Raw genomic sequence first — 265424 nt, 5'->3', positions numbered from 1 at the left:
GGCAGGGCCTAGTGCAATGAAGCCCTGATATCAGCTGGGGCCTCTGGGTGCTAGAGAGAGCCACACACCAGGGTGGGGAGAGGAGAGGGGGGTTGGGTGGTGGGCAGTTTCAGGAGGTGAGCTGGAGGGGCTGGTGAATGGATTGCTCTTAGGGGAGGGTGTGGAGTGAGGGATATGGTGACTTTGGGGCAAAATTCCATGAGATGTCCCCTAGTTTCCGAGTGCCAGGTGAGAGCTTGAATCCACAACACAGAGTTTGGGGGTGATGGGGAGGCTAGCCCCCACAGCCTGTGTGCAGGATGAGGCTGTAGATCTATCTCCCCCTTCTTTAACTTGTACAAAGCATTTCTGTTACAGTAGAGCCACAGCTTCTGGAGTCCCAGTCCTAGACCATGCGGCCTGTGAGGCAAAGGCATGCTCAGCTATTGAAACATGGTAAATGGCACACAGAAACACGCTCTCCTTCTCTCTCACACACAAACTGATGTGACACAGACACATGCACATACTCACACATGGCACCTGTGCACTGTATGAACTACACACAGCGCAGCAGTCTGCCTAGAAACTCGGATTTGAGCTATGCACCAACAATCTTTTGGAATCCAGAGATTTCAGCTTCTCAAACCAATATGGCTTACTCAATAAATAAAGCGAGAAGGCAAGAAATCTAGCCATAGTGAATGCCCTCTGGCAACAGGACCCAGGCAAAAAGGGCCTCCTAGCACTGTGGGGTTTCAAACAGGCCTCTTCACTTTCTGCTGGCAATCCGCGATCTGCACCCTGGCTCACGTTCTGAAGAGCTTCCTGGACAGTTCATTTAACAACCTTGCAAAAAAATCCAGCCAAGTATGGACCCACTTGTCACATGTGTCCCTCTGTCTTGCAATCTAACACACTCATGACTGGTTGTGGTCAAGCCAAGCCTTCAGTTCCTTTTGCCTATGAGCATGGAACATTGTCAGGCTTAATCAGGATTCTACACCTCTTTACTTGTGAGTACTCTCTGAATGTGCAATAGCGTTGTGCACACGTAGGACTTGATGCTTTTGTCCTTCTAAGATGCATTGTGGTGCAGGGTGAACTCCTGCAGTGATATCCTGACAATGGCTTAGCAGCTAATGCCTGTAATAAGCAGCAGCCACATTTTATGGCTCATGGGCACCTTGTGTTCCCTCATCTCTGTGGTATATCCACCTCTGCTGCGTTTCTCATGATAGACGCAGGTTGTAAATGCTTTAGAGTAGTGACTATTAGAGGTAGGTGAATAGCTGATTTTTCAATTTGGCCACCGCTCTGATAAAAAGTGGGTTGGGGGGGTGGGGGAAGAAGTGTTCTGGATCAAACCAAAATTATTATTTTTTCCAAATTTTTTGGTAAAGCAAAGAAGTAAAAAAAAAAGTTTTGGGTGGAATTAAGTGTTTAGTTTAACCCACATTGAAATGTTTCATTGTAGTTGCAGGGGGGTTTACTGGAAAAAAAAAACCATTAGGGAAATTCTGAAATGAAACATCTTTCTGAAAAGTCAAACTACTTCAATGTTTCTGAAAAGTGTATATTTTTAATTTACTGAAACTATTCACCATAACGGACCTGAATTCATGAATAGTCTTTGTTGCCTCAAATCTACATTTTTGATGCAAAAAAAAAAATTGGATGAAAAATGTCACCCAGTTCTAGTGACCATCCTTTTGTTTATATGTTTGTACAGCACCTAGCGCTATGAATCACACTATCCCTAACTCAGGCCACTAGTTCTCAACCTTTTTTCATTTGTGGACCTCTACAAAATTTCAAATGCAGGTGCAGACCCCTTTGGAAATCTATTGTCTGTGTATATAATTGCATTCTGTTCAGTCAGTTTGCAGACTAATCTATTGCAGATCCCTTAGACATTGTCCGTGGACCACAGATTGAGAACCACTGCACTAGGCAATACTATAATAATTATAATATCACAGGGGAATGTGACAGAGCTCTGGATATTTGGTGCTTCTGCACTATGGAAATTGCCACATTATTCCTCCCTTGTCACAGAACTTTGCTTTAGAACCTAAACCTACCTTTAAAACAGTGTTCAAATGCTGGCAGCAAAGAATGCCTTCAAATGTGGCGGCAGCATAACTGATGCAATGATACCTACCTCAGCCTGCAGCCAGCCTGAAACAACAGCTCTGAAAGCGGCTGAACAGCTCCATGCATCTCAGTGGGGTAGGAAGACTGAAATGGGCATGCTGCCAACTATTTCACTGCTTATTGTTGTAGTAGAAATATCTCCATCCCAAACTGCCACCTCACCCCCCACTCCAGGTGCCAAAAAGCTATCCACCAAAGCCTTCGACCACCTTCCCTCCCCCCACCCAACACAACTTAGATTCCGCAGTTTTACACAGTCGTTGCAAAAAGGAAGCGACACATGCAAAACTACAAATGTGACTAGCCCATTACTGCCAACGCCCAGCATTCAACCACTAGCTTGCTCCCCCTCCCCGCCAAAACCATGAGATTTTGAAGAATGAGAAGTTTGGGATTCTTTTATTTGCATTCTGGTAGCTGAATCTTTAGGATTCGTATTTTCAAGTTTCGCTCTGCAACAGCAAGCATCAGAAACTCTCCCCACCCCTCTTTTTCCCCCCTCTTTTTAAACAAAATCTGAGATTCTGATGACTCCAGGACCTGGGACTTTGAGCAGGAAATACAGAGAGAGAGCTGGCAATGCTGAATTAGCATAAAACAGCAAATGAAATATCACAGGGGCTGCTGTTCTGAGCATTAGGACTAGGAAAAGCAATGTGACCTAGTGGAGAAAGCCCGGGACTGGGGCTCAGGGGAGGTGGGTTCTATTCTGCAAGTCCCTTTGCGCCTCAGTTTCCCTATGTGTAAAACAGGGATAACGCTCCTGCCTTCCATTGGGAAGCCCTTTGAGATCCACTGATGAAGGACCCTATGTAAGTGCTAGGCAGTATTAGTCAGCTCAATCTTTCAATTAAACCCTTCATTTATTCCATTAAATGCAGCTGCCTTAGATGTCCCAGTCTGTTGCCCCAGGAGGGCCTTCGCCACAGTATTTTGGGGCAACTTTGCACAGTGAACATAGGGTCTTGACAAGAGGCATCATTTACAGTTGCCCCCCATCCCAGACCTTGGTTTGCCCCCCTTTCCAACTTTGGACATGGTCATTAGAACAGCAATAGTTGCCTAGTTTCTAATTTGTGATGCTTTTCGGGATGGAGAATGTTCTAGATGTTGACACTGTTTTACCCCCATGCCCCCAGCCTTGACTAGGGGCATTCATTCACTTTGGGACGTTTGTAACTTGGAAAGGAGGCATCTATCCTTCCCCGATTGCTCTCAGAGGGTGCAAGCACAAGCATTACGGTACATCGCAGGGAGCGCCTCTTGAGGCTAGAACAGGGCCTTAGAGGTTACAGCTGAGGAACTGCATTTCTCAAGGCCTTGCACTACCGTATGGAGTGACATGCACGCCCATCACACTAGTTTGAAAAAAGCAGGGATTGGTTGAGTGGAGAATGCAACACAGTTTAATGCCTCTGCAGGGCAGCCTGCACTCCTGTCAGCAGAGCTCTGGTTAACATCTCTGCTAGGGTCCACGCAGCTTAACTCCTATCTCAGGGCAGTCTGGTAAGAAGCCCATGCTGCATGTAGCTAAGGGAGACAAAAAACAGAGATGCTCTCTGCTTGGCCCAAGCCCCCCAGCCGGGAGGCAAACAACTCAGGGCCTCCCACTTCCTTTAAAAAGGAGGCTCTGTCAAATAGCTGCGTGCTCTGCTGCTGACAGGCAGCTTGGGCCATGACACAGGAGTGATTTCTGTAGCCTTAGGAAGGGAAAGTGGATGTAGAAGACATTGAGCTGGGGTAGCTGAGCTAAAGGGAGTACACTGATGGCAATTAGATAGACGGATCCCGGTGAGTGGGAGAGGTTAGCTAGACAGCCTGGTTGCTCACTATGATTTGCTCATAACTGCCAACACAGAGGCCCTCAAGTACCCACTTCTCTGGCTTCGTCCTGACAGGTCCTCTTGGTATACACACAGCCACCCGAGGCAGAGGAAAGACAGTTGGAGTACAAGTGGTGAAAGACCCACGCTGAGTCCAAACCCCTGCAGCAGAAAGCGGGTTTAAATCTTATACCATGATTGTGCAGGAAGCAAAGAAAGGTCAGTTTGTTTCCATGTAGTCCCAAGGGGAGGTGGACCTGTTCTTGGTGGTGGATGCTTTGCGAGACCTGGCTGTCTGCACTGGTAGCATAGCTGAGTTTCAGCTGTTGTGGGGAGCTTTCAGCTAAGACCCCTCCCATTCAGAATGAGCTGTCAGTATCCACGAAGGGGACAGCTGCAAGCTCTTCTCTGTTTGAGCGTCAACCTGGATTGCTCTAGGAAGTTCTGGTGGTCGCTGCTTCAGTCTGCCACATGCAAAGTTGGTCAGCACAGGCAGCAGCCATGCCAACTTCTTCCAAACCATGAGTATGCCACAACCCTGCTGTGGAACAGGCCACCTCAAGAGAGCAGAGGGAGTGCCGTCTCCAATGCCCAGTCAATACTTGCCCTCCATGCTGAGATTGCTAATAATGGACCTGTTACGGCCAATGGTGGTGGGTCTTGTGATGACCACTGGGAAATGGACTGAAACAAAAAAAATTGTGTTAAACCTTCAATTATTCAGTGTTTTGAGCATCTAAACCATGAAAGTCAAATAAAACTTGTCAGGTGGAGTCATCATTGTATGCAATAATTCAGCAGCTATATGTGAGCTGTGTTGGGGCTCTGTCCTCTGCATCATCTCATTCTGCGACTGATGAGTTCACAAAATGGATCATTAACCCCGATTTTCTGATCAGTTTTGTTAAAAGAAAGACAATCAGTTATAATTACAAGGGAAACCCTATGAACAGCTTGCTATGATGCACCAATATTTTATCCTTCCGATCAGGGCTCTTCTCAGAGTGCTCTGCTATTCTGGTCTGGCACCCAAAACTTTTGTTAATTTAATGGTTCTCTTTGTATCTCCCCTGGTGTGGCACTAAAGCTGAGACCACTTTGTGTTGCTACAGCACCCTCCAGCTGCACTTTGCAGATGCTCATTGACTATCTCCTCATGGCTGTGTGGGTAGAAATGTATGATTATTCTCATGAAAGAAGTGGGGAAACTGAGGCTTAGAGCCAATGAGTGGCTTATCCAACATCACACAAGAAATCAGTGGTAGAACCATAATGAGATCCCAGGCCCATCCTCCTAGACCACGGAGTTGGAAAATTGCAGCCTCCACGAACAGGACATATTTCTATTTCAATCTCCCTTGAGCAAGTTTGGCTCCAGGGGACAAAAGGGAAGAGTTCTTCTGCTAGCATGGCAGGCTATTCCTCTAGCGGGTCTGGAGGAGGGACTCAGAGGATGAGGAGGTCGCATCCTTCATTAAAAGGATTGATAGTGACCTAGAAGTTAGAGATGGAAACGTCCTCCTAGGTGATCCAGTCTATCCACTGGGGCTGAGGTAGGCTTGATCCCATGAGTAAGTTCTACATGACTTTGTCCTGGCTGCTTTGAAGTGACTGGAGCAATAAGATCACTATCATTTCCCTGGGGGGACTGTCCCATGATCCAACTGCTCTCACTGCTCGGAGCTGTCTCCTGATCTCCAGCCTATGTTGCCCCTTGCTTAGTTGCATCCCATAATGATTGTAAAAAGCAACAGAGGGTCCTGTGGCACCTTTAAGACTAACAGAAGTATTGGGAGCATAAGCTTTCGTGGGTAAGAACCTCACTTCTTCAGATGCAAGTAATGGAAATTTCCAGAGGCAGGTATAAATCAGTATGGAGATAACGAGGTTAGTTTAATTAGGAAGGGTGAGGTGCTCTGCTAGCAGTTGAGGTGTGAACACCAAGGGAGGAGAAACTGCTTCTGTAGTTGGATAGCCATTCACAGTCTTTGTTTAATCCTGATCTGATGGTGTCAAATTTGCAAATGAACTGGAGCTCAGCAGTTTCTCTTTGGAGTCTGGTCCTGAAGTTTTTTTGCTGTAAGATGGCTACCTTTACATCTGCTATTGTGTGGTCAGGGAGGTTGAAGTGTTCTCCTCCAGGTTTTTGTATATTGCCATTCCTGATATCTGACTTGTGTCCATTTATCCTCTTGTGTAGTGACTGTCCAGTTTGGCCAATGTACATAGCAGAGGGGCATTGCTGGCACATGATGGCATATATAACATTGGTGGACATGCAGGTGAATGAGCCGGTGATGTTGTAGCTGATCTGGTTAGGTCCTGTGATGGTGTTGCTGGTGTAGATATGTGGGCAGAGTTGCCATCGAGGTTTGTTGCATGGGTTGGTTCCTGAACTAGAGTTGTTATGGTGCGGTGCGTGGAAATTGTGGAAAAACAACATCGCTTGCCTCATAACCTAAGTCGTGCAGAACGCAATGCCATCCACAGCCTCAGAAACCACCCTGACATTATCATCAAAGAGGCTGATAAAGGAGGTGCTGTTGTTATCATGAACAGGTCTGATTACCAGAAGGAGGCTGTCAGACAACTCTCCAATACCAAATTCTACAGGCCAGTTTCCTCAGATCCCACTGAGGAATACACTAAGAAACTGCACCATCTACTCAGGACACTCCCTACACTAACACAGGAACAAATCAACATACCCTTAGAACCCCTACCGGGGTTACTCTATCTACTACCCAAGATCCAAAAACCTGGAAATCCTGGAGGCCCCATCATCTTGGGCATTGGCACTCTCACTGAAGGACTGTCTGGATATGTGGACTCCCTACTCAGTCCCTACGCCACCAGCACTCCCAGCTATCTCCGTGACACCACTGATTTCCTGAGAAAACTACAATGCATTGGTGACCTCCCAGAAAACACCATCCTAGCCACCAGGGATGTAGAGGCTCTCTACACAAACATCCCCCACACAGATGGAATACAAGCTATCAGGAACAGTATCCCTGATGATGACACAGCACAACTTGTTGCTGAACTCTGTGACTTTATCCTCATGCACAATTATTTCAAATTTGGTGACAATATATACCTCCAGGCCAGTGGCACTGCTATGGGCACCCACATGGCCCCACAATATGCCAACATTTTTATGGCTGACCTGGAACAACGCTTCCTCAGCTCTCGTCCACTCACGCCCCTTCTCTACCTACGCTACATTGATGACATCTTCATCATCTGGACCCGTGGGAAGGAGACCCTGGAAGAATTCCACCATGATTTCAACAGCTTCCACCCCACCATCAACCTCAGCCTGGACCAATCTACACGGGAGGTCCACTTCCTAGACACCACAGTACAAATAAGCGATGGCCACATTAACACCACCCTATACCGAAAACCCACCGACCGCTATGCCTACCTTCATGCCTCCAGCTTCCACCCCAGACACACCACACGATCCATCATCTACAGCCAAGCGCTGAGGTACAACCACATCTGCTCCAACCCCTCAGACAGAGACCAACACCTACAAGATCTTCACCAAGCATTCTCAAAACTACGATACCCACACAAGGAAATAAAGAAACAAATCAACAGAGCCAGACGTGTACCCGGAAGCCTCCTGCTACAAGACAGGCCCAAAAAAGAAACCAACAGAACTCCACTGGCCATCACCTACAGTCCTCATCTTAAACCTCTCCAACGCATCATCAGTGATCTACAACCCATCCTGGACAATGATCCCTCACTTTCACAGACCTTGGGAGGCAGGCCAGTCCTCGCCCACAGACAACCTGCCAACCTTAAGCATATTCTCACCAGCAACCACACACCGCACCATAACAACTCTAACTCAGGAACCAACCCATGCAACAAACCTCGATGGCAACTCTGCCCACATATCTACACCAGCAACACCATCACAGGACCTAGCCAGATCAGCTACAACATCACCGGCTCATTCACCTGCATGTCCACCAATGTTATATATGCCATCATGTGCAGCAATGCCCCTCTGCTATGTACATTGGCCAAACTGGACAGTCACTATGCAAGAGGATAAATGAACACAAGTCAGATATCAGGAATGGCAATATACAAAAACCTGGAGAACACTTCAACCTCCCTTACCACACAATAGCAGATGTAAAGGTAGCCATCTTACAGCAAAAAAACTTCAGGACCAGACTCCAAAGAGAAACTGCTGAGCTCCAGTTCATTTGCAAATTTGACACCATCAGATCAGGATTAAACAAAGACTGTGAATGGCTATCCAACTACAGAAGCAGTTTCTCCTCCCTTGGTGTTCACACCTCAACTGCTAGCAGAGCACCTCACCCTTCCTAATTAAACTAACCTCGTTATCTCCATACTGATTTATACCTGCCTCTGGAAATTTCCATTACTTGCATCTGAAGAAGTGAGGTTCTTACCCACGAAAGCTTATGCTCCCAATACTTCTGTTAGTCTTAAAGGTGCCACAGGACCCTCTGTTGCTTTTTACAGATTCAGACTAACACGGCTACCCCTCTGATAATGATTGTAGTCTCCTTGAATGCCTCTTCTCCTTTTGCATTGCTAGCATCCAGAGGCTTGCAGATAGTTAGCTGCAAACTTGGCAAAAGGCTGTGTCACTCTTTACGCCTTCCCTTGTCAATCAGCATCTCCAGCCCTTTGCTCCTCTCTGAACTCCCTCCATCCCCAGCATTCCTGTCCTCCAGGGACTAGGCAGAGATTTCGCTGGGGCACATGGCAAAGGTGATTCTTTTAGCAAGTGTCCCCTGACTAGGGTTGCCAACTCCAGCAATACGTCCAATCAAAATTGGCAACCCTATCCCCGACCCAGGCTCCCCGGGCAGTCTGAGGGCTCCGTTCAGCCAGAGGCCTCGCCAGCTTGGTCGGCTCCCTCTCTGTGCAACTTTTTGCCATCTGTTCTCCTCCTGATTACAGAAGCAAAGAAAACAGAGCTGACAGCTTTGGAAAATAAAGGAAGATGAAGGAAAGGCGAGTGAGTCACAGGCTGTTGGCCTGCGTGTCTGGGCTGCTCAATCCAGTATTGCTGCAATCCCCATAACTCGGGCCTGGATCAGGGGAACAGCTCCTTTGTGTAAGTAGAGAATTCCCTGACAAAGCACGTACCACTGAGGCACAGATGACATCAGTAGGGGAGGCCAGGCTAGTGGAAGTAGGTGCTCAAGGCCCACTGGGATCCAATCAAAAATGGATGCCAAAATCCTCTAGGTTCCTTTGAAATTCCGCCCCTTAGTTAGTTAAGGAGAGGGAAGGAAGAAAAGAGGAAAGACCCAGCCCTGCTTTGAAGCGGTAGGTGAGGATGGGATGCGAAGCTAGAGGTTTCTGCGCACCGCTCCAGACACTCCTTGTGGCATGGTGCCATACACGGTACATGTTTCAGAGGAAGTGCAGAGGCTGGAGAGATGCGCTTGAGGCCCTCTCTGAATGAGACGTTGAATCTGGTCCCACCCCTCGGGCTATTGATATAACAGTTCAATTAAAGCCTATTAGTCCCACTGGAGACTTGCTTCCTGAAGGCTATGGCAGTTTGGCCACATGAGGTGGTTTGGTGGGGTTGGCTCACGTCCCGTGGGCCATTTAGAAGCCTGGTGGTATTTAGGGTGTGGCGCATTGGAGGCATTGAGTTGATGCAGGACAGTCAGTGGCAAGGTGAGGTGATTAGATATAAATTACCTCCCTCATCCCATGCCTGACTCCTACAAACTCCCAACCCTGCCAGCAGCCATCTTCACCCCCCTCCTTCTCACAAAAAAGAGCAAACTTAATGTGTGTTTTGCGTCTCCTGCTTCCTCCTCCCCTCCGTTTGCATCAATTTCCCTCCCAATATCATTTACTGCCATGTTGCACGGTCTTGCTCGTGGGTTGCAAACTCACCAGCAACTGTTCAAATCCCCATATGAGCTGCCATTGGCGGCCTGGGCAGGGATCAAACTGGGGTCCTTAGAACCCAAATACATGGATCTTTACCGCTTGAGTGAAAAGATCAGATGCTTTAGCAAGGGGAAACTAGCTGACTCAAATATCTATATGTAGGCCTGCCATTAGTGGGGGACATATAGCCACACAGGTTCCCATGGGGTACACAAGTTCCTCATGCCAGGATCATGTCTTTAACCTCTGTACTGCACCATGCACAGCTGTAGGGCTATATTAAAATGTTAAAGTCAGGTCCCCCAAGGTGGGGTCTTTGGCTCCGAATCTCTCCAGCTGACCCCTGCCTCCCAGCAGTCTTCCCCAACCTGTCTCATCTCCTCCTCCAAAAAGGCTCTCCGAGCCGCTTAGTTTTCAGCAGTGGGAAGGTAATTCCCAGCATCCTTTGCATTGGCCACAGTGGTGTCTGTTAGCTCAAAGCATTCTGGGATGTCCCTGGGCTCCCAACAGGCCACTTTCCTATGACGGATGAGCAGCAACCAAGATCCCCTAAAACAGGGGGGCCTGAGGGAACCAGGCAGGCAGAGCAAATGGAGAGCAACCGGTCAATGAGTGACCATAGTGGATCTTGTACAATTCCAGTGTCTCATCCTCCACTACCACATGGCACTGCACAGCCCGTCTCACTCTCTGCTTGGAAACAACGGAAGAGGAGTGAGGGGGGTAGTAATTAACTCAGAGCCTCCGGTAGGCAGGAACGTGGCTCCCTTGGAATGCTTCCGTTTTCTTTCACCAGGCAGAGAAGAACCCAGGGGATTTTGGACAAAGCTCCAGTCTGAGCTGTGTATGTGGTGCAGGGGGGACTGGAATACACCAGACTGTGCTAGGACGGGTCCCTTTCCTCTGCAGCCTGTGGGATGAGCCTGCCTAGGGTTGCCAAGTCATGGTGGGCTGTCAGGGATCACACTGTGGCCAGGGCTGGATGAGTATATGGGAGGCTCCCCAGCTGTGAGTCTCTTTCTCTCCTCTACACCTGGCCCATTGCAAGCACCCAGAAAGGAGGGGTGTATATGGAAACAGCTGTTCCTTTGCCAGGCCTTCGGAAAAGCAGATGGAGGGGGGTGTAATTCAGGAGGCCCTGAGCAGAAACTGTACCTGTGGTTTAATGGTTCCCATGTTGGGGATGCAGCATGGAGGATAATGCCTTGACTGACTCCTGTGGGACTCTCTGCTGTAGATCCCATGACATCCAGTGGCGCTATCCCTTTGCATCTCTTTGATTTAGGTTGGGAGGCAGCACAGTCCACTGAGGAGGGCTCCAGCTGGGGCTCAAGAGATTCTGATTGGCCATTATGCCAACCTCCATTGCCCACTTCTTACACCTTCAAACAAGCACCTTCCTGCTGTCTCCCCTGCTGCCCCTCACCCAGGAGAGCTGCTCCCCATAAACCTCAGCAAAACTACCTCGTTATCCCATCAAGTCCCTCCTCAAAACTCCCCTTCGCCGAGAGGCTTTCAAAAAACTTGCCAGTCATTAGTCTGCTGGTGTGCCGAGATCACAGCCCAGCATGCTGCCCAACATTGTCTCGTTGTGTTCCCTTTGTCTGTGTCCATCTGTTGTCTCTTGAAACACCTGACTTTAATGCTATAATCTCTGTTACCTAGTTGCCCCGAGAGTGCTGTGAGACCCCTTGAAGTCACCAGTAGAGCTGGCTGGAATTTTTTCTGACCAAAAGGACATTTCTTCCATAATACTTTCTTTTTGGTTGAAGTTTTCTGGAGTTTTGATGATGAGCCAGACATCGCAAAAAAACAAAACAAATTTTGCGACCTACAAATTTTCAGTTTAGAGTGAAATATTCCATTTTTTCCCCTCTTAAAAAAAAGCCATTTTTATTGAAAGCAGTTTTTGGAAAGTTCTCCATTTTGGTTTTCCATTAAAAAAGTTTCATAGAAATTTTGGAAATTAAAAAAAGTCCTGTGAAAAATTAGCATTTTCCAACAAGTTCTAGTCCTCACCAAGTTTTTCCCACTCTGTGGGACTGGTAGACTAGGCCAGAAGGGATGCAGGGCAGAGGAGACAAAGACTGGAAGACAGGAGTGCTACCTTACTGTAGATCTACCCCTGAATTGCCCCCCTTTTGCAAATGTACTTCAGCATATGGCTGAAGCACTGGGCAGTTCTTGGAGACCCCATCCTACTCCTTGTGGGGACCTCCTGTGTGCAGTGCATTCTCTTATCTAATGCATGTTTCTCCCATTTCCTGAATTCAATGCCAGCACTGTAAGGGGGTGAGCATGGGAGGCAATGATCTAATTTCCTGCCCTGCAACTTTCATTTGTAGGCTTTACTTGGGGCTCCGGGAAGGGTTATGCCCTAACAATTCATTGGTGGAGAGGGCGGAGAAGAAGAAGAGGGACTCCCAGCTCTCTTTCTCCTACACAATGGAGTTTTAGAGCTTGTTTCAGTATGTTGCATGAAACAAATTGGAGGAGTCTTCTGTGCAGGTGTGCTGCATCCTTAAAGGATCAGGTAATTTGGCATTATCTGTCAATCACAATCAGTGATTCCCGCTCACAAGATGGCCAGGACTGAAACAGGAAGGGGAATGGTGCTGCAGTGTAGAGTGAGGAGCATCAACAGAACTCTAAGTGTCCAGGACTGGAAAAGCAGGGGATGATTTTGATCAGGAATGAGGGGCACTGTGCAGAGACTAAGACAGATATTGCAAGTAAATGGAGCAAGCCAAGACCAACGTGCATAAGCAGAGCTTGGTTATGGGTGCCAGGACTGAAATATGCATGCTAGGAGCGAGTTACATTTGCAGAGCTGGTAGAGGTTGAAGCTTTCTCAACTTTTGCCACCCTCAGTCCGACTCAGGACAGGGTTATGTATCAGTCATGTGTATAAACTAAAATATGAACTAGACTCATGCAAGCAGAGAAGCAGTAAGAAAGATGGAGAAAGACGTGTATGCTTGAGCATTTCTCCATTGCCAGGAGCTCACCGTTTTTGTAAGTCAGCTACTATAATGTTCTCCTCCATAAGGAAAACTCTGCTTTCCAATGTCTGTAAAAGCCATATTTTGATGGAATGTGGCAGTAGCAACAATACTAAATACAGGGTAAGAACGATTCCAGAGACTCTGGTTAAGTGGGGCTGGAGATATTTGACATAAAAACAAACAAATGCTGATTGTAATGCTGATGCATTGGGTTGGTATGTCTTCAGTTTTCTGCCATTTTGAGAATGGTTTTGCTGTGACTTCTCTACAAGGCTGGGAATTCTTCCAAATTAGGACTTGGGGAATACTTTAGTTCCACTGAAGGGGAAAAAAGCATATATTTCAAGAGTTGCCGCTTGGAGTCTTCTTGTTGTTTTCCATTCCTTTGCAATTCTGCGTTAAGTCAAATCCAGGAATTTAAGGGAGAGCAGCAGGAATATTGTGGAAAAGCCATTAAGAAAAATATAAGGCCAGATGCTCAGTTGGTGCAAATTGGAGAGGCTAAAGTGATGTAACTAGAGTCAGACCAACATCCATTTACAGCAGCTGAGTTTGATCCCTTAAGGCTAAAATCAGAACTATGTTGTTTGAAGAGCTAGAAACATAACAGGGTTTTGCAAGACAATTACAAACTTACAGCCCGTTCCTGTTCTCCCTGCCCAGAATAACTGGATAGCCAGCTTCTCTTGCTATGCAGAAGATTCCTCAGGTGGGACAGAGCTGTAATGTGGTTCATGCAATGCCAACCTGTGGCCTGGTCCCTAGTGCAAGGGGTGGGGTGGGGGTGTCTGAATCAAAAGGGGCAGGTGCCTCCGAAGCAAAGGCAAGATATCCCTGGCTTTCACAACAGCTCTCTGGGGCTGTGGCCAGGCCAGCACAAGCTAGGACAGCCCTGAGGCTATTCTAAATGATTCTGGGGCTTGGCCTAGTCCCTGACTGGGCACAGGATCAGGGACTGTAAATTAATTAAAATTTCCTTTGCTCCTGAGCCAAAGGCAGCTAGATTACATCTCAGATACATGGTTTACACAACAGATGGTTTGTCCTGGTACGTTACTTTTGAAACACAGCTCTCGGTAAAAGGCTGGGAATCCCAGGAGCAAGGAAAGCGGAGATGGGCAACTAATAGTTCTCATGATCTTAGGGTGGAAGGAAAATCCCCCCATTCCATGTGTGTAAGAGGTTCCAGGAGGAAACTGAGTGGGTGGTAGTGTATTTTCAGTGGGGTAGCTGGTGGCTTTGGGGACTGGATGAAGAGATGCAGTGCAGGGCAGGGTTGAGGTGCATGAGCAGAGCTGTAAGAAGAGAGCTGAGGACTGAGGGGTTACTGCTAGGCAGAGTTAAGGTGCTGTAGCAGAGTTGTGGTGCATGTAGATATCTCGGCAATGGGTGTGTGTGGGGGGGAGGAGGAGGGGGGTCACAGAAGTAACAGAGAGACCAGTGGTGTGTTTTTGTAGGGTTACTATTCGTCCGGACATGTCTGGCTTTTTTGAGTTAAAAATAGCGTCCGGGGGGAATTTGTAAATGTCCGGATTTTCCCCCCATGCAGAGCGCGCGTGGCTGACAGGGCAGCTGGCCGGATCGTGCCACTCGCACGGGGCTCCGGCAGCCAGAGCCCCTCCTCCACTTCCCCCTCCTCTCCCCTGCAACTTGAGATCACTCCCCTCCTCTCTCTCCCTCCCTGCATTCGCAGATTGCCGGCCGGCCATTCACCTCGGGCCTCCGGCAGTCTGGAGCTCTGCCCCCTGCTCCCCTCCCCCTGCTGCCGAGCGCGCTGCTCTGCAGCGCTCTGTTCTGAGCGGCATGGTAAGGGGGCCAGGGGGTCAGAGAAGCGGCAGGGAGGTTCTGGAGGAGGTAGTCAAGAGAAAGGGAGCAGGGGGGAGGGTTGGATGGGTCAGGAGTTCGGGGGGGGGCTGTCTGGGGGTGTAAGGTTTTGGGCAGTCAGAGTACAGGTGGGGGGGGGGTCTTCAGTTAGGGGACAAGGCACAGGGAGGCTTAGGTAGGGGGTGGGGTTCTGGAGGGCAGTTAGGAGCAGGGGTCCCAGGAGGGGGCAGTCAGGGGACAGGGAGCAGAGGGGTTTAGATGGGTCAGGAGTTCTGGGGGGGGGGTTGTCAGGGGGTGGGAAGTGGTTGGATGGGGCATGGGAGTCCCTGGTGTCTGTCTGGGTGTGGGGGTGTGGATAAGGGTTGGGGCAGTCAGGGGACAGGTAGGGGGTAGGGTCCTAGGGGGCCAGTTAGGATGGGGGGAAGGTCTCAGGAGGGGGCAGTCAGGGGACAAGGAGCAGGGAGGCTTAGGTAGGGGGTGGAGTCCTGGGGGGCAGTTAGGGGCAGGGGTCCCAGGAGGGGGCAGTCAGGGGACAAGGAGTGGGGGGGAGGGTTGGGGGATCTGAGGGGGCGGGAAGTGGGAGGGAGTGGAAGGGGCAGGGGCGGGGCTAGGGCAGGACAGGCGGGGCTAGGGCGGGGCTCCTCCCGTCCTCTTTTTTGATTGTTGAAATATGGTAACCCTAGTTTTTGGGCCTTCTCTGTCTTGCTGCTTCCCCTCCCACCCAGTGCCTTTGTTGTCTATTCAGATAGTAAGATCTTTGGGGAAAAGGCTGCCTCCTACTGTTTGTACAGGGCCTGGCATGGTGGGTGCCTGCTCTCATCTGGGAGCTCTAGTCTGCAGAGCTCTCTTCAGGGTAACCCTGTGCAGCACCTTCTCAGACTATACAAACTAGTGCACTTTGGGCCAAGCGAGGTTATTACAAAAACTCCCATGACTTCAATGGCCTTGGGATCAAGCCCTTGTTTGCAAGAATAGTGCATGGGGTTGATCAGAGCACAAATGGCAATAAAAAGTCATCTGAGCGTGGCGTAGGGCAGGCAGCCCTGTGAGAGGAGGGTTGTGAAAGAATTTCCTGTTGACATGCAATTCTTCCTCTGTTAATGAAGAACTCTGGGCAGCAAAATGCTCCTTTTACAGAGGACGCTTTGGGAAACTGTTTGCAAAAACTCAGAGAACACCCCCTCCCAACGCAAGATCTACCCACAGGTGGATGACACATGGGCTTGCCTTTACAGCCCCCTGATCATTTCAAGAAGTCCTGTAGCTTGTGTGATACAGCAGGTCAGACTAGCTCCCGGTTGTCCCTTCTGACCTTAGGATCTATGAATCTCTCTCCCAGTTTGAGGTAAGAGGAGGCTGTTGCTGTCTAGGGGGCCGTTAAAGGATTTTAATCCCTTTGAGTTGATTAATACAGTATATCAGAGCCCCTGAATGTAATGGGGATCTAATAGACACACAGACAATAAATGCACGGAAAGCCATACTTTACTAATGAGCTGTAATCCATTGTTCAGATGCAAAAGGAAGGATTAAGAGATTGTGTAATTGTATGTTTAAGGGTGAGTGAGTGCCTTACAGGGTCAGATCCTCGGATGATGTAAAATTGTATAGCTTGGTGGAAGTCCGTGGGTTGATAGCTGCTGAGGATCTAGCCTATTTTAAGGTAGGTGGCATTTCTAGCACATTTCCATGCTCACCTCATCGCTCTTCCAGGAGAAGAGAAAGTCACAAATAGGTCACAGGCCTGCCCATGCTGGGTCTGGCATTTGGTTAAAGGCTACAGGTTCCCTGCCCCCCTCCCCCATTTTTTTCTTTTTTCCTGTTTCATCTTAACCAGCAGCACTTGGCCCCGATTGGCTGCAGAGCCATCCACAGATGTCAAAGCACTTTTATAAATACTCGTTAATTAGGGTTCAGGGCAGCCCTGCACAGTGGGAAAGAATCATTATCCCTATGCCACAGATCTCAGTTTCATAGCATTTAAGGCCAGAGAGGACAATTAGATAATCTACTCTGACCTCCGGCACCACAGAATTTCACCAAATACACCTGTGCTGAGCTCAGCAACTGCAGTTAAACATTTCAGTCCTCAGGAGACTAAACTGATGTGTGATACTGGCAAACAGGAGAGACTGTGGTACCACCAATGCCCACATTGAAATATGATCCTGCTGGCGATCCATACCCTGCAGTCCTGTGCTGCAGAAGAAAGTGGAAGAACTCCCAAGGCCCCTGCCAATGTAACCCAGGGGAAAATTCCTACCTTCCCCGAAGCTGGTGAACAGAGGGGGGAGTGGAGGCACAGAGATGGGCAGGAACTTGCCCAAGGTCACACAGTGAGTCAGTGGCAGAGTCACTAGCCCTGCTGGTCACAGATATGAAAAGAGGAACTGTGTTACTTCTATCTGCTCCAGTTTCTTTTCTTCAGTCAGTTGTGCTGTGCAAGTTAGAGCCTAGGGCCTCACTGAGACCCATGACTGGCTTGCTGGGTGGGCTGCATTCACTAGGCCAGTTGTTCTCAACCTATTTACCATTGTGGGCAGCATATGTGACTCTCTCTGTGTTATGTGGACCACATCCACACAACATATACACACCACCTGTATGGCCCTGGGTCATTGTGATATTTAGTGTGCGCGTGCACTGAGTTAATCCAATGGCAGGATTGTCAGGAAAGGCACCAAGGAAGGAGGAGGTGGAGCCAGATCTACCCATCTCAGCAGACACTTGAGATACAATGCAAGAGCTACCTGCTGGACCTGACAAGGAGGGATTGTAGGGAGGGGAAATCAAAGGAGTCAGGAAGATTTATAAGACAAGGTTTTGAGCTAAGGAGACCCCAGAGCCTGCTGGGGGCCGGGGGCTGGGGAAACAACCTACCAGGGCCCCCTCAGGAGGATGGTTAGACTATGTAAAAGACAGGCATGTAGGTATTTTAAAATTCTTTCCCTCTTAGGCTATGCTTTGTTTCCATGCTAAGTGAGAAGGGGTGCAAGGTGCAGCTAGCCCAGATAATGTGACAGTGTGCACCCAGAAATGGGTCTGATCCAGAACCCCAGATGCAACCCTCCACCCCAGATCTTTAGGAAAGGCAGAGCCACAAACTACAAAGAGAAAAATGACAATGGAATGCGCAGTACAGGCAGCCAACCTACCTCTTCAAACTGCACAATTCCATGCTGCAGCCTTCCTCTCTTCCTAGGTCATTTATTGCCCCTCTTATATTAAGCATCATTTTGTAGACCAGGGGTAGGCAACCTATGGCCCATGTGCCGAAGGTGGCATGCGAGCTGATTTTCAGTGGCACTCACACTGCCTGGGTCCTGGCCACTGGTCCGGGGGGCTCTGCATTTTAATTTAATTTTAAATGAAGCTTCTTAAACATTTTAAAAACCTTATTTACTTTACACACAACAATAGTTTAGTTATATATTACAGACTTATAAAAAGAGACCTTCTAAAAACGTTAAAATGTATTACTGGCATGCGAAACCTTAAATCAGAGTGAATAAATGAAGACTCGGCACACCACTTCTGAAAGGTTGCCGACCCCTGTTGTAGATGGTTTATCAGTGTTAAACGGCAGACACCAATAAACACTCTCACCAGGAAAAAGAACAAGAAATGCGCTGGACAGAGCATTTCAAAGAATTGCTGAACAGGGATTCCACCTAAAGAGGAAGCAAACATCCAGGAAGCAGAAGAAGATCTTGATATCAACACAGACATCCCAACTAAGGAAGAGATCATTCAAGCCATCAACTGCTTAAAAAATGGGAAAGCTTCTGGGAAGGATAACTTGAATGCAGAATTGTTCAAAGTAAATCCTAAATTAGCAGCGTCTATCCTGGCCCCTCTATTCACATCAGTCGGGGAAAGGGAAAAAGTGTCACATGAGTGGACCAATGGGGTTATAGTGAAGATACCAAAGAAAGGAACTCTCAGTGATAGTAATAACTGGCGTGGTATCACACTTTTATCTCTGCCAAGCAAAGCATTGTGTAAGATCATAGTCCAGCGTATATCAGAGGCAGTTGATAGTGTTCTCAGAAAAGAGCAAGCTGGTTTTCGGAAAGGGCGTGGATGGACAGACCAGACTCTATGAAACATAATAGAACAGTGTTTAGAATGGCAATGGCAACTCTACATAAATTTCATAGACTTTGAGAAGGCTTTAGATAGCATTCACAGGACCAGCCTATGGCACATTCTGCGGGCATATGGAATTCCTTTCTGTATAATCAACGTCATCAAAAGCTTCTATTTCAACTTTACATACAGTGTTGATCACAGTGAGCTCAGTACAGGAGTACGTTAGGGGTGTGTCATGTCTGCAATCATCTTCAACATTGTCATTGACTGGGTAATGTGGCGTACAACAGAAGACATGCCAAGAGGCATTAAATGGATACTCTTCTCATCCCTTAAAGACCTGGACTTCGTAGATGATGTCGCTCTCCTATCACATACCCAACACCTGTAATTTGAAGTCTTTAAACCATGATGTGAGGACTTCGGTAACTCAGCCTGAGGTTATGGGGTCTATTACAGGAGTGGCTGGGTGAAGTTCTGTAGCCTGCAAGGTGCAGGAGGTCAGACTAGATGATCATGATGGCCCCTTCTGGCCTTACAGTCTATGTGTCTGTGAGACTGAAAGGGCCTTCCTGAGTCATCACCCCCAGCTCCAGCAGACAGACTCCTGGCCAGGAGCTTATCAAGCTCCATCTTAACACTAGTTAGGTTGTTTGCCCCACTCCTTCTGCTGGGCAGCTGTTGCAGAAACTCCCTCCTCTGATGGCTAGAAACCTTCTCATCTGCTGGCTACATTTATTCCTGGCCAGTTGATCCCCACTTGTTCTCGTGTCAACATTGTCCTTTAGCCTCCACAGCTCTTCTCCCCCCCCCCTGGTGTTTGCCCCCTGACGTATTTATGGAGCGCAATCACATGCCCTCTGAGCCTTCATTTGGCTAGGGTAAACAAGCCCAGCTCTTTCACTCTTCTCTTGTAAGACAGGCCCTCCATGCCCCTCCTCATCTTAGGACCCTTCTCGGCACCTGTCCCGGCTCCTTTAAGGCATCTCTCAAGTTGGGCACCTGAAAATGGAGACATTCAGACTCACTAGTCGTTTTGGAAACCCTTTGAAAATGGCTCTCACAGTTTATAACACATTTCTGCCTATTATTAATGTCCATTTGTCCATTCCGTTGCTCAGAAGATACCTCTGCTGCACAGCCCTGGGGAGAATGCATCATATTTCCTGGAGGGGAGGGAGAGAGATGTTGTTTTTTCAGTCCTGGTAAGTGGGGCTCTGGCTGCACTGGCTGAAGGGCAGCGATGCTGCAGACAGGGGACTGGGGCAATTCCTCTTCCCAGCTCAGATGCCCCAGAAATGTTCTGCCAATGTCCCTCACCCCTGAGCTGCAGAATCCTGGTTTGGTTAGTCCTGGGCCTCATCTGAACTTGAGACAGGCTGGGGAAGATTTTCAAAAATGCCAGAGGAATTTAGGCTCATCCGACCAACTGAAAGTCAGTGGGATACACTCCTAAGTCCCCTGTGGCGCTTCAGAAAATCTGCCCTGTTATTGATTGTGCCAGAGTAAGATAGTTTTGAGATGTGGCCGAAAGCACAACACAGCTTAGGCTGAGACCTTCAGACTCACGTTGGTTGTCACACTGATCAGAACCCGCATTTCTGGGGAACGGCAATATTCCCATAGCTGTCCTGGTCTGGCTAAGTCAGCCTTAGTTGAGGCTTGTAAGATGATGGGAGGGAGGCAGGTTTCTAAATTCCCTCTTGTTACCACACACCCCCCCCCCCGCCCAAACAGGCGATCTGGGTTTCTATACAGACGCTCTCCTAGCTTTCCTCATCCTGCAGGCAGAAGAGGCCTTTCATGTCCTTGATTAGAATTCGGGTTTACTATGGCACTCAGTAGAGCTCTATAAAGAGCTGTGTTTACTCAGTGTAATTGCTGAGTATTCCTCTACCTCCTGCTGAACCGCATCATCCAATTGCAGACAGAGGCTCAGGAACCACAGGACTGACTTAGTGGGGGCAACAAATTGTTGTCTAGCTATGGGCTTGTCCAGAAAGTCCTGCTACGCTGGAGAGGCTCAGGGCTTTAACGCACCAGCCGGGGTCCCCTCTCAGGCTGGGACAGTAAATCTCCCCATGGCCAGGAGCATGAAGACTGTGGTGGTCTCATTCTTACCCCAAGGGAACATGTGTCCATATCATATAAATGGGTCAGAGTGAACATAGGCAACTCAGGGGAGGCCAAGCACTGGAATAGCAGGAAGGCTGCAGATCAGGATCCTGGCCCCACTGAAATCAATGTGAGTTGTGCTACAGGTCTGGGATCACACCCCTAGTTCTAATCCTGTCTCTCCTATTGAGTCAATGTACGATCTCAGGCAAGTTGCTGTGCCTCAGTTTCCCCATCTGTGAAATGAGGATAATGAAACTGACCTGCTCTGTACAGTGCTTTGAGATCTAGGGATGATTATTATTAAATGGACAAACAAATGAATAGATTCCCCAGCCCTCTCACCTCTCCTCTCACATACCTTTGTGCTTTATCACAGGCTAAGGAAACCCTGAGTTACAGTGTAAGCAGCAGGTCACTGGAAGGGAAGTTGCCACTAGCTCCACACATGCTCCTTGTTGGACTGAGAAGATACCCTGCACCAATCCCATCCCCCTTGGAACCACAGCTGTGTCTTCCACAAGCAGGCAGGCAGGAGATGCATCATCCATCGACCATCCCAGCAACATACCAGATTCAGTACCCTCCTGTCGGTCTCTGGACAAGGCACTCGGTGGTGATCAGGGCTTCTGAGAGGCCTATTTCTTCTTCTCCGGTTATCTAATCACCTGAGTTCACTCTTACAATCATTACGGCCCTACAGGCTGCATGTGCAGTGCCTAGAAACACACACGTGCTATCACAGGGGTGCCCAGGAGGCCACCTGTGGCCACTAAGGTTCTAAACTGTGGCCCTTGAAGGTGACTGTGAGGAACACAAAGTGTGTTTGATGATGAACTGAAACTGTGTCCTTGAACTGCCCTCCTTCCCCACCCCCCCTTTCCGGGGTTTTAAACTGGCATGTTTCAATCCGGTCTGTCACCATGGGAAGGGAGATGGGGCACCACTTCCCCAACTGGCCCCCCGCTTCCCCTGCACCCCCGAGAGCAGCTCTCCTGGGAGTAGGGAGTATAGAGTCCCAGATCCATAGACTTTAAGGCCAGACAGGACCATTAGATCATTGAGGCTGACCTCCTGTATAGCACTGACCTGTCCATTTCACCCAGTTACTTCTGCACTGAGCTCGGTGACTCATGTTTGGCTAAAGCATCTTCCAAAACCACATCTGACTTGATCTGAAGACATCAAGAGATGGAGAATCCAGCACTCCCCTGGGTAGTTTATCCCAATGGGCAGTCAGTCATCCCCACCGTTACAAATTTGTGCCATATTTCTCATTTGAATTTGGCTGGAGTCAGCTTCCAGCCATTGGTTCTTGTTCTGCCTTTCTCTTCTGGCCCCACTAACGTGTTCTTTGGTTCTGCAAATTTTTCCCCCATTAAGGAACTTATACACTGTAATCAAGGCCTCTCTTGACCTTCGTTTTGATAAGCTAACCAGATTGAAGTTTAGTTTCTCACTGCAAGACATTTTCTCCAGCCCTTGAATAATTTCTGTGGCTCTTCTCTGTGCCCTCTCCAATTTTTCAACATCCTTTTGAACCTCCCTCCTCCTGTTTATACATCCAAGGATCTCATTAGGCCTTTTTGTGCTGAGCAGTTGCTGTGACTTCCCTCCTGCAGCTACTCAGCAGCGCCCCCGCTGGCTGCCTGCTGTCTCACGGCAGAGGGAGGAGAAAGCTGCTCTGGTTGGTCCATTGCCTGTTTCACTGGCTGGCTGTGGGAGCCCCAGGTAGGGTATGGGTTGGAGCTCGACTGGCTGTGCCTGCAGCTAGGGAAACAGTGAAAGCGTTGATTGTGGCCCCTTGACATTTCTGAGATAATACGTTCATCCCTGAGGTGGGAAGGTCAGACATCATTGCCCTGGAGCTGCATTTCCAGCATAATGACTATAACTGTAGCGAACGATGTAACCCTTATAGAAAAACAATTGATAAAAACCTAAGCACTAGAACACATGGAAAGAACTAGTTATGATAATGTACATAAATATGATCATTACTATACTTAGAGGGGGTTGTTGGCTTTGTAAATGGCTCCATTTTGTCATGCAGCAACCTTAATTTTAAATCAACAAAGATTTTGTCAGGAATGTCCAAACTTTTGTTGTTGTTGTAAGAAATGATAAATCTCATGCACTGCATTAATAATGTCAATCTCCTTCATCCACATATATGCCGGTAGAGGTTTATATGCTGAAAAGAGAGAGCGGAGCATTAGAAGTTTTATGTGTATGTCTTTATCACTAAAATATTTATACATCTATAGGTACTTGATTGAAAGCCCATTGCAGTGAATAGAGTTCATGGAAGATAGGTTCATCAATAGCTAAGATGTTCAGGGACACCACACCATGCTCTGGGTGTCCCTAAACCTGTCACTGCCAGAAGCTGGGACTGGATGACGGGGATTTATCACTCGATAATTGCCCTGTTCTGTTCATTCCCTCTGAAGCATTGTGCCTGGGCCACTGTCAGACGACAGGATACTGGGCTAGATGGACTTTTGGTCTGACCCTGTATGGCCATTCTTATGTTCTCATAGTCATTCCATTTAAATCAATGGGCTTTGTATCAGGCCCTTAACGCATAAGGTTTTCTATAGTGCCAAAATGCCAGGAGTCTGTAGAAGAGCTTTATGGCCTGGTCACATAGCATTTTCTATGGTACCAGGCTCCCAGAAACTCACACTGAGGAGCTCCCCACATGTACATATCCAGGTGCAACGGAGGAACATTTCTCTCCTGCAGACACCTAAGATCCGCAGGGGAGGAACTGCTACTGAGCCTCTAGGAGGAGGATGGTAGGATGATAGATCCTTGTGGCCTTGGGCAAGCTTCAATCCAGTCTGTCACTGTGGGAAGGGAGATAGAGCACCACTTCCCACCCGGAGGTGCCTGCCTGGTATGTAGAGGGATTGCAAAGCCCTACAGATCCTTTGGGATGTGAGGTGCTGCAGCAATTACTATGATAACACCCAGCAAGTAGACAGAGAGGTATGCAAGCGTTAGAAGACTGAGAACAAGTATGACTGTTTAGCACCTCCTCCCCCGCAGCTCCTACTTCTACCTCCTTCAAACTGTACCAGACCTACTGCCACCTCCCCTATCACAGCCCAAACCCATCTCCAGCCTCCTACTCCCTGTCTGCAAGCTCTCTGCCAAAAGCTCGATCTCCCTGCTTGATCCTCCCCTCCCCTGGCCTTGACCTGTCTCCTCTCACTGGCTTCTGAGCTGAGGGAGGAGTCAGGAACTGGCGGGGGAGGCAGGGGAGCTTAGGAGAGGCCAAGCAGGGTGTGCCTGGGATTGAAACCCAACCCTGCCTTACTATGCTCAGAGACCTCCTACCACAGTGCCCCCTCTGGCTGCCCTAAAATTCAGGACATCGCCCACTTCCCAGGTGTGTCTCTATGTTTCAAATCTCATGACCAAGTTCAGAAGGGGATCCTGCTGCCATGAGCAGAGCTCTCCCTGGAGACTAGCACCACGGGGGGTGCCCCGGAAGGGAGGGGGAAGGGAGGTGCTGGTTTAGGAAAACCTTTGATTGTTATTTTTTTCATTGTCACCCAATTAAAATGACTGGCCCCTCCTGCGGAAGTTAGATCTCTAGCTGCCCTTAGTCCTCAGGCACCGAACACCTCCCCTGTCTGTCATCGCAGGAGCCTTCTCAGCAAAATATCTGAGCTCTATGTTCACACACTCCCCTCCACTCGTAGGCTAGGAAAGCATCAATCTGGGTCTGTCTGCATCAAGTGTGCATTAGTCTTTATCACCAGGCCGCTTTCCACCTTGCACAGGTCACGCTCTAATGGGGAAAGGCTCACCTTGCAATTATTAAAGCTTCTTGCACTCATTATGTTCCCATAAGCCAATGAGACAACAGTACTAACAAGGGGTGAGCATGGGTATTTATATCTGAGTTCTTTACATGCTGCATTAATGGCTTAGGGAGTTGTTGAGAGAGATGGGGTTCAAAATAACAAGAGATAATAATACTACCTCGATCTTGTCCTCGGTAGATCTCAAAGTACTTTATAAAGGAGGTCAGTATCATTGACCTCATTTTACACGGGGGGGGGGGAAACCGAGGCACAGAGTGGTGACGTGACTTTCCGAAGGCCACCCAGCAAAACAATGGCAAAGCCAGAAATAGAATCCAGTTTGAACCAATAAAGGCACACATTTTTAACAGCAAGAATAATGAACCAATGGAACAACATACCAAGGGCGAACAGAGCTGGTCAGAAAACTTTTTTCCATTGACACTGAAGTCTTTCACAGAAACATATCAGTGTCAACAAATATTTAGTCGGGAAGATAGCTCAGGTTCAGGTTGGAATTACAGGTCAAAACAAGAGAGAAAGACCCACTCCAGAATAGCCTGGTGCTTAGGGCTCTCACCTGGGATGTGGGAGACCCAAGAACTTGAACTTGGGTGTCCCACATCCAAGCTGAATACCCTAATCACTAGGCTATTGGAGGATAGAGCTCGCTTTCACTCTCATTTTTGGCAAAACATTTCAAAAGGTCTCAGTTTTGGTGTGCATGAAAACAAATGTCAACAAATGTCATAATTTTACACAAAATGGAACTGCTGTTTCCCAGCTAGCTCGAGTGGTGGATTCTCCATCACTGGCTGTTTTAAAATCAAGATTGGAGGTTTTTCTAAAATATCTGCTCTAGTTCAAACAGGAATTAATATAAAGAAGGCCCATGGCCTGTGCTATGCAACAAGTCAGTCTATATGATCACAGACAGGGTCCCTTCTGTCCGTATACTCTATGAACCCAGGTCTCCAAGGCTCTGTTAACATGCTGCCTTCCTATGAAGCTATGTCCTTCTCATGGTATTTCACTTCCTGGTTGGTGGAACTATCAGGAGACCAGAATTCATTTTGCTTTGGCTCCAAAAGACCTTATTGGGCAGGGGAGGGGAAAGCTCATGAAAAAAATAAGCAAACATGTCTAGATGAGTTTTTCCAGGTTCCTCTGAAACAGCTGGCTTTGCCAGGCCATCCACTAAATATTTAAAACACTGCACCGAAATGCAGGCACAAACCCTGTTAAAGGGGAATTGTCAATAAAACATTCATTCTGTGGGGTTTTTTTTAATTACCTCTTGCCTCTGTGTCTTTTCTCCTTAGCTGATGAATACTGAACGCATCTTCACATCTTACTTTTATCTTTTACTTTGCTGTTAAGTCTTTGCACTTTGCTGAGCTTAGCCAACTGAATTTGCTCACTAAGAATTTAATGAAAGATGAGAATGTTGCAATGGATTTTCTGAATTCTGCTCTGGAATTTAACAGAGAGCTACTTACTTTCTGTAGTATCATTCAAAAAGCCTATAGAAGGATCCCATTCTGTTACATCCTATAGGCTTGTATGTAGAGCCATTTTTATCAACCTTATGGGTTTTCAAACATGCCCATCTCCTGTTGAAAGTCTCACTCTTCATCCCCATGAAATTCTGTGGGAAGTCTACATAAGGGTTAGATTAGCCAGTTCCACCTTACAGTTCTCTGCACTAGTAAGATTCTACTGTTTGAATTGAAATATTTTCAGTGGCGCAGTTTTTCCATTGGAAAATGCTACTTTGTTGAAATCCAAATGTTTCATGGGAACTTGTCAATTCTGAGGAAATTTTTGACATAAAAGTTGCAAAATGATTCCAAATGGAGTCTTTTATTTTGTTTTGACATTCTCACTTGGTCTAGTATGTTGTAATATTAATTTTAATATGACACATATTCAATATTTCATTATAGAATAATGTTTCACCATTGTTGAAATGTTTCATTTTAATGCGGTCATTTCAATGCTTCCAGGCTGAAATATTATGGAATATTCTTTCCATGAAAAAATTGGAGATTTTGACTTTTGGGGGACAAAAACAAACACCAACTATGTTGGTATTTCCCACGGGATGGAAATTCCATTTTCTGATCAGCTCCTGTCACCAGTGCTCTCGAAGAATGTTAAAATATTACAAAAGCAAACAAACATGACATATCTCTATTAATTTCGATCTTGTGCCCCCACCCCTGCACATGGCCCCATCCCTCCCTTCCCCGCACCGCACACAAACCCTTTTGATTCTGAGATTTTTTTCTAAACAAACAGAGCTTTAAAGTAGATGACTGTGTTCCCCTAAGCACAATTCTGGAATCATGAAGCGCTCACCATTTTAAAAACAATTCTCATAGCTCCCCTTCTTCAATGAGTTTTCAGGAGGGAGAAGATTTTGTTGTTATTTTTGCCCCAAATCCCTACTCTTTTTCTTCTTTGTAGAACATTTCTCAGTCGTCCCCCCACCCCCCGACTCTTAAGAAAGTACTAGTAGTCCCCCAAGATCTGCACCCACACCAGTATCCATGTAGTGTGATTATCTGACCCATACACCACATACATTCAACTAGCAGCAGCTGCCCTGAATAGCAGGGTGGACTGCAGGTCTGGTGTCTTGGCAGAGCTGTGTGGGAGCCCAGGACTGGACTAGCAAGGAACAGGGACTGTGGATCAGGATTGAAGGGCAGTGGTAGAGCTGCCTGGGGAAAGCCAGGACTGAACTTCAGGACTGAGGTGCTCTGGCAGAGCCGCGTGAGGACTGCAATCACAACGGGTGCTTCAGGCATTAAGCACATTAGCAGAAGCTTGCACAGTGCCTGCCTGCACAAGGTTGGATCCATAGCCTGTTTTCAGGCAGTCAGTGGGAGAATTTCCATTGACTGAATGCCTCAGTCCAGAGCCATTGGTATCTCTCTCATGAGCAGTAACACTCATTCCTGGTAATAGTTTAACAAGAGCAGTAACACTCATTCCTGGTAATAGTTTAACAAGTGCAGTTGCAGAGAGGGGGAGGTTCAAAGAGGAGGAGAATGGGGTTGGAGCAAAACGTAAGGGAAGAGGCCAGGTAGGAAGGGAACTCTCTAATTGCAGAGATCTTCAATATCTGCATTCAAAGGAGAAAAAAAAAATGCCCCAGAAAACAGACCTCCATCAAATGCCTTTTGCGTGGCTGATTCTTTTACTCTAAAATCCCTGCACTCTAGACAAGAATCATTCCCAGCTCCATGTGCTTTCAGTCAAAAAGGAGCACTGGCTTTTCTGCCTTTCACCTCAGCCCATTAACACAAAAGCAGGTCTTTTTTGTTCCTTTATTACATGTGGCCCAGGCATGGTAAAGCAGCAGCCAGCCAGCCTCAGGCCCGCGAACAGAGAACGGAGTGCCACAATTAGAAAGAGACCTAGCGAGAGGTTACCAATGAAGTGGCAAAGATTTCCCCACCCCGCTCCTTTTTAGTTAAGATTCTCTTTAATCTATAAATATATAGTCGTAGCTGTGGGCAAACCAGAATGTCATTCGCTGTAGCAATCAAAGCCGGTCCTCCTGGAGTCTGATTACCTTCTTCCTACTCTAAGTGACAGAATGATGAAGGTAAATTTGACACTGACATCAAACAGTCCTAAACGTCTATTATACACCCCATTGTGTGAAAATACCAGATAGGCCTTCCCCCCCACCCCGTCCTACCCCAGGTATATACACAGGGGTGTGTGTGTCTCTCTCTATTAGCCCATATCAAAGAATCAAGAAGCATCTCAGTTAGGATAGCGAAAATGTTTTGAATCCAGAGCTGCAAACATGTGCGGCACGTCTCTATCTCTCTAACCTTTCCAAGCACTGGCAGTCTAAATGCTAAGCTGCTTACATAGGCTATTGGCAATATATCTACAGTATCAGGATCTCTTTCCCCTTTGCTCCCTCCACTAGCCATAACATGGAACCGAGATTCCCCTTGCATGAGTTACCCAGCAAATCTGGTATAGCATACACAGCACATTCCCGGGTATACACATTGTGAGGCTGGGAATTGGTTCCGATTACAACCTGGCTGGAGCTCTGCTCAGCGTCTCTTCACTTGTTAATTCTGGTGAGCTTATCCAGCAGCAAAAATCCCCAAGCAGTTCTCCCCCAACACAAAGATATTTCCCCCCCCCCCTTTCCCCTGTACAAGAACAGCCAAGTCCAGGATCCAGAGAGGGTTGGGAGCTACTGTTGGAAGTTGGAGAAGAGGGTTGGTGTTATTCAATAACCAGTACAAGAGGGAGCCAGAGAGGGTTCGACTTGGAAAAACAAATGTAAAGGAAGGAGGAAAAATACCAAGGTTCAAGGGTCTGATGTCTAAGTTCTACAGAAAACAGCCAGCACAGCAGGTGGGGAGGGAGAGTTGGCATTTGGTGTTTGTTTTTTGGTAACTGTCACTCACGGTAGAAAACATATTCGGTGTAAGAGGTCCAGATCTTGTCGTCTGTCTGGTCATGGGCAAAGGCGCAGGTGCCCGTGGAGTTGCATGCCACCATGTGGAAGCCGGCGTCGGCCAGTTTGTCAAAAGCTTGCTCCAGGAAGGTGAATTTGAGGTAGTACCTGGAGGTGTACCTCTCCGGAGGCCGGTCAGGGTCCCTGCTCTCGTTCAAGGTGTCCCCAAAGACTTCTTTGGCCAGCGAGGTCTTGCCGCACACCATGATCCGCGCTACCCTGCGGAACTTGGCATCCGTCTGGCTGTCCCTGCCCAGGGTGTAGGTGCCCCGGTAGCCGATGGTGATGAAACCTGACCTTCGGATGTCTGGGCCAGCGCCGCCCCCGCTGGAGGCAAAGGAGCCCACGGGGGCATTAGTCAGGGCGGCACTGGCAGAGGCAAGGTTGCGGGCCGTGTCCGCATTGGGAGACAGCTCCTCTGGGTCACTTTGGCATGGGTCATCCCCGATGGAGTTCTGCTTGCTGAGCTTTGGAGACAGCATCTTGACCAGCTCTGGTAGCTTGAAGTACTCGGCTTCCCGCTGCAGGCGGTTCCTCTCCGGGAAGTGCTCGGGTAGCACCAGCTGCTGGTCCCTCATGTAATCCAGGATGTAGCGGAAGAGGAAACCATCTCGGTCCACGAAGAAGCGGCCCTTGCTGTCCCGGGCCAAGGAGCGGATGTTCTTCTGAGTGAACATTTCCCAGAGCAGTGAGCCGGGCACACTGACCAAGGTGGGATGGCGTGTGATGTAGACCTGCCCACCCACATTGAGCTCAATGATCTCTGGGAAAAGGAAGTCATCACTGGGTTTGGCACAGCTCGCATTGTCCGCCAAGGCCATGGTGAGCCACCTCCTCCTTCCCACCTGCAAAAGCAAGCAACAGTCCACAGTGATGTTAAACTCACCAGGCAACGCAACACAGTTCTCTTATCAACACCAAGGCCTGCAGTCCTCACCCAGCTGAGCTACTTCAATGGGGTAGCTCAGGTGATTAAGCACCGCAGGATCAGGAACATGCTTAAGGTCCTGGCTGCCTGAACTCCACCTCTCTTCCCTTTGCCTCTGGGACCCTGAGGTCAGCTGGGCAATTTACTACAGTCCCTGGATCACAGCATCTGGGGCACGATAGGTGGGACATCTTGGCTTCCCTTCCATGGTCTGACAGGTTAGGTGGCCCAACCATATTCTAAGTCCGTCTAGTTCCTCCAGCTCCAGGGGTTATTGCGGTTTACTCCATGGGCAGGGAGTTTAGCATTTTTGCTGACATTAGTGAATTAAATTCTGTATTGTTTAAATAACAGGAACAATAGGAGTTGCCACACGCTGCATCTGATCTATGGCCCATTTGGCCCAGCACCAGGCAGTGGAAAATGCCAACTGCTTCAGAGGAAGCCGTGAAACACCTATAAGGGTGCAATAATATACCCACGGGGTAGGGTTCCCCACAGCATCAGGCAGTGAGTGGTTGGTTTGTGCCCTAATGCAGGAGGGCTGGTGGTGGTCCTTATAGATATTTATCCCAAGCAGTGTAACTGCTGCTGATATGCCTTGGGCTCGTAGAAATAGCCAGTCCTTTTGGACTCCTCATTCTGCTCTGGGCCCAAAGAGGATGTGATGGAGACATGATGACCAAATTCAGACTGGGTGGAAGATAGCACAACTCCACTGAAGTTCCTGCCAGGGCCGGCTCCAGGCACCAGCCTACCAAGCATGTGCTTGGGGCAGCACCTGGAGGGGGGCGGCGCTCAGGGTTTTTTTGTTTTGTTTTTGTTTTAAACATACGGTGGCTGTTGGGGTGCCCGGCGGCGCTCTGGCCCGAGAGCGGGGCCGCGACTGGGCTCGCCGCCCTCCCCGCGGCGCTCCGGCTGGCTGGGGAGAGCGGGGCCGCGGCCGGGCTCTCCACCCTCCTCCCGGCCAGGGCCGATTCGGCTGAATTGGGCCCCGCGCCTAAGAGGGCCCCGCAGCTGTATACTCCGCCCCCAGCTCACTTCCCCCTCCTCCCCTCCCCTGAATGCTCCGCCCCCTGTTCCTCCCCCTCCCCTGCTTCCCGCGAATCAGATGTTTGCGGGAAGTCTGAAAAGGGGCAGGCGGCGGCAGCAACAGGTAAGGGGGGGCGCGAGGAGGGCTCCTGGGAGACGCGGCCCGGCCCAATCCGGCCCTGGCCGAGCGGCCCCAGCCCCGGCGGCTCTGGCTCCAGCCCGGCACGGGCCCTGGGGCACCGGCCCCGGCCGAGCGCGCTGGCCCGGCCCCGGCGCTGGCCGAGCACCCCCAGCCCGAGCGGCTCTGGCTCTGGCTCCGGCCCGGCTCGGGCCCCGGGGCAGCGGCCCCAGTTCCGGCCGAGCACCCCCAGCACAGCCCCACGGCTCCGGCCCCGGCCGAGCAACCCCGGCCCCGGCTTGGGCCCCGGGGCCGCCCGAACACCTCAGGCCCCGGCCCCGGCGGCTCTGGCTCAGGTCCCGGGGCGCCGGCCCCAGCCCCAGCCGAGCGGTGCGGGCCGAGCACCCCCGGCCTGGCTCGGGCCCCACGGCTCCGGCTCCAGCCGAGCACCCCCAGCCCGGCTTGGGCCCTGGGGCGCTGGCCCGAGCGGCCCCAGCCTGAGCCCCTCGGGCCCCGTCAGCTCTGGCTCGGGCCCGGGCCGAGCGACTCCGGCCAGGCCTCGGCCCCAGCCTGGACCCAAGCCCCGCGACCCCAGCCCGACCGGCAAGCCCCGCCCCCAGGAATCGGGCCCCGCTCTTGCTAAGGCCGGCCCTGCTCCCGGCGCTCCGGCCGGTCGGTGAGAGCGGAGCCGCGGCCGGGCTCTCCGCTCTCCTCCTGGCGCTCCGGCCGGTCGGGGAGAGCGGGGCCCCAGCCGGGCTTGCTGCCCTCCCCGCGGCACTCCGGCCGGCCGCCCCTGCCGTGCTCCCCACCGGGGGGCGGGAGGAGGCTTTTTTGCCTGGGATGGCAAAAAAGCCAGAGCCGGCCCTGCTTCCTGGAGCACTGACTCCCCCCAGCTCTGAATTTAGCCTGAGGAATCTAAACACATTCTAACGCCCAGAACATGCTAAAGCTGTAAAGGTTTAAGTGGATTTCCATATCAAACTGGATGACTTTTTTTTAAAAGTCCTGGCACCAAAACCCAGCATCCAAATACCCTGGAATGTTGCGGGGGGGGGGGGGGGGGTTGAAATCTAAGTCTAGACCGAAATTTACCAGCAGACCTTAGAGATCTGATGATCAGCTCTGGCTGAACTATACTCATTACATGAGCTTGTGGAGAGCACAACCTTTGTGCCTCTCTATATTCTGGGACTGGCCTTAGGCTCTGCCCAGGCCTTAGGGTAAATTAAGAGGGCTGCTCTAACCAATAGCAGCCGATTCATGAGTCCGAAAGAGCCATTGTGGCAGTCAAGAATAGACATAGCTCAGCAGCACTCTAGCAGTGCCTTGCCCTTACTCACACCCCCAACTACAGGGGCTGCGAGGGGGTGTGACAGACAGCTGTCACTCTGGTCTTATGCCACCCATGGAATTACCCTGTGTTGGGTATAATTCCCAGTGGCTACTTCTGCTGCCTGAATGGCTCCAAGAATGCTGCAAAAGGATTATAATGCAATAGACAGTTGGATCCTCCCCTCTCTGAAATGGGCCAAAGAAAACCCCTCGCTCTGTGGGCCCCCTCACTTTGGGAATCCAAATCAAGCTCTGAGATTGGCAGCGTGCTCCAGTCTCTAATTGTTTTCTAATAAAATTATGCCAAAAAATTGTTTAAAGTTCCTTTGGCTCCTCCATAGTGCAGAGCCCAGAGCCACAGCCCTTAGCTTGCTCTCCGAGGGGCAAGGGGACCTCTGCAATAACACCTAGCTACGGTAAGATAGGTGACCAGGTAAAAACAACCGGCCCCCTTTTACTTTCCAGATCTGTGCCCCTCGTGACTTTGAGTGACAGCTGCTGACTTTACTAACACCCACCAAAAGTTACTCCTCTTAGCCTCGCACAGCCAATGGAGCTACGAGAGAGTAAGCAGGAGTCTGCCTCGCATTTCATTCAGCAACAAAAATAAACCCTGCCAGCGGAGTGCCAATTACAGACTCTTTATTACAGGCGATGGCAGCAGCGGCAGAAGGAGCACAGCTGGATTCCTACTGCACAGCTGGAGCTTGCAGCGATGGCATGCCAAAATAATACGCTTTTGATTTGTAAAGTGAGCACATTTGCTATGGAAGTTACAGAGACTTTAGGAGCCAAATCCTGCTCTCAGACCAATGTAAATCCTGTACACTTGTGAGGCAATGGAGCTCCTCTGCATTAACACGGCTGTGGTAGAAAGCAGAGTTTGGCCCTTTTTACAGTCACTTTGCTGATTGCAACCACACTGTAACAGTTTGATCCCAAGCTCCCTGAAGTCAATGGAACTACACTGATTTACACCAGCTGAGGGTTTGGCCCCCACTGACTTCAATCGGCTTAGGAGCAAGCCTTAAGAAGATGCTTTTCAATTAGAAGCGGTCAGACAAAATCCAGAGCATCCCAGCCCCACTCCAGGATCGAGATGTTTGGAAAACAGGGGAAGGGGAGGGAAAAAAAAAAAAAAAAGCTCCTTTAATCACAATGAAAGGTTTCAGAGTAGCAGCCGTGTTAGTCTGTATCCGCAAAAAGAAGAACAGGAGGACTTGTGGCACCTTAGAGACTAACAAATTTATTAGAGCATAAGCTTTCGTGGACTACAGCCCACTTCTTAATGCATCCGAAGAAGTGGGCTGTAGTCCACGAAAGCTTATGCTCTAATAAATTTGTTAGTCTCTAAGGTGCCACAAGTCCTCCTGTTCTTCTTTTTAATCACAAGTGAGAATTCCCTTTAACAGCTGCTTTCCAGCCTAATCAGAAACTTGACCCGCAGGCTTCTAGCCCTGGCCAGGTCACTCCAGTTCCTCTTTTTGCCAGGGAGAGAGGAGAGCATTAGTTAATGCCTTTACTAGTTTGTGCAATACATACATGTCTGGAGAGGAACGCATGCACCGCTGGAATCTATGGAATCTTTCCCTTCCCCCATGAGAACACTTCAAAACACTCTTGCCCTGGGCCCTATTCTGCTCCCACTGAACTCAACAGCAAAATCTTCTGAGTAGGATCAGGCCCGCCAGCAGCAATACACCTTCCTTAGCTCTGCTCCAGTGAGGCTTGCTGCGACTCCAGCCAAGTCCAGGCCACCCTGTCCTGAGCCCCACGCTCACCTGCCACAATGGCAGCAGGGAGAGGTGGCGCCCCGGAGAAGAAGGGACAATGCTGCTTCAGACAACCAGGCTCTCTGTTCAGTGGCGGAACGTTTCCCTTTACACAGATGCAAAGTAACTTCGGTGCTGTGGAGCGTGAAAGACCCTGATTAGCGAGGACATGCGGTCCCAGCTCGGGGTCTTTTTATAAAGCGGCTGGCTGCCAGGGCTTTCAATTATTTAATAAGTATTTTTAAGGCGATCAGGCGGCTTACAAATGACCAATTAGGCTAACGGGGGAGCGATTCCCTGCTAAAGCAACACTCTCCCTTTGTTTGTAGGATAGATAGATAGATGGATAGATAACGTGCTTTGCTTGTGCCGGGGCTTGCCAGAGCTGAACTCCGGCACCTCTGGGCTTGGCAGTTCAGAGCCCCGGCAGCCCTGGGCTTGGCAGTTCAGGGCCCCAGCAGCCCTGGGCTTGCTGCGTCAGTTATGAAAGTAAAAAAATTGCTTGAGCCCCGGCACCTCTTTCATTACAAATTAAGCTCGGGATAGCGAGACACTCATGCATTACAAATGACAATATAGAACTTGATCCCCACCTTTCCAGCTGCTCCCTTTCAAAGCGACAGTGGCCAAAGACCCAGCCAAAGCTGGCAAAGGGCAGAAGCAATGACAATGTCTTCGGGCTCTTTAGTATTTCTCCTGTTACATGTCTTTCATTCCTCCGGGGACAGACAATCCCTCCTCGCCAGCGGGTCCCTCAAGCGAGCCTAGCACGGCAGCCTTGGTCTGCCCTCCAAAAAACGACCATCCATTCCAGGCGAGAGAGACGAGGAAAGACACCCACGCGCACACAAAACCGGTGTGCCGGGGAAAGGGCAACCTGCCACCTTCAAAACGCTAGCCCCTGCGGGTGCTGTACATCAACATCCACTGGCAAGCTGTCCTGGAAATGAAACCAGCGAGCGCCTTCCTCTCTGACTGCAGCAGCTACTTAGCATTAGGGAAGCAATGCACTCAAAAGGGAAGGCAGAGAGATTAGGAGATCAGTTACCTTTTAATCTTTCACTGTAGCCAGTGCAGTATGCCCTCCTAGCGCCTCTGTATTGTGGCTGCCCTCCCCTGCTCCAAGCCTCTCTTCCTCCCTGTCCTGCTCTCTCTCACACTGCTTACCTTTTTATTGCTAGGAAGCTGAGCGAACCCTCCTCCTCCCCTTTTACGACACACTCGCTTCACTCCCTGCCAGCATATTGCAAGAGCTGCATCCTGTACAGCTAGAGAGTGGGGGAGGAAGGGCAGCACGTGCAGTGTTATTCGCTCTCTTCGCTACTTTTATTTCCCGCAGGAATTGGAATGGACAAACTCTTGACGCTTGGACGGTGCAGGGCCACTGGATTCCAGCAGACCCTTTAGGATGCAGGATTTTCTATTACCGAGCAATTTCGTGTAGCAGGACAATACACAATAGGACAGCCGAGCTTCAGTGGTTACAATCTAGCCCTCACCAGGCAACCCAGGGGAATACAGTCCCCATTCAGGGCAGATGAGGTTTTTCAGGCACCCCACATCTGTCCCATGGGACGTGCTGTTGGCAAGAGAAGAAAGGGAAAGGAGGGGTGTTTCTGGCAGTAACTCTCTCCAGGTGGAAGATTTCCATTTACATGTCATGTTGTATTAAAATATTTTGCGCACATACGGCGTGTCTGCGGGACATGGGAATAGAATGCACTGGCCCAGTTTCTGAGAGCACTCAGAGTCGCACAGCCAATCAGCTTCCCAGCCTGGCTGAAAACACCCAACCCTATTATATTGCACATAGCTTCAGGCTGTGGAGTTAGCTGCATTTAAATTGTTCCAGGCTAAGATCTGGGCCACTCTGCAGGATGTTCGGCACCTATACAGGGCCTAGCATCTGAGGATTTCAAAGCCCCTTACAAAGATGGGTATTATTTTGCCCCTTGCCCAGATGAGGAAACTGAGGCCCAGAAAATGTCGGCTCAATCATGAGAATGGCTGAGAACCCTAAACTCAAGCTACTTTGTGCAGTAGATGTCACTGTCCCCATTACACTGATAGAGAAACCAAGACACAGTGATGAAATGTTAGACAGAGACACAGAGGCAGAAGCAAAGTCTTTTGACTCTCTATCCCTGTTCAAATCACCTCAGCCCATGCCAATTAAATAAACACTGCAATTCAGCTACTGATGTCTATTGTCTTTATTGAATTCCACAAGAGAAAATTTTTGGTGCTGCAGTTAGAGTCTATTTCCCACAGGCATCTAATACCAATCCTGGTGTGAAAGAATTAGGCCTGTAGTTATTATAGTGGCATATTTGTTAGAGCTGGTACAATAATGTGGGGGAAGTGGGTGACTTGCAAAGAATAAATATACTTTTTAGTTGAATTTTCAAGGTTTTTGTCAAAAGACGGGGGGGAGGGGGAATCATGAGAAAGACATTAAAAATGTCCTGATTAAAAAAAAAATCTTTTAAAATTTGAAAAATGCCAAACCAGCTCTCGTATTTGTACTTCTCATTTTCCGTAAATACAGATCACATCAATCCAGCCACATAATAATAACTGGACACAGAGCAGAGAGCCTAGGTTAGGCTTTTGGTTTGGCAAAGGCTTGTTCATCAGATTTTGAAACAGCTTGAGATTCAGTTTCTACTTTCTCTAAAGCACCAAAGCTCTGAATTGGGCAGGTCAGTTCTCCACTTCTGGTTTTGCCAATTTCCAGGCAGTAATTTTGGTCAGATGTGCAGTAACTTTCTCCACCATATGCAATTTTCCTCTGGGAAGATACACTCCAATGCCAGTAGCTGTGCTGTGTGCGTGTGTCCAATGAATGAGCAATGCCATTAATGGGGTCTCTGGCTGTTTCTAAGAAATCAGTCCATAGCAATATTAATAGTGTCAGCCTTGCCATCACAAATCAAAGGCTCTCAGAAGCAATGCCTCTGGCACTGAATAGCAAACACAATGTTGCTAGGTGGGGAGAACCCACAGAATGAGACAGCATTAGCAGTAAAATTGGCTAGCAGATTGGGGTTGCATTGGTCCGTATCAGCATAGTTTGTTTTTTCACTTTTCATGGATTTCCAGGACCATGGGGATATCAGTCAGCAGTGTTGTTTACAGCCCCAAATTAGTGGGAGCTGCCTGAATTAATACCCCAAGACTTGGCAGACTCAGTGTTCAAGTACAGTAATTTCTCAGCTTTACTGATCACATCTGCACAACATGGGTATTTACATAGCATGAACTAAACTCCCAAAGTTCTGCCCAGCATGGACTGGGCCTGATGTAAAGGCTGGGACGGATTCTTTGGAATATAGTTCAACATTTTCAAAAGCACCTTAGGCTCCTAAGTGCTTAAGCCACTTTTGAAAATAGGATTTAGGCTTGGTGCTGGTGTGACCCCTGCTGGAATCCTGTGTCCAGTGCGGGTGCCCATCATTTGAAGAGAATGTTGATAAACTGGTTCAGAGAAGAACTACAACAACGATTAGAGGATTAGAAAACATCCCTTATAGGGATAGACTCAAAGAGCGCAATCTGTTTAGCTTAACGAAGAGAAGGGTAAGGGATGACTGGATTACAGTCTATAAATATCTACTTGGGGAATAATATTTAATAATGAGCTCTTCAATCCAGTAATGAAAGGTCTAACACAGGGGTCGGCAACATTTGGCACGCGGCTCGCCAGGGTAAGCACCCTGGCAGGCCGGGCCAGTTTATTTACCTGCTGACGCGGCAGGTTCGGCCGAACGCGGCCCCCACTTGCCGCGGTTCGCTGTCCCGTGCCAATGGGGGCGGCGAGAAGCGGCGCAGGCGAGCAATGTGCTGGCCGCGGCTTCCCGCCGCTCCCATTGGCCCGGGACGGCGAACCGCGGCCAGTGGGGGCCGTGATCGGCCGAACCTGCCATGTCAGCAGGTAAATAAATTGGCCCGGCCTGCCAGGGTGCTTACCCTGGCAAGCCGCGTGCCAAACGTTGCCGACCCCTGGTCTAACACAATCCAATGGCTGGAAATCGAAGCTAGACAAATTCAGACTGGAAATAGGGTGTAAATTTTTAAGTGTCAGAGTAATTAACCATTGAAACAACTTACCGAGGTTCATAATAGAGTCTCCATCGCAGACAATTTATAAATCAAGACTGGGTATTTTTGTAAAAGATCTGCTCTGGGAATTATTTTGGGGAAGTTCTCTGGCCTGTGTTTTAAAGGACATCAGAGTAGATTATCACAGTGGTTCCTTCTGGCCTCTATGAAAGACACTTACGCGATTTTGAAAATTTTACCCATGGTCTCTTTGACAGTTCCAAAGTGCTGGCCTCCCTAGCATCTCCAGCTTCATACTCATTCCCCTTCGGATAACTGGATAGTTCTCCTCACAACTGGTACATTTAAAACCACCCAGTTTCTGAATGTTCCTAACACATCCAACTCTGCTGTGATCCTTCTCATATCACTCCAGCCGCATGTTACACCTGACAGATGGCACAGGCCTGTATGAAATCAACTGACTCCATCAGTAACAATCCTCCTCACATCTAGGTCAAGGGTGCCGCTGCAAGGCGTGTGGTAAGTCCTAGGACTTTGAAGACAAAAGTGCTGGAGCATTAGAGTGCTGTCAAGAAATGGAATTCTCTCTTTTCACAGATCCTAAAGTAAACTGATTAGTATAAGTTGACTATCAGACGGAGGCCAAATCCTGTTTGTATGGGACACAGCCGTTGGCACACAGCTGCCTAAAAGACAAAAGAGGGGAGCAGCGGGTGAGAAGCTGCTGGCTTCCTCAAGACCATGACTCTAAAGAGAACTACATTAAGCTCATTTTACTGAAGGGGAAGCTGAGGCATAGAGATGGGAAGTGACTTGTCTGAGGTCACACAAAGTTAATGCCCTGGGCTTCTAAATTCATAGATTGATAGATTTTTAAGTCCAGAAGGGACCATTGGGTGATCTAATGTGACCTCCTGCATAACAGACCATGGAATTTCACCCAGTTACCCATGTATTAAGGCCAACAGTTTATGTTTGACTGAAGCAGATCTTCCAGAAAGGCCTCTGGCCTTGACTTGAAGATGCCAAGTGATAGAGAATCCACCTCTTCTCCTGGCAGTTTGCTCCAGTGGTTAATCACCCTCTCTGTTAAAAATGTCTTATTTCTAATTTGACTTTGTCTGGCTTTAACTTCCAACCACTGGATCTTTTTCTGCCTTTCTCGGATAAATTAAACAGGCCTTTACCACCTAGTATTTCCTCCCCATGAAGGTACTTGTACACTCTTGATCTTTTTGTTGATAAACTAAACAAATCAAAGGCCTTAAATGTCTCACTGTAAGGCATTATCTACAGGTCCTGAATAGTTTTTGTGGCTTTTCTCTGCACCCTCTTCAATTTTGTTGGATCCAGGCTCTTGTGAGCCAATAAACCAGGCTTCCCTTCTATAAATTAGATTATGACAGAGCTGGTCAAAAAATAAGAAATTATTCTTTTTGGTGAAAAAATCTGAGTTTTCAGAGAAGCAGGCCTGTATAGTTTTCCACAAATTATTCATGAATTTTAAAAAAAATAATCAAAGTTTGTATCAAAAACAGTATACAAGATGTTATGGAAATGGCCATTGACGTTTTTTTTTTTTAAATATCCCCCAAAAGAGCACAACATTTTTCACATTCACACATAAAAATCACGTTTTTGACAATTTTTTGCAAAATAATCCATTTTTTAAAAAGCCATTTTGCCTTGAATGAGCTTTTCATTCAAAAATTTAAACCAGCTATAGATTGGGACCTGGACTATATGCCGGGCACAGGAGTAAAGGGTGCCCCCACCCTTAGCCCCTGAGGGAGATACTAAGACTTTAGGAGTGGGTGCAGGTTCGTAACCACTACTGTACCTCGAAGAGTTGGGCAAGGGGGAGCAAAGATAGGGGAGAGCTTTGGCTCTGCTCCGATGGCCAGCATCACATTACAATCCCCTTGCCCAGCAAGGAGGAAGGATAGAAGGGATGTGCCTTGTCGCTGAAGCACAATCTCTCCTGGCGCTACTCCTGGGGTGATGCTGCTTATGCATCTCCCCTTGCTCATGGCTTTGAGCTCAGCCAAGCTCCAGACCTAGACAGGAGTTAGGAGTCTAAGCACCTTTGAGGATCTGGGTCTAAGCTAGCAGTAACTCAGGTCTTCCAATTGCCCTCCTTCCTGATTCATGTCTCCTCTGGCCTGGCATCAATACCTGCTCAGTCTCCCTCACCCTCCATCACACACCAGCAGAGATCTACTGAGCATATAGAACAAGGCTCATCATTAGGGATTCATACATATGCCAAGGACATGGAGCTGTCAGTTCAAATCCCTCTGCTTCACATGGCCTGCAGTCTCTCTCACCACTCTCACCTCAGCAGCCACGTATGAGGGGAACTTGTATGAGGAGTCGGGATTGCAGTGGGACTCTGTGCAAACCTGAGCGCAGTCTGAGGAGACTTATAGATAGGGTACTACCAAATTCACGGTCAATTTCACAGTCATAGGATTTAAAAAATAGTAAATTTCATTATTTCAGCTATTTAAATCTGAAATTTCATAGTGTTCTAACTGTAGGGGTTCTGACCCAAAAAGGAGTTGTGGGGGGGTCACAAGGTTATTGTAGAGGGGGTTGCGGTACTTCTGCGCTGCTGCAGGTAGCAGTGCTGCCTTCAGAGCTGGGCAGCTGGAGATCGGTGGCTGCTGGCTGGGAGCCCAGCTCTGAAGGCACAGCTGCCACTAGCAGTAGCATAGAAGTAAGGATGGCATGGTATGGTATTGCCTCCCTTCAGTGCTGCTGCCTGCAGAGTTGGGCCCTCAGTCAGCCGCCGCCACTCTCCAGCCACCCAGCTCTGAAGGCAGCAGCGCAGAAGTAAGGGTGACGTGGTATGGTATTAAGTATCAGAGGGGTGGCCGTGTTAGTCTGGATCTGTAAAAAGCGACAAAGAGTCCTGTGGACCTTATAGACTAACAGAAGTATTGGAGCATAAGCTTTCGTGGGTGAATACCCACTTCGTCAGATGCATGTCATCTGCCACAGGACTCCTTGTCATGTTATGGTATTGCCACCCTTACTTCTGCACTGCTGCTGGTGGGGCGCTGCCTTCAGAGCTGTGCGCCCCGCCAACAGTCACCACTCTCTGGCCACTGAGTTCTGAAGGCAGCGCAAAAGTAAGGGTCGCAATACCACGACCTCCCCTCTAAAATAACCTTGTGACCCCCCTGCAACTCCCTTTTGGGCAGGACCCCCAATTTGAGAAACACTGATCTCTCCTGTGAAATCTGTATAGTGTAGGGTGAAAGCACACAAAAGACCAGATTTCACGGTCCATGACGTGTTTTTCATGGCCGCGAATTTGGTAGAGCCCTACTTATAGGGAGTCAGATAACGGGGGTAGGATGAAGTTATGCTTTTGCATTAATGTCTCCATGATAAAATACAGACTGTGGATCCAGAAAGCTCCCTGGGTGTAAAAATAAAGTTTACACCCAAACGTAAAATGAATGCCATTAAAGAGGCCTGTTTCCTGTCACTGCCAGCTGGCAGGGGGTGCTCCTGGGCATCAGCCCCTACTGGTTTGATCTGATGGGAAGGACGGGCAAGTCTGCGGAGTGGGCTAGTTTGGGGTCTTGCAGAGTCATCATCCACAAAGCCACAAGTACTTGGATATACGGTTGTGGATCAGAGGAACCTGGCTGCCATGGATTCCACTCCCAGGGCTCGCGCCAGGGGAGGTGCTCAGAAAAGGAAATGTCCTGGACAAAACATGCATGCACAAACTGGAAACTCAGGGCTTGCTCCAGCTGCCCTTTGAGCCAACGGGAACTTTCCAGTGGGCATTGGGCGCATGTGTGTTGGGGGGGCAATATGTCCTTCCACACAGGCTGGGCCCATTCGAGGCACACCCAGGAATGTCTGCTTCTCTATAATGGAGAGTGAGCGTTGGGGAGAGTTTGTAAGAGAGGGTGTGACGCTAGCAGACCAGATGCCAGCTCTTGCCAAAGCTTTAGGCCTCAGCCGAGCATTGACAAATTCATTGCTGGAAACCAGTCTGTGTCACCTGTGTGTTAGTGTGACTAAAATGGGTATTGGACTTATAACAACATGTTTAGCATTTAGACTTTATGAGATGCTTGTAAGATGCTGCCTGCATTAATCTCCCTTATCATTTCTTTATCCCTTGCTATAAGGTAATATTTAAGAGGCTACGTGCAAAAGGGCTTGTCCCAGTAGCTTGAATTCTCTAACAAGGAAATAAAAATAGCTGACAAGAAATGTTCTCATCTCTTTTGCTGTTTGGAGTCTCACAGGGCCAGAGCTATGAAACAGAATCAGAGATCCCCAGAGTCAACCTGGCTTAGCCCTAAAGACATTTAGAGCTTGCAGATTACTACAACTCTGTCACTTTTTAAAACCATACATAGATTGTAACTCATTTGTGTATATATGTTTGCTTGCTTTAACCTTGTAATAACGCTCTCATTTCTTTTTCCTAGTTAATAAATCCGTAGCTAGTTTACTGTAGGACTGGCTACAAGTGTTGTCTTTGGTGTGAGATCTAAGGTACAAATTGCTCTGGGGTAAGTGACTGGTCCTTTGGGACTGGGAGCAACCTGAATATTTTGTGATCTTTGGTATATAGCAACCAACTATCACTAAGTCCAGTTTGCCTGGATGGCAAAATAGACTGGAGTGCCCAAGGGGACAGTCTGGAAGTCCATGGTAAGGCTGTTATAGTGCTTTAGGAGTTCACATTGTTACTGGGTTGGTAAAATCTAATTATAGAACATACAGGCATTTGGGGGTCTCTGCCCTGATTTGTGACAGTCTGCCCTGAGGTTGGGACTCATGGTCGTGAGCTACTCTAAGGCCTGGTCTATACTACCCGCCTGAATCGGCGGGTAGAAATCGACCTCTCGGGGATCGATTTATCGCGTCCCGTCGGGACGCGACAATCGATCCCCGAATCGGCGCTCTAACTCCACCAGCGGAGGTGGTAGTAAGCGCCGCCGACAAAAAGCGGCAGAAGTCGATTTTGCCGCCGTCCTCACAACGGGGTAAGTCGGCTGTAATACGTCGAATTCAGCTACGCTATTCACGTAGCTGAATTTGCGTATCTTAAACCGACTCCCCGCTGTAGTGTAGATGTACCCTAAGACAGCATGACAAGGGTATTCTTCACTTCCCATACAACATTTCTATGCAGTGTTGCTGCGTTCCTCTCCTGAAGTGGCTGCATTTTAGAGATGGGCAAACTGATTCATTCCTGTGTTCTGGGATCCTTCCGCTCAGAATGAATATGGGGGAAGGCAGGATGCAGTCTGAGGAAAAAGAGCATCCCCTGCTGGCACAGTGGCATTTCCTCCTTAGGAAGGGGACTGTACTGCAGCTCTCTTTGCTATGAAAAAAAAACGCACAGCTGCTGGCATGGAGGAAGGGACTGAGTAAGTGGGGAAAAAATCCCATTTGACCATTTAAATCCACTGACAATACCTCCCAGAAGTATCATCAGGCACAGCCCCACAATGTAATTATCCCATGCCAGTAGATAACTCCATGCAACCCTCATCCCACTCCCTCCCTAAATGCCTGAGGGGAAAAGTAAAGTGAGCCTTGCCATGCATCTGGAAGGCTAATAAATCAGGGGTCTGGCAACCTAAGGGGAAAGTGCATTCCAGTGGCCAGGGGCCTTCCCAGAGAGCAGCCTGTCAGCTGTGTGAAACCCACATCCTACACTGGAGATGCAGTATGGGGTCACTTGCAGGTTTAAACTAGTGTGAAGGGCGGTTTCTTTGTAAATTGAAGTCTTTACATTTGAGGACTTCAGTAACTCAGCCAGAGGTTATGGGCCTATTACAGGAGCGGGTGGATGAGGTTCTGTGGCCTGCGATGCGCAGGAGATCAGACTAGAGGATCACGATGCTCCCTTCTGGTCTTAATGTCTGTGTGGTGCCTGAGCAGAGCTGTGCGGGAGGCTCAGGATTGGAAGAACAAGAGGTGCTGCCCATCAGAACTGGGATGCATTGGCAGAGCTGTGTGGGGAGCCCAGGAATAGCTGGGGTGCTGCAAGAGGGGATTGAGGTGCATCAGCAGAGCACTATGGGAGACAAAGGCCTGGTCCCCACTAACCCCCCACTTCGGACTAAGGTACGCAAATTCAGCTACGTTAATAACGTAGCTGAATTCGAAGTACCTTAGTCCAACTTACCGCGGGTCCAGACACGGCAGGGAGGCTCCCCCGTCGATGCCGCGTACTCCTCTCGCCGAGCTGGAGTACCGGCGTCGACGGCGAGCACTTCCGGGATTGATCCGGGATCGATTTATCGCGTCTAAACCAGACGCGATAAATTGATCCCAGAACATCGATTGCCTGCCGCCGGACCCTCCGGTAAGTGAAGACGTACCCCAAGACTGGAAGGGCAGGGGGTGCTGTAGGACAGGACTGAGGTGCACTGGCAGAGTGGGTAGGGATTGAGGACTGGAATAGCAGGGCAGGGAGGGAGGCAGGGGGCAGTCCTGCAGGTCAGGACTAAGATGCATCAACAGACCTGGGGGGAAGATTTACTCTGCCCCAGCCTGCTCTATGCTTGTGGCTCAAGCCAGTGTTATTCAAAAACTGACCCTCATTGTTGCACCAAGCATGTCAACCTCTGTTGCCAGGCTGCTATTGCATCTCTGTCAGCTCATGAACGATAAAACCCAGCCCCCATCTCCCTGGACCAGGGCTAAAGATGAATAATAGAAAGCACTTTCATCTCCCATCAGTTGTCAGCTGAATTAGCCTCATTCTGTCCCCGAGAGCCTGTCTGCCTTAATCTTACTGAAAGTTCTGCCCTCTAAAATTCGTAGGCCAAACTCTGCTCTCTACTACGGCGGTGTAAACACAGAAACTCTATTAGCTTTGGGTGCAAACGAGAGTACAGTATGCCACTCTGACCCCAATCATAGTCATCAGCATCGTTACTAAAACTTGAACTGGGGGAAATATGTCAATGACCCGCAGTGAAAACGTCCATCCCAGGACTGGGCTTTTTCCACGCAACAAAAATATAATCTTCTGGGAGGAGGAAAATGGTGGCGACCTGTGAGAAAGGAAAAGGGATCTGGAGCCTCAGAAAAGGTGGCCCAGGAGATTTTACTAAGCAACTACAGAATAGCCCAAACAAGCCGCTTCCAGAATTGTATGTACTAAGATAATTCCATCTGTGAGTTCTGATGACATCACCAGCCACAAACAGAGGGAGAGTCACCAGAGCCCCACGAGAAGGATGGAATGGACCTAATTTGTGGGTGTTTTGGGGGTAGTGGTTTAAAAACAAATCCACTCTGTTGTTTCATGAGAATGTGGGCTAGTGGTTGGCTGCAAAGGATCAACATAGCTTCCTGAATTCTATTTCCAACTCTGCCTTGGGACAAGTGTGACACTCTGTACCTCAGGGAAATACCCTGCACCCCCATGTTCATCCTTATAATATGATTGTGTGGTATCCAATGCAAAGTTTGTCATGTTGGGTGTCTTCAGAAGGCTCATGATGCACTGAGCATTATTGTTATAGTAATGTTATAGGTTGTAATTTCATATACACCTCTACCTCGATATAACTCTGTCCTCGGGAGCCAAAAAATCTTACCACGTTATAGGTGAAACTGCATTATATCGAACTTGCTTTGATCCGCCGGAGTGCGAAGCCCCACCCCCCCGGAGCACTGCTTTACCGCATTATATCAGAATTCGTGTTATATCGGGTCGCATTATATTGGGGTAGAGGTGTATAGTTATGAGGCTGAAAATGTGTCCTCATGGCTTAAAACAAGCCCAGGCAAAACTCTCCAGGAACAGAGGGGCAGTTCACACCTCATCAGGACATGTATGGGACAAACCCAGCCCAGCCTCACATGAGCAAAAGACACTGGCTTAGGCAGCAACAAAGGATCTGTTGGACTCTCGAGTGAGTCACCCCCCTTCCCTGGCCTGTCTGGGACTATCACAAGGTATTGTTCACCTGACCCTGAAAGGGGGGGGGCAAAGCCAAGAGGGAAGAAAGAACATGATAAAAGGGAGAGGCATTTGCCATGCTCGTCCTCTCTCTTCCACCTCCATCTACAGACATCACCACCAAGCGACTGAAATGCTGATCAAAGGGGAGAGCCTGGCTGAAGGGCAACCAGCCAGCCTGTGGTGAGAAGCATCTAAGTTTGTAAGGGCACTGAAAGCATTAAAATCAGCTTAGAATGCGTTTTGCTTTTATTTCATTTGACCAAATCTGACTTCTTGTGCTTTGACTTATAATCACTTAAAATCTATTTTTTGTGTTACTAAATTTGTTTGTTTATTCTACCTGAAGCAGTGCATTTGGTTTGAAGCATGTCAGAGACTCCCCTTGGAATAACAAGCCTGGTACATATCAATTTCTTTGTTAAATTGACAAACTCATATAAGCTTGCAGCATCCAGCGGGCATAACTGGACACTGCAAGACAGAGGTTCCTAGGGTTGTGTCTGGGACTGGAGATATTGGCTAGTGTCATTCGGTTGCACAATCCAAGGAGCAGCTTGCATGCCAGAGGCTGTGCATGAACAACCCAGGAGTGGGGGTTCTCACAGCAGAGCAGGGTAAGGCTGGCTCCCAGAGTCAAGGATTGGAGTGATCTAGCAGATCACTGCTCCAGATAACACCAGGGGAACGTCACAACAAGACACTTAGCCTCTCTCTGCTTCCTTCTCCCCATCTGTAAAATGGGGATAACAATGCTGACCGGCCATGCGGGAGAAGAGATACTTAGCAGTAAATATGTATATTCTGGTAGCACATAATAACCTCAGGTATCCCTATTAGGATTTTCTGTAGTATGCATCACTGTGGTATCTAAGCACTGCAGAGACCAGGCCCTTTGAGATCCTCAGGGAAGGTTAAAACTGTTCCACTCCTTTAAAAAAATGGGGTTTTGAGTAAATGAAAAATTTTCCACAGAAAAGGTCTATTTCCTCAAGTTTTCCTTAATTTCTCATTTGAAAACCTAAAACCATTTTTTCCCAGTTTTTCAGCTGATTTTCTTTTGTTTTGCTTTGTTGCTAAAAACTGGGAAAAAATGTTTTTTGGCCAAAAAGTTTAAATTTTCAGTGGAATATTCTTTCCCAGCCTTTTCTATTAACGAAGCAATTCTAACTTGTATTTTGGTGCCTTACCCTCTCCTACTTAGTGGCATTCCTTGTATAGTAGATGATATGCTATGTCACCATGGCTCCCAACTGACAATACAGTCCAGTCAGCTTGTTCAGGAACCTAATGCAAAGTGGTATTAAATCCTCCTTGATCAGTGGGTGATCATTATGACATTGTGACATATTGTGTTGCAATGACAGTCAAAGAGACAGAGATGTGACAACATTTTCTATCTGTAAGCTATCACCACTTGGTGTGATGCTCTGTCTGCCACTAGCAGTCACTTGACCACACAGAGGGTGAAGAGCCTGCTACAGCTGTGGCTAAATAACTGGATATTTTAACTCAGGCAGTCGAGCTGCATGCATTAAGATCCAGATGTTGAAAGTTCAAGCCCTGCTGCTGATTTCTGACCCTGGGGGCATTGGCATTAAATATACATAAGAAGCAGCAATGTGTTGTGTGGAATATTTATATAAGGAAGTAACTGATGGTCCAACCGCAGTCTAGACCAGAGTGTCAAACGCATTTCATGGAGAGGTTAAAATTCCATTTTTAATTATAATTCATGGGCTGGGTGTCAATATAGGACTCTACTCCGCCTTAATCTACAGTACAGTTGCTTACTGACAAGCTTTGGATAAAGATCGAAGATGGAATTTGGCCTTTACGTTGTAACCAAACATTTAGTTATTAGCATTATTTGTTAAGTATCTTATTGTATCCAGCATCACTCAGTGGGGAAATCTGCTCCCCTTTAGGACCTCTGTTTCTCTTCCTCCCTCTCTTCATTTCTCTGTTTCTCTCCCTCTTTTGTATCTGCTTCTGTCCTCCTTTCTTGCCTTTGCATGTCTTTCCTTCCAGCGTCTCCCAGTCACCAGCTTTCCTCCCACCGTCCTCACTATGATTAGCAATGAGGTAGTTAATGCTGACATTTAAAGTCCCATCATTACATTTCAGAGTTAACGCCTCATTGAGATTACTGTGGGACGGGGGAGTTCTCACCTCTCAAAGTTGCTGTTAGACAGCCTGCAGACTCTGGGTGACGACACAATACTGAACTTATTGCTTGGTTATAGGCACTTGGGGGTCAAATCCCACTGCTGTCAATGACAACGCCCTCCCCTCCCCGCCCCCCCAACTGACTTCAATGAAGCCAGGCTTTCAATCTCATTCTTTGACCTTGCACCTCCCAATGTATCCAGATAGGTAGTATCCTGTAGCCCCACCTGTTGCTGGGTAGTGTGACATGCACAGACAGTGCGGATGTTAAATAAAAGAGAGAAGTGTGTGTATTCAGTCTGTCTTTTGACCAGTAACATCTGCCTGCTCTTCTTCCATCCTCTTAAAGACATACTGTGGTCAAATGAGCAGCATGGAACATTCAGCTTTTGTAAAAATGTAATTTTTACAGCTTGGCTAGGAAGGTAGCTTTCCAGACTGTGGGAGCAGAAGGATGGTAGCAACCACATGCATTTGACCCAAGCCTGTCAGATCCCATTCTCTATCTTGCAGGCCTGGCACACTTTCAGGGCCGGCTCCAGGCACCAGCTTAACAAGCAGGTGCTTGGGGCGGCCAAGGGAGAGGGGCGACACCTGCGGCAATTCAGGGGCGGCAGGTCCCTCACTCCCTCTAGGAGCGAAGGACCTGCTGCTGAACTGCCGCCGCCGATCACGGCTTTTTTTTTTTTTGCTTGGGGCAGCAGAAATGCTGGAGCTGGCCCTGAACACTTTGTATAAATCTAGAGGCTACCCAATGGCATGAAGCAATGGGTGTGCAGTTCAATTATTTACTTATATATTTAAGCTTTTCCATGCTTAACACGCCTGCCAGTTAGTCTGCCAGGTACTCAAACATGTTAGAGCTATACAATCCTTACTACTACCCAAATATCCACTCTAGGGCCTGGGTGATTTCGGACATTGAATCAGCAAAGGCTGCACCTAGTGTATCTTTTCCCAGCTTGTCACTCTGAAAGCTCAACTCTAACTCCAGCAAACTGTGTCTGGAAAACAGCAACAGGCCATAGCCACAAACTGAGATCCAGATTTCAAATTCCTCTCTTCTATGTGCCCAAAGTTGGGGGGTTCTCCAGGCTATAGATTTTGCTTCAGTATCATCTCTAGAGTATTCCTGAGAGTCTTGCTCATTCTGCACCCACTCCAGCTTACTGAAACAGACAGCATTAGTGACACCGGTGACTCTGGAAACTTTGCGTCAGAGACCGAACGTCAGTATCCATCCTGCTTCAATACTGGTTAACAGTAAAAAGAACATGTGCATCTGCTGATCTCACGTCACCAGATGGTGTCGGGAACCGGATGGCCACTTTCTAAGTATTCTTCCCCTCTGGCAACATTATTGTATGACTTGTCTCTGATGTTCTCTTGATGCTGTGTCATCCCACTAAAACCTTATGATGTGGGAACACAATGCTACTGCACCATGGCACCAAATGGCGTCACAACACAACCTGAGGGTGCAGCCATGTGGTATCCCCTTGGAGATATTTCAGGGTGCATTTAGTGTTCTCAGTCTGGCGCAGTGTTCAAGGGACAGCTGTGACAAACAACTTGTGACAAACAGCACAGTGGCAAGGCAACACTAGCTTAAGCAGGTGGGATGCCACTGACGATTCATTCTCTTTCCTGTAGCAACTACGATCACCTTTGGTGAACAGCTGCACCTTACTGAAAGCCACCAGACTCCTTGTTGTTTTTGTAGATACAGACTAACACGGCTATCCTCTGTTACTGAAAACTGAAGCCCAAGTTTGGCCCATGGTAACACCTATGCAAAGCCCCAGACTTCAGAGCAGGTTGCATGGGTACAACTGTGGACAGATTTTAGTTCTCAGGTTGTAGCCATTGTCCCCTGCCTTACTGCAGCATTCATCTCATGTTGGGAATCAATTGACTCTGTAAAAAAAAACACTCTGCCCAGGACATACTCCACAGTGAACTGGAAACAGACTGGGCCATAAAGTTACCCCTATTGCTTATATCTTCATACGGAGAGGATATATGTAGAAGATATAACACCACGCCCATAGTTACAGCATGGAACAGGAAGACAATATAAAAATAAAAGGCACTAAATATAAACACATGTCGAGAATAAGCCTGGTTTTAATGAGAACCTCAATGAGCTGAAATCCAGGTATACTCTGTCTCCTGGCACCCGGGTCATCTGTTAAAGGCCATTTGGCTTGGCAAAACAGCCAGTTTGCAGAGTAACGGTTCCTATGCAAAGTGGGTTAGAATTGTCAAGCCCAATGCATGGCCACTTTAAAGCTGACTGTTCTGGAAAGTAGACTGGTACATTTTCCACCAGGCTCCAGCCTTGGGGACTCAGGGTGGAGCATCTATGCATGCCAGCCCCTCCATCATATGAATCTTTACTAAAGGTTTGAGTGTTCCCCTCCCCCTCCAAGGGACTGTACAGTTAGTAATCTCTCTGATTTGAGCTTCTGTAGAGAATCTCATGTGACATATCAAGAGAGTGAGGAGTGAGAAGGGTGGTGGAGTTCCCAGACAGAGACAGCTTCATACCTCGAGTAAAAGGCAACCAATCAAGGAGAGGAAATACCATGTGGCTTAGGTGACCAATCACATGCCACAATAGCAAGACTTGATGCATCAATTAGGGAGAGGAGTTCAGGGTTTCAACCAAAATTGGAGAGAAAAATCCTAATCCCCCCATGACAAAGAATCATTTCTCTGTTACAACCAACTCTAGTAAACAGCAACGTGTATTCTCTGACAATTCACAAATGAACCAAGGAGCTGAATTCATGTAGGGCTTCAATTTCCAGTGTTCAACATCCACAAGCAAAGCCAGGTTTTCAAGAAACCTCAGCTCCATTTAGGCCTGGTCTACACTACGGGTTTAGGTCGACTTTAGCAGCGTTAAATCGAATTAAGCCTGGACACGTCCACACGATGAAGCCCTTTCTTTCGACTTAAAGGGCCCTTTAAACCGGTTTCTTTACACCACCTCCGACGAGGGGATTAGCGATAAAACCGGCCTTTGCGGGTCGGAATTGGGGTAGTGTGGATGGAATTCGACGTTATTGGCCTCCGGGAGCTATCCCACAGTGCTTCATTGTGACCGCTCTGGACAGCACTCTCAACTCAGATGCACTGACCAGGTAGACAGGAAAAGACCCGCGAAGGTTTGAATTTCATTTCCTGTTTGCTCAGCGTGGAGAGCACAGGTGACCACGCAGAGCTCATCAGCACAGGTAACCGTGATGGAGTCCCAGGATCGCAAAAGAGCTCCAGCATGGACCGAACGGGAGGTACGGGATCTGCTCGCCATATGGGGAGATGAAGCAGTGATAGCTGAACTCCGTAGCAGTAAAAGAAATGGCAAAGTATTAGAAAAGATCTCCAAGGCCATGAAGGACCGAGGCCATAACAGGGACACACAGCAGTGCCGCGTGAAAATTAAGGAGCTACGGCAAGCTTACCACAAAGCCAGAGAAGCAAACGGAAGGTCCGGGGCAGAGCCGCAAACTTGCCGCTACTACGCGGAGCTGCATGCGATCCTAGGGGGTGCAGCCACCACTACCCCAACCGTGTGCTATGACTCTCTCACTGGGGAAACACACAGGGAAGACGGTTCGGGGAACGAGGAAGATGAGGATGGAGGTACTGTAGGTAGCTCACAGCAGCAAGGAAGCGGAGAAACCGGTTTCCCCAACAGCCAGGATATGTTTGTGACCCTGGACCTGGAACCAGTAACCCCCGAACTCACCCAAGACCCTCAGGGCACACAGGAGACCTCTGGTGAGTGTACCTTTGTAAATATTTGTAAACATTACACATGGTTTAAAAGCAAGCGTGTTTAATGATTAATTTGCCCTGGCAATCGCGGCCAGTACATCTACTGGAAAAGTCTGTTAACGTGTATGGGGATGGAGCAGAAATCCTCCAGGGACATCTCCAGAAAGCTCTCCTTGATGTACTCCCAAAGCGTTTGCAAAAGGTTTCTGGGGAGGGCTGCCTTATCCCGTCCGCCATGGTAGGACACTTTACCACGCCAGGCCAGTAGCACGTAGTCTGGAATCATTGCATAACAAAGCATGGCAGCATATGGTCCCGGTGTTTGCTGGCATGCAGACAATATCCATTCCTTATCTCTCTTTGTTATCCTCAGGAGAGTGATATCATTCACGGTCACCTGGTTGAAATGGGGTGATTTTATTAAGGGGACATTCAGAGGCGCCCGTTCCTGCTCTTCTGAACAGAAATGTCCCCCGCTGTTAACCACGCGGTGGAGGGGAGGGGTGAAGTGAGCATCCCAGAGAATCATGTGTGTGTGTGTGTGGGGGGGGGTGGTTTACTTGTGTTTGTGCCGCATGTTAACCGGGAAACCGCAGCCCCTCCTTTTACATTGAAAACCCATTTTAAATGGACAACCCAATTCATCCTTGATATGGGAAATGCGCTGCTGTTTGCAACCTTTCCCGCATGTTAAGAAGGTTTAAAAAGCCAAAACACTGTGGCCTACCATGGCTGCCTGCAAGCTGAAATATGCGACCTTGTAATGAAAGAGTGTACCCATTGTTCTCTAAAATGTGTCTTTTTTAACCACCTCTCCCTTCTCCTCCACCAGCTGCAAATGTTTCTCCTTCGCAGAGGCTAGTGAACATTAGAAAGAGAAAACATAGGACGAGGGACGATATGTTCACGGAGCTGCAGATGTCCTCCCACACTGATAGAGCACAGCAGAATGCGTGGAGGCAGTCAATGTCGGACATGAGAAAAGCCCAATATGAACGAGAGGAGAGGTGGCGGGCTGAATGGCGGGATGAAAAGAGCAAGTGGCGGGCTGAAGACGATAGGTGGCGTCAGCTTGCAGACAGACGGCAAGAGTCAATGCTCCGTCTGCTGGAGCATCAAACTGATATGCTCGAGCGTATGGTTGAGCTGCAGGAAAGGCAGCAGGAGCAGAGACCGCCGCTACAGCCCCTGTGTAACCAACAGCCCTCCTCCCCAAGTTCCATAGCCTCCTCACCAAGACGCCCAAGAACACGGTGCGGGGGCCTCCGTCCACCCAGTCACTCCACCCCAGATGATCGCCCAAGCATCAGAAGGCTGGCCTTCAATAAGAGTTAAAGTTTTAAAATGCAGTGTGTCCTTTTCCATCCCTCCTTCCCCACCCATCCCAGGCTACCTTGGCAATTATCCCCCTACTTCTGTGAGGAACTAATAAAGAATGCATGAATGTGAAAAAACAATGACTTTATTGCCTCTGCAAGCGGCACTCGAATTGGGGAGGGGAGGCGAGGGGGGTGTTTGGTTTACAGGGAAGTAGAGTGAACCGGGTCGGGGGGGGGGGTTGGAGGGTTCATCAAGGAGAAACAAACAGAAGTTTCACACAGTAGCCTGGCCAGTCACAAAACTCGTTTTCAAAGCTTCTCTGATGCGCACCGCGCCCTGCTGTGCTCCTCTAACCGCCCTGGTGTCTGGCTGCGCGTAATCAGCGGCCAGGCGAGTTGCCTCAACCTCCCACCCCGCCATAAAGGTCTCCCCGTTACTTTCACAGATATTGTGGAGCGCACAGCAAGCAGCAATAACAATGGGGATATTCTTTTCGCTGAGGTCTGAGCGAGTCAGTAAGCTGCGCCAGCGCGCTTTTAAATGTCCAAATGCACATTCCACCACCATTCGGCACTTGCTCAGCCTGTAGTTGAACAGGTCCTGACTCCTGTCCAGGCTGCCTGTGTACGGCTTCATGAGCCATGGCATTAAGGGGTAGGCTGGGTCCCCAAGGATCACGATAGGCATTTCAACATCCCCAACGGTTACTTTCTGGTCCGGGAAGAAAGTCCCTTCCTCCAGCTTTCGAAACAGAGCAGAGTTCCTGAAGACGCGAGCATCATGTACCTTTCCCGGCCATCCCACGTTGATGTTGGTGAAACGTCCCTTGTGATCCACCAGGGCTTGCAGCAGCATTGAAAAGTACCCCTTGCGGTTTACGTAGTCGGTGGCTTGGTGCTCCGGTGACAAGATAGGGATATGGGTTCCGTCTATGGCCCCGCCACAGTTTGGGAATCCCATTTCAGCAAAACCATCCACTATTGACTGCACGTTGCCCAGAGTCACTACCCTTGATATCACCAGGTCTTTCATTGCCCTGGCAAATTGGATCACAGCAGCCTCCACCGTAGATTTGCCCACTCCAAATTGATTCCCGACTGACTGGTAGCTGTCTGGCGTTGCAAGCTTCCACAGGGCTATCGCCACTCGCTTCTCAGCTGTGAGGGCTGCTCTCATCTTGGTATCCTGGCGTTTCAGGGCAGGGGAAAGCAAGTCACAAAGTTCCATGAAAGTGCCCTTACGCATGCGAAAGTTTCGCAGCCACTGGGAATCGTCCCACACCTGCAGCACGATGCGGTCCCACCAGTCTGTGCTTGTTTCCCGAGCCCAGAATCGGCGTTCCACGGCATGAACCTGCCCCAGTGACACCATGATTTCCACATTGCTGGGGCCTGTGCCTTGTGAGAGGTCTATGTCCATGTCAATTTCCTCATCACTCTCTTCGCCGTGCTGCAATCGCCTCCTTGGCTGGTCCGGGTTTCGCCTTGGCATGTCCTGGCTCTGCATATACTCCAGGACAATGTGCATGGTGTTCATAGTGCTCATAATTGCCGCGGTGATCTGAGCGGGCTCCATGATCCCAGTGCTAGCTATGGCGCCTGGTCAGAAAAAAAGCGCGAAACTAGTATCTGATGGACCAGGGGAAGGAGGGAGGGCGGGAGGGAGGGAGGGCCGAGTGACGACATGGCGGACAGGTACAGGAACAGGGAGAAACACAAACAACTGTCACACAGAATGGTCCCCCCCAAAGATTAAACTGAAAACCCTGGGCTTAGCAGGCCGTTGATTTCACGGAGGAAGGGGAAGCAAATGAATACAGAACAAATCTATTTTTTACATCTTAAGCTGGCAGCCGACGGTGCAGCATGAGTGATAGCCTCTCCAGTATGATGATGATGGATACCAATCATAATATACCATCGTCTGCCAAAAGGCAAGGGGCTGCTGCTGTGTAGCAATGCAGCCCCACGTCTGCCAGCCCCACGTCCGCCAGCACCCAGCATCGCCCTCGGCCTCTTCTGGGTGCTTAGCAGACAATACTGGGCAATTGGCAGAAAATAGTATACTACGACTGGTAGCCATCATCATCGAAACAGTAGCATGTCTGCCCAGGTGGCCATGATTGACAGCCACTCCAGTACGACGACGATGGGTACCAGTCATAATATACCATCGCCTACCAAAGGGCAAGGGGCTGGTGCAATGCAGCCCTACGGCTGCCAGCCCCACGGCTATCACTCATGCTACACCGTCTACCGCCAAAAGGCAGTTAGCAGCTGCTGCTGTGTAGCAATGCAGTCCCACGTCTGCCAGCACCCAGAGGACATATGGTGACGGTGAGCTCAGCTGAGCTGAGCGGGCTCCATGCTTGCCGTGGTATGTTGTCTGCACAGGTAACCCAGGTAAAAAGGCGCGAATCTATTGTCTGCCGTTGCTGTGACGGGGGGGGGGGGGGGAGGGGCCTGACGACATGTACCCAGAACCGCCCGCGACACTGTTTTGCATCATCCAGGCATTGGGATCTCAACCCAGAATTCCAAGGGGCGGCGGAGACTGCGGGAACTGTGGGATAGCTGTGGGATAGCTACCCATAGTGCAATGCTCCGGAAGTCGACGCTAGCCTCGTACTGTGGACGCTGTCCGCCGACTAGAGCACCTAGAGCATTTTATGTGTGGACACACACAATCGGCTGTATACAACCGATTTCAATAAAACCGGCTTCTATAAATTCGAACTAATTTCGTAGTTTAGACATACCCTTAGACACCTATGTAAGAGCCTCATTTTCAAGACTTTCTAGTACAGAGCAGCTCCCATTGTGACTAATATCCAGAGGGGATGTCAGTATCCAGTGTGAACCCAACCTGCTGAACTCTAGGAGTTCTGACTACTTGTAGATAAGATGATCACAATGGTCCTTTCTAACCTTAAACTATGAGCCTAAGGGTTTGTCTGCACATAAGAGCTGTGTCTGTGTAGTTTAAGGTGTGCCACTCGCTGCTGCAGATGCAATTACACTGGGTATAGAGGAATGACTCACCAACTTGTACCTCTCATGGCTGGGCATGGCTTGCACTCTTCCCCTGGAGTCCCCTGCTGACAGACACTGTGATCCTGTGGCGGTCTCATGACCCATCCCCTCTGGTAACAGAGACTCTCACTGAACAGTAGTCTAGAAACCTTACAGCAGGTCTTCAGCCCAGCTCTGAGCTCAATGATCCTTACACTGCTCATCTCAGGGGATTTCACCCCACTTTCTTTCATGGCTTCAAGGGGAACCCAGACCTTCACTCTACTCTGAGTTCCAGCCCAGGGACCCTGAAGCAAGCAGCTAAGATCTGCTCCCTCAGACTGTTAATTGCCTCCCTTGACTACCTTGGCCAGGCTCTAGGCCCTTTTCCCCTTTCCTGAGCTCACCTCTCTGTAGGTTCTTCACCCCTTGCTAGGCCTCAGGGGGAGGGATAGCTCAGTGGTTTGACTCTTGGCCTGCTTAAACGCAGGGTTATGAGTTCAATTTTTGAGGGGGCCACTTAGGGATCTAGGGCAAAAATCAGTATTTGGCCTTGCTAGTGAAGGCAGCAGGCTGGACTCAATGACCTTTTGGGGTCCCTTCCAGTTCTATGAGATGAAATATATGGAGATATACCTATTATTTTATTAGTTCTTTTCTCCTCTCACACTGATCAATGCTTCCCAGAGCTTTCTCCCTAGAGGTCAAGCTCTTGTCTGCCTCTTCCAGACTGTCTCTGTGTCCATGTCTCTTCCCTGCAGAAACCCAACCCCTGATCCTACCTCCCTGGGCCTTGCCCTTTCATGCAGGTTCACCCCAGGAGTTTGCTCCACCCCTATGACTTCCCAGTGTCTCTCCTGGCCCATTGCTGGAGCTCTTTTCTCCAGAGAGGATCCCAATGCATACTAGCCTCCTACTTCCCCTCTACAGCCCTGAACTCCTTCCTTTATTAGTCACCACCCCCCTGCTCTTCACAGCTGGACTTATTCTTAATTCAGATACACAGCTCCTCCCCAGCTGGGCCTCATCCTCAGTTGGAGCTGGGCCACCCCCCTCTGATTAACTCTGCATCTGCCTGTGTGAGGTATAGACCCCATCACGTATAACAACAATAGCTAGCTCTCATACAGCACTTTTTATCCATAGAGCTCAAAGCACTTTACCGAGAGAGTCAGTATCATTACCTTTATTTGACAGTTAGGGAAACTGAGGCACAGAGAAGTGAAGCAACTTGCCCATGGTCACCTGGAGGCCAGTGTCATAGACCCTGAATCCCAGTCCAGTGCTCTAACCACTAGGCAACACTGCTTTACAGCAATAAAGCTGAAGGGAATAAACGATACCAGTATAAGGCACCATTGTACCAGGGCATCTACACTGGGGCTTGTACCAGTATAACTATGTTGGTAAACAACAAATCACACTCCTAACAGGCATAGATATAATGGTACAAAAACGGTCTGTGCTAAAAGCTCTGCTCCAGGTGCAACAGAAGGGATAGGGAATTACTGGATGGGGCTCTCTGGCCTGTGTTATGCAGGAAGTCGGACGAGATGAGCAAAATGGCCCCTTCTGACCTTGACCTCTATGACTTTAGGTGCCTACATAGGAGCTGACCCCTTTGGACAATCTGGCCCCCTTCTGAAAATTCCAGCCTTAATAAATTGTTTGCCCCAACTCTAACCCAAGCGCTGTGTCCATCTGCACCAGAGACAGCAAAGTTCCACCCTCTAAACACTCTGATCACTGGGCCTGAGTGCTCAGCAGCTTCCTACCCAGGGAATGTACCTTCTCCGTGGGCCTGATCCTGCTACACCCATTAAAGTCAATGGCAAAGCTCATTGACTTCAGTGGAGCAGGATCAAGTCCTATGGTTTGCTGCAGGTTACATTGTTAATTGCCAGCTGCAGTGTATTACAATGCACTGTTTACAAACACCTGGGCTCTGAAACCTTTGTGTGAATTCCAGCCCACCTCCTGGCTTTAAGGAATCTCAGCAATCATTGCCCAGCCTATGTAATGTATATAACTCGGGGGGAGGGGAAAGGGGGGTATCTTGCCTACCCAAAAATATTATCAAGTCCTTTCAGGTTCCTGTTGTTTTGCCAGATCTCACTCATGTGCAGGGAGACCTCTCACTGGGGATGCATATTAAGGGCTGTGTTTAAAGCCCTCCCCTTCTGATGAGGAAGGATTTCTGCAATGTGTGCATTTCAGTCAGACATTTGCAATCTCCACCATACACATATTAATCTCACTTCAGATGTCACAGCAGAGCCCCTGTTGTGGTTACCATGGGTCTCCCAGGCAGTAGTTCAAGATGGACTTATTCCAATTTCCATTCTGCTGCCATTGTCGCTTTACACCACGGCATACAACGGTAGTGGGAACAGGTGACTATCCAGCACAACTCTCAAGTGAGGACAGAATGTGACTCGCTCTCTTTCACTCTCACTCTAGTGATCTAATCTCTCTCAAACTAGTTATCTAATCTGATTGTTTATCTCTCTATCTAACTGATAGATTGGAGGGATAGGACAGAATAACGAGCTGTATGTATTCAGGGCTGGCTCCAGGGTTTTGACCGCCCCAAGCAGCCAAAAAAAAAAAAAAAGCCACAATCACGATCTGCGGCGGCAATTTGGCGGAAGGTCCTTCGCTCCGAGCCGGAGTGAGGGACCGTCCGCCGAATTGCCGCCAAATACCTGGATGTGCCGCCCCTCTCCGGAGTGGCTGCCCCAAGCACCTGCTTGCCAGGCTGGTGCCTGGAGCCGGCCCTGTATGTATTAGATTGATAGATGATGATTATGATTCATTATTTAGATTACAATAGTGTCTACAGGTCCAAGTCCCACTGTTCTAGGCACTGTACAAACATACAACAAAAAGACAATTCTTGCCTCAAAGAGTTTTCAGGCAAGATTAGAGCTCTCTATCTGTCTTTCTACCAGATAGGGCTCCAATCACCGTAACTTGTAGGTGTGAAACCCAAAATGAAACTAAACATGCAATGATTTGAAGTGGAGTCTATTCTCCCTACCTAGGAGTTGGCCACTGTAGGATATAGGAATAGGGTAAAACCTGGTGAGCCCTCTGCTCGTGCCCACTGTGTTCTGTGTCTAAGGTCTGGCCTGCACCTAAAACTTCAGTCGATCTATGTCATTCAGGGTGTGAAAAATGTAGACATAGTTAAGCCAACCTAAGCCCTCATTTAGACACCACTAGATTGATGGAAGAATTATCGGGGGTGGGGGTGGGGGGGAGAAGATGTGGATTTACTGCAGCAATGAAAAAACTCCTTCTGTCACAGTAGCAAGCGTCTACACTACAGTAGCATAGCTGTAGCCCTTGCAGTGTAGATATAGCCTTAGAAGCAGCCAGAAACCATTCTGAACAGCAGTGTGCATGTAGGTTGGCCTCACACGTTTAATACACAAAGCTATGACTCTTTGGGGATAAGTCTGTGTCAAGTTAGGAATTTCACATCGTTTTCTGAAAACCCCATTTATGATTGTGACCTTTATTGTGGATTAGAGTAGCCATTTTGAGGCAGGGACATTACATGTAGTGTAAAGATTATGTCCAGGAAGCTGTGATAGAGCAATCGATGCTTCTACTCTAGCGGAACAAGAGGTTTGCTGTTGGTAGGGGCCATTGATTTGAACAACTTTCTACTCAGAACCCCGGGGAGGGGCTGGCGCCTGGCAATTCCCCAGTGGAAGCACATAGGCAAGAAAGATGACAAGAGACTTTTTTAAAAGGAGGCTGCCTCTCTAAGCAAGGGGCCATCCCATCACTAGCAGCAAGATGGCCAGGCCAAGAAGGCCAGAAGGGCTGTCTGGCCGAAGGACTCAGGCCAAACTCAGAACTCATTGGGGTGGTGAGATCAGACCAGGGGATGCATTCAGGACTGTTTGTTGTTTTCCATAGATCTCTATGTCTCTTGTGCTGTTTAAGAGTAATGGGTTTGTGGTTAAAAAATCACTTTGCTCGGCATGTGTTTCCTTGCTTTACTGTCGTGTTGTCCTGGAAAGGTATAACTAGGAACGCAGAGCTCCCACAGCCAGGGGGTCTCTGGGAGGAATGTGTCCAAGGAGGGCTAAGGCATTGATTTCAGGATCTAGGTGGCAGGACTACAGGGTCCCACTGCCCAAGAAGGAAGTCAAACACAGGTCTCATCTGAAAGTGCACTTGAGAGACCCAACATTAGGAACAGTGAACCATCTCCACCAGGACCCACTGGGTTTAACAGCATATGGGATTCAGCAGCTGGATCCCATCACAACAGACATTGCAAAAGAGCTTGTAGCATTGAACATGAAGAGCTGAAATCAAGCTTTGGAATTAAAAAAAAATCTCTTGGACACAGATTTTAAACAGAATAAACATTGCCCATCCCAAACCCTGCAATTGTTTGAGCAGAAAATGAGGTTTGCAACCTTATTTGAAATACATTTTTTATTATTTTTTTGCCACCCCAAACTGAAAATGTTCAGCCCAAAACGTTCAAAACCTAAACTTGTATTGTTGTTTATTGTTGTTGTTATTGTTTTTGTTTTGTTTTCAGACAAAAACATTTTGGTTTAGAGGTTTCTTTTCTCTGATAAAAAAAAAACAAACCTTCAAGGAATGCAGGCACTTTCCACAAAAATGTTCATTTGGTCAAAAAACCTAATTTTTCATTGAAAAAGAAATTTTGATAGAAAATATTTGATCAGCCCTAGTGAGCCAGGGTTGGAAAGTGAAATTGATTAGAAAATGGCTAGCCTATTTCCTTTATGCAAGCTGAGAGAAATACAAGGAGCATGAAAGGTCAATAGTAAAATTAGGATTCATATTTTTAATACTGTGGAGTTCGCAGAGATGAGGGCATTTGTTAGTCACAATGTGATGATGAGACACATCCTCAGACAGCGTAAATCAGCACGACTCCATCTGAAGTCAATTTATAGCAGCTGACAATCTGGATCCATATTTTTAATATACTTAACATTGTCTTTTTATGTGGCTCTCCCACGTCACAGAGCAAGTTAGAGTCAGGGCAGAAACAGGATCCCCAACTCCCACCTCCCACATTTTAGCTACTAGACAGTGTGCACTCGGGCAGTGTATTGTGTTCAGTTTCAGCACAGAAGATATAATCACACTTGTAGCACAGTAACAAATTCCTGTCACCCCCATAGCCTGCCACAATGGTAATCTATTTATAGAACATCATTAAGGTCAACATAAAGGATAAACTTAATCCTACATTTAAAACACAATCCATCATAGTACAATTATGCTAGTGCTGTGTGTATGAGGAGATTATGATATCAAGATCATGGCCAATCTCCAACAAGACTTGTTCCCAAAAGTGGTCTCAGATATAATCAGCTTTGCTCTGCTCACCTATATGAGCCCAATCCTGTGAGGCACTGTGTGCTCCAGGGGAACTGCTAAGAGCCCACCCGCTGGGGTTCAGTGTGTGTATGGGAAAAGTTCTAGGCTGTCTTTGAGTCATTTTATTCATGCTTCTGTTTCTACCCTGCGAGGTGTGTTCCATTAAGAGACAAGGGCTATAGTCACTTATGTGCCCTTCCATCCTGGAAGCAAGCAGGGAAGAAAGCAAGGCTCCCAACCCCTTCCTGAGACTTCTCTTTGTATGGCACAATTGCACACTGCCTCTTAACTAGGGCTAGGAGTTAAGTACCCATTTAATCTTACAGTATGAATCCAGGATTCTCGTTTTCTACAAAGCAAACCATCTTGCAGCATTGCACAAAGGAGCCAATTTTTTCTGGCCGGGTTGTTGTTTTCATTCTTTCCCCATCCAAATATTAACGAAAACAAGCAAACCCCAAATCTGTTTCTCAAAATGCCATTTTATAAGGTTTTCAAAGTTATAATGTTTTAATTAGGATTTAGAGAAAACAAAACGATCCTTTACAAATGAGTATGAAAACATTTCTCCTCGTGCTCCTAACTGCTAGTTCCTTGTGGCTCTGTGTTACCATAGAGAGCATAGAGTGGTGGTAATGCTACTGCCGAAATGGGTGACCCAGACTTTGCCCTCATATTACCCACTTGAAATGTTCAGCTGTCAGTACTGCCATGTGTTTAGTTTAGATTATTACCAGAAACGGTGGCATGGTAATGCTAGGCAACCAACACCCTAGTACTGACTGCTCTGAAAATCTGCCACTGATAATAATAATATTTAGCATTTTCCATCCAAAGATATCAAAGCGCCTTTCCAAAAGCAGGTCAGGATCAACACAGAGGCAAAATGTCACCTACCGAGTCAGCAGTAGAGCTAGATAGAGAACCCAGGAGTCCTGACTCCCAGTCTGGTGTCCTACCCACTGGGGCACGCAGCCTCTGAAGAGGCCTCTCTGCTGCTGTAAGATAAGGAAACACAGCTCATTTTATTAATAATTAATACTTTTCTCCTTCCAGCTGAGGTTCTGACAGTGCTTTGCAAACTGTAATGAATTAAGCCTCACTATCAGAGCTGGTTGGGAATTTTTCAGTGGATATCAATTCATCAAAACTGAAACTTTTCAAGGGAATGTATCCATTTCAATGCAACTTTCCTCAGGAAGGTTTCTTGGGTTCAGGATGGAATTTCTGGCCAGAGAGAGAAAGCTACATCTAGAATAGCCAGCAGGTTGGGGGTAGGGTACTCAAGAATCTGGCTTTGCCACATCCCAGGTGAGTGCCCAGCCCACTCTTGGCTATTCTGAGGTGGGGCTCTATCCCTCTTTTGTTCTTCATGAAAAATTTCAACAGTTTTTTGTTTCAGCCCAATGCAAAATGAAACCAAATGCTGAAACTTTGAATTTTTTTGTGAAGCAGAATTCTTGTTTTCTAGCCAGTCACAACACTCCTGTGAGTTTTGACAAACACATAGACCCGCATCACTCACTATGGAAATGCATCTGCTGCTGGGGCAGAACACAGCAGCCGTTAAAGCCCACAACACCCCAGTTATGCCAGAAAGTGGAAAAGAATGCTGTACTGAGCTAAAATTGTAGAGGAAACTTAAGGTGACCAATGCAATCGCCCTTGACACATTTGAACAAGGCATCTGGATGTACACTCCTGTCCTTTTCTTATTTATCTGCCAGACCCTCACTTTTCCTCATTGTTTATATTCTAGTAGCAGTCAGAGGTTCCAGATTACATCAAGGCCCCATGGTACAAGGCTCTGCTCTCACAGAATTAATCCTTACTCTGAAGAGTTTACAAGCTAAAAAGACAAGTCATAATTCTTATTCCTATTGGTACAAGGAGACAAGGTCATACAGTGAGTCTGTAACAGAGACAGGAATTGAATCCAAAATGCCTGACTCTCACTCCAGTACTTCATCCACCAGACTATCCTTCCCCCAAATGCCTGGTCCCTTTATTACCTCTTTTCTCATCACTGTTACCTTTCTCTGCCAATCAAGACTGGCACAGAGTGGCACTGATAGCAGTGCTTACGACAGGTTGAAAAATCAAGGACAGAGCAGCCATCTTGCTGCAAAGTGGCAATTTATTACACCCTGGCCATGCTTGGGCCTAATATCAGCAACTGTGAACAATTTCTGTCCAACTTTAATACCAGTTTAACGAGCGGAAGAAAAAGTTTATGGCTGAAATATTAAATATTTCATGTAAATGGTGAGCAATAAAGCTAATTTTTCTGTTGCACCAGTTTTTCTCTTTTAGTGCTGCTGCTATGCTGTAGATATTGAAGAAAACGCTGCTTAGATTGTAAGCTCTCTGATGCAGCTCTTTGTTCTATGTTTGCACCACGTCTAGCGCAATGGGGCACCTGAGAGCTATCACATACAAGTAAATAATAACAGCACCATTCCTAATAGGCAGCATGAATACGATGGAATCCCTATGAAAGGGAATAATCAGGAGAGCAGAGGTGTTCATACTATGACCTGCAGTTCCAATGCAGCCCATGGGATTACACCATTCAGCTAAGGTTGCCACCTGCCCAGGTTTTCCCAGGACCATTCCTTTATTGACATAGCTGTCCTGGTAATCTGTAAGGGTGCCCAGTGCACACTGCCAGCTATCCCATTTTATGGGCTCAGGATCATCCCAGATGTCCCTTTGTTTTGTACCTCAGAGGTGGCAACCCTAAAATCAGTCCATTGCTGCCATCATCCTTAATATGGCAATATTATGGCATATGCAATCCGGTCAAGCCAAGCCACAGAGTTCTTATCAACAATGTTCAAGGCACAAAGATCTCCAGGAGGTTGAGTCATTTTGTAGTGGAGTCCACAGACACTACAGTTCCAACAAGCCAGGAGCGCCGCCAGCTTTTTTGCCGCCCTAGGCAGCGGAAGGTCCCGCCCCCGAAATGCCGCCCCCAACAGAGGCGGTGGAAGGTCCCACCCCCAAAATACCGCCGATGACAGGGGTGGCCGAAGATCTGGCCGCTGCGGTCACCACCCCCCAAATGTTAGCACCCTAGGTGATCGCCTAGGTCACCTAATGGGTTGCGCCGGCCCTGCAACAAGCAATGCTACATCTTGACTAAAGTGGCCAGGTCAGTTTGGAGCTTTGCATGTTGGGATCTGTAGTCTCTGAGTCGCATTGCCATTTTAAACATGACAGCAACTTCAGTCTGCTAATTTCATGCTAGGAGGGAGGATCCTTGGGCTTCCGGCAAGTGGCCACTGTGGTTCTAAACTGGGCAAAGTTTGGTAGGATCTGAGTTATAGTGATAGGAAAAGATAGGAAGGAAATTATCAGGTGATTAGAATTCTCTGACCATGAAAGAAACAGGATAAAGAGCAGAAAATTCCTCTGATGGTAAATGAGACACATTGGCCTAAATTTTGTTCTCAGCTACGCACCTGGAACTTCTATTGGAGTCAATGGGGAACTGCCAGCAGAATCTGTCGCAGCATTTTTCATGAGAGGCAATGTAGAAATGGCCAGAGCTTGGAGGCCAAGTTCCACAGTTATCTCAGTGACAAATACATGTCAGTGAAGAGTGGCATCGCTACAGTAAGGAAAGGAATGTGGCAACTGTCAGTGGATGGAGATCTGTATAACAGGTCCATCAGCTGTACACATCGGCAGCACTCAGAATGCCCTATCAAACACGATAGGTTTGGCCACCTGTAAGAGAGCCTTTCGGATGGGTTTTTGAATGGCAGCCTGGTGCATCAGCCAGTGAAGATCAGAGTGAAGATCATAGGGCTAAAGAAGTCGGAAATCACTCAACTACCAGGGTTTTTTAGTGGTATGTTTTTAATTAAAGTGAGGCAGTTGAGCCCTTATATAAAATAGTGCTGTACTCTACAGCAGTTGGGAAGTTTTTAATGCAATGTTTTTTCATTGGAAAATGATTAAACCAAATGCTGATTCATCAAAACTGAAAATTTGCCCAGAAATGTATCAGTTTTGACAAAATTTTCACTGTGCAGGTCTCTTGGGTCCAGAATGTAATTTCTGGTCAGAGAGGGGGAGAGAGCTTCACTCCAGTACTTAGGGCAGCCAGCTGCGATATAGGGGACCCATGTTTGAGACCTGCTGTAAATCAGCCGGAACAGGAACTTGAACCTGTGTGTCCCACACATCCCAGGTGAGTGCTTGGTTTCATTCTGATCCAAAACTGGAAAAAAATTAAATCTCAAAAAGAAGCAGAAGAAGCATTTTCTGCTCAGCTCTGCTCAAAACCTAGCACTTACCATAGCCATCCTGTAGGGGATAAGGGTAGGTCCCTCTCTAGGGCTCTCTAATGTAGGCTGCCAGGTAGCACGAACTGGGTAAGAGCTGATGTGATGTGAACAGTTTGCGCTGGAAGCTGGACAGATCCCCATCCCCATTTCACACAGACCTTACTAGAACCCTCAGATAGTAATAGCTATTGGTCACTAGTGGCCTGGAAGTCTTTGGGAAACCTGCAAATGGCATTTTCCCCCAACAATGCTATCATTATTGCTTTAATCAAACATCAGTTCACACCTTCTCCTTGCTATGGGCCAGATTATGCTGTGCTTCCTAACACCAAGACAAACCCTGTTCTGTAATTGCATCCAACTGCTCATGGGAATAAGGTACGAGTGAGTGCAAGTAACACTGGCAGAATCTGTCCCAGTGTTTCTAATGGAGTTGAAACTGACCTGACTCTTTCCACTTGCCTTCGTTGATCATCCATCAGCTTCCACCAAGCTTGGGGAAAGTGTTTCTTCTGCTGTAGAATGGGGTCTCACACTTTGGGTTTTTATAGGGGTCCTGCAAACATGGGTAGATGTTGAGAATGCAGGGAAAAATTACTTAAGAGCCTATACATCCACAAAATACCTTCAGCCACTTAATATGGACCCCTCATCATTTTATACAGCAGTCTACTGGCGTCCGCAAGGAGGGAATAAACTTCTTGTTACACACTGTGCTACAGGCTGCAGTGTTGCTTGAGCAGACCTACTAAGCCAGGAGGAAAGTGTATGTATAGCCCATAGGTGGCTGTGAACCCAGTCCCTGGCTCCCCATAACTTGGTTTATTATTCACAGTTGTTTGATAAAGCTTTTGTGGAGCCATAAAATATGAAGGGTGAGATTTGTTCTGCTGTCAGCAGCATTCCAGGGCAGAGATGCAGAGCTCCCTGCGATGGAGATAAATCAGGAGTGAATGGATGACAGAGAGGGCTTGCAAGGGATTGGAACCAAGGATTATTAAAGACATTGCAGATGGAGCCTACTGAGATTTCCAAAGAAAGTTGTCCAGCACCCTCTAGTGGAAGCAAAGGGCTCAGTAGTTGTGCTTAGCATCTCTGAAGCAGAATAACTATAAGGCTAGATTCTGCCCCCCTTATTCATGCTAATTAGTATCTTACTGTATGAGCCATCCCGCTGAAATCTGTATCAATTCACATTGTAAAGTACTGGCCCTTAAGCAATAAGAATCTGGCACAGTCAGATGAGTGCTAAGGTGCTGAGCAGCAGGGAAGCACAGCTCAATGGGCAGGCTGCTCACTTGGGTCGCAAGAGATCCAAGTCCAAGTCCTTGCTTTGCAACAGACTCCCCACATGACCTCAAGCAAGTAATGTGGTTCCTGATTCGCAAAACAGGGATAACAGCCTCCTAGAGTGTTGTGATGGTGAATGCAGTAATGATTGTGAGATGCCTCAGGTATTACAATAACGGGTACCATAGGGCACTAGTTGCCTGAAGCAAAGCTGACCGCCTCTAACATCCATCTCCACTGCAGCAGCCAACCTAGATTGTTACCTTTCACACCGTTGATAGCGAACCGTTTAATTAAGCTATTAACACTGGGTGATGAAGAGCCAGAGAAGTGACATTCCAGCAGGTTATATTTTTTTCCCCACCATCACTCACTTTAGATATAATTTTTGCTCTGCTGGCAAGTCAAAAATGAGACTTTTCAAGCTTTGAGCTGCAGCCGGTAAGTGAGCCTCCAGCTGTGTGCTCGCTGCTTTGAAACATGTATCATCCGCAACAATAAGGCGCAGACCTGAGCCAGCACTAACATTCTGGGAGAGATAAAGGGAGTGCTCTGAGTGGCTGATGAGTGAACTGAGTGGTCTGTGGTGGAAGTCATCACAGTCACTCTAGGCCTGATCCTTAGCTGATGTAATGGGGATGGGCTTCACTGCCATCTGGCTGGAAGGTAATGAGCCTTATACCATGGACCTGCACTTGTGGGTGGTTAAAGGCCCTTGGTGTTTGATCCTCACATTTCACAACACACCTGCAGCTGAGCAGGCATCCAGTATAACTGGGCCACATGTTTGTTGCTGGCATCTCCCGCTGAAGCTTTAGCAACAAACAGGAGCACACATTGTCTCTTTCCTCAGCTTGTTTACTTTGTCTTGTCAGTACCCAGTGGCTCAATGAATTGAAAAAGTTGGGGAGTTGGGGGGGAAGATAAGTGGTGCCCCAAAGAAGAGCGAATGTTTTCTGAAAGGTACCAGAGCAAAGACAGGACAAATTTCTACTCCCACAGCGGGTGGGTCTCAGCCTTGATAGCCCGCTCTTGTTCTATCTGTAGAATGCCCCCATGCAGGGATAGCCAGATACCAGACTAAAGAGCCACCTGGGGGGACAGAGTTTTGTCCTCAGAGCAGATGCCTCAGAAAGAAGTAGGAGCTCACTGAAGATGGTAGGGTGGGCTGGCTGAGCTCTGGAAGGCACCAAACAGGAAATGGGCATAAGACAGCAAGTTTGAATCCAGATTTGAATTTTCCCCGGAGATCAGGGATGCTTAGGTCCCAGATTTAGGTTCCAACTAGCATAGAGATAAGATCCAACCATCACATTTGGATCTGAATCTGAACTTTCCCTAAGTTTGAGGGTGTTCAGGGCTGGAGGTTTTGTTCACTATACAAAACACTTCAAGAAACTTCCAAATCACATCAAGCAATTGCAGATCCCCATGCGTTTCTGCAGAAGTGCAGAGAATACGGTAGATAAGGTGTAAATACCAGAGGAACGTGAAGGACACGTCCCAAAGACATCAAACGTGGCACTAAAAATGCAATCTCTTTGTGCTTCAATGCCCCACCTGTAAAACTCGGATAGCAATATTGCCTTTCTCCAACCTTCTGTCTGTCTTGTCTATTTAGATTGCAAGCTCTTTGGAGCAGGGACTTTCTTTCACTAGGTGCATATGCAATGCCTAGCACAATGGGGCCCTGATCTCAGCTGGGGCCTCTGGATTCTACTATATTGCAAATATCATCTATATCTATCATCTGCTTATATTGCCCCCTCCCGTAGTATGTAGAAGCTCTGGGCTCAGATGCAAGGGGTGGAGGGTTGACCTATTAGGACCATTCCTGTCTGAAGATTCTGTAGTAAAATCTTTTAGCTCAAGCAATTCTATAAAGTAAAATGTTATGAAGGGACTTGGACAAAAATACATAGTGTAAGAATTTCCACTGCAGAACAGAGTACCGGTCCATTTAGCTTAGTTTCCCTTCTTCACCACTCTTTCCCAGAATGCCCAGATTTTGCAAGGCTGGACCACTGTTTACACTGAAGAGGTACTGCAGAGTGGATGCTGTTCATTAAGAGCCAGCCCCAGCTGTGAGGCACTTACAGTCTAAGGCCTGGTCTACACTACGGGTTTAGGTCGACTTTAGCAGCGTTAAACCGAATTAAGCCTGGACACGTCCACACAACGAAGCCCTTTCTTTCGACTTAAAGGGTCCTTTAAACCGGTTTCTTTACACCACCTCCGACGAGGGGATTAGCGATAAAACCGGCCTTTGCGGGTCGGAATTGGGGTAGTGTGGATGGAATTCGACGTTATTGGCCTCCGGGAGCTATCCCACAGTGCTTCATTGTGACCGCTCTGGACAGCACTCTCAACTCAGATGCACTGACCAGGTAGACAGGAAAAGACCCGCGAAGGTTTGAATTTCATTTCCTGTTTGCTCAGCGTGGAGAGCACAGGTGACCACGCAGAGCTCATCAGCACAGGTAACCGTGATGGAGTCCCAGGATCGCAAAAGAGCTCCAGCATGGACCGAACGGGAGGTACGGGATCTGCTCGCCATATGGGGAGATGAAGCAGTGATAGCTGAACTCCGTAGCAGTAAAAGAAATGGCAAAGTATTAGAAAAGATCTCCAAGGCCATGAAGGACCGAGGCCATAACAGGGACACACAGCAGTGCCGCGTGAAAATTAAGGAGCTACGGCAAGCTTACCACAAAGCCAGAGAAGCAAACGGAAGGTCCGGGGCAGAGCCGCAAACTTGCCGCTACTACGCGGAGCTGCATGCGATCCTAGGGGGTGCAGCCACCACTACCCCAACCGTGTGCTATGACTCTCTCACTGGGGAAACACACAGGGAAGACGGTTCGGGGAACGAGGAAGATGAGGATGGAGGTACTGTAGGTAGCTCACAGCAGCAAGGAAGCGGAGAAACCGGTTTCCCCAACAGCCAGGATATGTTTGTGACCCTGGACCTGGAACCAGTAACCCCCGAACTCACCCAAGACCCTCAGGGCACACAGGAGACCTCTGGTGAGTGTACCTTTGTAAATATTTGTAAACATTACACATGGTTTAAAAGCAAGCGTGTTTAATGATTAATTTGCCCTGGCAATCGCGGCCAGTACATCTACTGGAAAAGTCTGTTAACGTGTATGGGGATGGAGCAGAAATCCTCCAGGGACATCTCCAGAAAGCTCTCCTTGATGTACTCCCAAAGCGTTTGCAAAAGGTTTCTGGGGAGGGCTGCCTTATCCCATCCGCCATGGTAGGACACTTTACCACGCCAGGCCAGTAGCAGGTAGTCTGGAATCATTGCATAACAAAGCATGGCAGCATATGGTCCCGGTGTTTGCTGGCATGCAGACAACATCCATTCCTTATCTCTCTTTGTTATCCTCAGGAGAGTGATATCATTCACGGTCACCTGGTTGAAATGGGGTGATTTTATTAAGGGGACATTCAGAGGCGCCCGTTCCTGCTCTTCTGAACAGAAATGTTCCCCTCTGTTAACCACGCGGTGGAGGGGAGGGGTGAAGTGATCATCCCAGAGAATCGTGTGTGTGTGTGGGGGGGGTGGTTTACTTGTGTTTGTGCCGCATGTTAACCGGGAAACCGCAGCCCCTCCTTTTACATTGAAAACCCATTTTAAATGGACAACCCAATTCATCCTTGATATGGGAAATGCGCTGCTGTTTGCAACCTTTCCCGCATGTTAAGAAGGTTAAAAAAGCCAAAACACTGTGGCCTACCATGGCTGCCTGCAAGCCGAAATATGCGACCTTGTAATGAAAGAGTGTACCCATTGTTCTCTAAAATGTGTCTTTTTTAACCACCTCTCCCTTCTCCTCCACCAGCTGCAAATGTTTCTCCTTCGCAGAGGCTAGTGAACATTAGAAAGAGAAAACGTAGGACGAGGGACGATATGTTCACGGAGCTGCAGATGTCCTCCCACGCTGATAGAGCACAGCAGAATGCGTGGAGGCAGTCAATGTCGGACATGAGAAAAGCCCAATATGAACGAGAGGAGAGGTGGCGGGCTGAATGGCGGGATGAAAAGAGCAAGTGGCGGGCTGAAGACGATAGGTGGCGTCAGCTTGCAGACAGACGGCAAGAGTCAATGCTCTGTCTGCTGGAGCATCAAACTGATATGCTCGAGCGTATGGTTGAGCTGCAGGAAAGGCAGCAGGAGCAGAGACCGCCGCTACAGCCCCTGTGTAACCAACAGCCCTCCTCCCCAAGTTCCATAGCCTCCTCACCAAGACGCCCAAGAACACGGTGGGGGGGCCTCCGTCCACCCAGTCACTCCACCCCAGATGATCGCCCAAGCATCAGAAGGCTGGCCTTCAATAAGAGTTAAAGTTTTAAAATGCAGTGTGTCCTTTTCCATCCCTCCTCCCCCACCCATCCCAGGCTACCTTGGCAATTATCCCCCTACTTCTGTGAGGAACTAATAAAGAATGCATGAATGTGAAAAAACAATGACTTTATTGCCTCTGCAAGCGGTGCTCGAATTGGGGAGGGGAGGGTGAGGTGGGGTGGTTGGTTTACAGGGAAGTAGAGTGAACCGGGTCGGGGGGGGGGGTTGGAGGGTTCATCAAGGAGAAACAAACAGAAGTTTCACACAGTAGCCTGGCCAGTCACAAAACTCGTTTTCAAAGCTTCTCTGATGCGCACCGCGCCCTGCTGTGCTCCTCTAACCGCCCTGGTGTCTGGCTGCGCGTAATCAGCGGCCAGGCGAGTTGCCTCAACCTCCCACCCCGCCATAAAGGTCTCCCCGTTACTCTCACAGATATTGTGGAGCGCACAGCAAGCAGCAATAACAATGGGGATATTCTTTTCGCTGAGGTCTGAGCGAGTAAGTAAGCTGCGCCAGAGCGCTTTTAAACGTCCAAATGCACATTCCACCACCATTCGGCACTTGCTCAGCCTGTAGTTGAACAGGTCCTGACTCCTGTCCAGGCTGCCTGTGTACGGCTTCATGAGCCATGGCATTAAGGGGTAGGCTGGGTCCCCAAGGATCACGATAGGCATTTCAACATCCCCAACGGTCACTTTCTGGTCCGGGAAGAAAGTCCCTTCCTCCAGCTTTCGAAACAGAGCAGAGTTCCTGAAGACGCGAGCATCATGTACCTTTCCCGGCCATCCCACGTTGATGTTGGTGAAACGTCCCTTGTGATCCACCAGGGCTTGCAGCAGCATTGAAAAGTACCCCTTGCGGTTTACGTAGTCGGTGGCTTGGTGCTCCGGTGACAAGATAGGGATATGGGTTCCGTCTATGGCCCCGCCACAGTTTGGGAATCCCATTTCAGCAAAACCATCCACTATTGACTGCACGTTGCCCAGAGTCACTACCCTTGATATCACCAGGTCTTTCATTGCCCTGGCAAATTGGATCACAGCAGCCCCCACCGTAGATTTGCCCACTCCAAATTGATTCCCGACTGACCGGTAGCTGTCTGGCGTTGCAAGCTTCCACAGGGCTATCGCCACTCGCTTCTCAACTGTGAGGGCTGCTCTCATCTTGGTATCCTGGCGTTTCAGGGCAGGGGAAAGCAAGTCACAAAGTTCCATGAAAGTGCCCTTACGCATGCGAAAGTTTCGCAGCCACTGGGAATCGTCCCATACCTGCAGCACGATGCGGTCCCACCAGTCTGTGCTTGTTTCCCGGGCCCAGAATCGGCGTTCCACGGCATGAACCTGCCCCAGTGACACCATGATTTCCACATTGCTGGGGCCTGTGCCTTGTGAGAGGTCTATGTCCATGTCAATTTCCTCATCACTCTCTTCGCCGCGCTGCAATCGCCTCCTCGGGTGGTCCGGGTTTCGCCTTGGCATGTCCTGGCTCTGCATATACTCCAGGACAATGCGCGTGGTGTTCATAGTGTTCATAATTGCCGCGGTGATCTGAGCGGGCTCCATGATCCCAGTGCTATCTATGGGGCTTGGTCAGAAAAAAGGCGCGAAAGTAGTATCTGATGGACCAGGAGAAGGAGGGAGGGCGGGAGGGAGGGAGGGCCGAGTGACGACATGGCGTACAGGTACAGGAACAAGGAATTAAAATCAAGAAAGGTGGCTGTGCATCAGGGAGAAACACAAACAACTGTCACACAGAATGGTCCCCCCAAAGATGAAACTGAAAACCCTGGGCTTAGCAGGCCGTTGATTTCACGGAGGAGGGGGAAGCAAATGAATACAGAACAAATCTATTTTTTACATCTTAAGCTGGCAGTTCAGCATGAGCGCCGACGGTGCAGCATGAGTGATAGCCTCTCCAGTATGACGATGACGGATACCAGTCATAATACACCATTGTCTGCCAAAAGGCAAGGGGCTGCTGCTGTGTAGCAATGCAGCCCCACGTCTGCCAGCCCCACGTCCGCCAGCACCCAGCATCGCCCTCGGCCTCTTCTGGGTGCTTAGCAGACAATACTGGGCAATTGGCAGAAAATAGTATATTACGATTGGTAGCCATCATCATCGAAACAGTAGCATGTCTGCCCAGGTGGCCATGATTGACAGCCACTCCAGTACGACGACGATGGGTACCAATCATAATATACCATTGCCTACCAAAGGGCAAGGGGCTGGTGCAATGCAGCCCTACGGCTGCCAGCCCCACGGCTATCACTCATGCTACACCGTCTACCGCCAAAAGGCAGTTAGCAGCTGCTGCTGTGTAGCAATGCAGTCCCACGTCTGCCGGCACCCAGAGGACATATGGTGACGGTGAGCTCAGCTGAGCTGAGCGGGCTCCATGCTTGCCGTGGTATGTTGTCTGCACAGGTAACCCAGGTAAAAAGGCGCGAATCTATTGTCTGCCGTTGCTGTGACGAGGGGGGAGGGGCCTGACGACATGTACCCAGAACCGCCCGCGACACTGTTTTGCATCATCCGGGCATTGGGATCTCAACCCAGAATTCAAAGAAAAGGCGCGAAAGTAGTATCTGACGGACTAGGGGAAGGAGGGAGGGCGGGCCGAGTGACGACATGGCGTACTGGTACAGGGAATTAAAATCAAGAACGGTGGCTGTGTATCAGGGAGAAACACAAACAACTGTCACACAGAATGGTCCCCCCAAAGATTAAACTGAAAACCCTGGGTTTAGCAGGCCGTTGATTTGACGGAGGGAGGGGGAAGCAAATGAATACAGAGCAAATCTATTTTTTACATCTTAAGACGACGGTGCAGCGTGACTGATAGCCCTCGGCATCTTTCTGGGTGCTTGGCAGCAAATACTGGTCGCTTGGCAGTTAGTGTATGACGATGGTCTTCAGGCCTATTGCACGATCGGGTGCTCGGGGAAGACTCTGCTAACGTGCGATGACCCAACTTGTAATAGGACGGTTAACAGTCGTAATACACCATCTACTGCCAAAAGGCAAGCCCCACGGCTGCCAGCACCCAGATCGCCGATGAAGGCTACCAGTCTACTGCACCGTCTACCGCCAAAAGGCAGTTAGCAGCTGCTGCTGTGTAGCAATGCAGTCCCACGTCTGCCGGCACCCAGAGGACATATGGTGATGGTGAGCTCAGCTGAGCTGAGCGGGCTCCATGCTTGCCGTGGTATGTTGTCTGCACAGGTAACCCAGGTAAAAAGGCGCGAATCTATTGTCTGCCGTTGCTGTGACGGGGGGGGAGGGGCCTGACGACATGTACCCAGAACCGCCTGCGACACTGTTTTTGCATCATCCGGGCATTGGGATCTCAACCCAGAATTCCAAGGGGCAGCGGAGACTGCGGGAACTGTGGGATAGCTACCCATAGTGCAATGCTCCGGAAGTCGACGCTAGCCTCGTACTGTGGACGCGGTCCGCCGACTAGAGCACCTAGAGCATTTTATGTGGCGACACACACAATCGGCTGTATACAACCGGTTTCAATAAAACCGGCTTCTATAAATTCGAACTAATTTCGTAGTGTAGACATACCCTAAGGCCCTGATCCTGCACCGAATGACTCACATGCTTAACTTCAGACATTGTGAGTAGTTCCACTGAATTCAGTAAGACCGGACACAGTGCATAGAGCTAAACACATGCATAAGTCTTTTCAGGATTGGGAAATGATTCCTTTACTGCTGTATTATTCTTGTAAATTCCAATACCTACTTTTAAAAGTTACTGAGCCATTTGTCCCAATAATACTCTTAGGCAATGAGTTCCACAGGATAATTATATGTTGCCTAAAACTAAGTTTTGTTTTCTGCCTTTTAAATATTTTGCCTGTTCATTTCATTGAGTGCCCTTTTGTTCTTGTATAGCAGTTATGAGCACCACTGAAATGCCTATAAAGAAATAACTTATAGAAATTTTATGCGATATATAGCAGCCAGAACGGCCTCCTCTAAGCCATTCTTTGTTTCATAAATCTCTGTGATATCTCTACTGCCATTCCTCCTTTCCAGCTAAGTAAAAACTGCCCTAAATTCAACTGAACAGCTCTCCTCTTTTAACCTCTTCTCCTTTGGAATTATGCCACAGGAAGAATCACAGTACCAAGGTATGGCACCCCTGCAGAGGTACATAGCGAAACAGAAGGGTCATCCTTGATGACAATCACAGCTAGTGGCTGCTTGCAGGTCTGCCATTTTGGGGAGCCTGCTGCTCGTTCAAGCTCTGTTACCCATAGGCCAGCCCCATCTCCCTCTCCAGTAGTGGGACCAGAAGAGATGGAGGGAGAAATCTTCATGCCAGACTCCCACTCCCTCAGGCAGCAGGACCTGAAGGGGAGGTAGTTCATTGTCTGATTTCCCACTCCAATAGATTGCAATCCCACACTTCATTAGTGTGCTGCTATGGTGGCTACCACTGATATGGGTATATTTATGATGTTAACTCCTGATCCAAAGCCCACTAAAGTCAATGGAAAGACTATTCAATGGGCTTTGGACCAGGCGTTAAGCTCAGAAATATACCAGCATCAATGGTAACCATTGCCCACTGCCCACTGAAGTCAATATAAGTGTTTCTGTTGATTTCAGTGTCTATGGATCAGTGTCAATGGGCTTAGGTCAATATTTTACCCAAGAACTTTCAGCATAGTGGTTTACTCACCAGTGCCTGAGAATGTGGAGCTGATGGGGAGAACATCCTGGCCTTTTACTTCCTTTATTCAGTCTTGTCCTAGAGAATGGAGACGGCATATTCGTAGATCTTTAGATGCAACTTATTCCAAGCCTCACATTATGGTGGGTTGAAGTAGTATTCAGGAGTATATTCAGCTTGGTCTTGGCTCAGCACAGGGAGTAGATTTATGTCTTTGTTCGAGAAAGCAAATAGAGCTAAAGACATATGTCTCCCTGATTTACCAGAGAGATTAAGAGTATGTTAGCAGAGCAAAAAGGAATCTTTATAAAAAATGAAAGAGCAGGAAAGAGGAAGGAGTAGGGAAGAGGACGTTCAGTGAGTTATCTAGGGCATGTAAGAGAATCATCAGCCCAGCAAAAATGTAAGGAGAGAGCAGGGGAGGTGAAAACAACCAAGACATTCTGTTTTATTAATAGTGATATTTTACATTTAAATAGCACTTTCCATCCGAGAGCTCAGGAAGAGATGGATGGACATACACAGTGAACGGTACTCACTCACCAGCCATCTCTGGGGTACAGAGCAGCGGCTAAGTGGCACCCAGTATGGATATTGGCCCAGATCCTTAAAGGTATGTAGGCTCCTAGCTCCCAGGAGTTATCAGTGGGAGTTAGGCATCTAAATATCTTTGAGGATCTGAGTGACTATTTTTATTTGAATTACAGTAGCACCTAGAGGCAGCAGCTGAAATCAGCCCCCTTTAGTGTGTTAGGTGCTGTATGTGCACATAATAAGACACAATCCCTGCCCTCAAGAGTTTACAATCTAAGTAGACGAGGCAGACAAAGGGAGGGGAGAGGAAGTAGAGGCACTGACAGGTGAAGTGACTTGCCCACGTTCATGCAGAAAATCCCTGGCAAAACTGGGAACAGAATCTGGCTCTCCTGGCTCCCAGGCCAGACCCTACTGCCTTTCTACATCACTGTGGCCAAGGAGCCTGAAGCAAGGCCTTCTTTGACAAAAAGTGCAACAGAATCTTTCATTCATTAGTTTTATTCCATACAACAAAACTAAATTAGAAGAATTTACTTAAGTTGCCAAGTCATGCACTGAAAAGCCAGGAGATGCCATTTTAAGGTTGTCTGTGCAACTTTAATTCAGCCCCTTATGCGTATGCATTTTGATTAAGTCTTTGATTACATGATCACATACTATTTTTAGCACCAGTCTACTAGCCTCATGCAGGGCATGGGATGGATGGTGTTCGGGGAATATTCACAGTTTTCCTCATTGTTGATCGCTTAAATTGCACATCCAATCAGGGAACATGTTTTATATAGCCAGCCAATACAGTGCGAGCTGTGGATACTTGCAGCAAACATTTCATGATCAAGCCAAAGACCAAGAATTTACTGAAGAAATTAAAAATGTATATTAAATGATGAATATGTTGGAGATTTTTATGGTCTGTTTATGGGCAATCTGTGAAACACAAAAAAAGGGGAAGTCATCAAATAAATTATTCAGTCAGCTCTAGTCTTTCACTCAGCTTTGACCTGAAAGATCCCACGCTAGTACTTCATGCTACTCAATGGTTCTATCTTGGGATGATGAACAGCTGAGTTACTCCTATTGGATTTGAAGGAATCAAAATATTCCCTACCTGATTCTTAAACTGCTGAGCAAGCACTTGGGGAGAAAGCAAAGGGAGGCAGGTGGGGACAGAGAAGTCATGTTGCTGATGGACTATTGAAAACAGAACCATTAACTGAGGACATGAGACTAGCTTTGAATCTGAGTAAAGTTTTCTCAAAGGTATTCCCATGGGAATGAAGTGTTTGTGGCTACTGGTAACATAACTAAGACAACAGGTCAGATCCTGAGCTGGTGTAAACTGATTTCAGCAAGGGTGTGGACATCAGTGGAGTTGTGGCAATTTACACCAGCTGAGTATCTGGCCCGATCATTACTAGCTGCGGGTCTGATTCACCACCTGACTCCAGTTTTATGCCATTGATTTCAGTGGTGTTACACCACCCCAAAGCTGGAGCAATTTGGTTGTGCATTGAACCCAAACTAACAATGTGCCTCTAGATAAATGTGGCCCAGGGATTAGTAGCTACCTACTAGTTCAGCAAAGGGAGTCATGTAAGGTCTCTACTGAAAGGTTTACTGATCATTATAATCCTTGTGAAATGTGTGTACGGTTACTATTTGAGAAGTTATGTATCTATACTGAAAATTATATTCCTAAAGTCTGTGAGTTGGGACCATCATCAAAAGGTGATAAGCAGGTTTCTTTCAGGTAGGAGATGCTTATCTACCTGTCCGGCTGTATGTAGATTGAGTATTGTATTCTTAAAATGATAGAAATGTAGGACTGAAAGGGACCTTGATAGGTCATCTAGTCCAGTCCCCTGCACTGATGCAGGACTAAATATTACCTAGACCATCCCTGAAAGGTATTTGTGTAACCTTTTCCTAAACACAACCTCCCTAGGTAATTTGTTCCAGTGCTTAACTACTCTGACAGTTAGGAAGTTTTCCTAATGTCTAATCTGAGTCTCCCTTGCTGCAATTTAAGCCCATTGCTTCTTGTCCCATCCTCAGTGATTAAGGAGAACAATTTATCACCCTCCTTTTTATAACAACCTTTTACATACTTGAAGACTGTTATCATGCCCCCACCCCCAGTCTTTTCTTCTCCAGACTGAAAAAATCCATTTTTTTCAATCTTTCCTCATAGGTCATGTTTTCTAGCCCCTTCATCAATTTTGTTGCTCTTCGCAGGACTTTCTTCAATTTGTTCACCTCTTTCCTGAATTACATTGCTCAGAATTGGACACAATACTCAAGTTGAATTTCACAATGAACATCTATTTACAGTCTGAGCAAAACGCTAATCAAGTGATTGCAATATCTACAGAGAAGATTCTAGACTGGAAAAACCAAGCAGTGGGGAGTTACCCTGTTTACAAGGGAAGACATAAGAACATAAGAAAGGCCATATTGGGTCAGACCAAAGGTCCATCTAGCCCAGTATCCTGTCTACCGACAGTGGCCAATGCCAGATGCCCCAGTGGGAGTGAACCTAACAGGCAATGATCAAGTGATCTCTCTCCTACCATCCATCTCCACCCTCTGACAGACAGAGGCTAGGGACACCATTCCTTACCCGTCCTGGCTAATAGCCATTAATGGACTTAACCACCATGAATTTATCCAGTTCTCTTTTAAACTCTGTTATAGTCCTAGCCTTCACAACCTCCTCAGGTAAGGAGTTCCACAAGTTGACTTTGCGCTGTGTGAAGAAGAACTTCCTTTTATTTGTTTTAAACCTGCTGCCTATTAATTTCATTTGATGACCCCTAGTTCTTGAATTATGGGAATAAGTAAATAACTTTTCCTTATCCACTTTCTCCACATCACTCATGATTTTATATACCTCTATCATATCCCCCCTTAGTCTCCTCTTTTCCAAGATGAAGAGTCCTAGCCTCTTTAATCTCTCCTCATATGGGACCCATTCCAAACGCTTAATCATTTTAGTTGCCCTTTTCTGAACCTTTTCTAGTGCCAGTATATCTTTTTTGAGATGAGGAGACCACATCTGTATGCAGTATTCGAGATGAAGGCGTACCATCGATTTATATAAGGGCAATAATATATTCTCAGTCTTATTCTCTATCCCCTTTTTAATGATTCCTAACATCCTGTTTGCTTTTTTGACCGCCTCTGCACACTGCGTGGACATTTTCAGAGAACTATTCACGATGACTCCAAGATCTTTTTCCTGACTTGTTGTAGCTAAATTAGCCCCATCATATTGTATGTATAGTTGGGGTTATTTTTTCCACTGTGCATTACTTTACATTTATCCACATTAAATTTCATTTGCCATTTTGTTGCCCAATCACTTAGTTTTGTGAGATCTTTTTGAAGTTCTTCACAGTCTGCTTTGGACTTAACTATCTTTAGCAGTTTAGTATCATCTGCAAACTTTGCCACCTCACTGTTTACCCCTTTCTCCAGATCATTTATGAATAAGTTGAATAGGATCGGTCCGAGGACTGACCCTTGGGGAACACCACTAGTTACCCCTCTCCATTCTGAGAATTTACCATTAATTCCTACCCTTTGTTCCCTGTCTTTTAACCAGTTCTCAATCCATGAAAGGACCTTCCCGTTTATCCCATGGCAGCTTAATTTACATAAGAGCCTTTGGTGAGGGACCTTCTCAAAGGCTTTCTGGAAATCTAAGTACACTATGTCCACTGGATCCCCCTTGTCCACATGTTTGTTGACTCCTTCAAAGAATTCTAATAGATTAGTAAGACACGATTTCCCTTTACAGAAACCATGTTGACTATTGCTCAACAGTTAATGTTTTTCTATGTGTCGGACAATTTTATTCTTAACTATTGTTTCAACTAATTTGCCCAGTACAGACATTAGACTTACCGGTCTGTAATTGCCGGGATCACCTCTAGAGCCCTTTTTAAATATTGGCGTTACATTAGCTAACTTCCAGTCATTGGGTACAGAAGCCGATTTAAAGGACAGGTTACAAACCTTCATTAACAGTTCCGCAACTTCACGTTTGAGTTCTTTCAAAACTCTTGGGTGAATGCCATCTGGTCCCGGTGACTTGTTAATGTTAAGTTTATCAATTAATTCCAAAACCTCCTCTCGTGACACTTCAATCTGTGACAGTTCCTCAGATTTGTCACCTACAAAAGCCAGTTCAGGTTTGGGAATCTCCCTAACATCCTCAGCCATGAAGACTGAAGCAAGAATCCATTTAGTTTCTCCACAATGAGTTTATTGTCTTTAAGTGCTCCTTTTGTATCTCGATCATCAAGGGGCCCCACTGGTTGTTTAGCAGGCTTCCTGCTTCTGATGTACTTAAAAAAAGACAATGCATGTTTGGTACTATATCTAGGGGTGCAGAAGTACACCCAGTTATCCTGCACTGAGGGGACAAGTTGCCAGCTGGCTTATCTTATGAATGGAGGATCACAGCCGGTCTAGGTGTTTGATACTTGGAGAGAACCTTTCGGTGAGCTAACTTTTATGAGACAAGGGAGTGGCTTGTTAGTTAAATTTAGGCTCCAGAAAGTGCATTGTGATTTTATATGTAACCATGTGTTCTCATTCTTTCTACTTGCTTCTTCTCAAATCTCTGCTCTTTGTTAAATAAACTTCTGTTTTTTATTATATTGAAGTGCTGTGTGTAAAGCAGAACTGTGATGTAAGGCGTAACTGGTAAGCTGGGATGCACTGTTCCTTTGGGAGCAGAGGATCTGCCAATTCTGTGAGGGTCCGGTGGATCAGGGGCTGGACACTCCAGAGGGATGCTCAGAGGAAAGGGGGTTGACATGTGCCTGTTGCTAACCTATACAGAGAGAGCCGGGCCTGTGGAGGCCTGGAAGACAGGGCTTGTGTTGCCAGAGGCTGGTGGTTTCAAGGAGCTGATCCACAGCAGGCACAGACAAGATTCCTTTGAGCTAAGTGCGGGTAGTAGCAAGGGGCTTCACAACCCTGTCACTGTGCCTGGAAAATTCATGCCTAGAATTCCAAGGAAGCTGATGGACCATTTTCTCAATACCTGCTGAACCCTCTCACCTCCCATAGACATCAGTGGGAGATGGGAGCACTAAGAACCTTACAGGATTGGGCCCTGACACTGGTGTCAGGTTGGTGTGTCCCTGACTTTATGAAGAGGAAAAGGTGCGAGTCAGACACTATAAGCCAGCTGGACTAACTTCAGTGCCAGATAATATACTGGAGCCTCTCAGGGATAGATTGATGGAGTGGGATGAAGAAACAAGGGTGTTAAGCAGGAGCTAGGACAGCTGTACCAAAAATAAATCATGCCAATCCAGTCTAGCCTAATCTCCTTTTGTGAATGAAGGGGTCAAGGAGGCAATTGACAAGGGAAATCTTCATGAGGAATCTAGACACTAGATCTTAGCAAAGCCTTTGACAAGTCATCACATAACCACATGGGGCCAGACTCCGGCCCTGGCCACTTTTGCACTGCCCTCCACACTGCAGAGCTGCTGGAGAGCTGCACTGAAAGGCAAATAGGAATTCCTCCAGAGAGAGGGGCATCTTTGCGTGCAATGGAGCCAGCATAGCCAGCTCTATACCACTGAGTGCCCCCATCTCCACCTAGGGGGCAGGGGAGGGCCAAGCCAGGTTCTGAGAGCACAGTGTTCTCCTTATTCCTCAGGCTGTGCAGCAGGTCCTATTGGACCTCTACAGCTTGCATAATTCACAGCAGCCTTTAGGATGCTCTAAATTATGCAGGGGGCCCTTTTTGGTCTCCACCCAACTCATGATCAGGAGAGTGGAAAGGTAAACTCAATGCAGCTGAGGACCTGGCTCTTGAGTCCTAGACCAGCTGAGAGATTAGCTGCCAGGATACAGACGTGAGGCAGGCAGCAGGCACCGTGAGAGCAGAGGCGAGAAGAAAGCGGATGCAGCTCAGCCCAAAGGCGACGATGGCGGACCGAGGGGTTTCCTGAGGAGAAACCTCCCAAAGGTGATACACAGTTCAGAAAAGACCTTCAGCACAGAGCAGGGCCACTGCTTTACCTTCCGCAAGAGCAGTGATCCCTTCCTGAAAGTAAGCAGGCAAAATCCTAAGGAGGAGGAAGCTGAGGTACCTCACCCTGTGTGTGCCTTGCTTGTCATAACCTGTCGCTGTTACCCCTTCCTTGAATCACTAGGAAAATCCAACTAAGCCATTTACCACTCCACACTGGGCAAGGACAAACTGCACATGTTATAGCTCCAGCCAGCAGTGGTGGTGGTTCAAAGTCTGACTGTGAGGCGACTGGACCTGATTCTTTACCACTACATGCTGTACGGGGAGTGCAGAGTAGGTGAGCAAAGCTATTGGTGGGGTGAGAGAGAAGGGAATTCCAAGCAGTTAGCATATGCACTAGCTTTGTACAGCCAGGAAGACCACCACATGGTGCAAAGCAGAGGAGAAGCAGGCCCCAGGGCCCCTCTTGGCTCACTCTGGCAGTTGTGAGTCACTTCTCTTCAGCAGGGCCGGCTCTGGCTTTTTTGCCGCCCCAGGCAAAAAAGCCTCCCACCGCCCCCCGCCCCCCGGCGGGGAGTGCAGCAGGGGAGGGCGCCGAGCCCAGCTGCGGCAAACAAATTCCCTTTGTTTATTTGGCCATTTGCACAAGGACATCGAGTGAATAAAGGGGCATCTGATAAAATATGGTCCACATTATAGGCCTGAATGGCTCTAGAATGCCTATGGCGTCCACGATTGATTTGAGAAAATCCACCAGATTTGCCATCGGGAATATACTAACCATAAATGAGGTTGGGTACCAGGTTTCATTAGTCTGAAAAGATACAATGTTGCAGTTTCTGGGACAATTGAGGTGAGACTTAAGAAAAATGGTCAACATTCTGTGGAGCACTCAATTCTACTATAATCTGAAGGAACTAGCCGTGTAAGCAGGGTGGCACTCATTTCCCAGCCACTCTTTAATAAATCACTCACAATATGGCACCCTGTTTCTGATATGCCAGGCTGATGCATCACTATGGGCAGCTTTCCGTCATTGTAGCCTACACCCCCACCAAGGAAGCTAGACACTAATAAAAATGAAGTCTATCAGCAGCTAGCAGTGACACAATCTGTTCTGCCACAAGACAAACTTTATTTTACCTGGAGATATGAACTCAGCACCAAGTTGTCCCAGAAATGGCTTTGAAGCTGTTCTTGGGCCATTCTGCTCTGGAATAATAAATGACAACTCTGAAATTTCTCTCCTTTTGCACTTTTCCTAACATTACCATCAGTGGCGGTAGGTTCAGGCACTTTGATATTCATTAGAAACCCTGGAAATTCAATGATGGCTGGATGAGGAAGGAACTAGATCATATATTGGTCTGGAATCTGAGTTTAGGAAGGTCACATCAGATATGCAGAGTTGCAGATGACCCAACAAATACTGACCGTCATCTCCTCGTTGCTAAAATGGCAATTATGCCCCCCGATTTCAATGGAAGAGTGCGCCTGTTGTGACACATAAGGCATACTGCATCTGTGAAAATTTAGCACTTGCTAACACGTTCTCTGTCACAGTTCATAAAAAAATCGAATAGAATCAGCTTGGACAGCCATAAGCACAGTTATCTGAGAAGCTACAGATGCCGTTCCTAAACTGAAATGCTACAAGCAATGCCCGGGATTATCTGATGAGACATTTCACATTCTGCAGATGAAATCTGAGACTAGATTGCGCCATGATGGCACTGAATGGAAACATTTACAAGGTATTTTTTGGGCAAGAGCAAAAGTGGATTGCGACATTTATTTTGCGAACTTGGCAGTAGATGGAATAAGATCTAATAAATTACAAACTGCACTCAAAGCTATTCAAACACTTTGATGCAAAACTGGATTTTGCATGGGGTTTATGCTGATAAACAAGGCTAATGGTAAAACATGCTCAACCCAAGAAGTCGTCCTGCAAGGATGGAAAGAATATTGTGAGACTGCACTTAACCATCCTGAAGTGACTCCATGCCCAGATCTGGACACGTTAGCTGTAGTAGATACAGCCCTGACCCCAAAACCTGTGTAGATATACCTATGTTGGAAGAGATTCGATCTGCCATAAAGAAACGGTGAAGCAGGCATGCTGCTGGACCCAACAGCATTGCACCTGACCTTCTCAGGTGCACCACAGAACCCATAAGTGCCGCAGTACAGCACTTTTTGTCAGGGCTTAGATTGTTAGGAAGGTATGAATGGAGTGGAAGGAAGAGATCATCATCCTATTTTATAAGGGGAAAGGTCCATGCACTGAGCGCAGCAGCTACAGGCCAATAACTCTATCATCTGTTCCCAGAAAAGTTTTTACCCTTTTCCTACTCTTCTTGTGAAATGCTGTCACCCAGAGCTATCAGTTTTCACTGCTGGACAATCTAGAATGGACACTCTACTTGCTCTTCATCTTTCATCTGAGATCCATTGCAAATTCAGTCGTCCATTGAGAGCAGCCTATGTAGACCTAAAGGCAGTCTTTGATTCTGTTGATAGAGCTGCCCCTACAAGACATTGGCGGTCCCAACATTCTCCTGAGGTTAATTCAAGGATCTACATAATGACTCAGGTGTACCGGTGCAATGGGGGATCCATAGGTTCGACATGTTTTACACTAGATACAGGGTGAAGCAGGGATGTGTCCTGGCCCCAACCCCATTCTCCCACTCAATGGATTGGTTCCTTGAACATATCTCTGCAAATACCGGTATAACTGTTGGTTCAACCTCTTGTACCAACCTGGGTTATGTGGATGTTGTTGGCCTCATCAGTCAAAACGCAAACAACTTTAAAGATGCACTAGAGAGCTTCCAGCATGTGGCAGCTGCCCTTGGGCTCAGGATTTCTTGGGGTCATAAACAAAAATCCAGAGCTTTGCCACAAAAGTTGTGATACAAGACCTCTGTGCTGCCAGACAAACCATGGAAGTAGTGGATGATTTTATCTATCTAGCCAGTAAATTGTCATCACATGGACACAGCTAGCCAGACATCCTAAGGAGAATTGCTTTAGCAGCCTCAGCAATGAAGGACCTGCATAGGGTCTGGAGCCAAAACAAGGTGAAATGATATACAAAAGGATGGATTTTCTCTATCTTGTGTGCTTCTGATCCTCTTATATGAATCTGAAACACGGATGTTGCTCAAAGAAGACATCAGAAGGCTGGAGGCGTTTCATATGCATTACCAGCGGTGACTACTAGGCATAAGATGGTTTGATACATTATTGAGAACTGGCCTTGAGAGGACTGAAGTCATCATCCATCACCACCAGGTGGCACTTTTTGGTCCTACGGGCTGCCTTAGAGATAAAGTATCCACACATCATGCCCTGAAGATCAGACTTGAGACCAGGAGGGGACATTGCCCAGCTATGGATTGGTGGTGGCCACATGGTCATCTGCAAATAACCTAACTGCACCAGATCATAGAATCATAGAATCATAGAATATCAGGGTTGTAAGGGACCTCAAGAGATCATCTAGTCCAACCCCCTGCTCAAAACAGGACAAATTCCCAACAAAATCATCCCAGCCAGGGCTTTGTCAAGCCGGGCCTTAAAAATCTCCAAGGAAGGAGACTCCACCACCTCCCTAGGTAACGCATTACAGTGCTTCACCACCCTCCTAGTGAAATAGTTTTTCCTAATATCCAACCTGGACCTCCCCCACTGCAACTTGAGACCATTGCTCCTTGTTCTGTCATCTGCCACCACTGAGAACAGCTGAGCTCCATCCTCTTTGGAACCCCCCTTCAGGTAGTTGAAGGCTGCTATCAAATCCCCCCTCATTCTTCTCTTCTGGAGACTAAACAATCCCAGTTCCCTCAGCCTCTCCTCATAAGTCATGTGCTCCAGACCCCTAATCATTTTTGTTGCCCTCCGCTGGACTCTTTCCAATTTTTCCACATCCTTCTTGTAGTGTGGGGCCCAAAACTGGACACAGTATTCCAGATGAGGCCTCACCAATGTCGAATAAAGGGGAACGATCACGTTCCTCGATCTACTAGCAATGCCCCTATTTATACAGCCCAAAATGCTGTTAGCCTTCTTGGCAACAAGAGCACACTGTTGACTCATATCTAGCTTCTCATCCACTGTGACCCCTAGGTCCTTTTCTGCAGAACTGCTACCTAGCCATTCGGTCCCTAGTCTGTAGCAGTGCATGGGATTCTTCCGTCCTAAGTGCAGGACTCTGCACTTGTCCTTGTTGAACCTCATCAGGGTTTTTTTTGGCCCAATCCTCTAATTTGTCTAGGTCCCTCTGTATCCAATCCCTACCCTCTAGTGTATCTACCACGCCTCCTAGTTTAGTGTCATCTGCAAACTTGCTGAGAGTGCAGTCCACACCATCCTCCAGATCATTAATAAAGATATTAAACAAAACCGGCCCCAGGACCGACCCTTGGGGCACTCTGCTTAAAACTGGCTGCCAACTAGACATGGAGCCATTGATCACTACCCGTTGAGCCCAACGATCTAGCCAGCTTTCTATCCACCTTACAGCCCATTCATCCAGCCCATACTTCTTTAACTTGGCGGCAAGAATACTGTGGGAGACCGTATCAAAAGCTTTGCTAAAGTCAAGGAATAACACATCCACTGCTTTCCCCTCATCCACAGAGCCAGTTCTCTCATCATAGAAGGCAATTAGGTTAGTCAGGCACGACTTCCCCTTGGTGAATCCATGCTGACTGTTCCTGATCACTTTCCTCTCCTCTAAGTGTTTCATAATTGATTCCTTGAGGATCTGCTCCATGATTTTTCCAGGGACTGAGGTGAGGCTGACTGGCCTGTATCCTGTTCCCCGGATCCTCCTTCTTCCCTTTTTTAAAGATGGGCACTACATTAGCCTTTTTCCAGTCATCTGGGACCTCCCCCGATCCCCATGAGTTTTCAAAAATAATGGCTAGTGGCTCTGCAATCTCATCCGCCAACTCCTTTAGCACCCTCGGATGCAGCACATCTGGCCCCATGGACTTGTGCACGTCCAGTTTTTCTAAATAGTCCCAAACCACTTCTTTCTCCACAGAGGGCTGGTCATCTTCTCCCCATATTGTGCTGCCCAGTGCAGCAGTCTGGGAGCTGACCTTGTTCGTGAAGACAGAGGCAAAAAATGCATTGAGTACATTAGCTTTTTCCACATCCTCGGTCACTAGGTTGCCTCCCTCATTCAGTAAGGGGCCCACACTTTCCTTGAATTTCTTCTTGTTGCTAACATACCTGAAGAAACCCTTCTTGTTACTCTTAACATCTCTTGCTATCTGCAACTCCAAGTGTGATTTGGCCTTCCTGATTTCACGCCTGCATGCCTGAGCAATATTTTTATACTCCTCCCTGGTCATTTGTCCAATCTTCCACTTCTTGTAAGCTTCTTTTTTGCGTTTAAGATCAGCAAGGATTTCACAAGGATTTCACTGTTTAGCCAAGCTGGTCGCCTGCCATATTTATTATTCTTTCTACACATCGGGATGGTTTGTTCCTGCAACCGCAATAAGGATTCTTTAAAATACAGCCACCTCTCCTGGACCCCTTTGCCTTTCATGTTATTTTCCCAGGGGATCCTGCCCATCTGTTCCCTGAGGGAGTCAAAGTCTGCTTTTCTGAAGTCCAGGTCCGTATTCTGCTGCTCTCCTTTCTTCCTTGTGTCAGGATCCTGAACTCGACCATCTCATGGTCACTGCCTCCCAGGTTCCCATCCACTTTTGCTTCCCCTACTAATTCTTCCCTGTTTGTGAGCAGCAGGTCAAGAAAAGCTCTGCCGCTAGTTGGTTCCTCCAGCACTTGCACCAGGAAATTGTCCCCTACACTTTCCAAAAACTTCCTGGATTGTCTGTGCAGATTAGTAATAACCCTGTGGAACTTTTAAATGCTGGAATAAAGCCGTATAACATGCCATGGGCATTCATTGCTATGGACCCTCGCTGTCTAAGGGTGCTGTTGTTGACATAAATTAGGTTGGTTTGTAACTCTCTTACAGCTGTTTCCTTCTATCAGCAGACTCAGGCTGGGAAATGTGTGTTGGTTATATTTGGTTGATTTTCTTCACAACAGTAAGGGCTCAAATCTTACTCCTGTATAAAAGAAAAGCTTTGATTCTACAGAATCTACATCTGTCATGAGACCCAGATAAATAGTCGAGAGGGCCAGATCTGGCTTTGGGCTCATGTTTGACTGCTCAGTGCTAAACAGAAGCTAGCTTTTAGCTCCTACAGAGAATGCTTGATTTAAACCCTGTTCTCCGTGCTAGCTGCTTCTTTCTTACATTGCTCAGATTACATGTATTTTCCTTTTAATACCAGACAAGTTATAGGGCTTCAAAAAGCATCACCATCCCATTGGAGTCAGTGCTTATGTTCTGAACTGCACCAGAGTGAGTTATCCTACCTAACTGTGTTTATACTAGGGGGGCCTATTCTCCCCTTTATGTGACTGTATATAACACTCATTCCTGTTAATGGTGTTGTAAGCAGGCAGGCAGGGAGAGCATTCTGCTCTCCCTGAGACAGAAGATGTTAATAAGCCCTGATTTACAGAAAAAAATATTAAATCATGAATGGAAGGCCCACCTGTAGTATCCTTGCAATCTACCAGTAAATTACAGCACATTAATGGATTCCTGCTGTGCAGCACTAGCACGTTTTTTGCTATTATGGGTTGCCCCATCCAATTACACACCTTTGTGCTTGTCATGTCCTTTGTGCTATGAACTAAACAAGTTGTTTTTCCAAAGCACCAAGCACAGCAATAATGTGGATTCTGCTTTCTCCAATCACAGACTGTATATTACCCAACAGACACAACACCAGTGGGTTAATGCCCTGAAGCCTTGCACTCATGATCACCAGCCCACCATTCAGTTCTGATCACAGCCTAACATGGATGCAGGTGGGAAGACATGGTCTCAGCTCATGCAGCTTCTCAAGGGACCCAAGGCTCTGATTCTGTTAGTATTTGGGAAATGAAATGGATAACTAAACAGTCACCTCTTTCCAATGATAATTTATTTTCTTCCTGCCAGTTTAGATTTCTGTTGACTGTGAACTCTCTTGTGGACAGGGGAAGGGTTGCCACCAATATATTTAAATTATATTATAATGGATAGGCTTCTGCAGTGTACACAGAATTAGACCTGAAAGGCTCATCTGTGCTGGAATTCAGTTTCCATCCTCAAAAGGCATCAGCGCATTTTCCTGTGACCTCCTGTGGGTCATCCATGGTGCAACTGCAACAGCCCATCAGACCTTTCACAGATGAAAAAGTTACAGGCAGTAAATATTCTGGAGCATCTGTAGGCACCCTATTGCTGCTGGGCACTGGAAGCCTGCTCCTGAAGAGATCCCCATGCACCTTTAACCGCTGTTGCCATCAATGGGAATTGAGGGCGCTCAGCACATCTTTAGGAGGTAGTCAACACCAAAACTGTTCAAAGCCTTGCCACAGTCACAGCTTGGGACAGGATCTGGTGTGAAGTCTCCAGAGTCCTGTTGGACTCCTCATTAAGCCCAGATGACCAGGTAGCATCAGTATCTAAAAACATCTTCTTTCACCTCCAGTTCTCGGAAACTTCCTTCCTTCCTCATGGACAAGGACCTGGCTTCAGTGATCTATGCATTTGGTCACCTCCAGGCTGGACTACTGTAATTTGCGGTCTCTGAAGCTGAATGTGCAGATGATGCATGGGCCCCAGCTGGTACAGAACGTGGCTGCCCGCCTTCTCCATGGCTCAGGTCACCACAAGAACATCAGGCTTAAGTCCCTCCACTGGCTCCCTGTCAGCTCTCAATGCCAGTTTAAGGCCTTGGTCCTAATCGCCAAAGCAATTAATGGCTCAAGCCCCAGCAACATCAAAGACCAAATTTCAGTCTCTGAACCACACTCACAGCTGTGCTTCTCTGGGACAAAGCAGAGCCCAAAGAACGTGAGAGCTGTAGCAAAGCATTCTCTGTTGAGGGGATCTGGCTGTGGAACAATCTTATAAAAGAGATCAGGCCAGTCCAGACTCTGACCAACTTTAGGAAATGCTGCAAAACCTTCCTCTTTAAAAAGTCCTTTCTGCCATGAGAATGACACTCACAAAACCTACACCCCCTTCTACTCCAAAACGTCTACCAACCCACCAACTTTAGTGGGAAAAACACATGCTTCCAGATAAGCATCTGCTCATGTGCTTTGCTGAACCAGGGTATATCACAATCCCATCATTACTCTGTCTCATTCTAAAATCTATAGTACAACAGCCCTGAAATAACCCTTTTATAGCCGAAGAATTTGATGGCCATCTTTATGCAGTGAGGAGAAAAGCAATGTCCTGTTGGGAGCTGTTCGCACCATACCTCTCTTCCACTCAGATCCTCAAACCTTTTCAGACAAAGAAAAGACAAGCCAATTTCACACCATTTTGCCTCCTGCCAACAACCGATTTTATCTCTGGCTGCTTTGACACTTTGCTTGTGCTAAGCCACACCTGTTTTGTGCCTCTCTCCGCTCTGGATGTTCGCATGAGCTATTTCCTGCCCCAACCTCAAGTCTGCTGCTTTCAGCACCATCACTCAGGTTCTTCAGACTTCCTGTTTTGTTCTTAAAGCTTTCATTTCACCAACATACCGTTTCCTGTTCTAAAGCTTCCTGCGACTGAAATCCCACAATTTGTCCTCAACAAGATACGGCTGGTAAAGTCTCAACGATCTTCCTCTTTCTAATGTTTATCTTGCTGATTGTACCCTTTCTGGATTGGTGATCTGGATTTTTGTGCAAATCCCTGGGGGGGCGGGGGGTTCAATGAGATCCTTAAATATTACAGATTCTTTCTAGAAAACAAGGGGTTAAAATAGCTCGGTTACAGATAGCTTTTTGGTTACATTCAGAGAAGATATTGTGCTTTCTGTAATAAGTTAGAGAGGAGATGGTGGTCCCTCTATTAGCTTGATTTTCAATCATTTCCCTTAAGGGGTTGCTTAGGTCCTATTATAGATGTATTAACGAGTTCAAAATAGCAGGTGTATATGGTCTGGTCTCAAGGCTGCCCTCAGGTGTGTCTTTGTAGGTGAATATCATTAGCGAGGCCTGAAATGGAGAGGATTGAAAAGCCGTTGAGAATGGGGAGGCAAAGGAAACCTAGCTAGAAGATTGCATTCAAAGAGATGCCACAGCAGCAGAATGATTGTAAAGATAAATCTCTTTCTTGCAGTCTGTGGAAATAAGCAGTTGAGCTGAAAGGTTAATCACAGTCTAAGTAAGATGTACATGAAGGGTTTAATTTATTTGATTTAGCTGCACAATCCCTATTTATATTAAGAAATTGCTGACATCTCATGGGAAACTTTAAAAATCATTATTTTAAAATCAATGCTGTTCCTTCAAAATAGTTTTGTTTTTACGCTTTTTCTTTTCTGGTTCTTAATTATTAACACATTTGTATCAAACACAATCTTTGCTTTTTGGGTTCCTTGCAATTTATTCCCCACGTGAAATTGATAGATTCTGTTTACAAAGTCACAGTCGGCTGTTGCTGAAATGATGATAAAGTCACTAACTGGCATCCCCTCCCTTTTATTGTCAAACACTATTTATATTAGAAATACAGAACCAGGAACCTGTGGTTAGAGAGTACAGCTGCTCAGGAATTTTCCAACAAAATATATTTTCGATAGAAAATGCAGTTTACCCATAAGTGCAATTTTCCATGAGACAATTTCAATTTTTTTCTGAAAATTTTCAATGTTCCATCAGTGAAAGCTAAACAAAATATTTCCTTTCAAGTTGGGGCAATGCACATCAAAACATTCCAGTTTGTCAACCTGAATCAAAATGTTTGTTTCTGAATCAGTTTGATGTTAATCTGTGTCTGCCTGTGCTACTGCCATGCCTCTGTAGTCGGGTACCTCATGCACCCATCTTCCTCTGTGGGCTGGGCTAGGGTGATCAGATAGCCAGTGTGAAAAATCAGGACAGGGGCTGGGGGGTAATAGACACCTATAAAACAAAAAGCTCCGAATATCAGGACTGTCCCTACTCCCTATAAAATCGGGACAGCTAGTCACCCTAGGCTGGGCTAGCTGTCTGGACTACATCTGCCAGGATTTTCAACCAGCTCAATATCCTCAGTTAATACTAGGCATTCAAGTTCAAGGGATAATGATCCTGACATCCTTTGTAAAATACTTTGAGATCTACTGATGAAAAAAGCTATATAAGAGTTAGGTATTTTTATTTTGAGACTTGATCACACATCATGTTCCACATTTAGGCCTTTGTGTACTGAGAAGTATGTTCAGGTGCATAATCAACAGTAGCAGATGAAAAATTCAAATTTCTCTCTTTCAGCTAGACTGGTACAACTGAGGAAGTCAAAGGGGCATATAGCAATATAATTGGGAGGAGAATTTAACCCCCTTCCTCCTGTTTTCCTAATAACAAAGATCGAAGGAGGAGAAATACAGAAACAGGGAGGAATACCCATGATTCCATAGTTAAAGCTTCTACTTTTACTTGATTTTCTACTCCCTTGTTTTTACCCTTTCAAATTTCTGACTGGAGCAGCTGATTTGTTTGCACATTGGAATACTTAAAATAGTGTTGGAGAAGAGATTTCTCAGCGAGTTTGGAAAGTGCCCGGTTACAAGTGTTTATTTGCTAATCAATCAAAAATTGCGTGCATGTTAAACTCTCCTACCAGTGTCTCATGATTTTCATCCCACCCATACTCAGTGGCAGCCATTTTTCAGAGTCCCAGTGTCCCACACAGGCTGAGTGCCTCACAGTTTCTGCAAAGGGCATTTACTGTGTAAGAATCCCCCCAGGGGAGAGGGTCCTTCTGAACCCTTCCTCCAGTGGATTGGAGCCATACAATGCTGGGAAGGAGACTAAAGAAGCCCATTTCACTCTCTTGGCAAGTGCCCTGCCTGCTCTCTATGATTTTGGAAGACCTGAGATGTCCCCCAGGCTCAGATCATGAGGGAGAGGAATCCACTAATCCAGGGGTGGTGGTGATGGTGGTGGGGGGAACTGGAGGAGAGGAGCTGTGGTGGTGGCTGAGACTCTGTCCCCTCCTGCTCCTGCCAGCCAATCCCCTTCACCCAAACACTGACCCAGTGGAGCCTGTAGAGGGTGCCGAGGGGGAGAGCAGCCAGCAGATAAGGGAAGGAGAAGCAGCCAGTGGCCCAGCAGCAGCAGGAGTTGCTGAGCAAGAAGCACTGCCCGGCTTGTATGCAAGGGGTCTGGAAGGGTTATGGGCGGGGGACGCGAACTGAGGGGAGGAGGGTTGAGAGGGCACTGGGGAGTGCTAGACTGCAGGGAGGGATAGCATTAATGGGGCAGAGCATTAGCACAGGTGAGAATACGGCCTGTGGGGGAGACTGCTGTGGCTGGGGGAATGGAGGAGTATTTAACTGTGGGCACCTGCTCTGGGACTTCAAAATCGCCACATAATGTCAACTGGATGCAGCTCTTTCGGAGGCATTTTGCTAAGCCAGCATAGGGTAGCTCTGGATGGAGCCAATGTAGATAGACCTAGGTGGGAGTGTTGGCTTTATTCCCCCACCCCTAAGGGCCTTGGAGGCCCAATCAGTCCTCAGGAGCCTAGTTAGGCCCACTGAGGTAAAGCAGTCAGGTGGACAGCACAGGGGAGGGGCCCAGAAGCCTGTAAAGGCTGGAGTAAGAGGAAAGCAGGGCCCTTCAGCTGTCCAAGTAGCCCCAATGCCCAGTATGTGTTCCCTGCACCCCTCTGTGCCTAATCAATGCCCAGCCTGGAGACTCACTTTTTAGCTCAAGCTGTAGAATCTCATGGTCTTAGCTCTGGTGGTCGCAGGGTCACTTCCTGGTAATGTCCAAGATGACCAAGTCCTCACATTGCCCCATTGCTCCTAAGTCCCCTAGTATCTAGGACAATCCAGAGGCATGCTACCAGTCTACATTTCCCCCTGTACTCGGCCTCTGCGCACCCTCAGTACTCTTCTTCTTTCATTATGCTGCCATACTCTTTCCTAAGCATTTATTTACTGCTTAAAAACATGTCCAGAGTATGCATGTGTGCAGATTCACAGTGCGTTAAGGTTGGGTTTGGGAATTCTACAGTTAACATTAGCTGGTGATGTCCACAGTTGTTAATGTTTAAATGATGTGTGTAATAGTAAAACTTCTTTATTACACCATTCATAAAAACTAATATTTTGTATCATGGTCACATCTAAGAGTCCCAATCATGAACCAGGCTCTCTACAAAACAGACCAAATATTTTTGACTAAATATATATATATTTTTAAATCAACATTTGGGCTTTTATTAAATTTTGGAAAATAATTTTTTACCAAGTCACTTTAATTTAAAAAACAAACGAAACAAGTAAACAACCCTATCTTTTGGAAGGAAACTTTACATGGAAAAAAAAGTAGCCTGCTGGTTGTTCTGGGTCTTAGCATTTTGATTTTTCAGGGTTCCCTCCCCCAATACTGCTCGTTTTGATTGGTGAGCTTAGTCACATAGTGGGAATTTTCAAAATCAAAAAGTTTGTACCCTAAGTCCCCAAGCCTCTTGGTACTATGCCTGGGTTGGTGCAATTTATGCATCATCCCTTGCTTAGGGCTGTGTTTAAGGACACTTTCTAGTCCTATATGACTATATACACACTGGGGCTTGATTGTCGTCACTGTTATGCAAGTTTTAAACTGGTGTAACTCCATTGACTTTGATGGATTTAATCCTGATTTATACCAGCATGAGGGAAGACATGCTCACAGTTGAAGCAGTTTGATATTCCTGGGAATTGAAATTCCTATATTAATGTGAGATAGTCATTACAATGTTGTGTTAGTGAATCTGTTACTCCTTGCTCTGTATTTGAAATATATTGAGAACTGGGAAATATTTAAGATTCTTCTAAAATACGAGACCTGACTCTCCAGTGCTTTGAATTTTTTGGAGTTATTTACACCAGGTCACAGTGAGTATGAAACATTAAGGGTTGCACTACACTGAAAATGTACATCAGCATCACTACAGCTCTCAGGCGTGTGATAAACCCCTGAGACTTGTAGCTATGCCAACCTAACCCCTGCTGCAGATAGTGCTAGATCAGGGAGGTGGATTAACTACAGTGATGGAAGAACCCCTCCCATCGCTGGAGTGCATGTCTACACTGAACTGCTACACCGCTGCAGCTGTGCCATTTAAGTGTAGCCATAGCCTAACACTCTGATCTGGATGTCTCTCAAAAAGACAATCAGAAGTTATGGGCTTGATGCAGGAATCACTGGGTGAAGCTATTTGTGTCTGTGTTGTGCAGGAGGTCTGACTACATGATCACAATTGTCCCTGCTGGCTCTAAAAAATCTATGACAACCTACTTTGCACTCACTTTGAACACAAGGTACAAGGCATTGAAGATTTAGAGCCATAGAATCACAGTGTCTGTGTAATAATGCATATTTATCAAAGTGCATCAAACAGACAGGGCACTTCTCTATTTCCATACCCTGGGAGTGGAGGGCCAAGGGGACCATCACCCAGGTTCCGATGACAGACAAGTGTAAGGGGAAAGAGCACAATAATTGTTGCTTGCTGTCTCTTGCACAGCTTGCCATGGCCTCTCCCTGGATCTTACTGGAGAAGGATGTGTTTAACCCCCAGAATGAGAGACTGCTGGAAATTGTCCATGTCTGGAAAACGGGAAAGAAGAGGAAGAACTCCATCCTCTGTGTAGCTGGTGAGTGCCCTGGTAGCACAGGGAGGATAGTTGGTTAGTGCCCTGGTGGCACAGAGAAAATGGCACAGAAAAGGCTGCTGTGATATGGTAAGGTATTTTGGAAGCACTGTTGATTTCATCTCTGGTGGGTAATTTCTTGGCTTTGGAGAAGGTACTTGTCTTTTTTATATGATACTTTTAATATTAAAATCAAAAGTTTCTGGACCTTAGGGTGGGAACTTGTGTTTATCACAAGATTTCACATCATAGCATGTTGAGAGCTAGAAACAAAGGAGGCAGGGGTTTGCTTTGGCTGCATAAAGATCTCCAACAGCCTATAGAAAGGCTAATAATTTACAGGGCTACTCCCTACATTAGTAATTATTATTCCCATTAATGTCTCATTGTGATTCTTTGGGGTTCAACCCAGACCAGTCAGGGGTTGTGTCATCACCTGTCTTGCAACCCTGGAAGCCTTAAATGCTGGGCTACTGTGGCCCACTGCCCTGACTATGCCTGCCAACATACAAGCATGCAGGCCACACCCTGGCTTCCACTGCCCCGTTACTCTTTGCAGGGTGACCCCAACACCCTCCCAGTCCCAAACTATCTGCCAATATGACAGTCAGCTGAGGTTCCCAGAATTGTGAGTTATTGTGTTACCCCTCTCAGCCTCAACGAATGAGAATTTTGCTACTGTTAAGATGTGTGACAACTCCCTGACACACCAGCTCGTCTGCCATGCCAGCCAACTTTTCAGAATTCTGCCAGACCAAATCTTGCCTACCAGGTAACAAACAGTGAATCCCAACTCCCGAGTTCCCCAGAGACATCTCCCTGCAGCAGCCAAGCCCTCTCCTGGAATACTCTCAAAAGTTAAGTTAATTGCTCCTTTAAAGAGACAACAGCAGCTTATTAATTTAAATGGGGTTTGACAAACTCTTAGTTCAATCACCACACTGAACTTGTTTATAGTAAAAGACAGACAAGTTTATTAAACAACATCACAGGTTTAAGTGATACCAAGTATAAGGAGTAAAGACAGAAATGTGACAAACAAAAGTAAGGATACTCTAATACTTAATTTCAACAAGTTACAATCTTTGCATAAGCAGGTTCTCACCTATATTCAATTCCCAGAGACTTCAACCCTCTTGGCTGATGGACCCAACATTCTGAGATTTCAAGAGCGCTGGCCCATTGATGGATACCCAGTGATGGATACCAAAACAACTTTGTGTTTTGGCTTCCATTATTTGGATTCCATAATGCTTAATTTACATTCGAGATGGATAGATCATGGCCTTCCTGTAAGGGAAAAAAACTGTTTCTGCCCGTGCTTGGTCAGTCTTTAAAGTATAATATCAGGGAGTATCCATAATTCCTCATGTAGTATTAATACAGATATTTCACAGTGATACTGATCACCAGTGTGCCACAAGCTTACATAAAAGACCTTACCCAATACCCATTTATAATGCAGTAACATTGTATATATTCGGTTGCTTATCATTTGAGGTTCAGACCCTCTCTCCCCCCACTCATCAGGTTGCTGGCTTTATTTGCCTTTTATGTAAATATACCTTCATTGTCTCTGCCAGATGACCAGGAAGATCAGACGAGCAAATACACATTCCTATATCTAGGGTAGACTGGGCTTATGCATTGCTTGCCAAACACATAATTCTTGCTAGGGTGACCAGATGTCCTGATTTTATAGGGACAGTCCCGATATTTGGGGCTTTGTCTTATATAGCCGTCTTTTACCCCCAACCCCCGTCCCGATTTTTCACACTTGGTGTCTGGTCACCCTAATTCTTGCACATATTTAACTCTTTGTATACACCCTGTACATAAATAACGCAGTATTAATGATCAGTGAGTTATTAGTTTTCCAATGGTATATTACATGCCACCTTTTTGGTAAAGATCATGACAACATGAAACCTGATTTAATGAACTGTCTGGAGCAAACAACTTATAACAGGTGCAGTATCGAAGAACAACATAATTCTGTCTCTCTATTACTCTACAGAGAGTTTCATCAGCATCTAATTGATTTAGGAGCGTAAGATTGAGTTTCCATAAGATTTGGTCTCCTGGGTGACTCAATCCCATTTTAGGCTGGTCAGAAAACAAGAATTCCATTTTGTGAAAAACAGGCATAGAACACCATACCTTTCGAAAAATCGGTGTGAAGAGACCCCACTCTCACACATCCTCCAGAATAGCCAGTAGCCCAGTGGCTAGGGGACTGATGTGGGAGACACAAGTTCAAGTCCCCGATATGGAGCAGGGACTTGAATCTGGGTTTCATACATCTGAGGAGAGTGCCCTAACTACCAGTCTAGGGAGTCTCCATGGCCTAATGAATATTTAATTATTTATACAAAAATTGACCAGCACCAACAGAAGATGTTGAAAGAATCTAACTAATTCAACAGCCTGATGGTTAGTCACTCACCTAGAATGGGGGAAACCTAGGTTCCGAATCAGGAAATTCATTGATGTAGTTCTAAGAGAGCAAATCCCATATGGTAGCATTCACTGAAAAGCAGTGTCAATGCAGTGTTTGTAACCCTACATATCAACCAGTCAGATACGTACTTGTACACTTTGAATATGTGTCTCAGGCCAGCAGTAACGTCAGTTTTTTCTGCCTCCTCCCATCCAGTGGCTGCTTGGAGGCCAATGCAGTTGTTCCTAGAGAAGGTAAAGAAGGCAGATCGAGGTGATCAGTACAAGATGACTGACAGGTGGCCCTTAAAGGATCTGAAGCTGGTAGATGGGAAGAATGTCAATCAGGTACTGTTAACCTCTGCTTCCAATCAGGGTAAAGGGCTTGAGAGAATACATGATGAACGGAGAGAGGAATGGATGGGCAGAGGATGTGAAGCCAGAGGTACTTAGCCCTGGTCTTAGTTTTCAGTAAGAAGAATGCATGTTTGTGTAGGCAGGGGATGGGGATGAGAGAATGGACCCAAATTGCTTTTAATCCACAATGAAACAAGGTGGAACAAACCTTGAGCTCAATAAAATCGTGTGAGAAGAAAATCACTGCAGGAAACATGCCAGTCTTTTCCTTTCCTTGGGCAGGTTTTGCCCTGGGTCTGCCCATTCCCGGACAATGCACCAATCCTACCGGAGTGCTTTGGACTTTTCTTTTCTCATGCCTCTTTTGGATGGGGGTAGGGCTGTTAAGGAGGTGGGGGAGGGGTAGCAAGCAGGGAAATGCTCCTCCTTCCTTGACACAAAGAAGTAGTGGGACGAGAGTAGCACTGGCAGGTTGAATGGAACTCAGAGCAGGTTGAGCAATGAGAGAATGTTGCATTGGCAGAGCCTGGTCCAGCTCCCACTGGAGCCAACAGAAGCATCCACTGATTTAAATGGGAGTTGAATCAGGTTCTGTCAGTGCAACAGTCACTCATTATAGTCATACATAGCCTGCACCCTCCTGACAAATGAGAGCCTCCAGGCGCTTTTTCTAGCGGTCCTCATACAGACTTTGGAGATGGACTTTGTCCTCAACTCTGTAAAGCTCTCCATTTGAGAGATCACCCACTGTTTGCAGAACCCATTGCAAGACCGGTTTGCCCACATTGATACTTAATACTTAAGCAGAGGGTATTTATTGAAAGGATGTTTCTTGGAAAGTGGGGGTGCTGGGTTGCTGTCAGTTTGTGCTTCAACGGTGACATTATGGCAGTTGGCAGAGAACTCTTGGAAAGAAGTATTTTATTTCTGCCGCCTGTTGCTGGCAGCACGTTAAATTTGTTATCATTAGTTTTTTATTAATGGGACTGTGCCAGGGGCCTTGGCAATGAGCCCATGTTTGTACAAACATAGAAATAAATGAAAGGAAGTCATCTAAATAGTTTTCCATTCTGTCTCAAAGACGTGCCTGTAGGCACCAAAAAAGGTGAGAAACAGCCTGCTCATTAGGACTTACTTAGAAAATAATACTTCCAACTTTGCAGGGAGGTTTTGATCAAAGGTTGCAAGCTGAACTGATATTTCATTTTGTTATGTTTCGCCGTGCACAGACAGCACACAGATACTTTCCACCAGCCTGATCTTTAATTTAGATGACAGCCCGGATTCTACTCCCCATTAAATCAGTGGGAGTCTTTCCAGGCCCAGTCAGGTCTTAAGAGAACAACAAAACAAGAATGAACAAAAGTAGATGCTCCACAAGCACATAGTGTTTCTCCTTTGTAACAGTCTGTGCTGACCTGGACAAAAAAGTGGCTGCCTATCTTGGCAGACAGCCCGGTGTTTGGAGATTTAAGAGGGACAATACACAGAAAACAAAGGCATAATAGTTACATACCAGTAGCAAAATAGACCATGCTTTTCTGTGATGACAATCTTAAAGAAAGAATCAAAATAGAAATTTAAAACATTTCGCGCCATAGCAGCAGGCGTTGTGGCAAATGGGCAACAAACTGAGCACTACATGTTGCATCCCAGAAACGTAGACATTGCCTATCATTTGAATTTATTATGCAGGGTGTAATAATCTCACGAGAAGTCTGCACTGGTATGCTGGGATATATCTGCATCATGATGTTACCTTGGCTAGAGACAAACTTTCATCCTTATGAATGCAACACCACCACACTGACATCACTGTACAAAGTCACACCACCACCAGGCTGCAATTCCCATAGGTGCGCCCCCTCTTGGCTGGGTGATATAGTGGGCTCTCCTCACCTCACACCCTATGCCAACAGCTGCTTCAGCCCTGCTGATCTGCCTCTTCTCATTATTCAGCCCTCCAGCCAGGTCACTTTAAAGTCTCTCCCCTTCAGGGGTAATAAAGGCCAACAAATAGGAGTATGTATCCATCCATCTGGTCTTCAGCCCTCAACTCTAGGCCCACAGTCCCTAGTCCCCTTTGCTCAAGGCTCTCAGGGTATGTCTACACTACGAAATTAGGTCGAATTTATAGAAGCCGGTTTTATAGAAATCGGTTGTATACAGCCGATTGTGTGTGTCCCCACATAAAATGCTCTAAGTGCTCTAGTCGGCGGACCGCGTCCACAGTACCGAGACTAGCATCGACTTCCGGAGCATTGCACTATGGGTAGCTATCCCACAGTTCCCGCAGTCTCCGTCGCCCATTGGAATTCTGGGTTGAGATCCCAATGCCTGAATTATGCAAAACAGTGTTGCGGGGGGTTCTGGGTACATGTCGTCAGGCCCCTCCCCCTCCGTCAGAGTACCGGCAGACAATAGATTCGCGCCTTTTTACCTGGGTTACCTGTGCAGACAACATACCACGGCAAGCATGGAGCCCACTCAGATCCGCTCACCGTCACCATATGTCATCTGGGTGCCGGCAGACGTGGTACTGCATTGCTACACAGCAGCAGCAGCAGCTAACTGCCTTTTGGTGGTAGATCGTGCAGCATGATTGGTAGCTGTGGGGCTAGCAGCTGTAGGGCTGCATTGCACCAGCCCCTTGCCTTTTGGTAGAAGATGGTATATTATGACTGGTAACTGTCATTGTTGTATTGCAGTGGCTGTCAATCATGGGCACCTGGGCAGATATGCTACTGTCTCGATGATGATGGCTATGAGTCGTAGTATGCTATTTTCTGCCAGTTGCCCAGTATTGTCTGCTAAGCACCCAGAAGAGGCTGTGGGCGATCTAGGTGCTGGCAGACGTGGGGCTGCATTGCTACACAGCAGCAACCCCTTGCCTTTTGGTAGAAGATAGCATATTACGATTGATATCCATCGTCATTGTACTGCAGTGGCTATCAGTCATGCTGCACTGTCGGCTGCCAGCTTAAGATGTAAAAAATAGATTTGTTCTGTATTCATTTGCTTTCCCCTCCCTCTGTGAAATCAACAGCCTGCTAAACCCAGGGTTTTCAGTTTAATCTTTGGGGGGACCATTCTGTATGACAGTTGTTTGTGTTTCTCCCTGATGCACAGCCACCTTTTTTGATTTTAATTCCCTGTACCTGTACGCCATGTCGTCACTCGGCCCTCCCTCCCTCCCTCCTTCCACTGGTCCGTCAGATACTAGTTTCGCGCCTTTTTTCAGACCAGGCTGTGACGGGTTGGATCACAGAAACCCCCTTGGGAGCTGCCACCAGATGTGCAAAGACTACCCCTGCTTCTGTTTTCCCTGCCAGCTCAGGACTCCAGCACCCTGTCTTGCTGAGCCAGACACTCCCGTCTGGCTCCAGACACAGACCCAGGGTCTGAATCACTTGTCCCAAAGCTGCAAGTTTACCTGAAAACAGCTCGCAGTAGTGCGCTTGTCTTTAGCACTCAGATGCCCAACTCCCAATGGGGTCTAAACCCAGATAAATCTGTTTTACCCTGCATAAAGCTTATGCAAGGCAAACTCATAAATTGTTCGCCCTCTATAACACTGATAGAGAGATATGCACAGTTGTTTGCTCCCCCAGGTATTAATATATACTCTGAGTGAATTACTAAATAGAAAGTGATTTTATTAAATACAGACAGTAGGATTTAAGTGGTTCAAAGTAGTAACAGACAGAACAAAGTAAGTCACCAAGCAAAATAAAATAAAATCTATGCCTAATCAAACTAAATACAGATAATCTCACCCTCAGAGATGTTTCAGTAAGTTTTTCTCAGACTGGACACCTTCCAGGCCTGGGCACAATTCTTTCCCCTGGTACAGCTCTTGTTGCAGCTCAGGTGTTAGCTAGGGGATTCTTCATGATGGCTTCCCTTCTCTCTTCTCTTCCCCCCCTTTATATATCTTTTGCATAAGGCGGGAATCCTTTGTCTCTCTGGGTTTCCACACCCCCCTCACTGGAAAAGCATCAGGTTAAAGATGGATTCCAGTTCAGGTGACATGATCACATGTCACTGCAAGACTTCATTACTCACTTGCCAGCACACACATATACAGGAAGACTCACAGGTAAATACAGCCATCTGCAGACAATGGGAGTCATCAAGATTCCAAACCATCATTAATGGTCCACACTTTACACAATTACAATAGGCCCTCAGAGTTACATTTTATATTTCTAGTTTTAGATACAAGAGTGGTACATTTATACAAATCAGATGATCACACTCAGTAGATTATAAGCTTTGTAATGATACCTTACAAGAGACCTTTTGCATGAGGCATATCCCAGTTACTTACATTCACTTATTACCGTATTTTCTCTAAAACTATCTCAGTTACATTATATTGACTTATTATCAAGTTTTTATAAAACCATATAGACTGCACAACGTCACACAGGCGCCATAGTTAGCACTGGGATCATGGAGCCCACTCAGATCACCGCGGCAATTATGAGCACTATGAACACCACGCTCATTGTCCTGGAGTATATGCAGAGCCAGGACATGCCAAGGCGAAACCCGGACCAGCCGAGGAGGCGATTGCAGCGCGGCAACGAGAGTGATGAGGAAATTGACATGGACATAGACCTCTCACAAGGCACAGGCCCCAGCAATGTGGAAATCACGGTGTTACTGGGGCAGATTCATGCCGTGGAACACCGATTCTGGGCACGGGAAACAAGCACAGACTGGCGGGACCGCATCGTGCTGCAGGTGTGGGACGATTCCCAGTGGCTGCGAAACTTTCGCATGCATAAGGGCACTTTCATGGAACTTTGTGACTTGCTTTCCCCTGCCCTGAAGCGCCAGAATACCAGGATGAGACAGCCCTCACAGTTGAGAAGTGAGTGGCGATAGCCTGTGGAAGCTTGCAATGCCAGACAGCTACCGATCAGTCGGGAATCAATTTGGAGTGGACAAATCTACTGTGGGGGCTGCTGTGATCCAAGTTGCCAGGGCAATGAAAGACCTGGTGATATCAAGGGTAGTGACTCTGGGCAACGTGCAGGCAATAGTGGATTGTTTTGCTGAAATGGGATTCCCAAACTGTGGTGGGGCCAGAGATGGAACCCATATCCCTATCTTGGCACCGGAGCACCAAGCCACCGAGTACATAAACCGCAAGGGGTACTTTTCAATGCTGCTGCAAGCCCTGGTGGATCACAAGGGATGTTTCACCAACATCAACATGGGATGGCCGGGAAAGGTACATGATGCTCGCGTCTTCAGGTACTCTGCTCTGTTTCAAAAGCTGGAGGAAGGGACTTTCTTCCCGGACCAGAAAGTAACCGTTGGGGATGTTGAAATGCCTATAGTTATCCTTGGGGACCCAGCCTACCCCTTAATGCCATGGCTCATGAAGCCGTACACAGGCAGCCTGGACAGGAGTCAGGACCTGTTCAACTACAGGCTGAGCAAGTGCCGAATGGTGGTGGAATGTGCATTTGGACGTTTAAAAGCGCTTACTGACTCGCTCAGACCTCAGCGAAAAGAATATCCCCATTGTTATTGCTGCTTGCTGTGCGCTCCACAATATCTGTGAGAGCAAGGGGGAGACATTTATGGCGGGGTGGGAGATTGAGGCAAATCGCCTGGCCGCTGATTACACGCAGCCAGACACCAGGGTGGTTAGAGGAGCACAGCAGGGTGCGGTGCGCATCAGAGAAGCTTTAAAAACGAGTTTTGTGACTGGCCAGGCTACGGTGTGAAACTTCTGTTTGTTTCTCCTTGATGAACCCTCCGCCCCCCCACCCGGTTCACTCTACTTCCCTGTAAACCAACCACCCCACCCTCCCCTCCCCACTTCGAGCACCGCTTGCAGAGGCAATAAAGTCATTGTTATTTCACATTCATGCATTCTTTATTAATTCCTCACACAACTAGGGGGATAATTGCCAAGGTCGCATTTTTCCTCTTATAGTGAGGGCCTGCCGGTTTGGTGTGAGAGATCACTCACGCAGTGCCAGGCAACAGATTTTGGCTTGCAGGCAGCCATGGTAAGCCACAGACTTTTGGCTTTTTTAACCTTCTTAACATGTGGGAATGGTTTCAAACAGCAGCGCCCTCATTTCCCATATCAAGGATGAATTGGGTTGGCCATTTAAAGTGGGTTTTCAATGTAAAAGGAGGGGCTGCGGTTTCCGGGTTAACATGCAGCACAAACCCAACTAAACCCCCTCCCCCCACACACACCCAATTCTCTGGGATGATCACTTCACCCCTCCCCCCACCGCGTGGCTAACAGCGGGGAACATTTCTGTTCAGAAGAGCAGGAACGGGCACCTCTGAATGTCCCCTTAATAAAATCACCCCATTTCAACCAGGTGACCGTGAATGATATCACTCTCCTGAGGATAACAAAGAGCGATAAGGAATGGATGTTGTCTGCATGCCAGCAAACACCGGGACCATACGCTACAATGCTTTGTTATGCAATGATTCCAGACTACGTGCTACTGGCCTGGCATGGTAAAGTGTCCTACCATGGCGGACGAGATAAGGCAGCCCTCCCCAGAAACCTTTTGCAAAGGCTTTGGGAGTACATGAAGGAGAGCTTTCTGGAGATGCCCCTGGAGGATTTCCGCTCCATCCCCATACATGTTAACAGACTTCTCCAGTAGCTGTACTGGCCGCGATTGCCAGGGCAAATTAATCATTAATCATTAAACACACTTGCTTTTAAACCATGTGTAATATTTACAAAGGTACACTCACCAGAGGTCCCCTGTGTGCCCTCAGGGTCTTGGGTGAGTTCGGGGGTTACTGGTTCCAGGTCCAGGGTGACAAACATATCCTGGCTGTTGGGGAAACCGGTTTCTCCGCTTCCTTGCTGCTGTGAGCTACCTACATTACCTCAATCCTCATCTTCCTCGTTCCCCGAACCCTCTTCCCTGTGTGTTTCTCCATTGACGGAGTCATAGCACACGGTTGGGGTAGTGGTGGCTGCACCCCCTAGAATGGCATGCAGCTCCGCGTAGAAGTGGCAAGTTTGCGGCTCTGCCCCGGACCTTCTGTTTGCTTCTCTGGCTTTGTGGTAGGCTTGCCGTAGCTCCTTAATTTTTTCGCGGCACTGCTGTGCGTCCCTGTTATGGCCTCTGTCCTTCATGGCCTTGGAGACCTTTTCTAATACTTTGCCATTTCTTTTACTGCTACGGAGTTCAGCTAGCACTGATTCATCTCCCCATATGGCGAGCAGATCCCGTATCTCCCGTTCGGTCCATGCTGGAGCTCTTTTGCGATCCTGGGACTCCATCACGGTTACCTGTGCTGATGAGCTCTGCGTGGTCACCTGTTCTCTCCACGCTGGGCAAACAGGAAATGAAATTCAAATGTTCACGGGGCTTTTCCTGTCTACCTTGTCAGTGCATCTGAGTTGAGAGTGCTGTCCAGAGCGGTCACAATGAAGCACTGTGGGATACCTCCCGGAGGCCAATAACGTTGAATTCCGTCCACACTACCCCAATTCCGACCCGCAAAGGCCAATTTTATCGCTAATCCCCTCGTCGGAGGTGGTGTAAAGAAACTGGTTTAAAGGGCCCTTTAAGTCGAAAGAAAGGGCTTCGTCGTGTGAACGTGTCCAGGCTTAATTCGATTTAACACTGCTAAAGTCGACCTAAACTCGTAGTGTAGACCAGGCCTCAGTTGTCCTCTTCTTCTCAGGGCATGCCCATCACCTTCCCCGGGACACGCATCACCTTCCCCAGGCCCTCGTACCAGCAACCAAGGTCAGCTCTATCAGACTCCTCGCTGCTGCCTCCTGGACTTCTTTCTACTAAAGACTTTTTGCAGGCCTTCTCCTCATAGCCTCGCTAGGTTCACCCTTCTCTCAGGGCCAGAACTTACAGGGCTCTCCCCTGGAATCCCCATCCATAAAATTCCAAACCAACAGTACAAACTTACCCCAACTTCTGCCCTCCTGGACCTTGTTCTTTCATCTATCTTACATTACAGCTGAACACCTCCCAGAGCTCTCTCCCTGGAAGTCCAGATCCTGCCCTACTGTACAAAACCAGCACCAGAGCCTGCTCCACATCTCTCCTGGCCTCTCACCAGACCTCACCACTCAGGAGAAATTCCCAAGACCAGCTTTCCCCCAGAGCCCCTTCCCTGACCATGCCAGTCTCTCTACCCTTCAGTACCCACAGACAAACTGCAGAGTTCCTTCCCTTTCTCCCTGCAGCCTCCTTGTGCACCACACTTCCTCTCTTCATAGCACCAACCAGCTCCTCCCCAGCTGGGTTTCATCTATAACTAAGCTTGGCCCACCCTCGAGGTGCAACCAGGTGGGTTAATTGGCCTCTCACACCTACACTAACCCTTTTACCGCCTGTGCAGGGTAGACGCCCCATCATAAGTCCATTCAGGACACTTGAATTGTCCTGTGAGGGCAGCTTGTAGGATGCAGAGACAGGCTTGTGAGAATCAGCATGGATGGCCTCCCTGCTTATATGGGCTGGGTGCTGCACCTTCAGCTATACCTGTCAAAGTTTTGTTATCAAGTCTGCTGATGGGCCAATCTTCCAGAAAGGAAATACTGCAAGTCCACCCCCTAATGCCCCTAGGAAAGACACTGTATTTCCCAGGAGGCTACAATTCCACCCTTTCCTGGAGAAAAGCCCAAGTCCCCAGAAATGATCCCTCCATCACCTGTTGTGAATCAACCACTAGAAACACACAGACCATCCCCTCCACTTCAGAACAAACTCAGAGAGCCACCTCCCCCACCCTCACCCCCACCACCTACAAAAATTGGAAAGAGTCCACCAGAAGTCAACAAAAATGATTAGAGGGCTGGAGCACAGGATTTATGAGGAGAGGCCGAGGGAACTGGGATTATTTAGTCTGCAGAAGAGAAGAATGAGGGGGGATTTGCTAGCTGCTTTCAACTACCTGAAAGGGTGTTCCAAAAAGGATGGATCTACACTGTTATCAGTGGTACCAGATGACAGAACAAGGAGTAATGGTCTCAAGTTGCAGTGGGGGAGGTTTAGGTTGGATATTAGGAAAAACGTTTTCACTAGGAGGGTGGTGAAGCACTGGAATGGGTTACCTAGGGAGGTGGTGGAATCTCCTTCCTTGGAGGTTTTTAAGGTCAGGCTTGACAAAGCCCTGGCTGGGATGATTTAGTTGGTGTTGGTCCTGCTTTGAGCAGGGGATTGGATTAGATGACCTCCTGAGGTCCCTTCCAACCATGATAGTCTATGATTCTATGATACATATACACAACTTGTGGAAACCACAGAGAATGAATTACTGAGCCTGAGCAACACTAGGGCATTTTAACTAATGCAACTCTGGGAAAACCTCCCTCTGCTACAAAATGAAAGTGAATGGTCAAAAACAGGCAGGCTGCAAGGACTTTTACAACTTATGCTTCATCCAAAGAGCCCCTGCACCTCACAGCCTGCTCCTGTACACCGAGCTTGTGTTTCATGAGGAACCTGCCCTCCCCTGGTGCTGTCAGAGCCCTGACATTGCAGATTCTTCTGCGCTTTAAGTTACAGCTCCCTTGACAAAAACTGTATTAATATTTATGAAACGATTCCTGGATAGCCCCCTGCTTTAATAGCGCCTTATAAGGCGTGCTATAAACCAGGCCGGTCGTAAATTCCCCGCAGATGGCACTGCTACAAGCTGTTCCAGAGACTGCTAGTGAGCCTATAAAGCAGTGTGGGGGCGTGATGTATCACTTTCAGGTGTTTAGAAAGCACCCTGTAAAGTGTCATAAGACTGAATAAATCATCATAAAGTCTGAGCCTATTATTATTATTATTATTAAGATCAATAATAATGAATGCTGCCTCCAAACTTCCCGGAAGCTAGGACAGCGCAGTGCTAATGAGCTGGCTGAGGAAGACACCAGGCTGAGTGGAATATTCCAAGCTGATCACTCTGTATCCCCTTATTCCATTATGCCCCAGAAGCAGTCAGCTTTGGGCCCTATAATGGAGCTGGCCAAGTCGAGGCCTGGGACTTCAGGAGACCCCAGATGGTGACAGTAGGCAGCACAGGCTGTGTTAGCCTGGGAGCTAGAAATAACCATAGGATCTGTCGGTGTGCAACAGCCTCAGTGAAGCATCTCCTTTATGTTGATCACAGAGCAGTCCTGTTGCATCTATACCACAAGGAGGGCTTCAGTCACAGTCAGGGACAGGAGCCAGAGGCACCCCTGATCTGTGATGGATTGGCAGTTCCTCTGCTCTTCTTTTTAATTGTCATTGAAGGGCTAAAAAGGGGTGTAACAGGGCTGGGCACCACCCAAGCACCCCCTTGTGGCCTCTGCTTTCCCCTTCTTCAGGGCTCCTCAAACACACTCAACAGGAAATTAAAACATTTCCGTACCTGGGGTCCACTTTAATGTCCTCAGATATATACTGGGCTTCCAGGCTCCAACCTCAGTTCAGTGTCTCTCTTCCATTAGTTTGGGGTTTTTTAGCCCTCCTTCATTAATCAGTTTTGGCTAGCCCCCGGCCCTCCAGACATTAAGGGACAAGCCACCCCATTACAAGGGGGAACTGACATTTTTTTCTCTGGTACCCAGGGCTTCCCCTTTTCATCTTGCTAACCAGTGAAGCTGGAGTAAACGGCAGGGATTGTTTTTTAAAAACTGCCTTTAGAGCTTTCCCCTGCTTTGGACTAGAGGAAGGGGACAGTATATACAAGAATCGGAGCAAATAAAGATCATATTGCACTATTTGCTTCTCTTTCAGTACCATGGCACAAGTTCAAGCCAAATTAAATGCCCATAAAGGAGATGCTGGCTTGCTCCTCACCCTTTCACTGTTGCTGGAGTGTGCTTGCATATTTCCACAAAGTGTCCTTTCCTTAGCATGAAGCAGGGAATGTCAGGAATGTTCCAGGATGCTCCACAGAATTGTACATGCTGCAGCATCATGGCAGAGAGAGTTAAGCACAGGGATGGAGAAAACCATTTTTGGAACTTCTTGCCAATGATCTGAACTGCTGGGGAAATAGAGGGTTCAGATTTCAGGCCTGGGTCAGGACCAATAAGGGTATTTCCTCAGTGGATAGGTACATTCTGTGTTTACTCTGAGGGCTTCGCCCCAAGAGTAGTTTTAAAATCACAACTCTCCAAAATATCCCTGTATCTGCCACACTCTCACCCTCTGCATGTTATAATTAAGAAGCCGTGTGGCTCTACCTGTTGGATCCCATCTGGTGCCCTCTGATGGGAAATTAAGTTCTATAAAAGGGGGAACTCTCCCAACAAAAGGGTACCTCAAGGAAAAATTGCATCAGTGACGACCAGCCAGAAACTGTATGAACACATGACTCAGAGACTCAGGCCATCTCCCAAGGAGCATGAAGCATACCAGAGGGCTGATCTGCTGGCAAGGTAATAAGACTTCTGGCTAACTTCGTCCCACAGATATGCCTCTGCAGCTCCATCAATGCTCATAGAACATTGACATGACACAACTAGTAGTGGGTAACAAACAGTAGGGGAGGTAGCAAGATGAGTATGAAAATCTGGTTCATAATAATGCCTAGCTCTTCTTATCTGTAGATCTTAAAACACTTTATGTAATCCCCATTTTACAGATGGGGAAAATTAGATACAAAGAGCTGAATTGACTTGCCTACGATCACTCACTGTCTGGGGATTGGTCCTGCTTTGAGCAGGAGGTTGGACTAGATGACATCCGGAGGTCCCTTCCAACCCTGATATTCTATGATTCTATGACTCAATACCCAAGCAGGGAACAGAACGCAGCTCCTTCAAGTCCTAGGCTACAGGACTATCCACTAGGCTGCACTACCATCCCACAAGCTATCAGGATCTTGGCTTCAATGGGCAGCACCTGCCCTACCTGCAAGCTGAATCACCAAGACCTACAGCAGCATCTGAATTTTCCTTCGAGAGCACTCCTCTATTTGCTAGCCATGCCCAACACATTTTGGATTATGAGAGCAGACACAATCAGCGCCCAAGGTGGCATGGATGCAGACATGATTCATTGCTATTGAACTGTTAAAATCAAGTTACTCTCTGTATCAGTGAACTCAATTCAGATTAACTCCATGTCAGACTCTTCATTTGCAATGTGACCTTGTGGTAGCATTAAAAATCCTAATCTCAGAGCTACAGCCCTCCAAAATTGCTCATCCCATGCTCCGTTTGCTTAGCAATCAATTTGACACTGGAGCCTGCTGCATTAGCTACATAGGATGTCTTCTCTTTTACAGTATTCAGCACATTTGTTAAATTGTATCACATAGCATACAGTAAATGTGTTATAGCCAGCAATGTAATTAATTGCAGCTCTTGTAATTGGTGTCTAGGAATGTCTGGAGTTTGAGTTGCAGTTTGATAAGGTTTACAAGTGGACAGCTGTCAGTGCTGACGAGAAGAATGCCTTTATCAGATGCTTGTGGAAGCTGAACCGACGATACCTTTCCAGCAGCATTGCATTTGTTAGCATCCCCTCCTGCATGCTGGAAGGTAATTATGGCTTCTTATCACACTTGTGAGGAGTGGCTTTCTCTGCCTTGATCCCTGTAAGCTTCAGTTCCTTATTCCTGTCATGCTTTGTGGGACCCTGGCATTTTTTGTGACCCTCCTGACTGGAGTCAGTATTGGGGATTGGGGGGGAGGGATTGGGGAGGAGGGATTTTTTAACAGATTGCCCCAACTGTGCTCCAGAACAGGTACCATTTTCCCCCTGCTTGTCAAAAGGCTGCCTTTCCTTGAAGGGCATACCCATGACTTCACCTTAAAGCAATCTAAGGCAACCATGGTGTAATGAAAAGAACAGAGGAAGTGTCAGGATCCAGAAAGGGCAGTCACAAGCAGCATCAAACCTGAGGCTTAGAGTAGCAGAGGAGTTTGTAGTCAAGATCCAGGCCAGGGTTGATGCCAAGGATTTGGATCAGCCTCCGAGTCACATTTTAGGCAAAGTCTGATCAAGCCAAGATCAAAGACAGGAGTTCAAGGGCAGGAATAGGAAAGGTAGCTACAGGAGAGTCACACTGCTGCCTGGATACTTCCTGGAATGCCCCGTGGGTTTATACAGGATGGTGAGCGTGAGCCAATCAGGAGCTATCAGGCTGCTGCCTGTCGGACCCCTTCAGTTGAGACTTCCTGAGGTCTGTGTTGGCAGCAGGTTGTGGGCAGTGGAGTGCAAGTTGGTTTCAGCTCCTACTGGACAGTAGCAAAGCAGTGTTTGTTATCTGCCAGCTCTGCAGTCTTGGGTTCACAAGCCGACAGGCCTTACCCAGAGAAACCAGATTCAGACCACAGAAACAGTCTGTGTAACAGAGCTAGTCTTGGCCAGCAAGAGTGAAGCTAAACAGGACCTTTAGCTACAGCAATTTGAGCACATGCTTTCTTCTTTCCTCCCCTCTGACTCTTGCACAGCAGCCCTGGCTGCCAGAGACACACATCTTCTTTATGGCTGTCTTTTAGTTAACGAGGGTTGTTGGTTGGTCAGAAGTCAGATAAATGTGCCTCTACTGGATATACTTTGGCTGCTAAGCCACGGCTTCGCAATTGTATAGGTGTGGATAATTAGTGGGATCTCCTTCTTCCCCTCGCTGTCACCTTGTTAGTTTGGTGGAAAGGTCAGATTGGGACAAAGCTCATTTTATTCCCAGTGACAGCAGGGAAGAGGGACCCTGTTCATGGGGAGGGAAGGGGAGATCGAGGGCCTGCTGCATGAAATGTGAGAGACAGTCACAGACAGAGAGAGAAGGAATCACTCATCCAGGGAGTTCAGGCTTAAGAGAGTATTTATAGAGCAGGCTCATTTATTCCCATGACTGTTGCCACATGGAGAAAGTACTGGGCTGGGATGAAAAATGGACAGTTTATCTTGCCTCTAATGGCTGTATCTGGGCTGGACAAGGTGTGGCAGTGGGGAACAGCATCAGCTTAAAAAGAGGCAATCCACCTATTGGGGGAATGCTACCAATCAGTGCGTCTATTGAGATGCATGAGGGTGAATCTTTCTCTTGGATGTGTCTGTCAGTGTATCTGAGGATATTGGGGTGGTGGGGGCATCTCTGGGATCCTGCAGGTGCCCTCTAGATACTTCATCACCATGTGGGCTTTCCCTTGCTTCGGGTGGGAACAGGCAGGAGCACAACTAGACTCCAGGTTAGGGTTGCTCTGCCCACATGCCTTAGGCGTGACCTACAACAGTGTCCTGCTAGCCCAGCCCTGATCCTCGCCTCCCCAGAGACAGATGGGACATGCCATGATTTTCTTCCAATATAAATAAATATCACCTGGGAAGTAGGCTAAGACTGTTGTACCCATGTCACTTGTGAGTGATTGGAACTGATTCGACTCCGCAGAAAGGAAAGGTAGATACAATGAAGTAACTAGAATGCTGTGGTCATCCATGCATCTCCCCCCATGCACACAGGGAAACAGAGTCTACAAGAGGTTGGAAACGCCAGCGCAGAGGCTGGGGACCAGGCTGAGCACAGTGCCTACCAGGAGATGACACCAAAGGAAACGGCTGACATGCTGAAGCTAATGGAGGAGTATGAGCCGATAGTGAATAATTCCATGGCCTTTGCAGAGAAGTTGAGCAAAGACCTCCAAGTGCTGGATGAGGTGAGGGGCAAGACGTCTGAGGCTTTCTGATATTCATCTTGGGTATTTGCTTAAGTCCTGGCAACTCCACCTAAGTCAAGGAAAAGAATCCCATTAACTTAACTGGAAATTGGATGAGGCCCATTGAGAGCTCTGGCTTTTTTATTTGAGCTAAGAAGCCAATTATTAGGATACAAAGCAATTTAGGGCCAAAAGCTTGTCCCACTGAAGTCAGTGGGAATGTTGTCACTGCCTTTAATTTAACAGTGCTTTGCACCGCCCCGGGCTCTCTTTCATTGGGTGGGAGAAGAGGTAAATAGCCCCCGTTGGAAGCTGCCCTCAAAGTAACAGAGTGTGTCTACACTGCAAAAAAAAAGTCTGCTCTTAACTCAAATCAGCTTACCTGTGCTAGCTAACTTGGGTTAAAATAGCAGTGAAGATAGGGCAACTCAGCTTTTAACGGGTTAGCTCCTTGAGTTCACATATAGGCTTGAACTCAAGCTGCTAACCTGAGTTGAAAGCTGAGTTGCTGTGTGTTGACACACCCTTAGTCTGCAGCAGAGATCAGCTGTCAGAGGGTGTTGCTGCAGTAAATACCTCTCCCCTTCCTCTAAAGAGTTCAAAGACATTGCTTCTCCAGCGCACGGCAGTGCTGCCAGGAGAATGGGGTGTATTTCCAGGTAACAGTTAAATGACTTGGGGCAAGTTATAAACGGTTAATACATGGCAGGGATCAGCACACACCAGCTTCTGTTACATTCATCACTATGATGTCTCATGAAAACCATGGGTATTTCCCAGGCCCATAAAGATAGCTCATGTATACAGGTCCTTTGGTTTGTTTGGAGTACCTGGAAGAGAGGCAACCAGACTTCCGCCAGTGGTGCTAGGGCCGCTCCTGAAAGCAAGGTCTCCCTGTCCATTGGGCTCCCAGTGCCGTGAGGGAGGAGAGCGAAGTGGAGGAGCTAGCATGGCTGCAGGTAGATGGCACAAGGAGGACAGAAAGACAAGGGACCCACTCCGTGCACTCAAGGGCATCAGCAGCCACTATGGTGAGGATAAGGAAAAGGAAGAGGGGGAAATAGACATTCAAAGGCAGCAGCCCAGCAAGGGGAGAGGGGAGGAGAGAAACTATGAGAGTGGGGTTACAGTGTCAGAGTGGGAGGGGAAGGGGGGTAAAACTGAAGAGCAGAGCATAGGAGAGATGGAGTTCTTTGGGACAAGAGAGGGAAGGAGGTGGGGACTCTAAGGGCTTGTTTTCACTGCTCAAAAAGGTGCCTTTTTTACCTTGGGGGGGGGTGCTAGCATGTGTGAACTTTCCTGAGGGTAAAAAACCCAGTGAGGACAAGGCCCGAGAGACATGGCGAGAGGGAAGGCTGGGAGGAGAGGACCAGGAAAGAATGGAATTGAGGGAGCAGCGAGGGGATGAGGAAGCACGTAAAAGAGCAAGGGAATTATTGACAGGTAAGAGGCTCATAACAGGAGACACTGCATGTGGAAAAGAAAAAGCTGGTGTGTTTTATTCCATTTATTTATGTTCCTGTATTTTATTACATTTCCCTGGAAGACATCCTATGTCTCTAAGTACTGGAGGGAACATGATGAAATGCCTGTTTAGAGCACTTACACTACAGCAATATTTCCTGCTCCACTGGATTTTATAGTTAAATAACACAAAAAAAACCCCACACAATAGAAGAAATGACCTAAAATTTATCAGAATCCACAAAATCCTAAATCCATTTTGCTTTGTGTTCCTTTATGTTTGCTCTATTCTGCACTTGTGTTTCTATGTCGCTTCATACCAGCGTGTCTTCTTTGTGCTTTGGTATGTAGTCCTTAGATCTGAGAAGCAGAACTCCTGAGGTCTGTTTCTAACAGCAAACATCTGTGTGCTCCCTGGTCAAGTCACATAACTGCTCTGTGCCTCAATTGCCCCATCAGTAAATTAGGGACAGCAATACCTATCTTCCAAGGGTACATAATAAATATTGGTTAAGTTCTTGGAAATGAAAGGAGCTGCAGAGTGCTTTATTTATAGGACCATTAATTGATACATAATTATTAACACTTATTCTTTTGATAAATATAAATGTGGCATTTATCAATAAGTATTAATATTATTGTGTACAACCGAGTCATGCATCTGCTCATATACTTCCTACAGCATAACAATAAACACCTTTGTTCTTTTAGAGCACCTTTCCTCTAGGGATCTCAAAGCACTTTGCAAACATTAACAAAATGTTGCTAAAATGTTGTGGCGAGTGAGATGGTGGCCATTGTATTTGTGAGGCGTGGAGCTCCAGTTCATACCTTGATACCCTAGTTCACTTGCTGATTTCCAGGGCATTCTTAAATCCACATGAGTTTCTGAAACTCAGAGACGTCTCATGCAGTAGAGTTATTATCATTACCTGAGCAATATTTCTCCAGAGAGCTGTCCCTTCTAGCAGTTCTCCTGCCAGTTTGATTGGTGCTGCTTTGCTAAAGGCAAAGCCCCAAGGCTCTGAAAAGCCCTAATAAGAAAATGAAAGGGACAGCAGTGACAGGCTTGCTGGAGGTTTATGGCTATAATTTAGTAGCACTTAATAAAAAACAAAATGTCAGTTGGAACCTTGTGGAGCATAGCCTGGAGCTACTGCAGTGAAGCTGGAAAACTGAGACTCAAAGGCAGCTGAGCAGCAATGGGGAAATTACACTGGTTTGTTACCTGGCAGCTTCCAAGAAATTTCAGAGCGGGAGGAAAAAGTTGCCTGCCTTAGTTTTTGTGGGTCTTTGAGATAAGAACCGGCATGGAGCCACACACAAAGCCCCAAATGCTACTCAGTTCCTTCTGAGTGTTCGAGGGTGAGGGGGTGTTGAGCAAGCAGAAGCTCAGTGGTTTCTGTCATCACTCTCATCGGGTGCTTGTGGAAAAGCTTGCCCTCTTTTCTCTTCATACATGGCTTCATTAGAGTTCAAGGAGTGAGTGGCAGGCTATTTGCCCAGTTTTCAGGTCTTTGTTTCATTTAGGACTCTACTGAATTTTCCCTGCTCCATTGTGGGTCTTTTTGTCTATGGCTGAGGCCAAGCCCACCAGCTTCAAGCCATGCCTCTCCTAAAATGGTACCATATGTGGGACAGACAGGTATGCCTGGTGCCCCTATGGCAGTGGTGGGCAACCTGCAGCCCATCAGAGTAATCTGATTGTGGGCCACGAGACAGTTTGCTGACATTGACCATCTGCAGGCATGGCCCCCAGCAGGTCCAAGTGGCTGCGGTTCACCATTCCCTGCCAATGGGGAGCTGCAGGAAGTGGCGGCCTTGCTCCCTTCAGGGGAGCAGAAATGAGATCTTCCTTCAGTGAGGCTCTGTAGACTGACCTTCTTTGGGTCTAGGGCAGCTTGTGACAGAATTCCCTCACCAGAGTGGCACCTCCTGCCCACCATCACACAGATTAGCTTTCTCAGCCAGCACGCCCTCTCCTGGTAGTGCCGCTCCCAGCGCTTTCTCCTCCTACAGACTCACCTCAGTCGAGGAACGGCAATGTCCTTTCATGACTCCGCCCTCCAGTCATGTCACCATCTGTGTTCCTGTGCAGGGGTGTGTGTGGGAGGAGTATCTCCCAGTTCTATTGTCCAGCCACTCTCCCAGTGGTGAGAGGAGGGGACCTGGGCCCATCCACTACTCCAGGGACCCTGGCTATAGAAGCGTCCCACTGCCTCTCTTTAACTTCGCCAGCAGAGCTGCTTCAATTCCCTGGGCCACTTCCCCATGGGACCCAGCACCTTCTTTGTACTCTTCTCAGGGCCTCCAATCCGCAAGTGCCAGCAGCCAGCCAGCAACTGCTCTGTCCAAGGTACTACCTTCCTGCAGGCTGTTAGGAACACAGTCCTCTCTCCTTAGGCTCCCCACAGTAACTGATCCTAGTCTGCCCAGCAGACTTTTATGTGAGCCTGCTGGGCCCTGATTGGCTGCGCTGTGCAGCCTCTCTCTAATTGGCTGCTCCCTGCACTGCCTCCCTACGCTGCTTTTAACCCCTTCCTTTCTGGCTTGGGGTGAATACCCCATCACACAGCCCCTTCTAACTTTTCTAGGAAGCCAGGCCTCTTGTTGATTTACAGAACCTCTGTCTCCTTTCCTTTGTGGCCTTCATGGTTGCAAAGCACTGCCTGTGTTTACTGTGGGGGCACAGATGCTTCTGTTGATGTTGCTTTTTATTTAATAAAAAACGTATCACCTAATTTTAATATTAACAAAGACAAACTCATTTAAAAGACAGAAAAACAACAGACCAGAAACTTCAATCCTCCCAGGCCTGTGTCTATCGATTATCTTATTTGATACCCAACATGGTGCTTCAACCAGTGGCTACGATTCAATTACCATTTCAAAACCAGTTAATCTCTCATAGATCTTGTCCATGATGATTAACAAGCAATTATAGCTCCATGGCCTGTCAAAGCAAATGTCTAAGACCTCCTGAGGCTAATAGTGCCTCCCATTTTCTTATATATATGTACATGTCATGCGTGATTTAACTGTTCATTAATTCCACCATCAAAACAGCTCAGCGGGGTAACACATAGGAAACCATGTGTGTGGTGGCTATTGGCTCAGAATTTGCGTGCCTCCTCATAATGGCCTGGGTCAGATACTTTTGTGGGAATGCAGAGAAATATGGCCATAGGGAGAGCTGGCTATAGGGTCACATAGCGCCCCGGAGTCCACACTCACCCTTGGCAAGTGGAGGGGAGCAAGAGCTCCAGCAGAGCAATGAGCCAGTCATTGCTGCTGTCCCCAGTGTGTCCCCCCACAAGGAGCAGGAAGTAGCAGAGCACCCAGGGCCCTGTAGGAAAACCAGGTGCCATCACCAGCCCTACAGCACCCTTCTTTCTTCTGCTCTTTGTGGAGTCTACTCGAGGAGGTAGCTGTGGCGGTTCCAGCTACTCTGCTGGAGTTGCTATTTCCTTTTTCCTCCTTGGGCTGGTAGTGGATGGGGCTCTTACAGGGCCTCCTGCTCTCCACCATCTCTCTGGGGCAGCAGCCACCTTAGGGGCTGTGGGGCACTCTGCAGCAGCTGCCTGGAATCTGAGAGCCCAGGGAGCTGCATTGAGGAGCTGAAGCGTGGACAGGCTGGAGGGAAAGCAGCATAGAGCCTTCCTTTGTGGGTTTTGGGGTGGGTGAGGCTGAGAGCACATGTGCGTGTTATGAACATGGCCTTAAACTGGATATACAGAAGCAGAACCTCTCCCCTGCCTGAGGAGGAAGGTCTGTTCACTTCCTCTCTCAATCCAATGGATCTCTCCAGTGCAAGACCTAGCTATCCAGGGCTGTGCTGTTGGAACAGCACGTGACCCTTAGACAATGTGTTAGATTGAAATTATTATGGGAGTGCACCTACTTTGTGATACTCCATATCCCTGGATGGCACAGGTCCCATGAAATCTCACCGCACACAAATTGAGACAGCCCCACACATGAACTGTCATCTTGGATTCCCTCCGGCAGCCCCACTGAAGGCGGCAGGAGAATTCCTCAGAGTGGGAAGAAAGGTGGATACTACAAAATGCCGTGGAGCTTGGCTTCATGTCTGAATACAAAAGGAATGTGCTCCACACATGCCCAGCGTGCAACATTTCCCTGGCATAATATCATGTCAAGGCCTTCAAAGGCTGTATCTAGGGAAGGGTCTTGTGTTTGCATGAGTGGTTCAGAAGCTGCCATGCCACTTGGCTTCATATTCTGAGCTGGTGCTGTGGACATGTCAGACTCTCAGAACCTTGCAGGGCACACAGCAGAACCCCATGGCATGGCATGGCCTCCAGAAACCTCTGCTGCTATGGCACTAATCCAAAGGCATTTTATCTTAGCTGAGTATAAATAGGATACATTGACGCTGTGTGTGTGTGTGTGTGAGAGAGAGAGAGAGAGAGAGAGAGAGAGAGACTGAATGTCTACCTCTAGTAGTGGACCGCAGGCATTTTAACAAACTGTTGCACATTGCCACCGAAAGAGTTCTGTTTTGGCCCAAGTGGCAGAGGCCTGGTGGCTTTCTTGCAGAAGTCCCTGTCTTTGATCCTAGCTAGTGATCAAAGTGTCTGTGTGTATGTGAATATAAGCCAACCACAGCACCCATCACTGCACTAGCATTGTGCTGTACCAGACCACTCTACTTCTCTTGTTCACAGGCCAATCTCCAGGCCATCATCTCTTCCGAGAAGCAGGTGACACTGCTGATGGGCTCCATTGACGAGGCCCTGGCAGAGGTTGCCAAAGTGGAGGAGACCTTGCAAGTTTATGATGAGCTGCTGGGGAGTGTGAAGCAGCAGATGGATCACATCCAGCAGGGGAACTCCTTGCTGCACCAGATAGACTCCAACCATGAGAAGCTCATGAGCGAGATTCTCTTCCTCACGGTAGGTGAAGTCACAGAGGGAATGATGCATGGCCCATTGAAGTCAGGGGACAGACTCCCACTGGGCTTAGGGAGCCTGATCCAGACCTGCCTCCACCGGGCTCCCAGCCTGTCTGGCTTAGGAGTGAGGGAGCCGGGCAGTTCTTTGAGGCCTAGATACTATGGTGATGGGCACACTGCTCAGATTTAAAATGAGGGGGTGTGGCCCAGGTGCAGCAGAGGTGACATGGCTGGAATCAGAGAGTCTCATGGAACAAAGACAGCTTTATGTGTCATGCTGCTACTGACCAGGCAACAGAAAGGAGCACAGAGAGGCCCATGAGTTCACAACAAAGACCAGTGCTTTATGAGCAATGACACAGATTCTCAGCACCATTCCTGGGCATAGCGACAGCTAAAACATTAACTCTTTAATTGCATTGCAGCACAGGATGCAGCTACTATCAACAAGGGTCATATTTGTGGTGGGGGAAAGGAGAGAAATGTTTGATTTTTCTGGACCATGTTTACCTGAAATTCTTCTTATCTCTTCACCAGCCAATCAGCTTCCAGGATTGTTCTGCCTCTCCTGTTATAAGTATGTCACTATGTCTCATTCCCATATAACTGTGTCACATGGGAACGAGAACAGTGGCATGAGTTTTTCGCACTGCTGCTGAGGCAGCAATCTGATGCTAAAATAGTTGCCCCTGGATGCATGGCCTTCAATAATCCTCTCTAACTTGTAATCTCCTGGGGCAGGGACTGTCTGTGTGTTATGTGTTTGTACAGCCCCTAGCACCCTGGAGCCCTGCTCTGTGATTTGGATCCCTAGGCTCTCCCTTGCCATGACCCCATTTGGGAGCTCTGCTGTTTTTATGGTGCACTATTATTTTGGAAGGGGAAATGGCAGCACGATGCATTTGACTGGGAATGCAGCCTGGCAGTTTAATGTAGCACTGTGCCACTTAAAGCAGTGAGAGTGCCCATCCTTCATATGTGCACACAGGGCATAGGACACCAAACTCGGATGCTGGTGAGGGGAGGAGGGATAGGAAGACAGCATGCATTAAATCAGTTCTCTTGGGTTTTTAATTAGAGTAATCTGGACCTTAGCAAGAAGCACCGCCAGGCTCTGAGCCGGGGCGACCTCTCTAGCCCCAGCAAAGTGAAGGCCTGCATTGCAGCAGCAGAAGCTCTCTCCAGCTGCATGAACGTTCAGATACAGCCGGGTGAGTAGGAGTAGAAGCTAACTGCCGCCTTTTGTGCCTTATCAACACCATTGACTTACAGTCATGTGAGCTGCCCACAGAGCACAGCACTGTATTGTCCAACCTTCGCATAGGCTCACTGAGTCACTGGGCTGTGAGGTCCTCCTCTGAACCATGGCCTCCAGGATTTCCAGGGACTGCCCCATACCCTTCACCTGCAGGTTGGCTGAGGTAAAGCTCCAAAACAGAAGGAAGCCCTGAATTCTAGCACTCAACTGGAGCAAAATCCTGGAAGGAATGAGTATGAGATCCCAGACTCATTGTTCAAGTTACTTCACCTCCTCGGGTGTCAGCATTCTCAGACATAAAACTGGCTACAGTGCAGGAACCTCCTGCGTTTGACCTGACCTTTCCACCACTCCCAGGCTTCACTTGACTTGTCTGTTCTCCTCCAGTCCCATCTGAATTGCCACACACTCACGGGACATTACTTCACTTTATTTTCTGATGTGAGGGATGCGTATCCTGCTTTCCTACTTCAACACAAACCCGTGTTAGACTGGAAACAAAACCTCAAACTTTTCTCTCCTCACCAAATTTCATCTCCCCACATCCTCAGTGAGCTCTGTTCTCAGTCATTTACTTGGGATGACCGTCAGTGGCATTCCACTCCTGAGTGGCCTTGACCTGCCAGTTTGGGGCGTTGGGATCTTCAGTGGCACAGGGCTGATGCCCATGGAGAGCTGAATGTGGACTAGCGTGGTGGGGGTACATGTTAAGAACATAAGAGCAGCCATACTGGGTCAGGCCCATGGTCCATCTAGCCCAGTATCCTGCCTTCTGACAGTGGATGGTGCCAGTGCCGGATGTTAGCTGGGGGAGTTACTTGTAAGGGATACATGGCTTCTAGGAGACATGCCGGAGGTTACTCTGCTAAGACCTTCAGGATCAACCTCAGAGAGACCTTAAAAGCACACTCTGGTGTTGCCTGTCATCCTGGACTTGCTGTTTTCACAGCCAGGGTAAAGGTTGGGATTGCCAGGCCAGCCCCATCAGTGCATATTTGTGAAGAAAGGAATCAGAAGGAAAGGGTTCTACTCCTCCAGGTCATAGAATTAGTCAGCCCACTCTCTGTCTATATATGTTATAGGGCAGGGGAAAGCATTGCTAGAGCAAGCTTAAGTTAAGCTTTGGCACCCTTTTCCCTAAATACGTTGGAGCCAGGAGTCATCTATATGCTGACTGCTTATCTGGTCTTATATTTAGGAAAGGAGCTAACAGAAGCTTGTTTTTAATGGAGAACCGAAGGCATAGAATCATAGAATCATAGAATATCAAAGTTGGAAGGGACCTCAAGAGGTCATCTAGTCCAACCCCCTGCTCAAAGCAGGACCAATTCCCAGCTAAATCATCCCAGCCAGGGCTTTGTCAAGCCGGGCCTTAAAAACCTCCAAGGAAGGAGACTCCACCACCTCCCTAGGTAACGCATTCCAGTGTTTCACCACCCTCCTAGTGAAATAGTTTTCCCTGATATCCAACCTGGACCTCCCCCACTGCAACTTGAGACCATTGCTCCTTGTTCTGTCATCTGCCACCACTGAGAACAGCCGAGCTCCATCCTCTTTGGAACCCCCCTTCAGGTAGTTGAAGGCTGCTATCAAATCCCCCCTCATTCTTCTCTTCTGGAGACTAAACAATCCCAGTTCCCTCAGCCTCTCCTCATAAGTCATGTGCTCCAGACCCCTAATCATTTTTGTTGCCCTCCGCTGGACTCTTTCCAATTTTTCCACATCCTTCTTGTAGTGTGGGGCCCAAAACTGGACACAGTATTCCAGATGAGGCCTCACCAATGTCGAATAAAGGGGAACGATCACGTTCCTCGATCTGCTGGCAATGCCCCTACTTATACAGCCCAAAATGCCGTTAGCCTTCTTGGCAACAAGAGCACACTGTTGACTCATATCCAGCTTCTCGTCCACTGTGACCCCTAGGTCCTTTTCTGCAGAACTGCTACCTAGCCATTCGGTCCCTAGTCTGTAGCAGTGCATGGGATCCTTCCGTCCTAAGTGCAGGACTCTGCACTTGTCCTTGTTGAACCTCATCAGGTTTTTTTTGGCCCAATCCTCTAATTTGTCTAGGTCCCTCTGTATCCGATCCCTACCCTCTAGTGTATCTACCACGCCTCCTAGTTTAGTGTCATCTGCAAACTTGCTGAGAGTGCAGTCCACACCATCCTCCAGATCATTAATAAAGATATTAAACAAAACCGGCCCCAGGACCGACCCTTAGGGCACTCCGCTTGAAACCGGCTGCCAACTAGACATGGAGCCATTGATCACTACCCGTTGAGCCCGACGATCTAGCCAGCTTTCTATCCACCTTACAGTCCATTCATCCAGCCCATACTTCTTTAACTTGGCGGCAAGAATACTGTGGGAGACCGTATCAAAAGCTTTGCTAAAGTCAAGGAACAACACATCCACTGCTTTCCCCTCATCTACAGAGCCAGTTATCTCATCATAGAAGGCAATTAGGTTAGTCAGGCACGACTTCCCCTTGGTGAATCCATGCTAACTGTTCCTGATCACTTTCCTCTCCTCTAAATGTTTCATAATTGATTCCTTGAGGACCTGCTCCATGATTTTTCCAGGGACTGAGGTGAGGCTGACTGGCCTGTAGTTCCCCGGATCCTCCTTCTTCCCTTTTTTAAAGATGGGCACTACATTAGCCTTTTTCCAGTCATCTGGGACCTCCCCCGATCGCCATGAGTTTTCAAAAATAATGGCTAATGGCTCTGCAATCTCACCCGCCAACTCCTTTAGCACCCTCGGATGCAGCGGATCCGGCCCCATGGACTTGTGCACATCCAGTTTTTCTAAATAGTCCCGAACCACTTCTTTCTCCCCAGAGGGTTGGTCACCTTCTCCCCATGCTGTACTGCCCAGTGCAGCAATCTGGGAGCTGACCTTGTGCGTGAAGACAGAGGCAAAAAAATCATTGAGTACATTAGCTTTTTCCACATCCTCGGTCACTAGGTTGCCTCCCTCATTCAGTAAGGGGCCCACACTTTCCTTGATTTTCTTCTTGTTGCTAACATACCTGAAGAAACCCTTCTTGTTACTCTTAACATCTCTTGCTAACTGCAACTCCAAGTGTGATTTGGCCTTCCTGATTTCACTCCTGCACGCCTGAGCAATATTTTTATACTCCTCCCTGGTCATTTGTCCAATCTTCCACTTCTTGTAAGCTTCTTTTTTGCGTTTAAGATCAGCAAGGATTTCACTGTTTAGCCAAGCTGGTCGCCTGCCATATTTACTATTCTTTCTACACATCGGGATGGTTTGTTCCTGCAACCTCAATAAGGATTCTTTAAAATACAGCCAGCTCTCCTGGACCCCTTTGCCCTTCATGTTATTCTCCTAGGGGATCCTGCCCATCTGTTCCCTGAGGGAGTCAAAGTCTCCTTTTCTGAAGTCCAGGGTCCGTATTCTGCTGCTCTCCTTTCTTCCTTGTGTCAGGATCCTGAACTCGACCATCTCATGGTCACTGCCTCCCAGGTTCCCATCCACTTTTGCTTCCCCTACTAGTTCTTCCCTGTTTGTGAGTAGCAGGTCAAGAAAAGCTTTGCCCCTAGTTGGTTCCTCCAGCACTTGCACCAGGAAATTGTCCCCTACACTATCCAAAAATTTCCTGGATTGCCTGTGCACCGCTGTATTGCTCTCCCAGCAGATATCAGGGTGATTAAAGTCTCCCATGAGAACCAGGGCCTGCGATCTAGCAGCCCAGTTGTACAGTATTTATATGAGTGTTGGGGAATTATTTTCTCCTTTAGAATAATACAGCGTGGGTCTGATTTGAAAACCCCATGGGTGCAGTGATATGCTTCATTTGTGCATGAAAGGGCAGTGATTGCATTGTACAGAAACTGGATATTTGCACATGAAGATGGACAGCTAGCAGTGTACTTTGCATGCATAGTTTTTAAACTCAGGCACTGCCCTTGTTATTTTAGTGCTGCAGTGAATATTTCACTCCTTTGGGGTTTGGATTAGAGTATTTCTTCAAAATTGCACGTCTCTGCGACCTGTCATATTTGTCACTTTCATGACTGATGTGTCTTTGGGCACAACGCTGCATATGCAGTCTCTCGTTATGTCAGCCGTGTCTCCTCCTTAACTCAAGGTTACCGGAAGCTGCAGGCCATAGCAGAACAGTTGATCATGTTTGAAACGCTGAAGCAGAACTTTGAAAACAGTTTCATCAGCCATATTACAAGCATCTTTGAACTGCAGGTATGTTAACCCCAAACTTGCCGTGGCATGTGTTAAACACTGAAAAGAATTAATATTTTGGCAATGCAATGTTGGAGGTATAGAAAGTGCTACCCTAAAAACAGGCACAGAAAGGGTTAAAAGACACCTGTGTCTTCCCGAGCCCTTCTTTAGACACACCTAAACAAACCTTCTTTGGATTGACTCTCTTACAGGGGGGCAGTGTTGCACATATTTATTGATCTGGAGAACTGTCCTCCCATGCCACTGTCTTGCCGCAGTCAAATTCAAAAAAGGCTTAGCCTGAACAACATTTTTTTTAAAGTGATTCCCCCCCCGCCCCGATTTCCTATATACATTAGAAACGTAGGTCCCCATTAGCTTGTAGGACTCTACGTTTACTGGAAACTAATGAAATGATAACATCACAAGAGGGAAGAGACTGAAAGTTGCAGCCTGGGGTATGCGCAGGAATTTAAATTTGATCCCTTTTGGAGGGGCACATTCTGTGCCCATGCCCATCCCCCGCCCCTGAGGAGCTCGCTGGCCCTCACCACTCCAGCCCCGGCAGGAACTCGCTGGGACCAGAGAAGTTCTGTGCCCCCGGCCGATTACTGAGTGCGGGGCGTGTGTCTGCTTGCCCCTCCTTGTGCATGCCCCTGGTTGCGGCTATTGAGAAAGGAAGGGATATCAATCAGCTTGTTTATAACTTCGTTTTTGTCCACAACCATTTAACTTTGGAGCCTAATTGATGATTGGTAGAAAGGATGTCTTTGTTTAAGTCTCAAATTACTTGCACCTTCATTTGAAGTGTGAGACTCCTGCTATTGCTAAATTAAAACATAAGCAAAAATCTATTTTGGCAGGGGCAGGGAAAGGAAAATAACACATTTCTCGCTTTCTTTATATATGAAACAAACCCAAATCCCTTCAAAAAGTCACCTTTAAACATCTACATTACATCTGGGAGGGGATCTACTCGGTTGGGAATGGACAAAGCAGAGGTTTGTAAAGGAGAAGAGGTTAGTTCCAGGAGAGCACAGACATTCAGTTCAGGGTTTTTCTCTCTGGAGTGAGACTCAAACTCCATCCCTAAGAGCATAGAAATCTGGATCACATTTCCTCCTTCTCATGCCCATTGAAAAACTAAAATAGTCCTTGCCACGTCATTATTGAATATTGTTTGTCAGGAACGGTTCTAGGTCCTGATTCTGGTCTCACGCAGCTGTGACCATATTGAGATGAGACTCCATCAGGCCCATGGTGGATATTATTGCCTGCAGAGAGTGGATTCTAAGTACTCTACTGCAGTGGCTCTCAACCTTTCCAGGCTACTGTATCCCTTAGAATCATAGAATCATAGAATATCAGAGTTGGAAGGGACCTCAAGAGGTCATCTAGTCCAACCCCCTGCTCAAAGCAGGACCAATTCCCAGCTAAATCATCCCAGCCAGGGCTTTGTCAAGCTGGGCCTTAAAAACCTCCAAGGAAGGAGACTCCACCACTTCCCTAGGTAACGCATTCCAGTGTTTCACCACCCTCCTAGTGAAATAGTTTTTCCTGATATCCAACCTGGACCTCCCCCACTGCAACTTGAGACCATTGCTCCTTGTTCTGTCATCTGCCACCACTGAGAACAGCCGAGCTCCATCTTCTTTGGAACCCCCCTTCAGGTAGTTGAAGGCTGCTATCAAATCCCCCCTCATTCTTCTCTTCTGGAGACTAAACAATCCCAGTTCCCTCAGCCTCTCCTCATAAGTCATGTGCTCCAGACCCCTAATCATTTTTGTTGCCCTCCGCTGGACTCTTTCCAATTTTTCCACATCCTTCTTGTAGTGTGGGGCCCAAAACTGGACACAGTATTCCAGATGAGGCCTCACCAATGTCGAATAAAGGGGAACGATCACGTTCCTCGATCTGCTGGCAATGCCCCTACTTATACAGCCCAAAATGCCGTTAGCCTTCTTGGCAACAAGAGCACACTGTTGACTCATATCCAGCTTCTCGTCCACTGTGACCCCTAGGTCCTTTTCTGCAGAACTGCTACCTAGCCATTCGGTCCCTAGTCTGTAGCAGTGCATGGGATTCTTCCGTCCTAAGTGCAGGACTCTGCACTTGTCCTTGTTGAACCTCATCAGGTTTTTTTCGGCCCAATCCTCTAATTTGTCTAGGTCCCTCTGTATCCGATCCCTACCCTCTAGTGTATCTACCACGCCTCCTAGTTTAGTGTCATCTGCAAACTTGCTGAGAGTGCAGTCCACACCATCCTCCAGATCATTAATAAAGATATTAAACAAAACCGGCCCCAGGACCGACCCTTGGGGCACTCCGCTTGAAACCGGCTGCCAACTAGACATGGAGCCATTGATCACTACCCGTTGAGCCCGACGATCTAGCCAGCTTTCTATCCACCTTACAGTCCATTCATCCAGCCCATACTTCTTTAACTTGGCGGCAAGAATACTGTGGGAGACCGTATCAAAAGCTTTGCTAAAGTCAAGGAATAACACATCCACTGCTTTCCCCTCATCCACAGAGCCAGTTCTCTCATCATAGAAGGCAATTAGGTTAGTCAGGCATGACTTGCCCTTGGTGAATCCATGCTGACTGTTCCTGATCACTTTCCTCTCCTCTAAATGTTTCATAATTGATTCCTTGAGGACCTGCTCCATGATTTTTCCAGGGACTGAGGTGAGGCTGACTGGCCTGTAGTTCCCCGGATCCTCCTTCTTCCCTTTTTTAAAAATGGGCACTACATTAGCCTTTTTCCAGTCATCTGGGACCTCCCCCGATCGCCATGAGTTTTCAAAAATAATGGCTAATGGCTCTGCAATCTCACCCGCCAACTCCTTTAGCACCCTCGGATGCAGCGCATCCGGCCCCATGGACTTGTGCACGTCCAGTTTTTCTAAATAGTCCCCAACCACTTCTTTCTCCACAGATGGCTGGTCACCTTCTCCCCATGCTGTACTGCCCAATGCAACAATCTGGGAGCTGACCTTGTGCGTGAAGACAGAGGCAAAAAAATCATTGAGTACATTAGCTTTTTCCACATCCTCGGTCACTAGGTTGCCTCCCTCATTCAGTAAGGGGCCCACACTTTCCTTGATTTTCTTCTTGTTGCTAACATACCTGAAGAAACCCTTCTTGTTACTCTTAACATCTCTTGCTAACTGCAACTCCAAGTGTGATTTGGCCTTCCTGATTTCACTCCTGCATGCCTGAGCAATATTTTTATACTTCTCCCTGGTCATTTGTCCAATCTTCCACTTCTTGTAAGCTTCTTTTTTGCGTTTAAGATCAGCAAGGATTTCACTGTTTAGCCAAGCTGGTCGCCTGCCATATTTACTATTCTTTCTACACATCGGGATGGTTTGTTCCTGCAACCTCAATAAGGATTCTTTAAAATACAGCCAGCTCTCCTGGACCCCTTTGCCCTTCATGTTATTCTCCCAGGGGATCCTGCCCATCTGTTCCCTGAGGGAGTCAAAGTCTGCTTTTCTGAAGTCCAGGGTCCCTATTCTGCTGCTCTCCTTTCTTCCTTGTGTCAGGATCCTGAACTCGACCATCTCATGGTCACTGCCTCCCAGGTTCCCATCCACTTTTGCTTCCCCTACTAGTTCCTCCCTGTTTGTGAGTAGCAGGTCAAGAAAAGCTTTGCCCCTACTTGGTTCCTCCAGCACTTGCACCAGGAAATTGTCCCCTACACTTTCCAAAAATTTCCTGGATTGCCTGTGCACCGCTGTATTGCTCTCCCAGCAGATATCAGGGTGATTAAAGTCTCCCATGAGAACCAGGGCCTGCGATCTAGCAACTTCTGCTAGTTGCCAGAAGAAAGCCTCGTCCACCTCATCCCCCTGGTCTGGTGGTCTATAGCAGACTCCAACCACGACATCACCCTTGTTGCTCACACTTCTCAACTTTATCCAGAGACTCTCAGGTTTTTCTGCAGTTTCATACCGGAGCTCTGAGCAGTCATACTCCTCTCTTACATACAACGCAACTCCCCCACCTTTTCTGCCCTGCCTGTCCTTCCTGAACAGTTTATATCCATCCATGACAGTACTCCAGTCATGTGAGTTATCCCACCAAGTCTCTGTTATTCCAATCACATCATAGTTCCCTGACTGTGCCAGGACTTCCAGTTCTCCCTGCTTGTTTCCCAGGCTTCTTGCATTTGTGTATAGGCACTTAAGATGACTCATCGATCGTCCCTCTTTCTCAGCATGAGACAGGAGTCTGATTTGTCTTGCATACCCCAAGTTTCTCCTCACTTAAAAACCACTTGCTTACATTCACCATATAATTATAAAATAAATCAATAGGAATATAAATATGGTACTTACATTTCAGTGTACAGTACACAGAAGCAGTATAAACAAGTCACTATCTGTATGAAATTTTAGTTTGTACTGACTTTGCTAGTGCTTTTTATGTAGCCTGTTGTAAAACTAGGCAAACATCTAGATGAGTTGATGTACCCCCAGAAGACCTCTGTGTACTCCCAGGGGTGCACGTACCCCTGTTTGAGAACCACTGTGCTGTTGGAAATAGCTGTGTTAACTATGGCTCACTGCTAAATGGCCCATATCTAGTTTTCTAGATTCTGAGTGTGACTAATCACACACACAACGCAAGGATTTATGCTTGGAGTCAACACTAAGGGTTATTTTATTGAATGACGTCTTGCTTTGCCAACGCCCTATTTTCTACCACCCCTTTTAAACTTCCCTTTGGAAATGGTGAGGGACAGAGGTTGTAATTGCCCCTCAACCTCTCCTCCCCCAACATGTCTCCCTAGCAGCCCGAGAGAATGCCTTGCAGTAGCCTGCACTATGCTATCCTGGGCCTGCAGTCAGGTCCATCTATCCAGATCCTTGCACCTGCGCAGATCTGATTGCACAATGTGGGTCCTCATAAGTAGAGGCTGAATTGAAGATGAACAGACTTTGTTGCCTCTCTGGCTAAAATCCAGCATCACAAATGTGGCTTCTCAGTTTAGTTCCCCACTGCAGCTTGACCAGACCTTACCAGCTTATCATTTTGTTCATCCCTGTTCCCCTACAACTGGATGCAACATAGGTCACATCTGCACTACAGACTTCTACCAACATAGCTATGTCAGTCAGCGTCGTGAAGAGGTGTGATCCCTCAGCAACATAACTATGCCAGCAAAGGCCGCTAGTGTAGATGCAGCTATATTGGCTATACCAGAATAGCTTATTTCCTTGAGGGGTGGTGGTGATGGAATAAGCTATCCTAGTAATAGCCCAGCTTTGCATCAATAAGCTGCATCCACTTTACTGGCATAGTATAGCTATACTGGTGAAGCAATAAGTGTAGACCCATGGCCATAGTGGTTTTTAACATTGCTCTCCCAAGTAACTTATGGCTTCTCAAATGTTTTCAGAACCATAGGTACTGGAAGTAGGGGCATGGTAGGTACTGATGCACCCCCTGGCTTGACGCAGTTTCCATTATATTCAGGGTTTACAGCTTGGTTCAGTGGCTCTCAGCACCCTCACTATACAAATTGTTCCAGCATCCCTGTCCAGAACTGGAGCTTCCCATGCAATCCAGGAGAGATTCATTTAAATTTGCCAAGTGCTCCATATGAATGATTTTATTGAGCTAGGCTTTGCTCTTTCTGTTGTTTCAGGGAAATGGTCAAGTTCCTGCTCGAATGCAGCAGGCTAGCAAGCTAATTTCATCCACCCATGGGCCCTACCATGACGACCTGCTACCTTACACTCCACTTATGGCATGGCTGAAGAATGCCAACCCGATCCTGTTCCATGACCTCCCCAAGGTACGGCCTCACAGCTGAACTATCCAGTGCAACATCAGTCATGGTGGGGTAACAATAAATAATCCTACATTATTCCATTAAGTGGGATGTTTTTAATTGGGTTGGTATTCTACGCTGTGGTATTTTAATATAGACGTGTCCATATAAAGATGAAATGAAGAAATCACCATGGAAATATCACTTTTATTCACAACAGTATTTTATGTAAAGTCTTTTGGGCTTTGACTTAAAGCTATGCCCTGTTTTCTGAACGAGGACACTACTCAAGAATAGTCATCGTTATCTGAATTTCCCCAGCTGAGATCAGAGCCCATGATGCCAGGCCATGGGCACATTCATAGTAACAGAGACACTCACAGCCTAAGTAGACAAGACAGGCAAAGGTAGTGTTATTCGCATTTTACAGTGAACTACCCAAATGTGTATAGGCATCTATGTTAGAGCCAGGGACTGAACCCAGATTGGAGTCCCAGCTCTGCAGCATAGTCACCATCAGAGTGGGATAAAAGAATGCCCGATGAGGTTTGATCCCTGAGAATATCAAACATACAATGGACCCCTCAGTATTCAATGAAGGCCAGTACCTATATCTGATCAGAAAGACAGCACCCCCTTGTACCATGCTGGGGCATTCCTCCATTGCTCAGACTAAGAGAACAGTAGCACCTGCTAAATCACTAGCACTGCTCCCTGCAGCTCCCCTTTAGAGCAGTGATCCTCAGACGGTGGCTCAGGAGCCCCAAGTGGCTCTTCAATGTGTCTCCTGCGGCTCTTTGCAGCACATGGTATTAAAACACTGTGTGATTTCATTCTTAACCAATCAGGATGCTTTTACTGTGTTATTAACCAACTGTAGAATGTCAGTCATTTTGCTGTGAGAAGCATATATATAGGAATGAGTTTATTTTATTTATATTAAATGAAACAATGAATTCACACTACAGTGGCTCTTTTGGGTAATGTTGATCACTGATTTGGCTCCTGATTCACCGAGATCTGAGTATCACTGCTTTCGAAGTTTCCCATCGAAGTACTGACCACCTCTGAGGCTACTTAGCTTGTGAAAGCCAAGTGTGCAGTTGGAAGGCAGATAGCCCTTCACTGACAAGTGTGCTCCTTACTGTGGGACTGTCCTGTTTGCTGAAAACAAGAGCCAGGAAGGATGCTGGAAGCTGTGTTTTCATGTTGGGGTAAAGCTCACCCTCGTGGAAGACAAAGTCCAAGCCGATGCTATTGTCCACGGCACAGCGTGCTTGCTGTGGCATAGTCTGGGTGCCAGAGTCTTCACAGTTCAACAACCTTGCTCACTGCAGCCAGCGAACGGCACGACTTTAGAATGGGCTTCAATGCTGAGCAGCTAGGTTCTTCCCTTCCCAGGTTTTTATGATCAGTTCCACAGCTCTCCCAAAGGCCTGATCCAAAGCCCACTGGAGTCAACAGGAATGTTTCCACTGACTGCAGTAGGCTTTGTATCAGGCACAGTATAGAGACTGCTGAGAATGGCTTGGTGGTGGTTGAGATGGGGAGCTGCAGAGAGACAGGAGAGAGACCCACTGGCATTTCCTTCCCCATTCCTTCCCCTTCCAGGTCTATGCCTGGAATCTTAGCAGACTCTACGAGAGGGAAATCAAAGCTTTTTTCGAGCTGGCCAGAATGCTGCTGCTGGGAAGAACAAAGGAATGTAAGTGATTCAGTGCTGTGGGACAGGGATTGATTTGTAAGTGGGGTACACAGAGGAATTGTACCCCCACTCCCTTCCCCAAACTATCAGTTCCTTGGGTGGGTTTTCCCCTCTCATCTATGGGCCAAGTCCTCAGCTGTTGCAAACTGGCAAAGCTCCATTGTCTGTAGAGGAGTTATGCTGATTTACACCAGGTGGACATTGTATGATCAAACAAACCTTTGCTGCAGGTTTTATTCAGTACTGCTTATTTGCTTTTGAGCTTTGGGGTCTTTGTGGCTTCCCCTCCAGGAATTCACAAATAAATCTCTGCTGTGGAGAGGCATAGGCATTTCTGCAGGCATCAGAGAGCCAGAGATGCAACGCTGTCTGTTTGTATGGTAGTGCAGGTGAAGCCCAGAACCATTCTGTGATACTAGTTTTTCCCTGAAGTGTGCTAACGTTTGCCAATCCTGCAAACACAAATGTATGCATAACTTTACTTAGGTGAACAGTGCATTGACTTTAATACATGGCTGATCAAAAAACTACAGCTTCCGTAAGGTATGGGAGAGCTCAGGCAGATGCAGAGATCAATATCAAAATGACCCCAAAACAAAGTGTTTCATTTAGATTTTCCCAACAGAAAATAGAAAAAAAAATTAATCCAAGTCCACAACATGTGGGGAGGAGTGTTGGGTGAATCCAAGAGTGCTGTGTCATGAATTGCTCCCTGCAATGGGAGGAAGCTGTTTGCACAGTGCTTCATAACGGTCTGATGGTTCAGTGACTGCTAAGCCATGCTGTTTCCCATTGCTGTCAGTGGCATGGATAGTAAGTAGTAATCTGCTGTGGTGGAGCTAACGTGGAATGAAAGGCACATTCCATGGCTGTCAGACCTGCTGGTCTACATATATTTTACAACCTGCATTGAGGCATTAGAAACACATTGCTCCCATAGCAGGGTCTGAGGGTGGAGGAATAATTCATTCCCGAGGGGCTCATTCCCGAGCCCCACTCCAGGTCCTTTGCACTGTTCCCACAATGATGGGCCAAAAAGCAGCCTCTCTTTGGCTGGCAAAGAGCCGGTGTGGCCCCTTCCCATTCTGCAGCCCCTGGTATAAAAGGTAATTCCCCCAGGGAAAAAATAGGCATGGTTGGAATGCACTGCATCCCAGCAATCCCTACAGACCATAGCCAGCTGGGCTAGGAATGCTCTAAATTACACCAGGAGGTAAACTGGCTCTAGGATCAGATCACCGCAGTAGTTTTAAACTCTTCAACTGTTCCTAGGGTCCTCTCCAGTCATCATTTCCTCTCTGTCCCGTGGTCTGCGATGGAGTCTGTAGGGGGGGGCCAAGCAGCAATAATGATTGTCCGTTTATGTAATAGAGCGCTACCGAACATGTGAACCAGTGCTTCCTCCTTGATTTTCTCCATCTCTTGCTGTAAAATATTCCACCTGTGTCCTTTTGTCCTGATTGGTCAGTGTTGTATTCTTTGGATAGGATCATTAGTGTAGTCACACTCTCTTGGGGCCGTTATCACCCAGAGACAAAGGGATAGAACAGTGGCTAAAAGTGACATTGGAACCACCAACACAATGGCTCTGCTAGTGGAATTCCTGCTGGATCAGCCTGCTGGACATCAGCCTACCCATGTATACCTTTGCTGCTCTCCTGTGGTGCGAGATCCCCACCCCCGGCTCCCTTGGATGGGCAAATATCCCATCATCCCTTCTGAATGCAGGTGTGCTCCTGCTTTCCTCTCTATACATCCTTGGTTCCTGAGTCACGGTGGGGTTTTGGTTTTTTTCCCCAAAGCGTCACTTTCAACTAACCTCCACTTCCCTTCTGCTGCAGTCACGGTCTCCTTTCCATATTTCCATTCCCTTTACACAGCATCCATTTGACACTGGACTCATTTGGGAAGACTTGGCAGAACTACTTTGTTCTTGGCTTTATTAGATCATACCCACCCTCTTGATTCCCTGCCACTAGTCCCAGCTGCAGGTAGCAACCCTCTACCCTGTCTTCCAAATCTGTGTCCATGGTGCCTTCGGTCTACAAAACGTAACTGCCTGCACCTTTGCCAGGTCTGCCTTGAATTGTGGGAATCTTTCCAGGCATTTCCCAGCAACACATGGCTTCAGTTATTTCACCTGCCATGGCTCCATCAGATTGTTTCCCCAAAGCTGAATGAACTCTTCCCGTTTCATGCTCAGCTGAATAACTGTGTTTTGGTCCCAAAAGCTTTGGCGAAGTGATTATGAAAAGCACTTGTGTGCGAAAATGCAGACAAGGTGGCTCACCCATGCAGACTGTGTCTCAAAGCCTCCTCTCTCCTTGTGGTTGCTGTTCTCTGTTAGCTCACAAGCTCCACAGTGGCTCTCCTCCTCCCCCCATTGCTGGAGAGCTGTACTCCATATTCCACTGCACACCAGCGACTTGTCTCTAGTGGGGAGATCCTCACCCTGCTCCAATCACAGAGCAGTACATGGTGCACCACAGCCCCATAACCAGCAGAGGGCGGAATCTGGCACAGGCACTGTGGAAGACTGCCATAAGGCTGCTTTCCTAGGACACTCTCTCCAGTCCCACCATAGAGGGATGTCCAGGATGCAGCTGCATCACATAACACACAGGAGATTCTGGGCAGCTCTGTGACCCATAGGACATCCTAGAGGAGTTGCTGTAAATTAGCCCCTTGGGGCTGTCTAAATTATTCCAGGAGCCTGCAGCCCCTGGAGGAACCCAGGATTAGCAAAGCTCAAAAGTGGCTTAAAGCCACTTTAGCCCCGTTTCTCCCCAGGCTGCAAGTTCTGTGCTGTGCCTCCTTGAGGAGCAGCACAGCATCTCACCCCAGTTCCCCATAGGCTCTTGGCATCCCCTCTCCCATGTAACACACAAGATGTGTACAAACTCTGCCAGATGATCTAACAAGGATTGGAGCTATTTCATGTGATCAGCAAAACTGGAAGGGGAAGTTGAGATTATAGAGAGTTACTTGCTGAACTCAATATAGCTGTTTAAATTCATTTTTGGGATTACATCAGTACAGCATGTTAGGCCTTATAGAATGATTTCTTTAACAATCGGACTAGAATTAATGTTTATAAACAGTCCAATGTTGTTAGAGCACACTAGAGCACTGCCTTGCTGTATATACCCAGGTGAAAGGCACTGCAGAAATAGCTAAGATACTGGATCTGGGTGTAAGGGGACCCCATGCAGACATAAGGGGCCATACAGACAGGGATTTTTCTGTAGAATTGGGGTCTATGGAATCATGAAGTGTAGCATTGTAAATTTACATGTAGAGCTGCCTTGGAAAAAAAAGTATGTTAAATGAAATTGTCAAGGCTGTATCCCCACTTTGAACTTTAGGGTACAAATGTGGGGGCCTGCATGAAAACTTCTAAGCTTAACTACCAGCTTAGTTTTGGTTCGCTGCCACCATTCCCAAATGGATTCCCTTCCCTGGGAAGCCTTGCGAAACCTTTCACCAATTCCCTGGTGAATACAGATCCAAACCCCTTGGATCTTAAAACAAGGAGAAATTAACCATCCCCCCTTCTTTCTCCCACCAACTCCTGGTGAATACAGATCCAACCCCCTTGGACCTAAAACAAGGAAAAAATCAATCAGGTTTTTAAAAAGAAGGCTTTTAATTAAAGAAAAAGGTAAAAATCATCTTTGTAAAATCAGTATGGAAAATAACTTTACAGGGTAATCAAACTTAAAGAGCTCAGAGGACCTCCCTCTAGCCTCAGGTTTAAAGTATAGCAAACAAAGATAAATACTCTAGTAGAAGGTACATTTACAAGTTGAGAAAAACAAAGTAAAACTAAGACGCCTTGCCTGGCTTTTTACTTACAAGTTTGAAATATGAGAGACTTGTTTAGAAAGATGGGGAGAACCTGGATTGATGTCTGGTCCCTCTCAGTCCCAAGAGCGAACAACAACCAAAACAAAGAGCACAAAAAAAGAAAAGCCTTCCCACCCCCCCCCCACCCCAAGATTTGAAAGTATCTTGTCCCCTTATTGGTCCTTTGGGTCAGGTGTCAGCCAGGTTACCTGAGCTTCTTAACCCTTTACAGGGAAAAGGATTTTGGAGTCTCTGGCCAGGAGGGATTTTATAGTACTGTATACAGGACAGCTGTTACCCTTTCCTTTATAGTTATGACAGAAATATTTAGATTTTTTTGAAATTTTTTGTTTTTTAATGTTTAACGAGGGGAAGTAAAAAAGGAAGCAGAAGTCCTTCTGTCCCTCCCCCCCACATTTTTGGGAATGAAGGAGTAAGAAGAGGGAGTGGGATTTCTCTCACAATTTCCAAATGAAATTTGTTCAGGTGTTTTGTTTCAGAATGGTGTTGAAAAGTGAAAACATTTCAATCACTGGGAAATGTTCCTGTGAAAAAAAAATCATTGCCCTTGAAAAGCCATTTTTTAATGAAAAAGCTGTCAAAAAATTTCAACCAAGTCTATTACATGGAACGTTATGGGAGGTGGGTGTGAGGTGATGCTCCTCAACAGGACCAAGAATTGAGAGACGCCTCACCACTACCTGCCATTAGCATGAAGGCATGTTTGCCGTGGATCAGCTCCCTGAAACCACCAGCCTATAGCAGCACAAGCGCTGCCTTCTATGCCCTGCAGACCTTGCTCTCTCTGTACAGGTTAGTGGTAGGCACACACCAACCCCAAGTACTCGGAGTGTTCCATGCACCATCCAGCACCTTAATCACTGAACAAACAGACTTATCAGGCTGGCTATTCCCAAAGGAACATTACCCACCAGCTTGTAGGATTCAACTCAGGACCAGCACTTTGCATGACACTACAGCACTTAACTGTATTTATAGTGAAAACAAGAATGAGTTTATCAAAGTAACAGAAAGTAAGAATATTGGGAACAAGTAGTTACATGTATAACAAAATTATAAACACACTTTCCAGAGACTAAACTTAACTAGCAGGTTAACCTCCTGGCTAAAGAAGTTTGATCTCACCCAGTGTTCTTGTTAGCATTTTTTTCAAACCAAATCTGGTTGAGACCCCACTTTCATGAATGCAAAGATGCTGTCCCTTTTTTTTCCTCAGTGAAGGGGGCCAGGCTGTCTTCTTTGTCTTCTAGAAATACCCCCAGAGTTTGTTGTCTTTTCCTATGGACAGGTTAACGCCCCCTCTCCCCATGGCTTCTTTGTTCCTGCATCTTCCTTTCCTGCTGATTTCACATCTGTTCCTTACATACAAAGTCAAATGTTAATGGGCATCCATTGTGTTAACTTACAATGCTTAATTTACTTCCCGGACACAGAGAGAAATGTTTCTTGCCTCCTGTCTGCAGGAACCGGTCTAAGGCATATCTGGTGACCTGCTTTTCGATTACATGCTTAAGAACATAATTTTCTGGAATAGATACGTAACTCCTTACATAGTACCCGTACATATTTCACAATGATATTGATGACTAGTGAGACACCAGCTTTCAACTGAGACCTCACATGACACTCTTTGGTGAGCCAGCATGTACAATCCAGAATCAGGAGATTCCTGTAACTCATCCCCTTGTCAGTTGGTATTAAGGGGTTCTTGGGTCACAGGGCGTGAGCGTGCCAGTCAGTGAACAGAAGCACCTGCCCACAACTGCTCACAGATATCTAATGAGACAGGATAAAGGTATATAAACTAACAAACGGTATAGAGAAAGTTAGATGCTTCTATTTACCCTCTCTCATAATACAAGAGCAAGGTGACATTCAATACAGTTGAAAGGCTACACATTTAGAAATCAGAACAGGAAGTCCATTTCAGACAATATGCAGTTATCTGTGGATCTCATTGCCTCAAGACATTATGGAGCCCAAGAAGTAAGCAGGATTCAAGAAAGGCAGTGCTACTTATAAGCAATATCTGTAGTTACACTAGGAAGGATAAAAATTCATAAGGGGTTGTATCAGGGCTGCCCCTTCCTGGGGTGCCCTCCGACAGCTGGCTGCATCGTGACCAGTGTGTCTGCCTCAGTTTCCCCTTCATTCACCCATAGAAAGGAATATAGTCTTTCAGTGTCCAGTGCAAAGACCCACCTCTAGGCATAATTTATTTATGAACAGTAAGCTGCAGAACCCTCATGATAAAACCATTCTTCCCAACCCCCAAAATACAACATGTTACAATCGCAGAAAACTTCCATGCCCTCCTCCAGGGGCATCGTTTCCAGACCACCCACCCTAGAGTCAGTTTCAAGTCTGTTCCGAGTTCTTTCACTCCTATTCCAGGCTCCCATTCTCCAGGCCATCCACCTGAGAGTTAGCCAAGTTGCATCTTTCCCATGACTCTGCTTGCAAGACAGCTCCCCACCATGTTCCACTCCCCCAGGTCACTCTGCCTGTGAGTCCTACCCCTGCTCAGAGAATGTCCCCTCAGAGTCAACCCTCTTATTTCTGGGTGCAGCTTCCCACAGCCTTCCATTCAGGCCTGCAGCAAGGGGGCTTCCTAGCCTCTTCCCTCTTAAAGGGGAGTCAATGAGAGGGATATAAAGGGACTCACACAGTAATGTACCCAGGGGTGGGGAAAGTGTCCATCATGAAGGTTTCACACCTTCCTCTGAAGCATCTGGTACTGACTACTATCAGAGATATGCTGTTGGATTAGCTATACTGTTGGTCTGATCTGGTGTGATAATTCTCGTGTTCCATAGAATCATAGAATATCAGGGTTGGAAGGGACCTCAAGAAGTCATCTAGTCCAACCCCCTGCTCAAAGCAGGACCAATTCCCAACTAAATCATCCCAGCCAGGGCTTTGTCAAGCCGGGCCTTAAAAATCTCCAAGGAAGGAGACTCCACCACCTCCCTAGGTAACACATTCCAGTGCTTTACCACCCTCCTAGTGAAATAGTGTTTCCTAATATCCAACCTGGACCTCCCCCACTGCAACTTGAGACCATTGCTCCTTGTTCTGTCATCTGCCACCACTGAGAACAGCCGAGCTCCATCCTCTTTGGAACCCCCCTTCAGGTAGTTGAAGGCTGCTATCAAATCCCCCTCATTCTTCTCTTCTGGAGACTAAACAATCCCAGTTCCCTCAGCCTCTCCTCATAAGTCATGTGCTCCAGACCCCTAATCATTTTTGTTGCCCTCCGCTGGACTCTTTCCAATTTTTCCACATCCTTCTTGTAGTGTGGGGCCCAAAACTGGACACAGTATTCCAGATGAGGCCTCACCAATGTCGAATAAAGGAGAATGATCACGTTCCTCGATCTGCTGGCAATGCCCTTACTTATACAGCCCAAAATGCTGTTAGCCTTCTTGGCAACAAGAGCACACTGTTGACTCATATCCAGCTTCTCGTCCACTGTGACCCCTAGGTCCTTTTCTGCAGAACTGCTACCTAGCCATTCGGTCCCTAGTCTGTAGCAGTGCATGGGATTCTTCCATCCTAAGTACAGGACTCTGCACTTGTCCTTGTTGAACCTCATCAGGTTTTTTTTTGGCCCAATCCTCTAATTTGTCTAGGTCCCTCTGTATCCAATCCCTACCCTCTAGTGTATCTACCACGCCTCCTAGTTTAGTGTCATCTGCAAACTTGCTGAGAGTGCAGTCTACACCATCCTCCAGATCATTAATAAAGATATTAAACAAAACCGGCCCCAGGACCGACCCTTGGGGCACTCCGCTTGAAACCGGCTGCCAATTAGACATGGCGCCATTGATCACTACCCGTTGAGCCCAACGATCTAGTCAGCTTTCTATCCACCTTACAGTCCATTCATCCAGCCCATACTTCTTTAACTTGGCGGCAAGAATACTGTGGGAGACCGTATCAAAAGCTTTGCTAAAGTCAAGGAATAACACATCCACTGCTTTCCCCTCATCCACAGAGCCAGTTATCTCATCATAGAAGGCAATTAGGTTAGTCAGGCACGACTTCCCCTTGGTGAATCCATGCTGACTGTTCCTGATCACTTTCCTCTCCTCTAAGTGTTTCATAACTGATTCCTTGAGGACCTGCTCCAAGATTTTTCCAGGGACTGAGGTGAGGCTGACTGGCCTGTAGTTCCCCGGATCCTCCTTCTTCCCTTTTTTAAAGATGGACTCTACATTAGCCTTTTTCCAGTCATCTGGGACCTCCCCCGATCGCCATGAGTTTTCAAAAATAATGGCTAATGGCTCTGCAATCTCATCCGCCAACTCCTTTAGCACCCTCAGATGCAGCGCATCTGGCCCTATGGACTTGTGCACGTCCAGTTTTTCTAAATAGTCCCCAACCACTTCTTTCTCCACAGATGGCTGGTCACCTCCTCCCCATATTGTGCTGCCCAGTGCAGCAGTCTGGGAGCTGACCTTGTTCGTGAAGACAGAAGCAAAAAAAGCATTGAGTACATTAGCTTTTTCCACATCCTCGGTCACTAGGTTGCCTCCCTCATTCAGTAAGGGGCCCACACTTTCCTTGACTTTCTTCTTGGTGCTAACATACCTGAAGAAACCCTTCTTGTTACTCTTAACATCTCTTGCTATCTGCAACTCCAAGTGTGATTTGGCCTTCCTGATTTCACTCCTGCATGCCTGAGCAATATTTTTATACTCCTCCCTGGTCATTTGTCCAATCTTCCACTTCTTGTAAGCTTCTTTTTTGCGTTTAAGATCAGCAAGGATTTCACTGTTTAGCCAAGCTGGTCGCCTGCCATATTTACTATTCTTTCTACACATCGGGATGGTTTGTTCCTGAAACCGCAATAAGGATTCTTTAAAATACAGCCAGCTCTCCTGGACCCCTTTGCCTTTCATGTTATTCTCCCAGGGGATCCTGCCCATCTGTTCCCTGAGGGAGTCAAAGTCTGCTTTTCTGAAGTCCAGGGTCCGTATTGTGCTGCTCTTCTTTCTTCCTTGTGTCAGTATCCTGAACTCGACCATCTCATGGTCACTGCCTCCCAGGTTCCCATCCACTTTTGCTTCCCCTACTAATTCTTCCCTGTTTGTAAGCAGCAGGTCAAGAAAAGCTCTGCCCCTAGTTGGTTCCTCCAGCATTTGCACCAGGAAATTGTCCCCTACACTTTCCAAAAACTTCCTGGATTGTCTGTGCACCGCTGTATTGCTCTCCCAGCAGATATCAGGGTGATTAAAGTCTCCCATGAGAACCAGGGCCTGCGATCTAGCAACTTCTGCTAGTTGCCTGAAGAAAGCCTCATCCACCCCATCCCCCTGGTCTGGTGGTCTATAGCAGACTCCAACCATGACATCACCCTTGTTGCTCACACTTCTCAACTTTATCCAGAGACTCTCAGGTTTTTCTGCAGTTTCATACCGGAGCTCTGAGCAGTCATACTCCTCTCTTACATACAACACAACTCCCCCACCTTTTCTGCCCTGCCTGTCCTTCCTGAACAGTTTATATCCATCCATGACAATACTCCAGTCATGTGAGTTATCCCACCAAGTCTCTGTTATTCCAATTGCATCATAGTTCCCTGACTGTGCCAGGACTTCCAGTTCTCCCTTCTTGTTTCCCAGGCTTCTTGCATTTGTGTATAGGCACTTAAGATAACTCATCGATTGTCCCTCTTTCTCAGCATGAGACAGGAGTCCTCCCCTCTTGCGTTCTCCTGCTTGTGCTTCCTCCCAGGATCCCATTTCCCCACTTACCTCAGGGCTTTGGTCTCCTTCCCCCGGTTCAGCATTGCCATGAGCTGGATATCTGGAGGCACTTTTTGGTCAAAACAGACTCTGATGTGTAGGTGGTAGTGAGCTATAAAGTTTATTGACACAAGATTGGTATGAGCATATTACTGAGGATCAGTAGAGCAATCAATGAGGTGCACGAGTCTCTCTGGATTGGAACCACAATAATATAGCATAGCACTAGTTGGTTTCTGCTGCACTGGGGCATGGATCAAAAGCTTTACCCAAGGCAGTCAGCAAAGTCGCTGTGGCTTCCAGTGCAATCCCCCTTTTACAATTCCATGTGCTGTGTACGAGCCAGCCATTGGTATACTATCGTCATCCAAATGCCTGGCGTTACTATACATCCAAATTGACCTGTGACACATTTGAAACCTTCATTATTTGTATTCCAGTAGCTCCTACAGGCCCCCCAAGTGAAATCAAGGCCCCATTGCACTAGGGTTATGCATACACATAGTAAGAGATGGTTCTTGCCTACATAGGCAAGGCGGACAATGGGTGTCATATCACAGTGGACTCCCCACTGGCATATGCCCTCGTGGCTGGGCTGTCCTCATCTAGCACCCCCTGCAGAGCATTGCTCCGGCCCTGAAGGGTCTACCTCTTCTTGGGTTTCATCCCTCTAGTCAGGTCACTTATAGCCTCACCTCTTCCAGGGTATCAACATCTCCAATAGTGTCCAGCACAAACCTAGCCACTCATCGGAGCCTTCCTCCCCTCCTGGGCTCCTCTTCAATCCCGCTCTTCTGGGAACCTGCTACCCTGAAAGGCTTGTCCTCAGCCTACCATGGACTTAAGCTTTCAGTCTCTCTGGGTTCTGGCCAGCTCCCACTTCCTCTTTGGGAACACTGGCCCACAGCACTGTTTTCCCTAGAGCCTTGCCCCTGTTTGAGGGCCCACCACAGGACTAGCTCCCTCTGTAGTTTCCCCTGGTACCCTTTTCCCAGCAAGGAGAAACCCTAGGCCCCATCTCTTCTGTATCTCTTCCCTAAGCCTGGAGCTTCAATTCCAGTCTACCTCCAAAGCCATTTACCTGTGGGTTGGCCTTCTTTCAGACCCCCTCCAGGGATTGTGTCACGGAGTATTGGGGGACTCAGGGCCCTGCACCCCCGGCTTCCTGCGATTCACCATGACTCTCAGCCAGCCAGTAAAGCAGAAGGTTTATTTGGATGACAGGAATACAGTCCAAGACAGGTCTTGCAGGCACAGACAACAGGACCCCCTCAGTTAAGTCCAGCTTGGGGTCCCAGGGCATTCCAGCCCACCCCCCTTTGGGGGGTCAGAGCCATCTCTGCCTCCCAGCCATCTCTCCAGCTCGCTTCCAGCACTCTCTCTTCAGCGACCCCTCCCACAGCCTTTGTTCAGTTTCCCGGGCCCCGGAGTCACCTGGCCTCCAACCCCTTCCTGGGTTCTCATGTTACAAGCTCAGGTATGTTCCCTCGGGCAGACTCCCCTCCCCCGATGCAGACCATCCTAGCCACACTCGCCTGTCAGCATTCACACACCCCAGCAAGAACAGTCCCAGTTCGTCACAGATTGCTTTTACCCCTACTGCCCCCTGCATCAGGGTACAAACTTTCTCCTGAAGCAATCTGTTACCTAGTGAACACTCTCAGCCTTTTGTGCAAACCCTCTTTCAGCTGGGTCCCATCATTACTCAAGGCCACCTGATCCCACATCAATTAGGATCAGTTAGGAAGGTAGCTGGTCTTCACAGGCAGGGCTAAGCCTGGCTCCTCTTAAAGGGCCAGCCAGTCCATGATAGGCCTGGATTTCTCCCCATTTTACAGATGAGCCAGGGTAGCATCTCTGGCAGAGGTGGGAATTGAACTCGGGTCTCCTAAATGCCAGCATGAAGCCTTGGTCACCAGAGCATCCTTCTTTTTACTTAACCTTGAGTATCTCAGTGATAGCTGGAGGAAGAGGTTCATGGCTCTGAATGTCAAGGAGGGCTTGCCTAGCCGAACACTAAGGGTATGTCTACACTACGAGAATAGTTCGATTTTACTTAAAGCGAATTTGTGGAACCGATATTACAAAGTCGAATGTGTGTATCCACACTAAGGACAGTAATTCGACTTTGTGAGTCCACACTAACGGGGCAAGCGTCGACATTGGAAGCGGTGCACTGTGGGTAGCTATCCACAGTTCCCGCAGTCCCCGCTGCCCATTGGAATTCTGGGTCGAGCCCCTAATGCCTGCTGGGGCAAAAAATGTGTCGAGGGTGATTTTGGGTAACTGTCGTCATTCAACCCTCACTCCCGCCCTCCCTCCGTGAAAGCACCAGTGGATAATCAGTTCGCGCACTTTTCTGCTGATTGACAGCATGGACGCCACAGCACCGAGAGCATGAAGCCCGCTGTGATCATCGCTGCAGTTATGGCCGTTGTCAACATCTCGCGCCTTATCAACCCCCTTTTTCAGAGGCAGATGCTGAGAAATCGGGCGAGGAGGCTACGGCAGCGCGGTGAGGACATTAAGTCTGAGAGGGGCACAGGCCTCTCACAAAGCACGGGACCCTGCGCCGTGGACATCATGGTGGCAATGGGTCATGTTGATGCTGTGGAACGGCGATTCTGGGCCCGGGAAACAAGCACAGACTGGTGGGACCACATAGTGCTGCAGGTCTGGGATGAATCACAGTGGCTGCGAAACTTTCGTATGCGGAAGGGAACTTTCCTGGAACTTTGTGAGTTGCTGTCCCCTGCCCTGAATCGCAAGGACACCCGGATGCGAGCAGCCCTGACTGTCCAGAAGCGAGTGGCCATAGTCCTCTGGAAGCTTGCAACGCCAGACAACTACCGGGCAGTCGCCAATCAATTTGGAGTGGGCAAATCTACCGTGGGGGTTGCTGTGATGCAAGTAGCCAACACAATCGTTGAGCTACTGCTCTCAAAGGTAGTGACCCTGGGAAACGTGCAGGTGATCATAGATGGCTTCACTGTGATGGGATTCCCAAACTGCGGTGGGGCTATAGATGGAACTCACATCCCTATCCTGGGACCGGACCACCAGGCCAGCCAGTACATTAATCGAAAGGGCTACTTTTCAATGGTGCTGCAAGCACTGGTGGACCATAGGGGACGTTTTACCAACATCAACGTTGGATGGCCGGGCAAGGTTCATGACGCTCGCGTTTTCAGGAACTCTGGTCTGTTTAGATGGCTGCAGGAAGGTATTTACTTCCCAGACCACAAAATAACTGTTGGGGATGTGGAGATGCCTATAGTGATCCTCGGGGACCCAGCCTACTCGCTAATGCCCTGGCTCATGAAGCCCTATGCAGGCGCCCTGGACAGTGAAAAAGAACTCAACTACTGGCTGAGCAAGTGCAGAATGGTGGTGGAGTGTGCTTTTGGACGTCTGAAGGGGAGATGGAGAAGCTTACTGACTTGCTCTGATCTCAGCGAAACCAATATCCCCATTGTTATTGCAGCTGGCTGTGTGTTCCACAATCTCTGTGAGAGCAAGGGGGAAGACATTTATGGCGGGGTGGGAGGTTGAGGCAAATCGCCTGGCTGCTGATTACGCCCAACCAGACACCTGGGCAATTAGAAGAGCCCAGCGGGACGCACTGTGCATCCGGGAAGCTTTGAAAGCTAGGTTCCAGAGTGACCAGGGTAACCTGTGACTATTATGTTTGTTTAAACAGAAGCTGAACCTGCCCCCGTTTCTTTACCCAGTTAATGTTGACTATCCTCTCCAGTTACCAACCACCTTCCCCTCTTTCCAACACACCTTTAAAAATAAAATAAATGAAACTTTGTTCATTAACACCATTTTCTTTATTAAGGATTTTGCGGTAAAGGGTTGAAACTGGGACGCAGACTGTGGTGGGGAGCGGGTGTAGTGATGGAAAGGACGCTTCTAAACTCGAGGAATGACAGGCTCCTGCTCCTAGAGACGCCCACCGTGGTGGATTGGTTGTTTCAACGGAGCCTGCCACCCCTCCTTTTCGGGACTCTGTGTGTGGGGGCTATGTGACTTTGTGGCAGGGGAGGGCGGTTACAGATCCCCTGCTGCGTAGCTATGTCATCCAGGCTAAGGACCACTGCATAAGATCTGTAACCGCCCTCCCCCGCCACAAACTCACATAGCCCCCCCCCACACAGAACATGAAAACCACCTCCCAGACTGACCAGTGTGGCTAGTGACTGCAATGTGTGTGTGACCTTCTGCTGAACCTGCCCCCGTGTCTGTACCCTGGTAAAGGTGACTGTCCTCTCCAATTACCAAACCCCTTCTCCCCCTTCAAACACACTGTCCCCTAAAAGAACATGACGGAAACAGTAATTAACAGAAACGTATTTTTTATTAAGAACTACACAGTTAGGGGATGAAACTGGGACGGGGGCTTGGGTGAGGTGCATTTGAAGGGAAGGAAAGGACGTATCAAATCTTTGGGAATGAGAGCTTTCTGTTACTTGAGCAGTCTGCAGGGGCAGAGAGACTGTTTTCATGGTCTCTGCCACCCCTCCTTCTTGGGACTTTGGGTGAGCGGGGGATGGAACTTTGTGGCGGGGCAGGGCGGTTAGCGATACAATGCAGCTGGGCTCTGTCTTCCTGCCTCCTGTCCTGCAGAACATCTACAAGGTGCCGGAGCGTGTCCGTTTGCTCCCTCATTAGTCCAAGCAGCGTTTGAGTCGCCTGCTGGTCTTCCTGCCACCACCTGTCCTCCCGTTCACTGTGTGATCGCTGGTATTGCGACATGTTCTCCCTCCACAGGGTCTGCTGTGCCGCCTCAGCTCGGGAACAGACCATAAGTTCTGAGACCATCTCGTCCCGTGTCCTTTTCTTTCACCGCCTGATCTGCGCCAGCCTCCAGGAGGGGGATGCCAGGGTAGCTCGGGAGACACTCGCAGCTGTGGGATGGGAAAAAGGGAGTGAATTCCTCAAAAAGATACATTTTTGAAAACAATGAATATAGTCTTTCTCTGTGAACAAGACCATGCACAGTACCTATCACATGTGCACTCAGTACAAGGTCGAATTTTCTGTCTTCACCTTGAGTGCCTGGGGTCTTACTGTACAGATCACACAAGCGGGGCTGGACAACGGAATTCTGCTAGCAGGTGGCCATGGTAAGCCGTAGACTTTTGGCTGCTTAAAGCTTAATTTACAGCAGTGACCTCCTTTCACGTTCCAAGCAATGCTCCTAGCGTTGGCCAGTTCCTGCTGCCGGTGATCCAGCCAGCATGAACTCTGCCCCTGTCCCACCCCCGTCGCGGCTGTCCCCAGGAAAGATCCCTGCATGCTGCCGGCGAACCACTCAGCAGGAACGGTTTGCCTCCCCGCCCCCACCACGTGGCTGGGCTCGGGAAAGCTCCCTGCAAACTGCCGGCGATCCAGCCGGCATGAACTCTGCCCCTGTCCCACCCCCGTCGCGGCTGTCCCCCGGAAAGATCCCTGCATGCTGCCGGCGAACCGCTCAGCATGAACGGTTCGCCTCCCCGCCCCGACCGCGTGGCTGTAAACCGCTGTTTACAGTTATTTAAAGGAACAGGCAATCAGTCCCCATACTAAAATTCCCCTAATTCAAAGCAGGTCACCATGAGTGATAGCACTCTGATGAGGATTACAGAGACAGAGAAAGACCGCATGCTGCGTGAATGCCAGCAAACACCAGGGCCGTATGCCGCCATGCTTTGCCAGGCACTAGCCTGGCGCGGAAAAGTTTCCTACCATGGATGAGGCAATAAGGCCGCTCTCCCCAGGAACCTGATGCAAAGGGTTTTACATTACCTCCAGGAGAGCTTCATGGAGATGTCCCAGGAGGATTTCTACTCTATCCCCAGACATGTTAACAGACTTTTCCAGTAGCTGCACTGGCAAGGACTAAAAAGTTAAGCGCCTAGGGCAAACTAATCATTAAAAACCCATTGCTAAAATACCATGCCTATTCTATTCAAAATAAATGTTTAAAACACTTACCTACTGATCCTTCCCCTGATTCACGATCCAGGTTACCGCCTTGGGAGGGTTGGTAGGGGATCTCCGTGAGGGTGGTCTCCTGGCTGTCAGGGAAATCAGCGTTGAAAGTGCTGTCGACTGCCTCGTCCTCCTCATCTCCTTCCTCATCTTCCCCGTCCGCGAACAGCTCCGAGGAAGCGGCCGTCGACAATACCCCATCCTCAGAGTTCACGGTCAGTGATGGGGTAGTGGTGGCGGCCGCACCTAGAATGGAATGCAGTGCCTCATAGAAACAGCATGTCTGGGGCTGGGATCCGGAGCGTCCGTTTGACTCTTTGGTCTTCTGGTACGCTTGTCTCAGCTCCTTGATTTTCACGCGGCACTGCGTTGCATCCCGGCTGTATCCTCTCTCCGTCATGGCTTTTGAGATCTTCTCGTAGATCTTTGCATTCCGTCTTTTCGATCGCAGCTCCGAAAGCACGGACTCATCGCCCCACACAGCGATGAGATCCAAGATTTCCCGATCAGTCCATGCTGGGGCCATCTTTTTATTCTGCGATTGCATGGTCACCTCTGCTGGACAGCTCTGCATCGTTGCCAGTGCTGCTGAGCTCGCCACGATGTCCAAACAGGAAATGAGATTCAAACTGGCCAGACAGGAAAAGGAATTCAAATTTTCCCGGGGCTTTTCCTGTGTGGCTGGTCAGAGCATCCGAGCTCTGACTGCTGTCCAGAGCGTCAACAGAGTGGTGCACTGTGGGATAGCTCCCGGAGCTATTAGCGTCGAATTCCGTCCACACTAACCCTAATTCGACATGGCCATGTCGAATTTAGCGGTACTCCCCTCGTCGGGGAGGAGTACAGAAATCGATTTAAAGAGACCTCTATGTCGAAATAAATAGCTTCGTTGTGTGGACGGGTGCAGGGTTAATTCGAATTAACGCTGCTAAATTCGACATAACCTCCTAGTGTAGACCAGGCCTAAGGGTATGGTGACTGAATGCACCCCTACATTCACACCCTGCACAATATTGTAATAATCTTTGTACAAAATATGCCTTGTGAGGTATCATTTGAAAACTAATAATTCCCTGGCCAATAATATCTTGGCGAAAGGTACATAGCAACGTTGAATGTAAAGTTATGAATTCCCCCTGTATGATGTTAGCACATGTTCAAATCCACCTAGCCCTGGCTATGCAGAAGTTGTTAAACAACTCTGTCCTAACCAAACAAATGTGTGTTTATCTTAATTTACATATTACATAATAAACAGGGTGCTTGGGCAGCAAGAGGGGGTAAACCTGTTAAAGACAAAGGACAAGCTGATACCTCTGGCCAGGTGTAATCAAAGTTGATTGGCAGTCACCTTAATGCAATGTACGTTCAAATAGATGGATTATAGTTTCGTAATGTTTTTTCCATCCAATACAAACCCAGCTGAAAGCATTTCGCTAATTTACCCTTTGGATTTTAGGTCTTTTGAAAAATCTGCTCCTGGTGCACTTTTAGCCACATCCCTTACCCCAGGGACCCAGTAACCACCCTTTTGTCAAGAAGCCAGACCGCACAGCTCCCTCCATTTTGTTTATGCAAGAGTGTCCCACCTGTAAGGTGGGGAGGTGATATTCTGGTCAGATCCAATTTACCTTGCTGCAGCTTGCATAATCCAGGGCAAACTTTCTAAAGCTGTTCTGTGACTCACCGAGAAGGAGCTAGATTTGTCAGCTGCGATTCTGCAACCAGCCAATCCAGGGGAGCTGGGATTCCACTTTGGTTCACCTGAGTCACATTGTCTAAACTAGGTAGTTAAAAGGGAGAGAGACCTTGCCTCTTAGTTACTCTGATGCACAGCCGCAGCATTTCCTGAGGTAACTTTGCCCATTTTCTCATACAAAGAAGAAATCCTGCAAAGAAGTGATGAACATGCTGGCAGAGAGCCATGAGAATTAGCAATGGGGACAGCAAACAGCATGAGCCGAGGTTTACCAGATGCTGTGGTCAGATTCGGTTTCCTGAAGAAAGGCAAACACACTTATTTAAATAAAAGAATTAGCAAAACTAGTACAGAAGGCAAAGACACCACCATTTCCATTCAGCATAGTAACTGATGGGTTCCAAGCAGGTGCTTTTAATGCTGTGGGGTAATAGAAAGCAAAGTTTGTCTTTGCCAGCAACACTACGGCTATTAAAAATTGAGAGACCTGCTGGGTGGGGAGTTAGCTTTATTATTTGAGAAGCCCTTTATGAAAAGAGACTCATTAAAAATAATAAAGGATGGTATCGGTTATGAGTTACAGCAGGGCTGTATAATCCTGGTTTTGTAATTTATATCGGTGATTTCCTTTTAGCGGTTCACCGATCTTTATTCAATGGCTGTATACATGTAATAAAAAGCTAGTAATTAAAATAATGACAGGAAACAAAGTTTCTGGGAAACCAATTGTGGTTACACCAGGAGTCTTTGAGGGCTTTGTACCTGGCATGAGATCTTCAGGGAATTATCCACGGGTGCGTAGTTCATCTTGAGGCAAGATGATCTCATTGCTAAGGCACTGGCCTGGGAATCTGTGTTCTGTTCCAGCTCCGCCAGAGACCTTCGTTGTGAATATGGGCAAGTCTATAGGCTGAAAGTGGCTGCTGATTGAGGTGTACAGCAGGATGCTCCAGTTGTTGTTGGAATAATTGCTGTAGCACATCAGTGTTGTTCAGTCTCTCCTGTCTCCAGGCATACATTGCTAAAGTCCTGTCTGCACTAGGGGACATTTTTTAAAAAATCTGCTCTCACTGGTGCAATGCTTAAAATGGCAGTGAGAACTGGCAGCCCATCTACTGCAGGGCTCTTGGCATTGCTGGAACTGAATTCATGTTAATGATGGTGGGAATTTTTAGAAAAAAAGGCTAACTTGGCTTCCAAATCTTTGCCTGTTGTATCCATCTGCTTCTGAAGAGGGCACATCTCGTACCCCACCCTCTCTCACTCTCTACACAGATTTACCCAGGATATCTTGGAAATGCTGCAGGAGTAAAAAGAAAGAAAAAAGATGAGGGGGACTGTGTCTCATGCAAGCTCATGCTCCCATATCATTGCTTACAGAGCTCAGAAACGACTTCCAGTGTCTGCATCTCTACATTACTAACCTGTGCTTGGCTCAGAAAATCAGGAACATACTGCCTCAAATACAGTAGTGGCTGACAATAACGGATACCATAGGAGAAGTCAACCAACCTCATCACTAGAGCTAGTCCAAACAATACTGATGGAACTTTTTTCTTTTTCTTTTCTGGAATATGGTGAAATTGATCTGTTTTGCAGAGAGGGTTCGATTTTGACAAAGTTCTGATGAAACCCAGGTAGCATTCCATTGGAAACCTGCCTGGCTTCTTGACAGCTTCCTGACAGCTTGCCTGTCTGGCTCTTTGGCAGCCCATCTCTGGAAGCCTTTGGAATCCCGACTCCAAAGCTTGTGGCTTCTCAGTAGCATGGGATCCCAGGGTATCTAAGGCCAGGAGGACTGCCCCAGCCAGGGCCTCATTGCCTTTCAGGCAGAATTTTGAAATGTTTGGTTTTCGTTCCAAATGGGAACAAAACCAGATTTCAAAATACTGAAATCCTCTGCATCACAGAATTGCTGTAGTCTGTACAGCGCCAGCGGCGGCTCCAGGCACCAGCGCTCTAAGCACGTGCCTGGGGCGGCAAGCCGCAGGGGGCCACCTGCGAGGGCAGCAGTCAGGCAGCCTTCGGCAGCTTGCCTGAGGGAGGTCCACTGGGCCCGTGGATTTGTGGCAATTCGGCGGTGGGTACGCCGAATCCGCAGGACCGGCCGACCTCCTGACCTCCCTGCCATGCTTGGGGTGGCAAAAAAGCTAGAGCCGCCCCGTACAGCACTGCTCATTCCCAGTGTAGCTAGCTGTTTGTGCAATGCTAATAGCTCAGTGGATTCATGTGGAGTGACCTGACACTGAGGAAGAGAAGGTGGCCAGGGAGGTGAGATAGAATCCCCCCTACCCCTCCACACACGGATTAACCCACAAAGGCACCCATATTTTGTCAGATCTCCTTTGCTGATGGGAAACAGAGAATCCCACTGGAGATTCCTTCGGTAAAAGCAGATTGCACTCTGCAGCGGTGGCGTCCCCGAGTTTCCTGTGCACTGCGCTACAGAGATACGGATCTGGATAATCTCTTATTGAAAGTACTGTATTTCCCGATAGAGGGAATCCCTCCCAGTGTTGTGGATTCACAGGAGAAGTCAGCAGTTCCTGCTTATAGCCGGGAGTCCCCATTTTTGAGCAAGCCTGGATACTTGCCCTATGTAATACAGCACCATACAGGGGTAGCAATGCCGGGCTGCAGTCGCCCAGTGAAATGATTGAGAGCCTGAAGCGCTAGGTTATACTTGCTCTCAGGGGTGAAAGTAACTTAAAGGACTTACCGGAATGCCAGAGTCCTGAGTGGGGGTGTGGCCTCAACCAGAAGAGGCATGGCCTCAACCAGAAGAGGCGGGGCCTTTCAAGATTTAAAGGCCCTGGGGCTCTGGCTGTGGCTGGGAGCCCCAGGGCCTTTAAATCACCTCGGAGCTACCAGCTGCAGAGGTGGCTGGGAGCCCTGGGGCTCAGGAGCATATTAAAGGGCCTGGGGCTCCGGCCACCGTGGAGCTCCGGGCCCTTTAAATCATCTTGGGAGCCCAGCTGCCAGAGCTCCGGCAGGGATTTAAAGGGCCCGCGGCTCCTCGCAGTGGCTGGAGCCCTGGGCCCATTAAATCACCGCCGCAGAAGCCAGTCTAGTCTGGCACAGCGTACTGGCTCTTACCGGTACGCCGGACCGGACTGGACTCGCTTACTTTCACCTCTGCTCACTCTATTCCTTTATTTTCCTTGCTCTTCCCTGCCCTCAGTAGGAGGGTGTTGATTTCCCTTGGATTGCAACAAAATTTTTTCAAGACAGGAAATTAAGGCCTGGAAAAAAGAATGGCTAGAAGACTGAACCCCAGTATCAGTCTGCAGCCCACACCTACCACAGCACATCCATAATGTGACACAGTGATAAAGCAATCTCCCAGTCACACCCTATGTCTCACTGTCTATTTGTCTCAACTGGCTCTTGTGGCACTGGATTCTTTGGGCTGACTGCACGCTGCATAAAGAATTATTTCCATCTATTGGTTCTAAATATACTGCCCTTTGATTTCAAGCATCCCCTTGTTCTCATGTTATGGAGTAAGGTTAAAAAAGGAACTGAACAGTTTTCACTTAGCTATCATTGAATAGTTCTACCTTCTATCCATTCTTTTTTCCAGGCTTTAATTTCCTGTCTTGAAAAATTCTTGTTGCTATTTTTTTTTAAATGAAGTAAAATGTCATTGCTTTATCATCCCTTTATGCAGAGAGTGGTTGAAAAGTTTTTGTGTTGTGCTAGAAAATTCTTTTGGTGATTTTTGCAAAACTGAAATAATAGGGTTTTGGGGGTTTTTGTTATTTATTGAGACAGACAGATAGATAAGCAAGGCTTGCCCAGATCTCTAATTGTCCTTCTCTGAACGTTTAGAACCTCGGCTATATCTTTTCCAAAGAAAGGTGGCCAAAAGTGGACACACTCATCCTGTGTGCAGAAAGGGCAGGACTCTGAGACAGTTACTCTAGGTGTCCCAGATTTTTAAAGCTAGCTCCTCAGCTGCCATAAATCAGCATTGCACCATTGATGTTAGTGGAGTCGGGTTGATTTTTTCAGGGCTGGCTGGAAAGTGTTAGTTTTATTCACGCAGAAAGTTTCAGTGAAAAACAAACAATTTTTTGTTTGTTTTTTTGTTGAAATTTTCAGCAGAAAATTTTTACTTTTTGTCCCAAAACTGCCAAAACAATATAAATTTTGGGCCAAAAACTGAAAAGATGTTCAGTTTTCAGATGAATATTTTCGGTTTTACGTCTATCAAAAAAACTGAGGAAAGCAGTAACTTTCCATGAAAATTGTTTGATCTAAAAGCCTATTCTCCATCAAAAAAAATTTTCAACTGGTTTTACTGATTTATACCAACTGGAGGATCCATAGCATCCAGGATTTCTCATTCCCAGATTTTCCTACATCTATACTTCTACTGAGTAGTAAGGGGACAAGCGGCACTGGAAGGAGAGCAGTAGATGAGAAGGGGAGAGAGAAGAGAAGGGTGATAACAGGAGAGAGAGAGAGAGAAATGAGACCACAGTAGGACGTCCATCGGAATCTGTGTCTCGTGTCAATCAGGCAGTAAGGGCTGGTTTCCATAAAGCCAACTGGGCCATATGGAAGGTGTAACAGGGAAGGGCTGAATCACCTGACAGTAACATCAGAGAACAAATGAGGTTTATGAGAGTTGAGAGTTAAGCTTATGACAATAGGTGAAAGCCTTGTGCAGAATAGGCGGGAGATCCCTTCTTCAACTTTCTACTCCCTTTCAAAGTTGCAGTAAGACTTACGCATTCTCACTCCTGGTCCCCCCTGACTATTTTAATATGGCTGTCCCACTGCCTAGAGTACTCTGATTCAATTCAGCTAATACCCAGATCCTCCCATCATGTATGCCTGGTTGGCTAAGTGAGTGGATGGATAGCTATAGGTGATCATCTGTATGGTTGACATGTTGATTATCCATGGCTACTGTGTCACAGCTTGGAGGGGGAGAGAAGCAAAGAGACAAAGGTGTGACAAAGTGGGACTGTTCTTAATGTTTCCTCTGAATACTGTGTGGGTGCCTCAGTTTCCCAGATGCATTTCTTAAGTCTCCAGTGTGCATAAATGGCCGACAATCTGTCTCCTAGCAACAAATGGCCAGGGCCCTTCCCCCCTTGCAAGGGGATAGCTAAAGGTGAACAAAGAGATCAGGTGACCTCTGGCCCGGGAAAGAGACAAAGGCCAGAAAGGAGGGGCTGGAGGGGGTTGCAGTTTGGAGCTGGCTGGGGACGGGGAGTGAGTGCAGACGTGGGTGTCTGGCTCGCTGTGCCCCAGAATGACCCAGCTGAGGGATCCCGTTCTATGTACCTACAAGCTCTGTTTTAGACCGTGTTCCTATCATCCAATAAATCTCTGTTTTACTGGCTGGCTGAGAGTCACATCTGACTGTGAAGTTGGGGTGTGTGCAGGACCTCTGGTTTCCCCAGGACCCTGCTATGACGGGTTGGATCACAGAAACCCCCTTGGGAGCTGCCACCTGATGTGCCAAGACTACCTCTGCTCCTGTTTTCCCTGCCAGCTCAGGACTCCACCACCCTGTCTTGCTGAGCCAGACTCTCCCATCTGCTCCAACACGGACCCAGGGTCTGAATCACTTGCCCCAAAGCTGCAAGTTTACTTGAAAACAGCTCACGGAAGTGTGCTTGTCTTTAGCACTCAGATTTCCAACTCCCAATGGGGTCTAAACCCAGATAAATCCGTTTTACCCTGCATAAAGCTTATGCAGGGCAAACTCATAAATTGTTTGCCCTCTATAACACTGATAGAGAGATATGCACAGTTGTTTGCTCCCCCAGGTATTAATACATATTCTGAGTAAATTACTAAATAAAAAGTGATTTTATTAAATACAGACAGTAGGATTTAAGTGGTTCCAAGTAGTAACAGACAGAACAAAGTAAGTCACCAAGCAAAATAAAATAAAATGCGCAAATCTATGTCTAATCAAACTAAATACAGATAATCTCACCAGTTCCAGAATGCTCCCTTTTACAGGCTAATCTCCTTTTAGCCTGGGTCCAGCAATCACTCACAACCCCTGTAGTTACTGTCCTTCAAGTATCCTGGGGGGGTGGAGAGGCTCCTTCTTTAGCCAGCTGAAGACAAAATGGAGGGGTCTCCCATGGGTTTAAATAGACTCTCTCTTGTGGGTGGAGACCCCCCTCCTCCCTCCTATGCAAAGTCCAGCTCCAAGATTGAGTTCTGGAGTCACCTGGGCAAGTCACATGTCCCTGCATGACTCAGTCTTTACAGGCCAAAGCCATTGTCCGCATGGTATCTTGCATGTCTCCAGGAAGACTTCTTATGTGGATTGGAGCATTCCTAGATGCATTATTCTCCAAGTGTTTCCTGATCAGGTACTTAACCTGGCGAATTCCTTCCTAAAGAAGCTGACCAAATGCCTCACAAAGCTTACTTAGAAACCAAGCCAGCATACAGCCCATATTCTTAACCTCAAGTAGAAAATGATATATATGTACAGATAGGATGAATAGATATAGTAGACCATAACCTTTACGGAGATATATTACATGGCACAGGCAGCACAAAACATATTCCAGTTATGTCATACATACATTTATAAGCACCCCTTCCCCATAAAGCCTTATGGGGTACACTGTCACACCCGCCTGGGCTGACTCGCTGTGGGAAGTGCACGGAGGGGCATATGCTGAATGCCCCAAGGTCAGACCCAGGAGGTGAAACTGTGTAAGCTTCTTACCCTGAAGACAGTCTGCTCCGAGGGACAGGAGGCTCCCCAAAGTCCTGACTGGCTTTGTGGGAAGCAGTTCCAGAGCATCGCCCAGGGACTCCGTGCATGGCTACTGTGTAACAGCTTGGAGAGGGAGAGAAGCAAAGAGACACAGGTAAATACAAAAGCCTGCAGAAGTTATGTCTGTTCCAGGTTTTCAAGAAGGTCTAGACAAGCAGGTGGCCTGTGGGAGCAGACAGCACACTCAGTTCTGTCTCGCTGACAGCGGAGAAGGGGAAGAGGATGAACTGGACAGAGGAAATGTTGTCAAAGTAAGGAACTGAGAGTTAATAGAAGAAGATGGGACTTATGTTTTAGAAAGGTGGTTATGGAATATGCACAAATCCCATACCGGTTCCTCTCCTCCCTTCTGTCCATGAATTAATGGAGCAGAGTTGTTCTCTACCTGTAACAGGCACAGATTGCCTAAGCACATACTTCAGGCACTTGTCTCCTAGGCGCTACATGGAGTCTACGTCAAGGGGACACAAATCAAATGTAGGTTTTTGTTGTTGTTGATGTTGTGTAGGGGTTGTTTTTTTAACTGAACAAAGAGAATGAGGCAACCTGCTTCTTCTCCGACCCTAGCTCGGTGTTTGTGAGAGAGCTCTCTGATTGTGACACCCACAAGTAGATTCCAGGCGGGGGGTTCCCAACATAGGTGTGTGGAAGGATGGAGTCGGGGCTCTGAGCTGAACTCCTGCATGATGGCATACATGTCTGGGGGCAGCACAGAGGAGGATTAATCAAGAGCACCTCTTAGTTACTATCAAAACATACAGTGGATGTGGCATCTTAAAGAGGGACAAGGGCATGATCAGGTCACCTATCAGAGAGTCACTTGAGAATAGAGCTGGGCAAACATTTTCAGCCGAAAAGTGCAGATTTGATGGCACCAAAACAATTTCATGCTAGTTTCACCCAATTGTTTGTCAGAAAGAAAACCTAAAAAAATTCCCCCCCCCCCAAAAAGTCAGAATGAAACATTTCAATATTTTGGTTCAAAAGGACTTTTTGTTTCCAAGTTTCCTTTAATTTTATTTTTTTAATTAAAAATGTTTAAAAATGGAAACATTTAATTCAACCCCAATTTTTTTTCCAATTTACTAAAAATTCAGAAAAAAAACCTGTTTTCAGTTCAACCTAAAACAATTTTTTATAATTTTTCAGAATTACCAACAAACCGAAAAAATCCATTATTCACCCAGCTCTCCATGAGAAGCACAATTCCAGACTGGAGATGTAAAATCGGGGCAGGCCCTCAGTCACACAGATTCCTGGAGAACTTGCTGCACTTTTAACCTCCAAACCTTTGCCTGTGGTTTTTCCCGAATCCCCTCCTTGGCCTGCAGCAGGCCACAGTGTCATTTATTCCATGCTGCTGAGAACAAACTGGGTACCACACTGGCCATGTTTACAGATCCAGCCGGGGTAAAATTTGCTCCAGATTAAAAAGCTTCATGTACAGTAGATCTGGGAATGCCGAAACAGTGTGGCAATTAGCACAGCAATACTCTAAATGCTCCTACTGTTGCCTGGTAGTAGTGACTGTGAAGCTCTGGAGACAGGAGGAAAGACTGAGGCATGCTAGGTGGGAGACAGTATTTAACAATGTGTGTAATGTATCTGATTGTTTCTAAGCAGATGCTGGAGCAAGTGTTGAGGGAGCTGCAACCCCTGTGCAATGCGGAGCAGAGGTTTATTGAGAAATTCTTTATGCTGAGTCAGGATGCTGCAGACCAAGAGGGGCTGGGGGTAAGTCAGCTAAGTGAGCCATTGATCCTACCATGAGAGAGTTAACCTTTGGGAGCAAGGAGCTGAAATTAACCTGATGCTTGAGCAATTTCTTATCTAACTTAGCATCTCTATGATTGTGTCCCTAAGCTTGTATATGGAGTTGTAGTGTGAGGCACTATTACTTCTGCTGAGTTGACACATAAAATTTATCTTCCACCCTCCAAGTGGGAGAATGGAAGTCTCTCAAGAGGAATGGTACTCTCCCTCCCCCCCCCATTCTTTCTTTCAGCTACCTGCCACAAGCAAGGGAGGGAAGGATGTAGCGTTTCCTGAGAAGTCTCATTGGCCCAAGACTAAGACCGAGTACGTGGATGATAAGTGATCTGTCGTGCCTGGAATTCCTGGGAGTTTGTGTCTGAGGAATTGGCTGCATACGACAAGGGGTTTTTGTCTCATGACTGTGGTGATTTCATACCTCTCCACCCTTCATCAGGCATTTCAGGGGACACACCCCAACAGCACGCATTTGTGCAGCACCTAGCACAATGGTCTTCTGGTCCATGATAAATTTATGGAGAAGATGGTATGATGACATTGCCTACAGTAGCATATGGCCTATCCATGACTGCTATTAGCATATATTGCCAATGGCTGCTTATGGGACACTAGATGGGGAGGGCTCTGAGAATTCAATCCCAGGTGTCTGGCTGGTGGGTCTTGCCCGCATGCTCAGGTTCTAACCAATCAGCATATTTGGGGTCAGGAAGGAATTTTCCCCCAGGTCAGAGTGGCAGAGACCCTAGGGTTTTTCACCTTGCTCTGCAGCATGGGGCAGTGGTCACTTGCAGGTGTGAACTAGAGTACATGGTGGATTCTCTGTAACTTGAAGTCTTTAAATCAAGATTTGAGGACTTCAGTAACTCAGCCAGAGGTTATTTGACTATTACAGCAAATGCTATGAGGTTACAGCTCCTAAGCACTACTCTAATACAAATAACAGACAGACAGCCTGCATCTTAGTGGAGTATTTGGACATGCAAAGTAGATCTATCATTTTTGTCCCCTCTGTGGCAGTGACCTGGGAGCAGAGCTGGTTAGAAAATGGAATTTACGTTCCATGGGAAATTGACACTTTGAAATTTGCTTTCATTCTGAATCGGAACAAAAGTTGAAATTTACCACACAAATTCCAAAAAAATTGTATTTGGAATGATCAAATGTTTCATTCCAATGATGTCAAAACATTGTAATAAAAGAAGAGCTCGGTGTAATAGCTCAAAAGCTTGTCTCTTTCACCAGTAGAAGTTAGACCAATAAAAGATATCACCTTGTCTCTCTATTACATACAAATACGCATAGCGTTAAATATAATCCAGTAAACTCCCACTTATCCAAATGCCCTTTATCCAAAAATCCTAATTATCTGAATCCACAGTGTCTCCCGTGTAGCCCTAGAGTTAATCATCCACTCATAACTTCTCAATTAGCCTCTTAGCACCTGTTAGTGCTAATCAGTGACTTTGTATTGCAGCTACCTGCAGTTACTGAGCTCTAATCCTGTATCAGCAACAGCAGCAACTTGGCAGGACAGTTAAGACTAATTCAGAATTAAATGACGACCACAGTCATTTTAATACAATTTAGGTGTTTTAATAAATTCAGTAAAGTTTGTAATTTATTAAAGAGTAAAAAACCAAGGACAGTATTAAGCCACTCCCTTTGTTCTACATACTTCCACATCAGTGATGCTGCAGCTCAACAGCACTTCCAGTTATCCAAAAGTTTTGGCTGTCTTCCAGGGCATTCAGATAACCGGGTGTGTGCTGTATATCAGTAAAATATCAATAGTTCAATAGTTCATATCATATAAGAGTCAAAATAAAATGAATCAAAACACTAAAGTGGAAACAAACTGTTTTACGTTATCAAAACAAAGGAAATCGACTTTCTCCCATCAACACAATCCCATGTTTTGACAAAACTGCATTTTCTAACCAGAGTCAGAAGATCTGCCTAGTGCAGTGTGGACACATCAGCATAGCTGCGAGACCCTGGTCCAGCAATTGTAGGGTTACTATGCAGTGAGGTCTCTTAGTGGGGAAAGGATAGCTCAGTGGTTTGAGCATTGGTCTGCTAAGCCCAGGGTTATGAATTCAATCCTTGAGGGGGCCACTTAGGGATCTGGGGCAAAATCAGTACTTGGTCCTGCTAGTGAAGGCAGGGGGCTGGACTTGATGACCTTTCAGGGTTCCTTCCAGTTCTATGAGATAGGTATATCTCCATATTTATTATTATTAAGCGCAGACTTGGAAACACCAAATCCATAAGCCTGGCTCCCACAGACCTGGCTAATCTTGTAGTATGGACACGCACACTGTGTCATTCAAAGGCATGTACTGTCCCGCCAAGAGAGGTAGGATGCTCTAATGGCAGGGCACTGGCTTGGGACTCAGGAGACATGGGCAAGGCAATGTTCTGCCACAGACTTGCTGTGTGACCTTGGGCAAGTCGCTTAGCCTCTTTGTGCCTCAGTTCCTGGTTATAAAGTTGGGATAGTGGCACTGTCCTACTGCACAGGGGTGTATATTCAGGATAACTACATTAAAGATTGTGAAGTGCTCAGATGCTATGGTAATGGCAGACTTATAACTACATAGGACAGATAAATAGGGGACTGTTGCTAAGTAATATCACAAGAAGACAGCTGGATAAGATTTGGCCCTCAGTCAATCCAGTACTTGAAGCCAGTTGGACAATGAATGAATGAAGTCAATGGGGCAAAAAAATGATGGCTTGTATTCAAATTACATTTACACTGGTGAAAATCAGGAGTCATGCCCATGGCTTACAGCCGTGTAAATGAGTGTGGAATAGGACAAAATTTGGGTCAAATTGCCTGAAATGTCACATGGGGGCTTAGCCTGCCAGTGTCACAGGACTCAGGGCAGTGCTGGTTAGTACCAAGTGTTTACTCAGCAGAGTGGTTGTGTGAAAGGGTTCTTTATCACTGCTTCTAGTCTGCTCACACGGGGAAACAAAGCACAGAAATAGGAGCAAATATATTATCAAGGTAACTGCAAGAATTCTGATAGTATTGTATCTTGGGACAGGATAGGACACTGGACTGGGGGTCAAAAGTGTGACCAGAGCTATTCATTAGGCATCCAAACCTTGACCATCGCAGTGTTATTGTTAAGTCACTGGTCATGGTAGGGCTATCACTTTAGACTAGGGGTCTCAAACTCAAGTGACCATGAGGGCCACATGAGTACTAGTACGTTGGCCCGAGGGCCGCATTTACTGACACCTCCCCACCCCACCGCCCTCGGCCCCACCCCCACTCCACCCCTTCCATGAGACCCCGCCCCTGCCCCCATTCCAACCCCTTCCCCGAAATCCCCACCCCAACTCCACCCCCTCCCTGCCCCCAGAGGGAGCAGGTGGGGTGTGGCGGGGGCTCCGGGCAGGGAGTTGGGGTGTAGGGTGCAGGAGGGGTGAGGGGTGCAGCAGGGGGCTCAGGTCAGGGTGTTGGGGTGCAGGAGGGGTGTGGGGTGCGGCAGGGGTTCAGGGCAGGGGGTCGGGGTGCAGGGTGCAGCAGGGGGCTCAGGGCAGGGGGTTGGGGTGCAAGGTGTGGCAGGGGACTCAGGGCAGGGGGTCGGAGTGCAGGAGAGGTGCAGGGGGCTCAGGGCAGGGGGTCGGGGTGCAGCAGGGGTTTCAGGGCAGGGGGTCGGGGTGCAGGAGGGGTGTGGGGTGTGACAGGGGGCTCAGGGCAGGGGTTTCGGCTACAGGAGGGGTTCGGGGGGTGGGCTCCAGGCCAACGCGCACCGGGGCCGGGAATGGGGAATCGAGGCCAATGGGAGCTGCTGGGGGCGGTGCCTGAAGCAACAGCCATGCACACCCCTGCGCCCCTCCTCCCCCAGGTTTCGGCCGCTTCCCGGCTCGGGGGCAGGGCAGGCAGGCAGGGAGCCTGCCCTGCCCCCGGTGTACGTCGGGCCGGAGCTGCTCTAGCTAAACGCTGGGGGAGGGCGGGAGGGCCTAGAGGGCTGCATGTTTTCAGACCCTTGTTTAGACAAATCACTAATACCATGGTGTAGAGCTGAAGTACGTGACTTGCCAATGGTCATTAGCCCAAATCATTAAAAGGTATTTAGGCTCCTAACTCCCTTTGGAATCAAGGGGAGTTAGGCACCTCAGTACCTGTGAGATCTGGGCCTTTGTGTGTATCTGGTGTCTGCACTCTTAGGCCCTGGTTTGTGAGGCTGAAGAGGCTGTGTTTGAGCTTCACCTGCCTGTGTCTTTCTGTCACCCTGTCCACACCTCTCTGGCTGGCCCACTGCCTGAGCAGCTCTGACCCAACCCCCTCTCTGTTTGTAACACTTATTCTAGACTAGAAGAGCAGCCCACCCAGCTGCTGTCTGAAATCTTCAGTTCCCTGGAGCCAGAGCTGAGAGGATTTATAGATACCTGCAATAAAGTCCAACAGTTTAGCTGCCTGCAGGTCCTGGTTACCCTGAATGACTACATGTTTGAGATGCAGGGCTCTTCCGCAGCCACCTCCTCCTCCTTCCTCAACGTGGGCCTCAGCAACATCCTGCTCCTGGCCAAGAACAACTTCAACAAGTGCATTGTGAGTCTCCATCTGTAAGCAGAGATGAGCCTTGGCGCGCTGGAGCCCCAAGCCAGCATTTACCCTTTGTGCGAATGAATGGAGCTTCTGGGCCTGATGCTTAGCTGGAGTAAACCAGCGTGGCTCCATTGAAGTCAGTCCCCCTTCCCCCCAGTGAAGCCAATGCCTGTGTGGATTTGGCTCTCAGTTCTTGTGAGAATTAAAATCTCCCTGCATCATGCATTGCTAGTGCGTACGCATTGCATTGCTATGTCCCCACTTGTATGGGCATGCTGCGTAGGCCGTACTTTCACACAGGGCTGGGAGGTCAAGGGATTTCAAACAGCACATTCCTAAAAGCAGTGGCTGAAAATGCATCACTAGGAACTTTCCTGTCTCGGTGCTTTTAGCAGTGGCTGAAAGTGAGCTGCAAGTTATTGCCAACTGGTCATTGTTCGACCATCTGCGTGGAGCGGTACACGGCTTTCACACTAGCTGCTAGTAGACAGGTGCTCATATCTAGGGTGACCAGACAGCAAGTGTAAAAATTCGGGACGGGGTGTGGGGGTAATAGGAGCCTATGTAAGAAAAAGACCCCAAAATTGGGACTGTCCCTATAAAATCGGGACATCTGGTCACCCTACCCATATCACAAAAACACCACAGCTGTAACTCATGCCTGCCCTTTGTGGCTATCTCGGCTCAGGCTGAGTGCTAGATAAACATTATTTTAGCATTATCCCAGAGACCAAAGATTGAATTCTCCCTGGAGACTGAACTCCCCTCGCTTCTTTAGAAGTGGTCCTTCAGTGGCACAGTGCTGGGGCATTGGAGGGGAAGCTTGCCCTGCCAATGGCCATGTTGTACTAGTTCTGAGGCAAGTGGACTCAAGGGCTGTCATTCTGGGCTGGAGGAAGGCAATGCTAGTGAAGTTTGCTGTTGTATACCACACAGGGGTCAGACTAGAGGATCGCCCAATGGTCCCTTGTGGCCTTAAAATCTGCCAGCCTATGAGTGAAAGCACTGAAATTGACCATGTTATCGTTCCTGATTCATTCCTGTCGGTTACGAGTACAGGGCTCAGCTGGCTCTGATGCTGGCATGCAGGCTCTAGTGGGGCTTGGTTGCTGACAGGCTCTTTGGCATGCCAACCCCAGAGCCAGGGACTGGCCAAGTCTGAGAGTGTTCTATTTTATTCTATTGCTCCCAGTGTGTCCTGTGCAAAGAAATCGAGGAAGCGAAGGTACCTAGCAGGGCTAAGGGTGGGATCCTGCCTTTCGTCAGCCGATTTGAGGAGTTCGTGAATTTCTCGGAGGATGTGTTCAGATGGGCTCAGCGGAGAGGCGAGCTGGACAAAGCTCACACCAAACTGGTGGGCAGCGTCTTCAGCAGCAGTGAGTACAGAGAGCCAGTGGTGGAGTAAGCTTAGACTGGAATCACAACATTCAGATCTGGAGCAGTATTTCAAACCCCCTCTTTTAAAGCCCAGGGTGTTTGGATCTGGATTCTGGTTCTGTTAGTGGCACAGAGAGGCCAGCATGAAATTTGGATCCTGATCCAAGTTGGAACACTGAAATCCCTCATACACCCCCACACATATATGCAGCCACCCATGTGTATGCACTATGCACAGAAAAACACACCCACATGCAAAGGCTTGTTTGGGGTCCCAGAGGGATGGCGTAGATAGAGTCACTCTTCCTTCTTTCCTGAGCTGCACCAAGTGAAAACCCAGTATAGCTGAGGGCTGAGAATGCATTTCCTGGCTATAGATATATGGAAGCAGAGAGAATACAAGAACAATATTAAGAAGTCTCAGGAGGTGCAGAGTCACTGGAATAAGTTGTTAGAAAGAAGGTCTCCCCCCAAAAAGCACTGCTGTACATTGGCCAAGAGAAAGAGAGGGAGGTTGGTAGTTTGCAGGTTGCACTCTGCGTTGCCATGCAAGAGATCCTAATGTGGGTCTCAAAGCTGGTCTCTTGCTTCCGAGCCTGGCAGGGGCTTAGGGTGCTGTGGAAACGATACCCCCTCCACACACCAGAAGGCTGAGCTGCTCAGACTTTGCAAGCTGGAAAGCTACATTAGCACCTTTCCCTGATGCAGAGGGCGGAGCCTTCTTTGCATATTATCCTGGATGAGCTGCCTCACTAATGCAATCAGTACCAGGCCTGTCAGGGCACCAGCTGTGTTTATTATAAAGCATCTGAGATAGGAAATAAAAATAAATTACATAAATCGTTATTTACATTACAATGTTATTCTCCCTCCGGTATTGGAACCAGCCAGCCATTCAGATGGGACAGGCTAAGAGCCATTAGCTCCAAAGCATAATCTATAGGCAAGACTCTAGGGCTAGGAGGGTTGAATCAGTCTGCGGTCTGGACTGATAGGACTTGCCTAGACTCTCTGGAAGACCCTTCTGGATTTGTGCACGGTGGGCTTAACTCATCCTGTCTTTTCACCTTGTATCTCCCCTCCATTCCTCCCATCTTGATTATCAAAAGGTCCCTCTAGGCCTATGGGCTTTCTCCCTTTCTTTTTAGTCAATAGTCTGGCCTCAGCAAACCTGAAGGTCAATACGGACATGGTCATGATGGAAAACTTCCACCACATCCACTGCTTTCTGTACCAAAAGAAGATCCAGTGCTTGGAAAGCAAGAGAAGGGAAGCCAAGCAAAGGTACCGTGAGCACCTGGAGAGATATGTCACCAAGTACCTGGGACAGCCACTGGAGAAACTCAACGTGAGTACATTGCAAGCCACAACCTCCTCTGTCTATAGTATGTATCTCTCACTCCTTACTAGCCTACCTGAGCACCTCGTAGTCTTTAATGGATTTATCCTCACACCATGCCTAAGTCCTTTTTACAGCTGGGGAACCAAGATGCAGAAAGGCTAAGTGACTTGCCTAAGGTGGTAGAGCAGCAACTGGAACCAAGTCGCCCATGTGCTTGGCTAGTGCCCTAACCACTGGACCAGTCTACCTCTCAGCAGGCACTACCCAGGAAGTCCCAAGGCTAATCTGAAGCACCCTTTTGACCAGGGCCGGCTTCAGGAACCAGCAAAGGAAGCAGGTGCTTGGGGCGGCCAATGGAAAGGGGCGGCACATCCGGGTCTGCGGCGGCAATTTGGGACGGGCCCCTCAATCCCTCTCGGAGTGAAGGACCCGCTGCCGAATTACGAAGCGGCGGAGTAGAACTGCTGCCGATTGCAGCTTTATCTTTTTTTTTTTTCCCGCTTCGCCGCTTCTGGCAGCAAAAAAGCTGGAGCCGGCCCTGCTTTTGATACTGCAAAAAGAAAAAAATAAGTGTTTTAACCAGAGCTAGCTCTCTCTGGTTAAAATAGCAGTAAAGCCACAGCAACTCAGGTCAGCCACCTGAGTTCAGACCCAGGCTGTCCTATAGGCTTGAATCCGAGTTTCCCGATCTTCAACATGATCTTAATCTGAGTTAGCTAATCTGAGTTGAGAATGCAGCTTTTGTTGCTGTGTAGACAAGCCCTTACTTTGCTCTCACCTCCTTTATCCCCTACAATACTAGGCAGTCTTTGCTATCTAATATCCATTAGCACAAATCTCATGCTTTATATGTCAAAAGTGCTTCTCAAACATTGGCTGAATGAGGTCCTTTTTCCCTGTGGGGGATAATTCATTTTTTTGCCCTAGAGCAGGAGAGCTTCTGCCCTCTAGAAATGAATACAGCCCTTCCCAAAATGCTGAGGATACAAACTCTGCAACTAAACCCTCTATTGGATTCACACACCCCATCCAAGAAACATTTGGAGAACAGGACAGGAAGGGGTTGCCCTGTTTGTGAGATCAAAGTCAGAATTACTCTGGTGAGACTAACACTCACCATGTCTGTGCATTGCTGCTCTCTCTAGCTGGCATCAGTGGGTAACACAGCCCCACTATTGTACGTGAGCGAGCAGAACTGCTTATGCAGCTCACCTGAATTGGCTTTGAACTGAAGGGACAGATTTCTATCACTGCTTTCTCTTTTGGCTGCATGTCTGTGGCTGGCTGATGCCTGCTAGCGCAGAGCCTCCTAACATAATTTCAGGGTTCCCAAGCGATTGATTTGTTCACTGAGCTAAAAGCATGGCTCCACTCAAGCAGACATTCAGCTCTTTCCCATAGTTCCTTGCCACTCCACTAACCCCTTGCTGTTCTGATTAATGCTCACCCACCTGCTCATTGGCCTATAACTTCTAATAAAAGCTAGGCCCAGCTGGACTTAATTGAAATGCCTGTTGGTTTTGATTTGCTTCTGGTCTTTGCTGTCAAACGCCTCCTGCCCCTGGAAGATCTGCTCAGCTATGACACCAGCCAGAGCTTCAATCAACTCGCGGCCAGTGCTAATTGTTTTGTCCTCTATTGATGAGGGCTGAGTGGAATTTCATTGTTGGTGGCAAGGCAAAGTGACTACATTTGTATCTGAAGAAGTGAGGTTCTTACCCACGAAAGTTTATGCTCCCAATACTTTTGTTAGTCTTAAAGGTGCCACAGGACCCTCTGTTGCTTTTTACATTTGTGGTGTCCATTAGCAGTGCTCTGCTCAGTGAGAGGAACCATGAGCAGCGTCTTTGCTGGCCACAGTTACTCCCCATGTGACTCTTCTTCAGTTATGAGCTGCTTAATTTACTGACATGGGGTAAAATTTTCAAAAGTGACCAGCTGATTTAAGAACTTAAGTCCCCTTTTCATTTAGGAAGTGTAAGGGCTTGTCTATGCAAATGCTTTGTTCACAGCAAGCTGGGGTGCTGGGCACTAACCGTCCATTGGACCCTGCTGCCGTGCACTAACAGCTCCCTCGTGTATGGCCGCTTGGTGTGCTGCAGGCTAGTGCGGGCTAGATTTACACCGCAGCTTCCCACCAAGTAAGTGTTTGTGTGAACGAGCCCCAAGTATCACTGAAAGTCTGGGGGACATAGGAGCTTACATCACTGTTGGGACAGCAGGGGAGTCATTCAGCGGCTGGTGCACCCCTCAGGACCGGCATGGTGTACCAATCTCTTTTACTCTAGCGCCCCCTGTCAATGGTCACTCCAGTCCTGGGGCGATTTGCCCCTTTTCATGGGTCTGCTCTCTGCCCAGCTTGCTTCTAGTCCCACCCCATTCAGGGGGAGAACAAGGCCAATCAAGCAGAAGCCTAATGACCCTGTCCCAAGCCTTCAGCCCCACCATGGACTCAATAGTCCTTGTCCCCCTTTGTGTCAGGACTTTTGCCTCCCCTTCTTTGAGTGTTAGTAGGGGAAACCAGGCCCCCCATCTCCAGTCCAGGGACCTTGCATTAAGCAGCCAGGGTCTGCTCCGATAGACTCGCTGCTGTTTCCCTGGCCCACTTTCTTCAGGCTGATTCCGAGTCCCCTCAGGCTCTCTGGCAGCATGCAGCCACCCACAGGCTGGGCCTCCTCCTTCTCCAGGCACCTGGGACATCTCTCCCTAAGTGCCTTCTCCTGGGAGCTCCATTCCACAAGTCTCCCTCCCCAGAAGGCTTCACTTTCTAGGAGAAGCCTTTTAACTCAGCTGTGGTTGGTCAGCCACATAATCACAGCTGGGGAAGTAACTGTGCTGCCTATTAACCCCCCTGTGTGGCTGCTACAGTGGGGAGAGAGAAGGGTGGAGGAGTATATATACCCGATAATAGAGACAAACTCCAGGAGCTAGTTTTTCCTACTACCAGCACTGTAGAGCCAGTATCCTGGATCAGCAGAAGAGAAACCTGTGTTCTCTTCTGCTTTATGCAGCCTGTATAAAGCCACCAGCTATTTTTGGATGCCAGAACCTTTATAGTTGATGAGGTATGTTGAGCAAAAAGAACCACAGGTTGCTTTTCAAATATCACGTAGCATCAGTGTTGCTAAAGGCATCCTCCTCTGCAGAACATAAAGACTCTGGCTCTGCACGAATGGTCAGATCTGCTCAGTCAAAGCCCAGCAAGAGGCCTGAGAAAAGGCTTCTGGAGTTAGCCAAAAAAGAGCTCAGTAGAACCACACTGTGGAACAGCTGGTGCATGATTTGTCTCCTTTGCCTCCCCAGCATTTCTTCGAGGGGGTGAAAGCCCGCGTGGCTCAGGGGGTGAAAGAAGAGGAAGTGAGTTTCCAGCTGGCGTACAGCAAGCAGGAACTGCGGAAGGTGATAGAAAAGTACCCTGGTAAGGAGGTGAAGAGAGCCCTGGATACTCTCTACAGGAAGATTCACAAGTATCTCTCCCCTGAGGAAAACCTCCTGCCGGTAAATATGGCCTGGGCACTGCTCACAGGGTACAATGCAGTGGTGGCTTCATGTGTTTTGGGGGCCAAGCTTGCCAGGCAACAATAAATGGCAGAGGGAAGGGAACCTCCTATCTTCTCCTCTCTGACCATCACTCCCACTGTGTTGATTCCCTTTTCATGCCCATTGTTTTATCTCCTCAAACCATCCTCTGTTATTTCTATCCCCCCTCTTCCCAGTGACTTGTCTCTGCTCCCTGCTTCTCTTAGTATCTTTAGTTACTTATGAAGTCTGAAAATTAGTGGGAATTCCTCCATCTCTGCTCCCTTAGGGGGAACTCTTACTGGGCTAGTTTTGGGGCCTAGGGCCCAGATCCTCAAAGGTATTTAAGCACTCAGTGTCCATTAATTTCAATGGGAGATGGGTTCCTAAGTGCCTTTGAGGATGTGGGCCTAGAAGCTCCAAGGTCAGCCCTCTGCATGTCCCTTCCTCTTGGGCTGGCGGTTGCACTCATGCAGCAGGCAGTGAAAAGCATGTGCCTCTGTGGGTGTGGATGGTTACGTAGTGTTGCAGCAAACCCCGGAGGGGAGCAGGGTAGGACGCTCCCAGTAAGAGAGGTCATTAACTCAAAGTGTTTTACCTACAGGTGGTCTGGCGAGCCATGGAACAGGAGTTCATACGGCAGTATCAAGAGTTCGAGAACCTGATCCAGCGCTGCTACCCAGGGTCAGGGATCACAATGGACTTCACCGTGGAGGACTTGCTGAACTATTTTATCTCCATCACTCAGTCCAGTATGTGAAAGCAATTCCTGCTGGCTAGGCGCGTGGTGAGAACAGCTCCCGCTGGTGCCAAAAAAGCTCCATCAGCAGCCAAGGAGCTGAAATGACCTTTTGAAAATTTACTCCGGACTGACATTTGGCACAAGAGTTCTCAGCCTAGGTTTAACCCAATATGGGGGTCTACTGAATTAAAGGGGAACTTTCAGTCGTCAGCCTAAAAATTGACCTTCCCTGAGAGTGGAAGCTTTGGGATTCCTTTTCCCCCACAGATCCATGCACAGCCAATAATAAGCCCAAATTGCTGGGTTTCTGTGACTCTCATGGTGAGTGCTGTCACCTCCTACAGCATTGCTTTGTAACATCCTGTCAGAGTGAGTGGTCATAGAAACCTCCTGTCGGAGCAACCCATGCTCATTAGATCCTTTCTGAGCATGCACATCAGCTTCTTTATGCCAAGTCGCACAGCATTGATCAGATGGGAAAAGGAAGCATGATATATTTGCAATTCTGAACTTATGAATTTATAGGAGGGTCCAAGTGGGGATGTAATTTTTGGCCACTTTGACTATTTCTGGTTAATCTCTCTTCCGCGTTCAAAATACCTGGTTTTATATAAAACTAGAGATGGATCCACAGTTAACAATTTGGATCTGGATTTCAAATGCCCCAAAACGCCAGGGAGCCCAGATCTAGGGGATTGGTGCAGCCCATTGTAAAACTAAGGATCATTTGTAAAATCTGGATATGGGTTTGGATTTCCAACACCCCTAATGTTTATAGTTGTTTGGGTTTGAGGTTTTGGTTTAAGTCTGTCTATACAAAGCACAAAGTTTGTTTCCTTTCCATAGCTCAGCGTCTCCCACAAGTCTGGTATGAATGGGCTATTCTCCTCCTGTCTGCAGTTTCCACGGGTGGTTCAAAGCTGCAGCAGAGCCTATTGCTGCCAGTTCTTCGGTTTCCATAGAAGCAGGCAAATGGCAGTTTGCTTCTCTCCTGTCCCTTTCTTTTAGATGTAGTTGTAGCCATTTTGGTGGCAGTTATAGGATTTGTGTTTATTTTCAAGTCTCCTCACCTCCTCCCAGTCAGGATCTAAGCAGCACCAGGGTCAGAGACACCCGGATTGGCCTCAGAGTCCGAAACCAGAGCAGCCCATTCTCTCTTTGATATGTCTGAAATGAGCCATCTCTCTGCTTGACAAGATCATTTCCACAGCATTTGCCCAATAGCAGCTGGACATGCCATAAGGGGTGGTTCTTGTTTCTTCCTTTGGCTGCATTGAAGCAAATGGATCCATGCTTATGAATGACGCACTGCAACATAAAGAGCTTTCCATCACACAAGTATGCATGCTGTTAGCCATCTCGAATGTTGCTTAATCTATCAATTCTGCTGTACAAAGAGTTTAAAAATACGAGTTATTTTATGTGATGTTGTTATGAATGTTTCATTTCCTAGGATGGGGCAAAAACTCTTATGCAACCTGGAGCAATTTTCCAGGGATCTTCCCACTCTTACCTAATTTAGCTTGTCTGCCCCTTGACAGTATCACAAGATAATAAAATCCTTTCAGTGTTGGCCTCATTGCTTTGACCTGTTCTTGTATCCCAATGTGGTCACCTCGTATTGTACAGGATGTCTACTCAGGCAGCCTTCCCTCATGGCACTGGGATGAATCTGAAACTCTTGGCTCAATACAAAGTAAAATCTTTTTTAAAAACCCTACCAAATTTTGTATGAATTTGGTGATAGAAAAAGACCTGATCTTTCCCCATTGAAGGGCATGGGGGCTCTGCCACTGACTTCAGAGGGAGCAGGCTCAAAGATGGAAAAGGACAGCTGTAGAGCCTGGCATATCATGGGCAGGATTTATGCTAGTTTCCTCCCAACAGCTATGCCAGTACACCTCATCCAGGCATGTAGCACTCTCCTTGCTATTCCAGGCCTGAGCTTCTGCTAAGCTGAGACTTCCTCTTGGGAAAAACTGTGAGGTGGTGTTGTGAGAGGAACCAGTATCTACACAGCTCTAAAATGCTAACACAACTATACACATTATCATCCTCCACCGTCAGCTAGATTTCAGCCCTGATCCAACAGAGTCCAGATTTCCTGAGCTCCAGGGTGCATTGCCAGGCCTAGCTGTTTTCCCAGGCTGTCCTTGATGACTTGGGTTGTCCGGATATGAGTGTGTGGAAGGAGGGGTCTTTGTGGGAGGTAGGAAGTTCATCCTGGATAGTGGTGCATCTGAATGTTGTGCTTTTCAGAACGTGCTTAGCTGTTTGGACAGGCACTTCCAAAGCATTTGGTTGTTCTACATGTGGGCTAGGCACTCTACAGTCAAAGGAAAAGGCAAGGTCTAGGCAGTTCACCATTTCCCCCCAGTTTAAAAGTTCTCTCTCCTAGTCATAAGAGTATCATCTAGGAGGTATTAATGAGCAAGTCCTAAATCATCTGCAGGGATGTAGCAGCTGATAATGTCGTTCTCTGTTTGTTTTACAAAACATCTTTCACATGTAGCAGGTGCTGAGAAACCGAACTATCAAAGAAGATGACAAGTGCAGGACATGAGACCAGCAGTAACTGGGTAGAAGTGCAGGGCTTTAAGTCTGACCTTTAAAATGCTAATAGAGTCAGTTGCGGGAAGGTCAAATGGGAGCGCATTCCGCCAGCTTCGGGTGAGTGAGGAGTAGCCCAGAGAACTGACAGGCTGAGAAGTTGACAACAGGATCTCGGGCATGGCACACAAGTTTGTCGCTCCAGTTTTAGGCAGGGGTAGCTCCACTGACATCATTGGCATGGAGCTGGAGTTACACCATGATGAACCACGAGCTCATAGGACAGGTAGAGCAGCATGGATCAAATCACACAGATAAGGCAGAGCCAGAGAGTGGAGAATCTTGAATAAAGTGGAGGAAAGTCTACAGGTTCTCCTCAGGTTAATCGGTAGCCAGTGTGGCTGCTTGGAGAGGGATCCTGAGGTCCAGGGGACATGGATGCCACACCCAGAGACTCTAAACTCAGTAGTACTCACACAGGCCTTGTCGAAGTCCTTTTAGTGCCACCACTAAGAGCAACATGGGGAGCTCTACAGTGGACAGGACATCAGGATGTACCATCATGAACCTGCTTATAATTGCAGGGATGAGCAATTCCTTCCTGCCTCATTGATGCTCTAGTGTCCCCGGGGGCACTGAGTGTGTGCACAACCTGATGGGACAATATGACCTTTGCCTGACTCAGAGGCACAGAGCGCCCCCTGGAGGCAGGGAAGGAGTGGTGATTCCCAGGCAGGCACATCCTGCACGGCGGGGGTAAGCCCAAGAACTGCAGTCGTGTGCTCCAGTTTCTGTTTTCCGGGAGCTCCCTGTAGCCTGTGCTATTGCACAGGGAGGCCGTATTCTCTATTTTAGAAGCAAGCATGTGTTACACACAAAGCTGGGGAAAATGCCTGAGATCTTTGGCCCCAACCTGGTCAGCTGCTTTGTACGAACAGAATCCAAGGTCTCCACGGAGGGGAGGGAGCAACGTTCAGGAGTCAGGCTTTTATTTATACTCGCTCTATGTCATTTCCTTGGGAACTCTGCTCCCAGCACAGCTCAGCTCTGGGGACCAGGAAGTGGTTAGCTGAAGGGGACAGTGTTCTTTCAGGCTGTTTTGCTGAGCTTGCCTGTCTTCATTGCGTGCAGGTACTGGGCTTTTTTATTTTTTTCCTACCAACATTTCACTCATGTTCATTTCCTGAGATCAGACAACACTTAAATATTAACTCTAGAGGTGCAGACAGTGACTCTGCAAATGGTTCTGAGGCTGAGGCTGGGGCTGGGGGGGGGGAGGGGAGATTGCAAAGTGACAGGCTGTGTCTTCAGTCAGCAAACATCCTGAGTGCTTGCTCGACTGAAAATCAGCTCTTGCAAACACCAGAAAGCAAAGCCAATGTATCTAGGGTTACCATACGTCCGGATTTTCCCGGACATGTCCGGATTTTTGGGCTCCAAATCCCCGTCCGGGGCGAAATCCCAAAAAGCCAGACATGTCCGGGAAAATCGGGACATGCGGGGCCGGCGGTCGGCGGTGCCGAGCCAGGGGCTCGGGGGCCGGGCCGGCGGTGCGGTGCCAGGCCAGGCCGGGGGCTCGGGGGCCGGGCCGGCGGAGCGGTGCCAGGCCGGGTCGAGGGCCGGGCTGGCGGAGCGGTGCCAGGCCGGGCCGGGGGCTTGGGGGCCGGGCCGGGCCGGGGGCTCGGGGGCCGGGCCGGCGGAGCGGTGCCGGGCCGGGGGCTCGGGGGCCAGGCCGGCGGAGCGGTGCCGGGGGCTTGGGGGACAGGCTGGTGGAGCGGTGCCGGGCCGGGCTGGGGTCTCGGGGGACGGGCCGGCGGAGCGGTGCCGGGCCGGGGGCTCGGGGGACAGGCCCGCGGAGCGGTGCCGGGCCGGGCTGGGGGCTTGGGGGACGGGCCGGCGGAGCGGTGCCGGGCCGGGCTGGGGGCTCGGGGGACGGGCCGGCGGAGTGGTGTCGGGCCGGGGGCTCGGGGGACGGGCCAGCGGTGCGGTGTCGGGACGGGACGGGGGCTCGGGGGACGGGCCGGCGGTGCGGGGACGGGCTGGGGGGTGCTCGGCCGGGGGCCGGGCCCGGGGCCAGCACCCTATGACCCAAGCCGACCCAGGCTGAAGACGCCGGGGGGCCAGACTGGGCCGCGCCTCCTCCCCCCACATCCCCTTTACCTGCTTCAGGCTTCCCGCGAATCAAATGTTCGCGGGAAGCAGGGGAGGGGGCGGAGACTTTGGGGAAGGGCCAGAGTTGGGGCGTGGGCGGGGCTGGGGGCGGGGCCGGGGCCCCGTGGAGTGTCCTCCTTTTGGAGGCACAAAATATGGTAACCCTAAATATATCAGGATTCCGGTTGCTACACACGCAGGCCCACAGGCATGCATGGGACTTTGCAGAAACTGCATACAATCTAAAGGGTGTTTGGTTCAGCATTTTCAAACGCTAGCTCAAGAAAGTGCCGGTGAATTTTTAATGGCAGCGTCACACTGCTTTTCACTGTAATTGGTGGAAACAGCAGGAGCGCCACAGATCTGGATAATTCTGAGGTCTTGCATATGTTATTTGTGAAATACTTTCTGCCTTTGTAACTCTGGTGGCCTCAGGACATCGCCTCCAGATCCCAGACAGTGACTTTGACATGAACAGGGAGGAGACTTGCCCAGATTTGCCCTCTGGGAATCTGGGCCAGGTTTTACAGCGAGCTCATGCCAGGCTGGGCGGGAGTTGGAAACCTTATCTATACTAGCATTTTTCTCAAACTCACTCACTGCTGCAGCTGCACCAGTGGGAGGGCTAGCATAGATGGGCTACCGGGGCTTTTACTATGGTGCAGGCTAACCTTGAGAAATGCCAGTGTACTTATAACATAGGAGTTCAGTGAGTGTGTATAGTCACACACTGCAGAAACGATCAATATAGTTCATATGGCAATTACATCATCCCCTATTGAGTCTCAGTGCCTTAGAATCATAGAATCATAGACTTTAAGGTCAGAAGGGACCATTATGATAATCTAGTCTGACCTCCTGCACGACGCAGGCCACAGAATCTCACCCACGCACTCCTGTATCAAACCTAGGGTTACCATCTGTCCGGGTTTCCCCGGACATGTCTGGCTTTTTCAGCTTTAAATGGCCGTCCGGGGGCGATTTCTAATAAAGTAGAAATGTCCGGGATTTCCCCCTTCCCCTCATGCAGAGTGCGGTGTGGCTGATTGGATGTCTGGGCCTGATTGAAAGCCGCTCGCAGCCACTGGGGCCTCTAGCAGCCAGAGTCCCTCCCCCTCCCCCACTCCCTCCTCCTCCGCAGAGCAGCACAGCACAGTGTTTGGCTGCACGTGGAGCCCGCAGCTCTCCCTTGGCCTGGTGACGGGGGGCAGGCAAGGGACAGGGAATGGGGGGTTAGATTGGTCGGGATTTCTGGGGGGGGGGGCTGTCGGGAGAAGGGGATGTAGAGAGCAGTTGGGGCAGTCAGGGAGCAGGGAGACTTAGATAGGGGGTGGGGTCCTGGGGGCAGTTAGGGTGGGGGGGTCTCAGGAGGGGGCAGTCAGGGGACAGGTAGGGGGTAGGGGGATTCTGAGGGGGGAGGGAAGTGGGAGGGGGCGGGGCTAGGGCGGCACCCCGTGTCCTCTTTTTTGATTAATAAAATATGGTAACCCTAATCAAACCCCTAACCTATGTCTGAGCTATTGAAGTCCTCAAATCGTGGTTTTAAGACTTCAAGGTGAAGAGAATCCTCCAGCAAGTGGCCTGTGCCCCACGCTGCAGAGGAAGGCGAAAAACCCCCAGGGCCTCTGCCAATCTGTCCTGGAGCAAAATTCCTTCCTGACCCCAACTATGACGATCAGCTAAACCCAGAGCATGTGGGCAAGACTCACCAGCCAGCACCCAGGAAAGAATTCTCTGTAGTAACTCAGATCCCACCCCATCTAACATCCCATCACAGACATATTGGGCATATTTACCGCTAATAGTCAAAGATCAATTAATTGCCAAAATTAGGCTATCCCATCATACAATCCCCTCCATAAATTTATCAAGCTTAGTCTTGAAACCAGATATGTCTTTGCCCCCACTGCTCCCCTTGGAAGACTGTTCCAGAACTTCACTCCTCTGATGGTTAGAAACCTTTGTCTAATTTCAAGTCTAAACTTCCTGATGGCCATTTTTTCTTGTGTCCACATTGGTACTGAGCTTAAATAATTCCTCTCTCTCCCTGGTATTTATTCCTCTGATATATTTATAGAGAGCAATCATATCTCCCCTCAGTCTTCTTTTGGCTAGGCTAAACAAGCCAAGCTCTTTGAGTCTCCTTTCATAAGACAGGTTTTCCATTCCTCGGATCATCCTAGTAGCCCTTCTCTGTACCTGTTCCAGTTTGAATTCATCCTTCTCAAACATGGGAGACCAGAACTGCACACAGTATTCCAGATGAGATCTCACCAGTGCCTTGTATAATGGTACTAACACCTCCTTATCTCTACTGGAAATACCTTACCTGATACATCCCAAGACTGCATTAGCTTTTTTCACGGCCATATCACATTGGCAGCACATAGTCATCCTGTGATCAACCAATACTCCGAGGTCCTTCTCCTCCTCGGTTACTTCCAACTGATGCATCCCCAGCTTATAACAAAAATTCTTATTAATCCCTAAATGCATGACCTTGCATTTTTCACTAGTAATTTCATCCTAATACTATTACTCCAGTTTACAAGATCATCCAGATCTTCCTGTACGATATCCCGGTCCTTCTCTGTATTGGCCATACCTCCCAGCTTTATGTCATCCGCAAACTTTATTAGCACATTCTCACTTTTTGTGTCAAGGTCAGTAATAAAAAGATTAAATAAGACTGGTCCCAAAACCGATCCCTGAGGAACTCCACTAGTAACCTCCCTACAGCCTGACAAGTCACCTTTCAGTACGACCCGTTGTAGTCTCCCCTTTAACCAGTTCCTTATCCACCTTTCAATTTTCATATTGATCCCCATCTTTTCCAATTTAGCTAATAATTCCCCATGTGGAACCATATCAAATGCCTTACTGAAATTGAGGTAAATTAGATCCACTGCATTTCCTTTGTCTAACAAATCTGTTATCTTCTCCAAGAAGGAGATCAGGTTGGTTTGGCACAATCTACCTTTTGTAAAACCATGTTGTATTTTGTCCCAATTACCATTGACCTCAATGTCCTTAACTACTTTCCCCTTCAAAAATTTTTTCCAAGACCTTGCATACTACAGATGTCAAACTAACAGGCCTGTAGTTACCCGGATCACTTTTTTTTCCTTTCTTAAAAATAGGAACTATGTTAGCAATTCTCCAGTCATACGGTACAACCCCTGAGTTTACAGATTCATTAAAAATTCTTGCTAATGGGCTTGCAATTTCATGTGCCAGTTCCTTTAATATTCTTGGATGAAGATTATCTGGACCCCCCGATTTAGTCCCATTAAGCTGTTCAAGTTTGGCTTCTACCTCAGATGGTAATATCTACCACCATATTCTCATTCCCATTTGTCATCCTACCATTAACCCTAAGCTTCTCATTAGCCTCATTAAAGACTGAGGCAAAGTATTTGTTTAGATATTGGGCCATGTCAAGATTATCCTTTACCTCCACTCCAGCCTCAGTGTTTAGCGATCCCACTTCTTCTCTCTTTGTTTTCTTCTTATTTATATGGCTATAGAACCTTTTACTATTGATTTTAATTCCCTTTGCAAGGTCCAACTCTACATGGCTTTTGGCCTCTCTCACTTTATCCCTACATGTTTTGACCTCAATAAGGTAGCTTTCCTTGCTGATCGCTCCCATCTTCCACTCCTTGTAGGCTTTCTGCTTTTTCTTAATCACCTCTCTGAGATGCTTGCTCATCCAGCTTGGTCTACAATTGCTGCCTATGAATTTTTCCCCCTTTCTTGGGATGCAGGCTTCTGATAGTTTCTGCAACTTTGACTTGAAGTAATTCCAGGCCTCCTCCTCCTTTAGGTCCACAAGTTCTTCAGTCCAATCCACTTCCCTAACTAATTTCCTTAATTTTTTAAAGTTAGCCCTTTTGAAATCAAAAACCCTAGTCACAGATCTATTTTTGTTTATCCTTCCATTTAGTTTGAACTGAATTAGTTAATGATTGCTCGAACCAAGGTTGTCCCCTACAACCATTTCTTTGACGAGGTCCTCACTACTCACCAAAACCAAATCTAAAATGGCATCCCCTCTTGTTGGTTCATCAACTACTTGGTGAAGGAATCCATCAGCTATCGCATCCAGGAAAAACTGAGCCCTATTATTATTACTAGCACTTGTCCTCCAGTCTATATCTGGGAAGTTAAAGTCTCCTATGATCACACAATTCCCATTAGTAGTTACTTCATTAAAAACATTAAAGAGGTCTCTATCCATATCCAAATCAGATCCCGGTGGTCTATAACACACCCCAAGCACTATCCCAGGGGAGGCTTTAGTAGCTTTCTTCCCCAATGTGATTTTTTCCCAGACAGACTCTGTCTTATCCATCCCATCCCTTCTTATTTCTTTACAGTCTACCTCATCATTGATATACAATGCTACTCCACCACCTTTGCCTTTATTTCTGTCTTTCCTAAACAGCACATACCCTTCAATACCTGTACTCCAGTCATGACTATTATTCCACCATGTTTCTGTTATCCCTATAATATCTGGTTTCACTTCCTGCACCAGTAACTCTAGTTCCTCCATTTTGTTACCTAGGCTCCTCGCATTGGTGTACAAACATCTTAATTTTTGCTGTTTGGCTTCGCTCACATTCTTTACCTAATTAGGCACAGATATTCTACTGCCAGTATCACCTATTAGACTGGTATCTACACTACTCTTCCTCCTTATGTCCATTCTCCTACCCATGGCTGTATCCTTTCTTACTTCATTTTCTTCCCTCTCAATGTTAAAATCCAGCGTGGAGATTACCTGGACATCTCCCAATCATCTCCCCGCAGTTCCTAGTTTAAAGCTCTCTTAATCGGTTGTGCCAGCCTCCATCCTAGAAGTCTATTTCCCTCCCTACTCAGGTGAAGTCCATCCTGAGAGAACAGTCCTCTGTCCATGAATGCCTCCAAGTGGCCATACATCCCAAAGCCCTCCTTATAGCACCACTGCCTGAGTCATCTGTTGATCATCATAACCTTGTCACACCTTTGTGGCCCTTCTCTAGGAACAGGCAGAATCCCACTGAAGATCACCTGAGCCTTGATTTCCTTAAGCATCTTCCCCAGCCTGGCACAGTCTCCCTTGATACATTCCAGTGAGAATCTAGCCGTACCATTCGTTCCCACATGAAGGACAATCAGTGGATTCTTTCCGCTACCGTTAGGATCCTCTTCAGCCTCAGGTCCACATCCCGTATCTTAGCACCCGGCAGCACACCCTTCTGTTCTCTGGATTAGTTCTGGTTACAGGCCTGTCTATTCTTCTCAGTAAGGAGTCCCCAATTACGTAGACCTGCCTTTTCCTGGTGATGGTGCGATTCTCCGGTCTATCCCCTGTTCCCTCTGGCTGCAAATCCTCTCGATTCCTATTCTCCCTTGCAATCCTCCACAACTCATCCCGTATCCTCCTGGGGCTCATATTTGGTGTTGTTATCTCCACTGACTCTTCCCCTCTTCCTACAGGACTAGCTACTCTCCTCTTCTTTCTTGCCCTCTCACCTTCAGCGACCACCTCCTGGGCCCCTTCATTTTCCAACTCTAACCCTTGATTTATTTGTTTCATGGCTGGCCCCAAATAAAAGGCTATGGGATTGTTGGTGGTGTTTTTGTCAGTCGATAATGGAAAGGGCTGAGAGGGTTTATTTTCCCCCGTTGTTGTTGTTTTTTCAAACTTAGAAAAATCAGGAGCATCAAGTCTACTGTGTGTTGGTTTTGCTGGGGGACTAGTTGAGGGCCTCAGAGAAGAGGATTATGACTTGTGTCAGAACTTAATTCAAGTGTTGGACCTTTAACAAAGAGAACTCTTTTCCCGACTGTTAATTGAGTGTTTGGGTTAAACAGATATAAACACAGACTTTAGCATTTTGAATTAAAACTATTTCCCCTTTTGATTAAAGAGATTTCACTTACATGTTATTGATGATGGCATAATCTTCCTGGTTCTTCAGTGGCACATAGAGTCTTCCATGCTAGACAAGACCTAAATATCTCTTGTAAAATCAATCAGAAAAAGAAATGAAAACCTCTCAAATCTCAAAAAGTGCTATTTTCCCTCTGCAGGTCGATTCAAAAGCATCCCCAGTCACTGGAGAAACAAACATTTTGCATTACTGAGTCAAGTAATTTAAATCTGCTGGTAATCTGTGTTTCTCTAAGTGTAATAGGGAGCCCTGTGCTGTAGGGCAGTGATTCACAACCTTTTGGGCTCAGACCCCATTTGTAAATGGCCTGTCTCTGGTGTGCTAGTGCGCCTTTGTCTCTGAGAAAATAGTTAGTGAGTGCTACCCAGAACTACAACATATTTCAGTAACAATCATATAGAAAAATCTCATAATTTTACATGCAGTGATTTTACACACATTTCAATGGGATGATAATATTCAGCAGATTATGAGTTTGCAAATGATACCTCACAAGCATACTTTGTACAAAATAAATCATAACCTTACAGAAGTGGTGAACATGGAGTACAGGGGGTCATATGCGGTACAGGGTGTCACCGGGGGTTCCCAGTAGGAAGAGCAGGGTTTCAGTCCACTTGGAAAGGCTGAGGTGGCAGAAGGACAGAAGAAGACTGATAGAGAGTCCAGGCATGATTGAAGGTGATGAGGGCTGCTACCAGATTTGCCTGCTACTTTGGGGTACACTTATTTGTTAGGGTTACTCTTCTGGGCGAGGGGTCTGTAATTCTATCAATGTACTGCTTGTGTCACTTGTGTTCTCATACGGAGCTCTACTTCTCCCTGCTGCAAGTCCCTCCCAATGGAGCTATCCTGCAGGACCTAGGTTCCCCAGGACTGGGTTCCTCCAGCCCCAGAATCAGACAAATACACGCACACACACATTAACAGAGCGTGTCTGAGCAGACTGGGTGAATCAGCACTCCCAAGCTGACCCCTTATATGTCCCTGGACTCAGCAGGCTGGGTCAAGCGGCACTTCCAAGCTGCCACTTTCATATGCCACAGACACTGCACCGGAATAGAGCACGCCTGAGCAGCTGGGTCAAGCAGCACTTCCAAGCTGCCACCCTCATATGTTCCAGGTTCAGCACGTCCCTATCCCCACCTTCACATTACAATTGTTCTGGTAGTAACCCACTGGATGAGCAAACCCCACAGGATTTTTGGGCACTACAGGGATCTTTAGCTTAGGTAAGAGGAGAGTTGCTGCAGAGCGAATGAGGAAGCCAAAAACATAAAAGAGAGAGAGGGAGAGAGAGGGAAGCAACCAGCTGAACCATAAAAGTTATTTATTGCCAGGTAATAACCACACAAGGAGAGCCAAACAAACAAAACAGTTACAATATTAAATCTAACTTAAATTTTATTACAAAAGTCAGGTTTAGAAAACTATAACTGATCACACAAGTCAGGATTAGAAAGATATGCCTACAGTAGAAAAGAAAAAGAGAGAGAGAGAGAGAGAGAGAGTTGGGTTCTCACCACTCCGTGAAGCTTGAATCGATTGGGGGTCCCAGGGGGTGGTGATAGCTGAGGGTCCGGAGTGCTGGAGACTGGCAGAGCCCCCAGCACGATCAGTCAGGAGAAGATAAAGTCCCAATGGAATTGATGCAGATTTCGGATCCAGGCATCAGAACCCTTACTTGAGCGTGGGTAGGGGTTTTTGTAGGGAAACAACAATGGTTCAAGGGAGGAGACTAGGTTTGTTTATGGGCAAACTGATGGCTCAAGGGAGTATACCAAAGTTGTTTTGTTCAGGCTAGTCCAGTGGTTTTTAAAGTTCAGGTTGCAACCCAGTACTGGGTCATGGAACGCCAGTAAAAACTAATAGTAAAACTAGTAGTCCCTACCCAGAAGCGGCCAGCAGCAGGTCCAGCTCATAGGCTCCGCCCCCACCCCGAGCACCAGCTCCACACTCACAACAATGGGAGCTGGGAGGGTGCCTGTGGGAAAGAGATGCGCGGAGCTGCTTGCACACCTCTGCCTAGGAGCTGGACCTGCTGGTCACTTCTGGGGTGCAGCACAGTTCGCAGTGCCAGGACAGGTGGGAAGCCTGCCTCTGCACCCCGGCTGCACTGCTGCCCAGGAGCTGCCAGAGGTAAGCCCGCACCCCACACCCCAATCCCCTGCCCCAGCCCTGAGCCCCCCCCAACCAAGAGCCCCTTCCTGCACCCCAATGCCCTCATCCCCGGTCCCACCCCAGAGCCTGCACTCCTAGCCCAGAGCCCTGCCCCCCTCCCACACCACTGCCCCTTGCCCCAGCCCTGAGCCCCCTCCCATACCCCAACCCCTCATCCCCAGCTCCACTGGGTCTCAGGCATCAACCATTTTCTTCAACTGGGTCACCAGAAAAAAAGTTTGAAAACCACTGGGCTAGACAATGGGAGCTGATCATTCCTGACTATAGGCGGTGTTCCTTGGAGGGAGCTCACAGTGCAATTAGGCAGCTGCAGTATTTTGGATACCAATAAAGGATTTATTACTAGAATTGGTCTGATAACTACTGAGCTGGGTGTGTGCAGGCGTGGGTTCATTACCATCTGGAGCAGAGATCCCCCATGATGCAGTGCTTCCCTGCTTTTCTGGACCCAGAGTTCCATGCGGTTCTTGCCTTGGAATCTCTGTTCTCCATTCTGTATGCTAATGGAGATGCCTCCCTGTCCCATCTTCGATGCAAATGAGGCTAGGGGAGTTTCCTTAATCCTGTCATCCTTATCCCAGGGGTTTAGGTGTGTCTCCCACTGCCTTTTCATTTCTTTTTGTAAGTCTTTCTTCTGATTGGTTTTAATTCAAGCAGAGGCTGCGGGGAGAGGGGGTCCTTTGTGAGTCAGACAGGCTGGGTACTGCGCCCTGGTTCCCCAAGAACACAGAGCTAACAGTGGTGGTATGTGAGGCAAGGGAAGAGATGTCTTGAACTTTCATGACTGCTTGCACTGGGGTGAGAAATGGACTATGTGGTTCCGATTTGTGTTATGTACTGCATTGCACAAAGGCTTTTATAACAAACTAACCCAGAGGCTGGTATTACAGTGTCAAGAGAGCCTGAAGTGAAGTTATTGGGTTAGCTGAGAGGGAAAACTGAGGCAGGCACAATTGTAGTGCCACAGCTGGCCTCAGGAGGGTGCTCCAGGCAGGATTGCCTTATGACTGTATCATACGTTGATAGGGTAACTGTCAGCCATCCCATCTGCCCGTGCTCCTAGCCATCACTCATTGGCTGATTCTTCTAGGGCCTGACTCAAAGTCCATTGACGTCAATTGAAAGTCTCTCATTAATTTCGGTGGGCTTTGAATCGGGCATCACAAGACAGGTTGGTCTTGAGGAAGCATTTCAAGGAGGAGAACATATTTTTCATGTGCCAACCTGTAGCGGGGTGGTTACCTGCTCCATCCCTGCCAGGGTTAAAACCAGCCCTGGGAGAGGGCTGGGAGAACAGCCCAGGCTGAGTGGGAAGCAGGCTCAGCTGGGGCCACGCCCCAATCAGGGCCCAGCTGGCCCTATAAAGGCTTGAGCTAGGCACTCAAGCAAACAGTCTCTCTCTAGTTGTAGAGGGAGATGGGCCTGGCTGCAGGGAGCTAGAGACAGGGTACCTGAGTGGAGCAGGGCTGGGGAAAGGCAGAGGAACTGGAGAGCTCCAGCCTGGAAAGCCCCAGGCTGCAGCCTAGCATAAGGCAAATAGGTACTGGAGGTTGCAGGGGGCAGCCCAGGGGTAGGCAAAAGCAGCAGGTCCAAACCCAACCTTGCTGGTGATGAGTAGGCTGATACTGCAATCTGCCCAGGGCGTGGGGGCTGGATGATGACTGGCAGTAGCCATATGCTGAAGCAAGGTAGGGATAGGGGGTGGGGGTTCCCCTGGGTGGGGAGACCCTGAGACTGAAGAGTACTGCCAGAGGGGCAGCACCCTAGAGAAAAGAGCACCGGGGCCCTGGGAGGGACACAGGGGCCCAGCAGTAGCGGGCATAGCCTGCAGAGAGCGCTCCAATGGCTGGAGAGCTAATTCCCTGAGACGACCAGCAGGAGGCGCCGCAGGGGTGAGTCCACGCTGCTACACAACCGCAGGCCAAAAGAAAACCAAACTTTGGCTTCTGCTTCCATTTAATTAGCCCCATGTCCCTAGCCAGCCCAACTAGTAAATGACCTGATAGTTTGTCCTTGCATCTCACTAACCTTATTTCTACTTGGGTTTAGTCTCTGGTTCCTGGCTTTCAGATGGCCTTCTGGCAGGAGAAGCGTGAGGGCCCCCAACCATGTCTTATCCGTCGACTGGATCACCTGGTGCTGACTGTGAAGAGCATTGAGGACACCGTAGGCTTTTATTCCAAAGTCTTGGGTATGGAAGTAGTCACTTTCAAGGTAATCTGAGGGGCAAGATAGAGTTGGGATATTCTGAGTTCTAGTCCTGCTTCTGCCATTGACTTATTGTGTCACCGTGAGCAAGGCATCTCTATTTTCCCTATCTGTAGAGTGAGGACTTCAGGAACTGTCAGCCCATGGCGCATCTGACTGAGTGTCCTGTCTCTGACATAAGTCAGCAGCAGCTTTGTCAGAGGCAGGTACAGAAGACCCTACAGCAGGAAATAATGGAAGAACCTGCCTCTAGAGCAGAGGTTCTCAAACTTTTCATATTGCATATCCCCTTCCAGCTGCCCACATACCCCTATCCTCCTCCTCACTGATGCTTTGAGTGTTCTTGTTTAACCCTACCTGTCTTTAGCCATCTCTCTATCGGACTGTTACATACATATATAGTTATAGTGCGATGTACACAACTTGAAAAAAAAACCCTGACTAAGTTCTGAGCTCAGTTAGACCAGACAGTTGCTGGGCAACTGAACCCATGCTGTACAGTGATTGGAGGTGAGGGCTCTGTACCTCAGCATCTCTGTGTATCTGTGTTTTCATTGGTACATCTTGAAGTAAATTAACTACCGTATTTTACATAACAAATTCCCACAGAGTTTTAAAGCTTTGTCTGAGTAGCCTATTATGAGAATGCAATAAATAAAGTAATGAATAAATAAAATCCACCATTACACAATTTCTCCCACATATCCTCCCACCCCCGAGATGTGTCTCATGCCCCCAGGGGGATGCATACCACAGTTTGGGAAGCCCTGTTTTAAAGGAAGCTTCCTCCTGACCCCCAATAGCCAGAGTTCAGAACCTATGCCTTGAAGCAGGATAGCTTATACACCAGAGGCCCCTAAGCCCCTTACTTCTTGAGTTGCTTGACATTTTTGGAATTTTGACAGACACGGAACAAAAAAACTGACATTTTCACAATTCTCCCCTGCCCATTTCCCAGTTCTAGAGCAGCTTGCAGTGCTTTGAAGTTAGACATTTCAGCAAAGTTTCAAATTTGGACCAAAAAACTGAAATCCATTTTTGTTTGTTTAAATTTACTTTAAAAAAAAAAAACGGCTTGACCTCATAGAGCCAGTGGGAGGGCTGGTTAGTTCCTGGGTGACATTTCCAAAGACACATGTAGCAGCAGCTAGGCATCAAACTGTCATTTGGGTCTTTGAAATTCTCCTTCTCCTCCCATGTCTGTAAAGCTATAGCAATGCTAAGACCTCACTCCTGTGTCCCTTGTTGTGCTATGGAACAGAAGTTCCACTTGCTTTCCACAAGGGGGTGACATTGAGTACAGAAATGGACCACACCTCCTACGCGTCAAAGGAGATTTCTCCTGTTCTCTCAGAGCAGTATCCCTGGTGCTATGAACAGGTGGCTCACTCCCCAGCCCAGGGTTTTCCTTGCAGTCCTGGCGTTCAGCACAGCGGGTCTCTGTTTGACAGTACATTGATCCTTTCCTTCCCTTCCCTTCCCTTGGTGACAGGGCAACCGGAAAGCGCTACGTTTCGGGAACCAAAAGTTTAACCTCCACGAGGCTGGGAAGGAGTTTGAACCCAAGGCTCGCAGACCAGTTCCTGGTTCCATAGACGTCTGCTTGATCACAGACACCTCGCTAGACCAGCTAGTGGGACACCTGAAGGTTGGGAAAACTGTGTTTCACACAAGTAGCCACATGTCTTATGGGATGCTACCATAGGCCCGATGTGAATGAATAAACCCAGGGGTGTGAGAGAGTAATGGGGCTAGCAAACTTCCCTGTCATGTTGGAGACCTGGTGCCCATTTCAGCTTGTGCTTACAGCAGTGTAAATCAGGAGTAATTCCACTCAGGTCAAGGGGGTTGTAAGGAAGAGGAGAACCAGACGCCTGGAGTTCAGTGTGTGAACATGAATCTCCTGGCTTTGTATTGCTCTATATCACAAAACCTCCCCCTTTGGGATACATTTGAAAATCTCTGTATAACAGGTTCAGCACTGGGGTAACAGGGGGTTTGGGGGCAGGGTCTATGGGGCAGGATTGAGGGGCATCGTCATAACTGTGTGTGGGAACCCCAGGACTGGAATAGCAGATGGGACTGCAGGTCAGCAGCAGAGACATGCCTGGGAAACCCTGGACTGGAATAGCTGAGGGAGGTGTGAGACAGAATTGAAGGGCATCTGCAGAGCTGTGATGAAGGGAGACTAAGGGCAGGACTGGAATAGTAGTGCACGTTTCAGATCAGGGATGAGGTAAGGTGGCAGAGGCATACAGAACCCCCAGTCCTGGGACAGCAGAGTACAGTACCTGCCAAAATATTACTCGCCAATGTTGTTTCTCTTGCCTTCAGAACACAAAACCCATCACCTACTAATCTATGTAATTGGCCCCTTCCTTCTGTCCATACACCATATATTCAGCCCCATCCACCCACAATGTTTTGCAGTCCAACCTAGCTCAGTTGTGTCTCTTTATCTTCTCTGCTAGACAGCACAAGGAAGTCATAAGGAACAAGGATCCACATCAGCAGTGCTATGCTGTATGGATCACTGTCAGGGGCAATTGACAGCCTAGCTAGTTGCGCAGGTCTGCAGAGCATTTGCCACCGGGGCTGGCTCCAGGCACCAGTTCAGCAAGCAGGTGCTTGGGGCAGCCAAGGGGCAGGGGCGGCACGTCGGGCTCTTCAGCAGCAATTCCGCAGCGGGTCCCTAGGTCCCTCTCGGAGGGAAGGACCTGCCGCCGAAGAAGAAAGCGATGTGGTAGAGATGCCGCCGATCGCAACTGCAGCTTTTTAAAATTTATTTTATTTTATTTTTTTTGCCGCTTGGGGCGGCAAAAACCCTGGAGCCGGCCCTGTTTGCCACTGGACCCTTAATGAAGAGAATCTCTTGAGTTCAAAGTCCATGGAAGTCACTCAGAGTAGCGAGCACATGAGTGTTCAATAAGATGAATTTAGATCAGGGGTTGGCAACCTTTCAGAAGTGGTGTGCCCAGTCTTCATTTATTCACTTACTCTGATTTAAGGTTTCGTGTGCCAGTAATACATTTTAATGTTTTTAGAAGGTCTCTTTCTATAAATCTATAACTAAATTATTGTTGTATGTAAAGGAAATAAGGTTTTTAAAATGTTTAAGAAGTTTCATTTAAAATTAAATTAAAGTGCAGAGCCCCCTGGACTGGTGGCCAGGACCCGGGCAGTGTGAGTGCCACTGAAAATCAGCTCATGTGCCCCCTTTTGGCACGTGTGCCATAGGTTGTCTACCCCGATTTAGATGTTCTCAAGAAAGACACCATAGGGAACTGGAGTTTGGGAGATTTCAGATTTTCTTACTATCCAGCGTGAGATCTGTCACCCAGCCATCCGCCTGGGAAATCCAAGACCTCCCCTCCCAATTCTAAGCAGTATGGGTCACATGGGGAGGGGCAGTTATACCTGTGCCTTCTTGAAGGTCTATTTCATTACCTGTGTGACTCTCTGCTTCCTACACCCACACCCCTTACCCATGGACAGATAAACCCAGGGACTTGGCAGATTAAGGGGTTAATGCAATAATAGCCTTAGCTCTGGAGACCTGTAGTCAAAGCCTGGCTTAGCTCACCAGTGAACCTGAATCTATTGGTTGTGTCCTGTTCCCCTTTCTAGTGCTGAATGCTGAACAGCTTTTCTGCCAGGAGGTGCAGCCATCGAGTGCCACAGGCTGGGATCACAGGGTTCAAGAGCGGCTAGGGCCCTGCTTGGCAACACCTAGTGCTCTTCTAGGTCCTCTTCACCATCTGCCCCTCTCCTGGGGAAAGGCACAGCAACACTGTTAAATCAGAACAACCGTGGCCAGAGAGGTGCTTGGACAATGGTTCCACCATCTGCCTGGGGGGGGACTGGGGACAAGCCCCTTAGAAAACCATTGTTAATGCTGAAAACCAAACCTACCTTCCCTCTCCTTCCAGGCCTGTGGTGTGACTATTGAAGAAGGCCCAGTGCCCAGAACCGGTGCCATTGGTCCAATCACATCCATCTACTTCCGAGACCCCGATGAAAACCTGATTGAGGTTTCCAACTACAGCACTGATTTGGCTGTCGACAGAGTGAAGCATTAGCCACAATCCTCTTTCCACCACCCCCTAATCTCCTCAACACTAGAGGCAAACAAAGGGAGGCTGTGATTTTTCTTTGTTCATTTGCAATGCATTGTAGGATGGGGTTTGGGTGTTGCAAACTGAGAACACATCAGTTTGTGTCCATGTCCATTCTGCCAGGCTCCTGATATAGCGGGACATATCAGGCCTCATCCTCAAAGGAAACCTGCACAACACATTCAAAAGATGAGCTAGGGCTGGGAGCTTAAATTCATAAGTCTGCTAGACACTAAAAATCAGGGGCTGAACAGAGACACTGGATTTATGGCTTATTACAACAATCTGCTCCCCACTAACTCTCCCCTCCCCCACCCCGCTTTTTGTCCTATGACTGCAGAGGTGTTAACTCTACCTTGAAAGGTCCCGTGCAATATATGCTATCTACTTATGCTAAACAATCTGTTCCACCGTTCATTTTGCTGTGACTCCGGGAGTACCTTTCCCAGCCCTGAAGAAGAGCTCTTGGTGGCTCGGCAGCCTCTCTCCCACCAACAGAAGTTTTCCTAGCTGGGCAGCTGGAGAGTGGTGGCTGCTGGCCGGGAGCCCAGCTCTGAAAGCAGAGCTGCCACCAGCAGCAACACAGAAGTAAGGATGGCATGGTATCATATTGCCACCCATACTTCTGCCTGCAGAGCAGGGCTCTCAGTCAGCAGCCGCCACTCTCCAGCTGCCCAGCTCTGAAGGCAGCAGCGCCGGGGGATGACATAGTATGGTATTGCCACCCCTACTTCTGCGCAACTGCTGGCGGGACACCATCTTCAGAACTGGGCACCTGGCCAACAGGCGCCGCTCTCCAGCCACCCGGCTCTGAAGGCAGTGCAGAAGTAAGGGTGGCAATACCCTGACTCCCCCTCCCCCACCCCCAAATAACTTTGTAACTCCCCTGCAATTCCCTTTTGGCTCAGGACCCCAATTTGAGAAATGCTGGTCTCCCCTGTGAAATCTGTACAGTGTAGGGTAAAAGTGCATAAAAGACCAGATTTCACCGAGGAGAGCGGATTCCATGGTCTGTGATACAGTTTTCATGACCGTGAATTTAGTAGGGCCCTAATAATAAGGGCAAGTGTGTAGGAAAATCAAGTATGAATCAACCACTAGATGGCAGCATTGCTTAATGTGGTCTCTGAAAGTGACAGTAGCTGCTGAGATTGCTGGAGACCAGAACCAGCCCATCAAAGGAAATTATATAGGGCCAGATCCTCTACTGGTGTAATTTGGTGTAGCTCCAAAGCAAGATCTGGCCCATTAACTGGTCTGCATGGCTCAGGATATGGGCTGGATGGACCCAGGATATGGAGCTTTTCAGCGTGGTCACTTGTTCACTTCATCACGTTATTGAATGCTGCTTGGTGTATATCAAATGCTTTGGTGGATCTCCGATCTGTTCCCTGCAGATGGGAGAGACTGCACAGAAAGTGTCCCTGAGACCGCAAACGCTTGCTTCCTGCTGCTCAAATCCCCGCAAGGCAACAGAATCCCTGCCCGGAGGAGATTGCAGTGGCACATGACAGTACAGAGATTGCATGCCAGATAGCCCTGGTGGGGAGACCAGGTTTCAAGGGCTAAGTAAGTGGCTGAGTTGGTTGATATGTAAAGGCATAAAGGAGAAGGGGGAGGGGAAGGGTAGGTGAAGAATGGAAAGGAGGCTGTTTGCTCTAAGCAGAGCAGGCTCTATTTAAAATAAAAAGGTGTGGCATTGATAGCAGGGAAAGGAAGACCTGAGGATTGGGAAGAGCACAGAGAATGAAAGCAGGTGTTTGGGGGGGGTGGGGGAGGAGGATATAAACAACGTCTCCAAGGACTGGCCATGCCTGGATTCTCTTGCTGCCTGGGAGTGAGACACTGGTAGAAAGTGCTCAGATCTCCCTGGTAGGATAAGAGCAGGGGCCTCGAACAAGTGTGTGCTTCGTGACAGCCACTGCCACATGCAAAATCTGAGCCCCCAAGGCAAGATTTCAGGTTCAGAGGGAATCATCAGCCTTGTTTAGCTGAACGGAAACTGCTAAAATTCTCATTTTAGCCCACCAAAAACAATTATGCCCAACTTGGCCTGTTCATTAGTCTCTGCTCGAGACAGGCTTAGGGCTGGGATAGCAGCAAGTGCCCTAGGCCAGGACCGAGGTGCATGGCAGCTTTGGGGGGGCAGCACTTCAATGGTCAGGATGGAGGTGCACTGGCAGAGCTGTGTGGGTGGAGCCTAGGGCTGGCAGAGCAGAGGGCGCTGCAGATTACAGCTGTGTGGGAAGCTTGCATGTCCCCTCGCCAACCTCTGCCTGACTCTACCCAACACTAATGGTCCTTTTGTATGAGCATTAACTTCAGAGATAAGGTGAGTGAAGAAATACCTTTTATTGGACACTGCTTCTGTTGGTGAAAGACACCAGCTTTCGAGCTCCACAGCGCTCTTCTGCCTGCCTGGGAAAGGTAATCAGAGGGCATGTCTACATTACAAAGTTAAGTCGATGTAAGGGAGCTTACCTTGACCTAACTACGTAAGCAGTGCATACACATTACAGTTTTCCTCCTGCCACTGCAACTTGCCCACTAGGCCGACCTAGTAAAACCACCTCAGCGAGAGGCATAAGGCTTAGGTGGACGTAGCTCAGACAGCGGTAGCTGTCAATTTCACCTCTGGTAGGGTCTCTGTTTTGAAAGGGGGGGGGGGCATTCCAGCTGTGAGCCCCAGCAGTGCAGACAGCTGGAAAACCCAGGCTGAGGGCTCCCCACAGAGCTCCCAGTGGGAGCCCGGCTGCTAAATACACAAATGTGTCACAGCTAAATACAACGTTAAGCATAAGGAGTTACCACATGTTGCAAGAGATCATTCAAAATGAAGTGAGCAGTTAGCACCTCTGCAGTCATAGGACAAGGAGAGTTAGTGGGTCACCAATTGTTGTAATGCGAGATATGTGTCTCTATTGAGTCCCTGCTTGGTGTCTAGCGGAGTTAAGAATTTGATGGTTATTATTCCACACTGCAAACATTAACATCACACATATTCAAGAAATTGATCTAACATCATACATGTGCTAGTGTCACACTGTAAGCCACCACTCGCCTTTCATCTGGGTTGCTAAGCGAATGCACATGGATGTGTAATTCTAGCTTTTTACACAAGCTGGTAACAACAGGCGTTGATGATGTAGCTTCTTATTTTCTGGAGTTTTGCATATGGGAGCAGTTCTTGAGTTCTCCAGAAGAGGGCAATTTTGTCACCAACAAGGGTGCAAGTAAAAGGTACTTGGAGGTTGGAAAGACTTGGGAGATAGATGCAGTTAAAAATCATCTCTAAAACCCAAACAAAAAAAGTAAAATGCTCAGATTGTTTGTTTTTCTTTCCTGCTGCTATTTATAATGTACGAAGGTTGTGGAGAGACAAAGTTTTAGTGAAATTGGAGTTTCAGCTAAACCAATGTCTGCTATTGATACAGAGTCATAGATTTTAAGTTCAGAAGGAACCATTATGATAATCTGCTCCAACCTCCTGAATAGCACATGCTATAGAATCTCACCCAGTAATTTCTGCATCCAGCCCATAACTCCTGTTTGAGTTAGAGAAGACGTCCAATCTTGATTTAAAGACTGAAGTGATGGAAAACTCACTATATCTCTAGGTCAGATGGTCCAATAAATCACCCTCACTGTTGAAAATTTGCACCTTTTTTCTAGTCTGAATTTGTCTAGCTTCAGCTTCCAGCCATTGGATATTGTTATGCCTTTGTCTGCTAACTTAAAGAGCCATCCAACAAATCTCTTCCTATGTAGGTATCATTTTATTCTACACACACTTCTCTATCTAACTCAGCCCCTATCATTAGATGTGAGATTCCTTTGCGGTTACAGCCTGGGAGGCCAGGTGCCAGCCATGTGTGTAGGATAAACATCAAGATGAAGTTTTATATGAAAAAGAACATTTAAAAAAAAAACTAAACTGATTGTAAACTGTCCTTACAAGCAAAGCTCCTTGTGATGTGTCCAATGAACCTTGCAAAGACTCCCATTGTAAAACACTTTGAGATCGACTGATAAAAGCACTCTATAAGAGCTGGTTATTATTATTCCACAATGCAGATTTGCTGGCATTTATCAACTTTTGTCCAAGCATCTCACTGGCAGATTGAAATACAGTCTAAGGACTGCAAACATTCATAAAAACCAATTCAAGAGCTACATTGCAAGACAAGGAACTGGGTTTTATTTTCAATCATACTTGTTTATATCTGGAATTTGCACCATTGATTTCCTCTTGATTTGCACCAGTGTAACTAAGAGCACAATTTATCCTAAGGCACCTAGGTTATGCTCACACAGGGATAGGCTCCATGCAAAATCGGGGCTTATGTACAAGCATAGCCCTGGTACGTGACGTTCCCATTTTGCACATGTCTAGTGTGTGCTTTGGCAGTGAAGGGTAGGCACTTAGACTGGAATTTTCAGAAGGGCTCAGCCCTTATAATTGGGGCCATATTTTCATAAGACCTGAGTATCCAACTTGCACCCCTGGACACTGGAGAATCTGGGTCTAAGTGTCACAATAGAATCTGAATATGTCTGAAAATCTGATCCTTAATCAGGTGCCTAAGTGGGAGCCAAGCTGAAAATCTGACCCCACATTTTGAAAATGTGGTGCAAAGGTGCTGACATTGGGTGATAGAATGAGGAAATGCCTGGTAAAGGCATCTCTACCTTGTAGCTAGACACGTGGATCCCCCAATCTATGTTCTTGTTGCTCATTCTTAGACCTAGCAGGAGATCAGCTCTGAATATTTGCAATTTGCTCTTTATTTACAAGGGCAATGGGCTGGTGTTCTGACAACTTGCTACATTACAGAGCTTGTCACTGCCATCAGATGGTCAATAAATGTTGCTCACCTGTAAAACTACACGGGGCAGCTTAACCTTTCTGTGTATTCTGCTCTGGCTGGGAGTGACTCACATGAGTGGCAATTTGTTATGACTTCAGGGTGTTAGGAAATTGCCTCATTCATTACATAGTTTCACTGTTATTCTTTAAAATGAGTCTCCTAAAGCAGCAGCACAAAACCCGCAATTCCTTGTTTATGGCATGTTGGGAATCTTAGGTGTATGATCCTTGCCCAACTCAGTTAGGCAAGTTAAAGAGGCAGGTAAACCCCTTACTGTCATACAATGACCACATGGGAGATCCCAAGGGTGGAGACTCCAAGAAGGAATTGTTTAGAGCTGTGGTTCTCAACCTTAGCCTGAAACACTGCTCCCATCTAGCTGGAATCCTTACTCCCACTTAGCAATGTGGGAAGGGCAGGGTGGGCACCAAGAGAACTGGGTGAAATTTGTTGCCTGAAAACTAGGTTTTTTTGGGCAAAAAGTGCAGATGTGAAGACACCAAAACAGTTTGCAAATGTATGTCGATTTCGCCAAATTGTTTTGGTTTAAAAAAAAGCTTAAAAATCAGATAAAAATCAAAATGTTTCAAATTGACATTGTTAATCAAGTTTTGATTAGCCATTACTTTGTTTCAGAATTTTCTTTAATTTTATTTTTTTTAATTAAAAAAAAAACCTTTACAAATGTTCAGAATCTAAACCCCACATTTCATTGTGGATCACGTGACTCTTTCACTCAACCCAAATGGAAACTATTTTCAGTTCACTAAAAATTTTAGTTTCAGGTTGACCCAAAATGAGGGGTTCCCTTTTTGTCCTGGTTTTCAGACCTACCAGCAAGCTGAAATGTCCATTATTTGCCCTGCCTCAGTCACGTGCTCTAGGCTCCCAGTCTGACTGAGATTTAGCAGTGTGGAAGTGGCGAGTGCCCCACCCCTGGGCTCACTTAAAGCTGGACTGGGTGTATCCTCACAGGGAGCTCTGCTCTCCAGCAGATGGACACAGAGCAACCTAAGAGATTTTTCCCCATCTTTAGTTCTAAGAGATTAATATTTTCCTGGTGTGGCCCTGGGGGTTTGCGCAGCCAGAAGAATGGGCAGCCCCAGAGCCCTGATTCCGGGCGTGCTGTTAGTCTGGCTGGTATCTGACATCAGGAAACATGGGTGGCACTTTTCCAAGGAGCGAGGTGCAGTGTATTCATACACCTAATCTGCTCCAGCCACAAGGTAGACAGTGTCCTCATGGCCTCAGGTCATTCATCCTCACCAAAGATTCCTGTACTTGCAGTCTCACCTCAGGCATCCTGACTTAAAAGTTAAAACAAACTCCCCATGCCCAAGCTTCTGAAGGACTTGAGTGGAGCCAGATTTCACCCTTTGTGTCTCCTCCCTGTAATAAGTGAGGCCCGCCATTTTGTCGCTCAGCGCCCAGGAGGGTTGCTTTGGGAAGCTTCTGTTTCTACGCAGCTTTTCTCCCAGAAGGATCCCAGCATGCACTGCAAGCTTTTACCAATGACATACTCTATAGCAATCACTTTGGCCACCCCTGAAATGCACCCACCTCTGGCATGGGACACAACCATATTTAACAGCGAGCAGCATCAATACAGACCAGGGAGTGAGAGGGAAAGTGGTTCACATCCAATAAAAATCTCCAGAGGGAATGTTTACTGGGCACAGCCACCTGGCTGCAAGCCATTGGGACTAACGCTCCTATGGCTACCATGAGATTTTTAACAGTCACAAGTGAGCCAGATTTCCAAGGGGCATCTTTTCCAGCAGCCCAGATCCCTGCTATGCTGTGTCATTCCTTTACTGCTTAGAAAGAATAATGCTCCCCTACTGAATTGGCAATACCACTTCCTGCATGTCGCAGCACCACCAGCCACCAGCCTGCATCTCACTTCATTGCTGACTCACAAGGACTGTTGCTCCCCCGGCCACAATTTTAAATAAGCAACACCATGACTACTTCCTGCCACACCCGGCTTTTCCTTTGAGGTCCCCTAGCCAAGTATTGACCAGCACCAACCCTGGTTTGCTGGCGAGCTCCCAGCAAATCGGTAGTTTGGCTGCAGGGGTGGGGCTATCTTGTTTACTAACCCTTAGCAAACTGTGATTAGAGCACTCATGTTCTCTGGAAACTGGGCAGAAATGTCTTTAGGCTCAGATGGCCAAGAGGGGCTAGGTGTCTAGGGCCTGGTTTCAGCACCACTGCGATGCACAAACCCTTTGCCAACCCTGCAGGGGCCTAAACTTACTTGGTGCCTAGGTTTTTGCCAGAAATATTCCCTGGGAGCCTATGTTTCTATCTCTGACCAGGCACATGGCTGCCTCCCTCTAGGTGCCCGGACACCCATCTCCTGCCTAACCCCAGGAGGGATTCTCAAACGGGTGAAGGTAGGTGATAGGCCAGCTAAGTCACATGCAGGACCCAGGCTTATAGGCAAGCTCAGATACTACCTAACTCCACACAAAATGACAACAGAAGGAGGCGGAAATTCCCACCGTATAATTTTGAGCCCAGTGGTTAGAGCCCTCACCTGGGATACTGGGGAGTGGGGTTAAATTCCCCTCTCACTGCCAGAGCAGGAGTCTCCCACCTCCCACATACACGCTCTAACCACTGGGCTACAAATTATAAAGATGGGCACCTCACCACCAGTTCCTTGCTAAAATGGCATCAGGCACCTCACTCTAAAGAGGGTCCCTGACTTCACAGCTAGGTTCCTCCCTGCAGCGTGACCTCAGGTGCCAAGCTCTGAGAGAGGGGTGAGATTTAGCATCTCTCACCAGCTATCTCCACGCCTAGTGGTCTTGCTTTTGTGAACTGCACTGTGATGCGCCTGTCTGTCCCCATTCATTGGATATGAGCTGAGGCGACTAATTCAGGCCTTGAGAATCACAGCCCTTTTTCCAGGTGCCTAAAGGTTAGGCATTGTGATCCTGAGGTTCATGACTCCTAACTCCTTCTGAGCATTCAGCACTTAATTATCTAAACCCAAACCAACCAGATCAGCTATCACTTTCTCTATTTCCTCCCTGGGGCAATTCTGTTGTGGTTCTGGAATCACTCTTTCTTTTCTCATCTCCTTTTCCCATTTCTGTGAGGTCAGAGAGGCTCAGGATTCTTCACTGCTCCTTCCGGTCCATGGCACATGTTCATAGGTCATGCAGTGGCCTTTTCTCACCAACTTTCTCTTGATGGAGTCTTTGCAGCATATCCTCAGTCTTGGACATCCTGTCTTGCTGTTCCTCTTCCTCCTCTGCTTTCTGGGCTGGTTGTTCATCTCCCATTCTTCTCACTTATCCAGCACACCTCAAACATGCGCTTTCCAGCCTATCTAGCACTGAGCGCCCCAAACTTCATCTTTCCCCTAATTCTTTCCATTCACTCTGACTACCCTCTGCTTGCCTGCCATTCTCCTCAGTATAATATTTTCTACTACTTGTATCTTCTTTTTGCCTTCTCCACAAGACGCACTGTTTCCAAACCATAGAACAGGCAGGGACAAACATACACAGCATATACTTTTCTTTTGGGTTTGGTACTTAATTGCCCGTCCCACAGTACTCCTGCCACCTTTGATGTGGTTCTGGAATAATAATAATAATTAGTAGCATCTAGGGGCACCAGTCCTGGACTAGGACACCATTGTGCTGGGTGTTGTAGAGACCCAGGAAAAGAAAGACAGATTGTAAACTCTTTGGGGTAGGGACTAAGACAAGAGAACAGATGGCTACAGACTGGCAGGGGAGTACAAGGAAAGTGTAAGACAACATTGGTCAGCATGATGGGCTCTGGCCTCTGTACACCAATAGTCTAACAGTTGTCACATTTTTTGTAGGCATCACAGCAAAGGAGAGCGTTAAGGAGAACAGTGATGAGGTTTTGCAGCTGTTTCCAGGGAGCACCTCCTAAACGTGAGGGCAGCATGGAAGAAAGCACAAAAGGCATTTGTATGAAATGACTCTTGCCCCAATTTGCCGTTGTTCCCTACCATATTGCAGCCCTGATCTCTGATGCAGAAAGTGAGTAAAGTGCTGGTATTATCTGAGTCTTTTAATACGCTGAGAATTGAATGGATGTGATTGTCATAGGTTGACATGCAGCATTCTATTCAGCCACTAGATGTCTCTGTGCTCAAAGGGGCCAGTGATTGGTCCACAAGGGTGACAAAGGTGGAAGTCAATTTGCGTAAATGCCTGTTTGTAGCAATTTTCTGTAAAAAACATCTCCTATTTAAGGACTATGATTCCATATAGCATGACACAGACAGAACTCCTCCTGCAGCTTTCAAGCTCTTTTCACCCATCCATCTCAATGCATGTCTAAGTACAACAGAGAAGAAAATAGCTGGAATTATGCAACATCTGAGTTTTGTCTCAGGCCGTAACTCTTCTGCAATGTGGCATCCTTTCACGCTGTGCTCCCCTGGAGGCCTAAGGAGCATTCCAAAAATAGCCAAGAAGAATACACCCCTGGGGCTTTGGAGACAGAGCCACACACAATAAACCTCACCTTTGAATGAACCCCACAGTATTATGGAAGGGAAAGGAAATATTATTCAGCGGGCAAAAATCTACTCCAGAAAACTTAACACAGACCCACTACTGGTACCTAGGGGAGTGTCTACACTGCAATTAAACACCCGTGGCTGGCTCGTGTCAGCTGACTTGGGCTTACAGGGCTGGCGCTAAGGGGCTGTTTAATTGGTGTGGAGACATTATGGCTCGGGCTGGAGCCCAGGCTCGGAGCTCCCGTGATGGGGTAAGTTGCTGCACTGCTCCAGGAGGACTGTGACTCAGAACTCCTTCCCTGCTCCCTGTTTGCTCTGCAAGGGAAAACATTTCCTGCAGCCCTCCACAAGGTGCTATTTAACCCACTGTCTGGTGTGCAGGGAAGGATGGAGTCAAGACAGCCCACTCCTGGCTCTCCTTTTACGTAGGGATTCTCCAGTTTGGCCAATGTACATAGCAGAGGGACATTGCTGGCACAAGATGGCATATATTATATTGGTGGACATGCAGGTGAATGAACCAGTGATGTGGCTGATCTGGTTAGGTCCTGTGATGGTGTCGCTGGTGTAAATATGTGGGCAGAGTTGGCATCGAGGTTTGTTGCCAACTCTGCCCACATATTTACACCAGCGACACCATCACAGGACCTAAACAGATCAGCCACAACATCACCGGTTCATTCACTTGCACGTCCACCAATATAATATACGCCATCATGTGCCAGCAATGCCCCTCAGCTACATACATCGGCCAAACTGGACTGTCCCTACGTAAAAGGATAAATGGACACAAGTCAGACATTAGGAATGGTAATATACAAAAACCTGTAGGAGAACACTTCAACCTCCCTGGACACACAATAGCAGATTTAAAGGTAGCCATCCTGCAGCAAAAAAACTTCAGGACCAGACTCCAAGGAGAAACTGCTGAACTCCAGTTCATTTGCAAATTTGACACCATCAGCTCAGGATTAAACAAAGACTGTGAATGGCTAGCCAACTACAAAAGCAGTTTCTCCTCCCTTGGTGTTCACACCTCAACTGCTAGAAGAGGGCCTCATCCTCCCTGATTGAACTAACCTTGTTATCTCTAGACTGATTCTTGCCTGCATATTTATACCTGCCTCTGGAAATTTCCACCACATGCGTCTGACGAAGTGGGTATTCACCCACGAAAGCTTATGCTCCAATACGTCTGTTAGTCCATAAGGTGCCACAGGACTCTTTGTCATTTTTTACAGATCCAGACTAACACGGCTACCCCTCTGATACTATCCAGCATTTGAAACTCATTCTGCTAAAGCCAGGAGACGTGTTTGTAATGCACATGGTAACTAGCAAGGGCCCAAGGGGGCAGTGCTCAGGTCTAAACCTGGCTTGGGGTTACTCTAGGGTTTGGATTTGGGATGAAGGCTGGGGGTCAAAAACAGAACTGAACAGAAGATCAATCAATGACCACAACCAGGAAGAAAGAGCAGAACTCACTCAAACCAGAAATATCAGGCTGCCTGATCCTCCAGTATTGATCTGTTGGGTGGAACAGCCTTCCATGGATGACTGGGGAGAAGGAGACAGAGGCAGCAGAAGAAATCAGAGCTAGGAAAGGTAATCCAAATATTGAGGTAATACCCTTCCGCCTCCCTTTCCTGGCATGTCCCATTGCCTGACACACAGTGTTTGCTGGCAATCAACAAAACCATAATCATAACATTTAAAAAGGAGAAAAGTCCACATGACGTTACCCGTTAGGCATGGAGTTATCAAAAGATGGTTGGGCGTTGAATGGAGGAAGCAGTGATTTCGATACCCTGGCGTGACAGGGATTTTTTTTTTTAAAGGTGTCGAATGAAACTAGTTAGGATTAACTGAGGAGGGCTTACTGGAATTTGGGTTGTACCTCTTTCAGCCTTATGTAAATGTTATTTTATGGCATTACGTAACGAAGCACAGGGTGTTAGAGCAGTGGATGGCTTTTATCTTTATAGTTTATCAGTAAGCAAGTTGCAATAATAGAAACTCGATTTCTGAAAGATCACTTCCTTGTTTGGAAAAGATGCAATTGATTTCTAGACACACTTAGGATGTGGCTGAGGGGAGTGAACCAAGTGACAGCCAGCTATTTCAATCGCAGAGTTTAAAATTGGCCAGGATGTTGGAGAAGGACGCCTTCCCCAGCCACCTATTACACTTTAATATCAGAGCCGTGTGAATCTGTCTGTCTGTGATGCGGATACTTTGCTGCGTCACTTCTTGGGGTTCATTACAAACTTTCCAGCCCAGATTTGAGAGCTAGCCAAGGAGCTCTCTGCACAGCTCAGGACGGGGAGAGCACAAAACACTTATTTTTACACTTGTCCAATTCTGTGGCCACCCTGACTCTGGCAGGGTCCCATGGCACTATAATGGCAGTTGAGCATCAGCCAGATATCAGGTAGCCCTGGAGTTGCCTCTTTACCCCCAGCCATGCCCCCTGAGCTAGCCAAAAGGAAGGGATAGTATAGAGGTCACGACAGGTGGTTGGCTGCCTGGCTTTAGGGCAACAATTTTGAGCCAGTGGAGTAGCACAGGGCTGCCCTAGTGCACCTGGGAATCGGGCGCTGTCTTGGCTGTTCAGTCCTGGGGGTATGCAGGGTGTATTTGCAGGGAGTTAGGTGTCCAACTGCAGGTAGGAATCCATCTGCATGTCGGCAACAAAATAGATGCCCATAGAAAGTAGGCAGAAAACGTGGCCAGCTAAAGATAAGCAGCTGGGGGAGTTTGGAAGCTGGTTTGAGAGCCCTTTGAAAATGCTCGTCCTTGGAATACAATCCTGAGAATGTGGCCAGCTGGAACAGGAATGTGGCTGCTGTCCATGGTGATAAATTTTTTATTTGGATTTTGCACATACAGAACATGTTCCTTGACTTCAATGCAGGGTGTTACCCCTGCTCCATATCTTGCTTTTCCCCATCTATCTGATTATGGGTTGCAGACAATGACTACGCCAGTACATGTTACTAATACAGGACTGAACAGAGTGCTGTTTACCTTATAGATGTGAGGTGGGGGCAGTAAAGAGTTGGTCAACAAAAAAAGTTAATGTTTCTAATCAAATATTTGTTTCATTTCTTTGTTTTCTCTCCCCCCGCCCTTTTGTCTAATTGAAAAAAATGAGAAAGGGAGAGAATGAAGGGGAGGGGGGTTAGAAAAATGAAGTGAAACAAACATTGCCAATCAGAGTCAAAACAAAAGGTTTTGGTTCCAAATCAACCAAAATGAGAAATTTCTTTTCAAATCATTTTGGTGAGAAATCACATTTCCAAGAAAATGAAATTTTTGTCCAATTTTCATGCAAAACAATGTCACTAAAATATTTTGACCCACTCTTGTTCAGAGTCATTGCTGTCCTTATTCTGATCCTTGGACACACCAGTACGCTAAGTGTGACATCTGGCTTTGCACCAGTCACTTAACCTTTCAGTTAAGTGGGATAACAATACCCACCTGACTGTGGGGTTGTGAGGTTCAGCTCATTAATGTTTCCGTGGTGTTTTAAGAACTTGATCCTTCACTCCTGAAGGCAATAGGAGCTTTGCTACTGACTTCAGTGGGCATAGAATTAAACTTTAAGATACACAGCAGAGGCCTTAGAGAAGGGCAAAGTATCAGTGCGGTGGATGGTTGGTGGGAGGCATCCCAAGATGTGACCATCTCTATGATACTGCATCAGTGACTCAGAATGTGGAAGACTCAGGAAGGTGTGATGCAGGGGGCAGGGCCTCAGGGGGAGAGGAGGCGTGGTGGCTTCCACCACTTTTAGGGAGCTTTTGCTGCTCCTGCTTTGGGCTGCTGTGTTAAGAACTCTTTATATTCCCATTTTAGGGCAGGGTACCTGGAGTCTCCCTACTCAGAGAAAGACTGGACATGTCTATTGACAACAGGAATATCTAGACCTGTAATAAGCAACAGAGGGTCCTGTGGCACCTTTGAGAATAACAGAAGTATTGGGAGCATAAGCTTTCGTGGGTAAGAACCTCACTTCTTCAGATGCAAGTAATGGAAATTTCCAGAGGCAGGTATAAATCAGTATGGAGATAACGAGGTTAGTTCAATCAGGGAGGGTGAGGTGCTCTGCTAGCAGTTGAGGTGTGAACACCAAGGGAGGAGAAACTGCTTCTGTAGTTGGATAGCCACACAATAGCAGATGTAAATGTAGCCATCTTACAGCAAAAAAAACCTTCAGGACCAGACTCCAAAGAGAAACTGCTGAGCTCCAGTTCATTTGCAAATTTGACACCATCAGATCAGGATTAAACAAAGACTGTGAATGGCTATCCAACTACAGAAGCAGTTTCTCCTCCCTTGGTGTTCACACCTCAACTGCTAGTAGAGCACCTCACCCTCCCTGACTGAACTAACCTCGTTATCTCCATACTGATTTATACCTGCCTATGGAGATTTCCATTACTTGCATCTGAAGAAGTGAGGTTCTTACCCACGAAAGCTTATGCTCCCAATACTTCTGTTAGTCTTAAAGGTGCCACAGGATCCTCTGTTGCTTTTTACAGATTCAGACTAACACGACTACCCCTCTGATACTAGACCTGTAACATTAAAGAAGATTTAATCCAGGGCTGTTTTGTTGCCCCCGTGTAATTTAGACAGCCCAGGCTGTTTCTGGGTGCCCAGAATCGCCACTGCTCTGCATGATGCAGCCTTGCCCCCATCATGCCCCATCCCACTCATCCCCTGGAGGAGCTAAGATTTAAAATCCAAGAACTTGGGAAGAGCTATAAACCTCCTGCTCTAGGGAATACACCAACCTCCAACCTAAGGGATTAAGGAAGGAACTTTCCCTGGGAGCAGGTTTTCTTGCACCTTCCTATGAAGCAGTTCACACTGGCCACTGTCAGAGCCAGGATCCTGGATTTGATGTAGCCTGGATCTGATTTGGTCTCACAATCCCTGTTACACACTTCCTTCCTTCTCCTGCCACCTTTCCCTGACATTACCACCACCTTCAGTTAGTTCTTTACAGACTCCATTCTGCCTATATAAATTATACATGCACCCATTCCCATGCACTGTGCCAGCATGTAATTCCTGCAAAGTCCGCTTGCCTGCGCTTCACTCCGGGTGACGTTAACCCCTGTGCAGAGGGATATTGGGCTTCGGTGGTGACTGGATCTCATGCAGGCTGTCTGCACAAGGTTAAACTTCACCCCAGTTGCCTTCATGGCTTTACACAGACAAAACTGGAGGCCCTGTTGAGCCTGTACTGAAAAATCCACCCCTAAAAATTGCTCTGCCTTATTCTAAACATGGGGTCAGTGCCTCAAAATGGTGTGATTTGGTGTATATTTGGCAATTTACACCTGCTAAGCATCTGGTTCAGTTGTATCCAGTTTTGTTTCTTAGAGGAAGGAGCGGCTGATGACCTGTTAGAGATTCCCCAGACAGAGTCTACAACAAGAGATTCTGATCTCAGTTTCACCCCCTATACGTGACATCAGAATCTCACCCAATATGTTTTCCTGTTTGTACACTGCAGGCCCGGGTGAAACTGGATGGGAGAGGAGACAGTGAAAGCAGCCCAGTCATTCTCACCGTTATGGCAATTCTTTATAGAAACAACGCACCCGTTGAAACTTTCCGAGCAAAGGCTGAAGGGCTGTTTCAGCTCCCTCTAGCTCCAGTTTCCAGACACAGAGAGTGACTGGCAACATCTCAGGCCCCTATAGCAGCTGATCATTGGCGCAATGAAAAGGAACACTTAAGCAAAAGTAATTACAAATTCTCTCCTATTCAGTTCTTTAGACTGCCCTCATACCTATAGAAGCTGAGTGCATTAAGCAATGTGACTAGCATTTGTCTTGTATGGCTCTCGCTTTCTCTCCCCCAGTGGAGAGCTGTGGGCTAGGGGTTAAATGAAATCTATGACAAGCACGCTGTGCTCTGCATTTTTCTTAGCAAAGGTGAGGTTTCAGAAGTGAGCCTTGAAATAGAAGCTGGTGAGCTTCGTGGTGGTTTTTAGAGCCTGCAGGAGTATGGGCCACAGTCTCAGACTGGCTCACAAGCAACCTATGTCTGCTGAACAGATAAGAACATAAGCTTTGGCTTTATGGTGAACAGCTCCATTGTACCTGAAGAGGCAAGTTGTCAACCCTGGTTCTCATCAGAGAGCTGCAAATGTGCAGGCCCAGGCCACTGAGCACCTGGGTGATAAGGATCACCACCCAAAACCAACATTGTTCACTACTTCTCATGACACGAGATCTTTGTTTAATTCTCTTTAAGAACATGACATAATTCTAAATTTTTAAAATATTTCCTATTGCAGGAAGCATGTACATGAAACCACTGAATTACTAAGGAGAATTCAATTGCATTAAGGTATACAATGGAAACACTGAATTACTAAGGCGAACAGTCTTTTAGACAGTCAGATGAGTAGATTTCTACCTCAGATATAAAGGTCAGGAAAATACTATTGACAGGAAAATGTGGGAACAGCTAGAAAGGTTATCTGGCTTATGACAGCCTATGCACAAGCCTAAATTCAATGGGACTCCTCACATGAGTACAGTTTACTCAGCTGAAGGATGCAAGTTCTGGCTGGAAGAATGACCTGGAGGATAAGGCATTGATGTGGGACTCAGGGATAAGGATAAGGTTCTGTGCAATGCCTCTATGAGGTACAACACAGCACCCACAACCTGCAGGTGGGGAGGCTAACACAGCTTGAAGCTAATTTTGTACCCTCCCAATCCAGGGCTGTTTTGTTGCCCCAGTGTAATTTAGACAGCCCAGGCTGTTTCTGGGTGCCCAGAATCGCCACTGCTCTGCATGATGCAGCCCTGCCCCCATCATGCCCCATCCCATTCATCCCCAACAGGCCCCCTACACCACATGTCTTATGATGTTTTCCTCAGTTTCTGCACTGAAGGGATATCCCAGCCAGATCTGGAGCTTTTATAGCCCCTTTACACCATCCCAACCCTTTTATCTGCTATGAAGGGGCCACAACTGGGGATCTCACCCTGGCTTGAAAGTTCAGCCCAGGTTTTCTGTGTGACCTTGGACAAGTACCTGGATCAAACCTGTGCTTTATCCCCGTTTTACAGGAGCTAACGCTTCCGGGAGCATTACAAGGATAAAATCCCTTTGTGATTGTATGGCACACAGATACTGCAGTAACAAGGGCTGTAAGTATCCAGCTGGACCCCTTCATATAAATTACGTGGGGGGAGGGGGAGAATAAGCAGAGCCAGCACGCCAATTCCCATATGGCATTATAGAGCTGAACGTTGCATCACTGAGGTCAATGGAAACTTACTATTGGCTTCAGCAGGAGCAGGAGCATAATGCAGGAAGACATATGCCAAGTGGCTGCACTTAATGCAAGAGAAGTATAATAACAACAGTACCAGAACACATCACCTGGAGAATCTTACAGCAGCTATAAAATGAAATGCAGACATGCTATAAAGGGAACCAGACACTTCTCCATCGCATCAAACAAGCTGCTTGTCTGCACCTCCAAGGCCCTTCATGGCCTATCCCCATCTTACCTATCATCTCTCATTCACTGATGATAACAAGATGATAACAATGGACTTTTCTGCTGCCTTCCCCATAATTCCTGTCAAGCAAAGGACCCAGCCTCGGAAAACGTGCCCTCACTGCACCTTTCCAGGATTCTCAAGCCCTTGAGCAGGCTGAGTTTTCATGGTTCCTTTTTAAGTCCGAGAACAAGCAAACAATGTGTGACACTTTTATTTCTCTCGGTTTTCTTAGGATCCTTGGCCAGAAACCCTCTCAACCTGAGCCTGTATTTACTATCTTTACTCACAGCATAAACATGCTGCATGCCCAACATGGAGCTGTGTTGTAAAAAGCCTTTCATTCACCGTGCTCAGTGCTGTAAACATGTTTGTGAGGAAATACCTGGGGATGTTTCCATTTGTACGTTAGGTGCCAGTTATCCTGGACCACAGCATCTGAGAGAGGAAAAGGGGTCCTGTTCTTGTTCCATGTGTGATGGGCAAACAGGGGACTTTGGTGGCATGGCGTTCATGACTTTATTTTCAGTGCCACACAGGCTAGCTTGCTGGTTTTCTCTGGGTGTTATTACTTCTCTTCCATAAGCTTCACTTCACTCGGCAAGAGGTTTCAGTGGGGTCAGGGCAGTGGCTATGGGTGGTGAAATCTTACACACTCTGAACAAGAAATAACAGCCCGGAGTGGAGCTAAATAGTCGGATGGCATCTCAGGGTCCCAAGCTTGAGTGGAAACACCAGGAATGAAAGGGAAGCTTATGTAACCTTTCAGCCTTGTCTACATTAGTGAAAGTCTAACTAACTCCCAACACTGGTTTGGTGGATAGAAATCCAAATACAGGGGAGGCTCCCACATTGGACTATCCAGCCACTCTTTCTGATTAGATTTACTTTGCAGCCTGAAATAGCTCTGTCAGGTTGTTCTATTTCCTTGAGAGGCCAGAGAAATCCCTTGGGGTTTTCACACTTGTGCATGAGTGAATCAGAGTCTGGAGGGGTCACCATCCTGCAACGATCCAGGCCAGCCTCCTCTTCCATGTCCAAGCACACCGTCTTCTGCTCATCAGTAAAGCAAAGAGTTCTGAGAGGGTGACAGTGTGGAGGAAAGACGTGCCTAGGAGCCATCCCATCAATCAACTGTGGATCCACCTATTGCTCCTCCAACCCAGGACAAGAATGGTCCAATGGGCGACAGGGAATGGATCACTTGATGATTACCTGTTCTGTTCATTCCCTCTGGGGCACCTGGCATTGGCCACTGTCAGAAGACAGGATACTGAGCTAAATGGACTTTTGGTCTGACCTGGTATGGCCACTCTTATGTTCTTAATGGAGAGTGTGGAAATCTTCCCTAATACTCTGCTGATGCTCATCTGGCCCCCGTAGCCTCATAGGTCCCCACCTCTCGGATGGTAATACAAGATGATGATCCAACGATGGCAAATGTGACATAGCGACCATCCATAAATCAGGCCTAGCCCAGCACTGATAAGCAGCCTGTGAATGGGGAGGGGGAGAGGTGCGCCACAGCCCCGCAATCGAGTTTGAAGGGGTGCCCTGGGTCTCAGGGCTGCGCAGCTCAGGGGCCTCAGCCCTTAATGTGGCCCTTGATAGCAGGCAGTGCGGCCTATCAGCCAAAATCAATACCACGGCCCTTGCTGTCAGGGCAGTGAGTCCCAATGGCCAGAGTCAATACTACAGCCCCAGCTGTCACTCCAGTCTCTCCACTCTCCGTGCTGTCCCAAGCTGGTGTGTCGGGGTCCGTCTCCAACTGGCTGGCCTCCACGTCTTGGAGTGCAGGTGGTCCTCCCTCAAGAGCTAGCGACGCATCTCCTTCCCCGCTGGTGGTCAGCCCAGACTGAGCTGTTCTGCTTGCTTTTATACCCTGCTTCCAGCTGGAGCATGCCCAGCAGAGCTGAGGGGGTGTGGCCTCCTTGGCTAAGAAAGAAGGGTTAAACTACTGTACCAGTGCGGGGCTGATACACCCTTTCACACCAGACAAATGAGCCATTGGCTGAGTGGGAGTTTACGTCTCTCAGTACTAAAATTCACTGAAGGGGACAGCAGCTCCATGGGGAAGCTGGGGACATCCTGAGGAAGTGAGTATAGTATCCTGACCCTAAGGCTCCGGGGTTGCCATATGCTTAAGCGTTTGCTTCCCAGGGAAGGACGTATTCAGTGCAGCGGCGTTTGGAAGAAAAAGCCACTGCTGCACAATTCACGCCGAGGCTGCAGGAGACACAAGGAGCCAGCCAAAAAGACATGTGCCTTTTCTGGCCCGTCAGCAGTGCCCTGCCAGATCTGCCATAAACACAAGTTCAGAAGCCTGAATCACTCACCTTGCATCAAACAGCCTCGGCCCATGGGAATCCATGCTCACTTTTGCCTGAGGTTGTTAAGCATCTCCCTGGAGCAAGAGGAACCTGGACAATGTGTCTTCATAATCACCAATGCTTGCCACGGGTATAGTTGGCTGGAGAATGATAATTCTGTTTCATGACAATTTTTGAGGTTTCAACATTTGTTTCCATTCCACATTGCAACAAAACCAGACCCAGTTGAACATTTGATGGAATTGTGTTGAAATGCCCATTTTTGGATTGAAAAGGTCAGGTTTTGGATTCAGGTATCTGGGTCTCTCCCTCTCCCTGGAAGTGACCAAAATCCACACTGAGCCTCAGAAACTTTCCCATAAAAAATGTCATCAAAATCAATACAGCTCTACAAAACAATGCAGCTTTGACACTGGTAAAATGTCGCAACCAGCGCCAGTCACAGGCCTTCTTAAAGCCATATCAGCAGACTGATCACAATAGGGATCTTAAAGGCACAAGATCAGCACCCAGGGGTCTGTATGTACTACATATAACCATTCCTGATGCCTTTAACCACATGTCTCGTGTACACATCTCTCACTACAATGCCTTTTTATTTTCCTCTCTGCTTCACATTCCTCCTGTTCATATATAATTGGAGACTCTCTCACTCTCAACACTCACTTTCTGCTTGCTTGATCCTGTGGAAACCTAGCCACTTGTTTCTAGTAGTGCAAAACAGCCTGAGACACAGTGTGATTTTAGTCACCATCTTGGGATCATCATCTCTAATGTGTGGTATTAGTCAGGCATTACCAATTGCCAAATTCCACCTGATCGTCTCTGAGCTATGCATCGGCAGAGCAGAGAGGAATGAAAAAAGGTAAAGAGCTCAGTGTTCTGAATGTTCATGGAAGTGGTCACATGGTGAATTGTAAAGTTCTTTTTAGGTTCAGGAGTCATCCATCCAGGAGACAAAAACAAGACCATGTGACTTAGTTGATCAGTCACATAGTGTGAATTATTACAGAATTATGAATAGCAAAGACTCAAAGTAACAGTCACAGGGTGAAAATCGCCCCTAATGCATATGGCTAGCACAAAGCCTATGGGCTACTTAGATGAAAAAAAATCAAACATGTTAGCAAATAGAACCAGGTGCTAATTTTCTTGAATACATTGTTCTCTGCATACAGTTCCCCCAGCTAAAAAAATCAGTGGCTCAAGAGATTGTGTGTTTGTTTTTAAAGGAAGCATTAAAAAAAAAAGATGAACATTTACGGGAAATCTCTGCAGAGCTCCGCAGAATTGAATGGGAGTTGCTGGCTTTCACGATCTTGCCGGGTTCAGCCCCTTACATGACACCAAAATTGTAAATATTAACAATTCAGAGCCATATCTTCAACTGGCGTGAGCCAGCATCTCTCCTTTGTAGTCACTGGCGATATGCCAATATGCATCAGCCTGAGCTCAATTCTGTGCCTTCCCCAGGTTTTGCTGGCTTCTTGGTAACTACTGAGCAAGAGATGAATTTGTTACCAGCTGTGATCCCCCTGATGTGAGCATGAGGACAGTGTATTGCCGTCTTCAGAACAGCTTCAGGGTTTTAAAACCACTGTGTGCCCATCAGCAGAAGGAAGCAGAAAATGAAATACAATGTCCAGCTTAACTGAGTTTTATCATGGGTGAGGATTGTTATTTTGTTTGGGTTAATGTTTGCTTAGGAGTGGCTTTGAAGATGTAATCAATAGGAATATCTGGGTGAGGGAGGGATAGCTCAGTGGTTTGAGCATTGGCCTGCTAAACCCAGCGTTATGAGCTCAATCCTTGAGGGGGCCATTTAGGGGTCTGGGGCAAAAAATCTGTCTGGGGGATTGGTTCTGCTTTGAGTAGCAGGTTGGACTAGATGACCTCCTGAGGTCCCTTCCAACCCTGATATTCTATTCTATTCTATCTATGATTGTGCTATAATACCTGAAACTTTTCTGGTAAGCTAAGATAGGCATTTAAGAAATTAAATTCCTACATCTGGCATAGAAGGGCACTAATTATAGACAAACTCTTGGTAATTTATTGGAGATCATATTTGGCCAGTGTCAGATCTCAGTGACTAACAGTCGGTCTTTTCATCTGGACACTTCAACCTCTATTTGACAACAGAGATATATAATTCCTCAACAGATAAATATAGGCCAAATCCTCAGCGGTTTACTGAGTATCACCATTGGCATAGCTATGCTGAGAGGATCTGGCCCATGAGATTCCAACATATGGACCAATGATTGATCTCAGTGTCAGACTCCTAGCTAGCCCTCTTGCAGAATTATGTGCATTGTACTACCCCAGCCATGGGTGTGGCCAACCATTTATTGTAAAAGCCATTATATACTTCTTTAACTAAGGCCCTACTTAACCTGCGATATTGCAGAAATTGTGGATTCTGCAATATGAGACAGCAGAAGAACCTGCTCTCAGCTCCAGGCAAGCAACAGTGGAAAATCACAGAAAAGTAACGTCCATTATTACTTTTCTGCAATTTTCCATGGCTTGTCTGCAACTCAGCTGCAATTTTTTTGACAATCACCCCACAATTCAAGTAGGCCGTTATTTATAAGTATTTGGAATAAAGCAAGGATTTCTTGTGATGAATACATTGTAGCAATAAATCTTTCTGCAAATAAGCTTGTACTTCAAGTCTTTATTTTGAAAGAGCTGTATAAATAAATTGACATAAAAGTCTGGATTAGCAGCAATGTAGACAGTTGAAAAATAAATAAGTGGCAAGGAAATTCTTTGTTTCCATGAAATCCCCCATGCTGGCAAAGGCACAAGTTTGGAACCAGCCCACATACTTAACTATAGCAGAGAATCTAGCTCTGTCAAAATCATCACCAAGTAATAATATTCTGTACAGGTAATTTCATCCAAGTGATATAAAATGTGCCTGCATGAAAAGCATATTGGAAACATGTAGCATTAATCAATACAGGGGAGTCACATCTTACACGGGGTTAGGTTCTGAAGTCAGTGCCTAAGGCGAAAATTGCGTATAGTCAAACGCTCATTGAGTGGCATGGCGGGCGGAATCGCCCCTACTAAAGGTACAGTATTTTGTTATTTTTCTCTTTTTTTGCCGAGCGCATATAGTTAAAATCGTGTAAGTTAAATGCGCCTATGATGCAATTCCACTGTACTCCCATTTCTGCTCAATGAGCGTGTTGTATACATTCTATATTCCTATATCTCCTTATATAAAGAGTGGTGTGTGTCTTACCATACAGTATATAACAGTAACCCGAAACAATGCAAGATTTTTCAATCAAAGATTAAATTATCATACATTACATTGATCAATAGGTTTACAGATCATTTGTTGGGTCTAGAATACCTGGCTGTCGACCCTAATGCTGCCATATTTTCTGTTTGACCAGCAGAACTAACTAATAAAGATCTAAAAGATGACTGGAAGAGCAGAGGTGATCATTAAGAGAAGTGTAAGAACATAAGAACGGCCATAGTGGGTCAGACTTACGGTCTGCCTAGTCCACTATCCTGTCTTCTGACAGTGGCCAATGCCAGGTGCCCCACAGGGAATGAACAGAACAGGTAATCATCAAGTGATCCATCCCCTGTTGCTCATTCCCAGCTTTTGGCAACACAGGCTAGGGACACCATCCCTGCCCATCCTGGCTAAAAGCCATTGATGGACCTATCCTCCATGAACTTATTTAGTTCTTTTTTGAACCCTATTATAGTCTTGGCCTTCACAACATCCTGTGGCAAAGAGTTCCATAGGTTGACTGTGCAGGTGAACATTAAGATAAGCACAAATTTTGGTGTTGAGAATCCTCACTGAGTAGGACAACATTCTGCACAGAAATAAGTTTTAATTAATTTTTGGGGGGAAAAAATCTTCTGCCCCTATTGGAGATGTTGGTTCACAGATATCCCAGAATGTATCATTCTTGGAGATCAGTGAGACTTCTGGGTATTTGTAATGGCATGTTCTGGGATACCTTCAGCAAATCAAGCAGCACCAAGTATTTGTTAAAACTTATTTCTCTTTCACTCAAACACACACATACACACACTTTCACAGCCTGGCTATTGGGGTCATTAGGCACTGAAATCTGTGCTTGGACTTCATTTTTGCTCTGCAGTTCACTTTGAATGATAGAAAGATTCTGTCCTTGAAAGAAGGGAATTAATGTTCCAATGCGATGATGCTTCACTCATCAAACATCGTGTTCTTACAGGCTGGAGGCCAGCTGGGAGCTGTCTGACAGGTTCTCCAGGTTTTCCACTGTTGTGATGATGCTGTTCACCTTGTCCTCTGGGAGCACGTGAGACGCATTGGATTGGAATTTCTTCAGGAGCGATTCTCTGCTTAGGGGCTTCCTCCAGTGCCCATAGAAAGTGTCACATCTGCCTGTCAGCACATCTCCATTCTCCAGGACCAGTGCTACCTCCCCATACATCTTGTCGAAGTTGGCTATGTTGTCTTCAGGGTGCTCTACCAGCACCTTGGCCAGCAGCTCCATCAGCTCCTGCCGATGGATGCAGCCATCAGTGAAGGAGTTGAGGTACACCTCGCCATCCAGCAGGGCAGTGCAGGCATTGAACTGGAAGGAGTGTCGAGCCTGGTGCTCAGATTCTGGAAAGGGCCTATTGATGTACTTGGACACTGGGATCCTCAGCAGAATGGCACGGATCAGAGAGGGAGAGAATGAGCCAGAATAGTTGATGAGCAGGTTCCTGACTGATGCGGCAGCATCCACAATCCAGTGCATCCCTAGGTGGGCTGGGAAACGTTTGAAAGCGACGTCTTGCTTCTCCAAGAGGAACTTGTGGCTGCTTGCTGGCAGGGGCAGCGGTTTGGGCCGATAGTCGCCGTAGAACGCACTGAATCCAGAGCACCCCGGGATGTCATCCAGAATGAGGGGGCTGGCCTCCATTCCCCGGGCAGCCAGAAGCGCCGCTTCCAACCCCAGGCGGGTGGCATTGCCAATATGCAGGGGCTTGGCTTGGGTGGCTGCATTTGCCATCGGTGCCCCTGCCAGGGAGGCAGCAATTGCTAAGGCATGGGCGCATTGGGTCACATTCAGAGAAAGAAGCTTTGCTGTGGCAGCTGCGCTGCCCATGGTGCCCACCACAGAGGGAGGATGGAACCTGAAAGGGAAACCACAGCAATGATCTCACCCCAGCAGGGGGCTGGAAAGGCCTGCCTGCCTCTTGCATAGGGAGCCCCCAAGTGCCACTGAAGGGCATGCCCATGGCACCAAGACCATTGCAAAACAGCAGGCCAGACCCTCCGCTGGTGTAAGCTGTTGCTCCACTGACATTGATGCTGATTTACTATGGGAGCGGGAAAACACCAGAGTGAGCCCAGACATCCCATTTTTGCTTTGAGTCATAAGAATCTAAATACGTAGGGCCTGATTCCCCGCTCTCTGGCACCGGGTATCATCGCTCACACCAGTGCAAAGTGGATGTCAAATGCTACCGTTCTGATCTGGCGATGTTTCACATCCACACTTGGCAGGTGCCAATGACACATGGGAGGAGACCAAGCCCCTGCTATCTAATGGTGGATGTGAGTGAGTTGACAGTACAGATCTACTCTGTGACAGAACCTCTGAGGACATTAAGAACAACAGACAAACTAGAGTGAACGGAGTGTGATTTCACCGTGACCTCATGTTTGTTCCTCAAAACTAGTTAGCTAGCACTTGCCCCATCACAGAGGACTATAGTAAGGTCATCAGAGGTCCTTAAGGTGCAACATTGGATTAATGATGCCTAACCACCCACAAGTGTGTGGGCCAAACCTCGCTGACTCCTTTTATAAGTCCACTAGCCCTTGTTCCATACACTGTAGCTATTGATTAAAATAGATCTGGGGAAAATTTTCACCCCAAACTTCTTTTCAGCACCAAAAAAAAAAAAAATGCAGATTCAGTGACACCAAAACATTTGCAAATTTGTGTTGGTTATGCCAAATTGATCATTTGGGGGGGGGGTGTCTCAAAAAATTCTAAATATTTTGATTGTTTGAATTGGAATGACTTTTAGTTTCCTTTAATTTTATTTTTAAAATATTCAACAAATGTTTAAAAAATGGTCAACACAGAAATGAAACTTTTCAGTTTTGTCAAAGCAAAATGTTTCATTCAACCCAAAACCAAAAAAAAAAAAAAAGACTTTTTGATCAGCAGAAAATTTCAAAAATGTTTGTTTTCGGGCTGACCTGAAAAGAATTTTTCCCTATTTTTCAAAATCACCAACTAACCAAAAACTCTGTTATTCGTGCAGACCTATAGATGAGATGACTCTTTATTATAATATCATTTACTCTGAGTGAGACTGGCTGTTTTGGGCTAGTGTCTCTCTTTTGTAGATTCCCGAAGAGTTTCATAAGGTGGCTTCTAAACTGCAGTGCTAAGTGAATCACACATAGGATGGGTCTGGCTCTACTCCAGAATTTCTGATTTAATTTGCTATGCCGCATGCTAATTCTTGCTAAGCTGCGCTGCCCTGTGCCCTGTTCACTGAAGCACAATAGATTTACCTATTAGGAATATTGTGAGCCTCCGTGGAGAAACGCATGAGCCTTCCTTGCACCTCAATGCCCACATTAAATGCTAGCAAGAAGTCCAGGCCATTGGGTTTGGAGCTTGGAGGTAGCATCTGTGAAGCTGCCAGAAGAGCGGGCAGTACAGCCCCTGAGGGGTGAGTGGCAGGGTGCCAGGTGTCATCAAAGTCCATAGAGTGAGTCTGCCACAGGGGAGAGGCAACAGCCAGGTGAAAATCATGTTTGTACAACACCAACACAATGGAGTCCAGATCTATGACTGGTGCTCCCAGGTGTAACCACAATACACATGCAGCTCCTAATATTAATAACGAATTTCATAACAACATCATTGAGTTATTGGTGCTAACTGGCACTGTGATAAAAGTGCCACTCACAGGAATGCAGAGCAGAGACACATGAACTTTCCTTCGGAGTCCCAATCACCTCTCCTGGTCCCAGTCACAAAGGGCCCATACCTCATTCACATGACGGGCCAGTACCAGTGTTTGGTGTTTCCGGTACATCAGGGGGTGTGGCTATCCCAGAGCATTATGTACCATTAAACAGTCTCTTCTGGAAGAGACAGCCTTACCGCAATTCCATTTGTGAAGGCAGCCAGTGTAGGGGACAGCTTTAACCCTTTCCTGCCATAGACAGAGCTAACGGCATTTGACGCATACAGCTGCTGTAGAAGGGAGAGAATCCAGTAAGAGAGAGCAGGGCACTGTTGCATTCTGAGAGTAGTAACCTAAAGCAGTTGTGCTGCCTCTGTGCTATTTTCACAACGTGGGATTCCAGGCAATGGGCACCTCTGAGATAAACAGAGTCTCATCATAATAAAAACATAATGAAATTGCAATTAAAGGGCTTAACTTCTTCCCCCTTTACACTAACCTGAACATCTGAAAGTATGTGGCTAGCAAAGGAATTTGCTACCAGTTTATGCAGGGAAGTCAAAAACAGCAATGGCTTTTTCCAGTCATTGATCTCTAGGAATTTAATTTCAGCCAGCACGTCCTGTTTTCTCCCTCCCAGTGTTACTTGCTGCTGTTCCGTAGAGAAGAGCTGTGATTCATTTGTTGGCAACAAGAGCTTTGGTGTCAGCTCTCGGCATTTACCAGGGGAAATGCGCCCATGATTGTGACTTTGTGCATTGAAAGCGAAATTCACCCTGCTGCAAGGGATATGCATGATTACATCCCACTTACACCATAAAAAAAGAGACTTAAGCACTGCATTGACTTTGTGCTGATTCTCTGCCCAGGCAGCACAGCAGCACCGTATTAACGGCAACAAGGGCATGGTTGGGTATTGCTCCTACCTGACAATACCGCAGGGCGATATTGAACACACGAGTTGTGCTGCCCACAAGGCCAACCCCAATGCTGTCAAGGATCATCCTCTTGCTCCGGTGACGAACAACTTCAGACAGGTGCTCTGGCTGGACTCCATGGATGAAGGATGCAAAGCTGCTGGTCACAGTCTCCTCTGCAGCAGTCCTCTCCAGCACTGTGGGGATAGGTAGAACGAGGCAAGGATCAGCCAAGTTGCGGTACTGGACCCAAAGGGTTAACACGTAGGCCCCATTGTGCAACCCCTGCTCCCATGAACTAGTATCCTGCTTGTCAAAGAGTCCTATTGTTTTCAATGGAGTTGCTCAGGGAGTGAGTCACTACCTAACGTGAGTGAATGTGGCCGAACCTCTGTAGCCCTTGTTTTGAGAGGAAGGATGGTCTAGTGGTAAGGAGATAAGCCTAGGAATTAGGAGACCTAGCTTGTGTTCCTGCCCTGTGTGACCTTCAGCAAATCACTTAGAAGCTCTGTGCCTCAGTTTCCCATATGTGGGGCAGAGGAGACAAATGAGATGCCTGCTTCTTTACCTGGTGAATGAACTAGGTATGTTTCAATAAACTAGGCTCAGTCCTGCTCCCATTGAGTTAATGGTAAAACTTACCTTGACTTCAGGAGAGCAGGGTTAGATCCAACATCTTCTGTTGGTTTAATTTGGAGCAGCATAAAGGGCTTGATCCTGCAAGGTGCTCAGCACTCTGGACCAATTCAGCAAAACACTGAAGCCCATGATAGCCCTACTAAAGTCAATGGCACCATATAACAGAAAACACTTACTTAAGTGCTTTGTTGGTTCAGGCCAGAGCTCTCATCTCCAGGCAGGAACAAGCCTAAATTGAGGAAATCGATTCAAATTGCCCAAATGTGTGTGTGTGTGTGTGTGCGCACATGCCTGCCTGTGTGTGTTTGGGAGGGGGAGTCCAGTCTCCGGGTCTATGAGGTCATCTTAACGGCCAGACAAGTAGTATGGCATCCAGCCACCATGCACTGTCATTTCTATTTCTACTTCTGTTTCAATTTTAGAGTATAGCAGGTTGGAAAGTGGAATTTCTAATCTGTGGGAAACTGACATTTTGAAATTTGTTTTCATTCTGAACCAGAAAGAAAAGCCGAAATATTTTCAATTTGGGACCATCAGAATGTTTTGGTTTAATAAATGTTGAATCATTTCATTTTGATAATGTCAAAACATTACAATATAATGTAAAATATTGCATATATATATATATATATATATATAATATTAAATGTATTACATTTACAAACATACTATTATATTGAAAGTAACATTTTATTTTAAAATTGTAGGGATTTTATTTTGAAATACTGAAATTAATATTTTAATATAAGACCAAAGTCAAAATGAAATGGTTCTAAATGAGAAAGTCAAAATGAAACATTTCAACATTATTTAAATTAAATGAAAATTTCATCAAGATTGATATGTTCCCATAAAACATTTGGATTTTGACAAAATTGCATTTGTCGACTGAATGCTGTTCTGTCAAAATGTTTTTGAACAGCTCTAATGTGGAGTAAAGTCACATTTGAAACTTTCACTTTCAAATATCATGGCAACTGACCCACAATTTGTCTAAAAATATGTATGAGTCTCACTCAAATCCAGAGGCTCATATTCCACTTGTGAAGACAGCTGTGAGTCTCATCAGTGATTCATACATTTATAGAGATTGTATAAAACATTGCACTATGAACCTACCACATGTAGCAGTTTGCAAACCTCTGCCTTACACATTTGTATCCCCTCCATATATCTAGAGTGCATCCCATGAATGGTACAAATAAAGCATCAGTGCACTAAAGGGCAGGGAAGCAATGATGCAAAGCAACATTGTAGATATAATAGGAAAAGCATGACTGTAGCTGCATTTCAGTAGAAATTTCTGATAGCTTCCTTCACAGCAGGAAAATGTCCTCTGGGAATTCAGTGTAAAGTAATATCTATATACCTTCCCATCAGTATATAAATATTGACAGCAGCATTCCCCCCCCCCCCATCTGTGATATGCGCTCTTTAAAAATAAGAGGTTAATAAAAAGGCCGTATAGCTTAGACTTGGCTAGAGTCAATGGTTGTGCATGGATTTTTTTTAATTACTGTATTTTTTTTATTTAGTCACTTTCTTTGATCAACATTTGTTACATCTAGTGTATACATGAAAAAAGATAAAATGACCAACTATGAGAAGAATCTCTAGGACTTAAAAAAAATTCTGCTCTCTGACATTAGTGGAGGAACTCTGGATTTATACCACTGTAGCTGGGAATAGAATAACAGGATCATACAAATGAGTAGGACCACATAGTGAATTATTCTAAACAATTTTAATAACTAGTCCTAGATTAAATATTTAATAAATGACAATGCAGGAGCATAGGATAGGATAGGATAGTTACCATTTAAACATTTAAGTACATGGTTATAGTACAAGTGAAATATTCATAGTCCTTTCTCAGGCAAGATTCCCTATGACGTTAGTGCGAGCTCTGCCTAACTAAAAATTGCATAATTTGGCTCTAAAATAGGTAAATGTGTGTTTTGATACAGGGCTGATAATCACCTTTATTTACTTATATGTTATATTGTTCATGTTAATTCAGCTTGAAATGTAATAATAATTTACTTAAGCTGGTCTTTAAGTGAAATCATAACAATAATGACAGGTTTCAGAGTAGCAGCCGTGTTAGTCTGTATCCGCAAAAAGAACAGGAGTACTTGTGGCACCTTAGAGACTAACAGATTTATTAGAGCATAAGCTTTCGTGGACTACAGCCCACTTCTTCGGATGCATATAGAATGGAACATATATTGAGGAGATATATATACACACATACAGAGAGCATAAACAGGTGGGAGTTGTCTTACCAACTCTGAGAGGCCAATTAAGTAAGAGAAAAAAAACTTTTGAAGTGATAATCAAGATAGCCCAGTACAGACAGTTTGATAAGAAGTGTGAGAATACTTACAAGGGGAGATAGATTCAATGTTTGTAATGGCTCAGCCATTCCCAGTCCTTATTCAATCCTTTGTTGATTGTGATTGTGTCATAACAATAATAATAATCATAATTAATACATTTTGTCTTCCAAGCATTTAAGAGACTTTTCTAAGTTTAACCCAGTTCCTGTCAATTATTTTTACATATTGACATATCAGAAGACTTTAAAAAAGAGAGAGAGAGAAAGAGAAACATTTCTTTAACTGAGAGATACAAACCTTGAGCAGAAATTTTGTGTACCTGTCGGGAAGCAGCTAAAACCTTCTGGGATCTCTAGAGACAAGAGAAAGATACTGTTTGTCATATAAAGCAACCAGGCATTTTAAGAACACTTTCATTGCTTGCATTGTAAATCCTGTGTTGTAAAAAACTGACAGTTCAAACAAGAAGTAGGTAAATTGAACCCTGTTTCAAAGCTGTTAGCTAACTAGAAACCAGTCCGGTAACGGTGCCAAGAACAATCAGGGAAAGGAAGCACTCTGTTAGAATTTGCAGGATAAAGTTTTAAGATTCAGAACTGCCAGGCAAGCCCTTACAACTGTGAACAGGACAAATTTTGAATAGATATTAAGAATATGAAGTACAGATCATTTATAAAAACATTATACCCCTATACAAAAATACATGGAATACATTGAAGAAATAGATAAAACATGGACCATTTTAGTAGGTCAAAAAGGAGTCAATGAAAACCAGCTAATTTTTTAATCATTGGTCAGACCCTCAGTTAGTGTAAAATTAAATGATCATAGATCCAGTGAAGTCAGTGGAATCATGACAATTTAAACCAGCTGAGGAGCTCCCCAAAACCTAATTAAAATCAAACAACCTAAACAACTGAATGAGCTAGGGATAGATTTTCAGCATGAAATAGCATTACCTGTAAAGTTGAGTAGACCATTCTGATGGTTCTAAATGTGTCTGTTGATTTCTCTTGAGCACTGGGAAGGTCTCCAGAAGCAATGGTAGAGGTGTCTGTTTGGTGTCAGGGTTTATATACCCTTCCAAAGCCATTTGAATTTTGCCTTTGCGTTTGTCTACAAATGAATTTCAAGACTGGTGACATCAGCAGCTGGGCTGGTAGGGGCTACATATTGTGTTTTTTTCCAGTAGATTGAAGGAAAACCCCTATCTTTTCAGGAAATACTAAGAAAAAAAACAGCTAGGACAATAAAGGAGTGTCTGAATTCAAGGAAAACTCAGCTTTTAAAATACCAAAGGTATCAATGTGTGAAGTAATCTTCCCTGACTCCTCCTACTCTCTGATGAGGACTATAAAACTGTTACTTACCAGGAAATGATAGGTAGAGGCAAGTTTGCTGCCACTCAGCTGAAGTATCTTCATTGCAGGTAACTCATGCATGAGAGACATAGGTTTCATATAAGCTATTCTTTGCTGCAGGTTTTATTGTATTATTTTCTGTTTTGTTATTTGCCTTCATCGTCTCATAATTCTGTTTCTTTCCATCATAAGCGCTTCCATTTTATCTTTTGATGCTCTGCAGGTTCATCATCAGATTCATCTAGAAGTCAAATCTATTTTATGTTGTACATTATTGTGGATTTTTGAACACTTTATTCCTATTTAATAAGTAGTCATGTCTGTACTTCAAGTCAATGAAATTTTGTTTCACTGGTCCCAGAGGCAAATGGAATATGGGAAAATTTCATATTAAACAAATTATTATATATACAGTGCTAATTTAACACAATGATTAACTCCACAGTATGACACATAGATAACCTTTAATTCAATATCAAACATCTACCCTTGGCCAGCTCCTCAGTTAGTGTACATCAATGTAGCTTGGTTGACTTCATGCTAATTTATACCAGTTGAAGATCTGGGTCATCGTACGTACTTCTTTTTTTAACTGTTGTATAGTGTTGCTGTGCACCGTTAAACCCCTGTCATGTAATTACCCAGAAATGGTTGCATTTCATGTCTTTGCATAGCTCTATAAAATGTCATTATCTTTATGATGGCATGATATAAAATGGCAGCAAACAGTCACTGGAGATAAGTGTCCCACAGTGAAACAAAATTTCACTGCAATTAAAATGTGTCTGATGATATGTTATGCTCTTCTATTCATCTTTGCATAGATGTACAATATTTCTTGAGCATCCCATTTTCTTCAGTGCAGTCCAGTAAGGTGCCACTCACTAGTAATGGTGGCAGACCCTGTGTCATTACATTTTCCTTCAAGGATGATACTGTTTGCAATGGCTTATCAGCAAGCAACACGTCTTTGTTATATTTGTGAAATGCCATTGAACTAAATGAGGCTGCCGAGATGTAATAGAGAAGGACGGGGGAAGGAAGAGGAGATTCTTATCATAAAGATGGCAAGCTAAGGGACAACAGTATGGGCTGTCTAACTGGGGAGGTGGCGATCTGGGTAGCCCATGCACTGCATAAAGGGGATGCTTGCTGCTATGTGGCCTGCAAGCCAAAGATACCCTCACTATAGAAAACTAAACTATATCAACCCCATCAGGGTTCAAAGTTGGGGATGTTTGGGGCTGAGGTTTTCACTCACAAAATGCAACTTTCCGACTTTAGCTCAGAGGAGAGATGCTCTGGGAACCCCATCCTCACTATGGTGCATTAGAAAGCAAGCAGAGATATTATCAGCACTACTGATGTGCAGGCAGAGAAACAGGGTACTTAGGAAGTGCCAGAGGCAGTGGCTGTCCTAAATGAAAGGAAGAGCAGTGATTAGTGACCCTGGACATTCTTTGAATCAGCAAGTGCCTCTAATGTTTCCATGAAGCTACTTGTTTGACATACCCCTAAGACCAGCCCAGGTCTTTCTTTATGCTATATCCTGGACAGTATGATCTAATGGAAAGAGTGACAGACGGTGTCTAGTGCTTTGGGTGAATATCAACATGCCATATGGTGTGTGATGCAGAGGTAGGACTAGTCTCTATTACCTAATGCTGGTCTCTCAGCATTAGATGGATGTAGAAATGGGGAGCCCTAGGAACCTGAAAAAGGGATGAAGAGGATTGTTATACACACATAAATGGCAGATTCCATTTCCTGTATTTCCGTGTACCTCCTCCGACTCCCTTTCCATCTCCACTCCTTTGCATGGGGACCTGAAGTAACACTTTGGGGTACCTCTTCCCACAAGCTGGTAAATTATCCCACTCAGAAGCCATCTGTGATCCTCTTCTCACCTGTACTACAAACAGAGAGGAGGAGAAGAACTTTTATTTATTTATTTGGATTTAAAAATTACAAAGACAACTTGCCAAGCTCTAGGCCTCCCTAACTTTCATTAAACAGTAAATTAACTCTCAGCTGCATTAAAATCAGTTCTACAAGAACTCAGCGGGCCTTTATCATACTTTATCATACCCTCAACTTTCTCTAGACATCCTATCCAACAAATGCCTTTTGCAGCATGCCTGGAAAGCCACCAAATTTGATCTATTTCAGACCAAAACATCTAGAGGAGCCTAACTCTGTGGTTCAGCTCCAGGTAGGTTTGTACTCGGGTGGCTAGTCCAAGCAACTGCCTGTGCTACCTCTGGCTATGTTGTTCTTTTTAGGATGCTAGCTCAGGCAGAGCTAGCACATGCCTGTCTACCTGAGCTGGGAAGCACACTCCCAGCTGCAGTGTAGATGTACCATTCAATCCCAATTCAGGGCAGCATCTAAGCACCTGCTTAAGGTTAAGCATGTGTGTAAGCAATCTTCCTGAACCGAGATGCTTTCTTGAAATGGGACCTTGAAATGCTTTCTGTTATAAGAGTACACTCATGCAGAGGTCTAATCTTTCTTATAATTAAATAATTAACAGAATGATTACAAGGTCATAAAAGGGCAAAAAGGGGGGAGGGAAGGAGCTATTTTTAAAATGTTAACCAAGGTTTTTGGTTTTTTTTCAAACTTCATGAAAGTTTTGGGTGCAGATTTGAGTCAGAGTTTTAGGTAAAGATCTGTGCAGTGTTTATTGCTTCTAGGCTGGTCCATCTGTACTTAGTTCCCTGATTTTGTGAAAATACGAGCCCTTATAATGTGTGTGAGAGGGAAGAAAAATGAGGTTTTTGTGCAGTGCACTAAGCCAGGGTTCCAATCTTTGCAATAGCACTGAGGCGTCAGTTCAGGAAGTAGAGATACTCACACATTTAAAGTTAGGCATATGCTGAATTGGGTACCTTTGCTGAATTGGGGCCAAAGGGGAGCCTAAAGTCATTCAATTTTCCCTGCTTGTTCCTTGCCCTAGAGAAGCATCAGCCATATGCTATTTTCTCTTCTTGTATCAATAGCAGCTGTGCTTTCTTTGCATTATTTCCAAGAGGCATTTTTGGAAGTGGTTGGGAACGGGATACCATCCACCTCTCCCACTGCCAGCTCCTTAAGGTCACTTACTGCTTTAAAAACAATAATAATTTTTAAAAAGTGGGGGATTTTATTTTAGGCTTTGTGTCCTGAGGAAACCTCCACAGAACAAACTCCTGTTCATGAGACTGAGACGTGCAGGTGAATGGAAATTCTGGGTTTGAAATATAACCGTTACTCACCAGAAGCTGGGAAATTCCAGCTGAAAGGGGCAGGGGGCGCGGGGAAAGACAGAGACACTAGCACTGTATAAGTTATTGTAAGCTCACAGCTCAGAATGAGAATTTAACTCTCAGCCCCAGCTCACTCATGATGGGTTTATCATGACTATAACAGTCAAGACAAGAGGAATCGATAATCAAGGGAATGAAGAGGGTCTCTCTGTAGGATTGAGACAGTGTTAGAACCAAGAAGCTCTGAACTGCATGGGGATTATAATTATTTATATTGTAGTAACAACTAGGAGTTGCAGTCATGTACCAGGACCCCATTGTGCTAGGTGCTGTACAACCACCAAACCCAGCCGCTCCTGTTCTCAAAGAGGATTCTGTATTGCTTTGATCTTGCTTCCCAAAAATACTTCCAGGAAAGCTTCCTGTTATTTGTAAAACAGGATTGGGTTACATCGTGTCAGACTGATGACACATACTGATCAAGTTATTTCTGTGACCTCCATCACTATAATATCTGGGGCCCAGATCCAAAGGTATTTCGGCACCAAACTCTCAGTGAACTTCATGGGAGTTAGGCACCAAAATACCTTTGAGGATCTGGGCCTGAGCGACTACCAAGCTTTAATGGTGTTATCCTCAATGCCCCAGGAGGCAAGGGAGTAAAAGCCCCATTTTAAAGGTGAGGGACTGAGATACAGAGAGATTAAGGCAACGATTTTCAAAAATAGAACTCTAATTTTAGGCTCCTAAATCTTGATTTAAACTCCTGAATAGATGAGCTACTTTTCCAAAGTGCTTTGCTCCCCAGTTAAGACTGAACCAGGATTTTTCCTTTGACCTGACTTCAAAATTTCTCCGGAGCTGAAATAGTGGCTCATTTTGACAAATATTACATTGCTCTCCTGGAAGTGGTTAATGGCTGCCCTCAAGTGGGTGTTTGATCTATACATAACCACAGACCTGGTTAAACCTGATGGGTGTGGTAACCACGCTTCTTTCAGGCTAAATGGAAGGAACAATTAAGCCCACTTATGGAATAAGATAGCTAGTAGTAGGATAGACGCTACTGCCCAAAGCAATGGGTGGCATTGCAAAGTCAGAGCTGGACTAAGCCATATTCTCTGAAGGGTTTCCCTGAGACTGGTTACAAATGCAGGGTCTAGGAGATTGCTTGGTATAAAGTGTGTATGAGAGTCATAAAGCCAAGAGACAGCCAGCAGACCATGAGAGAAGCAGTGGTGAGCATAGCCCTGAGAGAGAGCAGAGAGACCCAGCTTCTGGGGGCACAGACTTGAAAAGGCAGGCTTGAGCAAGGAAACTGCCATAGCTGTTTATTTCTACTGTATTCAGGGAAACAGGACTTTATATACCTTCTCTGTGATTGCATCACAGAAATACCTGACTTGTATCATCAATTTCTTCTCCAGGAAACAACCCACTAAGGCCCCAAATATTGGCCAGCCACGTAGGCAAAAAGGGCAAGCACATTATCATATATGCGCGCACACACACACACACAGATTGATTAGTGATATGACTTGTTGACATTAGCCATTGTTTTGTCTGGAAGGAAGACAGGTCATGGCGAGCACGGAGGGTTTTGCGGCCGTGTTCTACAGCGAGCCATCGGTGCTGGGGCTCCTCTCGAATGTGATCAGCGCTTTCCTCGTGTGCCTGCAGAACTTTTCCTTTGCTCACACCAACATCAGACCTGAGGGAGTAGAAAACATCCTGGCAGGTGAGTAGGGGATGGGCTCTCTTCTGGAACAATGGATCGCAGTCCAATTGGCCTTAGTCTTGCAAGAAAGGCTATAGGTGAATTCTTTCTGCTGGGGGGATACACAAGAGTTGAGCCCAGACGTATGTAGATTGAAGTACACAGGTTATACACACGCTCTAGAAGAATGTCCCCCATCTTCCTGGGCAGCTGTGCCCTCCAGATTAAATCCTTGCTGTACCAGCCAGTGCCTTCCCATCTTCTGCTTAGCTGTGTGCACTAACCCACAATGGAACTTGGGCTGATTGTACTGGGGGGGGGGGAGGGAGGCAGGAGCATTGCACCAGAGTTCAATTTAGAGACTCATCGTTAAGATAGGAAGAGGGGTTTCAGAAAACCAGTTGCCAAAGATACAGGACCAGTAGTAATACGTGCATCACTCTAGCTAGCTCATGTATATTTGGCAACAGTGTTTCATTGTGCAAATCACCTGTTGATTGTTTATTTGCTAATGACACTTCTGTGTCATTTTGTTTGCCTCTCTTAGGGGTCCACCTCATTCTGATTGGAGGCCTGTCTCAACTCTTGGCTGGGTTCCTCGCCTTCCGGAAGTATGACCACTTGGGTGGCACAGCCTTTCTGGCATTTGCAGCTCTGTGGAGCAGTTATGGGGCCACCCGGGTCATTTCAGGGGCATATCCCCCCTTAAACAACACAACATTAGCCTCAGAAAATGCCACTTATCTCCTCCCCACTGATGCAGCCCAGCCCTCCACCAGTGAGAGTGCTGTTGCTGGGTTGGTGGCTTATATTTTCATTTCATTTATCCTCTCCTTCTGCTCAGCCACTGTGAACTACATCATGCCCTTCGTGTTCGGGGCCATCACCCTCACCCTGGTGTTCGAAGCGGTGGGGCTGTTTGGCCAGTGGGCGCTGGTTGTGTCAGGGGTCCTCGAGCTGGTCATTGTTGTCTGTGGGCTGTATGGAGCAGTAGCTCTCCTTTTCAAAGGCATCACCCAAAGGTATGTTCTGCCGGGCTTCGGGAACCCCCTCTTCAACGTCTTGCTGCTGGGCTCAGGTAACAGTGGCTCTTCCAAGACTATTGGGGAGGAGAAGAAAAAGAACACAAAGTATGCTGAGCCAATGGCCCTAAACCATTTATGTGACACCATTTCCCCCTTCATATTTGCCTTCTATGCTTTTGGGTACATGAAGACCTTCTACGTAGGAGCCATATGGGTTAGCATCATCTCCATCTGCCAGCTCTTCTCCAGCTTCTACAGCTACTTGCGAGACGATGTTTATTATACCACCAAGTTTGGCGTCCACAGTCTGTACTGGCTGGTGATGTCTTGGGAAGAGTTCACGCTGACTGTCTTCATCAGCATAGACAATGTGCAGCAAAGCAGGATGGGAATGATTGGAGACTGGTTCTTCCTGGCCACCGCTTGCATGCTGTTCCTGATGGCCTTCAATAAAGATGTTCTAGAGGTGCTGCAAAATGCTGCTTTCATTCTTCTCACTATCTCCACCATCCACCAGATTCCAATTAGAGGCGCTTATGAGTTCTTTGGGGTTTCCTGCAGCCTTTACACGGCTATCTCGCTCTACACCACTTTTGCAAGCCTCATTAACTCAATAGGTGAAAAGGCGCTGATCCCTGTTGGTGCCCAAGTTATGTCCAGCTCAGTGCTCCAGAGTGTACTGATGAGTGTCAAAAGCTACCTCATGAAGTCTAAGAATATCCCAGGGGCCACCATCTGCGAGGTCCCTGATGCCTTGTTCTACATCTGCAATGGCTTGGCTGCACTCTCTGCCATCCAGGGTACTTTAAATGACCCCATCAGACAGCATCTCTCTATTCCCTCCGTGCTAATCCCAGGAGCCATATTTCAGCTGTATGTGTGTAGGATCCAGGTCCAAAGAGGGAGAAGATTTGGGTCCGTTCTTCCATTCTGCTATGCTGCTATCTGGGCAACGTGGACCTGGCTCCGGTTTGCAGGTAACAAAATTTCTTACTTATCTTTTGCTTATTCAGACCATGCCAATACTTTTAAGAAGCAACCTGCCAAGTGGAATGTAATTTTCATGTCTTCTTTACACTAGCAACTGTCTTGAACCAGAAGCATTCCTATAACTTGTCCATTCAGCCAGGAGATTCATTCCTACCCAAACCATTGCAAAGAGGCAAGAAAGTGATAACACGAGAAGTGTTCTGATTTGTGTCCACAGAAATGACCACAGCAGCAGTTGGTCCAATTACTTCATGTTCTGACAACTTCAGAATTCTATGGTGAAATCCTGGTCCCAGTGAACTCAACTGAGTTTTGCCTTTGACTTCAGTGCAGCCAGGATCTCACCCCTAATGATTTTTGAGTCAGCAATCTGACTCTCCTAAAATAAGACCTTATAAAACTTTGATTCAGGCACCAGGAAAAACTCCAAGCTTATGCTTCAAAAATCTTCCGATATTCAATACACTTAGCTACTGTCACCAAAACAGCGCTAATGATAAGTGACCTTCGGAACCAAAATTCCATTTTGTAGCTCAAAGTTAGCAGCATGCTCATATAATGTCCACCCCAACTCCCATTAAAGCCAATGGCTTATCTGGAGCTGGCTGAGACCCATAGGGAGTATGGGGAAAAGCTGAATTGCTCCAAGAATGAACTATGGATTTTGTATTTTTATCTCCCAACCCTTCTGAGAACAGCAATTCACTAAGGCTTGTCTCTCTCACCAAGAGAAGTTGGTCCAATAAAAGATATTACCTCATCCACCCTTGCCTCACTTTTTACAAAGGGCAGGTAAAATAAAGTGGCTTTCTTAGCCTTCTGGCTCATTGTCACAGAATCACCAGGTACTGCCTCTGCGTTAAAGATATTACACCCCAAATGCTTTTCACCTCAGATATATTTTCATCCTTTGTGTTTCTTTAAAGAGGTCACCATACACTAATTCAGATTACAATTTCCCCCTGTTCTGGTGTTCCACTGTACTTGCTCACAACCAAGTTTCCTGGTGCTATTTCAGGTCACTTACTGAACATTGATGCTGCGAGTGATGGAGGATTCACAGCAGGATCCGTAGCCTTTTTGGTAGTCAATGTCTTTTTAATGGTTATAGGTAAGTCTTACTACACTCATGGATTATTTGTTTTAGGTTAGCACCTACATGCCTCAGTCTCAGCAGGGGCCCCATTATGCTAGCTGCTATACAAATATACAGACTCTGGCCTTGGCTACACTTGCAAGTTACAGCGCTGTAAAGCCTCCCCCAGTGCTGTAACTCACTCCCCGTACACACTGGCAGGGCACTTGCAGTGCTGTATCTCCCTGGGTACACCGCTGCAGGTACTCCACATCTCCGAGAGGAATAACAGCTGCAGCAGAGTGGCTATGACTCACAGGTGTGAGTGTAAATGCTTGCAGCGCTGTACTAATCACCTTGTCAAGTGGCCAATCCTCTCCATTGTTGTGACCGGCTGCAGGAATGCGGAAGTGCCGGTTTCAAAGCTCGTACCGCAGAGAAAAGCAAACAATTTGCAGCTTGCTTTGAGTAAGTAAACGAATGAGCAGGGGGCCAGGAGTTCGGAACTTGCAAAATAGAGAGCTGACATGCTCCAAAAAGCACTCTCTCTCCCCCCAACACTCCCTGTCACAATCCACCTCACCCCCCCATTTTGAAAAGCACGTTGCAGCCACATGAATGCTGGGATGGCTGCCCATAATGCACCGCTCCCAACACAGCTGCAAATGTTGCAAGTGTGGCCACACCACTGCGCTGGCAGCTGTCAGTCTGGACAGACTGCAGCGCTTTTCCCCTACTCAGCTGTACGAAGACAGGTTTACCTCACAGCGCTGTACAGCTGCAAGTGTAGCCAAGGCCTTTGACTCAAAGATCTTTCATTCTAAATAGATAAGAGACAAAGGGTGGAAGAGGTAACACAGAAGCAAAGTAACTTGTCCTAGTTCACAACAGCAGCAGAGCCAGGCTTAGAACTCAGGTCTCTTGACTTCTAGGCAAATACTTTAGCCATTAGGCCCAGTGCCTCCTAGTCCGTGCCCATGGAGTGGAAGTTCTTGGTTACAAAGGAGTAAGCCTCTCTGAAGGATCCAGAAGGGAAAGTCACGTGAACCAAATATCATTTCAAGAGATAAGGTTCAAATAAGGTTGACATGCTAGACAGAGCCAAATTTCTCTTGTGTAACTCCACTCCAACTTCATGGCCAGCTGCTGTAAATCAGTTTATGGCCATTAAACATGTTTCCATGTGAGGCACAATAAAAATGAGAGATTGTGGGTTTGGTAGCATTGCTTTCAAAACCTGAGGCTTAACTAAACTGGAGCCAGAACTCCTCTTCCCCCACCAAAGGTAAGGTTGATAAATGTATAAATGTTGATAAATGCGGTCCTAGGTTTGCTGCCCTCTGATTGGATTACTTTGAGTTAAGAATTGTGCATGTTACTGTAATATCTTTGCAGACCTTTCCATGACATGGGCCATGTTCTCTCCTGCTTCTCTTTTCGCAGCTTCCTATTCGAACCTGGTGCTCCTTTGCCTGACCTTTGTGATGGAGGTTTTGATCATTTGTTTTCTGCTGTTTACGGTGGAACACCTCCCAGTGCCCCTTGAGAGTAAGTCTGGGTGAGAAGTTGCAGATCATTCCTAATTTAAGGAACACAACACACTGTGTCTAGGTGGGGAAAGTGTTCTGAGCGTGTTCAGAATGAAAAAGAAGCAGGAAATTGCTGTGCATTCTCAATGGGAAACAAATGGTTAATGCTGTAAAATAATTCAAGCTTGCAAGAATGTGACATGCTTTGATTTCCACATGTTGCCAATGCAATTTTGCATGGGAGAATAAAAAACAGATTAATTTGCAATTATATGAAGCTGCCACACACGAAACAAGATTCCTCCAAGGAAAAGGCAGAACCTGATCCCTTCCCCACCTCCCATCTTGGGTCTTCTGTTTTTCTAGTTGTGATGCTGTCTATCTTCGGTGCCATCTGCATCTATGGAGCAACGGCATCACTAGCAAACTGCATATTTGGCAAAGACCTCATAATGATGGGACCCCCTCTCTTCAGGGTAAGAGTCCAGCTGCATGGTATAATGAGCTCACTCTCCATTATGGGTATACTAAATAAACAGTTATCCTGAGATCATCAAAACAGCCTAATGAATTCCAATGGGATTTGGACACCTAACTCACTACAGCTGTAGCATTGCCATGCTGTAGTGGGCTATGGACTGAAAATAAGCTTTTGTCCTTCACAAATAAAGGGACTGGAAACATGGAGAGAGGAGAGGCAGTGTAGTTCCCACCCCCTCAGACTCCAATCCCAGGACTCCAGGACTTAGTAGAACCAGTGGACCACAATCCAGGAGTTTAACAGCTTTAAGGAATGTAGGATGCCACAAACTTTTGGGGAATGAAAAGCATCTTAAATTGGGATGTTGAGTCTCTTCCCAGAGTCTTCCATTGTCTCTGTTAGCTTTAAATATCCTTTACAGTATTGTAGGCATGACCAAGGCTGTCACATGTAATTAGAGTTGATGGATTGGGTGGTTCAGATCCTTCCTTCCTGAGGAACTGCATTTCTGTCAGGCAGGTTGGTTGTTTCTTTATGTTTAGACTAGTAAGAAAGCTCTTGAAACACAACCCTTCAACGAATATCTGTGGGAATCATATAGGACTTTCCTTGGCCATTTCTGTAGGACAATTTTGTATAGCAGTCACATCCTCTGGCCACAGCATGGGATACTGGATTTAATGTGTTAGCATGTTCATAGAGTTGTGCATTTGTTGTTTCCCTGACCACTTCCAGGTTGAGATGCCTAAGGAGGACACTAAAGATCCTCCACCCTGTTTCTGCCCCAGCTCCCATCGAACCAGCAGCCTGAGGAGCATTGCAAACTTGCTGAATGAAGGTGCAGTGTGTGGAGTACCTACGGACACGGTGTATGCTCTGGCAGCTTCTTGCAAACAGCCAGAAGCTATTGAGAAAATCTACAGAATCAAGGTGTCAACACAATATTGGCTGCTGCCTTTCTACCTAGAACTTTTGTATCTATCTGTAAACCAGCCAGACCTGTACAGATGTGTGAACAGCATGCCCCTCAGTCTGTCAGTTTGGAGTCTAGCTGAACAGTGTATTTTTACTATGAAGTTCGTAAATAAGCATAACAGAAATCCATGAGTCATATTTGGCTTTTAGTTACAACACTGTCAAACAGGATTAACTCATTGACTTCCATGGACTTACTCTATACACACAGCTGTGTACTGAGAGCAGAATCTAGTCAGCTAAGAGCTGCTTCACTCTAGTTTATCTGGTAAACAGAGATGGGCCCAAAGCTAATGCTTGAATCCAAACAGCCCTGAAATATGTGACATCTGGGTCCAAATATGAATTCATCCTCTTCCTCTATAAAGGGCTGAGCCAGAATCCCAGTTCTTAACATCCCAAAATTTTGGAAAAATTCAATACACTTGATCCAGATCCAAACTTTGCAGCTTAAGCCCATCTCTAATAGTGTTTGCCTCCCCGTCTGTTCTCCATAAGGCACTTCCTTGGCTAGCCCAGAAAAACAGGAGTTATAGGCTCTCTAACCAGACATCTAGAATAAGTGTCAATAACACAGGCTCTCTTTATATTTCTTCATTCAGTGCCAAGTCTAAGCTCTTGCAGTCAATGGGTAGTATAAATAGAATGTAAATACATTCCTACTGGGTTAGTCACCTGGCTTCACCAAAAGTGATGTAATTCAAGAACTGAGTGCTCCAGTGTGTGTTGTCTTTCTTTTCTCCTTCACCACAGTCTGATCTATGATATACATCAAGGCAGGTTGTGAAGACTGGGAGGTGTAACTAGTACTTGCTAATGCCACAGAGTTTTTCTCACGTGTGTAGGTCAGAGCATCAGGGAATTGAACCAAACAGGTTTCCAGGTGCAGATTTGTTTATGAGAACTAGTGGGACTCAGTGTCATTATAGCTGATTTACACCAGTGTAAGTGAGAAGAAAATCATGGTCCTGGATACAAACTGTTAAGAATTTGCTTGATGACTACAGGAAGGTTATTTTATACTATGCTAGTTGGGTCTAGAGCAGGGGATTTCCCATCTTTATCCAACTCAGGGCCATAAAGATAACTCATCCAGAGCCTGAAATCTGCACCTAATATGCACAAAATAGGGCAGGTTACACCTCTCTCTCCTTTTTAATATCCATGTATTAAACCCAGCAAGGACACAAGTTCCAGCATGCAATTGTCCCTCATGCTCTGAGTATCAGGATGGTGCATTGCATACTGGAACCCACTGTTCCTGGGAGTGGTGGCTGCAATGCAGGACTCAGCAGGTTGGTGTTTGACTGCAGGGGTGCACTTTGCAGAGATTTTCACTCTCTTTACATTTTTCTTAAAACATCTTCCAGCTCCTCCTCTTTTTGGTTTTCACAGGACAGGCCTCAAGAGAAGCCCATCTGCATCTTCATTTCAAACCTGGACCAGTTGCGAGCTGCTGCTCCCCCCTTCAGCCCTCTGCTTTGGGAGTTTATGGAGAATGTTTACCCTGGAGGCATTGGCTGCATCATCAAGAAAGGAGAATGGCTGAAGAAGTTAGGTGAGTATATTGGGCATCTTCTCTCTTATTGCTTCTTTCCTTTCCCAGGTCTCTGGCTTTGCATCTTCAAAGTTCACATCTCCCCCTGGGCAATGACTTGAGAGTATTCCATCCATTGCAGCCCCTGGCAAAGTTAAGGCATCTCCAGTGCTGCTCTCATTCCTCTTCCTAAAATGTTTAGCTGGAGCTTCACCACATGTAGGTGGAGTGGGTCGATGAGGGTCACAACATCAGGAGCCAAATCAGCCTCAGCATTGACCTTTTTAGGAAGGTTCAGTGTACCTGGGGCTCTCACCCCACTGCTCTTGCTTACAGCTACTGACCCCAAGACAATGGCTCCAATATGTGGTTCGGAAATATAGGAAGACCAAGTGGACACTTTTATGGGGCATTTCATACTCCTGTTTTCCAACCCAACTCTTTTAGAGTTCAGCGAGATGCCACACCCAAGATATTTTAAAATCACATTTCTGTCAGCAGCATGAGTCACAGTCTGACCTTGTTTAAAGATGCTTCAGGGGATTATTTGAAATAAAGAATAGCTAACTATTTGGGGCCAGATCCTCAGCTGCTGGAAGTTAGCACTGTTGTGCTCAGTTCAGCTGAGCCATGCTAGCTTACAACTGCTGAAGATCTGGCTTTTTGTCTTATGTTTTATTTCACAAATTCTTTCCTCATATTTACAAAGTCACCATCGGCCATTTCTGCTCTATGTTGATACTAATCCTCAGCAATTCACAGTTGTTAACTTGAACAAAGATACCTGTGGTATTGGGGACTTGCAAACTTTGATCAAATAGATATGATGCATTGTATAATGATGCACAATGTACTGCACCAAACTCTTATTTGCAAACTCAGTCTGTTTCTCTGACAAGGGGTTGGAGCAGGCTATGACCGAGTCGGGACCAAAGACAGCATAATGATCAGAGTGCCTGACCAAACCATCACCGTCCATCTCATAGACATGACGGGCCCCTTGGCCATCACCTCTGCTAATCCCAGTGGAGAGACTGACAGCACCCACCACGACATGGTCATCTCGTGAGTATCCTGTCGATTAATCAAGGGCTACAATAGTAGCTGACATTTCTATAGCAGACAGGAAAGATGTAGAAAGTGCTTATAGCCATAGGCCTTAAGCCTTGAGTTGGCCCTGTGCAGAGGGGTGAATCTCACCCTAAGACAGTATGAATCGGTTTGTATTTTCTCTCCTTTTTTCCTCACCAGGCGTCTTGGCCACAAGCTAGAGGGGGTTCTCTGTGATGGGGAATCCAACGAGGTGGTGGCATCCACAGTGGTCAACTGCACAAAGATCGATGAAGGTGAGTTTTAGAGCCACCTCGTTTTTTCTTCAGCTGCCGCCATTAGCCTCAACCACTCAGAACAGTGTTCAGAGAGAAATGGCTCTCAAGCTCTGTACTTTCACCAGCCCATTAAAAAAGGATCACAGCGCAAGAGATGGAAGGTAGAAACAATGGGCCACATGAAACTTAAGGCTTATAAAAGGAACAGTGTTTCAAGTATAGAGCTAGTTTTTCTGGGGCCTGAGGAACACGTCCCTTTCCAGGCCATTGGAGTAATGGTAGAACTTATAAGAGCTTCAGGCCACAAGGACATAGCACTTTGCTAGCTCTTAGAAAAAGAGCTGGGCTGTGTCACTGCTAATGAAAAACTGAAGTCTAGACGGAAGGGGTGGTTCAGTGGGAGGTGCTGTGTCCCCTGACTAAGGGTTGACCCAATGTGTTTGTATGGTGTGAGGGGCTGCTAGTTTTCTAGAGGAGCCATCTTGCTCCTGGGTCAGTGCCAGATCCTCATGGGCTTTTCAATTATTTGGCCTATTGGGGGGGTCTTTGAGAAAACTTGGCCCTAATGACCCTTGTGGTGCTGTCTCAAGCATGCTTTCCTGCATGGCCCCATTTCCTTTCCCTGCTTCTGTGACTCAGGGATCAGCAACTCACCTAATTTTCTGGTGCTTCCTCCCTAGGTGGCATCACCATCCTGAGAGAAGGCTGTGTGCCAGCAGCCAAGGTGCGGCAGATATTTGAAAGGGTGAAGAACGGAGCAGCATGAAGTTGAAAGAAAATCTCACTGAACAAAGAGCAAGATGCACTCTCCTTACACCAAGGCTAAGGGGGCCAATCCTTGTTTGAAAGATCTGATTCAATTATCCCACATTTGCTCCTACAATGTTCAAGTGCATCGCTATATGTTGCCTTCCAGATCCCACACTGAATCACTGAGGGACCTTGGGAAAAATCACAGCTTCTCTGATCATCCATTTACCTACTTGTGAAATAAAACTCATCCCCAGCATCTCACACAGATTACATGAGGTCTAATTCATAAAGTGCTTTGAGATGCCAGGATGAAAAGTGGGTAATCAACAAGAACAGCCCAATATGACTTGCAGAGGTGAACGTACTGAAGCAGAGAGTCTTATCTGAGAAATTCAGATGCAATTATGGTGCATCAGAGATTTGTGTAATTCACAAACATAGGAGCCTTCATTGTATCTCTGTTTCTAGAGGTGATTCTTTTCTAGGGCCGCACGCCTTAGAGCTTGTTGGAAACCAAAGTTGCCATCCCACAGGAAATTCTGATATTTCAACATTTGTTTGATCCCAAAATGGGACAAAGTGTTGAAAATGTCCACAGAATGAAACATTCCAAAAAGAAATTCAGTTTGGAACTGTTGAAACGCAAAAATATAATTCCTATTGGAAATGTCAATATTATGTTTCATTTATATATGTTATATAGGGACACTCTGGAAAGTTAATCCAAATTAACTAGAAGTATGAATTTAACATGTATAATTAACTACATTAAACATCTGTATGGACATTCTTATTAGAATAAAAGTGGCCTTAATTCAGCTGAGCTTAATTCACTGGTTCTCCATTGCCCTGCACCTTGTGTGAGCGTTGACATCAATGCAGAACGGATATAAAATGCTATCAGATCAGAGAGGTAGTGTTTTGGACCCACTTTGCACTAGTGGAAATGATTGCAAATGTGCAACGGAGATTCAGGTCCTAGGTACAGTCCTTAAATCACATCCCCTTCCCTCCTCCTCCCCCGCCCCCATCTTTCATAAGTATATTTGGGTGCTTAGTTCAGATTTGCCTCCCTTGTTTTTAAACCATCCATGATTTTATTCCAGTCTGTGCTATGGACTCTCTCTGCTCACCAGCTCGCCTTCAGAGCACAGGCTTCCTCTCTGCTCTGTCACACAGTCTCACTGCTGGTGGGATGAGCGCACTACCTTCTCTACAAGCGTTGCCATCTAGAACAGACCACGTTAGCTCTCTGACTCCTGACTCATCCCCTTTATTATTGCTATGACATTCACACCTAGAGCCCCATGCGGGATCAGGGCCTCATTAGGGCAGACTCTATGCAGAAAGACAGTCTCACTGCTGGTGGGATGAGCGCACTACCTTCTCTACAAGCGTTGCCATCTAGAACAGACCACGTTAGCTCTCTGACTCCTGACTCATCCCCTTTATTATTGCTATGACATTCACACCTAGAGCCCCATGCGGGATCAGGGCCTCATTAGGGCAGACTCTATGCAGAAAGACAGTCTCTGCCCAAAGAGCAGGCAACCAAAACTTCCCTTCACATTGCTACTGGGGTACCAGCTAGAGTCTTAAACAGATCAGAGCCCCACCACACTCGGCACTGCACATGTGTATTCTAATCTCACTTGGAAGCTCACCTTTCCTCTGTCTGCTATGCTCCTTGATGTCTCTCTTCCCTGTTATTTATTATTTTAACCTCTTCAGGACCTGAAATTGATGGGAATTCACAAGCAGAGCGCCTGCAGGATCAGGCACTATAGTTTTATTGTGTGCATTCCCAGACTGCCTATATTTTGTGTATACGTTGGCCTGTGTATTTAATGTATATTGCTGTATTTGTTTCCATAGCATCTAAAGCCTGTATTATTTAAGGCAACCAGATTCTGTTCAATAAAATCTATTGGAAATCTAAATCTAAATAAAAATCCAAAGGAAATGTTATTTCAGTTTAATTGATCTTTATGGGGGGGGGGGTTTCATCTTTTAAAAGTCATATGATTCCCATGGCTGAAACTGGGAGCAAAGACAATGAATAAGCAGATACGTTCCTTGAAAAGGACTTATAGCAGATGATGTATTCGCACCTTGGGAAATTGAACACTGACTCCAGACACAGGTGAATTAATACACAGAAGCGATCAAAGCCCTTGGCTTCAGGCTTAAAAATCATTTTTCTATTTCCCTTCTGGTTTCTGAGCCTTCAGGGGGGCCTTGTGTTCAAGCATTTCTCTGCATGCACAAAAGCTAGAAATGTACTTGTTAAAAAACAAATGTTGAAATTCTCATCTCATCACGTGACTCCAGGAGCTGGGGCTTTTAGAAAACACCAAATATTACAAGACTCACAATAAATTTGCAAAAGCTGATAGTGTGATTCCTTCCCTGTGGCTGGTCTTGGGACAATGCAGCTTATGCACTGCCCTTAGCCTTTAGTAAAGGACTGCTTGCCAGGACCGTTCTTGTACTTCTCTGTCTAAACAAACATGAATGCAAAAAAAAGCACCATTAAAAAAAAAAGTTTCTTTCCCCTGAAATAAGGCCCTAGATGGGCAATATTCCAGCCTGGAGCAAAGCAATAGCTCATATATCTAGTGCTGGAAATGGATTCTTTCTACCATGCAGGAGTTAGGAATCACACCTTCCTGAAGGGATATGCAGCTCTTGTTTCAATTCCTGGTATATCATGAGATGTTGGAGTACATGACCCCATTATTACACAGAGGACTAGAGTGGGGCTGATCACTTCCCCCCACCCCAAGGGCTGGGCCCCTCTGCCCCACTTGTTTTCCTCCCTCTTGTTCATTCCCACTCCCTTGAACCAGGCAGAGCTTGTCCATCAGGAAAAGAGCTTGGACACACTACTTCTTCTCCATGGGGCTCAGGTTACTCCCTCATCTGCTGGCTTGAAAACCCCCAGGGGCACCTTCCTCCCAGGCCCTGCTCTCTCCCATTCCCCATCTCCCTTGTAGAGCTCCTGCACTGTAAAAGCTCCTGCATTGATTAGTTGATTTGCGGCATGGATTCCAAGTGAAGAATTTGTCCCAGGCTTTAGGATACAAGGTGCTATATAAATGTAAACAATTATTACTCCAGTTCTATTTAGCTCCAGTGTTGTTGTCCAGATGAATTTCCTGTCTGTGATAGAAGTATCCCAAGACTTGGGCCACAACTCTGTTTGCCCTTAAAAGGCACCATAAACAACAACATTCCCTCAGGCTCCAGCGGATGAGCTCTTGTTTTACTCAGGCAGCTACAAGACTCCTGGCTAAGATTCAGGCCTTGGTTTTGGTTTGCTCCTGGTGTTCCCCACAGGGGCGGCTCTATGTTTTTTGCCTCCCCAAGCACGGCAGTCAGGCGGCCTTCGGCAGCATGCCTGCGGGCAGTCCGCTGGTCACGCAGATTCAGTGGCGTTTCTGCGGGTGATCTGCTGGTCCCTCGCCTTTGGAGCCGCCCCTGGTTCCCCGCAGTGTGTAGGGACCTGCTGTCTGCCCCCAGCCAGCCAGAAGCTTCCGGCTCGCTTTGTTATTGCCAGCATTCAGGGGCGTTCACTGCTGCCTGGCACCCAAAGCAGACGTGGCAGGGAATTCCAAGCCACTCTGGGGTTTGCTGGTTCAAGCCAGCTCCGGTGGCTAAAATTAACATTTCCTGTTCCTCCTCCCTCACCAGCCACGAGTAGACAAGCCAACCACACCCAAAAGGCCCTTTCCCCTCTCTGTTGCTTTGGCTTTCCTGACCACTCTTCTCTCAGGGCAGGGACCTCCGAGATGATACATGGGCACAGCTTCCCTCCTACTCCCAGGACTCCGAGGGAGTTGTGAGCAATAGGCGGGTGGCTTATAACACAGCAAGTTGTGAGGTCTCCTCCCCCATGCTGATTAGCTCTGCTAGCTGGCACGGTGGGACACAGTCAAAGAGCCATTCTTTCCCTGCCCACCTTGGCCGGGAGAGGTGCAAGCAGGTGTGCACTGCCCCATAGCCCTGTGCACCTAAACCAGGTAGCCCATACAACGCAGTAAAGGGGTTCCTTACTCCACTGATCAGGTGCTTAGTCCAAGCTCCATCTGTCCCACTGGAATCAGACAGAAAGCAGAACTAGACTCCATAGAGTTAGGCAGCATAAAACCGGAGGGAGAGCGAGGAGAATCAGGCCCAATAGCAGCAGCATCGCCTCTCCAGTTTCTAATCTGTGTTACCACAGTGCTCTGCCTTCCACGTCTTCTCATCGCTCAGCCTGCTCACTTACAGTCTCACCCCTGCCAGGGTAAACCAAGTCCTGTACATCTATAGCCCAGCAACAGACTTATATCATTTCCAGGGCTTCTCCACCACCTTTGTCTGTGGCTGGGGGGCAGGGGAGAGCCCAGGCCCTCCCTCTTCTCTGGCTTCCAGACTAGCAATCTTGTAATAAGTAGCCAAAGTCTGTCTATCCAGACACACTGCTTCCCACCACAACCCGCCTCTAGGCCAGGGGTCTCAAACTCAAATGACCACGAGGGCCACATGAGGACTAGTACATTGGCCCGAAGGCCACATTACTGACACCTCCCCCCACCACCCTTGGCCCTGCCCCCACTCCACCCCTTCCAGGAGGCCCTGCCCCTGCCCCGCCTCTTCCCACCCCTTTCCTGCCCCCATTCCAACCCCTTCCCCAAAATCCCCACCCCAACTCAGGGCAGGGAGTTGGGATGTGGGGTGCAGGAGGGGTGAGGGGTACAGCAAGGGGTCAGGGTGCAGCAGGGGGATCAGGGCAGTGGGTTGGGGTGCAAGAGTAGTGTGGGGTGTGGCAGGGGGTTCAGGGCAGGGGGCAGGGTGCAGGAGGGGTACAGCAGGGGGTCAGGGCACAGGAGGGGTTCGGCATGGGGCTCAGGGCAGTGGGTTGGGATGCAGGAGGGGTGCTTGGTATGGCAGGGGGTCAGGATGCAGGGTGCAGCAGGGGGCTCGGCAGGGGGTTCGGCTGCAGGAGGAGTTCAGGGGACAGGATCTGGCCCGGCGCATACCGGGGGCAGGGCAGGCTCCCTGCCTGCCTGCCTGTCTGCCCTGCCCCCGCAAGAGGTTGGAACATGGGGAGGGGGGGGGGGGGGCGGAGGGGTTGTGTGTTTCTCTTGCTTGAAGCACTGCCTCCAGCAGCTCCCATTGGCTGCAGTTCCTGGCCAATTGGAGCTGCTGGGGGTGCTGCCTAAAGCAACAGCCACACAGAGCCCCTCCGCCCCCCCCTTCCCCATGTTCCAGCCTCTTCCTGGAGCTGCGCAGGGCAGGGCAGATAGGGAGCCTGCCCTGCTCCCAGTGCACGTCGGGGAGCAGGGCAGGCTCTGGAAAACACTGGGGGAGGGCGGGAGGGCTGCGAGGGGCTCGCGGGCCACAGAAAATCACCCCGCTGGCCGCAAGCAGCCCACGAGCCGCGTGTTTAAGACCCCTGCTCTAGGCCTTTCCAGCTGCCCCTTCCTAGACTCACTGCTCTACAGAACCCAAAAAGGAAAAAGCCCATAGTCCTGGGAACAAAGTACCTGTAAGAATCCCATGCCTAGCCTGATGTCTAGCAGTGTCTGGTTATCATCCAACCCCAGGTAGGCCTTCCTTCAGTGAGCTCCCCTTCCTCTCCTAATTCAGCCCACACTGAGCTGGGTTTTTCCCCTTTTAACATCCTCCCACCAAGCTTAGCCACTCACAGGTGAAGTGAAGGGAGTTAATTGAGCCCACAGGCTCTCATTAACCCCTTCCCGCTTAGTTGTATTGGGTTCCGGGAAGTGGGCACCTTCCCACTTAGTGCAGGGTTTGTACACTGCATCACAGCCTGAAATAACCACATTTGAACAGAACCACTACCACCAATTCTCTCAATTCTGTTTGCAGCCAAAAGGGAAATTATGTTATTTCAGAAACAAATAAAAATTTTGCTGCTTGATTGCTCCAAAACCTCTGCCTCCCAGATACTCTGTCAATGTGCAGCATCTTCTGCATTGCATTTAAAGAATCTCAGAAAAAATTCTGTCAAAACATTTTTTCACACAGAAGCTGATTTTTTCCAACTGCGGAATTTTTCACACAAAAAAAGTCCTTTTTCAATGGAAATTTTTGTGTGTTCAATGAAAACCTTAAATTATTTGACAAAATAATTTAGCTGAAGCTTTTTCACAGGAAAAAGATAATTTCCTGGCCAGCTGTAATTGTATTGTATCAGGGCACTGTAGTATCATCTATGGAATGTATCTGTGATGGCCACCATCTTGGCTGATAGTAGGGATTGAACTGGTGGCCTACAAAGCTAAAAGAATAAAATGTTACAGCTTGAGCTAAAAGGGTAGGCTCTAAGGTAGGAGGTGGAAAAGACCCACATCCACAAGTTGTTCATGCTCAGCATAGACCAAGTAATATACTCACTAGCAGTTGGTTATATATGCAGTGTCTACTACAAAAATCATATTGCCTTGCAGGGAATGGTAAAGGAATTATCATTTATCACACTTACATTATGCAAAAACTGTAATTCAAAGCTGCAGCATTTTGCCTTTAGCAGATGCGGTCATAAAATTTTTGGTTAAAAATGCACAAATAAATTAGATAAATAGATTAGACAGACAAAGAGCTTTAACTATCACTAATAATTAAACAGAGCAGTATGTCTTTAGCACAGTGAGTTCCTTTCAGAGGATCTAGTTTAGTAAAGCATTTAATCACAGGCTTAAATTCATTACTGTTCAGCAAAATACTTAAGCCCATGCTAAACTTTAAGCACATGGTTAAGTAACACGTGCTTAAACTTAAGCATGTGCTTAAGTACCTTCAAGAATATACGTGGACTGATGAATCGGGCCGTAATTACTAGATATTCAAAAATTAACAGGGCCTTTCTAAACTGTTTCTATACTAAAAAAGAAGAACAGGAGTACTTGTGGCACCTTAGAGACTAACAAATTTATTAGAGCATAAGCTTTCGTGGACTACAGCCCACTTCTTCGGATTACTCTGAAACCTGTTTCTATACTGTTACCATGAATTATTGGAGCAAAAGGAGTAGCTGATAACATTTCCCTTCTCTGCCTATCATGTTGGTGGCTGTGTTCCTATCCTGGGGGAATTCCAATTAGTTACTCATCCATTCCCAAAGCCTGTTTGCAATACTGACTGTGATATATCATCACATGATATAAGTGGTTTGCTTGCCTCAGAACCTGAGGAATTCTACCATGCTTGATATAGCGTGACCCTGTCTCTAATGGGATCACTGTGCACTGAGTCCAAAGGGGATACAGTAAATATGCAACCAGCCTTTGGTTTCACACTTTTAATGTATTTATTTAATAAAACTTTTATTATTATTAATCATCGACTCAGAAGATTACGGTTGGAAGAGACCTCAGGAGGTCTACTAGTCCAACCCCCTGCTCAAAGCAGGACAACACCAACTAAATCATCCTAGCCAGGGCTTTGTCAAGCCGGGCTTTAACCTCTAGGGATAGAGATTCATCACCTCCCTAGGTAACCCATTTCAGTGCTTCACCACCCTCCTAGTGAAACAGTTTTTTTCTAATATCCAACCTAGACCTTCCCCACTGCAACTTGAAACCATTGCTCCTTGTTCTGTCATCTGCCACCACTGAGAAAGCCTAGCTCCATCCACTTTGGAATCCCGCTTCAGGTAGTTGAAGGCTGCTATCAAATCCCCCCTCACTCTTCTCTTCTGTAGACTAAATAACCCCAGTTCCCTCAGCCTCTCCTCGTAAGTCATGTGCCCCAGCCCCTAATCATTTTGGTTGCCCTCTCTCCAATTTGTCCACATCCTTTCTGTAATGAGGGGCCCAAAACTGGACGCAATACTCCAGATGTGGCCTCACAAGTGCCGAATAGAGGGGAATAATCACTTCCTTCGATCTGCTGGCAATGTTCCTACTAATGCAGCCCAATATGCCATTAGCCTTCTTGGCAACAAGGGCACACTATTGACTCATATCCAGCTTCCCCTTCCACTGTAATCCCCGGGTCCTTTTCTGCAGAACTGCCACATAGCCAGTCAGTCTGCAGCATGTAACACTGCATGGGATTCTTCCGTCCTAAGTGCAGGACTCTGCACTTCTCCTTGTTGAACCTGATCAAATTTCTTTTGGCCCAATCCTCCAATTTGTCTAGGTCACTCTGGACCCTATCCCTACCCTTCAGCATATCTTCCTCTACCCCGAGTTTAGTGTCATCCGCGAACTTGCTGAGGGTGCGATCCATCCCATCATCCAGATCATTAATGAAGATGTTGAACAAAACTGGCCCCAGGAGCGACCCCTGGGGCACTCTGCTTGATACCGTCTGCCAAGTAGACATCGAGCCCTTGATCACTACCCATTGAGCCCGACAATCTATCCAGATTTCTATCCATCTTATAGTCCAATCCATACTTTTTTTAACTTGCTGGCAAGAATACTGTGGGGGACCGTATTAAAAGCTTTGCTAAAGTCAAGATATATCACGTCCACCACTTTCCCCGTATACACAGAGCCAGTTATCTCATCATAGAAGGCAATCAGGTTGGTCAGGATGGCTTGCCCTTGGTGAATCCATGTTGACTGTTCCTGATCACCTTCCTCTCCTCCAAGTGCTTCAAAATGGATTCCTTGAGGACCTGCACCATGATTTTTCCAGGGACTGAGGTGAGGCTGACCGGTCTGTAGTTTCCCGGGTTCTCCTTCTTCCTTTTTTTAAATATGAGCACTATATTTGCCTTTTTCTAATCATCCAGGACCTCCCCCAATTGCCACAAGTTTTCAAAGATAATGGCCAATGGCTCTACAATCACATCAGCCAATTCCCTCAGCACCCCCGGATGCATTGCATCCAGCCCCATGGACTTGTGCATATCCAGCTTTTCTAAATAGTCCTTAACCTGTTCTCTCACCACTGAGGGCTGTTCACCTACTCCCCATACTGTGCTGCCCAGTGCAGCAGTCTGGGAGCTGATCTTGTCTGTGAAGACCGAGACAAAAAAAACCATTGCGTACTTCAGCTTTTTCCACATCATCTGTCACTAGGTTGCCTCCCCCATTAAATAAGGGTCCCACACTTTCCCTGACCTTCTTCTTGTTGCTAACATACTGTTAGAAACCCTTCTTGTTACCCTTCATATCGCATGCTAGCTGCAACTCCAATTGTGCTTTGGCCTTCCTGATTACACCCCTGCATGCCCTAGCAATATTTTTATACTCCTCCCTAGCCATCTGTCCAAGTTTCAACTTCTTGTAAGCTTTCTTTTTGTGTTTAAGATCACCGAAGATTTCTCTGTGAAGCCAACTGGTCGCATACCATATTTGCTATGTTTTCTGCACATCGGGATGGATTTTTCCTGTGTCCTCAATAAGGCTTCTTTAAAATACAGCCAGCTCTCCTGGACTCCTTTCCCCCTCTTATTAGCCACCCAGGGGATCCTGATCATCAGTTCCCTGAGGGAGTCAAAGTCTGCTTTTCTGAAGTCCAGGGTCCGTATTCTGCTGCTCTCCTTTCTTCCTTTTGTCAGGATCCTGAACTCAATCATCTTATGGTCACTGCTGCCCAGGTTGCTACCCACTTCTACTTCCCCTACCAATTCTTCCCTGTTTGTGAGCAGCAGGTCAAGAGGAGCATGACCCCTAGTTAGTTCCTCCAGCACTTGCATCAGGAAGTTGTCTCCCAACACTCTCCAAAAACTCTGCCTCACAGAAGGTTTGTTAATTAGTATTTGCTCAGATGAAAGGCACTAGAGAAGAACACAGTATCATGAATACTGGGACTGGGGAAGATATGCAAGAGGCTAATGCAGTAGCTTGGCTGGCACTAGGCATGTGTAAGACACGTGTGGGGAGTAAGGAACCCCTTTACTGCTTTGTATGGGCTACCTGGTTCAGGTGCACAGGGCTATGGGGCAGTGCATACCTGCTTGCACCTCTCCCAGCCAAGGTGGGCAGGGAAAGAATGGCTCTTTGATTGTGTCCCACCATGGCTCCTATCTAGTTCCTCCAGCATTCTCCAAAAACTTCCTGGATTAAATGAGGGCAGCAATACTTACCTGCCTCACAGAAGGTTGTTCATTAGTATTTGTACAGTGCTTTTAAGATGCTCAAATGAAAGGCACTAGAGAAGAACACAGTATGCTCATGAATACTGGGACTGGGGAAGATATGAAAGAGGCTAATGCAGTAGCTTGGCTGGCACTAGGCACATATAAGACACGTTCTCTGAGCAGTACACTGGGTGGCAGCTCCTTCTCCCTCTGTGCCCTATCGCACTGGTTAAGATCTTCAGGGACTCTCCTGCTGTCAGCTCTTGGAATTGAATTGTCCGTGATTGGTGGATGAGGTGTTCTCAGTTGAACCCATTCACCAGTGAAACCTGTTCCATTTGATAGTCCATCAGGGCCGTGTACAAACATCACCTATTTGTTCATGCATTGTATTAAATGAACCAGCCATCACTAAGACAAGGGCGTTATGTTTAATTTTCCTGACTCATCCATTTGGGTGACTTGGATGTGTTTATTTTGGTCCTGAATGTGAGGCGTTCAGCGGTCATGGCAATGGGTGCTATACACAATCAAATAGACACATACAAATACAACTCTACGGAATATACTGAATGATTCAAGATAAAAAACCTTTCCATCTATGGTTCTGTGCTTATCATGAATCAAATTTTCCCTAGTGCAGAAGGCCAGGAAGACACCAGGGTATGTCTACATTGCAGTTGGGAGCATGCATCCCAGCCCAGGTAGACAGACTTGTTTTAGCTCCACTCGAGCTAGGGGGCTAAAAATAGCAGTGTACACACTGCAGCATGGGTGGTGGTCCAGGCTTGCCACCCACATATGGACCCCGGGGGTCAGACTGGTTGATTCTCCATCAGCTAGCCTGTGTCACCTCCCACACTGCAACAGCCACATGGCTATTTTAGTGCACTGGCTCAGTGGAACTAGTGTGTGTCTATCTACCCAGCCTGGGAGCCACACTTTCAGTCTGAGTGCAGATATAGTCCAAGGCTCCACTTAAGCCTTCAGATCGGAGGTGAACTTTACTCCCAAATGAATCAAATCAGAGAAGCAGGTGGATAGGAGAGGGGAAAAATTCTATTAACAACATAATAGCTGGGTGTTGGGAAAGAAATGGCAAAAATGATGCCTTTGTAAAATATTGACTGTCCCAAGATTAGGGTGAGGTTTTCAAATATACATAAGGCCTGGTCTACACTATGAGTTTAGGTCGAATTTAGCAGCGTTAAATCGAATTAAGTCTGGACACGTCCACACAACGAAGCCCTTTTTTTCGACTTAAAGGGCCCTTTAAACTCTTTACTCCACCTCCGACGAAGGAATTAGCGCTGAAATCGGCCTTTCCGGGTCGGATTTGGGGTAGTGTGGACGGAATTCGACGGTATTGGCCTCCGGGAGCTATCCCAGAGTGCTTCATTGTGACCGCTCTGGACAGCACTCTCAACTCAGATGCATTGACCAGGTAGACAGGAAAAGCCCCACGAACTTTTGAATTTCATTTCCTGTTTGCCCAGCGTGGAGAGCACAGGTGACCACGCAGAGCTCATCAGCACAGGTAACCATGATGGAGCCCCAGGATTGCAAAAGAGCTCCAGCATGGACCGAACGGGAGGTACGGGATCTGCTTGCCGTATGGGGAGACGAATCAGTGCTAGCTGAACTCCATAGCAGTAAACAAAATGGCAAAATATTAGAAAAAGTCTCAAAGGCCATGAAGGACAGAGGCCATAACAGGGACGCACAGCAGTGCCGCATGAAAATTAAGGAGCAAAGGCAAGCCTACCACAAAGCCAGAGAGGCAAACGGAAGGTCCAGGGCAGAGCTGCAGACATCCCGCTTCTACGCGGAGCTGCATGCCATGCTAGGGGGTGCAGCCACCACTACCCCAACCCTGTGCTTTGACTCCATCAATGGAGAATCACACAACAGGGAAGTGGGTTCGGGGTACGAGGAAGATGATGATGAAGACCATGAAGATAGCTCACAGCAAGGAAGCGGAGAAACCAGTTTCCCCAACAGCCAGGATATGTTTATCACCCTGGACCTGGAACCAGTAACCCCCAATCTCACCCAAGGCGTGCTCCCAGACCCTGAGGGCGCACAAGGGACCTCTGGTGAGTGTACCTTTGTAAATATTACACATGATTTAAAAGCAAGCGTCTTTAATGATTAATGATTAATTTGCCCTGGCAATCGCGGCCAGTACAGCTACTGGAAAAGTCTGTTAACGTGTATGGGGATGGAGCGGAAATCCTCCAGGGACATCTCCAGAAAGCTCTCCTTGATGTACTCCCAAAGCCTTTGCAAAAGGTTTCTGGGGAGGGCTGCCTTATCCCGTCCGCCATGGTAGGATACTTTACCACGCCAGGCCAGTAGCACGTAGTCTGGAATCATTGCATAACAAAGCATGGCAGCGTATGATCCCGGTGTTTGCTGGGATGCAGACAACATCCATTCCTTATCTCTCTTTGTTATCCTCAGGAGAGTGTTATCATTCACGGTCACCTGGTTGAAATGGGGTGATTTTATTAAGGGGACATTCAGAGGTGCCCCTTCCTGCTCTGCTGAACAGAAATATTCCCCACTGTTAGCCACGTGGTGTGGGGGAGGGGTGAAGTGATCATCCCAGATCATCCCAGCTGGGGTTGCACCGATCCTGTGCATCTGTGATACAGGCCTATTAATTAAGATGTCAAAAAGGGACCTCCCATCAAAAACAAATTCCCAAATGGACCGAATGGCTCAGAAGACTGGTGCTGGAGAGTGAAATCCTGGTCCCATTGCTGGCAAAACTTCCATTGACTTTAATGGGCCTAGGATTTCACCAGGAATATTTAGTCCTTCATATCTAAGTTATTATTTAAAGTTCAGTCCATGCCACCAGTCATTGATTGGCATTTCCATCTAATGGCAATTTTGTGACTACTGTGAATCAGCTGGAGATTTCAGTCTGGTGCTTTGTAAGGAGGTGTGGACCATTGTGTTATATGTTTTATGCATGCTTGTTTTGTATGGAGGAGCTGGCCCACCTATCTAAGATTTCAGTTCCTTTTACACTGCTTGAAATAAGTGGATTTGTGCAAAAAAAAACCCAAACTTCTTTCTCTAAAGTTAATTTTGACTGATTGACCGTTTTATTAATTTATTTTCTCCAAGAGATCGTGTTTAGAAATGGAGTCAAGGAGCAGCTGTTTTTTCTTGTTTACTCTTCATATATTACTCAATCTCCTCTTTCAGCTTGGAATCTCAGCACCCTGGTTTCACTGATTTTTTTTTTTTTTAATAGAAGAAAAAATATGTACAAACTCCTTCCCTTTGTTTTGCATTTTCTGATTGCACGCTTCCCCAGCTTCCGAACTCTTTCTTATCCTCAGCCCCACCCCAGAGTCTGCACCCCAAGCCAGAGCCCTCACCCTCTCCCGCATCCCAATTTACTGCCTCAGCCTGAACTCCTAATTTCTGGCGAGCGAAGGGTGGGGGAATGGAGTGAGTGGGAGCAGGGCCTCGGAAAAGGAGCAGGGCAGGGACAGGGCCTCAGAGATGGGGCAGGGGAGGGCAGGGCAGGGCAAGGCAGGGCAAGGATTATCTTTGGAAAATCATGGGAGACGGGAGAGATTCCAGAAGACTGGAAAAGGGCAAATATAGTGCCCATCTACAAAAAGGGAAATAAAAACAACCCAGGAAACTACAGACACTTGGAAGGTGGTAAGGTGATAGGGAATAGCCAGCATGGATTTGTAAAGAACAAATCATGTCAAACCAATCTGATAGCTTTTTTTGATAGGATAACGAGCCTTGTGGATAAGGGTGAAGCTATGGATGTGGTATACCTGGACTTTAGTAAGGCATTTGATACGGTCTCGCATGATATTCTTATCAATAAACTAGACAAATACAATTTAGATGGGGCTACTATAAGGTGGGTGCATAACTGGCTGGATAACCGTACTCAGAGAGTTGTTATTAATGGTTCCCAATCCTGCTGGAAAGGCGTAACGATTGGGGTACCGCAGGTCTGTTTTGGGACCGGCTCTGTTCAATATCTTCATCAACGACTTAGATATTGGCATAGAAAGTATGCTTATTAAGTTTGCGGATGATACCAAACTGGGATGGATTGCAACTGCTTTGGAAGACAGGGTCATAATTCAAAATGATCTGGACAAATTGGAGAAATGGTCTGAGTTAAACAGGATGAACTTTAACAAAGACAAATGCAAAGTGCTCCACTTAGGAAGAAAAAATCAGTTTCACACATACAGAATGGGAAGAGACTGTCTAGGAAGGAGTATGGCAGAAAGGGATCTAGGGGTTATAGTGGACCACAAGCTAAATATGAGTCAACAGTGTGATACTGTTGCAAAAAAAGCAAACATGATTCTGGGATGTATTAACAGGTGTGTTGTGAGCAAGACACGAGAAGTCATTCTTCCGCTCTACTCTGCTCTGGTTAGGCCTCAGCTGGAGTATTGTGTCCAGTTCTGGGCACTGCATTTCAAAAAAGATGTGGAGAAATTGGAAAGGGTCCAGAGAAGAGCAACAAGAATGATTAAAGGTCTTGAGAACATGACCTATGAAGGAAGGCTGAAAGAATTGGGTTTGTTTAGTTTGGAAAAGAGAAGACTGAGATGGGACATGATAGCAGTTTTCAGGTATTTAAAAGGGAGTCATAAGGAGGAGAGAGAAAACTTGTTCACCTTAGCCTCTAAGGATAGAACAAGAAGCAATGGGTTTAAACTGCAGCAAGGGAGGTCTAGGTTGGACATTAGGAAAAAGTTCCTAACTGTCAGGGTGGTTAAACATTGGAATAAATTGCCTAGGGAGGTTGTGGAATCTCCATCTCTGGAGATATTTAAAAGTAGGTTAGATAAATGTCTATCAGGGATGGTCTAGACAATATTTGGTCCTGCCATGTGGGCAGGGGACTGGACTCGATGACCGCTCAAGGTCCCTTCCAGTCCTAGAATCTATGAAAGATGTTCGGTTTTGTGCAAGTAGAAAGTTGGCAACCCTATCTCCAAGTCTACACTCTATGGCCATAATCTTGCAAGGGAGCCTATGTAGGTGACCCCAGAACCTGCTCAGAAGCAAGCAGGGTTCTCTGTGGGCACAGGCCTGTCTGCATGGAATAATGTGCAGGATGGGGGCCTAAGCCACTCACAAGTCCTTATGTGAGAGGACTGATGTGCATTTGAACTTGTCCTTCAGAGAGAGGGGAAAACCACAACGTAGAGGGGAAAATTGGAATGAAGGATGGGAAAGGAAAGGAAATTTTAAACAAGTGGAAAGCAAGTTCTTATTCTATTCATGGAAAATTACACGCAAAAAGTGGTGATAAAATTGAGTGTCTCTGTACAAATGTGACCAAGGAAGTAAACCCCAGACCCAGCTGGGTTTTCCCATTCACTATCAATATAATTCTGTTCCTGCCTGAGGAATTTGAGGGTCAATGGCCTGATGCTATATCAATGGGAGTCTTTCTGCCAGCTCCAGTGGGCATGGGATCCAGCTCTTAAAGAACAGTTTTTCTGTTATTCTTCTCAGGCACTTTTCCACTGAGAACTTTTTAAACTGTTTGGCCAGATCCCCAGCTAGGATGAATGAATGTAATTCTCCTGATTTTCATGGAATTGCACCATTTAACACTAGCTGAAGATCTGCCCCCCCGCCCCCCCCCCTTTTTTTATATATATATATATATATATATAAGGAAAAGGTTAGGTGCAGTGTAATTACAAGGACATTTTATCACTTCTGGGAATATTTAGAGAATGAGGGTGTTCAAACACACACTTTGGCAGATTTTAAGATAAAATCATATCAATAAACATGATCAAAATTCAAAACTTCCTGGTACGTGACTTAGTTTGTCTTTCACTACCGTCACAGAAGATATTTCCTTGGCATTGACCTCATCCTTGTACCTAATGACACGCTGGGGATTGTGCGACTTACAGGAACCTGGTAGGGTCATATTTGTTTGGATGCATTTGTTATCCTATCAAAGAAAGCTATCAGATTAGTTTGACATGATTTGTTCTTTACAAATCCATGCTGGCTATTCCCTATCACCTTACCACCTTCCAAGTGTTTGCAGATGATTTCTTTAACTACTTGCTCCATTATCTTCCCTGGCACGGAAGTTAAACTAACTGGTCTGTAGTTTCCTGGGTTGTTTTTATTTCCCTTTTTGTAGATGGGCACTATGTTTGCCCTTTTCCAGTCTTCTGGAATCTCTCCTGTCTCCCATGATTTTCCAAAGATAATAGCTAGAGGCTCAGATACCTCCTCTATTAGCTCCTTGAGTATTCTAGGATGCATTTCATCAGGCCCTGGTGACTTGCAGGCTATCTAATTTTTCTAAGAGATTTTTAACTTGTTCTTTTTTTATTTTCTCTTCTAAACCTACCCCCTTCCCATTAGCATTCACTATGTTAGGCATTCCTTCAGACTTCTCCGTGAAGACCGAAACAAAGAAGTCATTAAGCATCTCTGCCATTCCAAGTTTCCTGTTACAGTTTCTCCCTCCTCACTGAACAGTGGGCCTACCCTGGCTTTGGTCTTCCTCTTGCTTCTAATGTAAGGATAAAAAGTCATCTTTTTTCCCTTTATTCCCATAGCTAGTTTGAGCTCATTTTGTGCCTTTGCCTTTCTAATCTTACTCCTGCATTCCTGTGCTGTTTGCCTATATTCATCCTTTGTAATTTGTGCTAGTTTCCATTTTTTATATGACTCCTTTTTATTTTTTAGATCATGCAAGATCTCGTGGTTAAGCCAAGGTGGTCTTTTGCCACATTTTCTATCTTTTCTACCCAGCGGAATAGCTTGCTTTTGGGCCCTTAATAGTGTCCCTTTGAAAAACTGCCAACTCTCCTCAGTTGTTTTTCCCCTCAGTCTTGATTCCCATGGGACCTTACCTATCAGCTCTCTGAGCTTACCAAAATCTGCCTTCCTGAAATCCATTATCTCTATTTTGCTGTACTCCCTTCTACCCTTCCTTAGAATTGTGAACTCTATGATTTCATGATCACTTTCACCCAAGCTACCTTCCACTTTCAAATTCTCAACGAGTTCCTCCCTATTTGTTAAAATCAAATCTAGAACAGCTTCCCCCCAGTAGCTTTTTCAACCTTCTGAAATAAAAAGTTGTCTGCAATGCAGTCCAAGAACTTATTGGATAGTCTGTGCCCCACTGTGTTATTTTCCCAACATATATCTGGATAGCTGAAGTCCCCCATCACCACCAGATCTTGGGCTTTGGATGATTTTGTTAGTTGTTTAAAAAAAGCCTCATCCACCTCTTCCACCTGGTTAGGTGGCCTGTAGTAGACTCCTAGCATGACATCACCCTTGCCTTTTACCCCTTTTAGCCTAACCCAGAGACTCTCAACACTTCCGTCTCCTATGTCCATCTCCACCTCAGTCCAAGTGTGTACATTTTTAATATACAAGGCAACACCTCCTCCCTTTTCCCCCTATCTATCCTTCCTGAGCAAGCTGTACCCATCCACACCAACATTCCAATCATGTGTATTATTCCACCAAGTTTCGGTGATGCCAACAATGTCATAGTTGTACTTATTTATTAGCACTTCCAGTTCTTCCTGCTTATTACCCATACGTCTCGCATTTATATTTATTTATCTCATCTTATAGGGCCCTAGTAGGACACAGTCTTTCCAAAGGTTCTGCAATGGTTGAGACCTCCCTTGGACAGGTCCTGTCTGTTGCTGAATAAAAAGAAATCCCAGAGTCTGTTTAAATGCAGCCTTGTTAAGTCAAAAGCCCTTTCTTTTCTGTTGGTCTCTGGAAAACCCAGTTTGAACCAGGATGTGCAAGCCTCCGCAGGCAGCCTCTCTGGGGGCATTACAACCTGAGTAACACTTTAATCATCCCCCCCACACACAGTTTTTAGTTCCCAGCAGAGCCATGATAATCCTGTGCTGGGAGTTGCAGACAATCCCTGGCCCACAGTGAGAGAGAGAGAGAGATTCTCCTTGTTATAATCACAGTGTACATAAAGTACACTGTAAGGAGTAAAACACATGAACTATTCAAAATATATTTGGTTTCCACAGCCAGCCTTATGGTCGGGTGCTGTGGCCAACTGCCCAGGGTGCCATGGTTAAGAGGCTGCAGAAAGGTTTTGCCTACCTAGGAGGCCAGGGGAAGGGATAAAGGGGGCTGCAGGACAGGATCCAGAGGTTCACACGTGTCCCCTCTCTGCCCTCCTGGCAGCATGACTCCTGCAGCACCGACGCCACTCCACCTGCTGCTGCTCTGCCACAGTCACCGCTCCACAGCCATCCACCATAGAGGTAAAGGGAAGGGGAGGACACAGAGCATCACTCCCTGCTGGGCTTTGGAGTTCAGAGGCAGCTTGGGCACCCACAGGGCCAGGGAGGTGGGGATAAGACTTGCTGAGCAGCTGCCTATTGCTTGGGGAGCAGTACATAAAGGGTGCCAAAGAAAGTTTGCCTCATTTTCCCTAAGGCTGGTCCTGCTAGTTTCATAGATCCTTAGTTACTCATTGCATGAAACTAAGCGTATTTAAAAGATGTTGATCATGCTGATGTAATAGGATCTAATTCATTTTAAATTATCATTTTGATTCACGTTATACTGTGATGTCACAGTACTTAAATACTGCTGTGATGGGCACTATAGAAAATCCTGCAGTAGATAAATGTTATTTATTACTCTTTGTCATGGGGTGGGACTCACCCCTGCGGTGCCTCCTGCTGGTTGTCCAGGGAATTAGCTCTTCCAACCTCTGGAGCACCCTCTGCAGGCCGGTGTCCCGCTTGCCGCTGGGCCCGAGTCCCTCCTGGACCCCGTTGCCCCTTTCAGGCCGGGGTGCTGCCCCCTGGAAGTAGCCCCACAGATCTGGGTCTCCCCTCCCCAGGGAACCCCCACTCTCTATCCCCAACTCGCCTCAGACTATGGCTACTGCTAGTCTCGATCTAGCCCCGTTCACTGGGACAAACTGCAGTGTAAATGCCACTCATCACCGGCAAGGGGGGGTTGGACCTGCTGCCTCCTCCTACCCCAGGCTACCCCTTTGTAGCCCCAGTAAACCCACCAGGCCAGAGCTCCCCAGCTCCTCTGGCCTTCACCCAGCCCTGCTCCAGTCTAGGTACCCTGCTCAGCTCACAGGCAGCCAGGCCCTTCTCCCTCAAGGGCTGCCCTGGCTTCCGGCCCCAGCCCTCTTATAAGGGCAACCTGTGGCCTGATTGGGGTGTGGCCCCAGCTGAGGCTGCTTCCCCAATCCGCCTAGGTTTTTCTCTTCCCGGAGCAGCCCTCTCCCTGGGCTGTTTTAACCCCTCCAAGCAGGAGCAGGTTGACTACCCCACTACACACCCTCCCACTTAAGACCGCACCCGGGGGGAGGCCGCTATCTCCCCAACTTCCCTCTCAACTGAGTCTGCGAGCCGGGCCACACAGGCTCTCCAGTAATAGTCCATTTCTGTCTCCACCTTCTGTTTCTCAACGCTTGAATCTGGGCAATAGTCCCACAGTCCTTGCCCTGCCCCTTGTATCAGGGGTGGACCGCATGTACCTGCATTCTCCACCACGATGTCACAAGGCAGGACTCACCCCCGCAGCGCCTCCTGCTGGTCATCCAGGGAATTATTCAGGCATCTCAACAAGTTTTACAACCATTCATTTATTTCTCTTAACATCCCTGCAGGTAAGAATGATCCCCATTACACAGAGGGGGAAACTGAGGCACAAAGAAGGGCGTGACATGCTCAGGTTGCCACTGTCGTGGAAAGAAAGCAAGATCTCCTGACTTCCAGTGTTGTGCTTTAAGAGCAAGACCCTCCTTTCTGAAAGCAGCAGCATTGCATTCAGGTTTTTTCTTCCCATTAAATAGGCATGGGCTATTCTATTGGACTTACAAACCTTAATGAACTTAGCCTCACAACTTTCTTGTGTGGTACAGAAGTACTATTATCTGCATCTCATAGGAGGGGAATTGAAAAACGGAGGTAGATGGTGATTTGCCCAAGGTCACACAAGATGTCTGTGGCAGAACCAGGAATAGAACTCAGACGCCTGCTTCTCCATTTTCCCGCATGATTTACCCCAGTGCAAAGTAGTGCAAATCATGACCATTCAGAGATGGTAGGATTTTACAACCACTTTGGACTGGTATAAATAACCACACAATATGTAGGGCAATAGAAATTCAGACCACGTATCTCCTGAGTCTCCGCTGAGTACCTTGACTAGAGCTGGTCAGAAAAATTCAGACAAAACATTGTTTTGTTGCCGATGTGACATATTAATAAGTTTTGCAGAGACACTTAAATGTGGCCAAAGTTCCAGTGGACCCCTGGCTATCAGGCAGGTTTCAAAACTTGCTCATTTCCTGCCAGCTCACCCATGGCTCTTCACCTGGGCAGCTTGGGCTTCCAGGCTCTATGCATCTGTCTTGGGCAACCTGCAAGATAGACAACCTCAGAGCCAGGAACCCCAGTCTTCTAGGGTCCGCAGCTCCAGGACACTCACATGGAGCATGCCCAGAGCGGGGCGCATTCGCCTTTTGTGGAGAATTTGTAAAAGTTTGGTTTTCAGTCCTAATCAGAAGGAAACCAGATTTTGAAATATCCAAATTATCCACAAAATGAGATTACCTTTTTCCACCCAGCTCTTATCTCTGAGCCTGTCTTTCCTTTACATCTCTACAAGTGACCCGTAAAGAGCTGGGTTCTATTTCTTGGAGACATCCCACTTACTGAGGGTGTTACCAACAGTAAACTTCCTCCCCGGGGTTTATAGGGGTAAATAAAGGTGAGCAAATGATGGAAAAGTCAGATGTTCTGGCACATCACGCCCTGACCCTCTGGAACATGCCTTCTACATTACCATCCTTTGGTCATTTCCCATGTTGCATACTGGGCTAGGGATGTCTTCTTACAATAGTGCAATATTTCCTTCCCCCGTCCATAAATTAGCAGAGCTATTGTGTCCAGGCACAATAGGGCGTGGGGAAAGGAGGGCTAGGACCTGTGAGGACTATAGAAAGTAATGTTTAACAGTAACTATGAGTGAAGTGTATGGCAAAGCTAAAAATAAAGCAGAATGCCATCCACGCATTTTCAAGATCTAAGCTGTAATTACTGTGAAACTAGGTGTGTAGCAACATCCCATCAGATGATTTACCTTTTCCAGTAAAACCTGAATTCCAGTCAAACATATGATAGGCTATATTTATCACTGGCATAACTCCATTCACATGACTGCACTGACACCAGGGCAACTGAAACCATCCTCTTCATTTTATTATCTAAACTTCCAGGTCTGGTAATGGTGCCCATAGAAATGTTGCTTTGAATCAGTATTTAATCTGGGGAGGGGCTGGCATACTTTAACTGTCTACTCAAAAGACCCCTCTCCCTTTTTACTACTGGTGCTAAATCAGCTCTGCAGAGATGCCTCAGCCGTGGTCTGGGGTTTACCTGTATTTTTCATACATGGAGAGTGTTCATTAACAAGACAGCAGCATGGTCTGATCGGAGGCTTGAGGTCCTTGATCCTGCATACTTAAGCTGTTGATGTTTCTTGGGTAGCCACTGAGACATCTGGAACAAAAATAGAGCAACCAAGGTGCCGCATTGCAATTTCATTACATTTGCATCAAGACTCCATGCCGCTTATTGACTCCGCTTCAGCTCCTACTGGTGCAATATCATCGCATCACACTGTGACTTCTATCCCTTCTCAACATTCAGAATCATTCTGAAGGCTCTTACTGCCCTTCAAACTGCCAGCGTGGAACTTGAGATTGTTTCCTGTCGAATTCTGCAACACCATGGAGCATTGTCCAGTTCAAAAAAAGATCATCTAATATTACTTGATGTATCATCTATATGACATATACACAATTGGGCCAGGTCCTCAGTGGGTTTCAATGGAGCTGTGCTGATTTTCACCAGTGAAGGATCTGAACCAGTGTTTTCTGATTTCCTTATAAATCTGAAGGACTCTAAACAACAGATCACTCAATTGATTACATGCATGCTGCCAGCTTGGCCACCTCCAGTGCTTCTTGGTATTCCTGCCATTGCTAAACCACCCTGTGAGTCTCTGCTTCTCTGTTTAAACTCTTCTATACCTGTGCGATCCATAGAAACGCACCATAACTGGCCATAGCCACCCCATTACCCTTGTAATTCTGCTTGTGACTGCTAACTATAGGGTTATCGAGAGGATATTTCCCCCTGGAAAACCACATATGCAATTCAAGCTGCTAAAGCAAGAGGTGGAACAGTACAACTCAGTGACTTGGATCAATTATATAAGATTTCCTAAAGACAGCTACTGAATTTCCATAATTATACAGGTCAGTGGCATCACTGAAAGTAAATCAGGACAAGGAGTGGTTAATGGCCCAGAGTAATTATGGGAATGTCCTTGTGACTGCCTTGCAGATGACCATAGACTAGTAGGGCTGATAGAATTGCAAGATTCCATTATCAAAGTAAATAACCAATATGATCCACTTTTGGCCACCTGATTTAATGTGGCTTTGAATAAAATGCCCATTAGAAAATATTGTCTCTGGACAGTTTAGACTGAGCGAGATGCTTACCATGCACCTTATGTGGCCATTTGCACCAGTGCAAAGTGGCTGTAAAATGCTGTCACTCTGACGGCACTTTACATTCATGTTAAGAGCTGCACAAGATGCAGGGCAACTGACAACTGGACCCATTGCATCCATTTGCAGCTGTGTGGCATCATTTCAGAGATGTATAGATTTTAAGGCCAGAAAGGACCATCTAGTCCAGAGGTTCTCAAACTTTTGTTGGTGACCCCTTTCACATAGCAAGCCTCTGAGTACGACCCCTCTTATCAATTGAACACTTTTTTATATATTTAACACCATTATAAATGCTGGAAGCAAAGTGGGGTTTGGGGTGGAGGCTGACAGCTCATACCCCCCCATATAGTAACTTCACGACCTCCTGAGGGCCTGCAGTTTGAGAACCCCCGATCTAGTCTGACTTCCAGCATAACACAGGCCATAGAAATTCACCCACAAATTCCTGTATCAAGCCCATTGCTTCTGTTTGAGCCAGAGAGGCATCTTTTAGAAAATATCAGGGAGTAGCCGTGTTAGTCTGTATCTACAAAAACAACAAGGAGTCTGGTGGCACCTTAAAGACTAAGGGTATGTCTACACTACGAGAGTAGTTCGATTTTACTTAAAGCGAATTTGTGGATCCGATATTACAAAGTCGAATGTGTGTATCCACACTAAGGACAGTAATTCGACTTTGTGAGTCCACACTAACGGGGCAAGCGTCGACATTGGAAGCGGTGCACTGTGGGCAGCTATCCCACAGTTCCCGCAGTCCCCGCTGCCCATTGGAATTCTGGGTCGAGCCCCCAATGCCTGCTGGGGCAAAAAAATGTGTCGAGGGTGGTTTTGGGTAACTGTCGTCATTCAACCCTCACTCCCACCCTCCCTCCGTGAAAGCGCCGGCGGGCAATCAGTTCGCGCACTTTTCTGGTGATTGACAGCATGGACGCCACAGCACCGCGAGCATGGAGCCCGGTGCGATCATCGCTGCAGTTATGGCCGTTGTCAACACCTTGCGCCTTATCATGCACCTTTTTCAGAGGCAGATGCTGAGAAATCGGGCGAGAAGGCTACGGCAGCACGGTGAGGACATTAAGTCTGAGAGGGGCACAGACCTCTCACAAAGTACGGGACCCCGCGCCGTGGACATCATGGTGGCAATGGGTCATGATGCTGTGGAACGGCGATTCTGGGCCCGGGAAACAAGCATGGACTGGTGGGACCGCATAGTGCTGCAGGTCTGGGATGAATCACAGTGGCTGCGAAACTTTCGAATGCTTAAGGGAACTTTCCTGGAACTTTGTGAGTTGCTGTCCCCTGCCCTGAAGCGCAAGGACACCCGGATGCGAGCAGCCCTGACTGTCCAGAAGCGAGTGGCTATAGCCCTCTGGAAGCTTGCAACACCAGACAGCTACCGGTCGGTCGCCAATCAATTTGGAGTGGGCAAATCTACCATGGGGGTTGCTGTGATGCAAGTAGCCAACGCAATCGTTGAGCTACTGCTCTCAAAGGAAGTGACCCTGGGAAACGTGCAGGTGATCATAGATGGCTTCACTGCGATGGGATTCCCAAACTGCGCTGGAGCTATAGATGGAACTCACATCCCTATCCCGGGACCGGACCATCAGGCCAGCCAGTACATTAACCGAAAGGGCTACTTTTCAATGGTGTTGCAAGCACTGGTGGACCATAGGGGATGTTTTACCAACATCAACGTCAGATGGCCGGGCAAGGTTCATGACGCTCGCGTTTTCAGGAACTCTGGTCTGTTTAGATGGCTGCAGGAAGGTATTTACTTCCCGGACCACAAAATAACTGTTGGGGATGTGGAGATGCGTATAGTGATTCTCGGGGACCCAGCCTACCCGCTAATGCCCTGGCTCATGAAGCCCTATACAGGCGCCCTGGACAGTGAAAAAGAACTCTTCAACTACTGGCTGAGCAAGTGCAGAATGGTGGTGTAGTGTGCTTTTGGACGTCTGAAGGGGAGATGGAGAAGCTTACTGATTCGCTCTGATCTCAGCGAAACCAATATACACATTGTTATTGCAGCGTGCTGTGTGCTCCACAATCTCTGTGAGAGCAAGGGGGAGACATTTATGGTGGGGTGGGAGGTTGATGCAAATCGCCTGGCTGCTGATTACGCCCAACCAGACACCTAGGCGAGTAGAAAAGCCCAGCGGGACGCTCTGTGCATCCGGGAAGCTTTGAAAGCTAGGTTCCAGAGTGAGCAGGGTAACCTGTGACTATTACGTTTGTTTAAACAGAAGCTGAACCTGCCCCCGTTTCTTTACCCAGTTAATGTTGACTATCCTCTCCAGTTACCAACCACCTTCCCCCCCTTCCAACACACCTTTAAAAATAAAATAAATGAAACTTTGTTCATTAACACCGTTTTCTTTATTAAGGATTTTGCGGTAAAGGGTTGAAACTGGGACGCAGACTGTGATTGGGAGTGGATGTAGTGATGGAAAGGATGCTTCTAAACTCGAGGAATGACAGGCTCCTGCTCCTAGAGCGGTCTGCAGCGGTGGACTGGTTGTTTCAACGGAGCCTGCCACCCCTCCTTTTTGGGACTCTGTGTGTGATGGCTATGTGACTTTGTGGCAGGGGAGGGCGGTTACAGATCCCCTGCTGCGTGGCTCTGTCATCCAGGCTAAGGACCGCTGCATAAGATCTGTAACCGCCCTCCCCCGCCACAAACTCACATAGCCCCCCCACACAGAACATGAAAACCACCTCCCAGACTGACCAGTGTGCCTAGTGACTGCAATGTGTGTGTGACCTTCTGCTGAACCTGCCCCCGTGTCTGTACCCTGGTAAAGGTGACTGTGCTCTCCAATTACCAACTCCCTTCCCCCCCTTCAAACACACTGTCCCCTAAAAGAACATGACGGAAACAGTAATTAACAGAAACATATTTTTTATTAAGAACTACACAGTTAGGGGATGAAACTGGGACGGGGGCTTGGGTGAGATGCATTTGGAGGGAAGGAAAGAACGTATCAAATCTTTGGGAATGAGAGCCTTCTACAATTTGAGTAGTCTGCAGGGGTGGAGTGACTGTTTTCATGGCCCCTGCCGCCCCTCCTTCTTGGGACATTGGGTGGGGGGGGGTGGGACTTTGTGGCGGGGGATGGCGGTTAGAGATAGAATGCAGGGGGGCTCTGTCCTCCTGCCTCCTGCCTCCGGAACATCTACAAGGCGCCGGAGCATGTCCGTTTGCTCCCTCATTAGTCCAAGCAGCGTTTGAGTCACTTGCTGGTCTTCCTGCCACCACCTGTCCTCCCTTTCGCTGTGTGATTGCTGGTATTGCGACATGTTCTCCCTCCACTGGATCTGCTGTGCCGCCTCGGCTCAGGAACAGTCCATAAGTTATGAGAACATCTCGTCCCGTGTCCTCTTCTTTCATCGCCTGATCTGTGCCAGCCTCTGGGAGGGGGATGCCGGGGTAGCTCTGGAGACACTCGCAGCTGTGGGATGGGAAAAAGGGAGTGAATTCCTCAAAAAGATACATTTTTGAAAACAATGAATATAGTCTTTCTCTGTGAACAAGACCATGCACAGTACTTATCACATGTGCACTCAGTACAAGGTCGAATTTTCTGTCTTCACCTTGAGTGCCTGGGATCTTGCTGTACAGATCACACAAGCGGGGCCGGACACTGGAATTCTGCTAGCAGGCGGCCATGGTAAGCCGTAGACTTTTGGCTGCTTAAAGCTTAATTTACAGCAGTGCCCTCCTTTCACGTTCCAAGCAATGCTCCCTAGTGTTGGCCAGTTCCTGCTGCCGGCGATCCGGCCTGCATGAACTCTGCCCCTGTCCCACCCCCGTCGCAGCTGTCCCCGGGAAAGATCCCTGCATGCTGCCAGTGAACCGCTCAGCAGGAACAGTTCGCCTCCCTGCTCCCACCACATGGCTGGGCTCGGGAAAGATCCCTGCACGCTGCTGGCGAACCACTCAGCATGAATGGTTTGCCTCCCTGCCCCCACCGCGTGGCTTTAAACCGCCGGTTAAAGTTATTTAAAGGAACAGGCAATCAGTCCCCATACTAAAATTCCCCTAATTCAAAGCAGGTCACCATGAGTGATATCACTCTGATGAGGATTACGAAGGCAGAGAAAGACTGCATGCTGCGTGAATGCCAGCAAACACCAGGGCCGTATGCCACCATGCTTTGCCAGGCAATGATCCTGGAGTACCTGCTGCTAGCCTAGTGCGGCAAAGTTTCCTACCATGGAGGAGGCAATAAGGCCGCTCTCCCCAGGAACCTGATGCAAAGGCTTTCACATTACCTCCAGGAGAGCTTCGTGGAGATGTCCCTGGAGGGTTTCTACTCTATCCCCAGACATGTTAACAGACTTTTCCAGTAGCTGCACTGGCAAGGACTAAAAAGTTAAGCGCCTAGGGCAAACTAATCATTAAAAACCCATTGCTAAAATACCATGCCTATTCTATTCAAAATAAATGTTTACAACACTTACCTACTGATGTTTCCCCTGATTCATGGTCCGGGTTACTGCCTTGGGAGGGTTGGTAGGGGATCTCCGTGAGGGTGATGAAGAGATCCTGGCTGTCGGGGAAATCAGCGTTGAAAGCGCTGTCGACTGCCTCGTCCTCCTCATCTCCTTCCTCATCTTCCCCGTCTGCGAACAGCTCCGAGGAAGTGGCCGTCGACAATACCCCATCGTCAGAGTCCACAGACAGCGGTGGGGTAGTGGTGGCGGCCGCACCTAGAATGAAATGCAGTGCCTCGTAGAAACGGCATGTCTGGGGCTGGGATTCGTAGCATCCGTTTGACTCTTTTGTCTTCTGGTACGCTTGTCTCAGCTCCTTGATTTTCACGTGGCACTGCGTTGCATCCCAGCTGTATCCTCTCTCCGTCATGGCTTTTGAGATCTTCTCGTAGATCTTCGCATTCTGTCTTTTCGATCGCAGTTCCGAAAGCACGGACTCATCGCCCCACACAGCGATCAGATCCAAGACTTCCCGATCAGTCCATGCTGGGGCCCTCTTTCTATTCAGCGATTGCATGGTCACCTCTGCTGGAGAGCTCTGCATCGTTGCCAGTGCTGCTGAGCTCGCCACGATGTCCAAACAGGAAATGAGATTCAAACTGGCCAGACAGGAAAGGGAATTCAAATTTTCCCGGGGATTTTCCTGTGTGGCTGGTCAGAGCATCCGAGCTCGGACTGCTGTCCAGAGCGTCAACAGAGTGGTGCACTGTGGGATAGCTCCCAGAGCTATTAGCGTCGAATTCCGTCCACACTAACCCTAATTCAACATGGCCATGTCGAATTTAGTGCTACTCCCCTCGTCGGGGAGGAGTACAGAAATTGATTTAAAGAGACCTCTATGTCGAAATAAATAGCTTCATTGTGTGGACGGGTGCAGGGTTAATTCGAATTAACGCTGCTAAATTCGACATAACCTCCTAGTGTAGACTAGGCCTAACAGATTTATTTGGGCATAAGCTTTCGTGGGTAAAAGCCTCACTGAAGTGAGGTTTTTACCCATGAAAGCTTATGCCCAAATAAATCTGTTAGTCTTTAAGGTGCCACCAGACTCCTTGTTGTTTTTGATCTTTTAGAAAGGCATCCAAGCTTGAGTTAAAGACTTCAAGTGATAGAGAATCCACCACATCCCTTGATAAGTTGCTCCAATGGTTAATTACTTTCACTGATGAAAATCTGTGCCTTATTTCTAGTCTCATTTTGTCTAGTTTCAGCTTCCAATCTTTAGGATATTCTTACGCCTCTGTGTCCTGACCTAGACTAACTGAAATCTCTTCCACAAGTAGGAACTTGTAGGAGACAATCATGTCAAATGCACTTTGAATGGATCATATCTCTTTGATTGGGATCTGTTTCGTGTATTGGGAATTCCTGGCCAATATTCACCTCTACTCTGAGAAAAGCAGTTAAAACATGAAGCGCTTGGTGCCATCTTCTTATATGCATGCCACAAAAATACTACAACTAATAGCCACCATCCTCATCCTCATGCATCTCCGTATTGAAAGATCCTGACATGACATGTGCCCCGTGTCATGCCATTAGCTTCAGTGGTCTTGCACAAGCTTCTAAATCAGGGCAGGATTTAGTCTAAAGAGAGCAAGATCAAACCAGAAGCTATTCTTTTTCCCTGCTCATAAACACTTGGTGTCAGACTGTGCATTGAGGAGAGGTTCTGTGAAGGGAAAATATGTTGCAAATGAGATTGGTTTCCCCTCCATTATGTCTGTGTCTCATACACCTGTCTCTCTCTCTTTCTCCCTTTTCTGGCTTCACTCAGACAATCTCAGATGAGCCAGACTATCCTGCTGAATATTTCATGGGGTCACTCACTGCTAACATCAGACATTCCGCAATCAGTTTGCCTGGGATTAGAGATGAATGAATAATACATTTTTGTGCTTGGGAACA

The 265424-nt window shown here is 47.2% G+C and overlaps 7 protein-coding genes and 1 long non-coding RNA gene across 16 annotated transcripts; 6 read left to right on the top strand and 2 right to left on the bottom strand.

Moving 5' to 3' along the window:
* Positions 1-24922: 24922 nt before the first annotated feature.
* On the bottom strand, positions 24923-35781 carry LOC101934858 (BTB/POZ domain-containing protein KCTD12-like). Of its 3 annotated transcripts, none has more exons than XM_005310984.4 (2): positions 35577-35781; positions 24923-30072 (listed from the first exon to the last, which is right to left on the bottom strand). In XM_005310984.4, exon 2 carries the CDS (start codon positions 30046-30048, stop codon positions 29170-29172), a length of 879 nt encoding a protein of 292 aa, XP_005311041.1. In that variant the 5' UTR covers positions 30049-30072; positions 35577-35781; the 3' UTR covers positions 24923-29169. The 3 variants fall into 3 exon arrangements, with proteins under 3 accessions (XP_005311041.1, XP_005311039.1, XP_005311040.1); XM_005310982.4 differs by having other exon boundaries at positions 35003-35720; XM_005310983.4 differs by having other exon boundaries at positions 35458-35617.
* Positions 35782-51469: 15688 nt separating this feature from the next.
* On the top strand, positions 51470-53855 carry LOC135973383 (uncharacterized). The gene is made up of 2 exons (XM_065556387.1): positions 51470-52392; positions 53222-53855. Exons 1-2 carry the CDS (start codon positions 51855-51857, stop codon positions 53722-53724), a joined length of 1041 nt encoding a protein of 346 aa, XP_065412459.1. The 5' UTR covers positions 51470-51854; the 3' UTR covers positions 53725-53855.
* Positions 53856-70176: 16321 nt separating this feature from the next.
* On the top strand, positions 70177-72041 carry LOC135973382 (uncharacterized). The gene is made up of 2 exons (XM_065556386.1): positions 70177-70714; positions 71539-72041. The coding sequence occupies exons 1-2, from the start codon at positions 70177-70179 to the stop codon at positions 72039-72041; spliced, it is 1041 nt and encodes a 346-aa protein (XP_065412458.1).
* A 19819-nt stretch (positions 72042-91860) lies between these two features.
* On the top strand, positions 91861-172685 carry LOC101937695 (exocyst complex component 1-like). Of its 2 annotated transcripts, none has more exons than XM_065556385.1 (18): positions 91861-91960; positions 96862-96991; positions 99645-99775; positions 112124-112283; positions 114208-114401; positions 120554-120781; positions 121859-121991; positions 126153-126262; positions 131901-132050; positions 133638-133731; positions 157919-158037; positions 159410-159520; positions 159792-159865; positions 163889-164129; positions 165319-165502; positions 166652-166851; positions 170149-170343; positions 170969-172685. In XM_065556385.1, exons 2-18 carry the CDS (start codon positions 96868-96870, stop codon positions 171122-171124), a joined length of 2604 nt encoding a protein of 867 aa, XP_065412457.1. In that variant the 5' UTR covers positions 91861-91960; positions 96862-96867; the 3' UTR covers positions 171125-172685. The 2 variants fall into 2 exon arrangements, with proteins under 2 accessions (XP_065412457.1, XP_065412455.1); XM_065556383.1 differs by lacking the exon at positions 91861-91960 and adding an exon at positions 94399-94494.
* Positions 172686-174634: 1949 nt separating this feature from the next.
* On the top strand, positions 174635-193914 carry GLOD5 (glyoxalase domain containing 5). 4 transcript variants are annotated; one of them, XM_008175184.4, is made up of 5 exons: positions 174635-174787; positions 185983-186147; positions 186258-186401; positions 187634-187789; positions 190071-193914. In XM_008175184.4, the coding sequence occupies exons 1-5, from the start codon at positions 174662-174664 to the stop codon at positions 190218-190220; spliced, it is 741 nt and encodes a 246-aa protein (XP_008173406.2). In that variant the 5' UTR covers positions 174635-174661; the 3' UTR covers positions 190221-193914. The 4 variants fall into 4 exon arrangements, 3 of the variants coding, with proteins under 3 accessions (XP_008173406.2, XP_008173407.2, XP_005311042.2); XM_005310985.4 differs by having other exon boundaries at positions 174646-174787; positions 186004-186147; XM_008175185.4 differs by lacking the exon at positions 186258-186401.
* A 9727-nt stretch (positions 193915-203641) lies between these two features.
* Positions 203642-212149, top strand: LOC135973381 (uncharacterized). Its single transcript, XR_010590195.1, has 3 exons — positions 203642-205405; positions 205963-206015; positions 206747-212149. It is a non-coding gene; the product is annotated as an uncharacterized LOC135973381 (long non-coding RNA).
* Positions 212150-212213: 64 nt separating this feature from the next.
* On the bottom strand, positions 212214-221438 carry LOC101937974 (cis-aconitate decarboxylase-like). Of its 2 annotated transcripts, none has more exons than XM_065556381.1 (6): positions 221320-221438; positions 220658-220712; positions 217392-217579; positions 216663-216755; positions 216065-216270; positions 212214-214665 (listed from the first exon to the last, which is right to left on the bottom strand). In XM_065556381.1, the coding sequence occupies exons 1-6, from the start codon at positions 221338-221340 to the stop codon at positions 213747-213749; spliced, it is 1482 nt and encodes a 493-aa protein (XP_065412453.1). In that variant the 5' UTR covers positions 221341-221438; the 3' UTR covers positions 212214-213746. The 2 variants fall into 2 exon arrangements, with proteins under 2 accessions (XP_065412453.1, XP_065412454.1); XM_065556382.1 differs by having other exon boundaries at positions 216663-216752.
* A 71-nt stretch (positions 221439-221509) lies between these two features.
* Positions 221510-238337, top strand: LOC135973380 (uncharacterized). Of its 2 annotated transcripts, none has more exons than XM_065556378.1 (11): positions 221510-221789; positions 226544-226707; positions 227234-228688; positions 229720-229812; positions 231220-231324; positions 231672-231781; positions 232522-232716; positions 234157-234319; positions 235198-235363; positions 235550-235644; positions 236307-238337. In XM_065556378.1, exons 1-11 carry the CDS (start codon positions 221737-221739, stop codon positions 236390-236392), a joined length of 2685 nt encoding a protein of 894 aa, XP_065412450.1. In that variant the 5' UTR covers positions 221510-221736; the 3' UTR covers positions 236393-238337. The 2 variants fall into 2 exon arrangements, with proteins under 2 accessions (XP_065412450.1, XP_065412452.1); XM_065556380.1 differs by having other exon boundaries at positions 226540-226707.
* Positions 238338-265424: the final 27087 nt, after the last annotated feature.

This window comes from Chrysemys picta, chromosome 9 (genome assembly GCF_011386835.1).
Source record: "Chrysemys picta bellii isolate R12L10 chromosome 9, ASM1138683v2, whole genome shotgun sequence".
NCBI lineage: Eukaryota > Metazoa > Chordata > Testudines > Emydidae > Chrysemys > Chrysemys picta.
This window is presented reverse-complemented; position numbering and strand designations above follow the sequence as displayed.

What these genes read in the sequence shown, in the direction of transcription:
- LOC101934858 (XM_005310984.4), bottom strand. Translation starts at nt 30,048, where the DNA reads ATGGCCTTGGCGGACAATGCGAGCTGTGCCAAACCCAGTGATGACTTC.
- LOC135973383 (XM_065556387.1), top strand. Translation starts at nt 51,855, where the DNA reads ATGGAGTCCCAGGATCGCAAAAGAGCTCCAGCATGGACCGAACGGGAG. An exon ending in GGGCACACAGGAGACCTCTG is followed by an intron (nt 52,393 to 53,221) that starts GTGAGTGTACCT and finishes CTCCTCCACCAG; the next exon opens with CTGCAAATGTTTCTCCTTCG.
- LOC135973382 (XM_065556386.1), top strand. Translation starts at nt 70,177, where the DNA reads ATGGAGTCCCAGGATCGCAAAAGAGCTCCAGCATGGACCGAACGGGAG. An exon ending in GGGCACACAGGAGACCTCTG is followed by an intron (nt 70,715 to 71,538) that starts GTGAGTGTACCT and finishes CTCCTCCACCAG; the next exon opens with CTGCAAATGTTTCTCCTTCG.
- LOC101937695 (XM_065556385.1), top strand. Translation starts at nt 96,868, where the DNA reads ATGGCCTCTCCCTGGATCTTACTGGAGAAGGATGTGTTTAACCCCCAG. An exon ending in GCTGGGAAGAACAAAGGAAT is followed by an intron (nt 133,732 to 157,918) that starts GTAAGTGATTCA and finishes TGTCTGTTCCAG; the next exon opens with GTTTTCAAGAAGGTCTAGAC. An exon ending in GGGCAGCGTCTTCAGCAGCA is followed by an intron (nt 165,503 to 166,651) that starts GTGAGTACAGAG and finishes CTTTCTTTTTAG; the next exon opens with TCAATAGTCTGGCCTCAGCA.
- GLOD5 (XM_008175184.4), top strand. Translation starts at nt 174,662, where the DNA reads ATGTCATTTCCTTGGGAACTCTGCTCCCAGCACAGCTCAGCTCTGGGG. An exon ending in CCTGTCTTCATTGCGTGCAG is followed by an intron (nt 174,788 to 185,982) that starts GTACTGGGCTTT and finishes ACTTGGGTTTAG; the next exon opens with TCTCTGGTTCCTGGCTTTCA. An exon ending in AACCTGCCTCTAGAGCAGAG is followed by an intron (nt 186,402 to 187,633) that starts GTTCTCAAACTT and finishes CCTTGGTGACAG; the next exon opens with GGCAACCGGAAAGCGCTACG.
- LOC101937974 (XM_065556381.1), bottom strand. Translation starts at nt 221,340, where the DNA reads ATGGTCTACTCAACTTTACAG. An exon ending in ACACAAAATTTCTGCTCAAG is followed by an intron (nt 217,580 to 220,657) that starts GTTTGTATCTCT and finishes CTATCCCCACAG; the next exon opens with TGCTGGAGAGGACTGCTGCA. An exon ending in GCTCACAATATTCCTAATAG is followed by an intron (nt 214,666 to 216,064) that starts GTAAATCTATTG and finishes TTTCCCTTTCAG; the next exon opens with GTTCCATCCTCCCTCTGTGG.
- LOC135973380 (XM_065556378.1), top strand. Translation starts at nt 221,737, where the DNA reads ATGATAGGTAGAGGCAAGTTTGCTGCCACTCAGCTGAAGTATCTTCAT. An exon ending in TGGGACCCCCTCTCTTCAGG is followed by an intron (nt 231,782 to 232,521) that starts GTAAGAGTCCAG and finishes GACCACTTCCAG; the next exon opens with GTTGAGATGCCTAAGGAGGA. An exon ending in CACCACGACATGGTCATCTC is followed by an intron (nt 235,364 to 235,549) that starts GTGAGTATCCTG and finishes TTTCCTCACCAG; the next exon opens with GCGTCTTGGCCACAAGCTAG.